The 272,596-nt window shown below is 53.9% G+C and overlaps 14 protein-coding genes, 1 long non-coding RNA gene and 8 other non-coding genes across 38 annotated transcripts; 6 read left to right on the forward strand and 17 right to left on the reverse strand.

Annotated features, from left to right (window-relative positions):
* Positions 1-1,005: 1,005 nt before the first annotated feature.
* On the forward strand, positions 1,006-21,248 carry Mllt6 (MLLT6, PHD finger containing). 5 transcript variants are annotated; one of them, XM_013149586.3, is made up of 20 exons: positions 1,006-1,163; positions 2,506-2,585; positions 2,961-3,015; positions 3,167-3,276; positions 4,329-4,432; positions 4,570-4,663; positions 6,491-6,724; positions 7,111-7,209; positions 8,957-9,182; positions 9,948-10,562; positions 11,049-11,230; positions 11,330-11,438; positions 12,608-12,674; positions 12,797-12,942; positions 13,310-13,507; positions 13,592-13,680; positions 14,587-14,936; positions 15,308-15,398; positions 17,047-17,379; positions 17,933-21,248. In XM_013149586.3, the coding sequence occupies exons 1-20, from the start codon at positions 1,055-1,057 to the stop codon at positions 17,972-17,974; spliced, it is 3,333 nt and encodes a 1,110-aa protein (XP_013005040.2). In that variant the 5' UTR covers positions 1,006-1,054; the 3' UTR covers positions 17,975-21,248. The 5 variants fall into 5 exon arrangements, with proteins under 5 accessions (XP_013005040.2, XP_063107528.1, XP_013005041.2 ...); XM_063251458.1 differs by having other exon boundaries at positions 8,957-9,098; XM_013149587.2 differs by having other exon boundaries at positions 6,494-6,724.
* Positions 21,249-21,995: 747 nt separating this feature from the next.
* On the forward strand, positions 21,996-24,776 carry Cisd3 (CDGSH iron sulfur domain 3). The gene is made up of 3 exons (XM_003466903.5): positions 21,996-22,323; positions 22,693-22,812; positions 24,199-24,776. The coding sequence occupies exons 1-3, from the start codon at positions 22,210-22,212 to the stop codon at positions 24,376-24,378; spliced, it is 414 nt and encodes a 137-aa protein (XP_003466951.1). The 5' UTR covers positions 21,996-22,209; the 3' UTR covers positions 24,379-24,776.
* Positions 24,777-26,025: 1,249 nt separating this feature from the next.
* On the reverse strand, positions 26,026-35,144 carry Pcgf2 (polycomb group ring finger 2). Of its 4 annotated transcripts, none has more exons than XM_003466904.5 (10): positions 34,984-35,144; positions 29,296-29,444; positions 28,504-28,600; positions 28,311-28,366; positions 28,184-28,234; positions 27,983-28,091; positions 27,826-27,880; positions 27,643-27,738; positions 27,018-27,098; positions 26,026-26,586 (listed from the first exon to the last, which is right to left on the reverse strand). In XM_003466904.5, the coding sequence occupies exons 2-10, from the start codon at positions 29,405-29,407 to the stop codon at positions 26,209-26,211; spliced, it is 1,035 nt and encodes a 344-aa protein (XP_003466952.2). In that variant the 5' UTR covers positions 29,408-29,444; positions 34,984-35,144; the 3' UTR covers positions 26,026-26,208. The 4 variants fall into 4 exon arrangements, with proteins under 4 accessions (XP_003466952.2, XP_005002469.2, XP_013005042.2 ...); XM_005002412.4 differs by having other exon boundaries at positions 27,643-27,741; XM_013149588.3 differs by lacking the exon at positions 34,984-35,144 and adding an exon at positions 33,519-33,656 and having other exon boundaries at positions 27,643-27,741.
* A 2,529-nt stretch (positions 35,145-37,673) lies between these two features.
* Trnan-guu (transfer RNA asparagine (anticodon GUU)) lies at positions 37,674-37,747 on the reverse strand. Its single transcript has one exon. It is a non-coding gene; the product is annotated as a tRNA-Asn (tRNA).
* Positions 37,748-38,414: 667 nt separating this feature from the next.
* Positions 38,415-45,826, forward strand: Psmb3 (proteasome 20S subunit beta 3). The gene is made up of 6 exons (XM_003466905.5): positions 38,415-38,595; positions 38,879-39,063; positions 41,507-41,614; positions 44,073-44,250; positions 45,068-45,162; positions 45,716-45,826. The coding sequence occupies exons 1-6, from the start codon at positions 38,593-38,595 to the stop codon at positions 45,762-45,764; spliced, it is 618 nt and encodes a 205-aa protein (XP_003466953.2). The 5' UTR covers positions 38,415-38,592; the 3' UTR covers positions 45,765-45,826.
* A 938-nt stretch (positions 45,827-46,764) lies between these two features.
* On the reverse strand, positions 46,765-65,439 carry Pip4k2b (phosphatidylinositol-5-phosphate 4-kinase type 2 beta). Of its 4 annotated transcripts, none has more exons than XM_063251463.1 (10): positions 65,393-65,439; positions 55,665-55,762; positions 54,671-54,767; positions 53,027-53,179; positions 52,585-52,731; positions 51,994-52,032; positions 51,549-51,662; positions 50,346-50,601; positions 49,901-50,004; positions 46,765-49,529 (listed from the first exon to the last, which is right to left on the reverse strand). In XM_063251463.1, exons 2-10 carry the CDS (start codon positions 55,727-55,729, stop codon positions 49,449-49,451), a joined length of 1,056 nt encoding a protein of 351 aa, XP_063107533.1. In that variant the 5' UTR covers positions 55,730-55,762; positions 65,393-65,439; the 3' UTR covers positions 46,765-49,448. The 4 variants fall into 4 exon arrangements, with proteins under 4 accessions (XP_063107533.1, XP_063107532.1, XP_023419648.1 ...); XM_063251462.1 differs by lacking the exon at positions 65,393-65,439 and adding an exon at positions 64,500-64,797; XM_023563880.2 differs by lacking the exon at positions 65,393-65,439 and adding an exon at positions 63,930-63,950.
* Positions 65,440-65,612: 173 nt separating this feature from the next.
* Positions 65,613-75,816, reverse strand: Cwc25 (CWC25 spliceosome associated protein homolog). The gene is made up of 10 exons (XM_003467072.5): positions 75,621-75,816; positions 73,638-73,810; positions 72,352-72,588; positions 71,695-71,764; positions 71,111-71,238; positions 70,419-70,482; positions 69,745-69,923; positions 69,528-69,629; positions 67,277-67,438; positions 65,613-66,910 (listed from the first exon to the last, which is right to left on the reverse strand). Exons 1-10 carry the CDS (start codon positions 75,636-75,638, stop codon positions 66,796-66,798), a joined length of 1,248 nt encoding a protein of 415 aa, XP_003467120.1. The 5' UTR covers positions 75,639-75,816; the 3' UTR covers positions 65,613-66,795.
* Positions 75,817-78,137: 2,321 nt separating this feature from the next.
* On the reverse strand, positions 78,138-78,209 carry Trnac-gca (transfer RNA cysteine (anticodon GCA)). Its single transcript has one exon. It is a non-coding gene; the product is annotated as a tRNA-Cys (tRNA).
* An 857-nt stretch (positions 78,210-79,066) lies between these two features.
* Spmap1 (sperm microtubule associated protein 1) lies at positions 79,067-81,930 on the reverse strand. Its single transcript, XM_003466906.4, has 3 exons — positions 81,344-81,930; positions 80,443-80,542; positions 79,067-79,325 (listed from the first exon to the last, which is right to left on the reverse strand). Exons 1-3 carry the CDS (start codon positions 81,605-81,607, stop codon positions 79,168-79,170), a joined length of 522 nt encoding a protein of 173 aa, XP_003466954.2. The 5' UTR covers positions 81,608-81,930; the 3' UTR covers positions 79,067-79,167.
* A 1,449-nt stretch (positions 81,931-83,379) lies between these two features.
* On the reverse strand, positions 83,380-89,308 carry Rpl23 (ribosomal protein L23). Its single transcript, XM_003466907.5, has 5 exons — positions 89,192-89,308; positions 88,611-88,694; positions 88,205-88,333; positions 83,583-83,696; positions 83,380-83,504 (listed from the first exon to the last, which is right to left on the reverse strand). Exons 1-5 carry the CDS (start codon positions 89,202-89,204, stop codon positions 83,422-83,424), a joined length of 423 nt encoding a protein of 140 aa, XP_003466955.1. The 5' UTR covers positions 89,205-89,308; the 3' UTR covers positions 83,380-83,421.
* LOC111755962 (small nucleolar RNA SNORA42/SNORA80 family) lies at positions 85,850-85,982 on the reverse strand. Its single transcript, XR_002790494.1, has one exon. It is a non-coding gene; the product is annotated as a small nucleolar RNA SNORA42/SNORA80 family (small nucleolar RNA).
* On the reverse strand, positions 88,448-88,581 carry LOC111755967 (small nucleolar RNA SNORA21). Its single transcript, XR_002790498.2, has one exon. It is a non-coding gene; the product is annotated as a small nucleolar RNA SNORA21 (small nucleolar RNA).
* A 7,005-nt stretch (positions 89,309-96,313) lies between the features above and the next one.
* On the reverse strand, positions 96,314-96,385 carry Trnac-gca (transfer RNA cysteine (anticodon GCA)). Its single transcript has one exon. It is a non-coding gene; the product is annotated as a tRNA-Cys (tRNA).
* Positions 96,386-96,833: 448 nt separating this feature from the next.
* On the forward strand, positions 96,834-122,693 carry Lasp1 (LIM and SH3 protein 1). Of its 3 annotated transcripts, none has more exons than XM_063251466.1 (7): positions 96,834-97,066; positions 102,579-102,673; positions 109,834-109,918; positions 114,884-114,991; positions 118,775-118,922; positions 119,100-119,206; positions 120,482-122,693. In XM_063251466.1, the coding sequence occupies exons 1-7, from the start codon at positions 96,998-97,000 to the stop codon at positions 120,653-120,655; spliced, it is 786 nt and encodes a 261-aa protein (XP_063107536.1). In that variant the 5' UTR covers positions 96,834-96,997; the 3' UTR covers positions 120,656-122,693. The 3 variants fall into 3 exon arrangements, with proteins under 3 accessions (XP_063107536.1, XP_063107537.1, XP_013005047.3); XM_063251467.1 differs by lacking the exon at positions 96,834-97,066 and adding an exon at positions 97,179-97,203; XM_013149593.3 differs by lacking the exon at positions 96,834-97,066 and adding an exon at positions 97,708-97,731.
* On the reverse strand, positions 122,534-124,227 carry LOC134476550 (uncharacterized). The gene is made up of 2 exons (XR_010048326.1): positions 122,902-124,227; positions 122,534-122,771 (listed from the first exon to the last, which is right to left on the reverse strand). It is a non-coding gene; the product is annotated as an uncharacterized LOC134476550 (long non-coding RNA).
* Positions 124,228-128,566: 4,339 nt separating this feature from the next.
* Positions 128,567-155,234, reverse strand: Fbxo47 (F-box protein 47). Its single transcript, XM_063251468.1, has 9 exons — positions 155,072-155,234; positions 151,263-151,339; positions 144,608-144,685; positions 142,180-142,288; positions 136,612-136,788; positions 134,463-134,609; positions 133,446-133,588; positions 132,573-132,732; positions 128,567-131,595 (listed from the first exon to the last, which is right to left on the reverse strand). The coding sequence occupies exons 1-9, from the start codon at positions 155,226-155,228 to the stop codon at positions 131,483-131,485; spliced, it is 1,161 nt and encodes a 386-aa protein (XP_063107538.1). The 5' UTR covers positions 155,229-155,234; the 3' UTR covers positions 128,567-131,482.
* Positions 155,235-175,895: 20,661 nt separating this feature from the next.
* On the reverse strand, positions 175,896-216,812 carry Plxdc1 (plexin domain containing 1). Its single transcript, XM_003466909.5, has 14 exons — positions 216,604-216,812; positions 211,648-211,826; positions 196,294-196,437; positions 196,131-196,200; positions 195,777-195,899; positions 194,887-195,005; positions 194,579-194,678; positions 187,052-187,147; positions 185,763-185,844; positions 183,513-183,573; positions 182,550-182,691; positions 179,116-179,151; positions 178,063-178,223; positions 175,896-176,635 (listed from the first exon to the last, which is right to left on the reverse strand). The coding sequence occupies exons 1-14, from the start codon at positions 216,680-216,682 to the stop codon at positions 176,516-176,518; spliced, it is 1,512 nt and encodes a 503-aa protein (XP_003466957.2). The 5' UTR covers positions 216,683-216,812; the 3' UTR covers positions 175,896-176,515.
* LOC111755970 (small nucleolar RNA U13) lies at positions 200,457-200,558 on the forward strand. The gene has a single exon (XR_002790500.2). It is a non-coding gene; the product is annotated as a small nucleolar RNA U13 (small nucleolar RNA).
* A 1,441-nt stretch (positions 216,813-218,253) lies between the features above and the next one.
* Trnac-gca (transfer RNA cysteine (anticodon GCA)) lies at positions 218,254-218,325 on the reverse strand. The gene has a single exon. It is a non-coding gene; the product is annotated as a tRNA-Cys (tRNA).
* Positions 218,326-219,017: 692 nt separating this feature from the next.
* Positions 219,018-219,089, reverse strand: Trnac-gca (transfer RNA cysteine (anticodon GCA)). Its single transcript has one exon. It is a non-coding gene; the product is annotated as a tRNA-Cys (tRNA).
* A 6,803-nt stretch (positions 219,090-225,892) lies between these two features.
* Positions 225,893-243,539, reverse strand: Cacnb1 (calcium voltage-gated channel auxiliary subunit beta 1). Of its 4 annotated transcripts, none has more exons than XM_003466911.4 (14): positions 243,307-243,539; positions 241,024-241,110; positions 237,950-238,069; positions 235,914-236,036; positions 235,529-235,665; positions 235,318-235,394; positions 234,820-234,974; positions 233,842-233,922; positions 233,394-233,452; positions 233,157-233,266; positions 232,907-233,058; positions 229,617-229,712; positions 228,996-229,181; positions 225,893-227,475 (listed from the first exon to the last, which is right to left on the reverse strand). In XM_003466911.4, the coding sequence occupies exons 1-14, from the start codon at positions 243,388-243,390 to the stop codon at positions 227,017-227,019; spliced, it is 1,926 nt and encodes a 641-aa protein (XP_003466959.2). In that variant the 5' UTR covers positions 243,391-243,539; the 3' UTR covers positions 225,893-227,016. The 4 variants fall into 4 exon arrangements, with proteins under 4 accessions (XP_003466959.2, XP_003466958.1, XP_013005048.1 ...); XM_003466910.4 differs by lacking the exon at positions 234,820-234,974 and adding an exon at positions 234,138-234,157 and having other exon boundaries at positions 243,307-243,538; XM_013149594.3 differs by lacking the exons at positions 241,024-241,110; positions 243,307-243,539 and adding an exon at positions 239,624-239,775.
* Positions 243,540-245,539: 2,000 nt separating this feature from the next.
* Rpl19 (ribosomal protein L19) lies at positions 245,540-249,259 on the forward strand. Its single transcript, XM_003466913.5, has 6 exons — positions 245,540-245,715; positions 246,981-247,087; positions 248,128-248,250; positions 248,497-248,617; positions 248,853-248,963; positions 249,083-249,259. Exons 1-6 carry the CDS (start codon positions 245,711-245,713, stop codon positions 249,204-249,206), a joined length of 591 nt encoding a protein of 196 aa, XP_003466961.1. The 5' UTR covers positions 245,540-245,710; the 3' UTR covers positions 249,207-249,259.
* A 4,348-nt stretch (positions 249,260-253,607) lies between these two features.
* Stac2 (SH3 and cysteine rich domain 2) lies at positions 253,608-263,699 on the reverse strand. Its single transcript, XM_003466914.5, has 11 exons — positions 263,281-263,699; positions 258,071-258,359; positions 257,658-257,755; positions 257,489-257,579; positions 256,830-256,942; positions 256,667-256,739; positions 256,516-256,577; positions 256,136-256,233; positions 255,809-255,860; positions 255,400-255,537; positions 253,608-254,913 (listed from the first exon to the last, which is right to left on the reverse strand). Exons 1-11 carry the CDS (start codon positions 263,368-263,370, stop codon positions 254,809-254,811), a joined length of 1,209 nt encoding a protein of 402 aa, XP_003466962.2. The 5' UTR covers positions 263,371-263,699; the 3' UTR covers positions 253,608-254,808.
* Between the last annotated feature and the right edge of the window lie 8,897 nt (positions 263,700-272,596).

Here is a 272,596-nt window from a genome sequence, read left to right on the forward strand (position 1 = left end):
CGCATCACCACGGTCGCCGTCTCTTAAACGCCAGGATGGGGGGCGGAGTGGGGTCGGGGAGGGGCCGTTCAGTCTCTGCGGGTGCGGAGCCCTAGGACGGGCGCGCGCGCGGGGACCTGGACGGGGAACACCTAGAGGGCACAAAGCTCCGCTCTGCTCCCCACGTTCCAGGCCGCCGGCACGTACTAAACGCTCAATAAACTAGCGTCGAACGAATCACAGCACAGTGCCTGCGGTCCTGGGGCGGCCACCGATCGGCGCCCCAGGACGCGCCAGGGCTCGCTGTCTACGTCGCTCCTGGTCTTTTTTTGGTGCCCCTCATCATCACCCTTAAATTTCTCCGCGGCTGTAAAACCGACTCAGGGACGACGACCCGGCGGGCGTGGGCGAAAGCTAGGGAGAGAGCCCCCGGGAGAGCGAGGCCGAGGGATACAAACAGCGGGAGGGCCGGCGCGCAGAGGTCGAAGCCCGAAAGCCGCGAGCGCCGCGGCGGAAAGCGCCCTACCCAGCCGGCTTTGTTCCCTGAACCTAAGACTTTACCCGGCGGCGGGCGCGCGCGGGGCGCGGGGGCGCGCGGCCATGGCTGCCGCGGCCGGGCAGGGGGGCCGGGGGGGCGGCGCGTGAGCAGGGGGGGCGGCGGCGGAGGCGGCAGCGGGCGGGCGGGCGGGCGCCCGCGAGGTGCCACTCGGCGCCTCCCCCGCCGGCCCGGCTGCGCGGCGGGCCCGGGAGCCGGCGCGGGGTGCGGGAGCGGCCGGCGCGCGGGCTCATTGTTGGGGCGCCCGGCGGGGCATGAGGGCGAGCGCGCGGCGGGGGGGGCGGCCCGAGCGAGCGAGCGCGGCGGCGGCGGCGGCGGAGGAGGAGGCCGCCGGGGCGGAGGGGGCGGAGGAGGAGGAGGAAGGAGGCGGAGGCAAAGAAAAGACGCGGCGGCGGCGGCGGAGGAGGGGGCGAGGCGGCGCGCGGCCCCCGCTGCCCCCCGCCGCCGCGACCCCCGCGCCCCGCCGCCCGGCCCCGCGCCCCGGCCCCGGCCCCGGCCCCGGAGCGAGTTCATGGGAGCATGAAGGAGATGGTAGGAGGCTGCTGCGTGTGCTCGGACGAGAGGGGCTGGGCCGAGAACCCGCTGGTCTACTGCGATGGGCACGCGTGCAGCGTGGCCGTCCACCAAGGTACGGGGCCCCGGGGTGGGCGCGCGCGCCGGGCGCCCCGGCCGCGCCCTCCCGAGCTTCCCGGGGCGCGCGCCCCTCCCCCACACCTGGCCAGTGGCGCGGCGCGGGGCTCCCCCCGCCGGGTCCTGCCAGACCGGGTCAGGCATTGTTTTCTCGCCTATTGTTCCCGCCCCGCGCCCCCCACCCCAAGTTGAGGGAGTTTGGGGAGAGTCCGGGGAGCGGGCGGCTAACTCCCTGCGCCCGCGCCGCGGGTGTCGGGACGATGTTTACCTGCGCGGCGTCCCCTCCCGCCCGGTTATTTTGGTCCCGGCTCCGGGAGGAAGAGGTCAAGGGGGGGTCATCCCCCCGCGCTTCCGGAGGCTGGGAGGAGCGCACTGGGGAGGGAGGAGGGAGTCCCCGGGGAGCAAGGACTCCGGGCGCCCTCCAGGGAGGAGCCGGGGACCGGGCGCGGGCGCGCGGGGGGCCGGAGCGCGGGGCGGAGGCGCGGAGTTTCCCCCGGCAGCACATGGCTCGGAGTTAACTCCTTGAGGAATCTTGCCCAGGGCGCAGGCTGGCATCTCCCGCCTGCCTGGCACGGCCAGCGGTGCTCCCCCTTTCCGGGACAGCCCTTAAAGTGGTGGCCGCCTGCTCTTCCCGCCACACGCCTCTCGGGGACCTGCACTCGCACCTGCCCCGGTGCTTGACTTTTGACCTGCACCTGTGATAGTTGAGAGACAGAACGGGAGGTCTCTGGACCCCGACTTCCCTGCCCGGTCCCTCACTGGCCCTTTAAGAGGTGCCCCCCCCATAACAACAAAACGTGTTTGACGTTGACAAGTGGTGTTTCTCCTTCCTGATGGCTTTGGGAGCCGGGGAGACTGCCCGGGGGCGGGAGCGGGATCCGGGTCCAGAAAGGGCGTGGGGAGGATCTTGTAGAAGTTTAAGGTCAAGGACTCAGAGTTCCCGCCAGGTTTGGAGTTGAGTTGTAGTTGTGTTTTAGGGGCCGGCCTTTGGCTGTTGGGCGTTCCTAGAGATCCTGCTGTGTTACATAGCAGATGGGGAGCACCCCCCAGCCCTTGCTGGAGCTGGCTCTAAACCTTTAATTTGTGCATTTTTTTTTTTTTGAACCAGAGTCTCGTTGTGTATCTCAGGCTGGCTTTAAACTCTGTGTATGAATAGTCCAGGCTGGTCTTGAACTTGGTGATCCTCCTGTCTCAGCCTCCTGAGTGCTGGTGTTACACTCAGGAGGCTGAGATCACAAGCATCCCTAGCTCTAGTCCTTTAGACTCCCTCCCTTCCCCCAGTTCCTCTGGGAAAAGGCGCTGGCTGACAGCTTTGCTCCCGACTCCTCCCCCACCCCTAGCTTGCTATGGCATCGTCCAGGTGCCAACGGGACCCTGGTTCTGCCGGAAGTGTGAATCTCAGGAGAGAGCAGCCAGGGTGGTGAGTGCCAAGCAGCTCCCCTCCCCCATTCACCTGAGCGGCTCCTGCAGGGTGGGACAGGGACGGGGGTGGGGGGGGTGGGGGTGGCTGGGCTCTGTCACCCTCCCAGCCTGAGACTTCCTGCTGCTGCTCACCTATCACCAGCCCCATCTCAGCATCCTCCCGCCTGGCGAATGTGGTTTTTATGTTTGAACTTTTTTATTATGAAAAGTTTTCAAAGCTGCTAAAGTAGAGGGACCCCAAATCGGGTTCTGTCACCTCTCAGTCTTCCTGAGCTCCCAGCCTCGGGCCCCATCATTTCATCTGGGGTCCTTTGAGTGGGGGGAGCCCCCCCGACCCCATACATCCCCATCCCTGTGTGCCTTGCCTTGACAGAGGTGTGAGCTGTGCCCGCACAAAGACGGGGCGTTGAAAAGGACCGACAATGGAGGTGAGGGGCAAGGCCGGGAGGCAGGGCTGGAGGGGTCCCCAGGTACCTTGAGACTGGCACTGGAACCCGTGGGAAGCTGCTGGAGGGGGGTGTGGCAAGGTTGGGCATGTCCATCTGTCTGTCCACTGAGGCCAGCCCTGCACCGCCCCAGGCTGGGCGCACGTGGTGTGTGCCCTTTACATCCCTGAGGTGCAGTTCGCCAACGTGCTCACCATGGAGCCCATCGTGCTGCAGTACGTGCCCCATGACCGCTTCAACAAGGTCAGCAGCCACGGGCCCCTTCCCGTTAGAGAATCCCTGCATCCCTCTGGCCAGTGGAACTTGATTCTGTCCAATAGCCACCTCCAGGGAACTCCTGCAGTGGACAGGTGCCTGGTGGTCCTGGCATTGGTAGGCTGCCATCCAGAAGTGGGGCTGGAAGGTGCTTTGTAGCTGGTCATGCCTGTGGTCTTTCAAACGACTCTGTCATTTCCTGTGCGTCATCTGGGGCAAGACCCCAGCGCACTGTGTTGTGCAGTGATAAAGGCCAGGTGCAGTGATGCACACCTGTCTTCCCAGCACTTTGGGAGGCCGAGGCAGAAGGATCCCAAGTTAGTTCCCAGTCAGCACAATTTCATGACTCTGCAAGACCCTGTCTCATAACAAAAAAAACACAGGTGTGCTGCTTGGCAGTAGAACTCGGTTTTTTGTGTGAGGAGAGTGTAAAACCAATAAACAGCTCGGGAAGTAAACACAGTGGCATAAGCCTGTGAAGGAAATAAAGTGTGGAAGGAAGGAATTCCTGGGGGGAGCTTCCTTTAGATCAGGTGGCCATGTGCTGAGTATTCTGCTGGTGGGTTTTTCTGGTGCACACAAATGGGTGCTCAGCTGTGGAGCTTGGTCTTCAGCTAGACAGTGAGGCCCAGGAAGCAGAGTGCTGGGCAGAGGCAGCTTTGAGGGTGAGGGGTCCCAGATCTCTGGTCCTAGACAGGAGAGGTGGAACACACAGTGGCACAGAGTGGGATGAGCTCCTGGGCACCGGCAGCAAGCCAGCCACAGTTGCTAACCTTCATGGCCCAATGAGGACCATGCTGTCCAGTACGGCAGCCCCTGGCCAGGAGTGGCAGTGGAAATTTGCTAGGACTCAGTACAGCTGAGAACACAGTCTCCCTCCTCGAAAGGGCCCAGCAGCCCCTAGAACACTAGTCTCCTGTCTTGGACAGAGCAGACACCCACTGGGGATGGGGGAGGATGGAGACTCCAGAGGGAGCCCCCGGTCCCACGGCAGGCAGGAGGGGCTCTGGGAGACAGAGCCCTCACGCCGTGTCCTGCAGACCTGCTACATCTGCGAGGAGCAGGGCCGGGAGAGCAAGGCGGCCTCGGGAGCCTGCATGACCTGTAACCGCCACGGCTGCCGGCAGGCCTTTCACGTCACCTGGTGAGAGCCATCCCCACCCAGGACTGTGCCCTGGGCTGCTGCGGGTGAAGGAGGAGGAGTCAAGGTGGAGGCTGCTCTGGTCCCGCCACCCCACTGTCCCTGAGTCCCTGACCGCTGTGGCTTTTCCCCTCGGCTAGCGCCCAGATGGCAGGCCTGCTGTGCGAGGAAGAGGTGCTGGAGGTAGACAATGTCAAGTACTGCGGCTACTGCAAGCACCACTTCAGCAAGATGGTGAGGGCCGGGCCTGGCGGGGTGGTGGGAGGGCCTGGGCTTGGCAACCTAGCCTGGGTATCATCGGTCACACCTGGCCCATCGCAACCTCAAGTTGCAGGCAGCTGGAAATGAGTCTGACATACCCATCTATGCGGCGTCCAGCATCTACCCTGCCCTGGTCTCTACCACAGTTTTGGTGGTGGTGGTTTTGTTGGTTCGTGTTTTGACCCAGCTGGTTAACTGAGGCTCCCAAGCTTTCGTTATCTAGTACATGGCTGCCTGTGGGCTTTGGAGCAGGCTGTTTGCTTGGAAAGCTGTTTGGGCCTTGGGGAGAGCCAGGCTTGTACACAGGAGTGGCCTGGACAGTCTGAGATGCCTGGGGTGGCGGAGGAGCATACGGTGACTCCCGCCCCCTTAGGGCACTATCCCTTGCCCGGCGTGTGTGTGTGTGTGTGTGGGGGGGGAGCACAAGCCCCAGAGCTGTAACACTCTGCTGTGATGGGATTTGTCTTTTAAAGAGCCTATCCTGGCGGCTTGCTGGGAGGCCTGGTGTAAAGCCAAAGCGGGCAGCAGTGAGGCAGCTGGCCAGGGTGGCTAAGGCTGGGTGCTGGGCTGCTCTGGGTAGACAGGTGGGAGGCCAGGGGATCTAGAGGGCCTAGGCTATATACCCTGAGGAGTGCCATGGTGAGGGGCACCTCAGCTTCTGTGGCCTGCACCCACATTCCGGCTGGCCCTGCTGGCTCTGCTGGTGCCTGTTGCTTCGGGATCAAGGTTAATAGCCTCCCTCTCTTTACCGTAATTGGCCACGAGTATACAGTCACTGGGCCAGGGCTGGCGGGGACTCGGGGTGAGGTGTGGAACTGAGTGAGGTTTGCAGCAGGTGCCAGGGGAGCTAGAGAGATTGAGGAGAGGCATACACGAAGGCAGGGTGAGCTGGAGCCCCCAGGGCAGGGCAGAGGAAGCCATGGAGAGAGAGGGTCTGGAGCCAGGCAGGGGAGCGGGTGGGGTGGACGAGGCCTGAAATTAGCCCAAGGGTTTGGCAGTGAGGAGCGAGCTGGCAACCTGAGAGCGGCAGCTTCGGGCCTGGCCAGGCAGGAGTGGAGTCAGTTGGGGTGAAGGGAGGGGCCAGCTGCCTGGCTGGAAGGAGCCTCAAAGCAGTTGTGGGCTATTCGGGTTTTTGTTATTTTGAGACAAGGTCTCCTTATGCAGTTCAAGCAGACCTTGAGCTCACTGTGTAGCCTAGGAGGACCTCAAACTCTCAGCAATCCTCCTGCCTCAGCCTCCTGAGAGCTGGGATTACAGGTGTGCACCATTGTGTGAAGCAGCCTTTGTGTGGAGGGAAGGGATGGTGGCCAGGGTGATGATGGGGAGTGCCCATGAAGGTACCTGTGCATCTTCTACCTGAGGAAAGCAGGCAGCAATGGGCTGCTCAGAGAGCCCAGGAGGGCCAGAAGTTTCCAGGAGAGGGTGGGTGTGAAAACGGGGCCCTGAGACTCTTCCAGGTCTCAGTCATTGAACCTAACACAGGATAAAGCAGGGCAGGACCGGGTGTCATAGTGCATGTCTGGCATTCCAGTGCCATTTTGGAGGCTGAGGCAGAAGGAGATCACTGAGTTCGAGGCCAGCCTGGGCCGCATAGCAAGACCCTGTCTGGAAACACCACCACCAAAAAAAAAACAAAAGGCTGCAGAGAAGCTGCAGGATCTGCAGCTTTGCAGGTAGAACAGAGCTGTGAGGTCCGGGCTGGGCAGATGGGGCCACCCCCCGGCAATGGCAGGACCATTAGTTGCTGTTCCTAGTGCAGTGAAAGGAGGGGTGGGCAGTTGCTTCCAAATCTCCCCCCAGAAGACATCCCGGCACAGTGGCGGAGCGGGAGCGGGAGCAGGCGGTGGCAGTGGAGGTGGTGGAGGCAGCAGCAGCAGCAGCAGCAGCAGTGGTGGCGGTGGCAGTGGTGGCAGCGGTGGAGGTAGCACAGGGGGAGGCAGCAGTGGCTTCGTGGCTGGCAGGAGGAGCCGGTCAGCCTCCCCCTCCGCCCAGCAGGAGAAGCACCCTGCCCACCACGAGCGGGCGCCCAAGAAGGTGAGCACTCTTCAGAGGCCCTGAGGTGTCCCCAGCCCTGGAGCTGGTTCCTTTCCTTCCTGCCATGCCACTTCGGGGCAGGGGGTGCCGAGGAGGTAAGATGGGAAGTCCTGGAAGGGGCCATGAGACCTGCTCTTCTGCATCTCCCCCAGGGCAGGATCATGTCCCCTCTGGTCCTGTGTCCCAGTGTCCCAGCCCCTCATAGATGTTCTTGAAGGTGTGGACACCATCTCACCAGCCAGTAATGGGACAGGCTATTTTTAGCTGGCAGGGAGAATGAGGGAAGGGGCCCTTGGCTCTCGGAAGAGCATAATGAGCTGCTCCAGTCTGGCGAGAGTCCTGGACCCTCCTCAGAAGGACATGGTCATCTCTCCCTCCCTCCCCAGAGTCGGAAGGACAAAGAACGCCTTAAACAGAAGCACAAGAAGCGACCCGAGTCCCCTGCCAGCATCCTGACCCCGCCTGTAGTCCCCGCTGCTGACAAGGTACTGGGGTGGCTATAGGGGGCAGGGTTGTGTGTTTGAGTCCCTCCCTCCCCAATCCTGCTCACCTGGTGCTGACTATCCAGGGCCGGGGTGCCACCACCTGTCATCCGTCACCCAAAGACATCTGCCTCTGTCCTGAGGCTTCTGCATTGGGCTCAGCCCTCCAGGGAGAGGCAGAAGGCCCCTCAGGGGACAATTCAAGCCCATTGCCCAACCCCTATCTCACTCACACAGGTCAGAAGGGCTGGGAGTGCTGGCTTGGTGGCAGGGACAATCCTGAGGCCCACATGTGACACGCTGGTATCCATGCAGCCAGGGCCACATCTGGGTAGCAGAAGCTTGGGCACCCTCAGCCAGGGAGCCGCTGCTCTGGGCCAGGGTGGCCTCTGCCCACCTTATGCCCTGCCTGTCACTCCACTGCCCAGGATGCTTGGCAGAGCTCAGGCATCCGGGCATCCTAGCTGAGGCCCCGATCTCAGGTTTCCAGGGTGACGTTGCTGTGGCAACTGTCCCAGTCACCTCTGCCTGCCAGGGTTCACCTGGGAAAGTGTGTCCCATGCACCCCAGGCCTTTCCAGGGGCCTGGGGGTTCCTAGGAACCCCTGTCCCCTAGCAGTGTCCTGGGATCCATCCCCTCCCCATCCTGCAGCGCTCTGCCGCCCTCCCCCAGCCCCCAGCTCCAGGCTCCCGGCTCCATACCACATCTGGTTGCCTTCAGAACTCCAGCTGCTGAAAAGAACAAAGAGGAAGACAGGGACCGGGCTTTGCCAGCGCCAGGGGGGACAGCGCGGGGCACTCACCCCTGGCCATCCTCCAGAAGGGAGGTGCACAGGGAGGGCTCAGCTCATCATAGGATGACCCTGCACAGTGGGTGTTTCATGAACCCATTGTTCAGTGAGTGAGGAAGTTGGGACAGGGTGAACTGGCCTGCGGCAAGAGGTACAGAGGGGGCTCTTCTGCCTGACGCTGTGCACTGTGCCCCACCCAGCTCCTCAGAGCTCCCACATCCAAGGACTTGTCTTGGGGGCCACTAAGCTTAACTGCACACCACGGCATGGCCAGTTGTGGCCTGCCCTGCCCAGGTCCCTGGACCCCAAAATCGACCGGCTATTTCAGCACAGCATTGCAGCTATGGGCATGCCGATGAGGATGTGCAGTGACCCAGGAACAAGAGGGCCGAGGAGCCGGGTGTGGTGGCACATACTTGGAATGCAAGTGATTTGGGAGGCTGATGCAGTAGAGTTGCAAGTTGAAAGCCAGCGTATGGCAATTTAGCAAGAGAGACTCCAAACAAAAAAACATGGATATGCTCAGTGCAGCGACAGGCCTGTGAGCCCTGCAGTCCTGATGCTGTGGCAGAGATTGCCTAAGTTCAAGCCAGCCTGGGCTACAGAGTGAGAGCCTGTCTCAAAAACAGCAAACAAAAGAGGGCAACTGGATAGCTCCAGGGTGGAGCCCTTGCCTAGCAAGCACAAGGCCCTGGGTTCTGTCCCTGGACCACGAAAGAGAAAGGCAGAGAGCTCCGCTCTGGGCTGCCTGGGAGGCTTTGCAGCAGTGGGAATTCTGGGTTTACTCATGTCTTTGATTTTTTTTTTTTTTTTTTGAGATAAGGTCTTACCATGTAGCCCAGGCTGACCTTGAACTCTTGGTGATCCTCCTGTCTTAGCCTCCTAGTGCAGAGTTCCCACTCATTTATGTGTTTTGAGACAGTGCTCCACATCTGCCTCTTTCTCTCTGCCCTCTGCCAGGTCTCTTCCTCAGCTTCTTCTTCCTCCCACCACGAGGGCGGCTCTCAGGAGACCTCGGAGAGCAGCAGGGACTCCAAGGGGAAGAAGTCTTCCAGCCACGGCCTGAGTCACAAAGGGAAGAAGCTGAGCAGCAGTGGGAAAGGTGTGAGCAGCTTCGCCTCGGCCTCTTCCTCCTCTTCCTCCTCCTCCTCCTCCTCCTCCTCCGGGGGGCCTTTCCAGCCTGCAGGTGAGTGGGACCTCCCCCTGAGACCAAGCCGCAGCCTTGCCCTGGCTTCCTTAACAAGGGCTTTTGCATAGTAGTTTGCATCTTGTTTGCTTGCATTTATTTATTTTGGCTTTTTTGAGACAGGGTCTCACTGTGTAGTGGAAGCTAGCCTTGAACTCGCTGTTGAGCCAAACCTGGGCTTGAACTTTGCCAGCACCCTCCTGCCTCAGCCTCCCAAGAGCTAGGATGACAGGCGTGCACCACCATGCCCACCTTACATCTCGTTTGCTCTTGTTAATCAGTGTAGGAGAAAGGAAATATTCCCAGCCATAAGCTCCTCCCTGGCACCCCTCGTACCCAGCTCTCTGGACTTGCGACTCTCCTCAGCTGGAAGGGCTCGCAATGTGTTCATTGCCCCTCTCCAAGAGTGCCGCAGGGACCATTGAGAGCACAGCACCAGCATTAGTGTTGGCTCCCAGGGTGGGAGTTTCCTTTGGACACAGCCTGGCTATGTAGTCCAGGCTACCTTTCAACTCACTGTGTAGCCCTGGGTGGCCTTGAACTCAAGGTGATCCTCCCACCTCAGCCTCCTGAGTTCTGGGATGACAGGCATGGGCTGCCAGCCCAGCCCTTCTCTCCATTTGTTACTGGTGGGCAAGCTGGGCAGGTCTTCATCCCAGGACTCTTGAGTGGGGCGGGGAGACACAGCCTCTGCCACTGCCCACCACCCAGAGTGCATGACTGGGGGGTGTGTGCCAGGCCTGATCCCCTTTCCCTTGTGTGTAGGCTCCTCGCTGCAGAGCTCCCCTGAATTCTCCGCCTTCCCCAAGCTGGAACAGTCGGAGGAGGACAAGTACTCCAAGCCAATGGCCCCCACCCCATCAGCCCCACCCTCACCCTCCACCCAGGAGCCCCCCAAAGCTGACCTCTTCGAGCAGAAGGTGGTCTTCTCCGGCTTCGGGCCCATCATGCGCTTTTCCACGTCTGCCTCTGGCTCGAGCCGGGCCCGGGACCCCTCCCCGGGGGACTATAAGTCTCCCCACATTTCGGCGTCAGGGACATCAGCCAGTACCCACAAGCGGATGCCCACCCTGAGCGCCACCCCTGCGCCCACTGAGGAGCCCCTGGAGCCAGGGCTGAAGGAGAAGAGGCACAAGGCCAGCAAGAAGAACCGACATGGGCCTGGCCGGCCAAAGGGCAGTCGGAACAAGGATGGCACGGGCACTCCTGTGGTTCCCATCCTGCCTGCTGCCCAGCTGGCTGGCTTCACTGCCACTGCTGCCTCCCCCTTCTCTGGGGGCTCCCTGGTCAGCTCTGGCCTCGGAGGTCTGGCCTCCCGCACCTTCGGACCTACGGGGAGTTTGCCCAGCCTGAGCCTGGAGTCCCCGCTGCTGGGGGCAGGTTAGTGACCCTGAGGAAGGGGTGGTGACAGAGGTATACACAGGCAGTCAGGAAGAAGGGGCTAGAAGCTGCCTCAAAGGTTGGGTGATACACACCTGTAACCCCAGCACGGCTGAGGCCAGAGGGCCACAAGTTCTAGGTCCTGTCTCAAAATAATAAAAGGGGCTGGAGAGAGAGCTCAGTGTGAAGGCTGTAGGTTCAATCCCTGGTACTACAAAAGGAGAGGGAGAGAAAGTAAGCTTGCCTCAAAGAAAGGGTGGAGGTGACGATCACCTTGACACAGGTCCCAGGACAACCTGTACAGTTGTCCTGGGAGACAGTGGTGTTGATTGCAGGAGAGACCTGCAGGTTTGGGGCAGGGCAGTCTAGCATACAGGTACATGAGCCGCAGTAAGAAGTCCGTTAGCCAGGTCCCTAGTGTGTCCTGGCTGTCCCAGGCCCTGACCGAGGTAACTGTATTACCCTGTGTTCTCCCCGTGTCTGTAGGCATCTACACCAGTAATAAGGACCCCATTTCCCATGGTGGCAGCATGCTGCGGGCCGTGTGCAGCACGCCCCTCTCCTCCAGCCTGCTGGGGGCCCCCGGCACCTCTGCCCTGCCCCGGCTCAGCCGCTCCCCTTACACCAGCACCCTGCCCTCCTCTTCCACGTCCATCTCCACCACTCAGGTGAGGCCCTGTTCTGCTCAGCCTTCCTGGGGTATGCTGCTCTATGACAGGGGACCTCGGCCTTGGTTAAGAACCACCCCCGCCTATCATCCTTCTCAGGTGTTCCCCCTGGCTGGCTCTACCTTCAGCCTCCCCTCTACCCACATCTTTGGGACCTCTGTGGGCACCGTGAACCCGCTGCTCACCCAGGCTGAGAGCAGCCACACAGGTAGGAGCCTGGACTCATGTCCTCACCTGGACCTGAGAGGGTAACAGGGTTTGATGGCTGCCCCCTTCCTCTGGTCAGTGCCCGCCTGATGGAAAAGAAACAAAACTTCACGGGGTATTCTGGGGAGGAGCACCCCAATTTCAAGGCCAACTAGGGCCATGTGTGGAGGGAGACCTTGTCTCAAAAATGTAAAGGCTGGGGATGCAGCCCAGCATCTTGGAGGCCCTGGGTTCCAAAACCAAAACAGAAGGGGCCAGGAGGGCAGAATTACTACCCCGTCTGGCTAGAGAAGACAGAAAGGACTTGAGACAACAGGGCTCAGAGCCTGGGCCAGGCCCAGTGCTCTGGTAGCATTGCCACCCAGTTGGCATGTTCTCAGAGCTCCGAGGTCCCCACCCCCAGTCCAGCCTCTAGTTCTGCTTGAGTTAAGGGCCCCCCCCATTCCTAGGAGTTGGCCCAGCCCTTGAGAGCTGATTGGTGGACTTGCACCTCCGCCATCCGGTGTAGGGGCGGAGCTTAGCCACAGGCATCCAGTTAGAGGTAAACTTTAAAGGGGCCACAGGTGGCACATCTGTGTAGTCTCGGTATTGGGGAGGCAGAGGCCGGAGGAAGTCAAGGTCAAGCGTGGCCTGGGCAAACCCTGAGACCCTGTTTCAATAAAAGTCGGGTGATGCTGAGGATGCAGCTGAGAGAATGCCCAGTTCAATCCCCAATACCAAAGGGAGGGGGTCCGATTCTAGTTTTAAGACATAACGGTTACATTTTCTTAAACTTGGAGTAGAATTCTGTGGCCCAGCAGTTTTGCCTACTTGGGACTTTAGGGATATAAAGTCATGCTAGTTACTGTTAGTCATTAAGGCGGCTGCCTGCCAGCCAAGCCCTCCAGGCACACACTCCACCTTAATCCCCCATGTCGGTCCTAACTGCAGTCACTTCAGATGGGAGGTCACCCAGCAAGGCAGTCAGGTTACTGCTCAATCGAGGTTGGCATCCATCTCAAATCCCAGTAACTCAAACTGGGAGGTGGACCCAGAGGTAGTCCCCAAAAGTCAGGGTTTCCAAGCCTCCTCCCCGCGCTCCCTGCGCCTTGCCTCTGGGATTGGGGTGTCAGGAGGGGGTCTGTGCTGCGGTCCCAGATCGCGCTGACCTGTGCCCTCCCTCCTTCCCAGAGCCAGACCTGGAGGACTGCAGCTTCCGGTGCCGAGGGACCTCCCCCCAGGAGAGTCTGTCTTCCATGTGAGGGAGGGAGCGGCCGCCGGGGAAGGGGACAGGGTGGGGGCGGGTTGGAATCCCCTTGGGGGAGGGGGCCTGTGTGGGGGCGTGGAGGAGCCTGAACCTGCCTTCCCTCCTGGACTCAGGTCCCCTATCAGCAGCCTCCCTGCACTCTTCGACCAGACCGTATCTGCACCCTGCGGTAGCGTCCAACTGGATCCGGTAGCCCCGGGGACGACGAACATGGAGCAGCTGCTGGAGAAGCAGGGCGATGGCGAGGCCGGCGTCAACAGTGAGGAGGGTGGCCCCTGGCGGGCGGGAGATCTGCCCTGGGGAGGCCTGCTCTGGGCTGCAACCATTGCCTCCCAGGCTTTTCCTGGCCTGACCCTAGGGTCCAGACTGCCTGAGCCCAACTACCACCCGCACCCCTTCTCGGGTCTGCTGGGGACGCCCCGCCCGGGGTCCGCACACTGGTGGTTTCCAGGCGCTGGGCTGTCTCAGCATCCTTAAGGTCCCACCCCTCTGGTTCCCCTAGAGGTCCGGGGCACGCCCCTGATCCCTCCATTGGTCGATCTGTGGTCCCGCCCCCTCGCGCCCTGGGGTCTCCGGCCCAGGCCCCGCCTCCCAGCCCGGTTGCCGACTCTCCTGCTCCCTCGCAGTTGTGGAGATGCTGAAGGCGCTGCACGCGCTGCAAAAGGAAAACCAGCGGCTGCAGGAGCAGATTCTGAGCCTGACAGCCAAGAAGGAGCGGCTGCAGATTCTCAATGTGCAGCTCTCCGTGCCCTTCCCCGCCCTTCCCGCTGCCCTGCCTACCGCCAACGGCCCTCTAGCTGGGCCCTATGGCCTGCTTCCCCAAGGTGAGGGGTCCTGCCCAGCCCAGAAGTGGGAGTCTCTGGCTGCCACAGGGCCCCTTCCAACCCTGGCTGCCCTGCCTCCCACAGCCAGCAGCAGCGACTCCCTGAGCACCAGCAAGAGCCCTCCGGGCAAGAACAGCCTTGGCCTGGACAACTCGCTGTCCACGTCTTCGGAGGTGGGCGCATGGGGACAGGGCTGAGGGGGGAGACTGCGGGTCCCCCATCCCATCTCTACCCTGCACCTATTGGAGCCTGGGCAGCAAAATGAAGGGTTCATCTGTTCACCTCTTTATGAGGTCCTGCTTCCTGCCGGGGTCTGACTGGCTGGGCACCTTGCGAGCATTGCCAACATGAGCCTCCTGAACGTGGGCTCTGCACAGGGTGAGGGCTCAGAGGGCTCCACATTGAGGGCCCTGAGGGAGCGGCAGCAGGGAGAGATCCTCTTGGATTCCGGCTGGTTAGGGAGGGCCTGTGAGAAGCGTTTATTATAGCGCCTCACACGAAGTAATCCCTGTGTAATTGCTGGTGGTTGGAGTAGCAGTTACTATTGTTATGTTGTGGTTACCATTGGCTTCCAGCAAACTGGGCTCTTATGCTATTCTTTCTGCTGCTGGGACTTGAGCTGTCATGATTCGAACAGTAACAATGTTAATTGCCCACCTGCCCTCTGTCCCAGCGGGTAGTTTATTTAGTCTTCGAAGTGACCCCACAGAATCAGTACTGCTGTTCTGCTAAGTTGAATCCAAGGCCGCCAAGTCCCTGCAGTACTCAGTAGATTGCCTCACAGCCCAGCCTTAGCGCTCTGTTCATCATGAGATGGAGTCACAGGGGCCCGGGGCAAGCCCTGGCTTCTGAATCAAGGTCACTGCATTACCTCATTAACCACAGGTGACGGGGCTGGGTCTCCAGGAAGTGGGCAGTGACATGACTTTCAGATAGGGTTTGGATTCTCAGCCTTTCTTCTCGGCCTGGTTTCTTCCCAGGCCGCCTTAGGGTACGGCGGGGGGCCGTGCTCTGGTGGGTGCCAGGCTGGGAGCTGGGAGGGTCGCTGATCCTCTGACCCCCGTTCCCCTCCCCCCCAGGACCCACACTCAGGCTGCCCGAGCCGCAGCAGCTCATCGCTGTCCTTCCACAGTACGCCCCCACCGCTGCCCCTGCTCCAGCAGAGCCCTGCCGCCCTGCCCTTGGCCCTGCCCGGGGGCCCCGCACCGCTCCCGCCGCAGCCACAGAATGGGCTTGTCCGGGCACCCGGGCCAGCAGGGCTGGGGGCTGGGCCTGCAGCTGAGGGACTGCTGGGGGGGCTGGCCAGCAGTGGGGGCCTGCCCCTCAATGGGCTCCTGGGGGGGCTGAATGGGGCTGCCGCCCCCAACCCTGCAGGCTTGAGCCAGGCTGGTGGGGCCCCCACGCTGCAGCTGCCAGGCTGTCTCAACAGGTGAGGGGGCGCTCAGCCCTGAGAGGGCTCGCGAGGCTGAGTCGGGAGGGTCTGCCAGCACGTCTTCCTCACCAAGGAGTATGTCCACCAGCCCCCAGGGCAATGGCCCTAGTGCCCTGCCGGCCTCTGGGCACCCTAGGCTGTCGTCCCTCAGTGCCTTAGGAGCCCCACCTTGGTTGTCTTCCTCCTGGGACAGCTTGCCCCCCCCCTTCTGTCCTGTTCCTCCTTCTCCTCCTCCTCCTCCTTCTCCTCTGAGCTCTGTGCTCCAGACCGGCACCTCTGCCTCTCACCCTGTCTGAGGGAGTAAGGGAGCCTGTGGGTGGGAGGTGTGCGCCTGTCCCTCCCAACCAGATCTGTCTGTCCTGCCTCAGCCTCACCGAGCAACAGAGACACCTCCTTCAGCAGCAGGATCAGCAGCTCCAGCAGCTCCAGCAGCTCCTGGCCTCACCGCAGCTGACCCCGGTACTATGCCTCTCCCCCACACCGAGAGACCTGGTGGGGATCCAAGCTGGGCAGGGATGGAGCCTGGGGCAGCAGGCAAGGGGTGAGGCCGTGCCCAGGGTCCTCTGACTGCTGGGGAAAGGGTGCAGCGAGACCCCATATACATGAGGGAGAAGGGAGCTGAGTGCTGGAGTCCTGGCCCTGGGTCACCAGGGGATTCACAGGGTCTCGGAGAAAGGTGCCTGGGCAGGTGGTGCCACCCCAGCCAGAACGATGTTTTGAGGTCTCCACTTCTGTTTTGCTTTCAGGTTATAGTCCAAGAAAAAGGACTTTACCTTTTAAAACTGAGAGAGGGAAATGTTGGGCATGGTGGTGACATGGGCATGTATCTACAGTCCCAGCACTCAGGGAGGCTGAGGCAGGAGGCTCTCAGGCTCAAAACCAGCTTTGGCAACTTAGTGATTTAGAAAGACACTGTCCCACGTAAAAAACAACAGAAAGCTGAGGATGTAGCTCAGTGATTCAGTGTGTACCTGTATGTATGAAGCTCTGTTCAGTCTCCAGAATTACAGAAAATAAAAATGAGAGGATGTAAAAACAGGAAAAGTTAACATTTTCATATAAAAAAACAGAAAGACCAGAAAACAGCTGATTACTTACGGGCCCAGATGAGAACCAGAATAGGAAGATTTTTATAAGGTAAATTTTGATCCATTATTTTGACCTTAGGAACACAAAATGCTTTATTCCTCCCCCGCTTCCCCCATATACTGGGGATTGAACTCATGACCTCAAGCTTGCAGGATGGGCACTTATGCCACTGAGCTAAACCCCTGGCCCCGCAAAATACTATAATTATTCAAGAGTAAAATGACTCTTAACAGTAAAAGGATGGGGAGTTGAAACTACTGTTGGCTGGTTGTGGTGGGGCACATCTATAATCTCAGCACTCAGGAGACTGAGGCATGAAGATTGTCAGGAGTTTGAGGCCAACCTGGGCTATATAGTAAGTCCGAGGCTAGCCTAAACTTGGGGTCCATCACCCTCGCAGCATTTGTGGTTATTTAAGCAATGGAGGACTTGTATTAGTGAGCAGGGCTGGGGATGTCACAGTCCACCCTTGGTCAGCAGTCCCCAGATGACAGATGCTGACTGTATGGAGCTGTTTTCCTGTGTATGTCTTTTGTTTTGTTTTGTTTTTGTCTTTTTGAGACAGGCTCTGTCTATGCAGTCCAGGCTGGCATTGAGCTCACTTTGTAGCCCAAGCTGGCCTTGAACTCACGTCTCCTGCCTCAGCCTCCTGAGTGCTGGGATGGCAGGTGTGTGCCTCCAGGCCCATCTTGTATGTGGTTTTTTTTTTTTTTTTTTTTTTTGAGATAGGGTCTTGCTGTATAGGTCAGATTGCCCTTGAACTCCCTGTGTTGACAAGACTGACCTCAAACTTAGCAACCCTCCTACTTTGGCCCTCTGGGTTGTAGAATCATGGCCACATGCCACCATGCCTGACTGTTTTCTTGTTCAGATGGGGAGACTGAGGCCTAGAGTATGTTGTTAAGAGACAGAGACCTGATGTGTGCCCCACCCCCACCACTTCCTGGGACTTCGGGGTGGTGGGCAGGGCGGCCAGCAGTTGGGGAGGGACTACAAGGAGCTCTCTGGCCCCTTGCAGGAGCACCAGACAGTGGTCTACCAGATGATCCAGCAGGTGCAGCAGAAGCGGGAGCTGCAGCGGCTGCAGATGGCCGGGGGTTCCCAGCTGCCCATGGCTGGCCTGCTGGCCGGAAGCTCCGCCCCATTGCTCTCAGCTGCATCCGCGCCTGCTCTGCTGCCCGCTGGAGCCCTGGTGGCCCCCTCACTGGGCAGCAACACGAGTCTTATGGCTGCAGCAGCGGCAGCAGCAGCTGTGGCAGCGGCGGGAGGACCCCCAGTCCTCACTGCCCAGACCAACCCCTTCCTCAGCCTGTCGGGGGCGGACAGCAGTAGCAGCGGCCCCAAAGGAGGGGTGAGTAGGGAGTCTGGGGCCTTCCTGGCTACCTGCAAAGGGAGGTAGGGGGATGGATGGTCGGGACCTCTGGTGCAGAGCTAGGAAAGGGTTACTGCGAGTGGGAGTGGTGGGAAAAAGGCCAGTTAGTTAACAGCCTTCCACCAGGTGTGGTGGCACCACCTGGAATCCCAGCACTAGGGAGGCTGAGGCAGGAGGATTGTTGCAAGTTTGAGACCAGCCTGGGCTACAAAATGAGCTCCAGGCCAGCCTGGACTACATAGAGAGACCCTGACTCGAAAAAAACCAAACCAAAACAAAAAAAAAAACATATCATCAAAGAAGAAAACAAATAAACCTTCTCCTGGGGTGACCTGTTAGGAAGAGATGGCTCTCTGGGGGCCAGTGGGAGAGGGCCACAGAGCCTGACCCTGGAAGCTGTCCTTGGTGGCCACGTGCCTGTTTTACTGCTCCCTGGCGTGCCAATGTTAGAGTGGGGCAGGAGGCCCCAGCTGCCTCCCCTTCTACACCCAGGAAGCTCCTAAGGCCCCAGCCTCCCTTCCTCTCTTTCCAGACTGCTGACAGAGGAGCCTCAGCCAACCAGGAGAAAGGCTAAAGCCCATCATGCCCTTCCTGAGCCCTGCATGGAGGGGACACGTCCTGACTAGAAGGGTCCAAGCCTGGAGCAGGCAGCTGGGCCCAGGCACTGGCGAGCCCGGGCTGGAGCCCTTGCAAAGGCCAGGGGCGCATGGGAATGTGTTGCCTCGGACCAAGGCTGGGAGGGCATCCAGCCTGGGACCCTTCCTCTGCGCTGGCCACCGCGAGAGGCCATGAAGGGGATGCTGGGGTGGTGTGCGTGGGGGGCTTGGACCCGCCACATAAAATGGATCAGCACTTAAACCCGAGAGAAGAGAAGGGGTGGCCCTGAGCTGGCCCTGAGTGGAAATCTAGGGAAGAACGGTCCCCCTCGCTTGGGAGTTTCTGCTCCACCTGGGCGGTGGCAGAAGGGTCCAGCGACTGTTTCTCACTATCCCTTTCCTCACCCAGGGTCACAAGCTGAGCTTGTAAAAGCCCACAGATGGGAGCTGAGGAAGGGCAGGGCATCAGCACCAGCCAGGCCCCTGGCGCCCCAAGGGGCCCAGCAATGGGGGGAGGCGCTGGCTGTCCTCAGCACCCCTCCTTGTTTGCACTATTGGCTTGAGGAGTGTGGAGGCTGGGGAGAGGCACGAGTGTGTGAGTGTGTGTGCGTGGGAGTCTGTCGTGTGTCATCTGTCTTCCTTCCCCTGGGCCTGGGGCAGCTGAGGGTAGGGATGGGAGCGCCGGTTGGTCGGCAGCAGCAGGGACCCAGCTCTGGTCTGTGCCCTCCCCACCTCCCGCACCTTGGTACCAGAGCATGGCAGGGGCTGGGCTTTGAATCAGGGTGATAGCCTGCCTTCCCTCCCCTACACCCCACTTGGTCTCAGGGTTCCCTGACCCCCTGCTAGTTTGACCTTTCTTCCTTGGCCTGAGGGGAGAAGCCCTGGAACTTGGGGGAAGGGACAAGGCGGGTAAAGTGCCACTTTTAGCAAAAGTCCCGTTTGCAGACTTGGCCAGCCTGCCTCCTGCCCCTACAGTCACAGAGCCACTAAACCCACCTCACCGCTGGCCCCTCGCCCGCAGCTGTGTTGGGGTACAGGGGGCAGTGCTTTTCCTAGCACTAATTTGCCTGGACCTCCGGCATGAAGGTCAGGTGGGTAGCTGTTCAGTTGCACTGGGGTGGATGCCCCTTCTTCTGTCTATTCGTCCGTCCGTCCGTCCGTCTGTCTGTCCATCTGTCTGGCTTGCATGTGTGCATAACTGTGTTTCTGCTCGGGGTTTTGTTGGGGGTTTTTTGGTTGGTTTTTTTTTTTTTTTAAATAAAGGAAAGAAGATGTGTATATTTTTGGCAATGACAGAAATGTAGTGCAGATATATTTTTGCCTGTGCTGCTTAACTGTTTTTGTTTTTGTTTTTGTTCTTTTTCTGATACAGAAAATATCAATATTCCCATTGATAAGACTTTGTAAGCTCTTAGGGCGCTATGGACAGGGTGGGTGGGAGTCCTTCAGAGATTTCTGAGGCACTTGCAAGGGCTTGGGGGTGGGAAGAAAGGAACAGTTGTGATGACCTCAAAATCCTCATTTTTTTTTTTATTAAATGCTAAATATCAGTTAGACATGTTAGAACTGGGCATTTTATTCATCTTGATCTATTCTGCTCTTTACTGCCCTGTCCCCAAAGTGATCCAGAGATTCTCCACAGAGTTGTTCCTTCACACCCTGCCTAGCCCAGGGCTGAAGGCTACTTTGTCCCTTCCCTCCCAGCAGCAGAAGGGAAAGGGCATTACACCCAGGCTTTGGCAGGAGGCCAGGAGTGGTTTAGTGCACTGGAACCCAGACACCCGGGCTTGTCCACCCCACCCATCCCAACCCAGTCACCTGCATCTCCGGCTCTGTCCCTCAAGTTTCCCAGCCCTTAGGCTGTGGTGGGGAGGCTGGACTTGGGGACGTGGGACACAGGCCCATTAGGAGTCCACTGGGAAAGCTATGAAGTCTCCTTGGGACAGGACAGACACACAAGGCAGCTGTAAGGCCCTCTCCCTCCCCCGGCCTCCTTCAGCTGACAGCGAAGTGGGGTGGGGTGGTGTGCAGATTTGTGGCATTCTGGGGGAAGGGAAGGATGTGGTTTGCAGAGTGGAAGTGGTGTCCGCGAGTGCTTGGCTGGAGCTCTGTCCCCACCCTCAGCAGGGAGATGTGAGTGGGTATGTGTGCCAGGCCCCTGCTGGCCAAGGGGTCACTCCTGGAGTAGGGTGTGTCAGCTGACCCCTTGCTTCCCTGGTGACAGTTGGCAGGCCCAGATGGGCAGGGTACCCCAACCTAACTACCACCTGTCTGTCTGCTCTTTAGCTCTCCTGTAGGTTTTGTGAATGCATATGTGTGTGTTTGTGTGTGTGTGAGAGAGACACAGGCTATACCTACGCTGGGAGTTTGTCTTTAGCTCTGAGCTGATGGGTCCTCTTCATAGACAATGACACTTCAAGGGGTGCCTTTAAAGTAGTTTGTCCTTTGTGGGTTTCAGGCTCTGGGGTCTCTTGCTTTCTTGTGGAATCCCTGACTGAGGTTGGTGAGGGGACCCTTGTGCCGAGACCTAGGAAAGCAGTCACCCCAGACTCAAAGAGCCCAGATTTAGGGGGTGCATAAGCCAGAGTTGGCTCTGAGAAGGAGTGACCTTCAAGTGACCCTGTACCAGGCTGGAAATGCTGGACAGGTTTGCTGAGACCCAGGCTCCCCTGCAAGCTTGCAGCGTCTTCCCGGTCTTCCTAAGTCAGGGTGAGGGGTGGCAATGTGTCCCCTGTTCTTTATCCCAGTGTGTTCTCCTGGAGAGAAGGGTGGAGGGGCTTTCTACTGGGGACAGGAAGGTAGGGCCAAGCAACCCTGGATACCCTCCCAGCCACACAAAAACACATTCTCACCAGAGTTGGCTTTGTCTTGCTTGTCTTGCTCTAAGCAGTCAGGTTAGTGCCCACAGTAGTCCACTGCCCACTTTCTCCAGCCCAAGGTAGGAGAGGGGTGTTTGGAATGCAGATCCAGACCCCAACCTCCTCTTCTATCCTAGCCTGTTTGTAGCAGACCCTTCCGAGGGGGTAGAGAGGGGAAGCTTCAGTTTGCAAACCCAGAGATCCCTTTATCAGTCTTTCTAAAGACTCCTTTTTATCCTCAGCCCAAAAAGCAATGCTCCCACCCCATATCTCCAAGCCCAGAATTGTGCATAACCCAGATCTTGTATCTTTGTATAACGGATGTTATTTGTACGAGGAGCAGTTCGTAAACAGCACTTGTTCTTTTAATAAAAGACTTTTACAAAAAAAAAAATTCCAAAGAGAGACCCTGCTTTGTGTGACTGTACTAAAGGGGAAAGGGAGGTGGCCTTCAAGGGAGGCCTAGGGGTGGCCCCTGACCATTCTGCTGGAAGAGCAACCCACTGCCTGGGCATTGGGTGGCGCCTGCTCCACACGAGGACGAGGATGTGGAGCCACTGGAAACTGCCGCTTGGCAGGTCTATTGCCCCTACCCATACTGCAGATTGAATAGAACCCGCCTATTTTGTTGTTTACTCAGCATATTGCAAAATTGCCCAGGCTGCGCTGGAACTCACGACCCTCCTGCCTCAGCCTCCCAGTCTCTGCGATTGTTGTTAAGCTGGTTGAGTGATGAGCCATTCCCACCGTGCACTTTCAGGGACGCAGTGTCCGCAGACAGGCCCTGCAGAGGGGTCCCAGGGAGGCCCACTGCGCAATCCGAGCGGCCGCCGGGCTGCGGGCAGGCACCTGCTGGGTTTCCGGCCCGCCCCCTGCCTTGTGTTTCTGGCGGAGCTGCACAGCGTCTTCCGACCCGCTCCAAGTCCAGGCCCAGGCCAAGAGCCGGCGCGCCTGGGTTGGAGCGCAGTGCAGAGGGAAAGCGAGCCCGAAGCTGAGAGCCGCGGCTGCGGGCCAGGGAAACGCGACCCTGAGGCCCCGCCCTGCCGTGGGCCACGCCCATGAGCTTCCTGGCCCCGACCCGACCCAGCGCTAGCTCCGCCTCCTGGCCCTGCGCAACCCGCCCCGCCCCCACCATACCCTTCCGAAGCCCCGCCCCGCGCGCGTCCGGCGTCCCAGGGTGTGCGAACCGCCGAGCGCCTGCCGCCACCCTGGCCTAGAGCGTCCCTTTGCAGCCCTTCGCTAGCCCAGCGCTTTCGGCGCGCCAGGACGCGCCCAGTAAAGGTGCTTCTGTGACTCTCCCTCTTACCCTCCTGCTTCTCCCGAGACCCGCCAGCCGTGCGCCGCGTCCCTCTCAGATGGCCTTCCGGCGTCCTGCTAGCTCCTCCGTCTCAGTTTTTCTGTTTCCGAATAAAGTCTGCCTGCCTGCGTTGCAGAAGCTCAGCCAGAGGCGGGACATCACCTCCTGGCTGGTGAGTGGCCCCAGCGTCCCCGCCTCACGTCTCCCAGTTCCAGAGACCTCAGAAATGGGACCCGGCAGGGACAGCCCTGCCTCAGCCTGCAGCGCTGGTCTAGGGCTTGGACACCTGGGATGGACCGGGGCCCCGCGCTGGAGAGTTGGGCTTCCTTCCATCCCGCTGATGCAGGCCGCATGTGGGCAGGGACTTGAGAGGGGACAGCCGGACTCTGAACCCTGCTGCCTGTGTGGCCTCCGGTCGGTCCTTGCTCTCTGAAGTGCAGACTCCCTACGGTGTCCTAGGGGATGGCCTCACCGAGTGGCACCTGGGGACGTAGACAAGGGCACAGGCTGACCCTGAACCCTACACCCTTCCTGGCCACAGGCCCGATGGTTCCCCAAAACCCCAGCCAAGGCCGTGGTGGCCCAGAAAACACCCATCAAGGTGGAGCTGGTGTCAGGGAAAACCTACAGGTGGTGCGTGTGTGGCCGCAGCAAGAAGCAGGTAAGAGCAGAGGACTCCTCTCCTGCCTCCCCGGGGAGGCAGCTGGTCCAGGTGCCAGGGCTTGGACCCTCCTGCAGAGCAGACTCTGTCAGGCCTTTTGTCCCTCTACCTGGGCTGCCCCACCCCCACCCCGAAGGCCACCTTCTCAGCCTGCTGCCTGGCTCTTGTGACCGTGCCCACTCCAGGTTCCGAGCTCTGCGCCCTTTCTGTCCTTCTCCTGCAGAGCTCACAACTGTGTCCCTCAGCCATGTAGGCCGTGCCAGCAACCCCATTTTGCTGCTGATTGATCATAGCCTTCAGGCAGCTTTCCTGGCATCAGAGGTCGCTGGGGGAGCCAGCCAGGGATGGTTGGCAGGAGGGAGTGGCACTTGTGCCTGTGCCCCATGCCCTCTATAACAGGTTGTGAATTTTGTTTGCACACTGCTGCCCCACCCTGACTCTAGCTCTGCCCCATCTCGAGGCGTGCCCCCCTCTTCTGGACTGCCTTTCCCAGAGCCTGGCTCTGCCTGAGCTGCTTTCAGCATGGGCCAGCCAGACTGCATCCTGCAGGCACACTGCTGGAGGACATGGCCTGTCCTGGTCCTAGGCCCAGCTGTTTCTTGGAACCAAATAGAACCACTTCTAGTGCATACGGACCCCAAGTTTTTATCTGAGGGACACGGGAGATGGAAATGAATTTCAAAGATCTGCGGAGACTCACTCATTAGAAACAAGACCTGTACACACATTTCTGATCCCTGAGGCTTGTTCCATCTTGCAAATGGCCCATATGTCCTGACTAATGTTGTGAACAGTGAACCCCAACTACAGGCAAAGTATGACCTTTATTATTACCACTATTATTACTTTTATTATTTTGAGACAGATTATCGCGATGTAGTTCAGGTTGGCCTTGAATTCATCTTGTAACTCGGGCTGGCTTTGAACTTCTGGAGATCCTCCTGCCTCAGCCCCCTTAATGCTGGGATGACAGGCATGTACCATCACACATTAAATTTTTTTGTTTTTGTTTTGTTAATTCTGGGAATTGAACTCAGGACCATGTGCTTGCCAGGCAGGCACTATACCACTGAGCTACATCCCCAGACCCTGGTGAACATTAATTACTTTTTTTTTTTTTTTTAAGTTTTTTGAGGCAGGATTTCACTGTGTAGTTCAGGCTGGCCTTGAACTCTGTGATCTTCCTGCGTCAGTCTCCCAAGTGCTGGGAATACAGACTAGCAACTCCACACCTGTGTTACTTTTCTCATGACAACCTACTTCTCAAATTAAGGTGGGAGGTGACTGACTGGCCCAGGTTGCTCCTACCCCAGAGCCTGGCCTATTGGGAGGTACCTGCCACAACAGGTGGACACCACTCTGACTGCTCTCTCTCTCTCCCATCAGCCCTTCTGTGATGGCTCTCACTTCTTCCAGCACACAGGCCTGGCTCCTCTCAAGTTCAAGGCCCAGGAGACCCGTACAGTGGCCCTTTGTACCTGTAAGGCCACTCAGAGGCCCCCGTACTGCGATGGCACCCACAGGAGTGAGCGGGTGCAGAAGGCAGACGTGGGTACCCCGCTCTAAGGCACGGGCCTCAGCCTGGCCCTGGGTGGCCTTAGCTGCAGGCCTGGCAGCCATCCCTTTGTGGGAAGGAAATCATGTGCCGCTCCTAAGAAGGGACGATCCAAGAACCCATGGACCCACATCCAGCTTGTGATGAAGTGCCCGCCGTAACTGAGGTGCCAGTGTGGTCAGCCAGGAGTGGGCACCTGTTTGGTTCAGCATGCTGGGAATAACGGCATGAAATGAGCAAGGCCAAGTATGCCTGTGATCCCAGCACTCGCAGGAGGCAGGAGGATTGCCCAAGAGTTCGAGGCCAGCCTAGGCCACATAGTGAGTTCAAGGCCAATCTGAACTGCATATACCAAGGTTCTGCCTGAAAACACAACAAAACCTAAAAATAAATCAGCCACCAAAGCCCATGTGGAGTGGTCTCCTTGTGCTGTCTAGTGCCATGCACATTCAATCTCCATTCCACGTGGAGACAGGGGTGAGGAAAGATGGTGGCTTCCCTTCCCTTCTGTCCTTCAGGGCCCAAGGCAGTTGCTCCCCTTTCCTCCCTCTACTCCAAAGAAGGACGGGCTCCAGAGTATGCAGCATTTATTACAAAGTCACGGATACAAACGTCCCAGGTGGGAGGTACAGCCACAGGTCCTCCGACAGACGACAGACGGCACAGCAGACACACAGGAGCAAGCTGTGACTACCGGCTCCTTAAGACCAGCAGAGGGGTAGGCGGGGATTTGTGAGGTCCCGCCCCTTGAAGGCGGGTTACCGTTCGGAGAGGAGCCAGGCCAGGATTCCTTGGTCCCCTGCCCCTTGTGCTTCTGGACAGCTGTCAACGTCCTGACCCAGCCTCAGTAGGGACTAGGGGAGGGCTGTTGGCCTTTGGCAAGGCCTGGACTCTGTGCTTGTACCCCGCCCCCCAGGGCCGGTGCCACCTTGCTAGTGAGGGTTCAGGGCCTGGCTAGCTGCGGTGGGGGGTGCCCCCCCTCCCCCGCAATGCTAAAGTCATGCAGGGATGCCCCAGGCTGGGGACGCTGGTGGCCTCGCTCTTTTCCATGAGATCAGTGATGCACAGGTCGCTCAGCTGGGGGCAGGGAAGGGCAGAACTATTCACTCCTTGAACAAAGTTAGTGAATGACCAGGCAGGGGTGGAAGATCGCTTGCCCTCGCCATCCGCTCCTGGGAGCCGGGGACAAACTGTACTTGGGAAAGGCACTGTCTGGGTGGGGGCTGGACAGCAGCCCCAGCGGGGTGGGGGTGGGAGGAGAATGTGTGTCTAGAAAGCTCTGGGGTTCCAGGATGCTTCATCTGCCCTGGGACCCGGGTGAGGCAGCACTTTACCGAGGCCCCAGGCTTCCTCGTGTTCGTGTCCACCTCCAAGCACCCCCAAAAAGGATAGAGGAGAGCTGGGCCTGGTGCTCGACACCTGTAATCCCAGCACCTGGGAGGGAGGCAGGAGGATCACCACGAGCTCAAAACCAGCCTGGGCAACATAGTGAATTCACAGCCAGCCTGGACTACAGAGCTAGACTCTGTCTCAAAAAAGACCAAAAAAAAAAACAGTAGAGCACATTACACAGGACCCTACCTAAAAATGAACACCAATCCTCACACATACACACACATACAGTTTGGTTCTTGTGGAATTTAAGTTAATCTGGTTGGTCCATAGAAAATAAGTATGTGTATTTGGTTTTTCCTATATACATATATATATAGATAGATAGATAGATTTATTTATAAAACCCGCCTCCCAACCCTAAGGTGGGAAAAACTGGGGAGTAGAAGTGGTGGAAAACAGGGACCCAGAAAAAGTAAAGTGGAGAGGGGGCTGCCAAGGAGGGAGGGTCAAGTCAAGGGGGGCACGGGCACGCCGTTGACAGTCACCTTGCGCCCCCTGCTGGTGGAGGACGCAGTCTGCAGGCAGTTCGAGGTGCCCCCGTTGGCATTGGCGGGCCCCCCACTGGCTGTGGCAGGAGGAGTGGGGGAGGTTGGGTGGGGGCCCGGGGGCCCGTGGGAGCTGGGAGAGCCGTGGGAGGGGGTGGCAGGGCTGGGCAGGGAGGAGGACGTGGCCGGCAAGGTGGCGGGGCTGGGAGCCTTGTCGCTGGCGGACTCACACTCGGAGCCCCCGCTTGTGTTGGTGCCCTCGGATGGGGTGGGCACGGTGGGCAGCGTGAGCCGCTTGCAGGCCGGCTGGACGCGGTACTTGAGGGGGAGGGGGCCGTTCTGTGTAGACAGGGAGGAAGAGAAAGGCCGGGAAGCAGTGTCAAGGGAGCCATGCCCACAGGCTATCCAGTCCCACACCAAGCACCCACAGGAACAGTGAGAGGGGCAGATAGCAGGATGAGCCAGAGACATGGGGACACAGGAAGACCCAGGGGCAGGGTTTAGGACAGAGATTTCCAAAAATATAAGGAGAGGTGGACACAGCATTCCCTCCCTGCCAAAGTCACAGCTTTTCTAGGGTGGTTGGTTTGAGGCAGGGCCTCAAACTCACAGCAACCCTCCTGCTTCAGCCTCCCCAGGGCTGGGACTACAGGCCTGTACCACCACGCATGGTTTCAGCGCCTGTTTCTGACCAGAGATCTGGCTATGGAATGGGCCAGAGGAGCTCTCAGGGGTCTCCTTCCCGCTGCCCCACCCGCCCCGCTGCTTACCCGCCGCCAGGGGTAGATGTAGGCAATGTCCATGAGCGTATAGTACTCCTTCAGGGGCTCGTCATCATACAGCACCTCCACCTGGGGACAAAGGGGCACCTGGTCAGGGACAGGGCTCTGGAGTGTCAGGGGTCTCTGCAGGTGGCGCCTTCCCTGGGGATCTGATTCTGTCATCTCTGGCCTGACCGCTAGGTGGAAAGGAGCCCTCAAGACGCCCCCGACATGAATGCCCTACATTGCCCTTTTGTCTCCTCCTGGGAGGGGTCACCGGAATCAGGAGCATTTCCGGACCCCTACTCGCCCCAGCTGCATGGCAGAATCATCTAGGGGCATAGAGAAGCCATGGCCAGCTCCACGGCCTTGGAATTCTGATCTAATTGCTGGGAGGCCTGTGGCGCTTGGTGCCTGGAAGCTTGTTGGAAAAGCAAAATCAGCTGCCTGAGAATCTGAATCCTAAAGAGCTCCAGGGGTCAGGGCCATGTTCAAGGTTGAAAAGCCACTCTTGGAACTCCCTAGACTCCAACAGTCTCAATTTATAGTCCAGCCCAGGCTGGCCTGGAACTCACAGCAGTCCTCCTGCCTTAGCCTCCTGAGCACATCCCCATTTGCAGAAGGCTGTGCTCACCTTGTACTTGCTGGGCACGTCCATCTTGTTGCGAAGGAACTTGGCCAGGTGCATGACGGTCATGGCAGCCGGGCATCGGAGGAAGCGCACTCCAGTCTGCTGGGGGAGGGGGGCACCATGTGAGCTGTGCCCAGGCCACTCCCTCCACCCTGTCAGCCTCACCACAACAGGCCCCACACTCACCTTCTCCTTGTCCCCATCCCCATTCTCCAGGGGACTCTTCTTCTCATCCCGGTCCCTGCAGGAGGAGGGAGCAAGCTAGAGAGACCTGAAGGTGCATGGCCAGGCCCGGGATGGGGCTGTGGTGATGGAGGGGACAGGGGATGCAGCTGGGACTTGCCTGACACCCTCGTAGAACTCGATGGAGAGGCTGACGATCTCATCATTGCTCAGGGCCCCCTTGTCCTGCTCCAGGACCTCGCCACGGTCCTCATTGGAGCCGTTGGGGACTGCAGGGCAGAGCAGGGGGTTGGGCAAGGACAGGGAGGAGCCCCAGAGGCCACCCAGCTTGGTGGGGTGCAGGGGATACCTCTGCACTCACCCTCGGTCAGCGGGTACGCGGCGTAGAAGTCTCGCCGTCGCTTCATCTCATCTGCAGGGAGGGAGAGGTGAGGGGGGCCTCAGCCCGGGGTGGGGGTGCAGGGCGGAGGAGGAAGGGGGCGCGGTACCTTTAAAAAGCCCCGGGACCAATTTGTACACGATATCCTGGAGAGTCTTGTCAGATCTGGGAGAAGATCACGGGGTGTTGTCAGCCATCTGGCCCTTCTTCCTCAGACCCAGGCCTGGGCACCCCCATCTGGACTCCCCAGTGCCTCCCCACCCACAATCCATGGCCGCCCCCTCCGCCCCACCCCAGCCCACCTGATGCTCAGCAGCGGCCGGGTCTTGTGGACCTGGACATCACACATTGGGCAGTACTTGTTGGTCTCCAGGTAGCGCACAATGCACGTTTTGCAGACTAAAGGGTGTGAAAGAGAAGGGACGTGAGAGCCCCTTCCCACCCCGTGCCCAGTCCCCGCTGCACATCTGGTCTGCCTCGTTTTCCTGTCACACGGCCATGTCCAGAGGCCCCTCGTAACACAATGTTACACACTCGACTACCTGCCCCTGTCTGTACCCCCAGGGACTGTGTCTGTGTGCAGGAAATGCGCTGGGGTCTCCGGCAGCAGACCACTGGGCCCCCAGTCCTAGGGGCTCTGGTAAACACACCTCCCTGGACCCCTGACCTCTTGCAACCAAGCCTATCTTGCACCTGCATCTTGGGGGCACCTCACAGATTCAGGAGAGATCTGGATTTCTAGATTTCCACCAGGTGTAGTAGCACATGCCTTTAACCTCAGCATTCAGGAGGCTGAGGCAGGAGGATTGCTTGCTGCAAGTTCGAGGCCAGCCTGGGCTTCATAGTGAGTTCAAGGCCAGCCTGAACTACATAGCGAAACACAAAAAACTCTCCAAAAAACATAAAAAAAGGATTTTTAGGTGCGAGTTCCCAAAATGAACTATTTGGAGACACCCTCACCTACTAACTGCCCGTGCAAGCCAGCCTCCCCGAAACCTAGGGGTCTCAGGAGACACGGACCCATTTCTGCTCTCCAGGTTGGGGTGCCATGACCCAGCTTCCCTGGGCAGCGGCCCTCTCCCAGCCCAACTCACAGGAATGCAGGCATTCTACAATAGTGGTGGCGTCAATGAAGTAGCCGCCACAGAGGGCGCACATGAGGTGAGGGTTCAGCTCCGTGATTTTGATCCGTGTGGTCCGATGCATGATGCTGGGGTGGGATGGGGAGCCAGGGAGCGTCACCCTAGGAAACAGAAGCAGAAGGAGAAACTCAGAGAGCTCCTCTCCTACCTGGCCCACACCTGTGTCCAACCCTTCTCTCTGCCTGCAGGTGGCACAGAGCACCTGCAGGTGGTCCTGTGAGCATTCACTGGCTGCTAGAACCTAAGGATCCATGCAACAAGGAAAGCCAGGTGTAATGGTGGATGCCTGTAAACCTGAGGAGGCAGAGGCAGGAGGATCTCTGTGAGTTAAGAGGCCAGCCTGGATAACACAGCAAGGCCCTGCCCCAAAAAACAAACAAAGGGAAAAAACAAACCCCAAAACATTTGAGCAAGAGTTATGCAGAAACAGCAGAGAAGGCTGAAGCCTCATCAAAAGAAAACTACCCACCTCTCTAGCGGATGTGGGAGGCAGACACTTAACTGAGTAGTTTTTCTTTTTCTTTTTTTTGGTTCAATCTCCTGATTGAACGAGGGGCCTTGCACACGTCAAGCAGCTGCTCTGCCCCTGAGCCAGCCCCTGGGTGGAGTTCTTTTTAAACTTGCCCCATCCCAATCCACATCAAGTGGCCTAAAGTCAAGGAGTGCTAAGAGCCAGGGAGGAGAAACCTTGTATCCCCAGGATTCTCCTTCCCAGCCAGGGAGGAGAAACTACTCCCACTCCCCTACCTCCCACCCCACCGTCAGCTACGGGGCTCCTCTGTCCCTCTGCTCCAGGAAGCCTCCCTGGAACACACGGACCAGGGCCGCCCTAAGTTTGAGGTGACACCCATCACTTCCTTGTCCAGCCCTGAAGTTTCAAGGTCAGGCGGATCCCTGTAAGGCACTGGGCGCTGACTGCTTGGCTCCCAAGCCTAGCACTCAGGTGGGGCAGGGAGGACACCGCTTCCAGGCCCCGGGCTCCGAACACTCAGCTCTAGCTCTGCCCCAGCAGTCCAGGAGCCCAGGCAAAGGACCACTAGTGCACGGGAACCCCTCCTCCTGTGCCCCGAGACTGCCCATGCGGCAGTGACCACAAGTGCACCTGTCCCCAGGCCTCCCTTCTGTCCACATACAGGAATTTCCCCACGGGGACACTGCCACCATCTCCCACCCCGGGGACCTGAGTGCTACCTGTCCCCAGCTTGTCCAAGCACCCAGCCAGGCAGGAAGGGTCAGGAGGTCAACCCAGGGTGGCCTGCGGACAGATCCAACCTGTGGCCAGGCAGCCAGGCTGCCTTTCCTTGCTCTTTCCCAGCAGGGCCGCCCAGGGTGGGGCCTGGGGAGATGGCCAGGCCCCAGTGGTCCCTTCCCCGCTTGCTCACGCCCTTCTCTTTTCCAGAAAGATTTCTAAAGCCACAGTGCTGAGCTTTGGAAGACATGAAATTCACAGCCAGGATCAGCAGTTTCTATAGAGACCCCAGGATGAGCCTGGCCTGGTCCCAAACAGCCAGCAGAGGCCCAGGGCACCTGGCCAGAGCCGGAGAGGATGGAGAGACACTAAAGCACAGGCAGAGCGACAGAGGGGAACCAGGGGATCCAGAGGCAGCCCAGGAACTGGCAGGCATGGCTTGAGCAAAAGTTGGGGGGACTCCAGCCCCACTCAGGGTGGCTTCAGCCAGCCCTCCCTGCACAGGTCCCCTGCACAATTACACAGGAGGCTACTGGCTACTCCACTGTTTGGGCGTTTCCATAGTAACCCTGTCCCTGGCAAGACGCCCAAATATTATCACAACCCTCCGGCAGACAGAACAACCTCAGGCACCAGGACTTCGTGCAGGGCTGTCCTCAGGCCATGGAGACACTGAGCATGGCCAGGTGGCCTGCGTGTCTTGTGTCCAGATGTGTCCGCAGGACACACGTGAAAGACGTACAGTGGGGGTCCAGGCTGCTGGAACAAGCCTTCAAACACCCACCCACACACACACACACACACATGCATGCGTATGCACACACACACACACACTCGCATGCATGCCCAAGCACGCAGGCTCTTCACACCGCCTTAGCTGCCTCATTCACAAACTTGCCGTGTTTGCAAAACACTGAGGCCCACACAGGTGCCCCCATGGCCAGTGGCAGCACCCCTCACCCTCTTTTTCCTGTGAGGATTCCGACTGGCCACCTCCAGAGCCCTGCAGACCAAAGGGCCCAGTGCGATGAGTGCTGCGGCCTCCTCCTGTTCCCCTTCCCATCCCAGGAGACCTGGGAAGGCCACTTTAGCAGCAGGGGTGGGGTGGGGGAAGCACTGATTGGCCTCTCACCTGGTTGCCATGGTTACCCTTGAGGCCAGCCAGCTTGAGAGTGAGGGTAAACAGCAGCGGCTTCCCCAGAGCATCCCTTTCCCGGAGACCACAGAAGGGCAGGTGGCAGATATCCTTTGAAAGTGACCTCGGGAAGTGCTGGGGTTCTTTTTTTTTGGGGGGGGGGTTCTGGAATTGAACCCAGGGATGCACTGAGCTGCATCCCAAGCCCTTTAAAAAAAAACAACCGAGGGCCACAGGGTCCAGCTAAGATGCTGTCACCCAACTGGGCTTGAACTTTCGATCCTCCTGCCTCAGGCTCCTAGAGCACTGGGATAACGAGTGTGTAACAGCTCCGGGAATTAACAAACCTGTTCCAACTACATCCACAGAGGGTTCTAATTTCTTTTTTTTAGTCGGGGTCTCACTATGTAGTCCAGGATAGCGTCAGACTCACAGTGATCCTTCTGCCTCAGCTTCCCAAGTACTGGGATTGCAGGTGTGCGCTCCCACATCTGCTACCAGGCAGGGTTCTAGATTCCATCTATCTTCCAGCACTTGGCACAGCCTCTGCCCCAGCTGGGGTCCAGAGCCCTCACTATCTTCTGCCCCCCATGTATGCCACAAACTCCTTGGTGGCCCGGTGGGAAAGCTAGCAACACCCAATCTCGACTCTGCTCAGGCTCCTCTAAGGCCTCCACAGAGCTCCGGCACTGCACCAGCTACTTCCTCGTAGCCACTGGTCCCCAAAGAGGCCTCTCCCGTCAGTTGCCTCACTGTCCCCTGGATGCCAAGTACTGCCCACTCAGCCTGCCTTCCCCCACTCAACTGCTAGTCTCTGGGTGTTTGTTTGTTTGAATTTTTTATTTTTATTTTTTTTAGTCTCTGGGTCTTGGAAGGGTCCCTCAAGGTCATACTCAGATGACAGCAGAGATGGACTCGACCTTAGAAAGCGTGATTTGTCTAAAGCCACACTGAGAAGCAGTGCAGTCCTGGGAAATACTACCTGCCTCTTGCTCGGGTGCTTTTCCCAGTCGACCACCAGGAGCAGGACTCCACGGGCCATCTAACCCACAGGTGGTCTCCTGGTGAGCAGGAGACCATGAGGGGAACCTCCAGGGGCCCAAAGGAGGAAGAGAGGACAGCTGAGGCAGGGGGAGGTCAGCACTGTGCTCAGACCTGCTCCAAACCTCTGCCCACTTTGTGGCTCCAGGACACCAGAACTCTCTCAATTTTCTCTGATCTTTTTTTTCCTCAGTACTGGGCATTGAACCCAGGGCCTTCACGCTGAGCCATATCCCCAGCCCCTTTTTAAAAAAATTCTGAGACAGATTCTCACTAAACACTAAGTCACTCAGGCGAGGCTCACACCTGCAATCCTCCTGCCTCAGCCTCCAGGACTGCAGGGATTACAGCCATCAGGCATTTCCTTAATCATCAACAATGGCACAGGGCTCTGCTTCCTTGTCTGTGTCCCCCACCAAAAAAAAATAAAAGAAAAAAAACAGACAAAAAGGCCTCAGGCTTCCTTCTGAACTTTACCCTCCCTTTCCTTTCCTATCTCTTGGCAACCCTAAGATCAAAGAGGAAACCCCAAAATCCACACACAAGAGCAACAAATTGCCGGGCACGCCCCCTTCATCTCTCACACTCCCAACACAAGGCCAAGCAGACTCAAACACACACACACACACACACACACACACACACACACACACACACACACGCTCAGCCTACCCTGACAGCCCTGCTTGAAACTGGCCTGGCACACACCTTCCTTTTGTGCGTCCCAGGTCCTCCTGAGGTAAATTAGAACCTTTGGCTTCCGGCAACAAAGGCAGCTCTGGGGCCACCTCCTCTGGGACGAGTACTGACCTGCACAAAGATGCAACCTCTTCCTGTTCTGGCTCTCATGCCGTTCCCATGGCAACGGTTCCATCAACCAAGCTCTCTCTGGGAGGCCCGGCAACAGCGTGCCCCTTCCTGCCCACCTCCCGAGACTTCAACTTGAACCAACCGCACCAGGAGGGACACTGGCCCAGGAGGGACACTGGCCGGCTCCAAAGGTATGTCTCCTGCCTCTTTCCAAACACACTTCCAAGGCCTCAAGCCCCAACCTCAAACCAGGGGATCCCCTGGGACCACCTCCCCCTACCCCAAAGAAGAAGCTCTAACAGAGCTGGCTTTTATACTCCTTCTCCCTGTACCGCAGTAATAACACCTCGCAGGCCAGGCGGAGGGAGGGCCGGAGGGAGGGCCGAAGGGGAGTTCCAGGAACAGCGCGAACTGTGAGGCCACAGCAGGAGGCCCGTCCCCGGCCAGAGGAGCCCCAGAGAGACTGAGGCAGCGTTGGGGGGGGGGGTGAGCAAGGGCGGTGGGAGACAAAGACCCCAGGAAAGCTAGGGGCGTACCCCTGTAAAATCTGTAGGCAAAACATCCTCCCGGACCCGGAGCCTCCAGCCCACCTCCCCACCTCCCGGACAGGAGGAATTCCGGGCCGACGCGGGCAGGAGAGGAGGGCACGCGCCCGAGCCGGAGGGGTCGGGGTCCCAGGCCCTGGGGCTAGTATCAGGGTTACCTAGGAGGGAAGCCGGGGACAGTTGATCCCCTCGGTCCCCCAATGTGACGGGAACACCACAATAATCTCCCCAGGAGTCCAGGTCAAGGATCGGGACCCCTCCTCCCCCTGATCCGCCGCCCGAGCTTCTCTCCCTGGAGCCAAACTTTTGGCGAGGCCTCTGGAAAGGGTCGGGGCGCCCTACATGGGGACCCAGGAAAGGGAGCCCTGGGGGGGGCGTCCCGAGGAGGGGACCGCGGCGGGGAAGGGCGCCCTCCTCCGGCCTCACGGCCACCAGAAAGTCCCGTCCCCTGGCTCCCGGCCGCAAGTCCGCGCGTGTCCGCGACGCCGCTGTGCCCACGGGAGAGGAGCCCCCGCCCAGACCTTCTGGGGTCATCGACTGAAGCCAGGGGGCGCCCGGGCTCGCGGGGGAGGCGCGCAAGGCCGAGGGCCAACCCCAGCGCGACCCGGGAGCCCTCCAAGACCCTCCTCTCGCCACCTGGGGCGCCAGGTCTCCCCCGGGGCCGCCGCACAAAGAGGCGGTGGTCGGGGGCGACGCGAGCCGCGGGGAGGGGGAGTCCGCTGCGGCCATCTTGGAAGGGAGGCAAGGGAAGGGGACAGAGAGGGGCGCGGGAAGGCGTGGGCCCGGGGCGCAGGCGGGGGGGGGCGGGCGGGGGACCCGGGCTGCGCTCCCGCGGGGACCTCGGCAGCGGGGCGGCCCTGCGCGGCGTCTCCAGCCCGGACGGCCAGCGCGGGAGCCGAGGAGGACGCGGGTCCCCTTACCTGGGCTCAGGGTCCGGCGGGTCCCGGAGAGGGGGATGGGAGGGAGGGAGGGAATAAGGGGGAGGGGGCCGCGGCCGCGTCGCTCGCCGGGCGCGGGAGGGGAACAGCCCGCGGCCAGAAAGGAGTTTGCGAGCGCCGCGGGGTGGGAGGGAGAGGGGCGGGGAGGGGACGGGGGAGGAGGGCCCGGCGTGGGGGGACAAAATGGCTTTTTTCCTCCAGACGCGAGTCGCCCCGCCCACCCCTCACCCACGTGACCTCATTCCTTCGGGGTGTTTGCAGCGAGCGGCAGAGGAGGGGGAGAGGCCGGCGCGCGCGGTTCCCCTCGCCGTACTTGGGGTCCCCAAATAAGGAAAAGCCCCCTGTTTCACAGACGGCCCCCTGGACCTGAAGGGGTAGATCCCGTCCTGTGATTTCTGCAAGACGAGTCCCCCTTTCCCCCCAAACGCGCCCTCTCTGACCCTGCGATCCCCACCTTAACTGGAAAATGGGGCGCCTGGAAAATGGTGAATGAGGACGGGGCGGAAATGGGGTTCGCAGCCGCCCTGCCTCGTCCTCTCCAAAGGGCGCCAACCGCGGGGCGGGTGGTACCCGTCCACTCTGGAGGACCCTCTGTGAATCACGACCTGCGGCTGTGGGCACGGGTGGCAGAAATGCAGAGTGCAGAGCCTCGCGCGTGGGGTGCGGCGTGGGCTTGAGGGGCCCGGGGCGGGGACCCCGGCTGGAGCCGGGAGTGGGCTGCGATGATTGGCAGGATGGAGGGGACAGGGAGATGGGGCGCCGGCTCGACAGTGGCCCGCGCTTTCCTGGCCTCGCGCTGGTTCCTGTACTTTGCGTCCTTCACCCCCCTCGCGGCCTCCGCCCGGCGCCGCACTACATCCCCTGAGGGTCTGGTCCGAGGGCCAAGAAGAGCATGGGGGTGGGGAGTCGGCGCCCAGAAGGCGAATCGATGCTGCTTGGGCTGTGAGGTTGTTCGATCCGCCCATTCGTGTGCACCAGGTATGAGGGACGGCCACCATGACTCGCTGTTAAGAGCTCGACCACCTGGCCACAAGTGCCACGGACGCCCTGCGAGGGTTGGCTCAACTTAGGACTCACTTCGGTACCGAGCTCTAGCGCCTCTTCCCTTCCCCGTTCCCGAACCGCAGCTTTCATTGGCGAGTGACCCCGGCTGAGCCCGGCTGGGCCAGATTCTTGCCGGGAGAGAGTAGTCCCCAACCGGCTGGAGAGGCTTCGGGAGCATGCAACCACCTGCTTCCCTGTCCCTCCCAAAGGGCAAAGGCTCCAGTGGATTGGGGGCCCTTAGCCGGGACATGCCCACTGCCCAGGGGGAGGCAAGCTTGTCGCAGGCATCTCGACAGCGAAGACCTCCCTGGTTCAAAGAGGGCATGTGGGGACTCCAGTCTGCCACTCCAAACCTATCTCAAGCCCACCCATGATCGCACGGATACTCAGGACGACCCCTCAGAGCTGATAGAAAGGACAGTGTCAGCCCATTTATCCTGGAGGGCAACACTCACTCATTGCCCCCGGACACTTCATGAGCGACAGAGCAACACACTGGAGAACATAGTGAACCCCACTACCCCTAAAACTCCAATTTAAGTCTTTCTCTCCCCAGCCCAGGCCTTTGTAAAGTATCAGGACCTTAGACTCAGCCCTTCCCACACCTGAAGTTCCCTGGTTTCCCAGTTTTTATGCTACAAACTGCAATGGGCCAGTGTCAAATACTGCAGTTAGCATACAGTCCCTCGAAGGCCGGTGAAGGCCCTGCAGGGCATGTGCGCTCAGAAGGGGTGCCTGGGCGCTGGCGGGCGCCCCACCAGAGGCCTCCTTGGAACCCTGCAGAGCACTGATTCCCAGTTTTGTTGTCTCCTGAGGTTCCCTGGGCCTCACTTCTGCAGGCACAAGGAGAACTTGGGTTTCCCAGGTGACAGCCATTGACAGAGTCGCTGTGTGCCACCGCTTAGTGGCAGTATCTAGGCAGGTTCTCTCCCCCCCCCCCAGCACAAACTATGGGTTAGCATTTGCATAAATCCCTTTATAAAATGGTGCCGATGGTGCTTTCCTGAGACCTTTACCTTGGTGTCCTTTACAGCTCTCCTGTCCCCCAAAACAATGTCCTTTGTTAGTCTGTTTCCCCACCCTCCTCTCGCACAGGGAAATGTGTACCTATTGTCTTCCTGGTTTCCTTTCTAGCGCCTGTGTGCAATCATTTCCCACCATCTTCTCGGGGTCTCCTCCCACCTCCCTACCCATTTCTCTGTGGCTGCCCCTCTTTCTCTGTAAATCACAGCTTAGCCCTTCTCATTTCTGTCGCATCTCTCCTTCGTCTCTTTCTCTCTTTTCCACTTTCCTTCCTTCCAGATGTGACATTTCGAGTCTGCAGAGGGAGACAATAAGGAAGTATCAACCTCTGCTGGAAACTTATTCTTAATCCAACGAAAAATGTACCATGAAATGAATCGCACTGGCAGACAAAAACCTCTGTCCTGGGTTTTGGAATTCAGAGCTGGAGCGGAATAGTTGGATGCACGGGAGAAACGATCGCGTAGTTGACAGCAACTATTTCCAAGACAATTACAAACCTTACGATTTACTGTAGAAAACATGTCGCTGCTACCATTTCACTATGAAATGCTCAGTGGTTGTGATTTAAAAATAGGCCCAAATCTCTTGGAGAGAAAACATAGCGTCCCTGGGTGGGCTCGAACCACCAACCTTTCGGTTAACAGCCGAACGCGCTAACCGATTGCGCCACAGAGACTGTGGTGACTGCTGGGGTAGCAGTGAGGCGAGTCAATAGGAGGGAGGCGGACCTGGCACGGGGCAGAAACCACAGCTGCGAAATCCGGCGAAAGTAATCAGACTCGTGGAGCCGAGCGCAGGCTGCAGGGACTCTGCGTCTCCTATTCTCGGGGTGCACTTTACATGTGGAGAGGGCCGGAATGTCCTTTGTGGGATGATCTAAAATTCGGGGTTACATTAAATCGACTTGTAGGCGGCTCCCCAAAGCAGAACTCCCCCTGACTTCCCCCTTTGCAACCGGACCCTCGAAGCCACCGGGCACCCGCGCCGCCTTCCCTTCCCCCTCGCAGTATCGTCCAGTTTTACTGATGGGCGCCTCCCACAGAGCCGGCCAGTGAATAACCGAGCCTGGAAAGCGCCTGGTTCCCTGGAGCCGTATGGCTTTCTGGAATGAATGGAGCAAGGAGTATGACTAAGAGGCCCAGGGAAGCACACTGACAAGTGTCTACTCTGACCGCGCGGCCCCCAGCCCGGCTCCGCCAGCCCACGTGCATGTCGGCCCCGCCCCCAGCACGGCGTCCGGAGGCCAAGTCCGCCGCGATCCCGGCATGCAAGCCGCTTCGGGCTCTTCCGCACTCTAGTGACTGTTCACTTTCCACTTTCCCCGCCTGCGTTTTGGCTTCTCAACCAAACTGCCCGGAACAGTTAACCGACGGGATGTACAGCCAATAGAAATCCGAGTTAGCCTTGACGAGTAGGCTGATCAGCCAATGGAATCAAAGCAACGAGAGTCCGAGCAGTGAAACCTGGGATCCGAGTAGTGGGATTGCAGAGGAGGACTGAGGGCTCTAGTCGACAGCAATCATGGTGAGATGGAATAAAGAAGGGGGACAGTGGGCAGGAGTGCAGCCCCAGGGAGGGGGTACGGGCAGGCTAGAGGGGTGGAGAGGGTTTGGCGGTCGACAGGAGAGGCTTCAGTTCGAAAGGAGCGGACCGCGGGGAGGACCAGGAGTGAGGCTCCAGGCTGCTACGCGGAGCCCATTTCAGAGCTGGAGATCGGGGCGTTCAGGAGCCCCCAGAATGAAGAGCGGGGCGCGCAGGAGCAGCCGTTGGCCCCTGGCGCTGAGTCTTCCCCACTTTGTGTGCCCAGTCTATTATGTCCTATAACGGAGGGGCCGTCATGGCCATGAAGGGGAAAAACTGCGTGGCCATCGCCGCGGACAAGCGCTTCGGGATCCAGGCGCAGATGGTGACCACGGACTTCCAGAAGATCTTCCCCATGGGGGATCGGCTGTACATCGGCCTGGCCGGGCTTGCTACGGACGTCCAGACAGTGTAAGTGCCAAGGGTTGCCTTCCACGCACAGGCGTCTGTTGGGCCAGCCTTGCCTGGCACTTGACCCCTCCCCCCTGGGTCGTACCCACCTACTGGACACTGCCCATGAGTCTGAGCCTGCTACATGCATTCTCAGCGTCACCAGGTTGCTGTCCCACTTTATAGACGGAGAAACTGAGAGTCTTGGTCAGCATCATGACCAAGATGCCAGCTGATGAGTGTTGACCCGGACCAGTGCATTTCTCCCTCCTGCTGTCTGTGCTCGTCCCTAAAGGACTTCGGGTCTAGTTGGCAGGCAAACCAGGGACACAGAAAGGAGACCAGCTTGTAAAGAGGTGGTGCTCACTGACCCCCAGCTCAGCTGTCTGCTCAACAGTGGTCCTGTGGTGGGAGGGGGGGGTCTGTTGATGAAGCAGGTGGTTGTCTGAGTCCTAAGTGTGGAGGTAATGGTCCCGGAAGTGGTGGTCAGAAAGCAAGGATTTTTTTGTTTCTGTTTTTCTGGTACTGGAAATTGAACCCAGGGTCTTCACACTGAGCTACATTCTCAGTGGCCCCTGCCCCATCCCTGTTGAGACAGGGTTTCCTTCATAAGTTGCCCTTGCTAGCCTGGAACTTGAGAACCTCCTGCTTTAGCCTCCCAGAGTGCTGGGAGACCTGTGCCACTATGCCTGGCTGGAAGGGATTTCTGAGCACTGTTACTGAGCAGCTTTGATACTGGGGATGGGGCGGAAGAAGGACTCACTCACTGAGGTGGAGACCTGTGTCTTTTTTCCTCCTGGTGCTGCAGATAGGACCCAGGGCATCTTGAATGCTAGGCTTTTCCTCTCCCACTGAGCTACTCGCAGGCTCAGGATCTTTTTTGTTGCATGCAGTCAGCCCTTTGTGTGCAAAGGTTCTATGTCCTCGATTCAACCAACCTTGCTGGAAAATACTCATTCAGGGAGCCTGGTGTGAGAATGCACACCTGGAATCCCAGCACTTGGGAGGCTGAGGCAGGAGAAGCGCCCTGAGTTTGAGGGCAGCCTATAATACCTACTGAGTTCAAGGCCTGTGATAGAGCTCAGAGGCACAGCACTTGCCTGGCAAGCATGAGGTCGTGAGTTCAATTCCTGGTACCAAAAAATAAAAAGAAATGCCTAGTGAGTTCAAGGCCAGCCTGGACTACACTATGAGGCTCTGTCTCAAAAAACAAATAGACAAAATTCCAAGGGGCTGGGGCTGTTGCTTGGTGGTAGAGTATGCACTTGGCATGTGGAGGGCTCTGGGTTCAGTGCCAGCAACTGGGCAAAAAAACAGAAGAAGGGGAAAAAATTTAAACAAAAATAGAAGGGAAGGAAAACTATGCTGGGAAAATTCCCTGCTGAGTGGTGGGATTACAGGCATCGTGGCACCGTGTGACTTAGATGTTGATGACCCTAATTTTGAGGGGAGAAGGCGTCTTACCAGGTGAGGGGGGCTTGAGGGTACATCTCAGGGCTGGGAGGTACTGAGGGGCACAGTGTGGGGGCGGGCTAAGAAGTCATGTTTCAGGAGCTGGACCTCCTTTTCAACAGTGGAGGTGGAAGAGAAGTTGGAAGAGAGGAGAAGACTAGGCTAGGACCTTAAGACGGACGGTGTGGTCACAGGAAGGTGGTGGTCTCCGGAGCACCAATTCTTCCAGCAGTTCATAAAAAGCTGCGCCCGGCACCGCAGTGCACACCTACAATCCCTGCACTCTGGGAGGCTGAGACAGGAGGATTGCCACAAGTTTGAGGCCAGCCTGGGCTACCTAAGTGAGCTCTCTGCTACCTAGCAAGTACCAAGTCTCAAAGAAAAAAGAAAAAGAAAAGGCCAAGCAGCCTCTAAGGGGCGGGAGTCTGCCGGGAAGTATTCTATGATTTCCTGTGAAGTCAGGGACAGAATTTCCCAAGTCAGGACCTAGCTCACCCTGTCTCCTGTCCTGCCACAGGTGGGAACACCACCCTCTGTCCCTTGCCACGGTCCCCACATGCCCTGCCTTTCCTTTTTTTTCTTTGATACCGGGGATCAAAGAAGCCCCACACCATCCCGCCTTTTCTTTAAGGGCCTTTTTTTTTTTTTTCCTCTTGAGACAGGGTCTCGCTCTGCAGTTCAGGCTGGCCTTGAGCTCACTTTGTAGCCCAGGCTGGTCTCTCTCAAACTTGCAATGATCCTCCTGCCTCAGCCTCCCAAGTGCTGGGCTGACAGGTGTACACTACCACGCCCAGCTCTTTAAGGGACTTTTTTCACTGCCTTGCTTCCTGCGGACAGCAAGCACTCATTTCCCTGGGCCTCAGTTTCCTTGGCTGGAAGAGGACGCCGGAGTCATCCCTAGGGCTGTGCTGTGTCTCCCGGAGGCCTTGTCCCAGCCTGGCAGGCCTCGACATCTGGTGGCTGTGAGGTGGCCCCGGCTAGGGGCAGGTGACTTCCTTCCTTCCCCCCTTAGTGCTCAGCGCCTCAAGTTCCGGCTGAACCTGTATGAGCTGAAGGAAGGGCGGCAGATCAAGCCCTACACCCTTATGAGCATGGTGGCCAACCTGCTATACGAGAGGCGGTAAGTGGGGTGCGGCCCGGGACCCAGGGTCACAGCATGGGGGTGCAGGGGACCCTCAAGGGCATTCCTCCTCCTCTTCCTTGTTCTTATTTGTGAGGCTGTCTCTTCTCCGGGTGTGACAACCAAATAGGCCAAAAGTGACTTAACTAAAAAAAGGCAGGGGCCACCTCATTAATGGACCTGTCATCCTCGCTACTCAGGAGGCTGAGGCAGGAGGATCCCAAGTTCAAGCCTGGGAGACCTTGACTCAAAATAAAAGGGCTTGAAGTGTAGGTCAGTAATACAGTGCTTGCCCAGCATGCATGGCACCCTGGGTCCATCCTTAGAACCACAAAAAGAGAAACCTAGAAGGCACCGAATGCAAATAGCAGTGAACTTGCTTCTTGCCCCACCAAGGAATGTTTGGGGGCCCGGGACCAGAGCCACCCCAGCACCCCTCGCAGCACCACGTTTGCCACACAAAGGGGCCTCAGAGGAGGTTGGCTGTGTCAGGACAATTCAGTGCCGAACCAAATGGAACTGAAGGTACCCTGGGACCCTTCACCCCTTCCTGGCAAAACAGCTAGGTGGCCAGGGTACCAGTGGAGCTTTTTCTTTTTAACTTTCAAGTTTAAAATAATTTTAGACTTCATAGAAAGGTCATATGCTGAGCATGATAGTGCATACCTGTAACCCCAGCACTTGGATAGCTGAGGCAGGAGAGAGTCTTTGCAAGTTCAAGGCCAGCCTGGGCTACATAGGGAGACTCTGTCCTGAAAAGAAAAAGAAAAAGGTCATATACTTTAGCTTTCAAAATTGTTACCTAGTCCCGTAGCTGGTGTAGTTTTTTCTCTTTGGTTCTTCTGGCTATCTTAGAGACCCTAGGGCTTTCATACTAAACTATATCCCCAGGACTTTTTTTTTTTTGGTCTTTTTGACACAGGATCTCACCATGCAGTTCAGGCTGACCATGTGCTCACTTTGTAGCACAGGTTGATCTTGAACTTGCAATGATCCTCCTGCCTCAGCCTCCTGAGGACTGGGATTGCAGGTGTGCACCATCACGCCCAGCCCCAACCCTTTTTTCTTTCTTTTTCTTTTTTTTTTTTTTTTTTTTTTTTTGGTCTTTTTCCTTTTTATCGGTACCAGGGATCAAATTCACGACCGCCTGCTTGCAAGGCAGGTGCTTATGCCGCTGAGCTAAACCCCCAGCCCCTTTTTTCTTAATATATTTATTCAGTGACGGTGTGACTAAGTTTCCTGGATGGAACTTGAACTAGCAATCCCCTACCAGCTTCCCAGAGTCCTGGGATCATAAGTGTGTGCCACTGTGCCCAGCCTACATTACTGTTTACACAGCTAATTCTGAAGGTTTTGCCCTTAGAGAGTTCCGCAGGCTGACAAGCTGGGGTGACACCCATGTCAGGTGGAGGCTGCCACTGCTAGTTACTGAGTACTTCATACCCGAAGACCCCTGAGACAGCTTCTTAGCACTGTGTCTAGAGCAAGTTTGCAGTGAGCGGCCGTCTGCCTCAGTGGACATGGCATTAACTCAGCTCCACTAAAATCTCTCCTCGCCTTGCCTGCCAGGAGGCTCAGAACAAAACTTAAGTGTGAGCGTCTTCTCTGTTAACTTTAGTTTTTGTTTTTTAGTACTTTTCCTACAAACAGCCTCAGTTGCTCCCTAAAGGAGTGGAGGTTTCCACTGAGATCCACACTTACTGTAATGGATCCAGGAAGGAAACAGACAGATGTGCATCATGCATTCCAGTTCCTGATGCGTGATCTCTGGTTCTGGGAACACAATCTGTAGGATAAAACAGTAGGGCTGTGTGTGTGTGTGTGTGTGTGTGTGTGTGTGTCTGTCTGTCTGTCTGTCTGTCTGTCTGTCTAGGACTAGTCATTTCTGATCAGTGATTAAAAAAGAGGTTTTGTTACTAACCTTTGTAACTACAAAGCTTCTGCACTTGACCTGAACTCAGAATAAAAACACGAAAGGAGCAGAGGTGCAAATGTAGAAACAACTGCATGGCGGTGGACGGCGGGGAAGGAGGAGGAGGTGAGCTGCAGAGAAAAGATGAGCCAGCCGGGGCTGTGGATATAGCTCTGCCACAAGTGCCTGCCTGGCAAATGCAAGGTCTTGAGTTTGATTCGTGGCACATTAAAAAAGAAAGAAAGGAAAGAAAAAAAGATGACCCAGAGCCGGGCGTGGTGGCTCACGCCTGTAATCCCAGCACTCGGGAGGCTGAGGCAGGAGGATCACTGTGAGTTTGAGACCAGCCTGGGCTACAAAGTGAGTTTAAGGCCAGTCTGAATTGCATAGTGAGACCCTGTCTCAAAAAGACAAAAAAAAAAGAAAAAAGATGACCCAACCCTGGAACTCTCTGTGGGCTAACGGCTGCCCAGGGAAGGTTCCTGAACAGCTGGGTGGCCCGGGCAATGCTTACCTCTGCTTTCTCTCTCTGCCTGGACCCTGCAGGTTCGGCCCCTACTACACAGAACCGGTCATCGCTGGGCTGGACCCCAAGACCTTCCAGCCCTTCATCTGCTCCCTAGACCTCATCGGTTGCCCCATGGTGACCGACGACTTTGTCGTCAGCGGCACCTGTGCGGAGCAGATGTACGGGATGTGCGAGTCTCTGTGGGAGCCCAACATGGTGAGCGCTGACATGGGGCGACAGTGGGGCGCCCGCCCGGGCAGGGACTTCCTGCAGCCTGGGCTGGCCCTGAGTCCCGTGTCCGTCAGAGCATGACAGCATGGCTGTGCCGCCGGGGTCTGGGCTGGAATCCTGGCTGGTGAGACTCACTGTACCTCCCGTGCCACTGTCACCTCAACTGGGGCAGGTGGCTGCCCGTGCAGGCCAGCGCTGCAGGGTACAGTGCTGAGAGGGAGGAAGAGCAGCTCTGCTTGGTGACACCAGGGGGTGGTATGGGGCTCCACAAGACTGGGCACAGCGTGGGGTGAGACCTCAGCCACCCCAGGGACTCAGAGGCTGGCAGGGCAGCCGGTGACTGGCTGTTGTCACCTGCAGGAGCAATGAGACCCTGGGGCAGTGGCAGTGGGGACAGGAGGGTGGCCAGAGTCAGACAACGCGGTCCCTTAAGCCCCAGTGCAGGAGGCAGAAGTCCAGGCACCAAGTGTCCTGGTCAGCCACAGAGGTGGCAGCAGGGGCAGGTGTGGGGACCCTGCTCAGGTAGGGCGAGGTTTTGGGTGCCTGAGCCCCCCAGGGACTCCGCCGGGCAGAGGCTCTATGAGGGACATGCTGAGCTCTATGGAAGGACTCCATTCTCACCCCGAGGCGTGCTGCTCGCTAGCAGGGAAGATGCAGGCTGGAACCCTTCACCTGGTCCTGTTCATTCCGAGGAGGTGGCCCTGCATGAGTGCAGCCTGTGGGAACTGTCCCTGGCACCTGGCACCAGGGCCAGGGCTTGGGGCGCCCCAAGCGGGCTCTGCAAGGCTGTGCCGTGTTGCAGGACCCCGAGCATCTGTTTGAGACCATCTCCCAAGCCATGCTCAACGCCGTGGACCGCGATGCTGTGTCAGGCATGGGGGTCATCGTCCACGTCATGTGAGTAGAGAGGTGATAGGGACCCTGCCGAGGCCCTCCAGGCTGTCGGGTAACCCTCCGGCCCTCGCCTCCCCCCCTTGCCCAGGCCCTCCACTGCACTCCCAGCTTGCTGCACTGGGCTCTAGGGACCAACTCTCACCCCGCCCAGCCCTCTGACGGCTGGGGCTGTCACTGGGAACCTGACTACAGGAACAGGTGCCCTCCCGGCTGCTTCCCCCCACCCCAGTCAGCATCTGAGCCTTTTCCTCCTGACACCTGCTTACCACGAAGAGCACAGCTGGCCACACAAGTGCCCCCGTGTTCCTGGGGTGACACGCGTGTAAACACATACACACCCTGAGCTGGCTGTGGAGCCTCAGCCTGGCAGCTCCTTTCCTTCTTGGGATGCATTTTGGTCCAGTTCTGAGCCACTGTCCGAGAGAGGCTCCCCTGGATGGCCACTGACAGGACAGGCGGCATGGTACCCTCCGTGGGGTGCGGCACCCAGGGCTGTGGAGGGAGGCTGGGGTGCAGTGGCTGTCTCAATGGCCCCTGTGATTTTCTTCCTCTGCAGTGAGAAGGACAAGATAACCACCAGGACCCTGAAGGCCCGGATGGACTAGCGTTGTTCTAGAAACTTTTTTTTTTTTTTTTTTTTTTTAAATAAAGTAGCCTTTGATTCCTGCTTTGTTGTCTTTGATCTTCCACAGCTCTCTCCCTCCGGTGGGTACAAAGACCTTGGCTTCCTGTTCTTCTCTCGCTGCCCTGGGCTGCACCAGGGCCCACGTCCACTCCCCGATGAGCCAAGCCCAGCATGGCCAGAGGCTTATTTAGGGGTGGGGGACCAAGCCACTCCTTCCAGGCCACCTGAGGGCAGGACAGGCGGGTGGCAGCCTCAGCACCAAGCCCAGCCTCTGCCCCTAGGCTGTGGGGAAACCGAGGCTCAGCCGCCATCCCTCAGCTGGTATCCAGCCGGTGCTTCCTGACCTTGCAGGGGTCTCCCCACTGTTAGTCCCCCAGTGAGCTGGCAACCTCAGTGGTCACCCTAGAAAGTTCCCAACATCAGCCTGGAGTGTACGCCCTGACTCTGCCTTGTTTTGGGGCCTCCTGTCATGCCTGTAAGCACTCTGTCACTGCAGTCATCCTGGGCAGGTTTCCTAGGCTTCTGTGACCCTCTTGCCTCAGCCTCTAGAGCGCGCCTGCTTCTGTGTGGTGTGGAGTGGCCTTCCCAGCCCTCTACTCTGAGAGTGGGCCTGACCTTGCCTCGGCCTCCTGACTGATGGGGTTACAGGTGTGTGACTGACTCAAGATCCTGGAGAGGCCTGGGGGCCTAATGACGCCGCTGGGCTAGGGCGGCACCCCGAGAAACAGATTTCCATCTGGCTCTGCCTGACAGAGAACGAAGGTGGAGTTCACAGAGGCCCTGTGGTGGTTGTGTCTGGTGCTGGGGTGCCTATTCCTCACCAGTCACCCCCTGGGCTGGGGTGGGGACAGTGGGCAGCTTGGGGCCATGTGCTCCTGCACTCCCTGCACCGGCCCACGCAGCATCTGTACCCCCCATCCAGATGCCACTGCCACCGAAACCTTGGGGGGGGGGCACTGCCAAAGGATCACACAGTGGGGTACACAAAGCTTCTCACGGTTTATTTCCCTCGAGTTGGAGAGGCATCGTAACATGCATGCAGTTTAAAACAGGAACAGGGCCTCGAACTGTTGAGAGCAGACATTAGACGAGCACAGGGGGCTGAAAATTCCTATTGAAAAAGTGGAACTTGCAGTGGGAAACAAGGTGACTTGTGTGGCGAGGGGTGGCCTCTGCCCCCCAGGTGACCGGGAACTGGGTTCACATTCTTTGTTCACAATGACCGGACACCATGCTCAAGGTGCCGAGCAGCTCCGGCTCCCCGAGGCCGTGGCAGGAAGCTTCATCCATAGCCTCTTTCAGTGTCTCAGTGGCCTGAGGAGTGGCCTGAGCCTCCACCCCACAGGGACACCCCTCACACTGTGCAAATGGCTAGCAGACTGGGGGTGCCATCTGGATGCATTTCTCTTGGAGGGTGCTCCCCTACATTCCTGCCTTGGGGGAGCCCCAAGCCAGGACCCAGAGGCTGAGGAGCAGACGAGGGGGCAGGACTGGCTACTGAGAAAGGCCTGGGTCTTGGGGTCGCCTTCCTTGGGGGAGGAGGAAGAGCTGCCCAGTGGGAGGGCGGTGCTACTCAAGACCTGTAACCCTGAGCTAGGTGAGGACAGTGCCGCCAGAAGTGCTGGCCACCTGGCTACCCAGGATGCCGCCCTGGGACACGGAGCACAAGGAAGGAGCCCATGTAGGGACCCACGACTGGGCCATCAGTCAGGGGTCCACTAGGGGCTAGAAACAAGGGTGTCCCAGTATGGACTTTCCAGGACAGGGCATTGGGGACAGGAGGAGCTGTGACTGTGACCTTGTCAGGGGCAAAATGAGAGTCTGGGAGCAGAACCTGCCTTTGTCCCCACCTGGGCCTTGGCCCCCAGCCACCTCCTAATTCCCACACCAGCGCTCCTGGGAGAACCCCAAGTATTCCGAGATGGCCAGGAAGGAACCTGGCAGGATTTGAGGAGAAGAGAGGGAACCAAAAATGTGGGGCTCAGTTCACTTTCAGACTGCAAGCCAAACAGAATGTCTTTATCGTTACAAAACAGAAAAAGAAAACTTGTATAAATCAAGATAAATAGCTTCTGAACATCTGAATGCCGAAAAGAATTAAAGGGCCAGACCCAAGGTTTTGAAAATAGCACAAAGACCTTTAAAAAAAATCTAAAATCTACCAAACCACAGCTCAAATGTCTTGACCCGATCCACAATACTGTCAGAAAAACATAAAGAGCGTTTGGAGCAGGACGCCACCTCTCACAGTGTAAACAATGTACCAGAAAACCAAACAACAGAAACTCCATGTTAAACGAGTTAGATACCTGGTAGTTGCGTAACTGGCAGGACGGGTAACGCCTGGGACACCATATGGCAAAGTGACAGGGTCAGGGCAGCATGGCCGCCAGGGGTCTCAGGCTCCTGAGCATGGGTGCAGGGGCCTGGGCCTGGCACAGAGCAGATCCAGAATTTCACTCCTGATTATGAGGTGGGGAAATCAAGCCCGGACGTGATTCCTCTGTGATTCCTTCCCAAGTCCCGACTTCTCCACGTGCCTCGAGGTTCCAAACGCTCCCAGGGTTGCTGCTCAGAGCCACCTCTGTCCTTCCTGGAGCCAGGCCGAGTAAAGGGGCTCCCCACAGTCCAGTGAGGTCCCCAGCCACCTGAGGGTCAGGCGAGCAGGAGCCCCAGGAAACCTGTTCCTTGCAATGCTCCACAAACCAGCTTTACACCTGAGTCACCTGCCAGTGTCACCCCTCTCAGGCCAAGTCCCCAGCTCTTGGTGGGCACTGGAAAGATGTCTCTTTTCTCAGTGGACCAGCTGCATAAGGGCACAAAGAGCTCTTCCGTGGGGGGCTCCGAGGATGAGAGCCCTGAGAGGGCTGCAGGGGTGGTGCAGCCTGGGGACAGGGGCAGGGCAGGGCCAGCCCCCCCACAGTGGGCCTCCCAAGTGGCCCTCCTGGTCACGTCCTCAAGAAACTCCCAAGCAACCCTAGGCTTGTCCGCTGCACTCCCAGGTGGGGACACATTGCTGTCCTACTTGTCCAGGAGACAAATGGAGACAGGAAAACCGTATCTGATGTGATTAGCTTCTGAGGGGCCGAAGGAACAGCACTGAGCCACCAGGGCCCTATAGCCCAGGGTGCTATCCAGTCCTCTGCAGCCCTGGCAGGCAGGCTCGGGGCCCAGAAGCCTGAGCATGGGTGATGGTCCCCGCCCTGTCAGGACTACCCTGCCCCCCTCGTGATCTCTGCCTCTGAGGAGGGCCAGCCTGGAGGAAGGCGCGGGAGTCACAGGGAATAACCCCCCCCCCCCAGCGCTCTAGCACATCAGGGTCCAGATATGACGGCAGGCAGCAGGGCTGTGGAGGTGGATGGGACCCGGGGGTGACTGTGCCAGAGAGAAGGGGTGGGCCGGCAGGGAATGGGCTGGGTGATGATGACCCCCCATCTTGATCAACCACAAGCCTGGAGCAGCAGCGTTTCAGGATCAAAACCAAATAAACCCACCAGTCACCTCCAGCCCCAAGTGTCTTAAAAGGTGACGTGGTACCAAAATAGGGGGCACGGGTCAGCAGAAGGGAGGGACACAGTGGCATGTACACGCGGCTGTCCCTCCCTGGAGTGCCCCGATGCCCTTGCCCCTCTCTCCTGCCCCGCCTGGCCGAGGTCCGAGGTCACTACGTCAGGATGTTGGACATGAACTCGTTGAAGCGTTTTGAGTACTGCTCAGGGTTCACAGTCGAGATCTCTGCCCCCGCCTGCAAGAGAAGGCGGAGAAGGGTCAGCTCCTGCCCTCATCTGTGGGAGGCTGGGCAGGGAGAAGCCTGACTCTTGGGGGCCTTTGTGGGGTCAGAGCCAGCAGGAAGTGGCCCAAGGGGGTCAGGACTTCTTGCCCACTCCCAAAGCACAGGTCCAGGCCTGCATCCAGGCAGCGGAGAGGCCTCCGTCTCCGGGGAGGACATTGCAAGGGACCGAGCCACAGCGGCTGGTGCAGGTGTAACCAGCTCCTCCTGGCAGCTCAGACAGGGTCGAGAGCTGCCCAGCAGCTGGGGGGCAAAGCTGGGAGAAAACAGGCCGGGTCTCCCCAGCCTGGGGCCGGAGTGGAGGCCATGCCCGGGTGCCCACTCACCCCATGCTTCACCGTCTTGGCGGCATGCGCAGCCTTCTTCTTAGTGTCATAGGGCGTGAGGATGTCTATGATGGCCATGAAGTAGACCTCCTTCTTGGGACTGCCTGGGGAGGAGAGGGCAGTGGGGAAGAGGGGCAGTGGAAGAGCAGAGCCGCCTGCCCCGGGACCCCTCCACAGCGGGTCACACAGGCACCAGGAGGGACCAACCGTCCCTACCAGAAGCTCTCACCCCCTTGTCCCAGGGCCTTCACCCGGAGCTCCAGCCTGGCCCTCCTGCCTCAGCCTCCCAGTGCTGGGAAGGCAGGCATGCACCACCGTGCCTGACCACGCCCTGCCTTGGCTGACTTCGCAGCCACAGTGGATAGGGTCCAGCCGTGCTGTGAGCAGGGCAGACCCAGCCTCCGTGGCACCTGAGGAGGTGGATGGGGTGCAGGGGCCTACTTACTCTCGTGGCTCTTCATGGCATAGACATCCACCGAGGGGTCGAATTCCCCCGGCCCAAAGAAGCGGGGGCAGCTGAGCAAGTTGCCAGGGCTGTCAGGTGGTGTCCCGTACGAGCAGAGCAGGCCACCCGCACCGTCCGTGTCGCACTCCTCATCCTCTGCACGCTCCTCCACCTCTACCTCCTCCTGCTCGGCTCGGTCCACATCATGGATGCCCACCAGCAGGCTGTAGTCCATTATCTTCAGCTGCGCCAGGAACTGTGGTGGGGACAGGTGACCCGAGAGGTTACAGGACACTCAGGGAACATGGACCCGTCTCACCCTGCTGGACGAGACACCGTAGGGAGACCCACCCATGGGGTCCCGCCATGGGGAGGCAGGGGCCAAGGCTACAGGACAGCAGCCCAGAGGGGGCACAATAACTGGGGCCTCCTGGGTTCCAGCACAAAGGCTGGCGTCCTGCCCCATGGAGGAGAGTAGGTTTCCCACTGCAACTCAGAGTCCTCAGCCCATGCAGGGGTTGGGGCAGGCAGTGGAGGCTCCAGCACTAAAACGCAGCAGGGTGGCGCTTCTAGGGTTCTTCCCCCTGGTGGCTGCAACGCAGAAGCCACTAACAGGGTCCCAGGCAGAGTCAGAACAGGCACCTGGGCTTTGTTAGCACCCAAGGTGGGACAGCGAGGGTTAGGAGTTTTTTTTTTGTCTTTTTCCTTTTGATCAGTACCAGGGATCGAACTCACAACTGCCTGCTTGCAAGGCAGGCCCTTATGCTGCTGAGCTAAATCCCCAGCCCCTTTTTGGAGACAGGGTCTCTCTGTGCAGTTCAGGCTGGCCTTGGGCTCACTTTGTAGCCCAGGCTGGTCTCAAACTCACAACGATCCTCCCTGCCTCAGCCTCCTGAATGCTGGGATGGCAGACATGTGCCACCATGTCCGCTTTTGCTTTTTTGGTGGCCCCATCTGTGCTGAACAGGGTTTCAGGGGACTCAGAGAGAAGGTGGGGCTGGCGCTGGGGCTCAGAGGTGGGCACTGTTTCAGTCCTGGCTCCACTGAAAAAGCAGAGACAGGAAAAGGGCAGCAGAAGGCAAGCAGGGCCCAGCTGAGGCATCTTGAGCCTGAGATGCCCCCACAGGGACCCCGCTGCCCACAGGTAGGCTGCTAGGAAGGAGGGGCTCAGATGGCGGGGGAGAAGCACTGGGTGCTACGCACCTCCACATCCCGCTTCAGCTTCTCCAGGAAGTTCTTCTTGCTCTCCTCACCCACGTGCAGCTTCTGGCCCTCGTTGAGGAAGTCGTTGTCTTTGAACGTGGGCAAGTCCTTGGCCTGGGAGAGAGACGGCGGTGTCAGGGTGGACAGGACAGGCCCCTGTTCCCCAGGGACCACGGACAGCAAAGGGGTGGCAGGAGGCACCCTGCCAGCCCATGAGGGTCCTCTCCGTGGTGCCTGCCTCCATCGGAGCTCAGAAAGCCCCTGCCTCACCCAACTGGGACAGGGTGGGTCGAAGCTGGCAAGGGCAGGAGTTGAGATGGGGACCTGCGCCTGGGCCAAGGGCGACAGCTACATGACTGGAGCTGGGCGGGGGCTGCCGAGGGGAGGGCAGCGGAAGCTCCTAACCTGAGCGGAGGGGCCGCCCCCACACTCCACACTCGCGTACCTTTTCCTTGTCACTCGCTTCTCTGGCGACAGTAGAGCCCTGCAAGGGCAAGAGCCATCAGAGGACGCTGTCCACCCCCATGCAGCCCCTCACAGCACTGACCGCCCAGGGAACTCAGCCAGTGCCCGAGACAGAATGTGCCTGAGGCAGGCTGCAGCCCGCCCTTGCCCAGGGACCCTCCTTCCTTCCTTCTTTTTTTGTGGCTTTTTGCGACAGGGCCTCACTGTGGGCTGTGGTGATCCTTCTGCCTCAGCCTCCTGAGTGCTGGGCCTGTAGGACGCCCCTTTGGGGACCTTCCTTTTAGCAAGGATGCAGACAGGAAGCAGGGTGTAAACAGCATGGCTCCAGAGACCTGGCAGGGCCCCAGGCCGCCTGTCCCTGTCCCACTGCCCAGGAGTGCACGCCTGCAGGCAGGGTCAAGGTGTGTGGACTGTCACCTACGGAGGGGACACTTGGGGCTTTGAATATCTCCACTCACCACTGCCTAGACTTCAAGCAGCTTCTGGTCCCCATGCCATCAGCATGTTGACCCTGAGGTCACCTGTCCACACCAACACAGGTCCTGCTGCCCCAGCAGGGGCCAGCCTTTACCTTGAGGTCGTACTTGCGGTGCACAGTGAGCCGGTGGCTGAACACATTCCTGGTGACCACCATGTAGGTCTCCACGCCATCCACCGTCAGGCGGTACATGCCCAGGAACTGAGGCAGCAGCGTGTTCCCGTGACACTCCACAATAAACTGCAGGAAGGCGGAGGGAAAGCCTGGGGCTCGTGTACTGGAGTGTGCCCGGCCCAGGATGGCACTGTCGGGCCGGGAGCGCCAGGGCTTCCATGGTGGGGAGGGGAGTGAGCCAGCTCACAGGGTCCCCAGGCTGCACTGGACAGCTGCTGCCCTGGACCCCCGCCCCTGACCCTACTCAGGGGACAGTCCAGCCCCACACCCGTGATCCCGCAGTCTCCTCGCTCTGATGGAAGCAGCCAGCCCTCCCTGTATATGCAGGCAGCCCGTGGTCACTGTGGGTCACTGGCTGTACCTGGTGGTATTTCTTTAGGATGCTGTGCATCTCGGCCACATCCTCACTGGACACAGTCTTGATGACGAAGCGCCGGTCATAGGTGGTGAGGAATCTCGTGCCGCAGCGGCCCTGGCTGTCGCTGTTGATGGGGGCGCTGCGTGTTACCGAGTTCTGTGGAGCAAACGACATGTGTCTTCCTGGGGAGACCTGCTGCCCCAGCCTCTGGTGTGCATGGCTCTCTCTGAAGGCCTGTCCAGGGAACCCGAGTGGAGCCTAAACCGTCCAGATCCCAGACAGTACAGAGTGGGCTTGCCTAGACGCTCCCTTGCTGTGACCCCAGTGCACCCCGGAACTATGGCAGCCTCAGCTGTGGAGAGCTGGGTTCCACACCTGGTCTCACGGCCTGGGTCCTCCCAGACCCTGGGAGCAGCCACTTCTCTGCCCACAGGGTCCCTGCCTACAGCACAGCAGGGCAGAGTGTCAGGGTGACACAGGCCATGCTCAGAGCAAGAGGACACAATCTCACTGTCCCCGAGTGGCCAGACACTGGAAAACCTCCCACAGAAGGGGTGCCCCTTGCCTCCACCCACGGCCCCCCACACCCTGCTGTCCCCACTCCCCTCAAGCGGGTGCTGAAGGGGAAGTGGCCCAGGGCAAGTATTCACCGGGGAACCTCTAGGAGACCTGGCTGCCCCCAGCCCAACTGTCCCGCGTCGCATGGATCTTCTCACAGAAATGCCAGGCCTCTCCTCATCGCTGAGGATCCTAGTCTCATTTCCGTAAGCTCGGCTCTCATGGTGACTCGAGTCTGGCCTTCTGGCCTGCTGGCCAGGACCCCGAGAGCCTTCTGCCTCACCTTCTTGAGTGTGACAATTATAGGCAGGTGCTCTAGCTCCCAGCCTAGGGCTCCCCTCTCTGTGAAAGGACAGCGTGACCTCTGGGGGAAGCTAAGCCTGAAGGCATGAGGGGCTCTGGGCTGCCCTTGACAAAGAAGCACCCCTCAAAAGCAGTGTCCTCCACGCAGAGATGCTATGCGGGTAGTCAGGTGCCCTGGCTCCCTGCCGTCCCTCCTTGTGCACATCAGAACCGTTGTCAGACTCAAAGTTACTGATGGCCCACACAGGACGCCAGGTCTCCTCTCTGAGCACCGGCCTCACTGCCCTCACTTCCGGTATGGGCTCCTGACACTGGTGACCCTGGCAATATTGGGGAGCCTCTGACTCCACTCAGGGCTCCAGCACCCCTCCTTTCACCCCTCGCCCTGCTGGTCAGGGCACTTGTGTCCCGCACAGCCCCCACTGAGGACCACGATGAGGACCCCAGCTCCGCCACCCGGCCCCAGCCTACACCAGGAAGAAGCCCGGGAGGACAGAGGTGCAGACTCCGGCCCACCCAGTGTCCCTGCTGCCAGGATGTGCTCCTGCCCATTTCCTGATGGCCTGCACACGGTCACCCCTGCAGAGGACAGCTGCCCTGCTGTGTTGCCCCATCCACCAGCAGGATGGGGACAGGTTGAAGGCAACACTCACATGCAGTGAGAAGTGACACCGCCCTCAAAGTCTTCCTTATTTGCTCTCAGAGGCCAAATTCTGGGGACTCACTGAGGAGGGGCTGGCGTGACAGGGCGGGCAGCCACACCTCCTCCTGGCTCGGGCTCCCTACCTGGTAATCCTGGTCATCGATGGCGAAGCGCTCCCGGAGGTTGCGAAACACCATGGGACAGTACTCCTTGAACTTGAAGCGGCTGGGGAGGTTCTCCCTGGGGGCAGCAGACAGGAGGCTGGGGCCTGGCCAGCAGCTACCCCCTGGGAGTCCACCTGCTCCTCCCTGGCTTTTCCTCTTGTGTGCACTGGGCCAGTTCCAGACCACTGAGCAGCCTTGTCAGTGAAATGGCCCAGGGTGGCCCTCAGCACTCGGGCCTGGCCCTCCTGCCTCAGCCTCCTCCAGGCTGGGCACACGTGTGTATCGTTGTGCCTGGCTCCGGTTCCCCATGTCTACAGCCAAGCCGTGAAGGCTGAGCTCCACCAGAGGCCGGGCCCTGCAGAGAGGAGGTGTAGCGCCCACGGGGAGAGCCTGGCCTCTGCCTGGGTCCAGGGCTGCCTCTCCTCCTTAGATAGCCCCTTAGCAGTGGCAGCTGCGGAGACAGGGCTTTCAGATGTTACTCTGATGGCAGTGGCTGAGGGCACGTTCTCAGGCTTTCTGCTTTGTTTCTGCTGTTTTGAGACAGGGTCTCGCTGTGCAGCCCAGGCTGGCCTGCAACCGTGGCGCTCTTCCCACCTCGGCTAGGCTTGCAGGCATCAACACCCCGAGTGGGCTGGAAGGTGAACGGACGATGGGGGCTGCAGGACACGATGGGGGGGGCACCCCTGAGCACCAGGCTCAGCCTGCTGCAAAGCAGAGCACTGGGCCACTCCAAGGCAAGAGTACCCTGCTGCTTCCCGAGGCAGCCCAAGTCCAGTCACTGGCCCAGCCACGTATGCATGGCCCCAAAGGACACTGCGGGCAGCTGATGGGAGGTGACGACAAGAAAATGTGGGGACAGGCACAGAATAAACACGCCTCCCAATCTGGCTGTCAGCCCTGCATGCCAGGTGTCACCGTCCCACCCTGCCAGCCGGGTTGGCCCACAGCTGAGCCCACGTGGGCGGCCGCTTACTTATTGAAGAGATGATTGTCCACCTTGATCTTGCTGTAGGCTTTGAAGTCATCTGGCATGAGCATGACAGGGACAGGGACATTGCTCAGCTCATTGATCTGCAAAGCAAGGGGACGGGGAGGCTGGCAGCCAGAACAGTGTCCTGCAACGCACCCGTAGGCTGTCAGTCACTAATTCCAAAGCCCTGGCTGGCTACTGCTGCCCTGGGAATGGGTCCCCAGATGTGTCCCTTTGCCTTCTCTGTAAAGGTGTCTCCAAAGACACCTCCTCCAGAGACAGTGGGCACTCTCCCTCCCCGGAGACTTTCCTGTGCCATCTCAGGCTGGCCCTCGACTCCCCACAGCTTCCCACCCATGTCTCCCAGCAGACTCCAGCTGACCTGTGCACCCTGCAGAGCCCGGCACCATGGGCACACAGGGCCAGCACTCAATAAATATCCATCACTGCAGTCAGAGATGGGTCACTGACCCACTGCCCTCCCACCTAGCTGCCCATTTACGGTCCCACAGGAAATCAGCTGGAGGCTGGGAAAAGCAGCAGGGGAAGCGGCAGCTCCCAGGTAATGGATCTCGGAAAAGGCAAGCAGACAGACGCCAGCCAGCCCTGCTAGCCAGTCCCGGCTCACTGGGGCCACTGACATCAAAGGGGTCGAGACATAAAAGTGGGGGACATTTGCCTTCTCCAGGTCTCACCCCAGTGGAACTGGCTCCCTGCTAGGATGGGAGGCCACTCTCCCTATCCCCATTTAGCCAATTAGCAGTCTAATTAGTCCCAGTTGTCTCCCCTAGCAGCCCAGGGTTTGACATTTGACCTGGGCTGGGCCGCCACTAATGCACACAGGAATCCAGGAAACTCTGTCCTGGTTAATGGGGCAGCTCCGGATGCTGGGCTGGCAAACTGGGTTACTGAAGCAGCTTGTGTGGTGTGCGGGGAGCAGCCTGCAGCCAGGAGGCCTCCTCCCCAGGGCACATGGGAAACCGCATTTAACCTGTGCCCCTTTCAGGTCCCAATCCTTTTTATTTCAGAAAGGTAAAGTGGAGGAAGTCATGATCACTCAGGACAGGATGAGAGCCACCACAGGGCACTGGGAGAGCCGGGTCCACTGGTCAGGACCCAGGTGGGGAGTGCACAGGCTGTGGGGAAGGGGAGGGTGGGCAGAGACTCGGGTGCAGCCTGCACGATCATCTCTGCACAAGTCTAGAAGGGGGACCCAGAGAGGAATCACAGAGGGGGCCACCAGCGAGACTGGGGTGCAGGGTTGGAGGGGCTCTGAGTTGGCAACAGGGGTGTTTGACCTGTGTGGGGTGCCAGTGAAGTGGGTAACGTACAGATGTCGGACCATGGTCTTGTATGTGTGTGGGGTCATTTTTTGGTGATATAGAGACGGAACCCAGGGCCCCCACACTGAGCTATATCTCCAGCCCTCTTTAAACAAGTCCTTCATTTTGAGATGGTCTTGCTGAGTGGCCCAAAGTCTATTCAAATTTGAGACCCTCCTGCCTTGGCCTCCCAGGGTACTGGGATCATGGGCGTGCACCCCAGTGCCTCAAAAAATCTGTGCATTGCACTGCTCATAAAGTCAATCTGTGCCCACAGGAGCTTACTCTGCTCCCCTGTTCTGCAGCCAAGCCGTGACAGTGACCGATCCTGCTTCCTGCCATCTTGAGCTGGGTTCTGAGGGCTAATGGGAAACGGGACAAGAGACCCGGGGCACTTTCCCCGGCTCAGCTCGTGCGCTGGAAAGAACACAGTCTGGGCTCACAGGACCACAGTGGTACCGAGTGAGCTGAGGCAGCCCAAACTCCTCAGTGCCCAGACCCAATAAACACACCCTGGTGGGAGGCCTCGGCTCCAGGAAGCAGCGTGAGCTGGTCCGACAGGAGGTGGCCCGTGGTGAACGCGATTCACAGGGCTGTACACCACTGGCTCACAGCCCTAACTTCCCCTTTGTACCTTTTCCTTTCCCGTCAGTAACAGGACCAAATCCACAGCCTTGCTCTACCACTGAGTCACAGGCCCAGCCGTTTTTACATTTTATTTCGAGGCTGAGTCTCCCTAAATTGCCTAGGCAGGGCTCAAACTTAAGATCCTCCTGCCTCAGCCTCCCCAGTGCTGGGATTACAGTCGTGCGCCACTGAGCCCGGTTTATTTCTATGCTCAGTCACACAACCTGGTGACAGGACATTTTTTAGCCCAGGTAGCATAAGAACAACCTGGAAGATGGGGAACGAGCCGTGCATCTCAACCCCGAGGACTCACACTCGGGTTCAGCTCTAACTTTAACCCCTTTTTTTAGTTATGCTACACTTTTTTATTCCCAGCAGAGCCGGATTCTACTTCGGCTGAACAGTATTTACGAAGACAGCAACTCGGTGCTTTCTTCTGTGTCTCCACCTGGGGCGCCTGGGGAAGCGCTGCCCACACACAGGGAGACCCAGGCCTTTAAGGAGATGAGAGGAAGCCACAGTGGCTCAGCCACCAGCGTCCTGCAGGGGGCAGTCTGCAGCAAGATCCTCCAACTTTCCTGCCTCAGGATAGGCTACTCCTCCTCTGAAGCCTGGGGGAAGGATTTAACTCCGCAGCCCAGCAGCCAAAGCCTCTCCTGCTCTGGCCTAGCCTCCCAACAGCCTTGATTTATGATCTGCCAGAGCCAGGTCAGGAGGTGGACAGGAAAGCACAAAGACACAGCCTCTATGTGGGCTGGAGGACAGACAGCCAGTAACTAATATTCGAGGAATGCTATACCTGCATTAGGTACAGAGGGAGATGAGAAACATTAAGAAATGCTTGATTCCAGCCTGGCATTCTGCCTCGTGCCTGTACTTCCAGCCAGAGGGAGGCTGAGGCAGGAGGACTTCAAGTTCAAGCCCTACCAGGGCATTTCAGGGAGACCCTGTCTTGAAATACAAATAAATACACAAAAGAGGCTGAGGACAAGTAATGAAAAGATGAACGCTGGGAGGGAAAGAAATGACTGATTCCCGTGGGCCGTAGGCAGTAGTATAGAGCATGCCTACACGCATGAGGCCCTGGGCTCCATCCCCACCGATGCAAAGCAAAACACAGCACAAGGTACAATGGACTCTTCCCGGGAGTGGGAGATGGGTCGCCACTAGAAGCTGCAAGGTCTGGGACATGGCGCTCCAAGGAAGAGAGATGGGGAAAGCCAGGCCACAAGGCAGCCGGACCACGCAGGGCTGTGACATCCAGGTTGGGTGGGTCACAGTCGCAGGGGTCACACAGCACGGGTGCAGCAGAGAAAGGACAGTGACAGTGACCGGGCGACACAGTACATGGATAACAAGCCACAGCTGCCTTACTGAGCAGACACGCGTCGTGCACGTGTCTGGGTTCGGGGTGCAGAGGGGCCCTAGCAAGCCCCCCTCATCTGCCTTCGCCGAGAGCTTCAGAGGAGAAGCTGGGAGCCTCATGGTGGCCAGGCAGCCAGTGGGGCCTCTCAACCAGGCTGCCCATCCCTGCAGCCTGGGCAGGGTTTTCATTCTCACCTCTACTCTAATCACAGCAGGGAAAGCTGCACCGGAAAACAAAATTAAACAAGAAAACAACTGCCCCAAGCACCCTAATTACTTGTGCTGGAGATGGCCCCAGACAACCACTAACCACTGAGTGACACCCCAGGGTATGAACTGGGCAGGGCGGGGCTCCATGAGGGTTTGTCTGTTGCTGAGGAACTGAAACCTGGGACAAGTCCCCTAGGGTTTAGTCCTGCAATGGCAATGGGTGAAGGACTAGAGATGGGAAGGAGGCTGCGATCCCAACTTGGGGGTGATCACAACAGGCCAGACAGAGGCTTTGGGCCATGGGTCATGGCTGCCTCCTCAGGAATTGCATTCCTGCAGGCTGTGTCCCCAGAGGGCAGGCGGCCTGGGGCACCTTCCTGACCTCAGAGAGTGCTGGAGGGCACAGCAAGGCTGCTGGGCTTGGCCTGAACCAGTGCAGAAGCATGGAGCGAAGGCTGGGGCTCCCAGAGGCTGCGCCCTCGCACACCAGGGAGAGAAGGGACCCCTCACCAGAAGCTGGGGGGCATACAGCGGTAGGAGTCACACTCTGGCCTTCTCCTCCCAAGCATGAGAACCGGCCATTCTTCCTTCAGGGAACTTCTGGTCCCCGGGACCCCACTTCCCCATGCTGCAGCACAGGAATCCGCGGCAAAAGAACCAGGGAGGAGGGGACACGGCCAGCCCTGCAGGTCTGGGACATGTCCGACTCCATCCCGGCTCGCACAACGCAGCTCCTCTGCGGCCCCACCACAGCGAGCCCCAAGGGCCCCGCAGACCCAGGTTCCAGGGCCAGGGGGCACAAAGTGCTAGGGTGGAGGTTTCTCCTCCTCTCCACCTCTCGGCTTCCCCCACTCCTGCTCGAGGCACCAGCACCTCTGCACAGCCGTAAGGCCAGAGCACGACGGGTCATGCTAAGGCCTGGCCAGAGCAGGAACTGACTGAAGGTTTCTAAAGCAGCACAGGGAGGTACAGAGGGTTCTGGATCTGCACCAGGCAGAGAAAGTGTGGAAAGCATGGGGGAACAGGAGGGGAACTAAGACTGAAGGATGAATCCGGCCCACACTCTTGACACAGACAGACTCAAAGCCAACTATGGAGCCAGGAGTAGGAGGGAAAGCAACCTCAACCACCGACAGATCAGTGAAGAAAAAGGGAAATGTGTGCGATGGGATACTAGTCAGCCTTCAAAAAGGGAACTGAAATACACTGCAGTACCTCAGTTCATGATCATGTCTGTCTGCAAACAATTCGGTTCACCAGCGAAAGCATTTGATGAAATTTTGCTTCCACTTGCAAACTTGGCATCAGCTCACCAGTCATCTCCCCCACACAAACATAAACAGAGCCATCTTCCCCTAAATTGTTCAGTTCATAAACCAAGGTGCCACTGTACAACATAGCTGGCCGCAGGGGAGAAGACCTGTTACCTCCGCATTCAGGAGGTTGAGGCAGGAGGATTGCCAAGAGCTGGAGGCCAGTCTAGGCTACACAGTGAGACCCTGTTTCAAAAAACAAAAACAAAACAAACAAAAGAACCCAGAGGACCTAATGCTAAGAAGGCCTGTCACAGAAAGACAAGTGCCGTGTGTCCTCCTTACTGAGGGCTCCGAGGTCATCAAACTCGTGGAAAGGCTGCTGCCGTTGGCTGAGTGAAAACACAAGTGTGGCACTCGTGCAGTGGGTGTCAAGCTTCCATGATTGAGCTCAGAAGCCCCTGCACACTCAGCAGTACTGACCGCAAGGGGTCGTTCCCGTATTCTGCTCCCAGGAAAACTCTTCTCTCACTTATTTCTGCTGATCTGGGGACCTTGTGCTCGCCAAGCAAGTGCTATAACCCAGCTCACCCCTACTTAGGATGGTGGTGGCTGTCATTATTGTCGTGGCCAACGCCCACCATGATGCCTAGGCTTACCTCCAACTCCTGCACCCACCTGACCCTCCTAGCATCCCGAGGAGAGCAGACCCCAGGTAAACATCTTGGTGCCCAGCTTAGTGCTAAAAAAAAAAAAAAAACTAAAAAAAAACTATAAAACACTTAGAAGAAAATACAGAAATAAATACTCAAAATTTGAGTATGAGAAAGCCTAAGATACACACCAAAAACACAAACAAGAAAGAAAAAGAGACAAATTGGGCTTTTTCAAAATAAACACTTCAGGAAAGGCATGATGGCATACACCAGTAATCCCAGCACTTGGAAGGCTGAGGCAGGAAAATTACTATGAGTTCAAGGCCAGTGTGGGCTATGTAAGTGAGTTCAAGGCCTGTATAGGGCTGGGGGTTAGCTCCGAGGCACAAGCTCCTGCCTAGCAAGCGTGAGATCGTGAGTTCGATCCCCAGTACAAAAGAAAAGGCCAGACTGCACTGTGCACTATGCAGTAAGATCCTATCTCAGAAAAAAAAATAAACATTTAACCTTCCAAAGATACAAAAGGAACATAAAAAGACAACCCAATGGAAAGAATAAAATATATGCAAATTATCTACCCAATAATGGGTTTCTATCTAGAAGATATAAAGAACACAAACTCAGTTACAGACGACCCCGATCGCTAAGTGGGTGCACAAAGGCACAGCAGCCAGGGGACATATGGAAGGCTACGAAGCAGATGCAGATGGCAGTGATGGGCATGCTGCCCTGGCAGGCAGGGGAAAGTTCTGCTGCCACTGCGCCCTCCATCCGCTCACCTGGCTGACGCCAGCCACCAAGAGCATCAGGCAGGTCCTCGCTCCAGCTTCTGCGCCCCTGTCCAGGGCACCCCGCCCTGAATTTCAGACCCTCTGACATCTTTCAGTCTGGCTTTCTCGTTACTGTCCTCTTGCCTCTGCCACCCCGGGTCCTCTGTGCTCCCCCAGCATCCAGGGCTCCTCACACACCACAGGGCCAAAGCCCTGTTGTCTCACCCAGAAGTGGGAAGCGGCTGACTCTGTTCTAAAGACCAGCTTGAGGGGCTGGGGATTTAGCTCAGCAGCATAAGGGCCTGCCTTGCAAGCAGGCAGTCGTGAGTTCGATCCCTGGTACCAATATAAAACAAAAAAGACAAAAAAAAAAAAAGACCAGCTTGGCCAGCCACAGTGGCTGGTGCATACTAACATCCCAGCACTGGGAGGCTGAGGCAGGGGGGTCACCACAAGCTCAAGGCCAGCCTGGGCTGCACAGCAAGACCTTGTCTCAAAACAAAAACAAAACAAAACAAAAAGACCATCGCCCTTCATGCCACAGGCTGATACACCTGGAGGCTTACAGGGATGAAAAACTAAAGACTCAAAGTCAATGAGTATCTGAAACCTGAGCGGGCAAAAGGGGTGACAGCAGGAAAGAAGCAGAATGCCACGGAAAGGTGGACGATCACCAGGAGCCCTGGACAAGGTGGTCATCTAGGCCCATGTCTAGATGCGGCTCTTGCCGCATCAGAGAGAGGCAGTAAAAGCCAGGACCAACAGCCCCAAGGAACCCCTGTGCAGGGCATGGCCCTCTGCGTGCCCCCAGTCCTGAGGACATCAATGCCTTTCCACCCAGCCCCGCACCAATCACTAACAGGAATTTCCGGTGGATCCCACAGCTGGGAGGAAGACCCAGCACCTCGGCTGCCCAGGCCAGTGAGCATGGCCATACCCTGAGCACGTGTCAAGGCTCTGGAGAGAGCCCAGTTCCCAGGGGCCCTGGGACATGGCTTAAAGTGGGGGGGAAGGAACAGGTGGCAAATGGGACACTGGCCACATGGTCCCAGCAGTGGCTAGCACAGTTCCAAAGGCTGGACAGTGAGCACAGGCCAGCGGCTCCCACACCTAGGGCTCGGGCGGGAGAGCAGGACCCAGGTCCCTGCAGTCAGCCACAACACTCCTCACCCCGGTTACCACCAGCTCCCGCAGACAGGGCGCTTTCTAGTGAAAAGCAGGAAGTAGAACAAAATCAAGGATTGGCTTCTAGAAAAGGACATGGAGTTCATATTTTGATGACCCAGTTTCCCTAGGAATACGGTCAGATGACCTCGGAGGCTGCAGGCAGCCAGAGAAACAAACTGCCGGACAGCTGGCCCAAAGCGGCTTCCAGAGGGCCAAGCCTTACACTGAGGTACCCCCTCCCCACCCTCTGGGACCCTCATTAACCACAATGATGATGCAAAACAGAGACCTGCCCAAGACCAAGGGACGCACAGAAACCCCATCTACACGGCACTCTGCTGTGCCCGATGGGAAGATCCAGTACCCTGGCTGGGATGACGGTTCAGCAGTCTCCAGCCAGAGGAGCCTGGCTCTCCTGCCAGAGCACAGCACTCTGCTGGCCCTGGGCCCCTTGCTTCACCCTTCAGTCTGCAGAGCCAGGGAGCTGGGCGGGATGGTGTGCACCTGTCATTCCAGCATGTGGGAAGCTGAGCAGGAGAATCCTGACAACTTTGACCTCAAGGCCAGCCCAAACTACAAACAAGACCCTGTCTCACAACAAACTAACAGAAGAGCAGGAGGCCTGAAGAACAGGAAACCCAGCACTTCATCTTCCTCCCTCGGAACTTCCAGTTGGTCCTGCTCAGCCCCAAGGAGGGACACACAAAGAGAAGCTCGGAAGACAGGAGGAAACAGCTGCGCCAGGCAGAAGACAGACCCTAACCAAGGGCCTATAAACCGACTCCCCGGCTCCAAACACTGGGCAGCCTCCAACTTCCTGCAGGAAGCTGCTAAACACTCTCAAAGCATGTGGGACCCAGAGTACCACTCATCTAGGACAACTATCCCTGACCCCAACCTTGGAAGCCACAGGACAGATGGGAGTCCACGCCTCTGAGTTCCTCAGACGGTGAGGGTCTCTTCCCCCTTACCCAGCAGTCTGATTGCAGCCAGGCTGTGCCTCTCTACTTGCTATAGCTCGATCAAGAAGAAAATAAAAAGGAACCGGGAAAGGATCTCCACCCGTGAGGGGGGAGGAAAGCCTGAGGGTGGGAACGGGACCGCCGCGCCAGCCAATCGACCACAGACACGGGGACAGACAGCCAGGCCTGTGCCACTTGCTGTCAACCGGACAATGATCGGCAGCCGGCTGGAGGGGCCCCGGGTAACGCACAAGCAACAGCGGGGTCACACAGTGCGATCCCGGCACCCAGGCCTTCCCTTCGCGGCCAGGATGCGCAAGACGGGCGCGGACCGCAAGGCGGGAGGCAGGAAGGCGGCGGCGCGTGAGGGATACCAGGCCTCGCGGGGCGCGGGGAGCAGCGGACCGCACGCGTGCACGGGTGGGCGGGCGGGCGGCAGGCTGCGATGGGGTGCAGGGCGCGGGCCGGGACGCGGTGGGCGTGGGATACGCGGGGGGTGCTGTTACCGTGTGGTTCACCCCCCACATCAGCACGCTGAGGATCGGCTCGCTGGCACGGAACAGCTTCACTTTCTGGCACACGAAATGCTTCTTCTTGGTCTTGGTCTTGCTGGCGCTGAGCGGCGCCACCGCCACCGCCGTGGTGCTGGTGCAGTTGGACGACATGCCCGGGGCGGCGGCGACGGCGGCGGCGGCGGCAGCAGCGGCGAGAGGGGGCGGCGGCGACAGCGCCCAAGCCAGCGGCCCCAGGCCTCCCCGGACCCAATCCCACCCGCGGCCTCACCGAGTCATGGTCGCGCCCGTCCCGTTACCTCCCCCCACCCTGCGTAGTGGTTCCGCCCGCCCGCGCCCCGCCCCCTGCCGGCCTCGCCCCGCCCCACCCCGCGCGCCCCGCCCCGCGCACCCCGCCCACCGGCCCCGGGCTCCCCGCTCAAGTGGTATAGCCCGCACGCCTCGCACGCGGGCCTGACAGAAGCCGAACTGGCCTCTGCGCGCTTCAAAGCGCCGTTCCGCCGCGGGGAGGCCAGGGAGGGGCGGGCAGGCTCGCACGTGCGGCGGCAGGGGCTCCCCGGCCGGCCCGGCCCCCCGAGCCCAATTTGGGCGCTTTCCCTCAAGCTGAGATGCCAAGATGGCGGCGGTGGCGCCACAGCTCCAGAAGGGGGCGGAGGGTGGGTCGTACCATCCCCACCCTGAAGGAGAGAGGGGGAACACGGGCGAGGGGGAAAGGAAGTCTGGCCTGCCGAAACGGGGAACGCCCCCTCGCTCCATCCTAGCGTGGGCCCACCCACTCCTCCCCACTGGGGGCGCGCGGCGCTGCGGGCCACGCCTCTTTCTTCCTGAGCCAATGAGAGGCCGACCGGGAGCCCTGGGTTTTATGAATGGGCTCTGAGCCCACCCACCTGCTCCCGGGCCTCGGCCCGCAAGGGTCAAGGGAAGAGGCCGCTGGAGCCCAGGGACACCGTCTGACCACCATCTCCTCTGCTGGCTGGCTGTGCGGATCCGAGCAGCCTGCCCACACACGGTTACATAATTCCTCCCCGACTCAGGATCTCCCTGTATTCAACACAAGTCACAGGTCTATGCAAACTGCACACTCTGCACGTGGTCGCTTTCACACAGTTACAAAAATAAATGTGGCCTTTATTACCAAGTAATAAAATAAAGAGCATAATTAGCTGTAGCATCAGCAGCAGGAAGAGGCGATGAAATGAATAACACCAGCGTGTTACAGTCTCTCTGGGGATGCGGTGGGTTTAAAGCATCAGAAGTGTTGAGAAATGAAAATCCGAATACATTCCAAGTGCAGTGCGGTCAGGAACACAGTGACGTGGCGGCCCAGCTAACTCGAGTCCAGACCACCTAGCAGAGTTGGGGAATCACCTGCCCAGTACGGATGGGACCCTGAGCTTCACCCTCAGCAGGCACACACAAAGAACACCGATAAGGAATACCCCTGGAGATGTGCTGAGACTGGGGTCTCGCTGTGTAGCCCAGATTGGCCTCAAACTCACTGCGATCCTCCTGTCTCAGCCTCCCACCTGCTGGGATTAAAGCTGGGTATATCATGGCCTGCTTGCCTCTTGAAACTTTTGGTATTGTTTTTTAACATGACTAAAAAATACTGTAGTAGCAAACTCCTGAAAATCGAGAACTATAGAAAGGTCACCACATGATTTAAAAAGAAGGCATGATACGACAGCTTCTGTTGTCTTTACTCCGGGGAGCCAGGGCACACTGGCAACGTGGTCCTGACTCTTACAGTTCCGAGTCTACATCGCTGTGTCTGTCAACCCTGTGGGCCAGGAGAGAAAGCCTCCTTCCCTTCAGGAGACTCAGCACCTCCTGGCTGTGAGATTGAGGCTGCAGAGTGAGCTGGACCCTCTTGCTGTGCCCCAAGTTTCGGGGGAGAAGTGACACATCTGTACATATGCACACATTGTGCCTTTTCAGTTCCAAGTGTGGAGGCCCCTCAAGGCTTTCTGTGCTGATTCTCCTCCAGTTCTGTCACTCTCTTGGCTCTGCTCTAAGCTGACATCATTCTGTCACATTATCCTCAGGAAGCCCAGTGAGCAGAACCTAGGTGGTGAATGAGCTTTCCGGCAGGCAGGTCCAGTTCACGCCTCAGAAGTGAAGCCAGTGGGAGAAAGGTGCAGCGCAGACCTGAGCCAGAGACAGTGTAGCCCCGGGATCCCTATGGTATCACCGTGGCTCCAAGAGGGCCAGGGTCACTTTGTGCAGTGCTAGCCTGCCGTCTGCTGAAAAGGTCACTTGTGCTCTTCCAGGAGGCTGGCGCAGGACACGCTCACCTGCGCATGAAGTTCCGCTCTAGCGCTGCTGAGGTCCTCTGCAGGGAGTGGATATTTCGCTTCACCCGGTCCTCGAGGGAGGATGTGGCTGCACTCTCCAGCTTCATGCGGCTGTGAGGACAAAAAGGAAAAGTTCATCAACCCGGCGGCAGTAAGAGGCTGGTCACTGGCCACCAAGCGACTGTGCGATCGAAGCCCACACACAGCAGGTGGGTTTCCAGGGACTCCCATCGGGAGCCACAGGTTTTTTTAATGTCCAGAAGGGAAAATTTCTCATTTGGAAAAGAAGTCAATGTTTCATTGGAAAAAGGCTTCCTGGACCTTCAATTCTTATGTAAAAAGCAGGCCCAGGGATTTCAGGAATCTGAACTGGGAGCCGGTGGCACATGCCTGGGATCCCTGTGCTCCACTGGGAAGGCTGAGGCAGGAGGAGTCCCACAGGAGCTCTGGGGGCCCAGTGAACCCGCCAGCACTCACTGGATGAAGCGGCCATCGCGGGAGTCCAGCTGCTCCAACCGGTGCTCGCGCTCATCCTCCCGCGCGTGCCTCCGGAGGGCGTCCAGACGCTCTTCCTCCCGCCAGCGCGCATTCTGCAGCATCTCCTGCCGCTTCCGCTCCAGTTCCTCCGGGGAAAGCTTCCTGTGAAGAGCAGACTCCTGGTCAGCTCCCCACCCTGGGCAGCAGCGCGCGGGGAGGGGAGAGAGGTCAGGCAAGACCTCAGCTGTCTCAGCAGAGTTCTTTCCAGGGAAATGCAGGCCTGCACCAGTTTCCTGCTGACTGCTGATTGGCAGGCCAGGCCAATATCAGTACCAATTTTTTTTGGTACTGAGATTTGAATTCTGGACCTTGTGCTTACCAGGCAGGTGCTTTGCCACTAAACTACATCCCCGGCCCCTTACCCAAATTTTTATTCATTTTTTTTGTTTTGATTCTTTCACACAGGGTCTTACTGTGTATAGCCCAGGCTGGTCCTAATTGCATGGCAATCATCCTGTCTCAGCCTCTGAAGTACTGGGAACACAGATAAGATATCACTGTGCCAGTTTCACCCAAATTTTCAGGACATTAAGGATCTCGTAAAGCTGGGTGTGGTGGCACACATCTATTGTCCTCACACTTGGGACACTGAGGCAGGAGAATCACGTGAGTTCAAGGTCATACAGTGACCCTCTATCTCAAAACACAAAATAACAAAAGCCAACCAACAAAAAAAGATTTTTCAATACTATAGGACTTTGAAAAATGCATGCATATCCACTTGACTAAAATAATCTAAGAAACTGTAACTCCATAGTAACTGCAATAAATGCAAGAATAATTCCATTTTCAGCTGGGCATGGTGGTACAGGCCTGTTATCCCCAGCAGTGAGGAGCTGAGGAAGGAGGAGCACCCCAGGAGTTCGAAGTCAAGCTGGGCTACACAGCAAGAACCTGTCTCAAAAAAACAAAGTAACTCTATTTTCCATTTTCTTTTGCCACTTTTGTTCTAGACAGTTTACAAATCAACAGGAATTGCAGACACATCTGAGGTATGATTTTCTGGTACAGAAGTTTGAGCATAGGTTGTTTTTTTTTTTTAATCGGAACCGGGGATCAAACTCACAGCCATACGCTTGTAAGGCAGACACTTATGCCACTGAGCTAAATCCCCAGCCCCCTAACAGGTATTTTTAAAAAATTTTTGGTATAGGGAATTGAACTCAGAACCTGAGGCTTGCCAGACAGATGAGCATAGGTATTTTTTAATTACAAATGTGTCACCCAACTGGGCATGGTGGCACAGGCTATAATCCCAGCAATGAGAGGTCGAGGCAGGATTTCAAATTTGAGCCCAGCTTGGGTACAACTTAGAAAGACCTGTCATGTAAAAAATAAAAAAATCAAGCGTGGGTCTCAATTCCTGGTACAAGAAAAAAAAAAAAGTGGGTAGGTCACTAAGTGCAGAGGTTCTAGGTTTGAGTCCCACTGCCACCAAAAAAAAAAAAAGTGCTATGTTGCCTGTAAGAAATTTTAAAAGCAATGGAACTAATATAAAATTAAAATGAGACTACCACAAGGCAAAACAATGTATGTCAACAAATAGTCTCAGGCAATAAAAAAAGCGTTTGAGACAGAATTTCAGCAAGGCATGGTGGCCCGAGGGGAAACTGAGGAAGGGAATGTGAGACCAAATCTATACCTCGTGACCCTGCTCAAACTTTAAAACTACAGAGCTGTGCAGGTATTCATTGTGAAGACCCTGGTTTAGCCCCCGGTACCGTGGAGGAAAACAGACAAGTAAGGAACCATCAGCACCGCAACAATGGTTGACAGAATCAGACAAAACCCAAGCAACAGCAGAAGGAGAGAAGGGGAAATGAGGCTGGACATGCAGGATGCAGGCGCCGCTGGAGGGTGTCGTGGAGGATGGGCTGGCTGGGGAGCTCCCCAAGGAGCCTGGGAGCCCTGCAGCCTTCCCCTTGGGCCTACGGGGCCCAAGGCACTCCAGGACCCTGGAGAGGGGCTGGGTGCCCTGCACGCCCACCTCAGGCTGGCTCCACACCTGCCGGCATCTGGCGGGCTGGGGTACCCTCCTGTCACCCAGCACTCTGGGATGCTGAGGCAGGAGGATCGCAAGCTCAAGCCTGGCCTGAGCAATGTAACACGCTCCTGCTCCAAAGCACAGCTTCAGAGTGAGCTAAGGGTGTAGCTGTGTGGAGCTCCTGCCGGTGGGTCCAGCGCCCCTCACCTGGTATAGCCGGGCATGCGCCGCTGCAGGCAGGCCTTCTTCAGGGACGGGGACGGGCTCTGGGTTGGGGCCCGCTCTCTGTGGCTGCCTTTACCATTGTGCCTGCAGGGGACACAGAGCATGCAGCCTCTTCAGTCTGGACCATGTCCCCCTACAGCAGGACAGAGCTGTCTGAAACCTCCCAGTGCTCACGGGCTCCAGGGCACCCCGCACTCACTGAACTCGACTGCGTGGCGGGGACCGGGGGCTCCTGTCCCTGGGGCTCCTGTCCTTGGGGTTCCTCCTGCTGGCGTGTCTGGACGGAGAGCGGGAAGAGCTCGGCGACCTGGACCGGTCATTCAGCCCAGACGTGCCCTTGGCCTCTGCCACCGAAGGGCCCCGGGCAGGGTCCCTGACCTGACAGGGAGGGGAGGGAGAAAGGGAGGAGAAAACTTCACTGGCCAAGCCAGAGGGCAGCTCCAGGCAGCAAGCCAGGGCCCAGCATGCAGCAAAGCAGGGCACGGAGGATGGGGTCAGGGCGGCAGGCTGCAAGATGCCACAGAGCCGGGTGCACCAGAGCACACCTGCCATCCTGCACTTGGGGAGGACGAGGCAGGAGGACCACAAATTCTAGCCCAGCTTCAGCGACTGACTGACTTAGCAAGACTCTGCCTCAAAACATTTTTAAAAGGTCTGGGGATTGTAGCTCAGTGCAAAGGTCCTGGGTTCAAAACCCCAGCGCCACCAGAAGAGTAAAAGTAAAGACAACTCAGAAGGCATCAGTGCACTGGCAGCTGGGAGGTTTCCCGCAGGTGACTTGCAGAGGGCTGGGAGCTGGCCCTGTGCAGAGCTCCTGGCTGTGCCAGGACCATTGTGGCTCTTTCGGTCCCCCAGAGAAGCCCATGTCCCTACCTGTAAGCCATAGCCGGGGACTTTGGACAAAACTGGAAAGGAGTCCGTGGCCTTCTTTTGAGCCCTAAGATGTAAACAGACACACTCACTGAGAAAGCAGCCCGCCCACCAAGGGCCAGTGGGAGGCTCCGTCCTCCTCTGCTCTCACCCAGCAGAGCTGTCCAAGACGTCTGCACAGTGGGCCACATCACTGGCAGGTTTCTCTGGGAGGAGCTGTGGGCACAGCCTCTCACCTCGGGCTGCTATTCTGGGGCCTAAGCATGACTCAGCTGACTCTTCCCACAGCACAGACACAAATGGGGCCCACGCAGGCTCATTAATCCATTAAAAAAAAGCCTACGTAAAACCCACCTCAAACCTGAGCAGGAGGATGGCGCACACCCATCATCCCAGCACTCAGGAGGCCGAAGCAAGAGGATCACCATGAGTTCCAGCCCAGCCTCAACTACACAGTCTGATCCCCAAATAACCCCTTCTGTCCTGAGGACCCAAGCCAAGGTGCAAATGAGCTAAACTGGGAGGTCGGCCGAGCTCTAGAGGCTCAGGTGAGCTCACTTAGGTCCCTCTGTGGCAGCACTGCCAGCCCCACCTGTACTGCCACACCCCCAGCACCCTGTCACAGCCCTCACCCAGTGTCCCGACCGGAAATGCAATGCCCTGCACTGCCCAGCTCCATGGGCCTCTACCCTCACCTCCCCCGACTGGGCTCGTCCTCGCTGCTGGACCGGGTGCTACTTGAGCTCCTGTGCTTGTGTTTCTTGTGCTTCTTTTTCTTCTCCTTCTTTTTCTTCTTCTCCTTTTTTTCCAGACTCATTTGCAACTAGAAAATGCCCAGAGCGTGACCTCACAGGATTCCTGAGGTGTCTGCCCAAGCCCCAGGCAGGACAGGGCCTCACACAGGCCACTGCCTCCTGTCCCCTTCAGGGCATGGGGCACCATGGGAGACGAGGGCTATGTCCTCACCACCCTGGCCTCCTAAGCAGAACCTCTGAGGAGAGATACAAGAGTTCCCAGAGCCACTGTTCAGGGGTCCCCTGCTTCCCATTCAAAAGTGCTCCAGCCAGGGCTGGTGGCACCTACATATAATCCCAGCACTAGGGAGGCTGAGGCAAGGACGATCACCTAGAGTTCAAGGCTAACCTGGGTCACACAGTGAGACCAGGTCTCAAAAACCAACAAAAATTAAAAAGACTTCTGAGTTTTTCCTTGAAGTAACAGGAAGTGAAGATAAACTCATGGTAGGGGTGGCTTTATGCCTGTTTTATAAACAACTCACCAGCTCCCTGATTTTCTTCATTTTCACAGGGTTGTTCAACACTTCTCTTTTTTTCTCCTCCTCTTTCTTCCTAAATAGAGAAATTTATAAAACCGCGACTTTGTAATAATGGACGCAGCCCGACCTCACTTATCAGCTCTGCCTACGTCGGCTACAGCTTAGCCGCTACAAAGCAGATTCCTCCTTTCCAAAGGGCTCTGCTGCCCCCTTGCAACAAAAGAAATGGGGAGAAGAAAGCCTGTTCACCACTTCCGCAGTGCTACACGCACCTCAAATTTCAGAGAAGCACCTAGTCCACTCTGTTACCTCGCCTCAACTCCTATTTCTATTTAAGAGTCAAAGATAAATGAATAACTGGAGCACAGTGGCACATGCCTTGTAAGGCCAGCACTTGAGAGGCTGAAGCAGGAGAGTGGCTATGAGTTGAAGGCCAACCTGGACTATACAGTGAGACTCTGTCTCAAACAAAACAAAATAAAACAGAACAAAACAAAACACAGAAACAAACAGAAGATAAATGACCAGGCAGGGTCTGGCATGCCATTGTACTTTGCCAGCCCTCTCCCGTACGGCCTGGACAGGTCCTGGCCCCGATCCCAGACCGTCTGCCTGCAGACGGACACCCTTGGCCTGGCAGAGACTCTGCACCTCAGGTACCTGATGAGGAAAAGCGGGTCCTCCCGGATCTTGCTGGCCATGTCCAGAAGGGAGTTGGCCCCTGCTGGAGCGAAGATGGAGCCCGGAAGCAGCCCGGTCTCGGAGGAGCAGCCGGCCTCCTTGTCCTCCGCCTTCTCGAACACGTACTTGTCAATGGGGCGTCCCAGCAGGTACTCGTCACGGTTCACCATCCCACCGGGGCCCTGATACATCCAGTCCAGCTTCTCCTCTTTCTTTCTGGTTACAGACAAACGACGAGCACAATCAAAGGAAAATGCAGACGTCTCTAGACCTGCGTACAAAACCAGATCCCAGCAGGGCCGGGTGTGGTGGCACACACCTGTCATCCTGGCACTCAAGAGGCTGAGGCAAAAGGATGGCCATGAGTTCGAGGTCAGCCTGTGCTGCACAGTGAGCTCAAGCCCAGAATGAACTGCATAGCAAGACCTTATCTCAAAATTAAAATTAAAATTAAAATTAAAAATAGGGCCAGGGATTTAGCTTAGCGGCATAAGTGCATGTCTGGCAAGCGCAAGATAGTGAGTTCAATCCCTGGTACCGCAAAAAAAAAAAAAAAATTAAAATAAAAAAAAAAAACCTCTTTACAGTGTGTGTCTGGCATCCGCAAGACCCTGGGTTAGTTCCTATCACTGCAAAAAAAAAGTCCCCAGGAGACTAGGTCTCACTGTGTTGCTCAGGTTTCAACAATTAAGCTTATTTAATCCTCCCTCAGCCTCTTGAGTTTTTGGGACCCCCCAAGCCAAAGTGGTTGCACCCAGCTGTTGGGAGGTGGATTCCAGTGAGCACCTTCCCTGCCTGGAGGCGCCCTGAAAACTGGGGCTCCACACTGATCCATCTGTCAACACCCACTCAGCACCTCCATTGGCCAAGAGGAACAGGGACAAACACAGCCTGGGTGTGCAGGGGCAGGGGCCACTGGCCAAGGGTGCACAAGAATGCTGGTGTCAGCTGAGTGTGGGTGACTCTGGGACACTGCAGACAGCAAGCACAACTGTCTGGTAGGAGGCTGAGGGTATAGTGACACAGAGCTCAGGAGGCTGAGGCAGGAGCAGGCAGGTTGTGGGGGCAGCCTTGGTAGAGAGCTGGACTCCTCCCAGATGCCTCACACCCAAGTGTGAACTCACCCTCCCCTCACATTCACAAAAGACCAGCAGGTCTGAGGGTCAGTGGGACAAAAAAAAAGCCAAGGGAGTCTGACTCCAGGACCCAGGCACCAACACAAGACACACGTGACACCGCCACTGTCCTGGCCCAGACTGACTCACTTGACGGCGCCCACGTCCTCTGCATAGCGCTGCATCTCCTCACGGGCTCGCTCCTCCCGCAACTCACGCTGTAGCTCCTCGATCTTCTTCCGCTCGGCCTCATGCTTCTGCTCGGCCTTCCACACCTTTTCCACATTGCGGAGCGTCTGCGGGTGCCAGCTCTTCTTCAGGTTCTGCAGTGGAGGGGAGACAGCATGATTCAGCTGCATGGCTGTGGCCCTGTCTCACACTGCCACTGCCCCGCTGTGACAAGGCAGACAGTGTGGACCAGATGTCAGGGTCAAGTGCTTGCCTAGCACATCTGAGCCCTCAGCACCATAATAATAAGCCCAAAACAACCCAGTGTAGTGGCGCCCTCAGGAGGCTGAGGCAGGGTCAGGACCAGTAGGCCAAGGTGAAGGAAGGAGGGAAGAACTGACTAAAAGGAGGAGAAAGAACTGTATGATCGAAAAGAAGCAGTTGAGGAAAGAGAGAGAAAAGCACAGCAAGAGAGCTCTTTGCCTGCACTCTTTCCACCTGCCAGATACTTTGTGTGCGTTGTCTTATTTTGTCTTCATAATATTGTCCACTCTCTGAGTGACAGATGGCCACACCTCTCCCATGTCCAGCACCAACAAGACAAAGCCCAGTCCCTACACAAGGCCCAGAACCTCCTTCCTCAGCTCGCTTCATCTTGTACCCCTTCTCCATCAGTTCGACCTCTGCCTCCAGCACAAGAATGGGGCTGTAACTGTGAATGCCCTTCCCTCTGCAGAAATCTGTCCACCTCCTTCAGTGTTACTTCCCAAGGGGGCAACCGGAGCCCAAGCATTGGGTGGTGTACAGGAGAGGAAGAGGAGCACTCTGAGGGTGAAGAGAGGAGGAGAAGCTTAGGAGACAGCTGGCTGGCTGCCTTCACTCCCTTAGCCATGTGTGATCTGACCCCAGAGAACTGGTGGCAATGTCTGAAGACATCTTTCTTTGTCACAACTAGGCAAGAATCCAGCAATGCTGCTAAATGCCAGTTTCAACACACATACACACACACACACATACACACACACAATCTAGTTGATTATTTAATCAGAACTAAACTCTCAACAGCACAGGTCTGGGGTAAAGAACCAACTCAAAATAGTTTTCTGAAGAATGCACTAAGCTGCATGAAGCTTGAAGGAGTTCTGGAACTCACTCTCACGACGCCTGACAAACTAAACTTAACTCCTGGACAGATCTTCAGGTGGATCCATTTGCTGGTTCCATTCACTCCACTTGGGAAGGTAAGTCGTTCCCAGGCTTGCACGGCACCCTCTTCCCAACCTGAAGCCTGACTCCCTTACAAAGGAGCTGCAGCGCTTACGAGCAATCGCTACACATATAAGCGCTGTGACTACAGAAGAAAGCACAGTCACTACAGGACAGATCAGAAAGCAGCACTCAAAAAAAAAAAAAAAAAAAAAAAGTCAGCACTGACGCGGGAGCGCAAGTCCAAAAGGTGGACCTAAGGTTCCTTCAAAGATACGGCTTGGGAACAGGGAGAACCGGGTCCAAGTGCCCCAGCTCTGACCCTGCACAGGACTCAACTAGCTAAGAGGAAATGTGTCCCGTGTCCCCAGATATGTATGATGCAGGAAACAAAGCCTGGCTGGGGGTGTAGCTCAGTGATATAAGATCAGCGGTTCCATTCCAAGCACCATAGTTAATAATTTTTTTAAAATTAAGTTTTTAATAATTAAATTTAAAACGAAAAAATTCGTGTGTCACGGTCTTAGAATCTGCCAACCAGTACACACACATCACGAGCCACAATTCGCAGGACCCTCGCATGCTTTCCCAAGTGCCAGCCCCATCCTTATGGTCCTAAGGACCCGTCCCCTCTTCAGCGGGAGGACCTCGTTACCATGGTGACCACTACCCACCCCTGTTTGTTACCCCCAATCCCTGCCAATTTCCACCCCCATAGCCACTCGATCCCCGCCCAGGCCTAACCCTAACCCTACGTACCAGGTCCCCGCCCCCCATGGTAGTGGCGACGTGTCCTCGCTACGCGGGGCGAGAGGCTAGGGAGAGATCAGGAGGATACGCCGGGACGTTTGCCTGCTCGCCCTCGCGGGACCTGCTCTGGGAAGCAGCAGCAGAGACTTTCTGGTCCAGGCCTAGAGTGCACTTCCGGGATCTGCGTCATCAGGTCGCGTCAGGATCGGAATCGATGACGTCATGAACAGCTGGTCTATCACGTGACGGCGGCGTAGACACGTTGTCGTGGTTTCCGCCTTCCGGATTCGGCCTCCTTGCGCAGCGCGCTCCCTGCGTTTCCGAGATGACTTTTTGCTGACCCTCGGGCCAGGGCTCTCCGCCAGCCCGCCCGCTTCTGGCCCAGTGAACGGAGATAAACCTAAACCGTGCAGCAAGTTCTCCGAGTCCTTGCGCTAAACCCTCAGAAACTTCCCGCCCTTCCCCTCGTTCCTTAATTGGCTCTTTCCAGCCTTTACTTTGGAGCTGTGAAATGTTTTGTTTCTTTCTTCTTTTCGGAATCCAGGAGTCCAGGAAACGGAATCTAGGATCCTTGTCTGAGCTACATCCCCAGTCATTTTTTTTATTATTTTATATTTTACTTCATTTTACGAAAGGGTGCTTGATTTAAAATTGCGACAACACGCAAGTGATACCCCGCTCAATTTTTAAGAGTTCTTTATATATTCTGAACACCAGTTTTGGTTTTTGTTTTGTTTGCCAGGTACATATTTTGCAAATTGTTTCTCCTCTTCTGTAGCGTCCCTGTTGTCTTAGCAGTTTATTTTATTGTATTTTAGTTGTCTTTTTGAGACAGGGTCTCCATATGCAGTTCGGGTTGGCCTTGAGCTCACTTTGTAGTCCAGGCTGGTCTTGAATTTGCGAGGATCCTCCTGCCTCAGCCTCCCCAGTGCTGAGATTACAGGAATTTTGTTTTTGATACAGGGTCTCACTGTAGTTTCAGCTGGCCTTAAACTCATTTGTGTAACCCAGGCTGCCCTTGACTCAAAGTGGTGGGATGACAGGCCTGAAGCACCATGCTCGGCTGATGTAGAATTTATCAGTATTTTTCTTTATGCCTGTATTTTGTGTCTCCTTATTAAGAAGTCTTTGTGTCTCTTCTGGTTTGGTATTTTGTTCTGTATTCCTCTAATGGCCTCACAAATCTGTGTTTTCAAATTAATGCTGGTGTCTGGTGTCTGGTGTGTGATTAACTTTTTCAGAATATATCCAGTTACTCCAGCCTGATTTTCTTGTGCCCATTTGGTGCTGGAATTGATTGCAGGTTCTCACACACAGGTGCTCTACCGCTGAGCTAAGCATGCTCTTTTGAAGACTTTTGTCCCCATTTGTTTTGGCAGCCTGTTGAAAATCCAAAGGCCACCTGGTGTGCCTCTGCTTGTGCGCTCACTATTCTGTGTGGCTCTAGCTCAGTTTTACACTGGCATCTCTTCTGCTCCTCACTGCAGCTAGTATTTCGGAAAGCCAGACACAACTATAGTCCCAATGCCCAGGAGAATTGAAAGTTGAGCCCAGCCTGAGCAATTTATCCAGACCTTATCCAAAAAAGAAAGAAAGAAAGAGCTCCCCCAACCCTGTAGAGAGGGAGGTTACCCATTACCCAGCATCAGGTTAATACTGGTCTTTAGTTCAGATAGAGGTAGGAGGCTGGGTTATGGCTCAACCAGCACAGTGCCTTCCTGGGAAGCAGAAGGTCCTTCCTGAGTTCAATTCCCAATGCCAAAAAAAAAAAAAAAAAAGCATAATAGAGGCAGCCTGGTAAATTTTAGCAGCCTGGTAAATTTTAGAAAGTCTTTAATTAGAAATAACTAGAAAAAGTGAGACAGTGTTTTGGAAAGAGCAATTGCATCTAGACTTTTTCTCTGCCTTGGCCAGCTCTGTGTGAAGTGTCACCACCCACCAGATGGGCAGCTCTGTGACAGGACTCTCGTTCTTTCTGCTTGTAACACCTCTGTACTAAGCTTGCTTTTTTTCTTTTTTAAGCTTTCAAAAGTACACGTTGAACATCTTTGCTTTTACTGTGTCATACATCAGCTGGCCAAGTTGTGTTCACAGGTTTAGGGTATAAAAGATTTTCCCTGGTAATGGGGATTGAATTCAGGCTCTTCACACTGTTACAGCTCCAGGACTGTATTTTTTTCTTTTGAAAAAGAGAATGTTTTGCTAAGAGAATAGGTTGAAGAGGGGAGGCTTGAACTTGCAGCCCTTTTGCCTTAGCTGTTCAGAGAGCTAGGATTACACAGGTGTGCCACCATGCCTGCCTTTACCTCTAGACATACAATTAGATTTGAAATTACTTCCTGGGGATTTTGTATTAATTAAAACCCAGGAGGGGTCCTTGTGGGGGGGCTTTTACTGATTCCCTGGGAATGTGGAACAATTATTTTAGGGCAAGAATGAACCTGAGCAAATTCCTTGTCTTTTAGTGGCTCTCTGGCTGTATTTACTCTTGTTCCCATTTATGGAACTAAAAAAAATGAACAGGGAAGGGGGCACCCGGATTTGAACCAGGGACCTCTTGATCTGCAGTCAAATGCTCTACCCCTGAGCTATACCCCCACACCCTGTTAGGGCTGTCTTCTCTGTCCACTTATGGTGACTCAGTCCTTGTGTCCCGCCCTTGCTGGCTCTGTGTTCTCAGGCCTCACCTTCTGTGTGTAAAGCATCATCTGCTTTGGCTGCCATCCTAGCCACTCATCAACTGGGTGGGGACACTTTGTAAATGACAAGCTGGACACCCGCTGAGAAGAAAACAGAGCAGAAGCTGTTGGTTCTGTGTTAGAATCCTTGGGCTAACAGCACCCTGGTATCAATCTTTATTAAAAATTATTTTCAAAATTTATATTATGGGAAAAAGAGCCCAGTATCAATCTTGTTTGCCTCCTGCCTCTTTATGAATTGAGGGTAAAAGAAATGAAATGTCATGGTTTTTGGGTTTTGCTTTGGTTTGTTTTTGAGACAGAGTCTCACTTTGTAGCCCAGACTGGCATCAAACTCTTGGAGATCCTCCTGCCTCAGTCTCTGGATTACAGATGTGTGCCACCCACCACCCACTCCCTGAAATGTCAGGTTTTGTTAGAGTGATTCCATGTGTCAGAAAATCTTTTCTGGGGCAACCAAGGTCCAGTCCCTGTGCCCTCCTGCCTGCTCTGTTCTGGACAGAAACAGTAGCCAGCTTCTGACCAGAGCCCTGCTGCCACCTGGGTAAGCACTTTGATGAGGGTCACACTTGTTCCCAGGACTGGAGTGTAGCTTATGCAAGGGCCCAATTATATCTCTAGTGTTGCAAAGTGTGTTTTCTCCCCAATGTGGTGGTGCACACCTATGATTACAGCACTCAGGAGGCTGAGGTAGGAGGATCACTGAGAATTCCAGCCAGTCCCCTACGAAACAAAACAAAAATACAATACACAGGGTGACACAAATAGAACTTCTTTAATAGAAAATAATACTGAGAGTTCCTCTAAGCTTCTGTCCAAGAAATTCCACTCAAGGGCTGTGAAGGGCAGCAGTGTTGTCAGTAGAGAGGAAATGGGGTGACTTCTCCGAACACTGAGGACCGCTGGCGGAGGGCTGGGGTGTTTCTGCGGTAGCCAAACCGGCCACTGAAGCCGGGGCTCAGCTTTGGAAAGGCGTTGTAGTAGTCATGGCCGGTCACCTGCTGGAGGGAATGCCCTTGGGGACAACAAGGGAGGCTGAGCCCCACGCAGTGCCCCTTGCCTTTCCTGTTCCTGCAGGCTGCCAGGAGTGGTTAACTGGCTCTGGTCAAGTGAGGCACAGTGGTGTGTGCCTGTCATCCCAGCACTGGGGGCTGAAGCAGGAGGGTCACCAGGAGTTCAAGGCCAGCCTGGGCTACGTAATGAGATCTTATCTCAAAAAACAAACCTCTAGCAAGCCAGGCATGGTGGTGCACACTTGTTATCCCAGCAATTGGGAGGCTGAGGCAGGAGGATCATTGCAAGTTCAAAACCAGCCAGGACTACAAAGTATGCAAACCTCTCTCATCAAAGGGCCTGAGCCTCTTGACTATAAACTGCAGGGTTGGTGAGGTTCTGGAGTCAGAGACGCCCCATAAACCAAAACCTTCACCCCAGGACTAGTTCCAACAGCACCAGGGAATGGCAGATGCTGAGACCAGGACAGAAACATTGGGGCGTGGCCGAAGTTGCCCCGAACCAGAGACATGAGGATGTTCACCCCTGCCTCTGTCCTTCTCAGGGAAGAGGATGAAACCAGTAGGTCCAGGTGAGAGACCGGGTCACATAACCAGCACGTGGTCCAAGGGCAGAGGAGCTAGGCTGGGAGGAGAAGCCCCTGCCAAAAGCTCTCTGTCTCTACCCGCCCCATCCCATTCTTGCTAAACTGGGCCAGGAAAATGAGTGAGACACAGCCTGGAGGAGGGGTCAGGGAAACAGGCTGTTTGTTTTGTTGTGAGACAGAGTCTCACTATGCATCTCAGGCCAGCCTTGAACTCAAAGTGATCCTCCAGCCTCAGTCTCCCAAATGCTGCGATTACCACACCCAGCATGAGACACATGCCTTAGGGAGGACAGACACGAACTCCACCCCCAATTGTACCGCAGGCTCCCTGGAGGGTAAAAATTATTGACGTAGATGCTCAGTAACAATACTCAGGGCACTGTGGCACCGGCCATTCCCGCTGAGGAAAAGCCCAGAGGATGCAGCCTCTTTCTCTTCCCCCTGCACTCGGCTCCTCTCTTGGTTTCCCTGAGCTGCGGGTCACACACCCTTTCTTCAAGGGACCACATTTGCACAGCAAGATAGCGCCTACCTGCCCCTGCCCAGTTTCTTCTGTTGAGATATCGCTGTCCTTGCCCGAAAATGTGGAAATAATCCACTATCCAGCCATCCTGTCCTGTACCACCATGGTCCTGAAAATACAGATGATCAGTGAAATCCTTGGGGTGCTCAGCAAACTTGGGGTTTCTTTTATACAGGGGGAGTCAAAGTCATAGGTAACTAGCAGCTGGGCATGGCAGCACACACCTGTAATCCCAGCACCCAGCATGTGGGAGGCTGAGGCAGGAAGATCACTGTAAGTTTGAGGCCAGTCTGAGTTACATAGCAAAACCATGTCTCAACAAAGAAACAAAAGTAACCCTGCCATGACAGCACAGCCTGTAATACCAGCAATCTGACAAATTGAGGCAGAGGATTACCAACTGAAACTCAGCACGGGCAATTTTGAGAGACAGGGAGCTCCTGTCCCAGAATAACAGTTTAGAAAGGGGTGTGGGTGGGGCTGGGGATTTAGCTCAGCGGCATAAGCGCCTGCCTTGCAAGCAGGCAGTCCCATGAGTTCGATCCCCAGTACTGATAAAAAGGAAAAAAAAAAAAGGGGGGGGGGGAGGTGGGTGCAGCTCATTATGAAGGCCTTAGGTTCAATCCCCAGGAAGGAAGGGCAAAAACAAGAGGAAGAATGCCAAATTGGGGGCCAAGAGCCCCTGTGACAGTGACATCTCAGACTCCCTTTGGCTCACATCCAGATGTCACAGGGCTTTTTTGAATTTCCAGAGAATTTGCCGCTGAGGTCACCCTGCAGGGTGGGCTGGGTGTCACATGGAAGGATGGCACCAGTTCCTTGGGAGAAGCGCAAGGGTGTGAGCCCGGTGCCCTCCCGCCAGGGCCAACTGAGTCCTGGGAGCTCAGGGTGCTGTGTCCCCGGCCTGCACCTGGTTGGTCCTGCGCAGCACGGCGGGCACCGGACGGCTACAGAAGTAGCCGCATGCGTGCGGGTCCTGCTGCGCGTTGTAGGGCGGGATCGCCGACCACAGCTTGGGCCGCATGGAGCCATAGGCGCGGGCCACGGTGTCCACCGCCACGCAGTCGAGCACGAAGCCTTTTTCCAGCCGCAGACGTGCGCACGAGCGCGCCATGCTGCAGTGCTGCAGTCCGAACGCGGCCGGGGCGCCAGAGGTCCCTGCGTTGCTAAGCATGTCTAGGGTCCCTGCAACACGGCCCCATTGTCACCCTCCCATGCGTGGGCGGGCGTGTCCTTAGGCAGTGGGGGAGGTGCCCGAGGCAGGAGGAGGACCTGGGAGGTCAGAACTCCCCGGAGCTTTCCTAGTGGTCAGGGGTGCCTTCTGGGCCCTCCCTTGGCCTCCAGCACTGACCCGGCTCGAGGCTCATTTACGACTCAGTGGTACTGGGGATCAAACCCAGGGCCTCTGCACTGAGACCCCATTAAGTCGCTAAGTTGCCGAGGCTGGGACCAAATTTGCTCCCCATCGGCCTCAGCTTCCTTCACACGGCGGGGGGTGGGATAGGGGGGTAGGGGTGTGGGGGTGCGTGTGGAGGTGGGGTCTAAACTCATTTCGGCTCTGTAGATAGAAGTCTATATGTAAAGTTCCCCACCCCGGGGCTCAGGGGTCCTCGGTCCCACTAAAATTGCCCAAAGTAATTGCAGACATCAAGTTCCCCATCTGAGGACGCCTGTCTACGGGACCCTCTGGTGGCTGGAACTCCAGGTGCCAGCTCCCCTTACTTTCCTTCTGCTACTCACAACATAAACCTCCTTTGGCTAAGGAAACACTGGAGGGGTTTTTATTCATGGGTGTTGGCACTGTGTGAGGGTCCACATGCCACCTTTTTAAAGGAGAAAAAGGTCACTTTACACCAATGCCCTACAGCCTCCCCAGCCCCCACCTCCACGGGCCAGCAATACCACCCAGCAGGGCAACATGGCCGTGAGGGGGACCTCAGACTCCCTGCAGGTCCAAACCAGCCCGAGGGTGGTGGAGCTGGGGTGCACAAGGGGAGCAGCTCATAAAGGCTACTTCTAGTACATTCCTTGAAGATGAAGTGGCTGCAGAAACCCTTAGCTCTGCCAGGTTTCATACCTGTTGTGCTGGCCCAACTGGCCCAATTTTACCCTCTCCATTCCCAAGCTGTGGATTATAGATGGCCCAACCTGCAAACACTGTGAACCGATTTTTTTTTTTTTTTTTGTCTTTTTTATCGGTACCAGGGATCGAACTCACGACTGCCTGCTTGTAAGGCAGGTGCTTATGCCACTGAGCTAAATTCCCAGCCCCTGTGAACTGATTCTTTAGGGTGGGGATAATGCCACATGGCACTATTTATGTTAAATGCTTGTGACTTTTTTTTAGCACAGGGTCTCACCTTGTAGCCTGGGAGGGACAAGAACTTGCTGTGACCCTCCTGCCCCGGCCTGCTGAGATTACAGGTGTGCACACATAAACACACAGCACTCCTACCTAGGCACACGGTTACCCAGTGTCCACTCAACACTATCTGACCACAAATGCCTTTTTTTTTGGTCTTTTTCATTTTTATTGGTACCACGGATCAAACTCACGACCGCCTGCTTGCAAGGCAGGTGCTTATGCCGCTGAGCTAAATCCCCAGCCCCGCAAATGCCCTTTTCACTGGAAGACACTCTTCAAGCAGTATTCACTACGTGAGTTTTAGGGCTGGTTTTCATAGCAGACATGAAACAGGGAAAATGCCAAGTGCCAAAGATCAGGAAACCCCAGAGGTGACCCCACCTTCCACTGTTTTATTATTCGGGCATGGTGGCACCAGCAGGGGGCTCCTGCTCACTGGGCAAAGACACTGTTGAGCAAAGGCCCACAAAGGAGTGTGTCCCCTCGTCACGAGGCCCTAGGGGTGCATTTTACTAAGAAGGCAGTGGCTCAGGGGTGGACAAGGGCGAGGGAAGAACACCAAGCCAGCCGGGAGCAGAGACTGTTGTTCTGGGGCCACTTTATTCCACACAGACACAGGCAGGTCACGCGATGCTGCCCGCATTGGACGCGATCCTTGGCCACAGGTCTGCACACTCCTTCGCCACTGGCCCCGTGATGGCAGAACCTGAGGGAAAGTTGAGAACAGGTCAGAGGCCAACCGAGTGGGACTGTCCAACCCTGGAGCTGCTGGCCCCTGGCTCACCCTTCATCTCGCCTTTGTTGTTCACTATGACCCCTGCGTTGTCCTCAAAATAAAGGAACACCCCGTCTTTTCTCCGGTATGACTTCCGCTGTCGGATCACCACTGCCGGATGCACTGGGGGGAACAAAGACAGCAGTCAGCCCAGGCCCAGGCCCAGCACAAAGGCAAAGGGGCTTCCACCCTGGCCACACCCTTCTCTCCCTTAAAGCACAGGTGTACGGGGCAGCCAAGGTCACCGTTCTAAGGTGCATTTTCCAGGAGCATGGGGAGCAGACAGCACAGAACCTGTTCCTTCCACAGCTGGGCTCTGGGCCCCACACTCCTCACTGGCAGCATCTCACCCAGTACAGAGTAAAACCCGAAACAGGAACACCGCACTGAAAAGCTGCCACACTTTTAGGACTTGCTGGAGCTTAAGACACATTACTGAGCCAGGCTGTACCAACAGTAACGCGCTCACTTGCTGAGTCTCAAAAACTCCTAACTGCTGGTGGAGCGCCTCAGCCCGAGGTCCCACACAGGATCTCTCGTGTGGCTTCAGCCCCTCCCTGAGTCACGTGAGTCCACAGTGATGGGACAGGGACACTCATGTGCTTCCCACATTCTGCTCACATCACCCACCCCACTTTCTGGGTGAGGACCTTGCTAACTGAAGTTGCCCAGGCTAGGCTCAAACTTGAGACCTTTCTGCCTCAACCTCCCCGAGTGCTAGGATCCCTTACAGTGGGAGTCACCACGCTTACCAACCTTCACTGTTCCCACACCTCTTTCCATCTCTTCTTCTTCTTTTGTCCTCCCACCCCAAACTAAGACAAATCAGAGAGGAAAAGCTGTCTGAAGTATCCAATTAATAAGTTATCAAATATACTTTGAAGATCTGGAGGTGGCCTGTCCCTTCTTCTAGGCCAGTGACATCACCTAGGCCTCCCTCCCCGCATCCTAGTTCAGCAGCCTCTTGTTCAAAATCCGAGTCAGTGAGGGTTGTAGCTCAGTGGCACAAGCGCCTGCCTGGCAAGCACAAGGTCCCAGGTTAAAAAAAAAATCCTTGTGTCAATGGGATTTGCTGTGTCATACTTGCTATTAATTGCAAAGGCTATCCCATTCCCTCTGGTGGTTATCAAGTTACGACGTCGAAAACAGGTCTGACTAAGGTTTTTCAAGAGGTTGCTATAAAAAGGAAAAAAAAGGAGGGGCTGGGGACTTAGCTCAGCAGTGTACCGATAAAAAGGAAAAAGACAAGAAAAGGAGCAATCAACACACAGCATATACCAGGGAAAAACAGCCCCATCTAATTGGGCATGGTGGTGCACATCTACAATCCCAGTCCTTGGGAGGTTGAGGCAGGGAGATTGCTGAGTTCAAGGCCAGCCTGAACTACATTGCAAGACCCTTTCCAAAAATAGTAAAAAAAGAAACTGTTACTAGCACTTTGGGGGGGGGGGCGCTTTTTGAGACAGGGTTTCACTATGCAGGTAAGGCTGGTGTTGAACTCACTCTGGTCTCAAACTTGCAAGGATCCTCCTGCCTCAGCACCCCAGTACTGAGATTATAGGAGTGCACCACCAATGTCCAGTAAGCGCCTTTTTTAAGAGCAAAATATATTTATTGAGAGAAAGAAAGCTCCTGCCTGAGACAGAAGGGGTCCCAAGTGGGCTGCCCCTAGCACTTTTTTTTTTGTTTTGCTTAAATAGGTCACATTACTATTATTTATTTTCAGACAGGGTCTCAATGTGTACTCCAGGCTGGCCTTGACTTCATGAGAAATCTCCTTCCTCAGTCTCCCAAGTGCTGGGATCACACTGGTGTGCACCACACCTGGCCATAGAGGTGTCAAGCTGTATTTCAAGATTAAACAACTCAGGCCCAGGATTTAACTCAGCCACACAAGCGCCTGCATGGCAAATTCAATCTCTGGTCCCCCCCCCCAAGATTAAACACTGCAAAATCAAAGGATGAGGAACCCAGATTCAAGCACTCTGTCATACCATTTCCCATGACAGGGCCGCAACTCAAAGATCCAAATATAAAAATAACCTTCCTAAAGTTTTTGAGTCAGGATCCTGCTAAATTGCACAAGTTGGGCTTAAAATGGCAACCCAACTGCCTTGGCCTCCCAGGGGGGTGGAATTCTAGGTATGTGTGACCACTTCCAGATCCTATGCCCTTTTGCTTTTTCTGGACAGATTCACCATGTGTTCCAGGTGGGCCCTGAACTCGCTGCCTGGAGCTTGAAGAGCCAGGGTTTCAACCCTGGCCCTTTCCATATAAGCTGTGGGGCCTGCTTCAGTGCTCACAGCCCACAGCAGGGGCTAGGCAATGGTTCGAGGCCGCGCTTTCTCTTGCATGGGTACACTATGAAAGGCCCACACAGCCGGACCCACCATAAATCCATTACCATGCTCCTCTCTGTTTGGTTCCTTACAACAGGCTCTCACCATGTAACTCACAATGGCCTTCAGATCCCAGTGATCATCCTGCCTCAGCCTCCCACATGTTAGGATTACCAAGTGTGCACCACCACACCCAGCTCCTTACTTACCCGGGAACTAGTCTAGATAACCCATGGTTGAGGTTCATAAAGACTTCTGTGACTACTGGAACACCTGCCATTTCTTTTTTTTTTTTTTTGAGGGACACCCGGGATCAAACTCACAACCTTGTGCTTGGCCAAGCAGGCATTTGTGCTGCTGAACTAAATCCCTGGCCCTCCTGCCATTTCTTATAACCCTGGACAGCTGCTTGTAGACCAACAACAGGTTATGGAATGTGGCACTTTTTGCACAGAAGCTAGGAAAGGAGCTGGTACCCATTAAGCCCAGCTCTACTGGGGGCTGAGGCAGGAGGCCCACAAGTTAGCACCAAGCCTGGGTGACAGAGCAAAACACTCTCTCTCAGAGTGAGAAAGGCTGAGAGGGAGGCTCAGTGTCAAAGGCTCTTAGTTTCCAGTTCCCAGCCAGTGGGAACAGACAGTACGAAGTGACATGTTACACTACTGACAATGACCACCTCTTGGAAACCTAAGAGTTGGGTCAATTTTGCCCCCTCATCCACTTGCAAACCATTTAGCAAGGCCAAGAAACCAGAATTCGAGACTTCCAGCCCTGCACCCCCTACTGTCTATGCTTGTTAGGTGAAAACACTTTTACTCAGCAGAAGAGGACCAAAGATGACATGAAAAGGAAGAGTTACAACGACCAGTGACAGCCTGTTCCATCCCACCACTGGCTGAGCTGTCCACAGCATTTGTCCCACTGCCATCTGCCGCACAATGCAAGGGCCAGCTCTTCTCTGACAGCTCCCCAGGCCACGAGCCACGCCCGGAAGTGTTCTGAGGAAGCTGGCAGTGACACTAATGGGGGAGGGTGGAGAGGGGGGATTCTGTGGGATAAACTGAGAGTTTGAGGGGGCGGAGAGGGAGCTGCAGGTGAACAGGAGGGACACAACATGCCAGGATGACCAGTCACCCCTGCTAGCACCACAGCTGCAGCAGAGGCAAGACTTCTCTGGGAAGCACCAGACAGAGTTGGAGTGAAGATGATGCAGGAGCAGAAAAGCTCAATGGGAAGAATGTCACCACCTGCTCAGTGTACTGGCCTGGAATCCTGACACTCAGGAAGCTGAGGCAGGAAGATCACTGTCTGATCTCTGTGCGAGGCCTGCCTGGGATAAACAGTGAGTTCAAGACCAGGCTGATTTGCATAGAGATCCTTTCTCAAAAAAAATCAAAGGAGCATCACCAGTTCTGAAAGTACCAGAGTCTCAACCCGCAGATTTTGCTTTTCTTTTGAGACACAGTCTTGCTATGGAGATCAGGCTGGCTTTAGGTCACTTTGTAGCCTAAACTGGCCTCAAATTTGCAACAATCCTCCTGCCTAAGCCTGCTGAGTGCTAGGATTACAGGGGTGTGCCACCATGCATGGTCAGACTTTGCTTTTCTTACGCCAAGACACGGTCTTGCTATCTAGCCCAGACAGGCCTCAAATTTGTGATCCTCCTGAGCACTGAGACTATGCACCTTAGCCACTATGTGTGGAAACACTTCCAGCCCTCGGTTAAGCAATGATCAGCTCCCTATTTCAGTTTCTGTCAATACCAACCGTGACAGCCTCTGGCGACCCTATCCTGAGCTTGTCAGTCTTGGGCATAAAGGTGTTCCCGAGTGGACCACCTAGCACTGTATCAGCACATGTTCTCCACACATGCAGCTTTGTTTGACCCAGCTGGCACCAGCCGTTGACAAGGGGCATGGGCACCAATTCCTGTGGTGACATAAACCTGTGTTCTCACCTGTTTTGCCTCTAAGCTACTGAAAACAGGTTTCATGTTCACACAGGGTCACTTGATGTGTCTGGAGCTGCGAGCCACTGAAGGCTCTTCTTCTGGAACACAACAAGTCTACAAGTGCCTGGCGAACTGAGCTGAAGTGGCGTGCTAGGGTACTCTGGGTCCTCAGGAGACATCAAAAAACTTAGAAGGCCAAGTGACAAGAATCTCAGGCACTTCTCTCAAGACAAAGCAAGTACTTTAGAGTCCCCAGGAATTGGCAAAGTTAAGGTCCCATTTTCCAGTGACTGGGGACGAGCCTGGCACACAGTCGAGACCAGGCAGACTGCTCTACTCACCCTTCTTTCTGAGCTCTGGTTTGCCCTTCTTGACCGTGGCCATCACCATGTCCCCTACACCAGCAGCGGGAAGTCTGTTCAGCCGCCCCTTGATCCCCTTCACGGAGATGATATACAGATTTTTGGCTCCTATAAGATGCAAACAAAAAGCAAGTATTTCTGAGGGCCTAGCAAATGCCCAAAGGACACTTCTCCTCCGCTCACTCCCCAAACAGCTAGTCCCCAACGGGGGGGGGGGGGATATCTTGTCACACCACCGATTGAAGCATAACAACACGACACGCTGCCGCTTCACCCAAAAGCGGTGTTTGTACTCTGCCCTTCTTGACGGCTCAATGGGTCACGAGCAGGGGCCCAGCGAGTGCTTTTAAAGGGGGGTACGGAGCTGGCGCGGCCTGCGCCTCACCTGTGTTGTCAGCACAGTTGATCACGGCTCCCACCGGAAGACCCAAGGAGATCCGGAATTTTGCACCCGAGGACCCACCGCGTCCTACGGGAAGAAAAGGATTAAGGGGTCACTATGGAAACACGCTCCGGACAAGTTTTCGTAGGATTCCGCTCACGCTCTCCCCTTGTGCCACCCGGTTCTCACGGGAAACAGCGAAGCCCACACTAAAACCACCCTCGGTTCGACATTTAGGGCGCCGGTGCACTCAAACCTCGCTCCAATTTTTGCAACACGCAAGGCAGAAGGCATCGGATGCCCCAACGAAACCGGACCAAGTGGGACTCCACCACTACACGAGTGTGTGCGGAGCAATCTCACCGGAACCCGTCTACAACCGCGTCCAGGTCCTGCCAACTCTATGCTCCAGCTCCCCCACCCGTCACTTTCGGGGCCCTTCCAAAGCCATCACGGTGTCCTTCCTCCCCTGCTCTGGCCCAGAGGAGAGCAAAGCGCCCCAATTGCACGGGGGTGTCACTCCCGAGGAAAACGACAACTCCCACGCGCTAGATGGCGACGGATTCTCCAGAACCAAACCTCACCTCGCTTCGACATATTGGACGCCGAAAAGAAACAGAAAGGAAGTAGGCTCAAAGAATGCTGGGACGTTAACTGGAACGCCCCGCCCACTCTATCCACGTGATCCCTCGAAGGTTCAACCTGTCTCTTCCCCTCCCTAGGGCGCAGCCTTGTGACGTAATAAATCCTGGTCCGCAGCTGGCGCAGGGGTGCGACATGGGTGGAGAAGGTTGAGGTGTCAAACTATAAATGAAACAAGTAGTTGTCTGGTTTGCGTGTACTTGGTGTCATATCGCTATTATTTTTAAAGATATGTACTGCTTTATCTTTATTTGTATATTTCTTTACGATACATGGGATTGAACCTAGGAACACAGAGTCACATTCTTTAGCCTTTTTTCTTTTTTTTTTTTTTTTTTTTTTAACGCAGGGTCTCGCTATGCAGTTCAGGCTGGCCTTGGGCTCAGTTTGTAGCCAAGGCTGGTTGCAAATTTGCAAACAATTCTGCCTCAGCCTCTCAAATGCTGGGATTACAGGAGTGCGCCACCACGCCCGGCTCTCCACTGTTTTTGCACTACTACAGGCGCTTGAATTTATGTCTCACGCAAGCTAGTAATCACTCTGCCATGATCTATTCCAGCACGCCTCATACTCTCAAATGATTGAAGAACTCAGAAAAGTCTTTAGGTAGGCATGGTAGCAATACCTGTAATTCTAGCACTTGGAGGGCTGAGTCAGGACCATCCCAGAGAGACCAGTATGGACTGCACAATGCGTTCAAGGCCACCCCAGGCTATATAGGGAGATTGTTCCACAAAACCAAATAAAATCCAGCTGGAGCCCATGACTGTAATGCTAGCATTGAGGAAGCTGAGGTAGGAGGATCCCCATGAGTTTGAGGCCAGCCTGGATTACATGCAAAACACTGTCTCGAAAAACACTGTCTCAAAAACAGGCCAGGTGTGTTTGGGAGGCTAAGGCAGGAGATCACTGTGAGTTCAAGGCCAGACTGAACTGCGTAGTGAAACCCTATCTAAAAAGACGAGAGAGAGAGAGAGAGAGAGAGAGAGAGAGAGAGAGAGAGAGAGAGAGAGAATGTTTATTTGCAACTTTCATATTGGACCTCAAAATATAGCTTAGGCTGGCCTGGTTCCTGCCATCTTCCTGCCTCAGCCTCCTGAGCAGTCAGGGTGCTACAGATGTGCACCACCACACCCAGCAAGAAATTCTTAAATACTTTTCCTTTTTTTTTTTTTTGATCTGTCTTTTTTGAGAGTCTCGCTGTGCAGTTCAGTCTGGACTTGAACTCACTTTGTAACCAAGGCTGATCTCAAATTCTCAAAAATCCTCCTACCTCATCCTCCCAAGTGCTGGGGTTACAGGTATGTGTCCACAACAGGCTGAATTATTTATTTAGCTTACTGGGAATGGAACCCTGAGCCTTTGTCCTAAAGTATATCTTTTTCTTTTAATGTATGAGGAGCTGGGAGTTTAGCTCAGTGGCATAAGCACCTGCCTGGCAAGTGCAAAGTCATGAGTTCAATCCCTGATACAAAAAAATGAAAAACTTACTGGATGAGGGATGGCTTTTTTACTCAATTTTAAATTTTTACTAGTACATGTTTGTAGTACACAATGATTTAGTCCTGGGATGTTAGTACATATACATAACATATTTTAATTATTTTTATTTTCACTTCCCCTCCACCCCCATTTTTAAAAAATTTTGAGACAAAACCTCACTTAAGCTGTAAAATTACTTAAATTGGGCTAGAATTTTCAACCCTCCTGGCTTCAGCCTCCCAGAATGCTGGGATTCCAGGTATGTGCCACTATGCCTGACTAAATAACATTTCAAAATGGAAAATAATTAAAATTTTCCAAATATAATAACAAAAAAATTTACTTTACATTTTGGGGGAAATCCCTTTTACATCAGGCTTAATGAAAAAGTGTTTTTCTACATCTTAATCCATTTGTGTCACACATCAAGTGAAAAGCTCTTCCACTACCCATGAAAGAAGTAAATGAACCATGGATGAATAAAAATGGTTTAGGCAGGTGTGATGGTACACTCTTGTAGCCCCAACACTTGGGAGGCTGAGGCAGGAGAGTCCCCACGAGTTGAAGGCCAGCTTGAATTACATGGGGACATCCTATCATTAGAAAATGACAAAAACAAAAGCACAACAAAAGGGGCTAGGGATTTAGCTCAACTGCATAAGCACCTGCCTTGCAAGCATGCGGTCGTGAGTTCAATCCCTGGTACCGATAAAAAGAGGAAAAAACAAACAAAAAGCACAACAAAATAAAAAAAAGCCAAAAAAGGAGTTTAGGTTGGATGTAGTAATGGACTGTAACAGTTTACACAAGTGGAGGATTTTTTTCCAGTTTTAAAAAATTTTGGCCAGGGTTCTAGTTCAGCAGCACAGCACAAGTGCCTTCCTGGAAAGGGCACATTCTTTCAAAGAGGAAAGACTGAGTTTCAAAGACCAGGAGGCTGAGTTGGATCCCCAGTACTACAAAAAAATTTTTTTTTGTTTCCACCAGACATAATGGCACATGCCTGTAATCCTAGCATTTAAGAGTCTGAGGCAGAACAATCACTGCAAATTCAGAACCAGCTTGGACTACATAGTGAGTTCAAGCGCAGTCTAAGCTACAAAGTGAGACCCTGTCTCAAAAAATACAAAACATTTGGGGCTGGGGATTTAGCTCAGCCAGCGGCATAAGTGCCTGCCTTGCAAGCAGGCAGTCCTGAGTTTGATCCCTGGTACTGATAAAAACGAAAAACAACAACAACAAAAAACCAAAAAATACAAAAAATTTAAAAAAATTAAAAATTTATTGTTTGTATATTTGGGTACATAATGAATGTCCAGGTATGTGAACGTACAGCACCTTCCAGAAATGAAGCTGTCCTTTCTGTGCCCTGGAAAGGTTCACAATACCCCTCAGCACCAGGAAGTCAGAGGCTTCATTTCCTTATTTCCAAGGCTGGTTTGGTTGAAAGTAGCACAGTGCATCCTGGGTAATATATTTGTTCAGTTTGGTTTGTAAGCCAGCCATCTTGGAAGGAAGGCTCCTAAAAGGCCCTGCATTCAACCTCTTGGTCAGCAGTCTAATGCTCTATACCTAAGCTACAGTTCCTCAGCTGAAAGGAGGAAGATCATAGTTTAAAAGTAATGTTTAAAAACATAATAAAAGTAGCGCATACTAGCTGGGCATGGTGGTGCATGCCTGGAATCCCAACTTGCTAGGAGGTTGAGGAAGAAGGATCATAAATTCAAGCTTGGACCGGACAATTTAGTTAATAAGAATTTGTCTCAAAAAAAAAAAAAAAAAAGAGGGGGTGGGGATGTATGTAGTTCAATGGTAAGGCTCTGAGTTCAATTTTCAGTACCAAAAAACAAAGAAAAGGCAAAATAAACCTCATTTCTTTTTTTTTTTTTTTTGTCTTTTTCCTTTTTATCGGTACCAGGGATCAAACCCATGACTGCCTGCTTGCAAGGCAGGCACTTATGCCACTGAGCTAAATCCCCAGCCCCAACCTCATTTCTTTCATTATCAATGGTGTTATTTATTTATTAGTCTTTTTGAGGTGGGGTTTTGCTACGCAGTTCAGCTCAGGTGCCTGGTTGTGAGATCTCCAGCCAGATAGCAGGCCGAGGGGATGTGCACAGTATGTAACCTGACTGTGATACCATGCTCAATGGAATCCCCTGTGTCTGAAACCTAAGCCATGATTATAGGTATATTATACACAAATTCTTGTTTCTGAGCTGGGCGTGGTGGCTCACGCCTATAATCCCAGCACACGGGAGGCTGAGGTGGGAGGATCGTTTCCAGTTCGAGACCAACTTGGGCTACAAAATGAGCTCAAGGTCAGCCTGAACTGCATAGGGAGACCCTGTCTCAAAAAAGACAAAAAAAAAAAAAAAACTTTGCTTCTTTAACTATAATTGACAAAGCATGCAAAAAAAAAACTGGGCATAGTGGTGCATTCCTGTAACCTCAGCACTTGAGAGGCTGAAGCAGGAGGCTCCTAGCAAATTCAAGACCAGCCTGAGCTACCAAGTGAGCTCAAGGCCAGCCTGAACTGCATAGGGAGACCCTGTCTCAAAAAGACACTCCCCCCAAAAAAGTTAAGGCTGGGGATGTAGCTCAGCAGCACGGCACTTCTTTGGCAAGGCAAATTTCCTGAGTTCAATTGCTGGTACCAAAAAAAAAAAAAAACCCCACAAAAACACTTATTAAATAGCTAATATTTAGATATTAACTAATACAGTATACTAGTCTCATCTGGAAATTACAAATTCTTTGCCTATGATCTCAGCCCTGTGGTGACTGAGGCAGGAAGATCTCTGTGAGTTTTGAGCCCAGCCTTGAGCTACTATTTTTTTTCTTTCTTTCTTTTTTGGTACTAGGAATTAAACTTGTGATTTTGCACTCGCCAGGCAGGCGTTTATGCCACTGAGCTAAATCCCAGGCCCAGCCCTAGGCTACCTAATGAATTCTGGGATTATGCCACTAGCCACCATGCCCAGCTGGAAGTGTCTTTTTGGCTACTGTGTTTCATTTTGTTTTGTTTTGAACAGACCAGGAAGAAAGTTTCCACATCCAGTTTTGTACCCAGTTTTCTTTTCTTTTTTGGTATGAGTTTACTCTCCAACTTGTTAGGAGACAAAAAAAAGAATGGGTTTGTGGATACACTACTGAGCCTAGAAAAGTCAGGCTGGATGGGGGGTGGTGGTGATACAGGCTTGTAATCCTAACACTCGGAGGCTGAGAAGAGGAGGATGGCTGTGCGTTTGAGGCCAGCCTGGACTACTTGGTGAGACTCTGTCTCAAAAACCAAAAAAAAAAAAAAAAAAAAGGCAGACTTGAACCTAAATTCCTGTGTTTTCACAGGCATCTGTGTTCAGGACACCCTTGAGCTCCATATACAGCCCAGGCTGGCCTCCAACTCACAGGGATCCTCCTGCCTTGGCTGCAGCCTTGGCCTCTGGAATGCTAGGATTACAGGTGTGTGCCACCAGGCTTGGCCTCAGTTGCTTTTTTTTTTTTTTAATATGTGTTTCATTGATAAATTTATATCATCCTGTAAAAAAGTAGAGATTTTGAACAAATTTCAGTCCCATATAAATCAATCTCTCAGCACCTCAGCCATGAAGGGGGTATAGCTCAGTGGTAGAGCATTTGACTGCAGATCAAGAGGTCCCCGGTTCAGATCTGGGTGCCCCCTTGGTATGTCTACCTTTTCCCCAAGCAATAGTGGATTATGAAACAGCTACTTTTTTCACAGCTATGGAGCATAAATCAGAACATGGGGAATCAATTCTGCATTAAAAACTCTGAGGATGTCCTTTGCCACTCACACTGGTATTGGAGGTCCAGAGGGCAGTGACCCTTGTGGCTGGAAATGGTAGGAACACTGAACAGTGTGAGAGACACTCCCATACTCCGGATTGCAAGAGTGAGTGTGCCCAGTCATCCCTACCTGAAACACTACTCACCAACACTGCTATTGTTTTGTTTATTTATTTTTGAGACAGGTTTTCTTTGAGTGGCCCAGGCTGGCCTCAAACCCTCAGACATCCTCTTGTCTCAGCCTTCCAGGTGCTGGGATTATAGGCCTCTGTCACTGTGCCCTGCTTTTATTTATTGTTTTGAGGCAGTTTCCCTTTGCGGTTCAGGCAGGCCTCGAATTTGCAGTGATTTTCCTGTGTAGCAACTATAGGCGTGTGCCACCAACACCCAGCCTGTGTAATTTTTTTTTTCCTACTGTTTTTAATGTTCATTGTAATTTGATTTTGGGTAAAGAGTGCTGCATCAGAGTTAAAGCAACATTCCTTTGCCTAGTTCATCGCTGCCTGAGAAGATCAGGAGGTGTCCATGCTTGGGTATATGAGAACTGGGGTGACCAACTTCCCCTCTCCCCAGGAGCTCAGGGAAGGGCAAAGAGGGCAGGCTTGGCTGGTCCGATGGCAGTGGGTTATCAGAACTTATTAACATTAGTGTCACTAAAGTTGGTATACCACCCCCCCCACTGCTAAATTTGACTGGCTTTAAAAATAAATAAATAAATAAATAAAAATTAAAAAAAGAGGGTAGGCTTGCTAGCTCTCCAGCTGGAGTACCACTTCCCATCCAGCCAGGCAGCTCCAGCAATGGGAACAAGAGAGGAAAATGTGTGAGTATTCCCCAGGTCCCTGGGGATGACAGAGCCAGATTCCAAGTTTTAAATATCACCACTGCCCCCTGACCCAGCAGCATGCCTCTGCCCAGCTCCCTGATTTTTTCTTTTTATGGGCAAAATCTCGTAGAGGGGCTGATTTTGCATCTCAGTCATTTATTTGCCTCTGGCAGGATAGTCCTGCTTGTCAATCATGCAGCCTACAGACATCTAGCCCTATCTATAGGGACTGAAGCACCACACAGCCTTTGTGTAATCAGTCTGGTGGCTCCCAGTGTGGTCTGCACACCTGCACCTCCTAGGAAATTGTACAAAATGCAAATTCCCCAGACAAGGCATGATAGCCCATGCCTGTAATCCCAGCACTAGGGAGGCTGAGGCAGGAGCATGGTCCTGAATCCCAGGCCAGGCTGGGCCAGGTAGCGAGACCCTTTCTCAACAGGCCTTGCAGGTAATGCTGGTGTGTGTTCAAATCTGAAAACCACAGCCTTTACTTACATCACGTGGCATCGGGAAATAGTTTTATTTTTGTATTTAATTAAAATGGGCTTGATCCAGCCACATGTGGTGGCACATATCTGTAATCTCTAGGGGAGGAGGATCGGAGCAACTCAAGGGCCGCTTGAAATTTCTAACATTCTCTAAAGGCTTTCATTCTGTCACCTGGAATAAAGACCCCTGAGGTGGAGGTCCAGTGGGGCTCCCCTCTTGACCTCAAGGGAAGATAAAATTCAACCTGGGCTGGACCCCGACCCTGCCCCCACCCTGGCTGTACACGTATCCACACCTCCTTCCGCTGGCACAAAGCAAAACTACAAGGTTCCTGCTAAGGCTCAAAATGAGGAAAAGACTTATTTTTCCTTGTTTTGTTTTGACCTGGGCTCCAACGCCGAATGGAGCACTGAAAATACAAAATGGGTCAAACTGGTTAGGAGAGGAAAACTCTCCGAGGGGGCACCCGGATTTGAACCAGGGACCTCTTGATCTGCAGTCAAATGCTCTGCCACTGAGCTATACCCCCGCGCCAGTACAGCGGCGGGAAGTGGCTCTGTTCCGCACCTCAAGAGCAGCGTGGCCGCCCCGCCGCGGGGAGGGAGGACGAAATGGGATGAAGGAATGAAGAAGGGGTCAGAGGAAGGCAGGGTGCCGCGCCCCGCAGACTGCGGACGCGGCGGGGCCGCTAGCGGGGGATGGCAGGGGGTTCCCGATCTGTCCGCGGGGGAAGAGGAAAGTCCCGGCCCGGGTGCATCTGCGCTGCCGAGGTCGCCCTCGACGGCGCGGGAGGCTTGGGCGTCCTCTGAACCGCGCGTCCCGGGGGTGCTGCGCGCCGCCGCTGGCAGCACTGGGGTCTCGGCCCCCCTGCCCTGAGCCGCCTGCTCAGCCCGCGCCGGCGGGGAGCGCGCCGCGCCGCGCCGCGCACCACCCCCGCTCGTGCCCGAGGCGCGCCCCCGCCGCGCGGCCCCTCCTCCTCCCGTGTTTATTAGGGGAAGGAGGCGGAGGCGGAGGCCAGTTCCCCAGCTCCAGCCGCCGCGTCTGCACTGTTGCAGCCGCGGTTGCCGCCCGCCCGCCAGCCCCGGGTCGCAGAAGGCGCGCGAGCTCGGGCGCCCCCGCCCCAGCCTCTCCAGGAGCCAGCATGAACCCCAACTGCGCCCGGTGCGGCAAGATCGTGTACCCCACGGAGAAGGTGAACTGTCTGGATAAGGTGAGCCCGCACCCCGAGGCGCGTCTAGGCAGTGCGGGAGCCCGGAGCTGGAGGAAGAGGAGGAGGCGAGAGGGGTTGGGTCTGCGCCGCCTCGTCCCTGCGTCCGCGGAGCTGCGCGGAGGGGGCTGCGTCCTGAGGTACGGAGGGACAGACCGGGGTCTGCAAGCTGGGATTTCGGGTGGGAGGCGTGCGCAGCTAGCTCTGCGGGAGGGGGTTCCCCGCGCCCCGGGGCTAGGGGACGGAGTGGCCAGGCCTGGAGTGTATGCGTGTGTGCAGGGGTTCAGGGGTGCAGTCCCGCACCCCGGCAGCGAGGGCGAGCGCGGACGGCCGCTCCCTCTCCCGCGGCCCCGAGCGCCAAGTAGGCGGAAGCGCGGACTGGGGGAGGGGGCGGGGGCGGGGCGCGGCGGGGACGCTAACCGCGGCTAGGCCACCCGGGCTTCCGGGCCCCGAGGCTGGGGCGGGGGCTGTCGGAGGCAATTGCGCGCCGGGTGCTGGGCACCTCTGGCAAGACCCCCCCTTTGGGCCCCCTTGGTGGAGAAGTAATTTAGGGGGACCCACGCATTTTCCCCAAGGCTCCCCAGTTCCCCAACTCGAATTAACAGCCACCTCCCGGGGCTGGGCAGCTCAGTCCGAGCCAGGCGGGGTCTGGGGCTCAGGTTGAGTGGGTGAGTAGGTGGCGCGCGCCTTGTGGGGATCCCCTGAAATTGTGCTCAGCCCGCAGACCCGGCTTGTAGAACAAAGAGCTAACTTTTCAAAGCAGGTTTCTCCAATGGAGGGTGGGGTTGGCTGAGTTCTGGGGAAGCCGAAGGATTGGGGGAGGTGTTGCCAGGGAGGAGTGGGTGGCCTTCTGGAAATGCAGTGTCCCCTGGGGACTCTTAGGACCCCCCCCCCCCGCGCTGGACTCGTTCATCTGGTTGCCATTACACTTTCGGAGGGGTGGTGGCCAGAACTGGGTGTTCGCAGCGCGCTTCGGGGTAGGATCCCATCTTCGTGGAAGCGCGGGGCACCCCGCCTGTGTCTGGGGAGGCCCCCTCCTCATCAACCCTGGTGACCCCCCCCAGGATCCAAGTCCAAACATCCCCTCCTTTCTATCGAAGCTGGCAAGAGTGGAGGGCCTGCGTGAAAGAGGGGCGCATGTTTTGTTCTGGAGAGAGGCTCTTTCACTGGCTTCGTCTCTGTGCCACCCCACCCCCCACTTCCTCCTTGATCTTTGGCCCCTGAGTCAGGGTGAGGGGCGGGGCTGGAAAGGTTCAGAAACACTTCCGAAGTTGCTCTTGGGGAAGGGGGCGGAGGGGATGGAGCTGTTTCGCCAGACCCGATGGGGGAGGAGGAGAAGGGATGGGTGCTGGGATCGCACCAGCCCCCGGAGATGGAGTGGCGACCCCCGGAGGGCTTAGCTTTCCTTGGGTGCGAGCCTGGCTTCTGGAGGAAGGGGATTTGGCCCTTGCGTCTGGAGTCCTGCAGCTCCTCTGTCTGCCTTGGCTGTCTGAGGCAGAGGCAGTATTAAGTGTGCTCTGGGTCTCTGTATTCCCATCTGGTTAAGTGTGATGGCGCCCTTGCCTGGCAGGGAGTGTCGCCTTGGCTGTGCCCGCCCTGCCCTTTTCTGTCCCGCCCCTTGCAAAGACCTTTGATACTGCATGTCACACAGAGCAGGGACCTGAAGGCCACCCTCCCCAACTGTTCTTGACTCTTAGCTGTGTGATTCTTCTTTTTTAAAAAACAAAAACCAGGGTCCTGCTAGGTTATTTAGGCTGGCCTTGAACTCACTATGTAGCCCAGGCTGGCTAGAAACTGGCGATCCTCCTGCCTCAACCTCTCCAGGACTGGGTATACAGGCATGCCTGGCACCCTCCACTTGTGCAACCCTCCCACTTCCAGGAGTGGCGCTAGAAAAACATGTCTTCTCCCTGCTGTCCCCTGACAGGGGTCTGGAATAGCCAGGTGTCAGGCCAGTTCTTTGCCACCCCTTGAGGGCAGGAAGGAGGAGCAGCACAGGTGCTGGAATAGGGAGCAGGTGCCTGGGGGGGGGGCTGGTCTGCCCTTAGGCGTTTTTGCTGCCTGGCTTCTCAAGGCTTCCTGCTTGCAGGCTGATGTGGCCTGGTTCCTGGCAGTCCCTCATGGCCCCTAGCCCAGAAGGAGCTGTGTCCTTGGTCTTTTCTCCTCCCTAGACTTATCTCCTAAAGGGGCAGGTGGGTAGAAGCCTTGTCACCTTTGAAGGCCAGCCTGTGGGACCAGAGTGCTTTGCAAGTGGATAAGTATCTATCCTCTGTGGTTCTAGGAAGTGGTGGAGGGTTTCTAGGATTGGAGTTGGGGGAGGAACAGGGAACTTCAGTCTTTCAAATATTTATTGAGCACTTACTTTGTGCATCTGCTTTGCATCCAGGGCCTTGTGCGGTTAAAAAGTCCTGCCGCACCCCTTTCCCCTGGCTGGCCTGCTGCCCCTGGCTTCTGAGAGCAGGTGGCAACAGTCAGGGAGGGCCTGGTTGGTTCGGTTCCAGCTCCCCTGGAATCACCCAAGAGCTTTGTATATAGTGAGCCCTTAACACCAGTCCAGGATAGGTGAATTTGCACCCAGGGCTCCTGCTCAGCCAGAGCACTTTCACTCCTGTGTATTGCATCAGTGAGGAAAGTGGGCCCCACTAACCTGCTAACTGTGGAACACACACAGCCCTGACATCCCAGCCCTCTGGGAGGCTGAGGCAGGATTAAAAGTTCATTCTCAGTGTGGGCAGTTTACTGACTTAGCAAGACCCCCGTCTCAAAGTGAACAAGAATAGAAAGATTGGGGGAGGAGCTCAGGGTGACCCTGGATTCAATCTCCAATTAAAAAGAGAGAGAGAGAAAGAAACTTGGAATTTGTGGAGATCTAGCAAAGATCTGTGTCCTTTTTTCTTTTGCCTTTTTGAGACAGGATCTTTCTATGCAGTTCAGGCTGACCCTGTGCTTTGTAGACCCAGCCTTTGTAGCCCAGGCTGGTCTTGAACTTGCAACAATTTTTCTGCCTCAGCCTTTTGAGTCCTGGAATAGCAGGTATGCACCACCACACCCAACAGTCTGTGTCTTCTTCATTTTATTTATTTATTTGGATCTTGCTGTGCAGTCCAGTGGTCTAGGTTGGACTCTTTTTTTTTTTTTTTTTTTTAATTTTTTTTTTTTTTTTTTTTGCCTTTTTCCTTTTTATCGGCTGCCTGCTTCCAAGGCAGGTGCTTATGCCGCTGAGCTAAACCTCCAGCCCCCTAGGTTGGACTCTTAAAGCAGTCCTGCCTCAGCCTCCTGAGGACTGGGCTTATAGGGCCGCATCACCACACCTGGCTCCACGATCTGTGCCTTTAAATCAGTGGCCCAGGTGGCAGAGGGAGGGAGCCAAGCTGTTGACTTTGCCAGGGTGGGGCTGGCATTGCCTTTGGAGGAGGGGAAAAAAAAATGAAACCCTGGGCAGCAGGAAGGAGGTGAAGGTCCCATGCTCCAAGCCCGAGTCTCAGCCACCATAGGTGTGGCCCCAGGCTGCAGGCTTTGTCACCTGAGCTGAGTGTGCCTAGCTCTGAGCCTTACTCTGAAGGGCAGGGCCTTTGAGGCTTCTGACGCCTGGCTTCCCTTTCCCTTTATGAGGCCCTGTTTTCTGCTGAGGGTTTTCTTTTTGGTCTTTTTCGTTTTTATTGGTACCAGGGATGGAACTCATGACTGCCTGCTTGCAAGGCAGGCACTTATGCCCCTGAGCTAAATCCCCAGCCCCAAGGTAGACTGTTCTTCCTGGGGCAGCATCTCCCTGTGACCAGGCCTGGGGCTGTGTGCAGCCTGTGAGCCTGGGCACCAAGGCAAGCAGGGTCGCTTTGCCCTCCTGATTCCTAAGCCCCAGGAATGTTTGCCTGAGATCTTCTCTTTTGAAATGTGGCAATCGTTCTGCCTCAGCCTCCTGAGTGCTAGGATGACTGACTGCGTACTTTGTCACCTCGCCCAGCCTACGGGATTTCTCGCCCAGCCTGCGGGATTTCCTGGATATTGTTGGAGGTGGGAGGTGGGAACAGCCTCACAGCCTGGCCAGTTCTAGCCTCCCCTGTCCCCCCCCCCCCCACACACACACAGTGGTTTTAGCTCCACTTTCTGGGTGTGAGGATGGAGCTGTTGCTGCCCTGCTGGCCCTGAGTGCACTGTTGCCATTTTGCTGCTCCTGAGTCCACCATGGTCCCCAGTCCCAGCCTGAGGGGACTCTGGGGCATTGAAGGGTGAGCTGTCCTCTCTTGCCCTGCACCCCAGCCTGCTCAGTAGCCTGGGTCCCTGTGTCTCTGCCGCCGGTGGGCCTGGAGGGGGCATCTCTCCTTCACGTGGCTCTGGCTCTGGAGGTCCCCGGGACAGAGCTCTCCCACGTCTGTGCAAAGTGGGTCATGGTCTGGATTCCGAGAATGTTTTTCCTGGCGGCCCCTTCGGGGCTAGGGGAGGCGGGGCCCTGAGGTTCCTCTCAGGCAGAGTCTGCCAGACTGAGGGGCAGCTGTGCAGGGGCCCCTCGTGCCAGGGAGGGGGCTGTCGCTTTGTGGGCCTGGGAAGCAGGGACCCCATCCCACTTTAGCTTTGCTTGTGCACCGTGGGGAGTGGAGCAGATGGCAGTTGGGGTGCTGGGGTCCTGAGGTTCCTTTGAGGGGGGCGCAAGGAGCTCAGACCCCCATCCTTTCCGGCTTTGCAGCTGATTCCCTGCAGGGTGGGGTCTCCTGTCTCTTTTAAGACATTGCATCCTGAGATTTCCCTTTGGGGTCTCCTGAACAGGGAAGTGTGTTACAGAGCAGAGACACCCTGAAATTAGCCTGGTGGCCCCTAGTCACAGTGGGTCATGGGTGTTGAATCCCAGTCCCTGGGCCTCCCTGAGGTTCCTGGTCCCTCAAGGCCTCCGACTGGCTCAGGGCAGGGACCAGGAGAGCCATGTCTGTCAGAGGTGGCAGCTTCCGGGCTGACTTGATATCTCCTTTGCATGAATCTGCCAGGGCAGTCTAGCTTCTCTCAGGAGTGGGGTCCCCCTCACCTTCTCCACTGTGCCTCTCCCCCAGACCCATCCCTGCCGCCTGCACCCAGGACCTGACACTGGAACTTGCTTGCTGCTACCAGGGAGCTGCCCAAGGTCACCCAGCTGTGACCGATGTCCCCGGGGGTGTAGGAGGGAGGATTTGCAGCCCCAGGGGTGCATGGTTTGCAGTACAGGACACTCACTCCTGGTCAGGGCTCTTGTCGGGAGGAGGAGGCGGCTAGAGCATGGGACTAGGGTGCATGGGGCCGGTGCCTCCCCATCCCAGGTCCCATGGGGTGGGGAGCTGCCCCTTCCTGCCCAGCAACCCTGAGCGCCCCTCTGCATGAGCTATGAGGCCTGCAGCCACCTGGAGAGCTCTCCCCGCCCCGCCCCGCCCCGCCCCGCCCCGCCCTGCCCTGCCCTGCCCTGCCCTGCCCTGCCCTGCCCTGCCCTGCCTGGCTGCCTGCTGGGGACAAGCTGGTAGCCGTGTCTGAGGGGTGATCCTGTCTCTGCCCGCAGTTCTGGCACAAAGCATGCTTCCATTGCGAGACCTGCAAGATGACGCTGAACATGAAGAACTACAAGGGCTATGAGAAGAAACCCTACTGTAACGCGTGAGTCCAGGCCTGCGTGGCGGGGCGGGGGGGGGGGGGTGTTGGGCGAGGTGTGTGTCAGGGCTGGGCCAGCACCTGCTCTCTCTCCTCCTTCCTTCCTTCCCCTCTGAGAACCCCAACGGGACCCTGCTGGTACTTGGATGCCCTGCCCTGTGTCACAACCATGCATGTCCTCAAACAGCTGGGTGCAGCAAGGGCTCTTCCTGTCTTCTCCTTACCAAGGAGGAAACTGAAGTTTCTGGGAAGGGACTCGTGAAGATCGCTGGGCTGGCTGGGCATGTACCCCGTGGTCACTGGGGGCCGAGGCCTGTGGGAGACCTCACGGCCTGCAGTTGGGCTGGGGCTGCCACACCACTTGCAAAGGGGGCAGGATCGGTATTCAATGAACTGGGGTCTGATTTGACTCTAGCTTTTTGCTTTCCCTTGGGAACAGGGGAAAGGGTGGTGACAGGAGGGGGACAGTTCCTTGCAAGCCCAGGCCTGGGAGTATTAGATTAATTCTCAGACAAGAGGCCCTTAGGAGCCAGGCTTCAGCAGGAAGGGAACCTTGGGGCTTATCCAAGAGGAGTTGGGACCTTAGGTTCCTCTGAGGAGCTGTCACTCATGTGGTCACTCCCAGTGTCCTTCTGTACCTGGGCCTTACCCCTTGAGGGCTTGGAATGACCATCACCCATTTACTGTCCACCTCCTGCTGCGCTGGGCCCACCTCTGCCAGCCACTGGGCGAGCTGCTTCGGGGAAGAGTTCAGGCCCAAGAGGTGCATGAGCAACGTCCTAGCTGAAGGGCTGGGCCTGGGCAGGTGTCCTGGGTGGAGAGAGGGCCGAGCCTCACTCAGGCTGCTGCTCCAGCTCCAGCTCCAGTTCCAGCTCCAGCTGCCCCTGGCTCTGTTACCCCAAGCTCCTCCCAGCCCCTAGGGAAATGGGACATTCTTCAAATTCTTATGGGCTCATACAAGTCTTGATTCTCTGCCACTTCTGCCCTCCTTTGGGGACCTGGGTGGGGTTCAGAGAAGCTGAACCTCCCTTAACCCATTGGCTGCTGGACGTAGATGCTTCGGAACAGGAGCAGAGGCTGCAGGAGCCCCGGCATGGCTTCCTGTGGCTTCCTGGGACTCCAAGGCCCACAACGCAGGGAGCACCAGGAGCTGGAGGCCTTCCTGTTTCCCTGTGCTTCTCGGTTTGGCTTGGCACCACAGGCCCAGCTCTGTCTCACTGGTCTTCCGGGCAGCCCAGAAGCAGCAAGTAGGGGTGCAGGGGCTACAGGTCCATTTCCTGGTGTCTGTCCAGCCAGAGAAGCAGTGTGACCCCTTCTGCTTTCCTCTTCAGCTGTTTAGCCACACCCAGGTGACCTCTGGCCTCTGGCCCAACTAGGAGGACTTTGGCTGAGAGGTGAGACCTGGGTATCTGTGAGCCAGCTGTGCGGTGGGGCAGCCAGCCAGATGTGGCTGCATCCACGACAAGCCCTCTGCACCTATCTAAGCCTTGGGTTTCTTCCAGTTAGAAGTTCCTGCTGGGTGTGGTGGGTGCATGCCTTTACTCCTAGCATTTTGGAGGCTGAGGCAGGAAGATTTCCCAGAGCTTGAGGCCAGCCTTGGTTCATAGTGAGTGCAAGACCAGCTTGAACTTCATAGCAAGACCCATTCATAAAAAGAAGAAGAAAAGGAAAAAAACACCTGTTACCCAGACACACTGATGTCTGCAGCAAAGTCCCTGCACCAGGAACTTGCTGACCTCCTCTTGGTTTCTTCCTCTTGCTGCACTAGTGGGCATGAACCCAGAGCCCTGTCCATGCTGGGTAAACCCTCAACCACTGAGCCATGCCCTGAATCTTCCTCTCTTAATATTTTCTTTTTTCTTTTCTTTTTTTTTTTTTTTTTCTTTATTTGGGTTTTTTTGGGTGTCCTATGTAATTCAGGCTGGCCTGGAACTCACAGAAATCCTCCTGCCTCAGCCTCCCAAGTGCCCTTCCTGTTTTCTGCCTGTCTCTGGCAGCTCCCCGAATCCTGGCTGTCCAGGTAGAGCTGTCTCGTGTTCCCCTTCTCATGGGCAACACCCCTGTCCCAGGCTGGGCCAATCCCTTTGTGGGTCCCCTAGGTGTGGCAGAGTGCACAGTGAGGGTGTGAGCTTAGCTGGCAGGGCCAATCCCTGAGCCTGAGGCAGCTGGACTGAATATGGAAAGTGACTGGGAGCAGAAAAAGGTGGCTTCTGTGTCTGGGTGTTCAGTGTGTGGTTGGGAAACACTGGTACCCTTGATGATTTGTTTTGTAAAGAAGATTCCAGAACCCCTGGCCAGAGCAGCCTGCTTCCTGGTCTCCTTGCAAATGACTCCCTGCCCAGATCAGGGCTGGGCAGTGCAGGGCTAATGCTCCCTCCATTTTGGATGGGACCAAGACAGGGGAGACAGGGGAGGGTGGTAGACAGGGGAGTCTGCCTTTGGGGTGCCAGGGGCTGGGTACTGGCCAAAAGAAGCACTCAGTTCCAGCTTTTGTTTCACCATTGATTGAAGATGGTGGGGTTCACCCAGCAGTTTACTTGAGATGTGGGGTGCGGGGCTTAGATGTCCCTGATAGTGGGGTGTTGGAGTTGGCGCTGGATTGCTGTGTAGTCCGAGCTGGCCTTGAAATCCCTGTGACCCAGACCTGCCTCAGCCTCCTGAGCTCCAGTGTGACCGGCGTGTACCGTGCTCACCCTGCCTGCTCTCTTTGCAGCGCTGCAGTCCAGAGGGCTGGCGAGCTCTTCCTGCAGTCCACCCTTGATCTTGGACTGCGCCTGCCTTTCCCCGCTCTGGTCGCACAATGGTTTCTTGTTGCTTCCTGTCTCCAGCATTTTACCCTTAGGCCCAGGGGGGACAGGAGGGGACAGGAGGCTGAGAAAGTGGGGTAGGGAGTCCTCCTGCCTGTGCTGGGCAGCCTTCCCAGCAGGGGCTTTGGGATCAACAGCTCTGACCAGAGGCAGCAGGAAGTCAGGCCTATTTTTCTGGTGCTGCTTTTTTTTTTTTTCTTCTTCTTTTCGGGAATCGAGAGGCTACTTGTTTTGTTGCTTTGGTTGATGTATTTTTGTTCCTCCTGAAACACAAAGCTGTGGTTTTTGAAGGGGTCTGGGGCTGGGAGGGTGAGGTCCTTGCAGGAAGGAGAGCTGGACTGTGAGGATCCCTGTTCTGTCCTCCTCTGCTAGAGTGGAGCTGGTGGTGGAGAGTGACACTGCCCTTATCACCTGGGCCCCCTTGTCGCCTCTCAGCATCTTCCCTGCCCTCGAGGGCTTCAGAGCAGGAAGGTGACTCAGAGGTCCTCAGGGTGACCCCTCTCCTGGGATGGAAGCTGCTTGCTTGTCACCATAGGTCACTGGCTATCTCATGAGGATCCTTATGGAATTTTGTTGTGGTTGTGTTTTTGAGACAGGTTCTCACTAGGTAGCTCAGGCTGACCTTGAGCTCTTAGAAATCCGCCTGCCTCAGCTTCCTGAATGCTGGGATTATAAATGCACATCAGCATACTCAGCCAATAACACTGAAGGCTGATGGTGAATTTCGGGGTAGCGTTCGACCCAGGACAGGGCTACTTTGTGGCTGTGCTGTGTCCTGAAGGCCAGGCTGCTGCCCACATCTTCCTGACCACCAGACTTACCTGGTTGTGGCATCATGAATGCCAAATCCTTTCCCCTGTCCCCAGGCTTCCTGACCTAGTGGGCTGTTCCTGCCTGCAGGGGAGGTGGGGCCCTGTCCAGGCTGTGGTAGGGCAGGTTTCCAGCTGGGATGAGGCTTCCTGTGTCTGTCTCAGAGCCCACAGTGGTGCACGTGCGTGCACACACGTACACACACACCCTCTGTCCAGCCTGGAATCTGAGAGTAACAGTTGCAGGCAGTATGTTGTTCACCCCTGACCGAGGCGCCCTGTGGCTCCCAAGCCACTGTTTCTGGAAGGAGGGAGCTGGGTCAGACAGCTGAGCTGCTTCGGAGCCAGTCCTGTGGGTGGGAGGAGGGGCAGCGCTGCAGCCCTTCTACAGAGTTGGCCTGTGTCCTTGTCAGGTGTGATTGGGCTCCTGCTCGGTCCTCCTGGTGGGGCCCTGTGGGCTTCTCCTTGGTCTAGGTCGCCTGTGCTGTCAGCGGCTTATCCCCTGCCCCCACCCATACCCACAGATCTCTCTCGCGCTCTCTCTCTCTCTCTCTCTCTCTCCCCTCCCTCTCTCTCTCCCTCTCTCTCAGCTCTTGCCTGGAGCTGAGGATGCGGTTGCCATGGGAACCTGAAGCCAGTGAGCTGGGGAGGAGAGGCAGGGCAGGGGGCTGGGGACTGACCCAGGGAGGTGGGGGAGGTGGGGGGAGTGGCCCCTGCAGGGGGAGGTTGGAAGTCCCCCGGAGCTGCTCTTTAATGTGGTTAATCTGCTGCCAGATTAAAATCCCTCTCCTCCCCCTGACAAATTAAACCAGCTGAAGTCTAGGCTGGTTACAGCCCACCCCTCCTTTTCGCTGTAGGATTAGTGTTCTGCTTCTGGGGGATTGACATTGGGGACAGTGGTGGCCCCTAAGAGAGGATGGAGCATCTGCAGGCTCCATCCCGAGCTACAGGAGAAAGGAGGGACGTGGCTTGGGTGCGGGGGTGCATAATGGGTTGCCTGGTGCCCACAGAGGGCACATCTGTAGGTTCACAGTCCTCAGTGTGGGGATAGCACAGGGTGGCAGGAGCTGTGTGCAGGGGAGAAGGTGTGATTGCCAGCTGTGCACACATCTGGCTGTCCCCTGGCCACCGGAGCTGACTCTCTGATTTAACCCTGTGCATACCTGCAAATGTGAAATTCAGCAGACCCAACGTCAGCAGATGGCTCCCCTAGACTAGTGCTTGGGGAGCCCTCTTCCCCACCCCTCACCCTCCCGCCCCCCTTCCTCTACCACTTCCGCTTACGCTGTCGCTTTTGATGCTACCTCATTCTCAGAATTAACCGTGCTCCTCTGACTCAGAGCTGTCTCTTCTGCCCTGTGGATCCCGATCTGGAGGTGCTTAGAGGGAAATGTGTCCTTACCACATCCCGCCCTGATCTGGGGGGTGTCGTCCCTGAAGCCCTCTCTCCTGTGACCTCAGGACGGCCAGTTTTGCCAGAGATCTTGTCCCTCTCTATCCTCTGCTGCCCCGGGTGCTCAGGGACTTTGAACGTGCTTCTGAGCTATGGGTGGCCCTGGCCACGTGGAGCAGGACCTGAATGGGGGTTGGATCCCTACCTTCTGTCTGTGTTCATTTGTCCACTGGCCGTTTCTGTTGCCAGAGTGGGCACCTGTGTTTGCCTTTCTCCTCCTTCCCTTGATCTGTAGGGAGAGCTGCTCATAGGGCCAGCATGGGTGGCCAGGACAGTAAGCCTGGTCTAGGGTCACACAGTGAGTCACTTTGTGCAGTGTCGTTCTAGCCATGACCTCATTGACTGGGTCATCCGCCCCCAAGTCCTTCCCTTAAATGTGCAGCTCAGAGAGAAACTGTGTTTAAGCCAGGTATGGTGACGCATGCCTGTTATCCCGGGAGGCTGAGGCAGGAGGATCTTTGCAAGTTCAAGACCAGCCTGGGCTACAAAGTGAGCTCAAGGCCAGCTTGAACTGCATAGTGAGACCCTGTCTCAAAAAGACAAAGGGGGAAAAACAAAGAAAGAAGCCATGTTGGTAGGTAGCCAACGGTGGTCCCAGCAGCCGGAGAAAACAGGCCAGGTTTGGTGAGATCACAGGCAGGCGGCAGCCCATGGCTGATTCCCCAGCTGGTCAGGCCTGGATAGAGGTCCCGAGAGGCCATCGTCTCTCTTACTGGGCTCTGCAGTGGTTACAGTTGTCGTGGGCATGGTCACCCAGATCTAAGAATGCCCAGGCCTGGCTTGGGGCGACCCCCTGACCAGTCCCTAAAATAGTTGTGTCCATGTGGCCGCTGTTCCATGACATTGTGGTTGTGCTGACCACCATGACTCCAGGCTGGTTTGCTGCAGGATCTCAAGGGGAGACATAGGAGACACAAGTGCTGGCCCAGCCTCAAGGCCCAGTGTGACCTTCATGTATTTGAGAAGTACTTCCTGGACACAGCCGCGTTTGATGCTTGGGGTGAATCAATGGACCATAGCTGTGTCTGGTCTCAAGGCAGTGTTGGAGAGACAAGACCATGACACCAGTGACAAGGGCCAGCTGCAGTCTCCTCCCCTGCGAAGTGACAGGGCTGTCCTTCAGGGATACCCTGGCTCCTGCCTCCTCCGAGCCAGCTCTGTCCGGGGCCCGGGACCCTGGGCCGTCGTGCGTCCGCCTGGTGTGCGAGGCTCCAAGGAAACTGTGCAGTGCAAATCTTGGTCCTACCTTGGCTCCTGCTGGCTTCTCTTTCTGTCAAATGGGGATAGTGACCGCCCTAGTCACTGAGAGGACTGCAAGGGTTTGGTGAACCCAGGCTGGCGCCAGGCAGAGGTTGACTGTCGGTGTGGTCTCCTGCAGGGCACTTTTCTGACCTCCAGTTGCTTTTGCTCCCCACCCTCTAATTAAGCCAGGTCTTGGGGTGTAGCCAGTAGTAGCACTGCCTCAAGTCTGTGAGGGGCCCTGGGTTCGAGTCCCAGCACCGCAGAAAACCCTGTCAAATCCAAGGACAACTGAAATGCCACCACTATGGTTTCTGCAACTTCTCTAGCTCCACCTCCTCCGGGATTCCACCATGAATGTCCCATTTCCCTCTGTCTCGTGTCCTTGCCCTTGCTAGCACAGTTGGGCCCCATTTCTGGTGATATTTGAGGCAGGACCTCCTGTGTAGTCCAGGCTGCCCTCAGGCCCACCAGCCCCCAGCCTCAGCCTCCACAGGGCTAGGATTCCCAGCTGGTGCCACCACACCTGGCTTCCACTTCCCGTCTGGGCCCCAGGCCCAGCCCATGCTTTCCCACCCTGCCAAGGGCATCCAGGGTCATGCAGCCCCTTGGAGCTCTTGTAGAGAGGCTGCAGAGCATAGATAATCCCAGACACGGAAATCAGAAACACTGAGCGACTGGTGGCCTCCCTGGGCCTCAGGACAGCTACTGGGCCTGTGGCCTTCCTGGTACAGCTGACCCAGTGTGAGGTGAACTGTCCTAAGTGTAGGGACAGGCAGTGGCCGCAGGGTCCTGGGGCTGCCCAAGGTGAAGCAGAATTGGCTGCCGGAGTGACAAGTCCTCTGTTTTGTCCCACAGACACTACCCCAAGCAGTCCTTCACCATGGTGGCCGACACCCCGGAAAACCTTCGCCTCAAGCAGCAGAGTGAGCTTCAGAGCCAGGTAGGGAAGGTGTGGGTGGACCGGGCAGCAGGGCTGCTTCCCTTGTGGTCAGCCTCGGCACTGAGGCACTGCAATCCTGCTTCGTCCCCGCCCCCACATCTTGCCTCACACTTCCTGGCCTCTGTGCGGCCAAGCCGGGCCCTGCTTCCTGGAGAGGTGTGTGTTGGATTGTCTCTGGCCCGGCCCCCTCCCCCCCAAATAAAAGCCTGGCTCCTCCAGGAAGTGGCTCTGCTTAGACCTATCCACTGGTCTGAGACTGCACGCCCTCTTCCCATAGCAACCCCAGATCTTCTCTAACCTTGGAGGGCAGGTGCACAGGGGTCTGGCTTTCCTGAGCCCCGTGGTGTGGGGAGGGTGCATCCTGGTTAAGAGAGCCTGAGCAAGAAGCCAGTGGTCTGCCTAGTTGAGGTGGCGCACGCCTGTTATCATAGTACTCCGGAGGCTGAGGCAGAAGGATCTCAAGTTCCAGCTCAGCGTGGGCAATTTAATGACTTGCTACTTTGTGAGATCCTGTCCCAAAATAAAAAATAGAAGCTGCATGTGGTGGCATACAGCTGTGATCCCAGTACCCTGGAAGCTTAGGCAGGCGAATTGCAATGTGTTTGAGGCCCGCCTGGCCTACATAGTGAGTTCAAGGCCAGTTTGAATTGCAAAGTGAGACCCTGCCTATCTCAAAAAAATTAAGTAAATATAGCCCTGAATTCAATCTCTAGTACCAGAAGGAGAAGGAGAGATCAGGGCAGGGCCAGTAAGATCAGGTTGCAGCACAGGTGAGCCCAGTGTTAAGACTGTAATCCTGGGGCTCCTCGCTCCCCACTCTGGGCTCCCTAAACCCTCCACTGCATGGAAGGAACAGGTGGCACTCATGTTTTGAGGTTGGCTCCATGCAGGGACAGGTCCCTTCCGGCCTCCCATCTGAGCTATGGTGGCCCTGACGCTGCTAGCCCGGAAGTGTTTCCCTCTTCCTCCCCTTTGGCAGTGGGGGAAACCTGTCCCTTCCATGTCCCAGCTTGGGGACTGAGGCTGGCAGGGCTGGGGCTTTGCCTGGTGACACAGTGAGGGCTCTGGTCTTTTGATCCCAGGTGTGGGCGGTAACCTAAACTCAGGCAGACCAGGTCCCCGGGAGAGGCAGGGGAATGGGCGTCCGAGGAGGCCAAGGGTGTCCGTGTAGAAGTGTCTCTGACATCAGTCACTTACCCTTCATGGCCCTCTGGGGAAGAGGCTTTTATCCTGCTGCACGGATGGGGACACTGAGCGTGGGAGAAGCTGCTTGCTGGTCTGCTGGACATGGCCAGCATGGGCACCCAGCAGGTGCCAGGGGTTATGAGGATGCAGATTCCCAGGCCCCCGTGGGGCTCCGGGTGTGGCCCAGGACCTGCATTTTGAGCCCCAGTGGTTCTGAAGTGGGCAGGAGGGAGCCAGGCCAGGCAGGGTGGAGAGGGCAGGACCCTGTCGCTCCTCCTGCCAACTGTGTGATCTGAGGCCCCTCCTGGCTCCCTCTTTCTCCTCTGCCCACAATGGCTGCTCTCTGAGGCTGGGGGGCCTGTGGCCGGGGCAGGGACAGGTCCTGGTTCCTGTGGCCCTGTGTGGTGGTGGTGGTGGAGCTGGGCTGGCAGGAAAGGAAGTGGGAGCCGCCTTGTGCCCCACGCCTGCGCCACCACAGCCCTCTCCATCCCTGCCCGGGAAGCTGCCTGTGCTATTTCTACTGCATTTGTCTTCCTGTTGCTATATCGGTCCCCAAAGTAGCACTTTAGGTGTCTGGGACACCTGTGGTTTTCCCTGGGAGGAGGACACCGCAGAACTGTCGCGCTCTATCCTGCAGACAAGCGGCTGTGAGCTCCTGCCCTCCACCCCCAGGCTGAGGGGACCAGCGGGGCTGAGTGGGCTGAGCTGGGCCAGGCAGTTGTCTCAGGAAGGTCTCTCTCGTTTCTGCTTTATGGGCACCTGCTGGCCCTGCAGGAGAGAGGGCACCCTCAGTGCCTTGAGCACCGTGCCCTTTGGTCTTGTGGCCTGCAGGGCAGGCAGCACGGCAGGCTAAATGTCACTCAGCTGCATGATGACCTCGGCCGGGTGACTGAATTGTCCTGTGCCACCGTGCTTTGTGTGTGAGTTGTGGTTACTGTACTAAGGTGGCCCTCTGGGGGCACCTGGCTGCACCTGGCATGAGCCAGCACCCATAAATGCCCCTTTAATGTTCTTGAAGGGACAGGGAATGGACACAGAGACTTTTAACCCTGTTTCCAGCCCTGGTCTTTCTCATTAGCTCTGTGCTGCCTCTGCATGGTGCTAACTCAAAAAACGTTTGCTTTTTTTTTTTTGTTTTTGGTCTTTTTGAGACAAGGTCTCTCTGTACAGTTCAGGCTGGCCTGGAACTCACTGTGTAACTCAGGATGGTTTAGAACTCTTAACAATCCTCCTGCCTCAGCCTCCTGAGTGCCAGGATTCCAGGCATGCGCTGCCACCCCCGGCTGTCATTTGCCTTTCAGATAGAAGGGGGCAGGTTACTTGGTGTGGCCCTGGCTCTAGGTAGAAATGGCTAGTGCTGTGCTTTGCCCAGTCCGATTAAGTGACCTTCTCTTCATCTTCTGGGCAGGGAGGGGCATTGAACCCAGGGCTCCTGCCCAGTGCAACACTTTTTAAACACTAGATCCTCAGAGCAGTTTTCCAAACCACGCTGCCCTGTTTGCTTGTAGCCATTGAACAGGACAGTGCTGACGACCTACACACCAAAAGCAGAATTTCACAGCCAAGGCCGAGAGGGCGGCAGTAGCCCCAGTTGATAGGCCGGCCCCGCCCTGGGCGTTTCCAGGGTGGGAGGCTGGCCAAAGCCCTGGGGTAGCGACTTCCTGCCAAAGTGCTGAGTGGTGCTCTGCCCCCACAGACATCTGGGTTGAGTGACCGAGCCCCAGTGATCTGTCCAGCAGTGGGCAGGCATTGCCACTTGGGCAATGGGGATCACCTTGTGGGGAACTCAGGCCACCCCTGCATGCTCTGGGCCTTGCCCTGGCTGCCTGCCACCCCTTGCGGCCTTGGAAGCCTCTTGAGTTTTTCCCACTTGCCTTTCTGGGTATAGCATAAGGGTGCTTGCTTAGTAATGGCCACCAGCTCCAGGGCAAGGGACTTTCTTGTTTTGAGATGGTATCTAGCCAGACATAGCCCAGGCTGGCCTCGAAGTCATGCAATCCTCCTGCCTCAGCCTCCTGGGTGCTGGGATTACAGTGGGTGCCACCACGCCCAGTTTAGAGTGGGAGGCATTGAGAGGTCAGCTCACCGTTCTCCATAGGCCATCTGGAGAGGGGAAGTGGCTTGCTCGGTGTCACACTGCAGTGACCCAGCGCGCCCACCCTCTCAGGCCTGCATTCAGAGTGAAATGAATCCCTCTTCCTGGCCAGGAGGGAGGCAGCTGGGGCCTGGGAACCAGCTGATGTCACTTCGTTGCCATGGCGATGGTTCCCCCTGGATGAGGGCCTGACCCTAGCAAAGCCAGGAAACAGAGGAGGGAGTGGGCCTGGCACTGGATCAGCTCTGCCTGCCGGGGACAGGGCTTTCATAGCCTCCTTCCCTCACTGGGTGTGGCCCTATGGAGCCCGGTCTGTGTCAGGGCCTAATGCCTGGTCCTTGGTGTCCCCATTGTATATATGCGGCGCCTAAGCCTTGAGGCTGTGACCCAAGGTCTGCAGCAAGTAGGAAACTCAGGTGGGCCCTGTGCCCTGCTCCTCAGACTTCCCGTCTTATGGGAACTGAGCCACACCCCCAGCACAGGCTTTTTTTTTTTTTTGAGACAAGATCTTTCCAAGCCGGGTTCGAATTTGTGACCCTCCTGCCTCAGCTTCCTGATAGCTAGGATCACAGCCTATGCCACATGCAGGGAATTGTGTAGACTCTCACAGGTGTGGCTTATGCTGGAGTCAGGTCAGGTCAGGGTGCAGAGTGGGGCCTGGGGGCCGAGGAGCTCCCTGGCTGGGAACAGCCTGGGCCTGTCATCCCGGATGCACCGGGGCCTCGTGTCCTGGGCTGACCTGACTCAGGACAGCAGCCCCAAGAGGAAGCACAGGCAGCTGCTGGCCTGGAACAGCTGGCTTCCGAGGTGGCTGGAGAACCTCTGGAAGGCACCCAGCCCCCCTGCCGTTCTCAGAGGCCCAGGGAGGTGGAGCTGGCCCTCACTTCTCTCCCTGCAGCTTGGGGTCTCACGCTTGAGTTGTCCATAGGATTCTCAGGCAATTGGGCGGCTGGGCAGCAGGTTGGTAGATCCCCATCTTGGCCCCTCTGTCCCCTGTCCTCACCCACTTAGCCCTCCCCTCTCCTCCCCTTCCTTCCGGTGGCAATGGCCTTGGAAGCCAGTCTGGCTCCAGGAAGCCTGGGCCCTCAAAGGCTCGTTGATCAGCCTTTGCTTCGGCCCCGTCCCACTGCCCTTCCGGGCACTGACTTTGTCTTTTGGCGCGTTCTTCCCTCAGCTGCTCCCTAGAAACCCCCACGTGCTCGGTGTGCAGCGCCACCCCAGTCCTGGTGGGGTGGACCTCTGCCTTGGGCTTCCGCTTGAGGGTCCTGTGAGACAGGTGTCGGGCTGCTGTGCTTCTCGTCCTGGGACTCTGGGCATTGACTGTGAGGCAGTGTGACTTCGTATGGGGGACTCTGCCTCTGGGTAGCTCAGTTTTCTTCTCTGTGAAATGGGGCCAGTGTTGTGCGTGTGCAAATGACATCACTCCTAGGAACATGACACCGTGCTGGGCGAGTGTGAAGGGTTTATTTTGTTGTTTTGAGCCAGGGTCTCATGATGTAGCCCAAGCTAACTTGGAACTTGCAGCGATCCTCCTGCCTCAGCCTCCTGAGTGCTGGGATTACATTCTTGTCCCATAGTGCCTGGCAGTGCCGGACACTTCCCTCCAAGAAATTTATCCTCTGGTGGGTTCCTGTGCCCAGGGCGTCTTTCCCTCACCCCTGACCCTGGTCCCTCTTCTTCCCCAGGTGCGCTACAAGGAAGAGTTCGAGAAGAATAAGGGCAAAGGCTTCAGCGTGGTGGCGGACACCCCCGAGCTCCAGAGAATCAAGAAGACCCAGGACCAGATCAGCAACGTGAGCCCCCGCCCCTGCTACCCAGCTTGAGAGGGCAGGGCAGGGTCGAGGCTGCCTGGCATCTGTTGGCTGTGCAGGGTGGAATCAGTGCCCTTCTTGCTCTCCAGACCCCGATACCCACTGCCCTGGGTGCTGCCGACATGTTGGGGGTTTCCGCCTGGCCGCCTCCCTCCCTGAGTGCTTCCTTCCTGTGTAACAGCCCAATGGCTTCACCACACCCCAGGCCCAGTGCTCCCGTGTGGGTGGCTGTGACTCGAGGTCCCCACAGACGCAAGGGACAGAGACAGCAACCTGGCTGGCTCTGGGCGACTGGGCATGTGGGAGAGGGCGCTGCTGCCTGCAGAGGGGGCCGCCATGTGCTCATCGGCTTGGGCTGAGGGCTGGGGTGGCTTCCAGCCCCAGTGCTGCAAAGAAAGAAGCTTCCAGATGAGCACGAGGGCCCGGGGGCGAGCTTTGTGGCAGGGCCATCCCTGCTTCCCTCCCCCTCCCTGGGTAGGAGCTATTGCTGTCTGGGGCATTGGAGCTGCAGAGCTCACAGGGGCTAGGCGTCCACACCAATGGCAGTGAGGTGACCATTACAGCAGCGACTGCAGGCCATGCCACGCCCAGCTGGGCATCCTGGGTGATCTTGGGGCTGGAAGGCCGTGTCTCCAAGCACACAGCCAAGTCTGTCTGTGGCACCAAGCAGCAGCCAGGGACTCATGGAAAACACTCAGGTCACTGTGGTGCCCTTTGCTGTCCTTGAGTCAGAAGTCCCCAGCTGGCCATGTCCCCGGGGCCTGAGGGAACTCAGACTGTACTCAGAACTGGCTGAAGCTGGACCTGGTAGCTCAGCTATAATCTCAGCACGTAGGAGGCTGAGGCAAGAGGATTGCCGTGAGTTTGAAGTCAGGTTGAATCACATAGCAAACCTCTCAGAAAATTAAAAACACATATACTGCTACTATAACTACTACTATAACAGTAAAGGGTTCGGGCCATAGCTCAGTGGCAGAACTAGCATGTGCGAGGCCCTGGGTTCAGTTTCCAGAGCCACACATAGGGCTGGCGGCCGCCTTTCTGGACATGGGTTAGGGTGCTTGAGATTCTGCCCAGTGTCCGGTGCCCCGAGCAACCTTGCTGCAGGTTTGCCAGTTTGCCTGTTTTTTGGTTTTGGTTTTTTTTTTTTTGTCTTTTTCCTTTTTATAGGTACCAGGGATCGAACTCACGACTGCCTGCTTTCAAGGCAGGCGCTTATGCCGCTGAGCTAAATCCCCAGCCCCTGGTTTTGGTTTTTTAAGGCAGGGTTTCACTGTGGTTCAGGCTGGCCTTGAACTCATGGGGTCCTCCTGCCTCAGCCTCCTGGGTGCTGGGATGACAGGAGAACGCCATCACGCCCACCAGAGTTTTGTGTTTTAAAAGTAATGGACTGTGAGTCTCCAGAGGGCAGTGTCCCATGGTGGGTGACATCCCATGGTGGGTGACAGCATGTGTCTGTGCTGTCCCGCTGCACCCCCTCAAGCCTTGCTCTCCCCAGGGCCTTGCTGAGAAAGACCAAATCCACAGTGCCTGAGCTAGGAGGCGGTGTAGAGCACAGCCTGGAGTGGGGATGCAGCTTGGTGGCACAGCGCCTACCTGGCAGGTGTGAGGTCCTGAGTTCAATTCCTGGTCCCCCCCTCCCCAGAAACGCATGACCTGTGCCTGTGAGCTGGTACTCTGCCCCCGCCTGAGCACTGACCCCTTGGCTCGCGTGGCCCCCATAGCTTGGCCGTGTGGCGGGTGAGTCCCGCTCTTCTTTCCACCACAGTCAGAAGCAGAGGCGTCAGAGGAGGAGCATCAGTGTCACCCAGTCACCCTAGAGCCCTGGCCTGGATGGATTGGCTGGGCAGGGAGAATCCTCGATGCGTCCTTAGGATGCAGGGTGTACAAGGCAGCCTGGGCCCTGGCCACCCCCTTGCAGGGCTCCCAGAAGATTGCAGCTCAGGGCCCTTTTCTGTTGTTTTTTGCTTTTTGTGACAGGGTCCTTGCTATGTAGTACAGGCTGGTCTGCAACTCACAGCATTCCTCCTGCCTCAGCCTCCTGAGTGCTGCTGGGATGGCTGGCATACACTGCCAAGCAAATCTGCTCACATCCACGCTTTCCAGGGCTGGCAGGTGTCCGGGGTCACCTTGGGAGTAGGTGACAGCATGGTCTCATGGAGGCCTACTAGGGCAAGGCGCTCTCCTAAAGCCCTGAGAGGCAGTGGCTGGGTTCTGGCCCCTGGGGTGAGGCATGGGCGGTCCACAGGGAAGGATGAGTCTGCAGGGCATGAGGGGCAGTGCCAGGCCTTGGCCCCTCAGTCACTCGGGCCTCAGCCTGAAGGCACTGTTCCTAGGCTTCCCTGCCGCCCCTCATCCAGAGCCGCGCTCAGCCCAAGCACAGGACATCTGTCCCTGCTGCCACCTCTGGGTACACTTAGGGCTCAGGCCAGACCCTGTCGCTGTCCCTCTGCTCTGTCCCATGCTCCTGCCCCCTCTTGGCCTTGGCCTTTTCGTTAATAAAGTAAACAAGCCAGAGCCCTTGCCCACCCCAGGACAGAGGAGGGAGGAGGGGTCCTGGGACCAGCACCTTAAGCCTGCCTGTGACACCTCCTAAGTCGGGACTGAGATCTCGCTCAGTTTTTGTCTGCCCCAGGCTGGCTGCGTCTGTCAGGGTGGGCTCAGCTGATCTGGCCCCCAGGGAAGGGACAGAGAAAGGATGAGCACTGACCGGTGCCCCTAAAGGACCCACTCTCCTCCTGCCCCTGTGCCCCTGGCTCTGTGTTCAGCTGGCCCCTTCCTTCCCTCCAGGAAACAGTAGGCCGGGCCTGCGTCCTTCCCTGTGTCCTTCCCTGTCCGCCGATCGCTGTGTTCTAGGGAAGCGCAGGGTGGGGATCGGGAAGTGATGGGGCCCCAGCCAGTGGGCAGTGGGCAGGGCTGGCAGCTTCCTCCGCCTCCTCAAGCCAGTGGCCACCCTGAGGGCCCCCTGGGGAAGCCATTCAGCCTGTCTGTCTGTCCTACACCCTCCTCCGCTACTCCCTCCCTCCTCCCTACTCTGCTGGGGGTGGTGGTGCGTGTGGACGTCTGTGCCTTGAAGCTACAGGGAAGGAATCTTGGGGCTCCCACGTCTCATTTATCTCATGCTTGTGTTGTTTGTGGCCAGCCTGAGTTCAAGGCTCACCTGAGCCACATACATAGAAAGCAAACCCCAAAACAAAGAGGTCTGCAATCATCTCCTGGCAGAGGGCTCAGGCACAGGCAGATCCTGAGCAGCCTGGGACCCAAATGCTTGGCTCCAGCTAAGCTTGCAGCCTGGTGCCATAGCCATGGTTGGGGTGAGGAGGGAGGCAGGGATACCCCAATTCCTGCTGTGGGCTTACGCAAATGACGGCTGACCTCAGGGCCCTGTGATGGCTGTCATCCCTCCCGCTACATTGGGGATGAGGGTTGGGGACTGAAGCAGAGCCACATAGCAGGGTCCTTGGAGTCCCTTGCACCCCGAGAGCCTCCTTTTATTTTATTTTTTGCAGTCCGGGGATTACCCATTTCTTGTTTCTGGACAGAGTCTCGGTAAATTGCCAGGGCTGGGCACAAACTTGGAATACTCCTACCTCAGCCTCTAGAATAGTAGCCTCCATCTCAGGCTCTGTAGTTTTTTTTTTTGTACTGAGACTTGAACTCAGGACCTCATGCTTGCCAGGCATAACCCAGGGTCTTGAGAGGCCACAGGAGGGTCTTGGCTGCTCTGCTGTGGAATGGATCTTGACTCAGCCTCCTGCCCTGCAGATAAAGTACCACGAGGAGTTCGAGAAGAGCCGCATGGGCCCCAGCGGCGGCGAAGGTGTGGAGCCTGACCGCAGGGACGCACAGGACAGCGGCACCTACAGGCGGCCCCCAGAGCAGCAGCCCCACCACATCCCGACCAGTGCCCCCGGTGGGTGTGGGGGCCATACAGCCCCTGCGGGGCGGGGGTGGGGTGGGATGGTCCCCTGACATGGACGTATGTGTACGGGTGACTGGGACTGAGTGGGGGGTGGGCAACCTTGGCATGACACTGGCCTTGTGGGGAGCTTGGCATATTGTGAACCCTGAACCCCCCTGTTCCCTCCAGTTTACCAGCAGCCGCAGCCACAGCAGCAGCAGCAGCAGGTGACCCCGTCCTACGTGGCCCCTGTGGCCCCCGGCTCTGTACAGCGCAGCACCCCAGGCGGGGGTGGGGTGAGTGGGGGAGGGCTCGGTCGGGTGGGAGGAGAGGGGGTTTGGAGTACACCTCCTGTGACTCCGCTCCAGGATACCCCAGTCTGTGTGGGGAGCAGGTCTGGGCCTCACAAGTTGGCAGAACTAGTCCTGGGGACTGCGACCTTGGGATCAGTCCCTGCTCTGATACCAGGGCCACACAGGCCCCTTTCTGTGTGGGCTCTTCCTGGGTTTTCTTTCCTTTTCTTTTCTTTCTTTCTTTCTTTATTTTTTTTATCATTTTGAGTTAGGGTCTGGCTATGCAGCTCAGGCTGGCCTTGAGCTCACTTTGTAGCAGGGTTGGTGTTGAATTTGCAAGGATCCTCCTGCCTCAGCCTCCCAAGTGCTGGGATGACAAGCATGTAGCATCCCCAGGGCCTTTGCACTGAGTGATGGTCATCTCCCTTTTGAGATGTGAACTTGCAATCTTCCTGCCTCAGCCTCCCAGTGTGGGGATCACAGGCATGTGCTGCCATGCCTGGCTCCCTTTCTCTACCTTCAAGTTTCTTTGCTTGCTGGCACCCTGGGGGCTTCTGAAGAGTGGCACCCTTGGTCCTGGGACCCTGGGAATTTGGCCAGGTTGGGACTCAGCAGCCCCAGCAGGAGTAGCTAAGCCACCACTGTGCCAGGGTAGGAGAGGACAGGTCCTGGGGGGGGTGAGCAGCTGCCATTAGCGGCCCCAGGGATTCCTGCTCTGGACACACACAGTGCTATACAGGTGCTGGGGACAGGCTGAGGGTCCAGGTGACCTCCAGCTCCTCGGCAGCTGTTCCTCTGCCCCAGCATCAGGCCCTGAAGGGTAACCAGTAGCAGCAGGGTCAAAGTATGACATTTACTGGGCGTGGTGGTACATGCCTGCAATCCCAGCACCCGGGAGGCTGAGACAGGAGGATCTCGAGTTCAAGGCCAGCCTGCACTACATAGTAAGATCTTGTCTGAGAAAACAAAACAAAAGAAAACTGATGCTTGCAACCATCCCCGTAGCAGCAAACAGAGCACGAGAGATATTTAAACATGGCCTGGCGTCCCTGCTGAGGCCGGTGGAGCGGGTTATGCCCTCAACATTTCTGTCCCCCATCTGACCCTTAGAGGACTCACGTTCTTTCCCCAAAAGTTAAGCCTGGAGACCTGAGCAGGTTCACAGCTGAGCCCAGCTCTGGAGCCCACGAGCATCACTTAGAGGCCAACTGGGACCAGACTCGGTCCCCAGCACCACATGGGGCCCTGTGTGACTATCCCGTCCCCCCGTCCCTCCAGAAGCGGTACCGGGCCGTGTATGACTACAGTGCTGCCGACGAGGACGAGGTCTCCTTCCAGGACGGGGACACCATCGTCAACGTGCAGCAGATCGACGATGGCTGGATGTATGGGACCGTGGAGCGCACGGGTGACACGGGGATGCTGCCAGCCAACTACGTGGAGGCCATCTGAGCCCCTGTGCCCCCGGCCCTCCGCGCAGCCAGTCTGCGTCCCCTGGCGGGGTCCGCTGTGTCCTCGTGTGCTCTTCTGTCTTCTAAGGTCTGCACTGCCCTGTGTGTCCCCACCTCCTCCAGCTGCTTTGGCCTCATTCTGCCGCTCGAGGGCGCCCTCTCTGGCCAGTTCCCCTCCACCCACCTCTTGGTTTTCTCTCTGGATGAAAGCAGGGCTGGGACTGTGCCACCTGAGATTGAGATGGCCTCTGCTGTCCTGGGCCCCCAGGTGCTCTCTGTGCATTCCTGGTGGGGACCCCAGGTGGGCAGCCCCTCCCTTTGTCCCCAAGGGGCTGCTGACGAGCCAGGGCGCACCCTCCCTGCTCTCCACCACCCTGGGCCATGGGAAGGTGGGGTGTCTGCCCCAGGGTGCACTGGTGCCCCCAGGTGTCTTCCTGCTGCCCTGGAGAGTTGCCCGGCTGCCTTGGGAGGGGGACAGAGAGCTCCAGGTCAAGTCTTAGGGGCAGCTGCAGGAAGGCTGGGGGTTGTGCTACCCCCACAGCCTTGTCCTCCCACCCGTCCCCAATCCTGGGGGACTCCTCTGACCTCTTCTCCCAACCCCTCCCCTGCCCAGTGCCACGAGGACCCAGACATGTCAGGAGCCACCAGGGACCTGAGTGTCTCCAAGATGTCATGGGGGGCAGAGTCAGTGGTGCCCCTCTGTAGGCACCGGGCAGGGAGAAGGCCATCCTGGCCATAGGTGTGTCCTCTTCCTGGCCCAGAAGGACCCGAGTCACCCATGCTGGTGGCACCTTGGACCAACCCTACCCCCACCCCACCCTTCCAGCCTCCTATGTAGCAAAGTGGGGCCCAGGCTCCCCCCCCCCAACCTGGAAGCAGGTTTCTGGAGAGGCGGGAGGATGGTGCTACCCTGAGTCTTCTCTGCACCTGGGCCGGGACACTCATGGCCTGGCTTCGTTCATCTCGAGTCCCCTGAGTCCCACCACAGCTGGCACATGGTGCTGGGGACCCCATGCAGGCCCCCTCATGCTCAGCCTTCCCCACCCCTGCAGGCCTATATCCCAAGGTGAGCAGCTGGTGTCACCCTGGGGCTCTGCATGGGGGTGGGGTTTGCTCACTGATTTGGGAAAAGTCACCCGAGTTTGAGGAAACCATCTTGCTCCTGGCTCCTAGCCCATGTTGGGGCAGGGGCCGTCATTTTAGGCAGTTTTGGGGGACAAAGGGGAAATGCTGATCCATTCCATTTCGTCTTGATCTCAAAGCACAACGTGGATTTGGGGACCAGAGGTCCTAGACACAGGACTTGGGGTAGGGGTGGAGACACTGCCCTTCCGAAGGACCAGAGGGGCTGGCGAATTCCAGCCTTCCCCTCCTCGTCAAGAGGAGCAGCTGCCCTGTTTCCTGCCCTAAGAAGGGGACGTGTGCGCCCGCAAATAGAGGGACCGTCACTGGCTGGTGCTGAGGGATCCAGGGCCCTTCCTGGAACCGTCCACCCTGGGCATGGAATCGCAGGCTGGGCAGAGCCCTGGTCTCTGGGACGGAGCTCTGTGAGCCACTCGTCACATGGCCAAAGAGGCCTGGAGCTAGAATGTGACCATGACTTTCGGGACTAATCCCCCGTGGTGACACCCGTGGGCTCTTCCCCACGGCGTCTCCTGGTTTCCCCGCTCACATCCCTCCAGGGAGAACTTAGCGCTTCGTTTCTGCCTTTCTTTTACATCATGCACTTTTGGGCCTTCTTTCCCTTTTTTTTTTAATAGCTGGAAAAAAAAAAGCCCCTCCCCACGAGCCTGTATTTAAAAAGAAACCAGTGACCCTGTGAGATTCGCCTCTGTCCAGGCATTTCATCTGTGTGTGTGTGTGCAGCGTCCGCCTGTCCTCCATGGGGTTGTCCTCTTCCCGGTCTGTCTGGTCCCCTCCCTCGTGGGCTTGTGCCCCAAGTCTGGTCTTTCAGGCCTGTTAGGATTTTGAACATTTGACTTGAACCACAAGTGAATCTTTCTCCTGGTGATTCAAATAAAAGCCTAATTTTTACCTGCGGACTTGGTTTCCTCAGTGGCTCTGGGTGCTGCTGTGGGGTGTTTTCTGTCCTCTTGGGAACCTGGGCTTGTCACCCCCTGGAGGCCCACAGAGAGAGAAGCCAGTTTAGAAGCAAGGGGACTGGTACCTCTGCCCCAGCCCCATCCGCTCCTTCCTGAGAACCTGTCTTCTCCCCAGACCAGGTCAGGACTCTGTCACCATCCCTACCTGCCCCACCGGGTAACACAGAGGTGACTGGTGCTCCCCAAGCTTGAAAGCTTCCTTAGCCGTAAGCTGCCTGCGCGGTGACCAGTATGTTTCACAGGTGGCAGCTGAGGTCATCTGTGGCTCCCTGTCACCTGTCCATGGCTGAGAGAACTGTCCCTGTCCTTGCCCCTGCGGGTGGAGGGCAGGAGCTCTGTGTGTTTAGGGGATGAAGTGACAGGGCCTAGGTCAGCCCTTAATCTGGCACCCAAGGCTACCTTGGCAATGTGACCTTTGCATTTTGTTCGGGAGGCAGAGTGTCACTGTGCAGTCCAGGCTGACCTTAAATTCACTGTGTAGTCCAGGTGGACCTTGAACTCTGGCAATCCTCCTGCTTCAGCCTCCCGAGTGCTTCCTCTCACCATGCATAACATTATCCTGCCATCTCCCTCACAGCCCCATGATGGAAGTGGCTGCTTCAGCTCGGTCGAAGTAGCAAGCCTTGGCCCAGTGTGACTGTCATGCTCTCTGGGGTCACTGACCGACGCACTCCTCGTGCCACCCTCTAGGAGTCACCTGTGCTTTGCATGGCTCCAGGTGTCCACAGCCCATGACAGCCCCGGCAAGGATGGTGGTGGTGCTGGGACCCCAGCCCCTAGGCCCACTGCCTTGGGAAGGGACATTTCTTCTCCATCTCTCTGGTCTCTGCTGCATGCAAGGGGCAGAGAGAAGGGGCTTCCTTGAGCTGAGCTGAGAATGCCAGGGAGGGAGAACTGGGGTGGCACAGACCCTACCCACCCAGAGGAACCCCCAGGAGCTGGCTGCCTGCTATGCCCCGGGAAGAGGGACACTTGGCACCCTGCCTCTTGAGGCCTCCTTCTGAGGGCTGGAAGAGGTAGAGGCCTTTGGAGGACATCGGTGCCAGTGCCACCTCCACCCACTGTCCCAGAGCTTCAATCTGTGCCTCCTAGGGACACTTGGGCCAGTGGAAGGAGTTCCCCACCTGCTTTGGGAAGTGGCCTGGGCTCCTAAGGCCCAGCTTGGCGGCAGGGACATGGGGGTTTTCTGCTGTAGTAAGCCAGGCTCATGCTCTTTGGAGTCTCCATGTGGTGGGACACAGCTGCACTGAGAAGGCTGAGACAGGAGGATCGCCGGAATTCAGTGCCTACCTGAACTACATAGCAAGACCCTGTCTCAAAAACAAAACAAGTGGCTGGGGATTTAGCTCAGCTGCATAAGTGCCTGCCTTGAAAAGCAAGCAGTCGTGAGTTCAATCCCCGGTACCAATAAAAAGGAAAAAGACCAAAAAAAGGAAAAAAAAAAAAGAAAAGCAGGCAGTCGTAAGTTCGATCCCTGGTACCGATAAAAAGGAAAAGGACAAAAAAAAAAAAAAAAAAAAAAAAAGAAACAGCTGTTTGGGGGTGAGGCCAGACCTCAGAAGTGCCAGGGAAATGTAATAGGGAATAATCAAAAGGTATAAAAGGCACAAGCCGCGAAGGACATCACCGAGTCTTGAAGAGACATTAGTTGGTTTTCCCTCAAAAGAGACCGCTTGGATCTGTGCTCCAGACGCTCGGTGCCCTGGGACCGGATGGGAGTCAGTGTGCTGAGCTGGATCCAGCTAAGCTGCAAAGCATTAGGGGAGGCCCCTGCATGCACGGCTCCTGGCAGACAATGCAGCACCCTGCAAACACCGATGCCACCTGCGAGACCATGGCCCCAGTCACCCCGGATACGACCTTCACATTTTGCCAATGGCCCACCCAGCTGCCAGCCATTATTTTCTGATATAGTTTCCCAGAGAGAGTCAAAGAGAGGACAAGGGAAGGAGAAAAACAGGCGGGAGAACCTGTGCACAGGGGGACCTGCAGAGGCCAGGCATCAAGATGCAGAGCGCATCTCCGCGCCGCGGCGAGGCGGCCTGGTCCTGCCTGGTCCAAAGCCGCAGCGCCCTGGTTACCACCGCCGCTTCGTGATTGGTGGACGGGGCTGTGGGCGGGGCGCGGATGCAGGATGCGAAGCAGCATCCTCGCTCTGCCTGCGTAGGGGAAGAGGAACCACCCCGGTAGCCACGGCGGCCTCTCCTCCGGCGCCTGCTTCCCCGGATCCAGGGCCCCCAGGGTCTGGGCACGCATCATGCTGGATGTTTTTATCCTGATGTTCTTCGCCATCATAGGCCTGGTCGTTCTCTCCTACATCATCTACCTGCTCTAGGGCCCGGGGCGGGAAGGATGGGCCCTCAGGGCCGAGCTCCCCCTGGCTGTTGGCGCCGGCAGATTTTGGCTCCTGGCCGTTAGTGGGGTGCTGATTCGGAAGCCAGGTGAAGCGGGGCGTGCAATCCTGTGCATTTCTCCTGCACAATTCTTGGACTCTTCAGAAGAGAAGAAGACATGCAGGCCTCTTCCTTGGGGACCTAATTTAAAACAGGATTTTTCCAGTGGAAAGGAAACCTACCAGCCCAGGGCAGTCAGGAGCATGGGGTGCAGAGACTCCCGCTGGGCGGAAAGCGAAGGTCACCGTCCGGTTTGGGTGAGCGGCGGGCTGTCTGCGGGCCACTACAGGTAAAACACATTTCTTGGCAGCGGGGAGGTTTGCAGCGGTGTCGGCAGGGTGGGGTTGCAGGAGCGAACTCATTTCCAGGGGGTGAGATGGAGGTGTCCTGGGGTGGGGAAGCGGAGGGGGAGCCCCAGGTCCTCCCCGGGCCGGGGACGGCGCCGGCTGACCTGTTTGCGGTTTTCCCGCAGCGCGCGCTCCAGGGCCCCCAGGCCGCCGACTTCGCCCAGCGCCTGACGGACCTGCCCTGCCGTGGCCAGCGGCCCTGGTGCGACGGGGACGGGGACGCCGGCTCCTCCCCCACCGAGGGAGGAAACTGGAGGTCGGAGGCCGCACCACCAGCGCGTCCCCAGGGCCCCCGCAGCTGTCGGGATCTGCACCTCCACGTGGCCGGTTAGGGACTCGGGGTGGAGCCCCGCGGCCCCGGGTTGGTCCCCGTCACAGGAAAGGGAGGAAAAAACAAATTATCCACATAACATGGCCACGCTGATTTAAGAAAAAATCTCTCACCCCAAAGTGAGTGGAAAAATTTTTAATTTTATTTTGTTTTCAAATGTTTTTTTCTGGGGAAAAAAATCTGCCAAAGTATTTCACTGTCCAATTAAGGTTAAGGAAATTATATATTTCTGGAAACTACCTATTTAGGATATTGTGGTATCTGTTCCTTTGAAAAGTTTGTCATAATTGTTTGACTTTCTTTTCTAGCTTAAATATAGACAAGGAGAAAGATGAGGTTTTTTTTGTAATAATACTGTGTTGTTATATTTTAAAAACAAATAAAATTGAAGTATATGCCACAATTAAAATGGAAATCTTGCATATTAAAGTCCTGAGCATGGTGGTATATGCCTGTTGTACCAGCTACTTAGGAGGCTGAGGCAGGAGGATCACTTGAGACCAGGAGTTCAGGTCCATCCTGGGTAATAAAGACAGACCCTGGACTGTTTAATAGTCTCGGGGCGGGGCTGGGGATTTAGCTCAGTGGCATAAGCACCTGCCTTGCAAGCAGGTGGTCGTGAGTTAGATCCCTGGTACTGATAAAAATGAAAAAAAAAAAAATAGTCTCGGGGCTCATGATACACACCTGTAATCCCAGCACTCAGGAACTCAGGAGGCTGAGGCAGAAGAATCACCATGAGTTCAAGGCCAGCCTGGGCTTCATAGTGAGACCCTATCTCAAAAAAAAAAAAAAAAAAAAAAAAAGCCGGGTGTGGTGGCTCACACCTGTAATCCCAGCACTTGGGAGGCTGAGGCAGGAGGATCGTTTCGAGTTCCAGACTAGCCTGGGCTACAAAGTGAGCTCAAGGCCAGTCTGAATTGCATAGCAAGACCCTTGTCTCAAAAAGACAAAAAAAAAAAAAAAAAAAAAAAAAAAATACTCTGAACAAAAAAACCACTATTCTGTTGGAAGTAAATTATATGACCTTTTGTATGTCACTTAAGCTATAGGGCTTTAGTTTATTGTCATATATAAGGATTAGACTAGAAAGTTGTTAATATCTCTTCCTATTTAAAAACTTTAGAAGCCAAACATAGTGGTGCATGCCTGTAATCCTTAGGAGGCTAAGGCAGGAGGATCACCATGAGCTTGAGGCCAGTGTAGGCCACGTAGTGAGGTCAAGGCCAGCCTGAGTTTCGTAATCAGAACCTGACTCAAAAAGCTAAAACAAAACAAAACAAAAAAATCCCTAGAATTCTAAAATGTTTTAGTTTAGTTTTGTTTTGTTTTGTACCGGGAATCAAACTCACGACCTCACACTTGCCAGGCAGACACTTTTGCTGCTGAGCTAAATCCCTGGCCCCTAAAATGCTTTATATTTGGAGACTATATCAAGAACATAATTTCCAAGTGGGTGTAGTGAGGCACACCTGTAATCCCGGTCTCAGAAGGCTGAGGCAGGAGGATCATTGTGAGTTTGAGGCCAGCCTGGGCTACTTAGTTAGACCTTGTCTGAAGAAAAAAAAAAATCATACAGAATGAACTCCTAATAGTAACAGTTTCTTTTCTGCTCATTCTCTCTAGTGTGACCTTTTTTTTTTTTTTTTTTTGAGGGGAGGGTGCTGGGGATGAAACCCAGGGCCTTTGCACAAAGCCACATTCCAAGGTGCCCTCCTCCCCGCTTTTTGTACCGGGAATCGAACTTACGACTTTGCATCTGCCAGGCAGGCACTTGTGCCGCTGAGCTAAATCCCAGCCCTTTTTTATTTAATGTTTTTAAATTTGTAGACAAAGTTTTGTTCAAGTGTGCACCCTTCACTCAGACTTTTGCAACCTCCTGCCTCAGCCTCCTAAGGATTAAAGGCACGGGGAGCCACGCCCGGCCGTCTGGGGGGGCTGTGTAGGAAACATGCCCGGCTACTCAGAGATACAGCACAAAAGATGGGGTCCATCCATCAGACTCGGACCGCAGGGGCAGGACTCTGAGCACGCATGCGCGGGGCAGTCCGCAGCGGGGTCTTCAGCACTCCCCAAGCCAGAGAAGCCGAGAGCACCCTCTACGGGAGGAGGCAGGCCACTCACAGTACCTGATTGCACATATTGGCTTTAGAACTGTGTTAAACTGTGATTGTAGCAGTTCAGTTTAGCAGCAAGTGGAATATTAACTGCTAGGCGCTTTGGTCTCAGAATTAAAGAGCACAGAACATTACTGGTCGTTACCGTCCCACTGGTGAACAGTTTCCAGGGAAGGCAGATGATTTAAGCTGAATGTGCCGTGCCGTTAAGCATAAGTATACATAGAGATAAATACGCAGTCGATTTCATGATTTTACACCAAGGTGGTTGATCGGGGTAGGCAGTGGACTTTGGGCCTTTCATTGGGTGGCCCTGGGTTTAACTGTCAGCACCCAATGAAAAAAAGACCATTGAGGCCAGGTGTTGGGGCACATGTCTGTAATTCCAGCACTTGGGAGGCTGAGACAGGAGGATCTCTGTGAATCCAAGGCTTGCCTGGGCTCAAAGCCAGCCTGAACTGCACAGCATGACCTTGCCTCAAACAAGACAAAACAAAACAAAACACACACACACAAAATCTTATTTTTTTATCATGGTAGAGCTGTAATTAATAGTTTGAAAATAATTTCCCCCACAAGAAGCTCAGTGACTTACATAACAAGAAACTGAACAAACTAGAAGTGTTTTCAGTTAATTTTATTAATCTAAATAAATTAATAAAATGTAGCAAATGTTAAATATGAGGCATGGTAGGCATTTACCAGCAGCACAGTGTTGTGTGGGCCTGTGGGCCTGAGGCCCAGTGCCAGGGGAGAGGGACTCAGCTTGCAAACAAAAATAAACCAAGATAAAGGAAAGTAAACCAAAAAGAAAGAGAGAGCAATGATCTTAGGCTATCCACAAGCATCCTTCTTAAAATTTAAGACCTTTCAAAGGCTGGACAAGTTTTTGATGGATTTCTGGAGTTACATTTTCTTGAAAAAAAGTATTCTTAGTCCTTTGCGGTTTTTGCTTTTAACCTGGGTGACACTGTCCAGTCAGCTGCTTTCAAGTTGTCTTTCCTGTCTTTTTTGTCTTTTTCAGACAGGGTCTCACTGTGCAGTTCAGGCTGGCCTTCACTATGGAACCCAGGCTGGCCCTGAACTTGCAAGGATCGTCCTGCCTCAGCTTCCTGACTGCTGGGATTACAGGTGTGGGCCGCCATGCCCGGCTCATCTTTCCTGACTTAGTGATGCATCAATAAACTGAGGAATGTCTGTCCCTGACTTCCCAGCTCTGCCAGGCTTCCCAGCTACCTGGTGGTAGAATGACCACAAAAGTCACATCGCTCCTAAGGTGTCCAGTAACCAGTCAAGCTTTTGTAGTGCCTTGTTTCTACTCTTTACATTTATTAGTTTATTCTGGTTTTTTGACAGAATCTTGCTATGTAGTCCAGGCTAGCTTTGAACTTGTGGCGATTCTCCTGCCTCAGCCTCCTGAGCATATCACCAAGTCTTTACAATATTTATTGGCATAAAAATCTGTAATCAACGAGGCATGGTGGTGCACATCTGTCATCCCAGCACTTGGACAGCTGAAGCAGGAGGGTGACCATGAGTTTGTGGCCAGTCTGGGTTACATAGTGAGGATTTTATTTTTGGTACTAGGAACCGAACTCAGGACCTTTGCCACGCAGGCTCTGGGCCACTGACCCATTTTCCTGGCCCCACATAGTGAGTTTGAGGCCAGCCTGAACTAGCAGGCCAGATCCAGCTCCCAGCCCCCAAAGAAAACCGAGACTACGTCTCAAACAAAATAATAATGATGATGATGATAAAGATGAAATAATGATGTCACTGAGCTTGCCTTCAAGTAAACTCAAAAGCAAAGCACACACCCAGCTCTAAGCAAGCTGGGAAAAACACTGTACTGGGAAAAACAGCGCTGGAAGCCCAGGCTGCTAATGGAGACGTAGCTGATTTAGAAAAAGGGCTGAGGCTGGGGGTGTCATGCGGTGGTCCTGTGCTTGCCTGGCACTGTGAGGCCCTGGGTTTGATGCCCACTACTGTCAAGAAGGAAAAACAAGAAAAGAGAAAAAAGTTGGGGCGAGGCACAGGCTAAGGGGTCTGGGCCATCGTGTGCAGCAGCTCTGGCTTCTGAGGTGGGTTCCTGGCACGCACCACTTTTTGATGGCGGTGTGACTGCCACATGCCAGCTGACATCAGTTGATGTCAGCGAGACCTGCACTTGCACGGTAACCCCACGGGCACTCTGGACACCCCTTATTCCTTGTGACAAATGCACTCAGCAAAAGTGGGACATTGAATTGTAGAAAATGCAAATTTGGTCACCATTGTATCCATAAGGTTAAAAAGGAATCTGCCAGCTTCCTCAGGGGTCGGTTAGATGGAAGCCTTTGTCCCCTGTGCCCAAAGGGCTCAGGACGGGGTAGCCTGCAATGGTGTGCTCGCCCTGTGTGTGAGGCCCTGGGTTCAGTCCCCAGCACCACAAACACGCAAAACAAAACAGTACATTTTTTATCCAAATTTCTTTTGTTTCTTTTTTTTTTTGGTACCAGGGATTGAACTCACAACTTCACATTTGTCAAGCAGGCACTTAGGCCGCTAAGCTAAACTCCGGGCACCTTACCTAAATTTCTGAGAAGAGAAAGATAATCTCACAATTCTCAAGCATTATCAGAGCATGTGAATTTTAAAGAATTTATACCGGCAAATTCTGTCAATTCAAGGGCATAAGATTACAAATGTACATCAGGTGGGGCTGTGGACAGAGCTCATGGGGCCCTAAGTTCAACACCCAGCCCTGAAAAAGAAACTCAGAGCAAAGAAGTTTTAAGTGAAGCCAGCGAGCATGCTGGCACACACCTGGAATCCTAGTACTTGGGAGGCTGAGGCAGGAGGGTCGCTGTGAGTGAGTTCATAGTCAGCCTGGCCTCCTCGGTGAGACTGACAACGGAAGTACATTAAGCCGGCCTCTTCCACAGACCTGGGGCAAATCGCGGCTGTGGAGGCTCCGTGAATAAGGAAACTTCCTAATGCCAGTTTGCTTTCCGTAAGAAAATGAGACTTTCTATCTATTTAGTAAAATCTGTAAAATAGTCAATATATTAACATTTTAACTTTTTATTTTTCCTTTCCCTCCAAAACAATCACTGTAATGACCGGTGCTTCCATAAACACATCTATTAGGCTTTTCGGAGCGGCTGGGGAGAACAGGGAAGGGGAGGAGACAGCACGCAACCCTGAGACACTGAGGACCCTGACGGCCCAGAGGTGGGCCGCAGGCCCCAGGAGGCGCGAATTCTTCAGTTCACAAGAAAATGAAACCGAGACAGAAGCAAGGCCTGTGCTTCTGCGTGAATCTGCAAATGCTAGAGTGGGGAAAGTTCTTCGCACCAGCAGGGTTACAGCTGGACCCCGAAAGGTGGACGATGGGCGCCGGGCCCCGCTCTTGCTCGGCACCTCGCGTTTCTCAGCTGCTCGCCCCAGCCCGCTCGGCCGGGGACGCCGCCGGTCACGGGTCACCAGTCACGGGTCACCGTTTCCGCCTCCACCAGCAGGAGCCGAGCTGGAGCGGCGGGGCGCGCAGCAGTGGTGCTCAGGGAGCCGCCACCTCCAGCGCTGCGCGCAGCACCTCCTTGTGGAAGCCGGCCTGCGCCTGCACCAGGTGGAACAGGCTCAGGAAGCCTCTGTTGTCCTCCTCGCGGCCTCCTGCGGGACAGGGACCAGGCCCGGGATGTTCCCATTAGCCTGGGACTGCCTGCCTGCCTGGTACCGCCCCGGACTCGGCCAACACTAAGCCCTGAACAGGTGGAAGCCGTTGACAAGGCTGGGGTAGCAGTCAGAGGAAGCCGGGGAGTGGTGGGCAGGCCTGCCAGCCCAGCACTAAAGGCTGAGGCAGGAGGGTCCTGTGAGTCTGAAGCCACCCTGAACTACATCGTGAAACCTCATCTCAATAAAATAAAATAGAAATAGAGCTCATTATCATGTAGGCCACCAATAAAACTATAAAATAGTATTTCTTGAAAAATATATACATCTCAGATATTATACTGTGACTGTTGGTAAGTGAACACATTCAAACATTTTTGTGGGTATATTGCAGTTGGTTCCTTTTAGAGCCGACGGTTCAACTTTATATTCTCTATGAAACCAATTGCAGATTGGTGACAAAAATATGTCATGGAAAAACAAACCTGGCCTGTCATCCCAGCACTTGGGAGGCTGAGGCAGGATAACTGTGAGTTCCAGGCCAGCCTGAGCTACAAAGTGAGCTCAAGGCAAGCCTGCACTACATAGCAAAACCCTGTCACACACACACACACACACACACACAGATAAAAAACAGGTTTCACGCAGACCTAGCACTCTTTTTGTTTCTTTTTGCTTTGTTTTGAAATATGGTCTAGGGACTGGGGATTTAGCTCAGTGGCATAAGCACCTGCCTTACAAGCAGGCAGTCGTGAGTTTGATCCCTGGCACCGATTAAAAGGAAAAAGACAAAAAAAGAAAGAAAGAAATATGGTCTTACTATGTGCCCCAAGGCTGGCCTCAAACTCCCAGCAATCCTCCTGCCTCAGCCTCCTGAGTCCTGGGATTACTAGAGTGCACCACAGGCCCTGCTCGCACTGCCTGAAGTGGCCGCTGGGATCACTTTCCCACCCCGGCCCATCTGCGCTGGCACTCACCTGACATCACAGCCTGCAGCATCTCCATGGTAACACAGGCGAATGTGTTGGCCACGTTCTCCAGGAAGGCCCCTCGCTCCCCCGGGGTGCTGAACACCTGGCACACCCTCTGCATCATCTTCACTGCCCAGTCCATGCAGTAGAGCTCTTTCTCACACACCTGGTTTAGACGCAGAGGCATTACTACAGCCTACCTGGGAGGAAGCCCGTGCCCATGACAGTCTCTGAGGTGACATAACACTCTGCTCAGCCCCTCACTGGGTCTAAGCAGGAGATGCTCTTGGCATGAAGTGAAGTATCCTTTTTTTGAGTTCAAATGATGAGATTTTACTTATTTATTTGTTTATTTATTTTGAGACAGGGCCTCACTAAGAAGTTCAGGCTGCCTTCAACTCGTTACATAGCCCAGGCTGGCCTCAATTTGAAGTGATCCTCCTGCCTCAGCCTCCCAAGAGCTGGGATTACAGGTGTGTGCCACCACGTCCAGTTTAAATGGTGCAATTTTAGTAAAAAAAAAAAAAATAATAAAGGCTGGGTTCAGATTATCAAAGGAGGATTTATGAATGGAAGACATAAAACTGAAAAGCTAAAGAGTAAATGAAAAGTCAGGCTTCCGCCCTCATGCATCCCTGAGTGCGGATGAGGAAAAGAGAACCCGGCCAAGCTGTGCAATGCTGAGCTCCATGTGGTGTCTGAGGAAATTAAGGTAAGGCATAGTCCCCAGTAGCATTCATTACGTGGATTTCATTCTGCTTTTATTTTGCAGTGCCGAGGCCCAGGCCTAGCACCCCCTGGCAAGCCCCCGCAGCCGCCCGCACCCCAGCCTCCCCGCTGACTGCAAGAACCACGAGTGGAACCTTGGCTTTCACTCACCAGCGCCAGGAAGACCACGAGGCGCGCCAGCTCCAGGGTCCGGCCGTTCACCGCCTTGCTGGCCATGAATGTGAAGCAGATGCTGTTCCCGCTGAGGATCAGAAGGTGCGCGTTGTTCTCCAGCAGCCACTCCCGGGGCACCACTTGGGGAAGAGGAGCTGTTATTGGTGGGAAATCACAGGCAGCCACAGCAAACACCCTGACGTAGGCACTTGCCACCCTGCTTTCCTGGGGACATAGTGAGTGGGGCAAAGCCCCTGGGAAAGCGTTTCAGTTTCCTTTGCCCAGAAACAGAGGTGGTGACTCGCACATATTAAGCAGTGACACACACTGTGTGTGTCAGCAGATGGGGGTCTGATCTCGTGTAAGGCTGGGGCCATGTCCATGTCAGGACCTACAGTCTCCTCAGGCCTGTGAAAGCAGGCTTACTGTCCCAGGCCAGCAACAGGGGCCTTTCCCCCTGACCCAGGAGGCTGTTTCCATGTGAAACATGCATGAGGGAGCTAAGGAAGCTATAAAGCTTTGAGCTGGGCGTGATGGTGCACGCCTGTAATCCTGGCACTCGAGGCTGAGGCAGGAGGATCACTGTCAGCTCCAGGCCTGCCTGGGCTACAGAGTGAGTTCAAGGGCAGCCTGAACTATTTAGCAAGACCCTGCCCAAAACACAAAACAAAACAAAAAAAAACATAACAAGAGGCATTATGGTAGCCATTGTTGATTTCCTCTCATCCTGTTTTGAAGTCCTGTATCACTGTTTTGTTTTGATTGGTTTTATTCTGTTTTGTTTCGTTTGGTTTTATTCTCTTGAAACAAAAAACCTAAAAAGATGTGAATACTAATATAAATTATATTTCTGAAGCAAAGTTGTAATGCATTCTCCTCCAGGCAGCTGCTAAGCCCGAAGTATTTCAGCTGCCGTGATTTCTAAGGAGCATTTCCTTGCTACCTGCAGAACAAGACACATTTCATAATTACCGCCCAACAGTGCCCTGCTGTCTGCAGCAAACCAAGTCTCACCTGACAGTTCATCTATCAGACTGATGATGTCGTCTGCTGTCCACTCTTTGGCACACGTATCATACAGCAATTTAATAGCATCAGCTAAGCCTTTCAGACTGAGTTCGTCTGCAGGGCTTTCTGTCATCTTCTGCCAAGCCACGAGTCCTGAATTGGGACAACAACAAGGCTCTGATGGAGCAGTTCACTGTGCTATACGGACTTCAGGGCTTGACATGCTTCTGTCAGCTTGGCCCACTGGTGGTGCACATGTGACTGTCTTGCTGCTGGTGGGACAAATGGATCCAATCACTTTTATTGGTCATTTTACTACATGGGAGGCTGAGGCAGGAAGACTGTTAAATTGAGGTCATCCTGGGTAATTTAGCAAGACCCTATCTCAAAATAAGCTATTTTTTAAAAGGGCTGGGGATCAGCTCAATGCTAGTGAATTGCCTGGCATATGACCCTGGATTCAATCTCCAGTACTGTAAGAAAGAGAAGGAGGAGAAGTGGATTGCATAATGGAAACCAATTACTTATCAAAAGTCAGTTGTGATAACAGTATACATTTATTATTTTATTTTATTTTACTCTTTGCTACAAGGTCTCATCACATAGTGTAAAATGGCCTTGAACTCATTTATACAGCCAAGGCTGTATAAATGGCGATCCTGGCGATCCTCCTGTCTCTACCTTCTGAATGCTGAGATTAGAGGCCTGTGCCACCATCCCTGGCTTAATTTAAATTTTTTTTTATCAGTACCGGAGATCAAACTCATGACCGCCTGCTTGCAAGGCAGGTGCTTATGCTGCTGAGCTAAATCCTGAGCCCCAAATTTAAATGTTTCTTACTGCTCTGATGAAACACAAAAATGACAGCTAAAGAAAGTAATAAAGGGTAGTTGCACCACACAGAATGGTACGCTTGGGTCAAAGATGATCTTAATCATAACAGAAATTGGAACGAGAATTTGCTATGATCTCACTAAAGCAAAGTGAAACTCACTGACACCCTCTCCCTAAAACAGCAGGCTGCATCTGGGAATCTTCACACACTTACACTAACACAGAGTAAGCCAGTGAATCGTGGATTATCCGCTGACGGCTGATTCTTTGTGGAGCACACAGAACAATTTTTTGTCACATCATGTTGCCTGGGCTGGGCTCCAAGCAATCCTCATGCCTCAGCCTCCTGAGTGGCCTGGATTACAGGCATGTGACCCTGTACCCTGCTGCTACTCAACACACTTTAAACTGATATCCTACCCAGTGGTTGCAAATGCTTATAACCCTAACACTTGGAAGGCTGAAACAGGAGATTTTTAAGTCTGAACCCAGTTTTTTAGCAATAGCAGCTTAACAAGATCCTGTCTCAAAATAAAAAAAGGATAGACATGTAGCTCAGTGCGAAGGCCCTGAGTTTGATCCCTTGTGCTGCCAAAACAGTTAAACAAACCAGGTTTTGGCACTAAAACAGTTAAGATTTTCAGTCAGGTTTGCTTTCCAGCCCGAGGGACTGAAGCCAGGGCTGCCATACTGATGTACACCCCCTACTTCATGTTTTGTTTTAAACAAACTCTCACCAAGTTTGCAGGCTGCCCGTGCTGGGCTCAGACTTGCAGCTCCTGCACCTGACTCCCGGAGCTCTAGAATTACAAGGTGTGCAGGAGCAAGCCCAGGTAAGGGTAAACCAATGTGGACTAATGCAGGCGTGGGAAACACACTGCACTTAAGCCTAAGTAAAGCGACTGTTCTGACCACTGCTTTGCCTTTTGGCATCCTTAATCTCTCCAGGAACAAATATAACCTTGAGTTAAGACAACATTTATGATTAAGCCAGCGTAGTGGTACACGCCTGCCATCCCAGCACTTAGGAGGCTGAGACAGGAGGATCACCACAGGTTTGAGGCCAGCCTGGGCTCCATAGTGAGATCCTGTTGCAAAAAAAAAGGCAACGTTTAGGACTGTTATCCAGCAAAGCAGGATGAAAAACATATTTGGCAGTAACTTACAGCAGAACAATTTCTACCTTACAGAACAATTTCTTGCTTAGTTTTCCACAAGTTTACGTAGCATGCACCTATGAAGTCATAAAGCACACTTCAGTCACTAGCAATCCTGACACCGTCCAGGTCTATGACCCAAATCCCTGAAAACAGGAGCTCACCATCCTGGGGCGATGTTGGCCCGAAGATAATATATAGTAACCGTGCCTGGTTCACCATCGGCCATGGTTTTAATATTCGTGTCAGCCAGAAAGCTGAGTCACTTTGATGGATCCAGTGATCAAGCAGGACATTCCTACAAAACAGTCTGATCCTTAGCTCCAACTTTCGGGTGCTTCCTACGGAGACAGAAAGGGTCAGCTACTCCTCTTGGCAGGCAGATTGCTTACAGGATGGTGATCAGAGTGACACATTAGCAGCTGTGGTTAAGATGATAATCATGAATTGGGTTTCTGCAAAGGAAGTCACTGAGAGATTATCTGTTCTTAAACTGCCTTAATCCTCAAATTCAAAGATCTTCTTATCCTTATCGTCCTTATTTATATTCAATCCTGTGAATCATGAGCCAATCAAAGTACATGCCTAAGGTCACCTCTTATGCAATTTGAGATTTCAAAAGAAGGGCAAGGACGTGTCAACGACATGATATCAACATGCCGTGTTCTAAAAGCATCGCTCCATTTTCTTCTGTGAGCTTTAGATTATCGAGGGGCTATTTTAAAATTTTTATTGAGCTATAATCCACGCATTACACAGTTCAGCCCCTTACAGTGTTTTGGTGTGTTTACAGATACATGTGATCAGTACCACAGTCAATTTTAGAAGCTTACGTCACTTGAAAACTTTTTTCTTTTTTTGTTTTAGCTGTCACCCTCCCCCACCATCTCTTGATGCTTTACCACCTACTTTTTGCCTTCGTGGATTTCGGCCCTTAGATTTCTGTAAAATCAGTAGTGTGTGGCCTCTTGGGACTTACCTCACTTAGCACGGCGCGTTCACGGCTCACCGTGCTGTAGTCTGCATCTGTCCTCTCTTAGTGGCCAAGTACTGCTCTCTCCTAGGGATGTACCACTGTTCATCCCTTCCCCAGCTGATGGTTATGTGGGTTATTTCTACATTTGGGCTGCTATAAATAAGGCCGCTGTCAACACTTCTGCACAGGTTTCTTCGGAGACACATCTCCGTTTCTCTCGGGATGGACCTAGGAGGGGCTGCTGGGTTATATGGTAGTGTGCGCTTAAACATTGGAGGAACTGGCCGCTTTCCAAAGTACTGCAACCTCTCGACGGCAAGGGGGTTCTGATGTCTCCGAGTGCTTGTTAACACTCGTTACCTAACTTTTTGATTCTAGCTACCCTAGTGGATATAGAATGGTGTCTCATTTTGTTTTCTGAGTTTATTGATGGAGCTCTTGGGAGGCTGAGGCAGGAGGATGGGGAATTCAAAGTCATCAGGGTGACACAGGCAGTTCAAAGGCAGCCTGAGCTACCCCCCACACACACACAGATATCATTTTAGCTGGGTGTGTGGCTCAGTGGCAGACCATATGCTTAGCATGTGTGAGTCCATAGGTTCAATCTCCTGCATCAAAATAAATAAATAAATAAATAAACTAAAATATAGAATTTAAAAATTGTGGCAAAATACATAACATAAAATTTGCCATTATGACCATTTTCCAGTGTACAACTCAGGTAAATCAATTACATTTATGATGTTCAATCATCTTCTCAAGCCATTTCCAAAACTTACTCATCCACCTAAACACGAACTCCATGGCCAGGAAAAGCAAAGACTCCCCACCGCCCTGCTCCGGGCGCATGAAATGCTGCCTGTAGCCAGGCCTGGCCTGTGCCGAGCCCACCTGACCATCCTGTTTGAACCCTAGGTTTCAACCCAAGCATCATGAAGAAATCGATTAACGATCTAAGGCCTGAGCTGTTCCTCCGTGGTGTGTTACGCCAAGTAACCCAAGTCACAAGGTTAGACGGAAGAAGTGTCGAAGAGCTGGGAGGTCAGGAAAGGTTCTGCAGAGGAGGAAGGGCCTCGGCCGTCAAGGAGGAGATAGTACTGAAGAAAACGAGAATGAGTGAGAAAAGGCACTGAGATACAAATAGGTGGAGAGAACCTGAGACCTGGTGAGCAGGGAGACAGCATGTTTCTGCCAGGAGGATAGCGGGGGTGGTGACCAGAAAGTCTGGAAAGTAGGTTGGGACCAAAATATGAGGCACAGTGTAATCTGGACTTTATTTCAAAGATGTCAGGGAGCTAGGGCTGGGGATATAGGTCAATGGCACACTGTCTGCCTGTCAGGCTTGAGGTCCTGAGTTTGATTCCCAGTACGCTCCCCCCAGAAAATTAAAAAATTAAAAGAATAAAGATGTCAAGGAGCTAATAAAAGATCAAGGGAGAAACACGATAAGCCAATCTTGTTATTGATTCTTCGGGCTTCTAAATCTGTCCTTTTGGCTGGGTGCAGTGGCATACATCTGTGATCCCAGCATGTGGAGGACCGGGGAAGAGAGGATCTCTGGAGTCCAAGTCCAGCCTGCACTACATAGTGCATTTAGAGCCAGCCTGAAATACTTGGTAAGACCCTGTCTCTGGGGATTTAGCTCAGCAGCATAAGCACCTACCTTGCAAGCAGGCGGTCGTGAGTTCGATCCCTGGTACCGATAAAAATGAAAAAGACAAAAAAAAAAAAAGCAGCAACCTAGTCCGGGACTTAGCTCAGCAGTATAAGTGCCAGACTGGCAAGCACTAGGTCTTGCATTTCATCCCCGGTACAAAAAAAAAAAAAGCAACAGAATAAAATTTTCCCTTTTGATTTATCTTACATCTCCTGTTGCTGAGACAAAATACTCCATGCCCAAAGTTAAGGGAGGAAAGGTTTTGGCATGGTTTGTGTCTGGATGTCCTCTCAAAGTCAAATACTTTGGGGGTGGGCTTCTAGAGTTGGTGATTGATTCGCAGCCCAATGCTCAGATTATGGGTGAGGGTGCTTCACCTGCCCTGGGGCAGGCAGTCTGCACACAATATAAGAGAGTGAAAGAGGCTTTCACACACTCTCTCTCCCCTTTTCTCTTGCTGATTTTGCTGTCTTCTGTTACCATGAACTGCTGTTCCTCTGCCATGCCACTTGCCTTGGACCCAGCTTTTTATGGACTGAAACCTCTACAAACTGTGAGCTAAATATTTTCTACTTTAACGTCAGGTGTTAGGTATTTTGTCTCAGCAACAAGAGAAAAGTAGTTGAGTCAGGTTAACTTAGGTTACAGTTTGTAGAGGTTTCAGTCCATAATCCACTAGGTCTAAGGTCCACTAGCTCTAAGGCATCACAGCGGAAAAACAGTTCATTGTGGGCAGAAGGTAGCAAAGCAATAAGGGATGATCACTGCTCTTTATCTTATATCTTATCTAGGCTACTTAGGACTGGTGAAACTCATACCCTGGATCCTGGAGTCCTTGAAGCCTAGCACTGCACCATGAATCAATTCCAGCATCACATACTCCATACCCTGCCACCTCTGAAAAGGCTCCTTGTGACGTCATGAGGCTTTGGGGGGACATCTAGATACAAGCCATAACAATTTATAATTTGTTTTATAATGAAATATTTTAAGTGATAGGAAATCAGAAATTCTGTAACTAACACTGTGAACAAATCATCCAGCTTTGTCAAAACTTTACTTCTCGCTATGCTTGTTTCAGATTTTAAACAAAACATAGACATTCAAGCTTTCCTTCTTCTTCCCCACCCCAAAATGGGCATGGATCTCAGGTGCCCTTCACCCCTGAGCAACTCCCCCCCACCCCAGCTCTGTGTATTTTGAGACAAGGTCTGGCTCAACTGCCCAGGTCGGCCTAGAACTTGCAATCCTCCTCCATCAGCCATCCAGTAATTGGGCTCACTATTGAGAGCTACCCCCCAGCAGAGCTGTATGTTGCTTCCAGCCCCCCAGAAGTAACTGCCATCTTGAATTTGGGTTTTGTACCTTGTTAGGCTTTTCTAAAGAAACAACCAACAGGAGGCTGTTCATACACAGACATGATGCCCGTACACTGTCAATTCATATAGATGTGTGGGGTGAGGGAGAGTGAGATAGATTTATCTGAAGGAACTGGTGGTCTGGCAAGTCTGGAACCATGGGCAGCCTGGCAAGAAGGAGACAGAGCAGAGCCTGCTGAGTCCAAGGGCATTGCTACAGGGTGGCCTCCCTCTCGTCTGACCACGTGAGAGCCCCATGTCATAGTGGGCAAATCTGCTAGACTTTAAGTCTACTGACTCAAGTGTTCCTCACATCTAAAAAGTTATCTTCACAGAAACAAAATCATGCTTCACCAAATATGTGGGCACCATTTCTTGCCAAGGTGAAATAAAAATTATTTTTAAGCTATATATTCATAACTTTTTATATATGCACGTAGCCATAAAGAATATAATTTTATACGTATATAAGTAGAATCAAATTGCAAATACCCTTCAGTAACTTTTGTTTTTCCTCAACTTATGTTCTAAAATGCATTCATATTAATATATATAGCTCTATGAGTTTGATCCCCAGTACCAAAAATGTGTGTGTGTGTATATATATATATATATATATATATGGCTCTAGTTATTCATTTAACTTGTAATGGCTTGAACTGTATGAACAGACTGCAGCTCACTACCCTGTCCCCTGACAGTGGAGCTTTAGGTTTGTACCATGATTCGTTGTCACAAACAAGGCTGCTACAGTCATTCTGACCTAAGCTTCCTCGTATGCACTGTGGGAATTCGTTAGCATGAAATTGCTGGAAGATTCTGTCTTAAAAAGATGAAATATTTATAGTATAGAAAAATTTAAAGAATACTGAGTTTAACTGCGTTGCTGCCCCTCCCCCCAGTTTGAAGAATGCAGTGGTATCAGTATAGTCAGTGCCTTCTCAGGATTTCTTTCCCAGGTCATGTATGTATTGGTTTGGTCACAATGACATGTTTATTATGCCCCTAAATTACTTTGTCCTTTTATTCTACAGGTATGCAATTAATTTTTTTTTTTTTTTTTTTTTTTTTGGTACCAGGGATTGAACTTACAACCTTGTGCTTGCCAGGTAGGCGCTTATGCGCTGAGCTAAATTCCCAGCCCTAGGTATGCAATTAATTAAGCAATTAATTTTGGGACTGAGGATTGAATCCAGGGCTGTTGCATTAAGCTACATCTGCAGCCCATTTAAAAAAATTTTTTTTAACTTTGCAAAGAGGGAGACTCCCTGTCACTAAGTTTCCCAGGCTGGACTTGAATTTGAGATCTTCTTGCCTCAGCCTCCCATAGTACTGGATTATAGGTGTGCATGTTTTTTCCCCTGTTTTTCTGGTACCAGGGATCGAACTCACGACCGCCTGCTTGCAAGGGAGGTGCTTATGCTGCTGAGCTAAATCCCCAGCCCCAGGTGTGCATGTTTTAATCTCTGTATAATATTACCTGTGAATTACAGGTCTTTCTCTTTCTTTCTTTCTTTCTTTCTTTCTTTCTTTCTTTCTTTCTTTCTTTCAAGAGGTAAAGGTTTATTTAGCTCACAGTTTGTAGAGGTTTCAGTCCATAATTGGCTGTCTCCAAGGCAGATACATGACAGAGGGTCAACAGTTCATGGTGGCAGAGGTCAGCAAAAGCATAAGAGACAGAGAGACAGACAGAGGGTGGGACGGAGGGGGAGAGGGAGAGGGAGAGAGAATAGTTATTTACCTGGTTTGCTGCAGACAACAGTCTGCATCTTGCGAGACAGGCTGGTCAACTCGCATAAGAAATTGTAAACACGCTGGCATTCGCGTTCATCCCAGCCTGCTGTCAAGGTCTGAGGAAGGTAAAGTAAAGGAAACACTGCAGATGTCCAAGCCACAAATCAAAATGTAAGCTACCGCTGCTTTGCGAGCAAACTGTCAAAGTGTGTGAGGTTTTTAACTCCTTTGGAGCCTTTTAAGTTAATATGAAATTCACATAACTGGACCTAAAAACCCCCAAAGCCCAGTTTGCCTTTGGCTGAAAAGGCAGCATCTTTCACAGCGCTTTTGAATAGCGCTGGACCTGAACTCTGACAAGGCCCAGACCACAGCGTTGGGTGCCTCCCTCACGACCTCACAGGCTCAGTTTTACCCTGGCAGCAGAGCTTTGCCTGCCTGCTGTTGCCTGCAAGTGATAATTTCTCATTTTAATTGACAAATTTGAACGTTTATTTATGATTCAGGTTTGAACAACTAAAAAGATCGTATTAGGTTAAATTTATTTATTTATTTTTTATTGGTACCAGGGATCAAACTCCTGACCACACGCTTGCAAGGTAGGTGCTTATGCCACTGAGCTAAATCCCCAGCCCCTATTTTTTTTTTTGAATTTTCTTTATTTTTATTATTATTTCTTTTTATTGGTACCAGGGACCAAACTCATGACCCCACGCTTGAAAGTCAGGTGCTTATGCCACTGAGCTAAATCCCCAGCCCCAAAATTTAATAACTGTCTTTGAACACAGTAACATGCACAAATTAAGCATGTATGAAAAAGGAATCCAGGCTGGTCCGATGGCAGTGGGTTATCAGAACTTATTAACATTAGTGTCACTAAAGTTGGTATACCACCCCCCCACTGCTAAATTTGACTGGCTTAAAAAAAAAAAAAAAGGAATCCAGTGGTATACAACTATAATTAGATTTTGAAAGTCTGAGTAATCACATAAATTGTCCCTAAAATAATTAACTGGATTCAGTAGTTTAAAAGTTAATCTTAAGTCTCTAGTACAAAAGACTTATAATAATCTTATTCAGTCTGGAGACAGAGAAACGGGACAGTGACTACTTTTGGTGGTAAAAAAAATCAGTAGATGAGAGATAGTACTATTTTTCACTTTACACATTTTGTAACTTAAATTTTACATGAATATTGTGTACATATGTCCTATTATGAAAAAAGAAATAGAGACATAGACAAATTTAAAATATCTGTCTTGGAAGAGGGTAAAAGGAAGCCCTGGAATGGGGTGCAAAGGTCTTAGGGGCTGGCAGGCCAGGATCTGGTTCTGGGCCCTCAGGGGAAGCTCCGCTTCCTGAGTTGTCAGCTTTAAATGAAATGATCCCTGTATATCATCTGGAACTTAGCAAGGGCTTAGTCAATGCTGGTTATCATGTTTTCCTGTCCGTGTGTGTGTGTGTGTGTGTGTGTGTGTGTGTGTGTATCTATGAGTGTGTCTGGGTTCAAACCCAGGCATACTGTATACCTCTAGTCCTGCTTTCTTTTTGAAACAGGGTCTTACAAAATTGTCCAGGGAGGCCAAGATCTGGTGATGCTCCTGTTTCAGGCTTCTAAGTAGCTGGGGTTACAGGAGTATGCCACTACACCTGGCTATTTTTACCTTCTTTGTTTACAATAAAATGTTAATAAAAATGTTCTTGAAGTCATACAGTTGATTTCCAAAGTCACACTTTAAATAACTAGACCAAGAGCTTAAACTCACTATATACATAAATGCACATATTCTAACCTGTAGTATTTGTAGTCTTTACAACTAACTGGAATCTTCGAGTCTTTGGCATAAAGGAAATGAATGTTAAGCATTTCTTGCAAGCTAGGAATTGAAGAAGAAAATCTGACCTAGGGCTGGGGGTTTAGCCAGCGGCATAAGTCCCTGCTGGCAAATGCGAAGTTGTAAGTTTGACCCCGGTTGGGGGCTGGGGATTTAGCTCAGTGGCATAAAGCGCCTGCCTTGCAAGCAGGTAGTCGTGAGCTTGATCCCTGGTACCGATAAAAATGAAAAAGACAAAAAAAAAAAAAAAAGTTTGACCCCGGTACAAAAAAAAAAAAAAAAAAAATCTGAGCTAGAAAACATGTTATTAATACATTCTTGAATTTTACAACTTTGTTTTTTTCTCTTTAAGATTATTGTAACTTCTATTTTCCAGGCATGGTACCACATGGATACAGTGCCTGTAATCCTAGCACTGGGGAGGCTGAGACAGGAGGATCTTCACAAATTCAAGGCCAGCCTGAACTACATAGTAAGAGCCTTTCTCAGAAAATTGAAAACAAAAGCAAAAACATCCAAATTTCTATTAACTGCAGAAGGATAGATTTCACTACTTATCACTTCAAAGGATTTCTTTCCTTCTTTCACTAAAACATGTACCTGTAAAATCATGCCATAACACGATAGTCCTAAGCACTGCATGGGAGCTGCACAGCCATTGAATTTAAAGCAGGCAACCTGTAAAGAGAACATGCATTAATTCTGCCTTTTCTGCAGACCTGTAGAATGATTTGACATTCAAATTTAATGGAGACAAGCAAGAATGTTTTCAGTATGCATTCTAATTAGTACTGTGTTCATAGGTGGGGTTACAGAAGAATAGTATGAAACAAGACATTCTCCCTTAAGGATCTCACAATTCAGGAGAATAAAATATACCCCTGTGAAATTGCTATATTAATTCATGTCAGAATCTGTATCAATATTAAAAGACCTGAGAATACTATATCAGACAATATAAAAACAGGGAAAATATAAATTTGGGAATGATTAAAAACCTGTGAGGATGGTGGATTGAAAACTGACAGTCTAATCTTGAAGAGATTTACCCTTCTGTCTGATGTCTAAAAAAAAACAAAAAAAAAGAAAGAAAACTGACTTAAACACTAGCTGAACTGAGTCAGCATGGTGCTGACTGTGGACAGCCCCTGAAGGCTGCTGCAGCATAAACAGGAGACCTGGAGGGGAAGGGTGTGAGTGTTGTGTGGTGCTGTTGGTTCCCCTGCTGCCATGGCTTCCCCTGTGGGAGCCTGTCAAACTTCTTTCCTGATGTGAGCTCAGCTGTTCTCATCAGACGAGCTCGGGGCCTTGCTGCTGAGAGTAGCTGTGCTTCACTTTGGGAGAGCTCTGGTCCTTGTGTCCATGGCTTCCTGGCTCTGAGGGGAAGATGGGTGCTGCTCAGCCTCCAGAAGTTCATCACGCTGGCTTCCTGACATGTACTGGGCTGTTCTCATCGTTGGAGGAGCTCAGGACCTCACTGTCATGGAGGATGATTGTGGTACTTTTCAGGAGGAACTCTGGTCCTTACTTTGAGCGTTGCTTCCTGGCTCCAATGCAGAGCCTTCTGGCACAGATCCTTTAACCCCTGGCACAGACTCTCTAGCTTCTACTGCTGACCTTGGGAATTTCCTAGCCCAGATTCTTGAAACAGACTTGCATGAGTCATTGTCTTGGGCTCTAGGCCTTCAGCTGAACTCATATAGAGTATTCCATGGAATCCAGGCCCTCGGCTGGATTATCTAGATGTTTAGTATGTGGACAGATTTCCTGCACTTTCTTTGAATTTGACTCCTTGGGTGACTATTATAGGTAACACTATAAATTATATGCCTTGTGTTGTTTTGTTCTCCTTGCAAGTCCCTGATACAATGTGAGAGAAATGTGAAAGAAGCAGAGCCTTAAAGCAGGACTCAGGTGTGAGGAGTGGAAAGTACTGGCCAGGGCAGTGATAAGCTCAAAACCATATGGAGGTAAACAGTGTTTGTGGCTGAGAAAGGCGTGACCAGCCTGATTAGGCTCACAGTAGAGAAAATAAGGCTGCTTTGCAGGACAACCCTAAATACAAGCTTTGGACCTTGAATCTTATTTTTTCAAGGTCACCAAAAGATCTTTTTTGGTAGCACTGGAACTGAATGCAGACCCTTGCACAAGCAGGCAAGTGCTTTATCACTGACCTATATCCCCAGGCATTTTGATTTTTTTCTCTTGGTATCAGAGATCAAACTCAGGACCTCATGCTTGCTAGACAGGTGTTTACACTGCTGAGCTAAATCCCCAGCCCTTCATTTTGATTTTTTTTCTTCTGAGACAAGGTTTTAGTAAATTGCCCAGTTTGACTAGAGCTTTCAATCCTGCTACCTCAGCCTCCTGTGTACCTAAAATTACAGATGTGCACCACCATAACCAGCCTCTGAAAGATTTTAAGCAAGAAAGTTATCTTAGTAAGGGGAGAGAATAAAATGCACTATGTAGATGTATAAATCCTCTGATGAATGTAGCCATTATGTACTGAAAATGTCCTAATAAAAATAAAAATTAATCAGTGTGATGCTTTGGGAGTGTCTTAGTTACTTTTCTTGTTGATGAGACAAAATACTTAATACCCACAAGTTAAGGGGGAAAAGGCTTATTTAGCTTACAGTTTGTAGAGGTTTCAGTTCATCTTCAACTGGCTCCAAGATAGGGTGGTGTGGCAGTCAGACATTGCAGAGGAGAAACAGTTCAGCGGGGAGAAGGTAGCAAAGCAAGCAAGGGGCTTGCTTTAATCCCAGCATCACACACTCTAGACTCAGCCACCTCTGAAGAAGCCCCACCTATGACCAGATGAGGCTTTGGGGGACAACGAGATACAAACCATAACATTCTGCACTTGGCTTCCCAAAGATTCATGTATGTACATTCTTTTATGTAAAGGGCATTTAGTTAATTATCCAGGTGTGGTGGCTCATGCCTGTAATCCCAGCACTCGGGAGACTTAGGCAGGAGGATTGTTGTGAGTTCAAGTCCAGCCTAGGCTACAAAGTGAATTCAAGGCCAGCCTGAACTGCATAGTGAGACCCCATCTCAAAAAGACAGAAAAAAAAAAAAAGGTATTTAGTCCATCTCTAAGAGTTGCCAAAGTCCTAACTGTTTCAGCACTGCTGAAAATTCCAACTTCCAAGTATCCTCAGAAATTATAGGTGAATTCTTTGCTGTTAACTCCTATATAAATGAAAGAAAGTTACACACTTCCAACATACCATGGCACATTACTATTCCAAAAGGGACAAATGGGAGATACAAAAGGATGGGGCCAAAGCAAGTCCAAAATCCTGCAAGGTAAACCTTAAACCCTGAGTTTCATGTGGAGCATCTGAAGTAATCTGTGGCAAGAGGTAAACTCCAAAGGGCCTGCATGGCTCTGCCCTGTGGGAGTGGCTGAAACTGAAGACTGCTCACATGTGAGGAGCAGCCAGGTGAGCCATGTGAACAAGCTGGGAACACAGAGAGCCCAAGGCAGCCCAAACAACAGACTGCTAGTTAGAGGGATGTCTCAGGACAAAAACCTGATGAGTGCATAAATGAATGTGCTGCAAGTGTGGAACAGGAGAGAGGTCTCCTCCTGACCTCAACCTTCCGTCACTGACTGTAGTCTTTACTTCTTCATCCTTTACTGTCCTTCACCCTGAGAATGCTGAGAGTTGTGCTGAATGTGGCCTGCCCCCATGGTGTTTCTGGTGGTGGTAGCTCCCATGGCTTTTCTCTTAATCCAGCTCTTCTCTCTCCTTACAGTTTGCCTCAGATGACCCACACACCTGGCTTCTCCAGACTTCTGGAGTCTCCAGTGTACCACTGGCTGTGATCACATTCGCAGCTTCCCATACTGTCTTATCAGGAGTGCCATCCTCCTAGGCCTTCTTCTTCTTCTTCTTCTTTTTTTTTTTTTTTGTCTTTTTACTTTTTATTGGTACTGGGGATCGAACTCATGACTGCCTGCTTATAAGGCAGGCACTTATTCCACTGAGCTAAATCCCCAGCCCCTTAGGCCTTCTTCTGAAATCTGGCTGGAAGCCTTTCTGACCTCACAACCCTTGCATTCTACATGCACTAGAACTAGCGCTATGTGGATGCTGCCACAGTCTGCTGCCAGTGGAGCAGCAGCCAGGCTTCCTTCTCTTTTGGCTATAGGGGTTGAGCCCCTGCACTGTGGAGCACTCTGAAGCCAATCCTGAGGAACAAATTCTCTAGGTGGCTGCCATTCTGGAGCATGGTGCTTTGTTGTGTTCTCTTCTCAAAGCAAATTCTTTCACCTTTGCAACTCTGAGGCTATAAAGGCTAGAGATCTGAGGGTTTTTGTTTTTTTTTTTTTTTTTTTAGTACCGGGATTGAACTCACAATCTCGTGATTTCCAGGCAGGCACTTATGCCACTAAGCTAAATCCTTAGCTGACCTGATGGTTCTGGTAGTATTCTCAGGCCATCTTTTCTGTTGTCTTCTTTTGAAATACTTGGCTTTTTCATGCCAGTCTTTTCAGTGACCAATTTTTCCTCTATTTCAACTTTGTAGACCACAACTTTACTGGAGCTCTCTTTCAGATCAAATAACATTTCTTTTCTTTTCTTTTTTTTTTTTTTTTTGGTCTTTTTTGTTTTTATCGGTACCAGGGATCAAACTCATGACTGCCTGCTTGCAAGGCAGGCACTTATGCTGCTGAGCTAAATCCCCAGCCCCTCAAATAACATTTCAAATCATTCTACTGGGATTTTTGCTCTTCTTTCTTAACATAAATCTGGCTAAAAGTCCTAACAGTCATGCCACCACCTCAACATTAGACTACCTTGAAATTTCTTCTGCAAAATTGATTTGGCCACTGCTCTTAATCTTAGGCTCAGGAAAAGTCTCTAGATACAACCAAAATGCAAATCAACTTTCTGCCAACCCATAACATCTGGAGTCCAACAGCCAATGTGATCCTTCTTCCCAGTCGAAATCTCCTAAGCCTCATCTTTACAAGCATTATTTCTATCAGGATTTTGGTATTCTGATCTCTGACTAGAACCTCCCATCAAATACAATCTAAGGCATTCCAGCTCTTACTTTTTTTTTTTTCCAAATCCATTTTATTTCCAGAATAAAAAGAAAAAAAAAAAACCTGCAACAAAATTTCAAACCACTTCAGTCAGGGGTCAACAATACATACATTGTGCATTGTCATCCTCAAACCATTTACCCAGAGCATAAGACATCTATATCCAATTGTCCAGCTCTACTTTTTTTTTTTTTTTTTTTTTTTTTTTTTTAGTACCAGGGATTGAACTCATGACTACACGTTTGCAAAGCAGGTGCTTATGCTGCTGAGATAAATCCCCAACCCCAGCTCTACTTTTTAAGCCAGCACCTCCAAATCTCTCCTAACTCTTCCCCTTCCCATGAGCCAGGACCAGTGGCTCCTGTACTACATGGTCAGCTATGGTCTAGCAACGGCTCCACTCACAGGACCAAATTCTGTCTTACTTTTCTTGTTGATGAGACAAAATACCCAATACCCACAAGTTAAGGGGGAAAAGGCTTATTTAGCTTACAGTTTGTAGAGGTTTCAGTTCATCATCAACTGGCTCCAAAGCAGGGTGGTGTGGCAGTCAGGAATTGCAGAGTAGAAAGAGTTCAGCAGGGAGAAGGTAGTAAAGCAAGCAAAGGACAAGGCAAGCCTCTTTCTGTTTCTTATACTGTATCCAGGCTACTGGAATTAGGGGTGCCAAAGCAGGCAGGGGGCTGATTTAGTAAAGCCCCACCCTTAATCCCAGCATCACATACTCTAGATTCAGCTACCTCTGGAGAAGCCCCACCTATGACCAGATGAGGCTTTGGGGAATATCTAGACACAAACCATAACATTTGAGAAGCTGCTGCAATATAAAACAGAACTCAAGAGAAATACTGTGTGGAAGAGTGTCTGAGACCAGTTTGCATACTTCCGAGCACAGGATGGGTCATCTCATTACATGTATGTTAGGATTTGTACAGTAAAATGCAGGCTTGTCTGGAGATATTGTGCCAATTGCATTGATATATAATTTCAAGTCAATTATCATGCAAGGTTAAGTTAAAAACACTCTTCTGCTAGGAGTGGTGGTGCACACCTGTAATGGAAGCACTTTGGGAAGCTGAGTTAGGAAGATTGCCCAGAGTTTAAGGCCAGCCTGGGCTATAAGACCCTGTCTCAAAAAAAAAAAAAAAATTCAACCAACCAAACAAAAAAACACCTCCATGTTTTCAGTACACTTAAACAGATTCTTAACCTTTTTTTCCCTTCAGTACCAGGGATTGAACCCAGGGCCTCTGCACTGAGTTACATCCCCAGACATTTTTTATTTCTTTATTCTGAGACAGAGTTTCACTAAATTGCCAAGGTTTGTCTCAACCTCTTGATCCTTTTGCTTCCGTCTCCCAACTGCTGGGATTATAGGCAGCACCACCATGCCCAGCTCAGAAATTTTAACAAAATATCTAGGTCACCACTTTAAAACTTCCTCAGGATTCCTATGTGGGGCAAAAACACTGTATATATACTATTTTTAAATGCATGGTACCTGTTATAAAGTTTAATTTATAAGTTAGGCATATTGGTGCATAAGCACCTGCTTAAGTACAAGGTCCCAGTACCAAGGAAGCAAGCAAGCAAGAAAGAAAGGAAGAAAGGAAGCAAGCTAGCAGGCTAGCAGGCAAGTATACTGAGAGACAATAACAATAGTAAATGGGACAATAATAACATATTATTGCTGACATTATCACTCTTGCACTTTGGAGTAAAATAAGGGTGACTTGAACACAAGCACTGTGACACCATGACAGTGGCTCTGATAATCCAGATGGTTACCGAGTGATTAGTGGTGATACCACATACAATGTGACACACTGACAGAGGGATGATTCTCCTCCCAGGTGGAAAGAAAAAGGTTGACAAGAGATTTCATCACGCTATACAGAATGATACATGATGTAAAATCTATGAATTTATTTCTGGAACTTCATACTTAATATTTTGAGATTGCAATTGACTGTGGATACCTGAATTGTGGCTGAGAGAGGATGACTGTACTATGCTAGGTTTGGGGATCACATAACTTCTGACTTCGATTACCATTGATCAGTTTTTAGCTCTAACTTGTGAAATTCTATTAATGAAAGATACATTTAAAATAAATATAAGATCATAGTAGTAAAATAGTTTTACTAGAAATCAAGATTATGAGCCAATGTGGAAGTATGATCTTACTTCCGAGAGTATCCTGTGAATGCACTTTAGCCTTTCCTTGGTGGGCAGCAGCAACGTGCATCTTTTGAACAGCACACCTGCAAAACACAAGGAAGACATGATGATGCCAAAGTCCGAATGTATCTGTGGCACACAGTGATGTTTCCATAGTTCATTGCAGTGTGGTTTCTGTTTTCAAGGCCTCCCCACACCGTCCTAGGGATAGAACCCAGAGTGAACTGAGCTATATCCCCAGATCCTTTTTTTTTTTGGTCTTTTTCCTTTTTATCGGTACCAGGGATCGAACTCACAACTACCTGCTTGCAAGGCAGGCTCTTATGCCGCTGAGCTAAATCCCCATCCCTCCCAGATCTTTTTTAACATTTAAAATTGCAATAGGGTCTCTCAAAGATGCTACATTGCCCAGGTGGGCTCAAACTGGTAATATCCTTGACTCAGTCTCCAAAGTAGCTGGAATTATGGGTGTGTACCACCTTGCCTGAGTATAATATAGGTTCTGTTTTATTTTGTTTTGGTCTTTTGAGACAGAGTCTTGCTATGTAATTCAAGCTGACGTCAAACTTTCTATCTAGTCCAGGCTGGCCTCAAAGTTATGATGATTCTCCTGTCTCAGCCTCCCAAGTGCTGGGCTCACAAGGATATGCCACCAATATGATACAGGTTTTACAGGAAATTTTGAAAAGAAATGTACAAAATACATAACTTGCATGGTGTTCACCAAATGATTAATATCCATCTAAGAGAACTTGAAACATTTTATTAAAAAGTTATGAAATTAGCCGGGCATGGTGCCTCATGCCTGTATTCCCAGCACTCGGGAGGCTGAGGCAGGAGGATCGTTGCAAGTTCGAGACCAGCCTAGGCTACAAAGTGAGCCCAAGACTAGCCTGAACTGCACAGCGAGACCCTGTCTCAAAAAGACAAAAAAAAAAAAAAAGCTATGAAATTAATACTAGGATATATATGGAAATATTTAGATTTTTTGGGAAAGTATTTAGACTTAAAAAGATAAAATAGTAAGACACAAATATATGCTAGGGAAAAAAGATATGCCAGGGAAACTTTTTATTCTATATAAAAAAGATACAAGCACCTTATGAAATTATCTGCTTGACTATAAAGGAAAATAATTTGCATATTGTTAATGTAAGACATGAAAGAATGGGAAAAGGTGTGCTGCGTATGGTGGTGCACACCTGTAATCCCAGTGCTCTGGAGGCTGAGGCAGGAGTATTTCAGTGAGTTCGAGGCCAGTCTAGGCTACACAATTAGTCCAGGACCAGCCTTGAATTACATAGTGAGTCCCTGGCTAAACACACACACACACACACACACACACACACAAGAAGAAGAAGAAAAGAAGCCAGATGGGTGGGGGATTTAGCTCAGCAGCATAAGCACCTGCCTTGCAAGCGTGCGGTCGTGAGTTTGATCCCTGATACCAAAAGAAAAAAAAAAGCAGCCAGCCAGATGTCACACGCCTGTAATTGCAGTACTTGGGAGGCTGATATTGGAGGATTGCTGCGATTTCAAGGCCACATCCTGAGCTACATAGTGAGTTCAAAGTCAGCTTGAACTACATAGTGAGATCTTGTCTCAGAAGATGAGAGAGAGACAGAGACAGAGACAGAGAGAGATTTTTTAATACAACAAATTAATCAAGTACTTAAACTTCCAGAGGTTGCCATTTTTATTAACAGAAAGTATTAAATTTAGATTAAATTTCTCTCTCTTCCTTCAAAAATGTCCTTTTATGGAATTTGCATGTGAAGAATATGTAGGATTTTGCAATCAGACACTTCAAAAAGGGAAATAACAACAAAAACAAATCTTCAGTTTCTCAGTATGATGTAACTTAAACCACCGCAACAGGAAACATGTGATTTGTTTTCCCTAATCATTGTTTTCCTAACTAAAATGGCAATGCACTGTTAATATTCCTATAAAGACAAATGTTCTTGAACTAAAAAAAAGATATATACTAGGAAAAATATATACCTGAATATCATGACTTTATTTATTTTTATCTTTTCTGCACTTCTATTTTTATATAATGACTAGGTTATTCATGTAAGTGTGCATGTATGTGCATGTGTGTGTGTGTGTGAGAGAGGCTGAGGACAGAACCTAGGGTCCCGTGCATGCTAAGCAAGTTCTCTTCCATTGAGTTGTATCCTCAGCCCCATATGATTATTTGTTTAAGCAACTGAGACTTGATCAAGAAAAAAGAAATTCTTTCAGACTTAAACCAAAGGACACATATTCAACTAATTATGTTTTTTTAAAAAGGTATTTATAGTGAGAAATAGCAAAAAAAATCACTATATTTGGTTATGAACTTTACTAAACCTATTTATAAATATTGAAATAAATGACATTGTATTCAGATTAAATGCCTTTCATTTGGTCATTAACTATACTTATCAAATGTATTTTGATGTATTTACATTTTTAGATTTATCTTTTTTTTTTTTTTTTGGTCTTTTTGAGACAGGGTCTCTTCATGCAGTTCAGTCTAGCCTTGAGCTCACTTTGTAGCCTACGCTGATCTAGAACTCTCAGTGATCCTCCTGCCTCAGCCTCCCTGCTGGGATTACAGGTGTGAGCCACCACACCCAGCTCTTTTTGGTGTTTTTCCACTGTAGAGTTCAGACTGCATCTGAACTCATTATGGAGCCCAGACAGGCCTTGAGTTTGTGGCAATCCTCCCACCTCTGGCTCCTGAGTACTGACGTGTGCATGACCATGCCTGGCTAGATTTACTATTTTAAAGGTAGGCATTCTTAGACTACTAAAAGACAATATTCACTTAACTCACCTTGCCTTTATTTAAATTGCAACATAATCTTTTCTTTCTTTCCTTTTTTTTTTTTTTTTTTTTTTTGTCTTTTTCATTTTTATCGATACTGGGGATTGAACTCACGACCGTCTGCTAGCAAGGCAGGTGCTTATGCCGCTGAGCTAAATCCCCAGCCCCTGTTTCTTTGTTTTTTGACAGTCTCACTGTGTAGTTTAGGCTAGCCTCAAATACAGGTGATTCTCCTGCCTCAACTTTCCTGAGTTCTGGGATTACAGCCACAAGCAGTGTCACCTGGCCCTTGGACCTCTTTAAAGATAATCAAATACATTTTAATGTCAAATTTCAGTATTTTGTGATTTCATGTACATACAATATTGCCTATGCTTATCATCTGGGTGGTTTACTACTTTAGAAATTATGTTTTGTATGCTTTACATTCTCTGGATCTAATGAGTTTTATTTCTATTTCACTTTCAAATATAATATCTAGTCTTTAAAACAAGAAAATAAGTTTAAATACATTATTGCAGATTGCAGAGGCTGATTTATTCTCTTATCAAAGACTACTGTTTTCTTTTTAAAACACTACACATTTACTGATAAATCATTATAATTAAATTGACCTTGTTAAAGGAAATTCCCTATAATCTTTCTTCCATTAATATATAGTTATTTATATCTTTTAACTCATTCATTAATTTTTTTCTCCCCAAAGTGCTGAAATAAAACTCTAATTTAAACTTCACTAATGACACTGATCTAACTATGAACCTACTTTATAACTAACCAAAGCATGCAACAAAACCAAATATCAAGATTATGTTGTTTAGAAAAAAAAAAAACCAGGTATGGGACAGTGGTTAAGGGAACATTCTCACATATGCAAGCAAACACATCAGAAACTGACACATTTTAGGAATAGTCCATCCCCTCCTGGCTTTAAAGAATTGTTTAATAAAATCTTTTAATTTACTTCTTTCCTTGGTGTAATTCTCATCTCATAAATTACCTAGAGATCTGTAGTAGTCCAGAATAATGAAGTCTTGTCTCCTGTCAGGCAGCTCAAAGTTATGAAAGTCCTGTGGTAATAGCCTCTTGCTTCCTGAGGAGGTTGCGATATGATTGATAACAATCTGGCTAACTGTTTTGGATACCATGCTTAGCATGCCGACATCTCTCACTACCAAAAGAAGTACACACCCAGGCATGAGTATCTTAAATGCAAGAACACTGCTATTAATTAGTACAGTCTGTAAACTTATAAGTTAATTCATTATGAATCATAATCATCTTTGTCCTAGTGGGAAAAAATTTTTAAATTTATTTTAAATCCAGTTCTCAATGATTAGATCTATATTGGACTAAGACAATCAAGTTACCACCTCTTTCTAGAATTACACTTGGTTTGAGGACATTGCTTTTCACTTTGTGCAACATACAATGTAACAGTAAGGAAACTTTTGAAAATAAACATGGGTGCTATTAACATTTTAGCAAAGTTTAAAATGACAAACGACTTTCTGGAAAAAAATTAAAATATTCTAGTGTCTAGAATATTTAGGGATTGTGGGTAAGTAGCCTACCCACAATCCCTAAATCTCACCTGACAAATAGTTTAAGATTATTTGGAATACTTCCAATGGCAAGGCTTTAAAACTTCCAAGTGTTGATAAGGGCTGAGAATCTGAATCTTGTTTGTTGGAAAAATAGCTGGATCGACGACTGGTACGTCTGTGCTTCTGGCTGGGAATCCTCGTGAAACTGGTATTTATTCTAGATGCCATTTTTAAAATCTCATAAATTTATCCTGGTTAGAAAAATAAAGTACAAGAGATAAAGAAAGGAAATTAAAGCAGTGAACAGCTGCTGTTTCAGTACTGCTCAGGATGGACCCGGGCTTTTTGCATGCTAGGCCTGTGCTCTACCACCAAGAACCAACCCCACTTTATTTATTATTTATTTATTTATTTATTTATTTCTTGTATGGAGAATTGAACTCAGGACCTCATGCTTGCCAGGCAGGTGCTGTGCCACTGAGGTAAATCCCAGCCCTGTTTGTTTATACTTTAAACAAAGGTATCAACAATGAGCAACAGATGTCTCTCCACATACACAGAAGTTTTACTATGATGTCCAATTTTGGGGTCTCACCAATAGAATCTATAATCATCTCAGCATCATGTAAAAAATTTTAAAATTCCTCACCTTTTGACCAAACATTCTAAGTAGTTTTACTAGAAAATGAGACATGTATTTCAATGAGAAATAATGCTAAGAAAATGAAAACAAAAAGAGAAGAAAAGCAAAAGATTTAACATGATTTAATTAAGGACAAAGATCTTATGCATAGTTACAAAAAATATACTTTCTTTTGTAACCTGAATTCGTGAGTTTTGAAACATATAAAGAGTATTATGAAAAATAAAAAAGCACATAAAAATTCAATATGATTCAAAACACAGTCAATATCTATCACAGCTTGGATGAATCAAAACGTTAAAGCACTTGCCTAGTTATGTGAAGCTCTGTGTTCAATCCCCACAACCTCAAAACAAAAAACAATGACTAAAAACTCACAATATCCATCAATTAGTACGTACTTTTTTTTGCAACCATAATATCCTAAAACAATCAAAGAATTAGTATCACTTTAAAATTTTGTAACATTATTCTTATATTTCTTTAAAATTGGGTACTGACCTCTGTTGTTTTGCTAGACACAATGACACACACAAAAATAGAGACTCTAAGTTTAGAGCTATTTAAATGTACTAGGTCTAACAAATTAACTAGGAGGCATTACTATTACCAGTGCTGTGCTGTGTAATGCACAAATAAGCAGCAAAATTAAAGCTTTGTAGGCAGGGATAGCAATGCATGCCTATAATCCCAGCACCTAGGAGAGAGTGAGGCATTGCCACAAGTTTAAGGTCAGCTTGGACTACATAGTGAGATCTTGTCTCAAAAAAAAAAAAATTAAAGTTTTATAAAATTAATAAGGCTATGATATAAATAATAGTTATCTCATAAACTGGAGGTGGTAGCACATCCCTTGCAGCATTTAGGAGGCTGAGGCAGGAAGATTGTTGCAAGTTTAAGACCAGCCTGGGCTACAAACTGAGATCAAGACCAGCCTGAACCGCATAGTAAGACCCTGTCTCAAAAAGACAAAAATAAACAAAACAGTTTTTGTTTTTTTGTAGTATTAAGAATTGAGCCAAGGGGGGCTGGGGATTTAGCTCAGTGGCATAAGCGCCTGCCTTGCAAGCAGGCAGTCATGAGTTCAAACCCTGGTACCAATAAAAAGACAAAAAAAAAAAAAAAAAAAAAAAAAAAGAATTGAGCCAGGGCCTTCATACTGAGCATTGGAATTATAGGCATGCACCACCATTTCTGGCTTTAGGTATACTTTTTCTTAATATCAGTCACTGGTTAATTTTAGGAAGGGCCCATACAACTTGATTCTAAAAACAAACATTTCCTAAAGGGTACTTATAAAGTACAGTATGACTCACTAAAATCACTGACCGCAAACAATGATTCTTTAAAAATATACTATGCATCATACTGCTGTGGTGACCTTGTGTCACTCTATTGTTCTAGTTCTGAAAACTACTTTTGTGTGTATTTATGTAGATAGTACAGAATTACAGTTCCAATCAATGGTTCTATTTCTGAAGTAACAACTAATGTATTTCATCAGAGTTACAATCTATCACATAGTTTGTAACCTTTTAAAATTAATCATTTTGGTATTTCTTTTTTTTTTCATTGGTACCAGGGATCGAACTCACAACCGCCTGTTTGTAAGGCAGTTGCTTATGCTGCTGAGCTAAAGCCCCAGCCTAAAATTAATCATTTTAAAAGATTAGGCCTGGAGATTTAGTTCAGTGGCTTACGGGCTTCCCTGGTAAGCACAAGGTCATGAGTTTGATTCTAGTACCAAAAAAAAAAGGTTACATTTCAATTTACATTAAAATTAGTTGTATATTTGAAAAACCTGACGATGATCTAAACCAATCCATGAAGAACATTTAAAGTAGGCTTTTTTTGTTTGTTTTTTAGACATATTCTCAGCTACATAGTTTACATAGTTCTATCTGGCTTTGAACACACCGTGTATCCCAGGTAGCCTCAAACTTTCTGTGGTCCTCCTGCTTCAGCCTCCTCAGTGCTGCAATTACAGGTGTGTGCTAATATGCCAGGCTAGATATATTCAAAATAGTCTTAAAACTACATGAATAACATGTAAAAACTTAAAAAAAATACAATTAAATTTATTTATAAACTGGGCATGGTGGTGCATGCCTGTAATCCCAGCACTTGAGAGGCTGAGGGAGGAGGATCATTGCAAATTCTAAGCCAGACTGGGCTACAAAGTGAGCTCAAAGCCAACCTGAACTGCACTCTTATGACAATAAAATACAGATTTGGCCTCATTGTTAAAATAGGAGTCGTGGTCTCTTCAGAGACACCTGACCCTGTCCTAAGGGACTTTAGTGTCACCCATTAAGGACACACACAATTAAAGGGGGGGGTGTGAGGGGCCCAAATAATTTTAAACTCAAAGTCTCTTCTTCCAACTCCTGATTTCCTTATTCAGCCCTAACCTTTTTTCAGGGGAAAGAGCAGGCTTTTCTGAAAACCCTAATGATGTCACCCCAAATCATTTTTGGGGTTCTCTCATACCTATATAGAATGGGATTCGCAGATCAAAATGATGATGAAGTGGTTTCCCTGTCCCTGCCCCATTTCTCTAATTTTTGGTCAGGGGTGAAAGGTTTTGGGGGGCTCTTCGGGGACCCCAAGAACAAACCATCGGAATGTATTGTTTAACCTAGCCAAACCTTTTGAGGAGCCTTTCGATCACCTCTAAACAGTAAAATAGGGAGACTACGCACACAAAAAAAAATTGGACAATTTGAGAACCCAATCTTTGACCCCTTCAGGCCAGGAAAAAATGAAATTATTTCCACAAGACAGTGCGGGTGTGGGGGTGGGGGCTCTATTTACCACAGATTTTGACAGTTTTCCGGTTAAGGAATCACAGGGAAGTGAGTTTTAGTCGTTATGCCCCACTATCCTCACACTTCTTAACGTTTAAGAGGGAAAATAGCTCCTCTGGTGTTCCGCCTAGAAGAGGACGCTCCGGCTCTGGTCAGCTCCGCGCGCGCCCGCCCCCGGGCCTCGAGAATGTTTTGGAATCTTCCCAGGAGCCCCAGCGGGAGGCAGCCACGCCCCCTCATGAATACTAAAGACTTCGGCTCTGTGGTGCCCTTCTCCGGGATCCGTCAGGACTCTCCCAGAAGAGCAAGTGGGAGGGAGGCCCCGCCCCCTCATGAATAATAAACACCTTTGACTCTGTGGTGCTCCTCTTCTCCTGGGATCATTTAGAGATCTCCTGGGAACCCAGCGGGAAGGAGGTCTTGCCCCTGAAAAAAACAAGGCTCTGTAGTGGCCTCCTCCCTCAGGAGTAATAGAGAGCCCCCTCAGGAGTCCCAGCGGGGAAAGGCACGCCCCCTCATGAATATTAACAACAGGCTCCCATAGTCTCCTCCTTACATGAATAGTCAATGAGGTTGAGATTCTCTGCGGGGAGCCCAGGCTACGGACACCCTCAGCACCCACGGAAGGAAGGACAGGAAGGAGCTGGCCCATTACCGTTTGGGAAGGGCAGGTGCCAACCGAGAGCTCAGAGCTCGCACTTCGCAGGCCACACAGTTTCCTTTTCCTTCCTTTTTCTTTTCTTTTTGAAACAGTGTTTCACTATGCAGTTCAGGCTGGTTTTGAACTCACTTTGCAGCTCAAGCTGGCCTCGAACTCGCAGGGATCATCCTCCCTCAGCCTCCTGAGTGCCAGGGTTACAGGCATGCCCCACCACGCACTCCTGGCTATCCCCTCTGTTTTTGAGCCAAGTTTTGATTTTCTCTATTCCTACCCTAACAGAGTGAGTTACAAGAGCTTTCAAGAAAACCCTTGTTGGTAAAAACCTCCGAATTTTTAAAAAACTTGTCTGCCTAGGATCACGGGACGCTGAGGGCTTCCCAGCTTCTCAAGCTGGGGTCCAAGGCACACCTTCCCAGCTTGGCCCTCTTCCACCCTGGAAGATGAATTCTCTGTCATGGCTTCGTGGTTTTGTAACTATCTGTGAAGTCTGCACTGGGCCTGGCCTCAGGATCCACAGGGAACACAAGTTTCTGGCCTTCAAGGAGCTTGTTCCTCTGATGGGGAGACTAGATTAAACAAAGTATCTGCAGGAGACCAAGCAGGGTGGTAGAGGAAACAAAGAGACAGGGAGTCACAGAGGTGTGACGAGGGACTTCTGATGGCAGGCTGGGGAGGCCCTGGGGAGGCAACATCTAAGGTGAATGGAGGAGAAAGGGGCAGGCAGAGAGGAGCAGAGAGGAGCAGCGGGAAGGAGTCTCCCATTCTCCTTCTGGGTTCCGTGTGCTCGTGTGTACCTTTGTTGTAACAAAGCAATTTATACACTTTTAACATTTAAACCTCAGCATCACTGAGGGGGGGTTATATAGGGAATTGGGCAGAGGTGAATGTGAAATGAACATGCAGAGATAAAGGACTTTGGGGGCCGCAAGCCCCAAACCTCTCAGCATGCATGCTTAGAGATTTTTTTAAAAAGAGCCTACACCAGCATTTGGGAGGCTGAGGTGGGAGGATAGTTGGGATCATTGGGAGACCAGCCTGGGCTACAAAGTGAGCTCAAGGCCAGCCTGAACTGCATATGGAAACCCATCTAAAAAAAAAAAAAGACAGCCTACAGGGCCCAAGCCCAAGTAGGGTCAAAGCACACTTACTGAAGGAATGAATGCTCTGACCTCACCCTCCCCATACTGGAACTGATTTGTTATTTAGACTGAACTACCGACAATCAGTCAATCACGTAGCTGACCATCCTGGCTTTCCCATTGTCTCAGGCCAGGGGAAGCGGCTCAGAAACTCCACCCTACTTTGAGTGAACAATTTCACATTATAGTCAACAAATTAAAATTAATCAAGGCCAGCCGGGCGTGGTGGCTCATGTCTGTAATCCCAGCACTCGGGAGGCTGAGGTGGGAGGATCCTTGGTAGTTCAAGAACAGTCTGGGCCTCAAAGTGAGCTCAAGACCAGCCTGAACTGCATAGCGAGACCCCGTCTCAAAAAAGAAAAAAAAAAAAAAAATTTAATCAAGGCCAGTCTGAACTGCACAGTAGGACTCTGTCTCAAAAAAAGACCAAAAAAAAAAAAAATTCAGTTAAATATAGAGGGGAGCCTGGCATCGTGGTGCATGCCTGTAATTCCAGCATTTGAGAGGCTGAGGCAGGGGATGGTGGCAAGTTCGAGACCAGTCTGGGCTACAAAGTGAGCACAAGGTCAGCTTGAACCACAGCATAGCAAGACCCTGTCCCAAAAAAGACATTAAATACAGATATATCTATCATATATAAATAAAACAGAAAAATATGCAAACAACTACCTCGATTTGGAGGTAAAATAATCTAGAATTAATTGATGTGCTGTACGTGGCTACCGAGATCATTTTTGCTTTTGTATAAATTTTGTTTGATAGGTTTGTTTATCCAGACAGTGTAGCTCACCATATTATGGTGAACTCACCATATTATCCAGGTTGGCCTGGAACTCATGGTGATCCTCCTGCCTCAGCCTACCAAGTGCTAAGATTACAGGCATGTACCACCACGCCCAGTTGAGAATGACTTTTTGGATGGAAAAAGAAAAAGAAACTCTTCATTTTTCAGACAAGGACTCCAAGGAGATAAAAGTATCTTTCCCATGGTTTCCAGCCCTAACTTCTGATAGAGTTATTTCCAAAAGATGAAAAATATTAACAAAAGATGAGAAATATAAAATAAAAAGTGGCCTTTATTCTGAGAACACGGAGAGAGATGACCAGCACCCCACCGCTGGCGTCCGGCGATCTCTCCGGCGGACACGCGGCGTGGGGGCCTGTAAATAACCTCGGTTTGGGGTGGAACCTAAGGCGGGCATTAGGGATACACAGGTAGCCCATTGGTCCTAGGTTTGGCGCCATATGTAAATTCCCAGGGGCGGGAAGATGGCGTCACAGGTAACTTCCTAGGGGCAGGGCAAGATGGGGCTTCCTGCTTCCGGTTGTGGCTTTCCTGGCTACAGTGTCCTGTCTGGGCCAAACCTTTCAACTTCCTGGCATACAGCCAGTGTAATTATGCTTGGATCGTGATAAATTTTGTATGGAAAAGTGCTATTTTAAAAGTTAACTGGAATTTCATTTTCCTTCCTGCAGTAAAAAAAAAAAAAGTTAACTGGAAAATAGTACATACAGTATTATACTATTTTAAGAGAAAAATGCATACATGAGTATATAATAGGCTGGAAGGAATGACATTATTAATATGTCAACATTTTTGCCTGGTGAGATTGAGATTTACATTCTTTTTCTTTGGTATATTTCTCAGGGCTGTATTTCTCAGGTCTCTGTTGAGCCTATATTACTTGTATTATTAGAAAAATATTTCAGATATACACAGTGGTACATGACCAGCCCACAAGTGGAAGAGATGGAAGGGCTTGGGAAGTAGGTTTGGATATTTCTAAGCGAGGTCATCTCAAACTCCATGAATTTGAGTGCGTCAGCCCGCAACAGTACTGTCTGTCAGAGGCAGCAAAGACAAACACACAGCCTCCCTTGCTTTCTCAGGGTCTCCTCTGGTGGACCTCCTTTCAGAAGCAGCACTCTTTTTTTTTTTTTTTAATTTTATTTTGAAAGTGGTAAAATACAACAGAACAAGACAGAATAAAGCCAACTAAGATCGTACAGTGAAATTGGTACAGAACTTCACAGCAGGTTACCGGGATAACAGTAATAGGTATCACAGTATATTTCCTTATCTTTATAATAGTTGTTCTTTCAATCATGTATATCAAAATGAGATGAAATACAGAACATTATAGAACTTATCAAAGCAGAATATTGAATAGAGCAGTACCATTAATCAGAATAGAGCAAAACAGTAATAAAAATACTTGCTTTCAAAGAGATGGTAGAAGGAAATCCCCCCTATTTGCTATGGTCAACCTCCCAGGAGACGCTCAGATTTCTGGTTCCAATTTGCTAAGGGGGGGGGGACGTGCAGGGGAACAGGAGAAGGGGGATAGGGGAAGTGGGATGTTTGACTCTAGGCCGTGCATCAGTAGGGTCACTATTGCTTAGCAGGGAGGCAGGCTGGTTGTTTGGTTTCACAGCGTCCTAAGTTCCAACATGGCGTGGATCTCAGGAGCTGCTGCTGGTTCTCCCCCTGGAAGGGCTGCAGTCTGCAGAAGCAGCAGTCTTGCCAGGCGTAGTGGCACACACCTGTAATCCTAGCACTCAGGAGGCTGAGGCAGGAGGATTGCCATGAGTTTGAGGTCTGCCTGGAATACATAGTGAGGCCCTGTCTCAAAAAGAGGAGGAGTAGCAGGACAAGGAGGAAGAGGAGAAGGGGAAGAAGAGCTCTTCCCAAAGTGGTTTTAGAACAATTTTGGACTCTGGTCCAGTCCCCTAGGGTTTGCTCCAAGCTGCAGGATGTTCGAAGAGCCTGAGATGGGAGAGCTCAGTGCAGAAGGGTCAGGCTCTGCAGACCCCAGCCCACATTGCCCATGTGAGGATAATTTGGACTCTGCTTTGAGCATTAAGGTGGGAATTCTGGGCAACAGCTTTACCTGTATGTATGTATGTATTTACTTATTTAGAAACAGGGTCTCACTATGTTGCCCAGGTGGGCCCTTACCTTGCAGCAATCCTCCTGCCTCAGCCTCCTGAGTGTTGTGATGACAGGCTTGCGTCACCCTGACTGGAGAATAAACCATGGCGCATCCCACAGTGGAAGGTTGCTCAGTGCCTAACAGAACTGGATTCCCAGGCTCTTCGAAGTCTCGGGAAAAGGCCAGGCCTGGAGCTATGCACAGGTAAAGCCCCTGAGGTGTGGGTCCAGCCCTGAGGCTCTGGAAGAGGTGAAAAGAGCCCAGGCCACAGGGGTGGGGCGGAGCATGGAGTTCGAGAACCCTGACGACTCTCCAAATACTACTACGATAGTGGACACGTGGCGTGGTGCAGTTGCGGAGACCCCAAGAATGCATGGCCACGGGCTGGTGATTTAGTCTGCTGCATAAGCGCCAGCCTGTAAGGCTGAGGTTGTGAGTTCAATCCCCGGTAAATGCAGTGTGAACCCTGTGCACCCTACCCCCCTTTTATTAAAGTCTTATTTCCAGGGGCTGGGGATTTAGCTTAGTGGCGTAAGTGCCTGCCTTGCAAGCAGGCAGTTGTGAATTCGATCCCTGGTACCGATAAAAAGGAAAAAGACAAAAATAAATAAATAAAAATAAAAATAAAGTCTTATTTCCAGAGAGCATCTTGCTAAGTCACTAATTAACCAGGCTGGGCTTCAGTTTGTGATTCTCCAGTCTCAGCCTCCCAGAGCACTTAGATTACCGGTGTGCACCCAGCGCCTGGCTTCTTAAGCTCCCCAAGTGCAGTAGAGGTAGCACCCTGGTGGGGGCAGTGGGTGTATGGGAATGCAGATGAATTTTTGTTTGTTTGTTTTGGTGTTTTTGAGACACAGTCTCACTATACAGGTCAGTCTGGCCTTGAACTCACTTTGTAGTTCAGGTGGGCCTCAAACTCACAGGGATCTTCCTACCTCAGCCTCCTGAGTGCTGGGATTACTGGTGTGCGCTGAACGTTTCTTTTTTGTTGTTGTTGTTCATGTTTTGTTTTTTGGTACCAGGTATCAAACACGTTCTCATGCTTACCAGGCAGGCACTTATAATGCTTAGGTAAATCCCCAGCCCCTGAACATTGTTTCTTGAAGAAATAGATGTTTCTAGCTCAGTGGCATAAGCGCCTGCCTTGCAAGCAGACAGACGTGAGTTCGATCCCTGGTACCGATAAAAAATGAAAAAGACAATAAATAAATAAATGTTTCAGAAGTTGTTTTTTTTTTCTTTTCTTTCTTTCTTTTTTTTATCGGTACCAGGGATCGAACTCACGACCACCTGCTTGCAAGGCAGGTACTTATGCCGCTGAACTAAATCCCCAGCCCCTTTGTTAAAGAAATTGTTGAGATACTTTTTTTTTGAGATAGGTCTCATTATGTAGCCTAATCTGGTCTCAGATTCATAGTAATCCTCCTGCCTCAGCCTCCTGAGTGCTGAGATTGCAGGCATGTGCCATGATGCCAAGCTCAGAAATCTTTTTTTTTTTTTTTTTTTGTACCAGAAATTAACTTGGGATCTCATCCTTACCAGGTAGGTACTGAGCCACTGACCTATATCCCCAGCCCCAGCTCAGAAATCTTTTTTTTTCTTTTGAGACACGGTTTCATTACATAGTTCAGGCTGGCCTTGAACTCACTTTGTAGCCCAGGCTGTCCTTGAATTTGCAGTGGTCCTCCTGCCTCAGCCTCCCCAGTGCTGGGATTACAGGTATGAGCCTCCAGCTCAGAAATCTTTAAGAAATAACTTAAATAATATATCTTTTCTGTCCTATTAATACTTTTTTTTTTGGAGACACAGTCTCTCTATGCAGTTCAGGCTGGCCTTGAGCTCAAAACGATCACAGGATCTTGCCTCAGGCTCCTGAGTACTAGGATTACAGGCATGAGCCACCACATACGGTTTATATTTCTTATCAGACCTCATGCATCACTAAAGACAGTTATTTAGCATCACAAAAGACAGTTATTCGAGCTGTCTGTGTGTGTGTCAGGTCGACCAGAGAATACTCTCGAACCCCCAGACAAGTATGAAAAATATTCCCATGTGGGAAAAGCTGCTAAAGTTTTAATTTCCAGATGATCAAAGTTCAGGCCTGATTCATTTGGAGTGTTACACACTCAAAACACTGAAACTTGGAAAACCCAGAAAACGCTCTCATTTTTTGGCTGAAATTTCTAAGTAAACATCCACGGGAAGACTGGTTCCCGACACAGCTCGAGATGTGTGTTATGATGTGTCCAGCAGGTGGCAGAAGAGAGTTGCATAAAATTTAATCCATATTTTCAGTCAGTTGGAGGAAATCCAAAAGACAAAAACATGGGGAACCTCTTGACTTCCGCAGACACCTTCGGTTTGCAGATGAGGAAACTGAACCCCAAAGAGATTATCTGATTCTCTTAAAGTCATTAAAATAAATTCCTTGAGCTGGGCATAGTGGTGCACACCTGTAATTCCAACATATTTGGAGGATGAGGCAGGAGAATCCCAAATGCCAGCGATTTAGTAAAACTGTATCTCAAAAGATAAAATGCTGACTGAGCATGGGTAATGCACATTTGTAATGCCAGCCCTTGGGAGGCTGAGGCAGGAGGATTGCTGTAAATTTGAGGCTAGCCTGGGCTACATAGTGGGAACTTGTCTAAAGAAAAAAAGAGGGGCTGGGAATTTAGCACAGCAGCATAAATGCCTACCTTGCGAGGAGGCGGTCGTGAGTTCAATCCCTGGTACTGATAAAAAGGAAAAAAACAAAACAAAAACAAAAAGAAAGAAAGAAAAAAAGCTGGGTATGCAGCTCCATGTAGTTCTGAATCAATCCCCTGTGCTGCCACCAAAAGACATTTTCCTTAAAACATGTCATTCTATGTGAATTTCATTTGTAATTACATGATATTTAATGCAAGCAAATTTAATTGGACATGGAAAACATTAAATTATGATAGAAAAATCTTTGGGGTATTTCCAGAGCCTCTCTCTCTCTCTCTCTCTCTCTCTCTCTCTCTCTCTCTTGCTGTCTCTCTTTTTGGTGTAAAAAGTTCATTCAAGAAGTGGGCGGTGAATGGGTTTGGAAGAGACCAGCTGTGCAGAGTAAACTTGGGCCAAACAGAGAAAAATTGGTGCAAATCCCAAGTGCAGGCTGTGCCGGAGGAATTCACGCATGACAGCCCCTTGCTTGTCCTCCTTCCTCCCTCCTCTGACTTTTGGCACGATTGGGCCCTAAACACACAGCCTTCGCACTGGTCTACTTCCTGAGGCAGAGTCTTGCTAACTTGCCCAGACTGGGCTTGAATTTGCAATCCTCCTGCCTCAGCCTCCAAGTGGGCTGGGATTGTAAGCCTCTGCCACCACACCTGGCTCTCAGCCATTATCAGGTTCATTCATTTGTTTTTTGAGACAGTTCAGGCTGGCCTTGAACTCACTCTGTAGCCTGGGCTGGCCTTGACCTTTTGGCAACCCTCCTGCCTCAGCCTCCCATGTGATGGGATTACAGGTGTGCACCACCACATCTAATTACAGATGTTGAGTGTTGTTATAGTAGAACATCACCTGGACTGTAGCAGTACTGACGCTTTGTGCTGCAGCTAGATAATTCTTTGAGGGGGATGGTTAGTAGAAACCCCGACTCCACCCACTAGATCGGAGAGCACACTTTTGATGTTGCTTAGGTGAGACTCTATGCTCCCAATAAGGGAGATTTAGCAAGCTTTAGCAACCTTTTGGTTGCTAAATGTCCTTGCTGGGGTGCAGACTCACACCTCTTGAGCACCCATTCACTCATATTTTCTGCCTCTTGGGTAAGAAATCCTCCCCGCCTCAGAGGTGTCTTCTAGCAGCGTCAGTCTCACCTTTCCCGTTTGGGTCTCTGAGCTTCCTGAGCCCAATGGGGAGGCTTGGACACAGTTGCGCCTCTCTGGGCAGAACCCTGGGAGCCAGGGCAGCTTTCGGGCTGTCCCTTCCCTGGTTCCTCACCTTCTCGAGGCCCTCTGCACCATGCTGAGTGGCCATGTGGGCAGCTCTGCGTTTCTGGGCCCTCTGTCCTCCAAGTTCCTCTAGTCGTGTGTCCTGTCCAAGGATCTCCCATCCAAGTACTAACCAGGCCTGACCCTGCTTAGCTTCTGACATCAGATGAGACCGGGCACATCCAGGGTGGTATGGCTGGAGGCCTGTCTAAGGATTTCGATCTTCAACCATCCTCGCCTCTGAGACAGTTCCTCTGCAAGAGGACTCTGCATCTGATTTTGTCTCAGCCATGCCTGGAATTTGAATGACTCCTCCTGTCTTAGCCCACCGAGTGCTTCTGGGATTATAGGCATGGGCCACCTCACCGGGCTAGCAACAGATTTTATGTTCATGAATTTAACAGTTTTTTTTTTCTTAAAATGTAATAAAAGCACAAAAGACTAGGAATAGAATTGCAAGTGTAATCTTTGACTGACTAAAAAAAGCTTGAGAATAGTTATTCTAGATGGTATTTCAGATAATTCTTGTATCTAAAGTTTTGTTGTAGAGGCTGAGGCAGGAGGATAGCCTGGGCTACAAAGTAAGCCCAAGGCCAGCCTGAACTACATACCAAGACTCTGTCTCAAAAACTTTTTTTGGTGGTTGTAGATATCATTCTGTTCTGTTCCTGCTTCTCTTCCTCATTGTGCCCAATATCCTTGAGTTTTGTCCTTTTTTCATTGTTTAACGACAGTATATATATATATATATATATATATATATATGTATATATACATACATATATATATATATATATATATTTTTTTTTTTTTTTCTTTTTGCGACAGGGTCTCTCTAGGTAGCTCAGGCTAGCCTTGAACTCACAACATCCTCCTGCTTTAGCCTCTCAAGTGCTGGGATTACAAGATCACATTATCATGCTTGGCCCTCGGATATTTCTTAAAACCTTACCACGTTACAAATTCAGAGTGATAATTAAATGTCGATGTCGCTCCTGGCCTGCAGGAAGAACACGCGACAGATTTTGACAGTGTGCAACCTTGCCTTTATTTGTCTCCACGTGGGCCCCGCGAGGCCTCCTCTCTGTCACCAGCCCTTTCTCGCTGGTGGACTTTTTCTATCTCTCTTTGTGCTTCCTCTCGTGGCGGGAAAGGCATTCACTTTTATAGGGCAACAGTAGCCAATCAGTTCAAAGCGCGCGATGCGGGCTGACTGGCTAACATCAGCTGTTGCTAGGCAGACTATCTTACAGAGCGGGTTGTTTAAGTCGCCAGCACAATCAGGGGGCAGGAAGCAGGCGCCAACTTGACTCACTCAATGGGAGGGGCAATCTAGTTCAGGCTCCGCTCCCACCCACAGGCCCTACGTCCGCCAAGTAAGGCGACCGGTGTAGGCAGCGGCTCCCAACAATTAAAAAAAAAAAAACCTTACCACGTAATTTTGAGTTGGGAATTAAACCCAGTTTTTGTGCATGGCAGCCAGACACTGCACTGCTGAGCTGTAACCCCAGCCCTTGTGAGAATCTTTTATTTTAGGCTATTGAGGTTTGAACCCAGGGCCTTTGTGCTGAGCTACACTCCTTCCTTCTTTCTTTTCTCCCTCCGGCCTAATTTTGAGACAGGATCCCACTAAGTCTCTAAATTGCCCATGGCTGGCGTCAAATTTGCGATCCCCCTGTTTCAGCCTCCTGAGCACTGGGATTACTGGCGTGTGCCACCACGCCGGGCTCCTTGTGGGACTATTCTGAGGCCTGAGACAGAAGCAGGCTCCTGTCACGAGAATCAAATCGCCTCTTCTAGCACTTGAAGAGCTCGGGACCATTTTAAGTTAACTTTTCTGCTTATGACTCCCCAGGTGGAGCAGCACGTGTCTACGTCGCTAGCTTGCGTGGGGTCAGCCTCAGGTTACACATTTTCAGGGTTGGCTTTTCTTTAACCTCAAAGGGGACCAAGAGCCCCAAACGCCACTCCACTCCCAGGCCCTGCAGGTTGGGGACCTGGGGCGCTTCCAGCTCAGCCTCAGAGCTGGGCGTGGCTTGGGTCCGACCGGAAGCTCCGCCCATCCTGGCGCGTCCTCTCCTGGTTGGCCAGTTGCTCTGTCGATCTCTCGGGGGTTTCGGCTTAGCCTAGGATTCTCAGTGAGCGGAAGGGTCGGCCAGGTGCGTAGGCCGCGCTCAGCCCTGAAAAGGAGTGAGCGAGCGAGCTTACACTTTAGTAGTATCCGCAAAGTCGCAGGCCTCGGGCTGCATCGGGCCCCAGGCCGTCCCTCCTGGCTTCGTGCTATGCTTTTGTCCCCGTCCCTGTCCTGCGAGGCGCAGCACGGGAGCCCGTGGCCTGCGGGGGTGGAGGCTCGAGCCTGGGGCCCAGGCCTCGCCCGCAGCTGGGTGCAATCAGTGATCTTGCCCTTCGGCTTTTGTTTTTGTTATTATTTTTAGCCTCGTATTGTCTCTTATAGTTTAAACTGCAATTTTGAAAGACTCCTGAAGAGTCCAGTTGTTTATTTTCCTTGCTCATGTTCCCGGTACACAGAAAAGTCTCGTGGGTTTTTTTTTTTTTTGCTGTGTTTTGGGGTGGCGTGAGCCCCTGGGACCCTCAGCCACCTCAGCCTCCAGCTGTGCAGCCTGGGACAGACATGCTGGAAGCCTCCGAGCCGGCTTCAACCTCACATGTGGTGCCTGAGTCCCTGCTCAGGTGTTGACCCCTGCCGCAACGGGAGAGGGCAGCCTCAGCTCCACTCCCCAGCTGAAAAGGCTTTTGTCTCCTTGTTTTTCTCCACTTTCGAAGGAGGGAAGCCACTCCACCACCCCAGTGCAAGCACAGAGCTCAAAGGGTCTCCATCTCTGGGTGGCATTTGTCCTCCCTGTGCTTTTCTGTGTCTGTGTCTAGTAGGACACCCCATCCTCCCCCCCCTTACCTCTGAGGCCTCTTCTCTTTGGGGGGGGGGTTCTTCTAACCTCCTTACCGCCCCCCCCCCAGTGTCTGTCTATGAAGCCCAGGCTGGCCTTGAACTCTCTGAGGTCCTCCTGCCTCAGCCTCCTGAGCACTGGGATGACAAGCATCACCCCGTCCAGCTCCTTTATTTTGGGGAAATGGAGATGGCAATGGTTCGGTGATGCCTCTTGTCTGGGCTCTGTTGTCACTGCGCAGGTGCTCCAGGTAGCGAAGGGGCCGACCAGGCACGCAGAACCCTACAGTTCAGTTTCAGCTGGAATCCCAAGAGCAGGCTGCCTGTTGTTTGTGGTCCTGGGTCTTCCCCCACGAGTGGCTTTTGGAGGCCCAACCAGGACCTGGTGGGGCTCTGTCTACCTGGGCATATTTCCTGGCTCCAGCTAGAAGGAGAGGGGAACACAGGAATGCATGGGCATCCCGGAGCCCCCTCTTCACTGCACAAGTTTAAGCACCCTACCACACCCCAGTGGCTGGGGGAATCAATGAGAGCCAGACCACGAGCATGTCTGTCTTTCAGTCTTTCTGATGGCTTCTGAAGTCAGCGCTCTGCCAGCACTGGGGAAACCCTATCCACTAGGCAGGCAGATGAGCGTTTTTCAGCACAGGAATCACCAGGAATGAAACGTGGGCATTTGCTGCAGCTGTGGACCAAAGCCGCCTTAAGTTTTTGTTTTTGTTTTTGGTTCTGGTTTGGTTTTTTGAGACAGGGTCTCACAGTGTAGCCCAGGCTGACCTTGAACTCAAGGTGATCGTCTGTGGCCATACCACCCTGAACGTCCCTGATCTAGTCTGAACTCAAGGTGATCCTCCTACCTCAGCATCCCAAGTGCTGGGATGACAAGTGAATGCCACCACACCTGAATAATTTGTACATTTTTGCTCCGAAATCTGAAAGGTGGCTGGTGCTGGCCCTGAGCCTTGGAACCCATGGCCTCCTGGTGGAGGTAGACATGTCTGACCTCAGCCCAAGGTGACAGGAAGGTGCTTCCTGTCATAAGCATGTGATAAAGATGCCACCCAGGTATTGGAGCACTTGCTTGGTTCCAAGCACCTAGGAATGTGAAGCCCTGGGGCAGGGGCTGTCTCTGACCCAGGCTAATGATACCCAGTGAGTACACGCAGATGGGAGGGAAATGCCAGGCTGCCATCAGGAGCAGGACGTGTCAGCATAGTTCGGCTCTGGAGGGCGGTGATCCACCACCCATTTCCACCTCTGCCATGGTGGTGTAGACAAACTGGTCGGCCTTGGGACTCAGGAGGTATCCAGGGTGAAGGCTGGGGCGGAAGGTCCCATCCTGGTCAGCTGAGGGGATGGGACAGCTTCTCCGGGGCAGCGTGGCCCCAAGGGCTTAGAAAGTTCTGGGCGATCCAGGGCACTGTGGTCACCCTATTGGGAAAGTCGTATGTCCGAGTATTGGCAGTGGGCAGAAGTTCTGATGCAGGGTGCTGAGTGAGGGTGCTCTCCAGGCTGCTGTTACCAGCTTGGGTTCTGAGGCCGATTCTTGAGGTCCTAACCAAGAAACTGATCAGGAACCCCCAGTGATATATCTGAAAAAGAAAAGCTCTTGGAATCCCCTCCTCGAGAAGAGCTCATGGCCCGAGGGGCCTTGGTGTTGTGGGTTCTAGATCTTAGTTTTGGGGTACAGCTGAGGGCCTGCGCGGGGGCTCAACTCAGCTCCTCTGAGCACTGAAGTTTTTGACCTTTTGTGGCCTTCGGAGATCGGTCAAGGTGCATAGTCAATGACATGCTAATTAGGGCGGTATCACCAAGCAGTGCGGTAGACCACTGCGCATGTGCAGGATTTAAAGTGTGTAGAATACATCACCTGGTGAACTTTTCCCATTGCATTTAGACCTGGGCGACCTGGTCTGGGCTAACATTTAACTCAGAAGGTGGATCCAGCCTCAGAAAGCGGCTCCAAGATTCCTCCCCTCTTTTGCTTCCATCTCTCCCAGAAAACAGACTCCCAGGCCGACGAGCCCTCCTTTCCCTCCCCAGCCTTCACCCTAGCTACCTCCTGAGTCCCAGGGCCGACCGGTTTCCTACAACACCACGGCAGAGGTGGAAACGGGTCGCGGGTCACCTGCCCTCCAGGGCCGAAGCTCCTCCTCCCGCTTCCGCGAGGCTCAGCGCCCCCTTCCTGGCTGCCGTGCCTCTCCCGAGGCATTCCTCCTTACTTGGCCAGCGCTGCGTGTTTATTTAGAAATTGGCTTGTTTGGAGCCTGCAATTTGGCATCGTTGATTTTGGCTGTGAGGTGTTCAAATTTTTCCTCTTTCGGTTTTGCTAAACCTATTTTGTGAGCAAAACAGCACCAAGTAATAAAAAAAACACACCGAGGCTGGTGAAGCTGTGCAAATGGGAAGCGGCCAGGAACATGATGTGATGCGCTTGTGTGGATTAATTTTGAATCTCTAGATAGCAGATGAGACACACACCAGGGTGAATTCCAGGATCTGTGCACCCAGCCCAAGCAAAGGGGACCCTGGGCCTGGAAGAGCAGTTGTGGAGATCATTGCACACCCCCAAATCCTTTGCATTTCTATTATTATTACTATGGCTTTTTTTTTTTTTTTTTTTTTTTTTTTTTTTTGTCTTTTTTGTATTTATCAGTACCGGGGATCAAACTCACGACTGCCTGCTTGCAAGGCAGGCACTTACGCCACTGAGCTAAAACCCCAGTCCCTTACACTATGGCTTTTTTGAGATAGGGTTTCGCTATGTAGCCCAAGCTGGCCCTTAACTCATGGCGAGCTCCTGCCTCAGCCTCCTGAGTGCTAGGAGTACATGCATGTGCCACCACACCCAGCTCTGCATTTTATTTTGGACGCATGAAGTGCATGAATACATTGCATTCAGGACACATAGGGGTGCCTTCAGTCCCGGTCCTTCTAGATGTGCTGAGTCTAAACTGATGTGGGGGTGGGGGGCGTGGCATTTTATCTGTGACACTGGTTCTTCCACAGCAGGTCCTGGAGGGCAGGGAGTTGGGTGCAGCCCCAGAGCTCTGCTTCATGCTGGTCCAAGGCTGTGCCGGGACCTGGGAAGGAGGCATGGCCCTGTCCACAGCAGAACAGTCCCCAAGAGTGGCAGCTCTGCTTCTGGGACAGTGCAGACAGCGTTTGCCACTGTCTAATCTTAGTGAAGGAAGCTGAAGGCTGATCACAGCGACAGCCTCATCCATGTCCTTAGCAATGAAACCTAGGTCCACAGGGTGGGTGGGGACCCCTGGTAAAAACAAACTCAAACAATTGTTTCCACAGGCCCATAAAGAGGCCCTCTAGTGACCAAAGGAGATTTTGACCTCAAGCGCCAGCCCCAAACTGAAACAAGTGGCTCCAGAGCTGCAGGGCTTGCTGGGGTCAATAGGTGACACCCGATGATCATGGCCCAAGGAAGGTGGCCACCTACAAGGCTTCCTGTGGAAGGCCAGTCTGTTCCCTGTGCCTAGGGCACTCCTGGACTTTGGGGTTGACTGATGGGCTCATGGCATATGTTCTAGAATCAGAAAACCCAGGCCTTATAAAGCTGGTTTACAAATCTAGGAAAGGGTGAATTAAGGAGACCAGGTTGTAATTACAGCCTCATTTTGATATCTTCCTGTATCAGCTTTTTTTTTTTTTTTTGAGACAGGGCTTCAGTATGTAGCCAGGACTGGCCTGAAACTCACAGCCTCCTGAGTACAGGAATAACAGGCATGCACAACCACGCCTGGCTTCTCTGATCAGCACAGATGACTTCTGATCCTGTCCCCACTGAGTGAAGGACATGCACTATCCCCATGCCCAGAGCCCCTACATGGAGATAAAGTTCCCAGCCACTGCCTTCCCAGGAGTTTGGAAGCATGGAGCAGGAAGGCTGGGAAGCCTGGTGGGTGGTACACTGTAGATGAGGTGCTGCTTTGCCTCCTGGCTGGTCAGTCAGGTTCAGAGAGGTGACTCCTAAACCTGTGTCCCTACCCAGTCACTCACCTTTGAAGCAAGTCTCCCATTATTCCCCAGCAATTTGCTCCGAAGCCAGGGCCACCTCCTGGGTCTGCCTGGGTCTGCACGCCAGGGGGCCTGAGGGGCCGGGGCTCTGTGCACCAGGACCCTGTACTCTGGGAGGTGCTCGGCACCGCAGCCAAGAGCTCTGGCTTGAGAAATCCAGGCTGTTCCTGTCCAGAGACCTTTTGGGGACTTGGCTTAGATGTTTTTGCTGCAAATAAACAGGTTGCCTGCTGCCAGACAGTTCCACTCCTGCAGCGGTGACGATGTTCCAGCAGTCAGCCAGGCTTGCTCAGGGTGAGGCCAGCGACCTTGAACATTCTTTTCTTTCTCTTTTTTCCTTTTGTTGGTTTTTCTGAGTCTGGGTCTTGCTATATAGCCAGGGTTGGCCTCAAACTCACAGAGATCCTCCCACCTCAGCATCCCAATGGCTGGGATGATAGGTGAGGGCCACCAGGCCAGCTCCCAAACACTCTCTCTCCCCCTATGGTGGTTGGCAGATGTCTCCTGGGGTCCCTGCCCCTTTGCCCTGGAATCTTGAAGGCCAATCAGACTGACTAGGAAGAAGTGTGGTGGAGTTTGGGCATGTCAGGAGCTTCTGCCCTGGTCGTGTAGACCTCAGTGGCCACAGATACTATGCTGGCTGAGCACGGGCACAGACAGAGGGGACTTCTGGACCTCTAGGTGCTAGAGCGCATTTTCTCAGTCCTGGTGCTGGAACCTAGGATACTCTACCACCAGGCTACACCTTAAGCTCCCCCTTTTATTTATTTATTTAGTTTTTATTTTGACACAGGGTCTCATTAAATTTCCCTGGTGGGATACAAACTTGCAATCCTCCTGCTTCAGCCTTCCTTAGTGCTGGGTTTGCAGAGCTAGGTCCCCTGCCTGAGAACCAGTGTGGACCTTCCTGTCCTGCACAGCTTTGCAAAGAGCCTTCCTGTGATGTGCAGCCTTCTCTTGCCCGTAAATTCTCTCTCTCTCACCCACACACACCCCCCATACACACACTCAACCCACAGTGCTCTCTCCTGCAGTTTGGAAGACAGCAGGACTCAGCCTGTGTCTCACTGTGTATGGGTCATCAGCATCCTCCCTGCAAACTCTGGAGCTCTTCACATGCGGGTGTCGCACGCTGCCTGCCCCAGCCCCACGCCATCCCTCACGATCTCCAACAGACCCTTGATGCATATGCAGACTGACTTTGCATTTATTTGGGCTGAGACGTCTTACCCGAATGAGGCCAAGCTCTAGATTTTTCAGCTCGGTGCGCTTCGGAGGCAGCCGTGCTCCCAGGGGACAGACGCTAAGTTTGGGAGCCTGAGCTCCTGAGTTCCCAGCCAGCACACAGCCTGCAGCTTTCCAGGTCACCGCTGTCCCTGCAACAGTGGGGGGCGGGGCTCACGTAGGCCTCACCCCCCCCCCCACCTTCCCGTTTGTCTTCCGAGGCCTTGGAGGTGCCGCGCACCAGTCCTGTCACCAGGTAAGAGGGACAAACTGGGCAGGCCGCACAGTGCCCGGCTCTGCAGTTCCCAGGCCCAGCCTGGAGTTGAGTGGGGCTGTGCTATGTGCTGGGACTCTGGGTGGGAGCCCCAGGAAAGGCCAAAGGCCGGTGGGGGTGAGGGGGAGATGAGGCCTTTGGTTTTTTAAACCCCACCGTGTGGCTGCTGTTCCAGGCCCTCCTTAGCAGGGTGAGGACCAGCCTCCGAAGCCCTTGTCCCTGCCCCTTTCTTCTTGGCCAAGGAGAACTCTCGGGAGCCCCGCAAAAGTCACTTTTTGTCCTCCTTGCTGTCCCAGGCCTCACGCGTGGCCTCAGCACTGCTCGGCCTCCACGAAGCCCTCCTTCTCGTGGCCCATGGGCTCCACCTCCGTGTAGGTGGTGTGGTCGGGGTGGTTGCGGAACTTCATGGCCGGCCAGTGGTGGGGTCTCCGCTACAGGGACACAGGGGCAAAGTCACCAGGTGGCGGTGACCCCTCTGTGGGCCCCACCCCAAGGGAGGTGGGCACCAAGACTTCCTTCCCTGATGGCAGGTGGGTGACAGAGACCTTTTATTCCTCGATGCTGGAGCCTCCTGCCACACAGAGTGGATGCCCAAACCTGGGCAAAGCCACTGGCTCCAGACCTGGGGACTAGCAGTGACACTGTAACCACCTCCACATGGCATGGGTCCTGCATTGAGACAGTCAGGGGTCTCCAGAGTCCCCCTGAAATTCCCTCTGTTCAAGTCCCTGTGGTCCTGAGACCTGCAATTCCCAGGTGACACCTGGATAGGCTGAGAACCCACAGGAAATGGGACATTTTTAAAAAGCTGAGGGAACTCATTACCCAGGCCTCTGTGTAACGAGACAGGGAGCTTGTGACCTATGTGGCCACCACTGTGTCCCTCTGAGGACCTTTGAGATGACCGTCTAGTGAGGGTTTCCCTGCTACTGGCCATAGAACTGCTCTGGGCTGGGAGAGTCTTGCTGTCTAGTGTGGCCTTGAACTCACTATGGAGCCCAAGCTGGCCGCAAACTCAAGGGGATCCTCCTGCCTCAGCCTCCTGCTGCCACACCCAGCCGAATTCTACAGATTGAACTAGTTCCTCGGAAGCTCAGGAGCCCTCTGGAGTAGAGAGCTGGGTGGGAGCTGCTGGGCTCCAGGTACAGAGCCAGAGCGCTGAGCCTGATTTCTAGGGTACACCTCAGCTGGCTCTGTGGGATCCTGGGGTGTTCAAAAGGGCAGGCAGCATCCTCTGCTAAGTACCACCCTTCCCTCCCTCCAGTACATGACCCTCATGTCCTTTGTTATCTAAAACCCACAGAAACAGCAGCAATTGGCTCCACTGTGGCTCTGAATAATTCTGAACCTGCAATTTGGGCACAAGGGACCATAAGTTATTAGAGAAAAGCTGGCTGGCCATGAAGTGGGCACTGAGTGGCATTTTTTGGCCTTCTTTAGTTCCTCTGGGGACTTTTTAAATTTCACAAATAGGGAAAGAAAGCTGCTGGCTGGGCCTGATGGTGGACACCTGTAATCCCAGCACTTAGGAGGCTGAGGTAGGAAGATCACTAGGAGTTTGAGACCAGCCTGGGCTACAAAGTGAGTTCAAGGCCATCCTGAACTTCATGGTGAGATCCTGTCTCAAACACACACACACACACACACACATACACACACACACACACACATGAAATAAAGCAAGCAAGCTGACGGCTACTCCACATGAGCAGGAGGGCTGATGCACTGAGGGGGCCCTGGCCCTGGCCACTGCAGGGTGGGTCCTCTTGGGTATGTGGCTGGAGAGGGATGAGATGGGAGAGATGGGCACAGACCGGCTCAGGAGCAGATGGTGACCTCAGGCCCAATCCACACTGACCTCGATGAAGAAGAGCGCGGCGTTGGAGTTGGGGTGGCCGCTGATGTAAATCCCAGCCAGGATGAGGGCTGCCACCAGCAGGACGGCCAGCACAATGCCCACGATGGTGCCCAGGTGCACTGGGGGGCCCTTGGAGTCCGGGGACAGATTGTCCTGCAGGCCTGTGGAGAGACCATGAGGGCAGGCAGGGGTGGTGGGAAGCCCAGGCCAGGGACTCTGGGGACCTGACACAATCTCAGAGAGAAGAGCCCAGGGAGTCTGCAAAGGCACTGGGCATCCCCCTGGGGATGGAATGACCATCCTTGGCATCACTGGGCTGGCTTTGGAAATCACTCTGAAGTGGCCTGGATGTCTTCCAAGGCCCCTCAGGGGTGTTCTCTGCCACTCCAGGCCACAAAAGTCCCAATGAGGAAATCACACGGGGCTGCAGAGGCTGGGATGGGGGGAATGGCTTCGGGGGTTCGGATCTGTATACAGTGCATGACCTTGGGCACGTACTGAATCCCAAGGTCTCCACGGTCACTTCTGAAGAACCAGAGTGACAATAACAACGACCTGGTGGGGTGGTTGGGAGGGGCAGTGAGGTCATTCATGCCTAGCACCCTGAGAGACCCCTGGAAACTGGACTGAAGGACACTTGTCACTGGTCCTGCGGAGGACAGGGTGTGCCTCCCACAGGCTCAGAGCAGAGAACTTCCTGAGTGCCCCCAAGCCAGAATCTTATGAAGTCCCTATCAGCCCTTGTGGTGGCTGCAGCCTGCACCTGTGGGGTCTCCCTCCTGGGATCCACCCTGAGCCTGGACTGAAGCTGCCCTCTGGTGCTCTCTGCAGCCTGAGTGTTAGACACTGGCCTCCCTCGATGACCTTCAGGGCCCTGGGGAAGAGGCCATGGCCACAGGTCCCCTTGTCACCTGTCCTGCCTCAGCCTTGCTCTCCTCCCTCCCATTTCAACATGGAGCTGAGTGTGCCCTATCCAGTGGGAGGTCTAACCCCTCCCCCCCAAAAGAGCTAGGGGTCTGGTGAGGCGGCGGGCGCAGGAGGCTCTGTGCTTACCGTCTCTGCCTGCCTGGGGATTCAGCTTGGTGTCATCTGCAGAGAGAGCCCAGAAGGAGAAAGGTTAGCGCCACAGTCACAGCTTTGTCACCTGGGTTGGGATGTGACTTCAGTGAGGCTGTCTGACTTCTCACTTGAGACACACAAAAACTGAAGCCCAAAAAGAGAGGCAGAGCGGGGGGGGGGCACAGAGGACAGGGGACAGGCAAAGTCCAGGCAGGCATCACTGGAGGGCAGAGGAGCCAGGGGAGAGGATGCTAACAGAGTCGTGTGAAGATTAGGAGTGGTGCTGGGCATGGTGGCATGTGCCTGCATTACAGCACTTGGGAGGTTGAGGCAGGAGGATCCTTGCAAGTCGAAGACCAGCCTGGGCTACAAAGTGAGGTAAAGGCCAGCTTGAACCACATAGTGAGACCCTGTCTCTCTTTCTCTTTTCTCTCTCTCTCTCTTTTTTTTTTTTTTGGTACGGAGGATGGAACTCACGACTGTGTGCTGGCAAAGCAGATGCTTATGCCACTGAGCAAGATCCCCAGCCTGAGATCAGGAGTGGTGCTTTTCTCTTGGAGACTGGGGACTGCAGTTTCCCCTCAGGGTCCTTCCTGCCACTCTGCCCAGGACTCACACGGGGCAGAGGGGTCAGCGGCCCTGTCCAGAGACTATGCTTGACAGTTGCAGGCCGTTACTCCGGTCACGTGACTGTCATGCAGATCTGCCCCCCCAGGTTCACAGCATCTCCTGGCTTTTCCTCTGTAGGAGCCCTGCCACCTATGTCTTTTGAAAGTCCCCTTTGTTCACAGGTGTTCCAGGCCCTTTTCTGTCACCTGTCCTCCCCTCTCCTCCTCCTCCTCTCATTGGCTGTAGCTCATCTGCTGTGGGGGTGGGGATGGGGCAATGGCAGAAGGCCAGTTCAAGGCTGTCTGGGCCGGTTGCCTCCAAAACTCTCTGTGGGCTGGGGTTAGGCTCCCCTCCTTGTTTTATTTCCTGTTTTGATATTTACTTTGTGTAATGGAATTTTTAGCTTTAATTTTGATTTCTATAAAAATTGTATTCAAATATTATCTTGGCCAGGGATTTAGCCATAAGTGCCTGCCTGGCAAGCACAAGGACATGAGTTCAGTTCCTAGTACCAAAAAATATCTCAGTTATTGGGATTTTCTTTGAGCCTCCTTAAAATGTTCACTTGGGTTGAGAGCTTCACTCGCCTCAGTTTGTTCTGGTGCTGTCACCTCCTGGGGACAGTTGACCGCCCCTTGGGCCCTGGCGTGACCTCTCCACAGCATCTGGGCCACACTGTTCCCCCAGCCACTTTTATCTTCCTCACCTGTCAGGCAGCCCACATGGGGTGTGTTCCCAACAAACTTAAAATATCAACAAATATATGGAAAGTATACACTATGAGGGAAACTGAAAACGTTCCCCTGTAAGTCTATCATGGTGGCTCATGCCTGTATCCTCAGCACTCCCTGAAGGCTGAGGCGGGAGGATCACAAGTTTGAGCCCAGCCTGGGCAACTTAGAGTCTATCTCAAAATCAAATGAAAAGGGCTGGGGATGCGGCTCAGAATAAAGGCCCTGGGGGAAAACCATGGGGCTTCCTCTAGGTGTAAGGTCAGCCTTCCACACTGGCTTATTAGCTCCCCACTGGGCTAAGGTTTTCTTCTGCTGTGACTCCATCTTCCGAAGAATCGCACCATCAATACTGAAGTTCTTTTTTTTTTTTTTTTTAATAGATTCTCCCTACAAATTCAGGCTGGCCTTGAATTTGTGGCAATCTGCTGTCTCAGCCTCCTGAGTGCTGGGATTACAGGCATATGCTACCACACGGGGCTGGGTCTTTTTTTGGTCTTTTTCCTTTTTATCAGTACCGGGGATCAAACTCAAGACTGCCTGCTTGCAAGGCAGGCGCTTATGCCGCTGAGCTAAACCCCAGCCTCCGCGCTGAGTCTTAAAAACCCTTATTAGTTCTTTGCGGTTCTCAGGCAACCTCTGGGTCCCCTCCACAGCCAGAGCCTTGAGGGTCCTGCTGTGTTCCGAATCTGCACAGACTCATTTCTACTTCTTCTTCTCTCTCTCTCTCTCTTTTTTTTTTTTTTTTTTTGGGTACCGGGGATCGAACTCACGAGCTCAGGCTTGCCAGGCAGGCACGCATGCCACTGAACTAAATCCCTGCCTATTTCTACTTCTTTCAGCATGGGGAAAGGCAGTGGGTGGAGGGAAAGGACAAATTTGGAGTTGCATGAAACCTGACTCCATTTCTTCTGGGCCTGTCTGCGCCTTAATGTCTTCCTTATAAAGTAAAGAGACGCAGGGAGTTTAAAAAAAAAAAAAATTTAGCTGGGTTTGATGAAACATGACTGTAATTCCAGCACTCAGGAGGCTGAGGCAGAAGAGTCACCGAGAGTTTGAGGCCAGCCTGGGCTGCACAGCAAGACCCTGCCTCAAAAAAAAATTTTAAGTGGCAGGAGAGACGGGATGGGGGTGCTGGAAGTGAGGGAGCGGGAAGATTTAAAGGGGGATTGGTGCCAATGTGATTTTTGCTGTAATTCTTTTGAAAAATGTGGCCATTCGCTGTATTTTTCCATCACGTCTCACACCAACAACCAGGGGTGCTAGGACTGATCAGGAACCATGAGTGGCTTCAGCACATGGCAGACCCAGGACGTCAGCCCTGCTGTCTTTCCCAGCCTTCGTGACTGCCCTCTGGCCAGTCCCACGCCAGCTGGCCTGCGATTAGAGGCGGCTGCCTCCTGCAGCTCGCAGCGGCCTCATTTGCCCCTGAAGCCTAGTTCGTCCCCTAGGAGGACGTGAGGTCGTGGCTCAGCCATGCCTCCCCTCTATGCCCCTTCCCTCCTTCCCATCATTCCCTGCGAGCCAGGGTCGGCACCGCGGGGGCTGCTGGGAACCCGGCCTCTTGCATCTGCGCAGAAGTGGAGGGGGCTCGCGGGTCTGGACGTGAGGTACCTGGAAAAGACTCCCGGCCTCAGGCGGCCGAGAAGCCTTAGGGACAGAGCACATCATCGCCCTACTGGGTCCCTCTTCCCACAAAAGGAGCCAATGCCAAGGGGGCCTGAGAGTTGGGGCCGGGGTAGAGGAACTCACATCCGAGTGTGGACCCGGGTAAAGAAGCTTCGTGAGGGTCACCGTCCAGCTGAACCAAGATGACCCCATAACGTATCCAGAGCCCAGAAAGGACATCGATTGCCCCTCCTAGTGACGCCATCCCACAGCCTGCCAGGGGCAGCACCAGGCTTAGAGTCATGGGGCGACACCCCCTCTTCTTGTGCCCGCCCCTGGCTCAGTGCGGGGAGCTCAGCTCCCAGAATGGGGCCGTCTGCAGTCTGCAGTGTGCAGAAGGGCAGGAAGGCCCTGGCCAAGACATTGAGCATCCCTAGTTGCTCTCTCCAGGCCCCGCCCTGCGCCAGGCCCTGACTTTACCTTCCGTGGTGAGGCTGTCAATCAAGAGGGAGGAGGCAGTGGTGGTGATGGTGATGTCCCTGTCCGAGGGGCTGCCCGAGCTACTGGGCGAAGCCAAGTACTGATCCTCGTCCTGGAAGTCCTCGCACGTCCTGCCTTCTGCCTGCAAGAGACCGCTGTGCTGCTGCTGGAAGTGGCTGGGCCCCCAGTACATTTAGACCTCTCATTAGTCTCAGCTACTGAGGAAGCTGAGGCAGGAGTGTCCTGAACCTAGGAGTTTGAAGCCAGCCTGGGCAACGTAGTGAGATCTTGTCTCACAAAATAAACTAAACTTTCCACTTTGTCTTGTAAGGGTCTTGTCCCACAGGGCAATCTGTCAGCTGTTTCGAATCCTTCCCCAAGGAAGGATTAATCAGTAGGGCGCTGGCCCCTGGCTTTTGGGATTATATTAAAACAACATTAAAGAATCAAAGCACAGAGAGTTCTAGCTGTGAGAATGAACTTGCACGGGATTCTAAACAGCAGATGTTGGGGCACCCTTCACACCTTAGACTGACTGCTACCCCTAAAAGCTGAAGGACTAGCACCTGGCTGGTGCTTCATGGATGTCATCGTACTCTTAGCCTCTCCAAGGATCCATGCCCAGGTTCCCCTCCACAGGGGTCCCGAAGCAAGTTTCTGGGGACTGCCTGTTCATGCCCAAGTGCAGGAAGTACTCATGGCTGGGGCTCACAGTGCTCTCTAGAACCTTCTAGAACCTTGCACAGTGGTCCGAGGGACTCAGAGCAGATTGAACACAAATCATAGATGGAGCAGAGGAGAAGACACCAAGGATTAAAGACAAGAGGGCTGAGGCAGGAGGATTGCTGTGAGTTTGCAGCTGGCCTAATGTATATGGCAAGACTGTATCTCTGAAAAAATTTTTAAAAAGGCATCCAGAGAAGAGCTGGGACGGGGCCCCCACAGGTTGCCCAAGCTGCTCACCTCCTGAGCACAGCCATAGGTCAGCCACTCCTGACGGTAGCGGTCAAAACCACTGGAGCACCTGTAAAAGGACAGGAAGATGAGATTGTAGGGGTCAGCACAGTAGCCCCAATTTTGCAACCCTCAATTCAGTAGCTACAGACCAGGTGGTCGGGCAGTGCCCTGGGTGCCGGGCAGCTGAGGGACCTGCAGCAGGACCCTCCTGCCCCTCCACCCTTTCCTTGGAGGGCAGGAAGGTGTGTGCAGGGTCCCCATCTTCCTGACCCGGCTCCCTTGGGTCAAGGCCACATCTGCCCAGATGTGTGTGGTGGGCTGTATGACCTCTAATGACGCTAAGGTCCCTTTGACCCTGTGCCACATGGTACTGCTGAGCCCCCTTTGAGAAATGCTTGCCCCTGCGCTTGGAGAGCAGGGCTGTGCAGAGCAGGCTAGGTGAGGTTTAGGGTTCTGGTTTGGTTCCGATGCAGCCAGTACTTTCTGCGTGACTATAAAGGGCAGAGGGTGGCGTGATGGAGTCAGGGAGAAATTGAGTCATCAAGCACTGCCCAGAGAAAGGGTGGAGGCGGAGGTCAGCCAGAACCTCCAACACACATTTCTGCTCTTGTCTCTTCAGTATTGGGGAAGCCACTGCGCCCCACAGGAGCTCAGGGACATCTGCATGGAAAGAACATCTGGAACCACGAGGGCTAGGAAGTCGCTCTTGGCGAGTTCACTGTGCACCAGCAGCCCACCTGCTATCTGCCCCAGAAGGGCAAGGCCTCTGTGGGCCCAGAGCTGCCTGTCTGCAGTAGGATGACCGGACCAGGCCTTCCTGTAGGTCCCCTTGTCCTCCACTGTGGGGCTGGGGGTGCTGGGGGAGGCTGGGGACTTGTTTCTTTTAGATCAAACTGATTTCCCAGGAGCTCAGCCTGCTGGGCAGGTCTAAGGGCAACCATAGTGAGCCCTGGTAGCCACCCAGAGTGAAAGGCTGGAGCAGAAAGTGCCACTGGCTGGGCACCTCTGGAATGCCTGGCACTGTCCAGGCCTGACCTGTACCCACAGCACCTCTGGGAGGCTGACTGATGTCCAAGGCAAGGATTATGGCCATCACAAGCTAATCCAGGGGCTGAGTTCACCTTAGATTCCAGAGGGGATCATGGTGGGGACAGGGTGACAGGAAGATGCCGCCAGGAAAAGTGATATGGTCTATATCAGTCCTGGCCCAGAGCAGGGACAGAGCCCCGGAGATGCGGTGGGGGGAGAGGCAGCAGGATAAGGAGAAGGGAGAAGAGACCCATGGGTGCCCCATGGCACTCACTGTGCCCCCTGGCATTTCAGGGATCTGGCTCAGCCTGGGCTCCAGACAGCTGGCAGGGAGGGGCTTGTGCTAGGGTGCATCAGGCCCATGGTGGGGACAGGAAGTTTCCAGCCCATGTCAGTCTCACATCCTGCAATGGCACCACCTGCCACAGTGCTGTAACCACAGCAGGGCACGGTCCATACTGGAAACCCCCTTCCCCTACTCTTGATGTCAAGCCCCACCCCCACAACACTGCCATGGTCCCCACTAAGAGTTCTGCTTCCATCTGACTCATTCTGCAGCTCCTGTGGCTCAGCGCATGTCGCACGCTGAGTCCCAGGGTGGCAGCCAGTCCTGAGATCCAGGGTGCCCCATCCAAGGTTGCCTGGGGGACCGCCCCTCCCCATCCGCCCCGCAAGCGCTCCAGATGTAGCAAGGCACAGTTAGGCTCACAGGGGCCCAGTCTCTGGGATCCCAGGCCTGGGGCTGGGGGATCCCGAAGGTGACTCTGAGTTCCAGGGCTTCCCACTTCCTCGGGAGCCCTTGTTTCCCAGGATTGCCTGTCAACAATTTCTCCTGGACCGGAGAACTGAATTTGGGACAGTTTCCGTGGGGGCGTGGATGGTGAATCAGCCTTAGGAACTGCATCCCACACTGGCTGCCACCCAGGAAGCTGCTTCCAAAACCAGGCGCAGGCCGCCTTCGACGCAGCCCAGGTTTCCACAGATGCCTCTGCTTCCATGCCCGGGCCTGCAGGGACCCTCCATCCTGGTCCTTGAAGACCGCGCTGAGGCAGGGCCCTGGGGTAGAGGGCTCTGCCGTGGCTCATAGCTGTCTCAGCAAGAGCTTCTGCTTTTCCAGTCATTAGCAAAAGAAGCTCCAGGTGGAAATGCAGGTTCCCAGTGCAGAGGGTGGAGGAATTTACAAGTCTGTTGGGGTCCCCTCGGGGTCAGTGTGGAGCTGGCACGAACCTCTGCAGGACGTGGCACCAGGAGCAGTTGAAGTTCAGGTCAGAGGAGATGCAGGTGTCACAGCTCTGGTGCTGCAGGCAGGCTGGGGGGTGGGGAGACGGAGACAGAGACAGAGACAGAGACAGTGACAGAGATGCTTAGCCCCAGGCCTTTCTGCAGCCTCCAGGCTTCTCCCGGAATGTGAGGACGTTCAAGGTCACCAGTGCCATCCTCACTTTGAGTCTTTCCTTCCCTCCATCTGGCACTAGTGGATCAGGTCCTGAGCCACTGCTGGGGACCCCTGCCACTGCTGATCCCCTGGTCCCTGCCTTTTCCAATCCCATGGAGAGACAGACACCGACCAGATCATCCCACAAAAGCAATGACCGAGTTAGAACTGTCTTGCAGCTCATGACATTTTACGGAGGAAAACTCCAGGGATCCCTAAGTATGAAGCCTTAAGTATGGGTCCCACTTGGTTGGGAGGTCACAGGGAAACAGGGCCACCATGGTGGGGCAGATGGCTGTGATGACCAGATGGGACCCTGGGCACAGTGAGCGCTTGCCCTGTGTAGTGTGGCACGAGCCAGAAGCCGTCATGGGACCCCATGAAACTACAGAAGCAGGATGTTTACCTTGAGGGACACACTGCTACCAGGAGACCTAAATAAGCCTTCGAGCCTCCCTGGCTCTCTGTCAGTTTACAGATCACTAATTTGGAGGAGCTGTGCTGTCCAGGCTGCTTCCTGGCTTTGCTGTGGCTGTTGTTACGGTAACAGTTGCTTGGTTACTTCCAGGAACCTGAAGCCCACTTTTGCTGAAGGCTTTGACCCTTCCCTTGAGCCCACAGACACCCAGGGGTGACTGTTATGGGCTAAGACACACAGGGCCTCTTTATAATGTGTCTGTTCCCTTTGCTCTGAGCTTTTGGATCAGATTCTGCTCAGTTGTGCACACACAGACAGCTGATTATTTAAAAGTGTTTTGCCCAGAGCCAGGCATGGCAAGGCACACACACCTGTCATCCTAGCACTCAGGAGGCTGAGGCAGGAGGATCACCTTGAGTTTGAGGTCAGCCTGGGCTACATGGAGGACTCTATCTTAAAAACAAACAAAAGCCAAGCTCTGCCTAGGTTGCTCTAGCCTTTGCCACAGCTCCAGGAAGGAGGGGGTGCTGGGCTCAGGTTACAGATGGAACCAGAGGCCAGGAGGCAGTGGCCATGCCCTCCAGGGCTCGGGCAAGCATGGTCTGATACAAGAGTACCTCCATGATGGCACAACATTCCCAGCCTGGATAGGACCCTACTCACTGGGCAGCGGGGTGAACTCCACGGCGGAGGCACTGGCAATCCTGCTGGTGTCCAGCTCCACACGGTGATACTCAAAGATGGTCCTGCGACGGGACTCTGCGAGAGAGGCAGCATCTGTCCTCAGACGCAGTCCCAGCCTGAGGCTCCGGGGCCTGCCCTGGGCCTGGATTTAGCCCAGAAGAGCTCACAGCTTGGAAGGAGCAGGGAAGACTGAGAGCCGGGGACACTGAGGATTCAGGGAACCGGGGCTAGAGGTGAGCTGGGGAGCAGCCTAGGGCACAAGCAGTCAGCTACCCCTGCTGGCCCCACACAGTGTGGGCTGTGCAGGTCCCAAGAGCCTCAATATCTTATGTTTTGTTTTTTTGAGACAGGGTCTTGCTCTGTAGCCCAAACTGTTCTTGAACTCATGGCGATCCTCCTACCTCAGCCTCCTGAGCTGAGATGAGAGGTATGCACCCCACACCTGGCTCTGCAGGAGGCAGCAGAGCTCAGTGAGTCAGTCACAGACAGAGGGGCTCCTGTGTCTCCGCTGTGCACCCCACCTGCCCCTCCTATAAAGAATCTGGGCGCCCACCACATAGCTGCACATCGAGGCACATTTCAACATTTGCTGCCCCACCTTAGAATTGCTCCCCACTCCTTCCCCCGGCAGTGAACCTCGGTTTGGCACCCAAAGCCCCCTCTCCCCATTGTACCTGCTGCAGCCTCAGCCCCTGATACCTCAGAGACCAAAGGGTGACACCCAGGACAGGTCCTCTGGTGCAATGAAGAGGGCGCTGAGCTGGTGTTGGTGGCAAAGGTTCCTGGAACTCAACAGGCCCCTGCAGGCAGGCTCAAGGCCTGAAATCCCTGGGGAGGCCATCGGTCACCCTGTTACCCACTGACCAGGCACTGAACTGGGCCACCCTTAGCTGATGCTTGTGGGTGTTGCTGGGACACAGTAGATCCCCCCTCAAGGCTCCTGGCCCGGTGTTGCCTGGCAGCCTGGACATCACCACCACCCCTTTCTACTCTGCCCCAGCACTGACCTTTCCTTGCCCAGCGTCCCAGGGCCGCCCCCTGCCAGCCCCCCAGGTCCCCTCCTGCTTCCCTCCTGGGGTCACGCTGGCTTCCCTTGCTTTTCTCTCTTGCCTTCAGCAGAAATGGGACACCAGGAGACATGGGGACATTAATGCTCACGGGGTATATGAGCTTGGAGTCCCAGGGCGGCTGACTCTTTACCACCCCGGCCACTAGAGGAGGGCCAGGGCCACCCTTCTTGCCAGGGACAGTGACACCCCAGCCTCCCTCCCAGGACTCCTGCATGGGGGCCAGGTAGCTTCTAAGGAGACCCAGGTTCCCCCCTCCCCCGCCCTCCGCCTCCTGTCCTGAGCATATCTGGGACTCGCTGTCTCCTGGGCAAGCAGCCAGGAATGGGAGGACAAGGGTCTAGCTCGCTCTGGCAGGTGCCCAGCGGGAGCACTGCCCAGGGTGGGCTTGGTCAGAGAGGAGATGGGTCAAGAGTTGCAGGGCACTGATTAGTTGAGGTATCCTTTGTCTTCATGTCACGGTGAAGAAACTGAGTCCATACCAAGAAACCTGCAGACTCAACCTTGCACAGCCCTTTAGGATCACCAAGCCCGTCCCTAGCCTTCAGCACTGAAGCCCGCAGTGGTGACCTATGGTAGCGTGTGGCAGGAGGCTGTCTGCATCACTCAAAGCTCTATAAGGTTTGCAGATTCCCCCAGACGCCCGCACTGCCCTACCGAGCCCTTTGGGCAGCACCCAGGGTGGGTGCGGGCTCTGTTGCCCTGGTGCCCTGTCAAGTCCCGGCCACTTGGTGACACCCAGGCCAGACCTGATGCTGGGTCTGAATCACCTCATTGGACCTGGTACCTTTCTGGGGTACACAGACAGATGTCACCATCTCCCCTTTGGAGAGCAGGGACCAAGCAGGGATGATGGTTCCCCAAAGCCACACCAGTTTTGTGTTTAGTTTTTAGCATGGCTTAGGCTGATTTCAGCCTGATTCCAAGCTGCCCACCTAGCGTCTCTGAGTGTACACAGAGGGGGGACACAGGTTCTGTGCCACTTGGTAACCTCTGGGGACCACTGTGGCACTGGGGAGGATGCCAGGGCCAGGTTGTGCAGTGCCTGAGGGCACTGAGAAACACTTGGACACCCTGCCACAGACTCTCTGAGATGTGGGAGCGAAAGAAGAGGAAACAGAACAGGAGAATCAGAAAGCAGAGAGAAAATAGAGACAGACAGGGCAGGCAGCAGAGAGAAGCCACCTGATCCTTTCACAAGAGACCAGAGGGGAGCGCATGGTGCACCTGGGGTCCCCTCACCCAGCCCACCTTCAGGAGCAGAAGTCCCCCTGCTACAGGATCCCCTGTCCCCTGCAAAACAACAGCAGAAATTAAAAAAAAGAAAACCGAAGAGAGATCCAGATGAATGCACAGTGAGCAAAGCTAGCGTCCATGAAAAGGACACAGATATCTGAGAATTTAACCTAGAAAAGGCTGGGTTGGAAGTCATGGGCTATGGGAAAGGAGAAGAGGGGGAGGGGAGGGGAGAGGAGGGGGAGGGGAGGGGAGGAGGGAGGGGAGCGTCATCCTGCTCTGCCAAGCCTCCCAAAAATAGTTCTGTGAATTAGAAGGTTTTGCAGGAGTGCATCAAAGGGGGAATAAAAAGGCAGCAAAGGAAGGAAAGAGTGGGTCTGGTGTGCTGATATTTTCAAGAAAAAGAAGAGAGGGCGGGAAGACAGGAAATCCAGAAAGAAGAGGATGGCTCCCGGTATTCAGTCAATAGACGGGCTGGGCAGCTTGGAAAATCCAAACATGGGCCACTGATCCCAAGCCCACTGGATGCTGAGAGGACGGATTCTCCTGGGTGGCTAAGGCAGCCTCCCTGCTGGCTCCCGCTCCGGTAAAGCTCTGTCTTCCAACTTTTCCTGGTCTCACAAATGCGAGTGATTAACATTAAGTTGCCTCTTAATATTTTTACTGACCTAATGTTACTGGCTCATGAAAGAACTAAGAATCTGATTTGTTAGTTTTTTGGAAAAGGAGTTTTAATTTTCATCCTGTTAGTATAAAATGTATCTTTTCCAAATTCATATAAACCAACACAGCTCTTACAGAAAAAAAAAAAAAAAAAAAAGATCTAATGAGTGTGTTTATCCTCCTCCAGCCAAGAGGAGCTGTGAGAACCTGGGGTGTCTGGTGACTAAAAGAGCCCAGTTCCCCATCAATTCACCCCCACAGGCACAGGGGTGCCCCCCTTCACAGACACACAGATCCTTGTTCATGCACACAGGCTTCTGCTTTGGGTGCCGGGGATGGAACCCGACTCATCACAATGACCTCCATCTGCTCCCCTTTCAAAAACTTTTATCCTGAAGCCAAGTCCCACGGCAGTTGATAAACTGCCCAAGCTAAGCTTGAACTTGGGAGCCCCTTGCCTCAGCTGGGAGTGAGTGCTGGGATCACAGGTGGGCCCCACCATGCCCCATTTATGGGTTTTTTTTGTTTCTAAACAAGGAAGGCCCCTGCCACATACAAGCGGGTCTGACAGAGACTAGGAGAGGAAGGGTCATGTTTGCAGTTCCTTCTGCGTTATGACAAGGTAGCCTGGGGGCTTTCACAGTGCTCCTCAGTTGCTGTCCCCAGGAGCCCTGTGTGCCCTGCAAAGCCACCCCTTCGGCACCAAGGTGCAGGGGGAGAAAGGGTAAACATGAAACCCCAGCTGCCCTCTCTCTTGCCCTGCAAGGGGCTGAAGCCACAGGGCCTGGGGTCTAATGTCAGCCTTCGAGGCTCAGCCCCATGGTCCCCACTCAGCTCCACAGGCTCCAGTGTCACCTGTCCCACTACTAAGTCAGTGTCTACTCTCCTGATCACTTGCCTTGGCCTGAGACTTCAAGCTCCCCAAGACAGAGTCCTGGTGCCTCTGCAGCCCTGAGCCTGGCTTCAAGGCTTCTTAACACTTAACAAGGCTTCAAGAAATGACAATAAGGTCAGGCATGGTAGTGCACACTTGTAATCCCACCACTCAGGGAGGCTGAGGCAGGAAGATCTTCACAAGCTCAAGGACAGCCCAGGTTACATAACAAGGTCAAGGACAACCTGAACTGCATAGCAAGACTTGGCCTCAAAAAAAACAAAACAAAAAATGACAATGAATGAATGGCTGATGAGGTGTGAACAGATGGTTTGCAGACTCCAAGAAAACTCTGACAAGATTTCTACAGCAGCTGTGGCCCAGAGAGAGCCATCCCAGTTCCCACCCCACATAGAGAGGATCTTTCTCAAAGGGGTCATTTCCGGGCAAACACGGAAAGCCAGGCACTGGCCAAGTTCTCAGAGTTTAGGGTGCACCCCAGCCATGGCTGCCGCTGGAGATGGCCAGCTGTCCCCCAAAAAGAGACAGCAGGCCAGGGAGGCGCGGGGGTGGTGATGCGTCCCCGCTTGGAGCCCGGCTGGCACCCAGGGCCAGCTGGGGCTTGTTGGAGTGTGGGCTCTGGTAATGGTTTCATTTTTCATAAACACAGCCCTCGGCCTTGCGCCTGAGAGCATTGCCTGCGGACTCTTTCCCCACAGCTGGGATCACCCTGGACAGTGAGTCCATCTGCGGGTGGGTGTGGGCGCCGCCCCAGCCCAGCGTCTGGTGCCTGGAGACCTTCTGCTTCCTCTCCGACCCAGGCAGCCTGATGTGTCTAGGGTCCCGGAGGACCTGCACCCTGCCCAGTGCAGCTGGCAGCTCTGCACCCAGGTGCAGGCCCATTTCTGTTTCCACCTCAGCTCCTGGGGACACTGCAGGTCCCCCGCGGTTGGCTGTGGCCTCAAAGTGTCAGGTGGGGTCTGGGCTGTATATCCATTCTTTGATTCCTTCTCTCCTCTCATTCTGCGTTTAATAATCCTCACTCAGGTCTGGCAGTATGACTCAGGGTTGTGATCAAAGTGTCACCAGGGTCACTGTTACTGGGATGGCTGAAGGGCACGAAGGGGTTTGCTTCTAGAAGCAGGACTCAGGTCCCCAAGAGGCTGCTTGGCTCCTTGACTTGTGAGCCTCTCCCAGGACAGCTCACCACAGGGGCCCTGGCCCTTGACCCCACAGACAAGGCGGCAGGAGGGCTCCTCTTCTTCTCACCCCCTCACATATTCCAGGCTGGCCTTGGACTCCCAGTGTCCCTCTGCAGCCAGCTCTGGAACCCCCACCACTCCTACCTGGGACACCCCATTATACCAGGTGGGCTGAGCATCTTCCAACCCTGCATCAAAGCCTTGGGCACCCCAGAATCCCACAGGAACCCCTAGCCTGCCCTGCCCCTGGGGCTGACTTCCTCTTCTTTCCCCCATCCAACAGCTTGATGCAACCCACATCTCCTGAAACAGACCGGGACCGGCCCTCGGGTCCCCACACGCCCTGGATGTGCATACCTGGGGCAGCTGAGGAGGAAAGGATTCAATCTAGAGTCAGGGAGGGTCAGATTAAGTAAGGCTGAATGTCTGGGCATCCTGGCACATTGCTGTCATCCCAGCACCCTGGGAGGCTGAGGCAGGAGGATCAACAGTTTAAATCCAACCTGGGCAATTCTGAGACTTAGCAAGACCTTGTCTCAAAATTCAAAATAGAAAAGGGGCCAGGGCTCGGTGTGAAGGCCGTGGTTCAATCCCCAGTACAAAGGCTCAGTGGGATTGAGATTGGGAAGATGGGGGTCTCAGTTCTCTCCTCCAGGCCTGTGTGACCACAGCCAAGTCACACACCTCGCTGAGGCCTTGGGCTCACTGGTTTGTTTATTTATTTATTTGGTTTCTTGAGACAGGGTCAGACTGGATTTGAACTCATGGCAATCCTTCTGCCTCAGCCTCCCAAGTGCTGGGCTTCCAGGCCTGTACCACTGAGGTCACGTGTGCCCAAGTGGAGCAGTCCAGAGGCACAGGCCACCCTCACCACGGGAGCGAAGGGAGCAGAGTAAACATGAAGCTGTAAGGCTGGTGCCAGGGCATGGCAGTGTGGTTAGCATGTCAGGCAGATGGGAAAGCAGCTTCCCGGTACCCTTGTCCTCGGGCAGTGTCCTCTCAGCGAGAGTTTCACACAGTGATCTGCTGCCAACCATAGGACGCGGCAAAAATCATTAAAATTCTGCTTGGAAGACTGGTTTCCCCTCCTCCAGTTCTCTTGCCACTTTGTCTGTTGGGTCAGGGGCCAGGGCCCCTGTGGTGAGCTGTCCTGGGAGAGGCTCACAAGGCAAGGAACCAAGCAGACTCTTTGGGGACCTGAGTCCTGATTCTGGAAACAAACCTCTTCTTGCCCCTCAGCCATCCCAATAACAGTGACCCTGGCTGACACTTTGATCACAGCCTCTGAAAGACACCCCTGAGTCATTCTGTGCTTCCTGGGCCACAGAAACTAAGGTAATACAGTCTCCATTTTCCAGTCACTATATTTGGGGACCACTTGTTACACAGCAGTAGCTAACTAATACAATGTGGGGTTTTCCTTGTGATGCTAGGGATAGAATCCAGGCGTCCACAGGCCAGGCAAATGCTGTATACCAGGCCCCACCCAAGCCCTCTCCAGTTGTTTTCTCACATGGGTTTTGGCTTTGGTAAAGCCCCCAAGACCCCACAGACCTTGGAGACAGCTGACTGACTGGGGGGACTCCAGGGAGGGGGTCTGGAGGACAGGGACAACTGTCATCTCTTCTTTTCTTCAAAACTAGAGATTGAAGCAGGGCCTACACACTGAGCTATGTCCCAGTCCCTTTTTATTTTTATTTATATTTAATTCGACTTAATTTAATTTCATGTTTTTGTCATTTTGAGACAGGGTCTTGCTATGCATTTCAGGCTGACCTTAAGCTTACTCTGTAGCCCAGGCTGGTCTCAAACTCACAATGATCCTCCTGCCTTAGCCTCCCAAATGCTGGGATTACAAGTGTGCACCACCACACCCGGCCCTTTTTCATTTTTTAAACAATGACTTATTTTTTATTTTATTTTATTTATTTTTTTATTGGTACCAGGGATTGAATTCATGAGTGCCGGCTTGCAAGGCAGGAGCTTATGTCTCTGAGCTAAATCCCCAGCCCCCCTTTTTCATTTTTTATTTTGAGATAAAGACTTGATAGGCCACTAAGTCACCCAGGCAGGGCTCAAATTTACAATCCCCCTGCCTCAGCCTCCCAGGATGCTAAGACTGTAGTTGTGCTCCTCTCCAGCCAGCAAGAACGCTAATCTTTTCTCCACATTCTTACATATCTTTTACATTTTGAAACAGCTAAATTTTCATAAGTTCAAGCCCAGCCTGGGCCACACAGTATCTCAGCATGAAAAGCCTCCTCTGGCCTCAGATTGGGGTTTGAGATAGGAGAGAAAGAGCTGTGTCCCCTAACATGCCAGCACTAGAGCGGGGATCCAGAAGGACAGCTCCCCTTTTGTCTGCACCCATTTTACAGAGGAGGCAGCTGAGGCTGTGAGAGGATGTGGTTCGCAGGAGGACGAAGGTCGAGGCCATCCCACTGGCTGGGTCCCCTAGACTCACCTGGCACACCCGGGGCCGGATTGAGGACCATGAAGGCGTCTGACAGGCCAGCTTTCACGGGGTGCTGGGCGGAGCTGATCTCCCAGACAGACATGGGAATCTGTGGCGGGAGAAGGGGCTCTGTCTACCCGAGTCGCCTGGGCTGACCGAGACTCCAGGGAGCTCGGAGCCAGCTCCTAGAGGGCGCGAGAAAATGCCTCGTGCCTCCCCTGCACCCCCCCCCCCCAATTCCACGGTGTCCCCACACTGCTCAGCCCCAGCCCAGGGCCAGCCCCGGGACTAACGTCCCGCCGCCGCCAGCCGCTCACCTCTTTGTAAACGAAGATGATGCGGCCATCTCGGTGCAGAGCGGCCTGGAACGTGAAGCTGCCCCTGTCCTCGCAGCCCTGGAGGTAGATGTGGTCCCACTGCACCACGAAGACGGTCCCTGGGGAGAGAGCAGAGTGGGCTGGGCAGGGAGGTGGGACAGGGAGCAGGTGGGGGAATGGGGAGCAGGTGGGGGCCCAGAAGCAGGGGCCCCTGGAGTGGGCTGCACTTGAGCTGGATCCCCTTGGGTTGATGGGGACACCTTAGTCACTCTCCTGTCCCTGAGACACAACACTTTGCACCCACAGTTTACAGAGAAGTTGATTTTGGCTCCCATTTTATTAAAGGTTTCAGCTTTTGCACAGAAGGCAGCACCGCGCCCAGGGAGTCCAGTGGAGGGCGGAGTCTTTCCAGGCCCCGCCCCTCCCAAGACCACGCCCACCGCCTAGCCTCGCCTTTACCACAGCCACCCAGGACTCCTTCCCCTGTGGTCTGTTCCTCTGTGACTCGGTCTACAGCTGAGCCTGCCCTTGAGCTCACAGCAATCCTCCTGCCTCAGCCTTACAAATGCTGCAATTGCAGGCACCTGTCACCGTGCCTGAATTTCCAGATCTTTCAAAAGGCCCCTGTGAGTCCATGAAGCTTTGGGGCAACTTGGAGACATAATAGAGGCCGCTCTGTTCTCCTGGGAGGATGATGACACACAGCAGTGGTCCCCGAGCTCTCCCTTACCTCCAAGAGCAAAGCACTCCCAAGTGATTTTCTTGGCCCTGCTGGGCAGTAGGCATTGTCCCCAGAATGTGGGGACTGCGGCTGATAACCCCCCGCTGGCTTTGGGCTCCCCTACAGGGGCTGGGCTGGGTGCAGCACTGGTGCCCGGGCTCTGGCTCACCGTTGTCGTAGTAGGCCACTGTGGAGTTGTGGGAATAGCCAGGGTTGAAGTTGGCCATGAGGGGCGCAACATACTGCGTGGCTGTGAGCATCCGGTGGATCACATCACCCATGAAGAGGAAGCCTGGGGGCACAGGTGGAGGGACCCAGCATCACCTGTGAGGCCCCCTCACAACTGTCCCCCTGCCCGGGACTCTGGGTCTGGCGTGCTTAGAGCCAGAGAGCCCCAGAGCAGAGCAGGCCCTGCCTGTGCCCCATGGGCATGAACTGCAGCGGGAAGAAAATGGAAGAAGCCCAGGAAGGGTGTCTCCAGGGAGCCTCCCGCCCCCTCCCATGCAGGCCCTCCCAGCCTTACCTCCTGTTGCTATGGTGACCTGTCGCAGAGGATGCCCGTAGAAAGGGAAATCGAAGGACAGGACTACCCTCTGCAGGGACAGGGCAGGGTCAGTCTGGGCAGTGGGGGTGGCACCTGGAGGACCCCCCCCAGATCCTGATCCCAGGCTGGGCTGGACACTCACGGAGGCCTGCCGGTGCGCGCTGGACAGGACCTTGTGCACCCGCACTTGGGTCTGGTTGGCCTCAGCCACATCCACCCACAGCTCCTGGCCTCGGGGCTCGCTGGGGCCGTAGATTCGAGACACATAGTAGTTATGGTTGGACTCCTGCGGGGGACAGCACAGGGCCCCAGGAGAACAGGGGTCAGGCTGGCCAGGCTCAGCTCTGCCCTTGCCACTCAGGCTACCAGCTGCCAGAGGTCACCCACCCATCCTGGGGCACTGGACCTGCAGCCCAGGACCCTGCTAGTACCACAGTGGCCAGGACCTGCCCTGCAGCCCTGAGTCCCTGCAGGGTCCTCGAGGTGCATCAAGGGGACACAGCCCCTGCCCCTGCAGAGCACCTTGCCTAAGAGGAAGGGGAGAGGGACTCCACCGGTGCTGCTAACAGTGTCATTCAGTGCCTCACACCCAGTGGGGGACAGGCCAGGCTGGGGTTGCTTCACAGAGGGGCGCTTGGCGTCTGGGCATCTGGATCACTAAGTGGCTGCCCAGTGGTGGTGGCCATGGACACAGCCAAGGAAGTCCTGCTGCCTGGCTGTCTCTGCCTTGCCTCCTTCCTTCAAAACTCAGTTCAAAGTTCACCTTCTTAGTGACCTCCCGTCTGTCCCGACTCCCCCACCCAGCAAGGAGGGCACCCATCCCTTCCCAGTGCCCTTCGAGTTGCATGGTTCCCAGAGTCCTGCCTTTACGCCACGTGAGCCAGGCTTGCTGGATGGATGGCTTTATCATGAAGCCACCACCCCGGGGCAAGGGCACCACTGTCCCCGGCTGAGGGTGAGGGAGGTCTGGGCTGGACGCTGCCTCTTATGCCTGCCACAGAGCTGCCCCCTTTCAAACAAAAACATTGTGTATGGGCATAGCAGTGCATAGCTGTAATCTCAGCACTCAGGAGGCTGAAGCAGGAGGGTCACCGTGAGTTCTGAACTACACAGAGATCCTGTATCAAAAGAGAACCAAGTGTGTTAAGGGCTGATGGTAGCCTCACGGTAGAAAGAACAGAAGCTATGTTCATTAAGTGCCCTGCAGTCCACCCTCCACATGTCTGATACACCTTGAACACAGAGAGTCAGCAAAGGTCACTCCCGCCTGTGGCTCAAAGTCCTCACACACATGGTGTCTTGGAAGCTCATGCAGGGAGCGGAGCCCTGTGCACTGAGAGGCTGTCTCCTTTGCCCTCTGGAGACAGGGAGGAGGTCACAGGAGAGAGGCCGGGACTGCTGGGATGCAGTTTACGAACCAAGGGACACCAGGGAGGGGTCCTGTTTTAAGCCTCCAAAGTTGGGGTCTTTGCTAACAGCAGCTCAAGGAACCACACACAGAACTGGGGTTGCTGTGGCTCAGCTGGAGCAACCTGGAGCTAGTCTCCAGTGCAGTCAGTCTCCCTGCTTAGGACATTCTGTGGCTCCCCAGTTCTACCCAAGACAGGGGCCACACCCTGACCACAACCCACAAGGTCCTGAGGGGCCGTCTCTGGGCACTGCTGACTTGATGTCCATTCCTTTCTTTGCTAACAGAACACTGATTGTGTAGCAGACAAAACTCCTTCATTTCCTGAATGTCTTAAGGGACCTGGGTCACCGGACCCAGGTTGGCTAAGAGACCAGCCAAAGGATCTAGTGGAGACATTGAAAGAAGTCAAATTTAACAATTTAGACTGGGCATGGTCGTTCACGCCTGCAATCCCAGCACCCAACCCAGGAGGCTGAGGCAGGAGGATCGTTTCGAGTTCGAGACCAGCCTAGGCTACTAAGTGAGCTTAAGGCCAGCCTGAACTATATAACGAGACCCTGTCTTTTTTTATTTTTTTTCGTTTTTATCGGTACCGGGGATCGAACTCATGACTGCCTGCTTGCAAGGCAGGCACTTATGCCACTGAGCTAAACCCCCAGCCCCGAGACCCTGTCTTAAAAACACAAAACAAACAAACAAACAAAACAACAAACTTTAACGACTTGTCTTTTCTTTTATCTTTTCCCTTTTCCCTCCTCATGTCCAGAATGCAGACATGGTAGCTGGGGCTCCAGCAACCATTTTGTCAGTATAAGGACAAGACGCTTCTCCCCTCCCCAAGGATGGTGGGGTAGAAAGCTGGATGGAGCCTAGGTGTTTGAGGCCGTGCTCCGTAAGTGCCTGGCTTCAGCTGTCACCCAGAAACAAATTCTTCCTGAACCTTGGTCTGGCCGCCACTGGCACCTGCTTCTTGCTGGCTGTAATCTGTATTCTGAGTCCACTGGGCTTCTGTCTGCAGAAGCCTCTTTCTCCTGTCACAGTGCTACTCCCTGCAGGAGATCTTATTACCAAAGACCAGGCCAGCAGCAGTGGGAGTGAACAGGTTGGAGCAGTGCCCAGCAGCCATCAGCTACTTGTGGACTCCCGCAGCCACTGCGTCCCTGGCTCCAGGTGGCCCTGACCAAAGCCACGCGGTATATCTGAGAAGCCTAAGCAGGCGTGGATGGTGACGCCAGATGTGTGTATCACTGGCTGGTTCCTCTACAACCTTTATGTCACATGAGGACAAATGGCCTGTCCTGCTGCTCCAAGGAGGAGCCTGGCAGCGGGCCAGGTTCTTGGTGTCACCTTGTTTCCTGTGGCACCACTGTGTCCTGGTCCTCTGCTCTCCCACCTAATGCCACCAAGATCTGAACTCAGGCGTCTACCCTGATGATCCCGTCTGCCCTGAAGTTCCCAAGGACACATGGTCTCCCTCCTTTCCGCATGGCCGACAGAGTCGATGGCCTCCTGATGCTGGCAGAGATTAAATATCAACAGTTGGGCTGGGAATTTAGCTCAGCAGGATAAATGCCTGCCTGGCAAACATGAGGACGTGAGTTCGATCCCCAGTACCAAAAAATAAAAAAAATCAACACAGGCGGCTATGCTCAGATGACCTCCAAACCATGGCTGAGCTCCCTGTTGAGATATAGCAGGGCCTCAGGGCCAAAGATGCCGGGGATCACGGCCAGGATGGAAACACATCAGTCACCGGGAGCAGGACCACTCTGGGCAGCACCGGGCAATCAGCTGGGTCCCACACTGGCTCCCAGTGCCATCCTGTCACAGGGTGACTCTGATCAGCAGGACAGCGAAGCTGGGAGTTGGACCTGTTTGGAGCATTGCCTAAGGACAGCACTTGAGGACAAGGCGGGGTGACCAGAGAGGGCTTGGTGCTGGATACAGCAAAGGACTAGGTCACCGAGGAGCCGAGGACGGCAGGAGGAGGAAGTGCGAGCTGGCATTTGCAGAGCTGGGGCCTTGAGCTGGGCATCTCAGGGGCGTCACCACCAGCAACCCTCAAAGTCATCTAACTATCGGGAGCCAGGGCCGCCCAGGTGGGGGTTACACGTGACTGTGTCATCCTGCTTGGTGTGAGCGGCGGGGGTCGGGGACACACATTGCTGGTGTGTCCTGGTGGGCATGACGGTGTCATTCCGGCGTGTGCCTGGTCCCTGCTCCCTCCTTTTCAGCACTATCCTCTGGGCCGCCTCTTGCCACCATGAACTGATTGGTTTGCTCTGCCAGCCGCTGACTGTTCCTGCCTTGGAGCCAAACCCTGAAACTAAGCCAACTCCAACCTCTTCCCTTCTACACAGTGGGTGTCAGGCACTTTGTTCCAGCAATGGAAAAGTGGCTGACCCAGCTCCCCTCAAAGACAGCCATCCTGCCCACAGCAAAGGCCAGTTTTCCTCTTTCCATAAGCAGCCTCCCTGGAGCAGCAGGAGGCCATCAAATCAGGGCACACAGCCCTCACATTTGCGGGGTGTGGCATGTCCTAATGAGCAGGACAAACAAGATGCCCTCCCATTGCCTAGAGAAATGTAGGTGTGATGACAGGAGCTGAAGTAGCCACTTTGGACTGCAAAACAGAAGGCACATGGTACAGAGAGCAACCCTTCCCTAGCTGTGCTCAAAGTCTCACATGTGGGAGAAGCTCTCTGGTGTCCAGGAGCCTTGTCAGGGGGCTCTGTTACAGTAGTGGAGCCAGCTGGCTAAGGATCCCATGCCAGGCCCAGGGCTGCTTCTGCACAGTGTGTGCTGTGATTTAAAAGCTGCAGAGAGGGGCTGGGGATTTAGCTCAGTGGCATAAGTACCTGCCTTGCGATCCCCGGTACAGATAAAAAAAAAAGATCCTCAGGTTCATAAGCGTGATGATTGGGTGTTCATGCTCCATGCATGACATGTGCCTCCTTTGAACCTTGTTACGACCTCGGCACATTACCCACCTGACGTGAAAAAAAAAAAGCTGCAGAGGCCGCGCCTGCTGAGGGTCCATGCCACCCTGGCCCATCGCCACGCATCTCTGTGACGAGCGTACCCAAACCCTGGCCCATTGCCCACGTGTCTAGGGAGGCGTTTTTCCCATGAAATCCCTGTGAATGCTCTGTTCCACTCAGCATGCAGACCACAGGGAACAGAGTCCCCCACTTCGCCCCCAGCAGGCTCAGTGCCAAGACTCCTACCACCCTCAGCAGGCTGAGCAGCTCGGGGCACCCCTAGGGTTCTTTGGAGCATAGTGTGAAAACCAATGCTCAGAGATCAAGCAGATGGGCAGTGGCATCAGCCAGACCCAAGTTCAAAACCACCATGGCACCGTGTGTGGTGACGCACCCCTGTCACCCCAGCAGTCAGGAGGCTGAGGCAGGAGGATCACTGTGGGTCCAAGGCCAGCCTGCGAAATTCAGTGATTTAGCAAGACCCTGTGTCATAGGGCTGGGGACATAGCTCTGTGCAAAAGCCTAGGGTTCCATGCTCAATGCCACTAAATTAATTAATTAATAAGCATGCCCCAGGATGAGCCGCGTAAGCCTCATGGGAGCTGTCAGAAGCCCGCTCCCGTCGCTCCCAGACCTCAGGTCAGAACTCACACCCGGCCGCACAAGATTCCCAGGGCCTGTTGCCAGAGTGAGTTGGAAAAGGGCAAGATAAAAGCCTGCCCTGCAGCCACATGTCACTTGTTTTGTCTCCAAGGACATGGAAGTTAAACCTCTGACCCTACAGGCAGAAAGCCCCAGGTTCCAGTACAATAGCTGTGTGACCTCAGGCAGGCGCCTGCACCTCTCTGTTCTGAATGGAGGGCATCAAAGGAACAGCTGTGAGAAGAGGGCTCCTCCAGCATCACCTGTTCCTACTGGTCCCCTCGCCCCTGTGGGTTTGCCCCTGCCCAAAACTCGGGCTGGAACTAGCACAATGGAGCCGGGAGGCAGCAGGAATTTAGTTGGTTTCTTAGCCGGGTTAATGCCGTTCTCCTGGGACTGGGGTGGTTACCTTGGAGCAGGCTGTACCAAGCCTGGCTGCCTTGGCATTGTTTCTCCTGCACACACCCCACGGCCCTCACTGATGTGACCTCCTGATCTTGGGTTTCCAGCGCCAGACCTGTGGGTGAAGCGGACCTGTGTTCTTCCCTAATCACTCAGCCTCGGGCACTCAGTGATAGCAGCAGGAAACAGGGAGCCCTGCTACCCTGGGTAGTATTCAGACCTTGGCGTGACATAAAGCAAGGTAGGAACCCCTCTCCACTGTGGGTGGGGTGCGAATGGGGGTGAAGTTGGTGCAACCACCACGGAAGCACCTTGGAGATGCCAGGGACAACTAAAACCAGAGGGTGCACGTGACCCAGCTGTTCCCTCCTGGACATCCTCCCGAAGGAGTTAAGGTCACTGTACCACAGTGATAGGTGGATACTGTGTTTATAGTAGCATAATACCTAAGAGCTAATCCTGGAAACAGCCCACACACCCTTCAAGAGAGAACAGATAAAGCAAATGTGGTATTTACATATAATGGAGTATTACTGTGCCATAAAAAGGATAAAGTTGAGGGATTTTTTTTTTTTTTTATCAGCACCGGAGATCGAACTCACAACTTGCCTACTTGCAAGGCAGGCATTTATGCTGCTGAGCTACATCCCCAACCCCAAGGGATTTTTTTTAGGTGAATGGATGCACCTTGAGACCATAATCTGGGGCTGGGGATTTAGCTCAGCGGCATAAGCACCTGCCTTGTAAGCAGGCAGTCCTGAGTTTGATGCCGGGTACCAATAAAAAAAAAAAAAAGACCATAATCTTTTTTTTTTTTTTTTTTTTTTTTTAGTCTTTTTCCTTTTTATCTGTACCGGGGATCCAACTCATGACTGCCTGCTTGCAAGGCAGGTGCTTATGCTGCTGAGCTAAATCCCCAGCCCCGGCTTTTGTCTTTTTGATAAAGGGTCTCGCCATGCATTTCAGACTGGCCTTGAGCTCACTCTGTAGCCCAACAATCCTCCTGCCATCGCCTCCCGAGTGCTGGGATGACAGGCATGTGCCCTCACTCCTGGAGAGACCATGACCTTTTTTTTTGGTACTGGGGATCAGACTCACAACCTTGCACTTGCCAGGCAGGTGCCTGGGCCACTGAGCTAAACCCCCAGCCCAAGACCATAATCTTAAGTGAAATAAATCAGGCACACAAGTTTAAAATGGAGAAACCCACGGTATAAACAAGGGACATAATGGGAGATACCAGGAAGTACGATGAGCCTATTCAAATGGGCAGGGGAACAAGAGACTGGGGAGAAGGGGTTTAATGAGAAGGCTGAAAGGACTAAAAAGGAAGTAGATCTTTGTAAATGGGGAGAGGCAAAGGATTGGAGGGTGACAGAAAGGGACCAATTTTGAAGAATTATGACATGCTGTGCACATGGGTACATGGTGAATACTAGCATTTTGTAATGAGGTGTGCTAATTAAAAAATATTTTTAAAAATAGCAAGGTGTGGTGGCACACACCTATAATCCCAGCACTCAGGAGGCTGAGGCAGGAGGGTCATGGTGAGTTCATGTCCAGCCTGGGCTACAAAGTGAGCTCAAGCTTAGCCTGAACTGCATAGCGAAAGCCCATCTCAAAAAGACAGAAGAAGAAGGGGGGGAAGGGAAGGAGGAGGAGGAAGAGGAGAAAAAGGAGAAGGAGAAGGAGAAGAAAGAAAGAAAAAGAAAGAGAAAGAAAAAAACGGAAATGAGCGGGTGTGGTGGTGCACACCTATCATCCCAGCCCTTGGGAGGCTGAGGCAGGAGGATCCATGTGAGTTGAAGGCCAGCCTGGGCTACATAGCAAGATCCTGACTCAGAAAGCAATACCAAACTGAAAATGCCCAGGCTGGCCTTGAACTTGCAATCCTCTTGCCTCAGCTTCCAGAATAGGCAGGATTACAGTGCCATCATACCCATCTAGCTTGCCCAATTTTTTTTTTTCTTTTGTGGTACTGGGGATCGAACTCACAACCTCACACTTGCCAGGCAGGTGCTTATGCTGCTAAGCTAAATCCCCGGCCCCAATTTTTTTTTTCAGCCAGGCACTCACTATGCAGTCCGAGTCAGCTCCTCCTTAAGCCCTGTCCCAGCCCACGCTTGTAGGCTGGTCTCAACTCACAACACTCGGCCTGCCTCAGCCTCCCGAGGGCTGGAATGACAGGCACACACCACCATGCCCTGCTGTCCAGTTTCCAACCCTTTGGAACCTTCTTGGTCCCATTTTACAGAGTAGAAACCGTCCCAGAGGGGCCGGCTGTGAAGGGTGCCGTACCAGCCTTTCTGGACTGCTGGAACAAAATGCCCGTCGTGTGCAACTTAGAAACAACCAAAGCGTACTGCTCCTGATTCTATTTTACTTTATTTTTCATTTTTAAAGTTTTCTTGGTTTTTAACAGTCTGGGTTTTATTTATATAATTTATAAAATATTATACTTTTAAAGAATACAATCAACTTTTTATTCTTTTCAAAAAGAGAAGCAGGCCCTCTGGCACAGTCCCTGGCCAGCTGTCCGTGCCCACACCGGGCGCTTCCCTACCCTGCCGCTGGCCCCTGCACCCACCACGGCCAAAGCCCCTGCACACTGCGGCTGATCAGAGAACCGGGGACTGAGCAGACTTGTCCAGTTAGCCAGGCGTGGTAGCTCACGCCTGTCATCCCAACACTCGGGAGGCTGAGGCAGGAGGATCCTTGGGAGTTCTAGACCGGCCTGTGCTACAAAGTGAGCTCAAGCTGAGCCTGAACCGCATAGTGAGACCCTGACCCCCCCACACACACACCCCAGAAGCAAAGATCAGCGTGTGTGTGTGAATATAGCTCAAACTGCCTGCCAAATTAAACAGTTTTTCTGTCAGTACAGCAGAAAACAATCAGAAGAGTGTTTTGCCTTATCAGACCTCGGTCTTGTAGAATTCAGCAGCGAATCCATCAGGCTTTTCTTTGTTGTTAGGTTTTTAAGCACATCCTTGATTTCATTACATCTTTGATATTGGCTTATGTAGGATTTTTATACCTTCTTGATTCAGCTTGGGTAATTCATGTGTACCTAGGAATCTGTCCATTTCTTCCGTGTTTTCCATATTATTAACATACAAGTTTTCAAAGTAGGTATAGATGATTTTCTGGGTTTCTGCAGGGTCTGTTGTGATTTCACACTTTTCATTCCTAATTGCGTGGATTTGAGTCTTTCTTTCCTTTTTCTGATAAGGTTGACAACGGGTTGGTCAACTTCATTTAATCTTTCAAAGAACCAATCCTTCAATCCATTGATTCTTTGTATTGTTTTTTAGTCTCCAGTGAGTTAATTTCTGCTCTGATCTTTATAATTTCCTTCCTCATGTGAGCTTTTGGTTTAGGCTGCTCTTCTTTTTCCAGAAGTCTGAGGCTCGCCATTACGTGGTTTATGTGCACTTGCTCTGTTTTCCTGACGTGGGTATTTACTGCTATACTTTCCCCTCTCAAGACTGCTTTCATTATGTCCGACAAGTTCCAGTATGTTGTATGGATGTTATTGTTCAACTGTAAAAGCTGTTTAATCTCTTCTTTAATTTCATCTGCGACCCACTGGCTGTTCAGCAGGGTGCTATTTAATTTCCATGTGTTTATAATGAAGTTCTTGTGGTTGCCTTTGCTGTGGATCTGCAGTTCCATGCACTGTGGCCTGACAGTCTGCCTGGGACCATTTCAGCTCCTTCGCACTTACTGAAGCCTGTGCTATGAGGCTATAGGTGGTCTATTTTGGGGAACATTCCGTATGCAGCTAAGAAGAATGCCTATTCTAATGTTGTGTGTGGAACATTCTAGAGATATCTACTAGGACCATTGGTTCAAAGTTAGAGTTAGATTTAAGGGACTAGGAATTTAGCTCAGCGGCATAAGCGCCTGCCTTGCAAGTATGCGGTCATGAGTTTGAGTTTGATCCCTGGTACTGATAAAAAATGAAAAAGACACACACAAAAAAGATTTGGTTCTAATAGTTTGTTATTGATTTTTTTGTCTAGTTGATCTGTCTTTCTGTGACAGTAGGGTACTGAGGTCTCCCAGTACAACTATATTAGGGCTTATTTGATTTTTCATGTCCATCAGTAATTGTTTGATACAGTTGGGTGCCCTGGTATTTATTGCATACATATTTATGATTTTTATCTCTTCCTCTTGGATTATTCCCTGTACAAGGATGCAGTGACCTTCTTTATCTCTCTTATCTCCTTGGCTTGAAATTCAATTTTATCTGCTTTTTCCTGGGTTCCTGCCCATGGAGGATTGTTTTCCATCCTTTGACTTTCCGTCTATGAATTTATTTTTGGATTAAATGTGTTTCTTGTATGCAGCACATTGTTGGATCTTACTTCTTGATCAGTCCTGCCAGTCTGTGTCTTTTGATTGGTAAATTGAGACCATTAACATATTGGTTATAACTGACATGTATTGACTAATCCTTGTCATGTTACTTTCCTGTTGTTGGTTCCCCCTTTCCTCCCTTCTTTCTAAATGTCTGCCTTCCCTGGTGGATTCCTTCTGTTGCACAGAGCTGTGGCCCTTATTATCTCCTTCTAGAATATCCTTCAGGGCATTTTGGAGTGCTGGTTTGGTGGTCATAAATTTCCTCAGATGTTCTTTGTCATGGAAGTATCTTATTTCTCCATTAATTTTGAAAGACAGTTTTTCAGGATACATCACTCTGGGTTGAAAGTTATTTTCCTTTTGAACCTGGAGCACTTCACTCCAAGCTCTCCTTGACTTGAGAAGACAGCTGCCGTTCTAAGGGGCTTTCCTTTATAGAGATTTGTTTCTTTTCTTTAACAGCTTTTAGGATTCTATTCTTGTGCTGAATTTCTGGAATCTTGACTATGACATACCTGGCTGTAGGGTTTTTTTTTTAATCATGACTAGTTGGAGTTCTATGTGCCTCATTTATCTGTATGTCAAATTCTTTTTCTCCACCAGGAAAGGTTTTCTGATATGATGTCTGTCAACATTTTTTAATGTCATTTGTGGTGTCTTCTGCTTTTTTGTTGACTCCAATCAATCTTAAGTTATTCTTTCTTTGTCTTTCTTTCTTTCTTTGCAAGCCTGCTTCACTATCTGAGATCCTGTCCTCACATTGGCCTAACCTGCTTCAGATACTTTCAGTGGAGTTTTTATCTCCTAGATGTCTGCTTGAATCTGCTTATGGATTCCATTTGTTTCTTATGCTGAGCTTCCATAGTTTTCTTAAGCTCGTCTAGGTTTTTGGTTTTTTTTTTTTTTTTTTTTTTTTTGAGACAGGGTCTCGCTATAGAGTTCAGGCTGGCCTTGAGCTCACTTTGTAGCCCAGGCTGGTCTCTAACTCTCAATCCTCCTGCCTCAGCCTCCCAAGTGCTGGGATTACAGATGTGAGCCACCACACCTGGCTCCCTCTAGCTTTTTTTGGTCTGTATCAGCCTTAGTTATCTGAGGGGCTGGGGATATAGCTCAGTGGCACAGAGCCTGCCTGGCAAGTGTGAATCCTGAGTTCAACTCCTAGTGCAAAACAATAACAGCAACCACACCAACAACAAAAAAAGAGTTTCGCTTGTAGTTATCAGAGAGATTATTTCTAATTTCATTTTTTCTAGTGTTTTCAATTTCTTTGTTGTTACCACTTCAAAGAGGCCTAGTGGGGGTGTTCAGATTGTCCCAGCTCATTGCTCCCTGGATTTGCCTTTACTGAACTGGATGTCTGGGGTGCATTTTGCTTAAGTGTCTTCTCATTTTTTCTCCCTTTTTTTTAGTTTAATTCCTGGGGTGATGCTTGTAAGTCACCTATGGTGGGTGGCCATATTGGTGGTCTTTAGGACCCTTAGGTGATGACGGCCTCCCTGAGATATCTTCCAGGGGTAGCTGGGTTTTGGGTTTTGAGTCTGCTGGAAGATCTCACCTCTTCAGTTCGTTGGAGATGAGACGGTGTTGCTTGTTTGGCTCAGTCCTGGTACTATGGCACTGTGCCCAGTGTTTCTTGTGAATCTTAGTCAATCTCAGTCATGGAATACCAGGACCAACAGCTGTTTTGAGCAATTATGTCAATTTTGGCTACAGTGACAAACTGAGCTAACCCCTAATTTGTCACTTCTAACCATATGAACTAGGTTTGTGAATACATAACAAAACCAGAAAATTGTATGCAGTATAGAAGTCCTTAGTGTGTCCATTTTGCCCCCAGGGGTTAAAATTTAAAGTGGATTAAAGAGAAAATAGAGATGTGGAAGAAGAGGAAGAGATTAGAAGATTGGAGGACAAAAGTTCACCAACTTGGGGAAACTGGTGCAGAAGGCTGAAGGAAAAGAGAGACAGAAGAGATAAAAGGAGAACAGAACAGAACCACACCCACAAAGAGGGTAGGAACCACGCTCACACTCAAAAATGATGAAGGAGAAAGAGAAAAGAGAAAAAGGAAAACAAAGTCCACTTCCACAATTCTCTCTGGTTTTACTGGAAGACAACCTCTGGGGACAGAGTCCCGAAGCATGTGATCTCTCCCAGCAGGCCATGGTAACTTTTCAGCGGGTGGTGGGTTATCTCAGCAGGCAGCCCTGGGACCACACACTGAGCTCGGCACCGTGTAAGCAGTTTCTGCAGGCCTGAGCCCAGCTGGGAGCTGCGAGATGGAGCCGGCAGCAGTTCTAGGTTCTGAGCTGGGTCACCCATCTCCAAGATGGCTCCCAGCCAATTGCTCTCTGCCTTGGGAGGACTGAGTCCTCTGTAGTCACCACCAGCCAGTGCAGCCCTCCACATTCATTGGTCCTCTCCACTGCTGCGTCTCTCTGCAGAGGCCCCTAGCGTCACCAGGCACCACCATCACGGTCACCATCACTGTCACCATGTGTCCACAGGCTTGAACTGCTCCTCTCACACAGTTTCACCCATCTCAGGGCGAAACCACCACCAGGTACTGCCTTCTTCTCCCTGAAGTTTTTCTCTTTACTCTCTCTGTGGGCTTCAGTTAGCACTTTGGATTCTTTCTGGGTCCAGGGGCCCTATCTCCCTCTTTTCTGTCTTCCTCATGATGCATTTGGATGGCAACTCTCTGAGGGATTGTTTTCTCTGCTGCTGACTGTCCCGCCTTCTTGGTCTTCCTTCTCCTGATTTTAGAGGCTGGGAAGTCTGAGCTCAAGACCCTGGAAGATTCAGGGTCTCCCAGGGTTGACAGATGGCCCTTTCTTGTCACATTTCCACATGGTGGAAAGGCTAATGAAACTCTCTCAAATCTCTTTGATAAGGGCACTAATCCTACTCTTGAGGGCCCCACCTTTCTGACTTTATCAATCCCTAGAGACCCCAGCACTAAATACTAACTTAGGAGGTCACGGCAGGCACCTGCTGTCTTCCTCGGGCCTACACTGTCCTGGTTCGCTTGGACCTCAGGGTCTCCTGGGATACTGGAGAAAACCAGGGTGGTGCTCACTGTGGACCAGAGCCTCACACAGCACCCAACTGAGACTATGGTTCCCCAACACAGCCTGACCTTCATCTCCTTGCTGTTCAGCATCTGCCCCATGCCAGTGAGGCCACCGCACCCGCACCAGACACTGGAGAAAAGGCCTCAGGGGGGTGAGAAGATTTTCACCCAAGACAAAGACAAACAACCCAGGTTTACAATAGGCCAAGAGAAAAGTAGGCAGAGCCTTGAATAGATACACAAATGACCCAGCTGCTCCAGGAATGACGCTCAGACCCATTTGTCATTACAGAAACCAAGTGACAGCCACCATGTGGTCCCACTTTATTCCCACTGGGATGGCTACAATTAAAAAGAAGCAGACAAGGAGCAAGTACTGGCAAGATCAGAGTCCTCGGAGCCCTCAGCGGTGGCTGTGGGTGCAGCTCTCTGTAGACTGAGGAGCTGGGTTGCTGCAAACAGCTCACCCTTCTGAGCCTGAATTCTTGGACAAGTTTTGGTCTCAGCCTCAGTTGATCTGGCCACAAAAATGGGGCTACCATGTACTATGCAGATGGTTTTATGTCTTTTCCTCCTCTTAGCAGAGGCTCAAGGTCCTTCAGACTAAATTTGCCGGCTGACGGGGGCTATGGAGTCTCAAAGTCTAGGGCCAATTACTGTGTCGAGTTCAAGTTTGCTGCATGGGGTTCGCTTTGGCCCCAGGCACCCAGCTCTCTCAGCAGGGCGTGTGCAGCCAGCCAGGCACTTCCTGCTGCAGCTGCACGAGGCGTCTTCCAGCTCCTAGGTTTAACTGGCTGCTTCGGTCTCTGAATCCCAGGACATGGCCCACAGACGAGGCCCCAGATGAGTCCCAGGAAGGAACACTGGTCAAACCTCTCTTTCTGCGAGTAGGAACAACAGGTTTCTGATACTGAGGGCCTCCTTCCCCAAAGCCCGGCTTTGAAACCACACACCCTGCAGCCCCTGTCAGGGTTACATAACTGGGGTCATGCTGTGACCTTGTGGTCCTTGCCCTGGCCTTAGGATCTGTTCAACAGTCCATTGGAGAGCTACCAAGCCAGCCAGACACAGCAACCCAGGGATGGCCAGAGTATCGGGGCAGTGGCTGCTTCTGTTCTTTCAGGAGAGGAATCCTTAACGTTACTATGGGAGCCAGGGATTTAGCTCAGCAGCGCTAAATCTTCTTGCCTGACAAGCATAAGGTCCTGAATTTTAATCCTTATATTTAAAAAAAAAGGATTACGGGGCTCAGCGGCATAAGCACCTGCCTTGCAAACAGGCAGTCGTGAGTTCGATCCCTGGTACCGATAAAAACAAAAAAGACCAAAAAAAAAAAAGGATTACTATGGGAATTCGGGTGCATGTCGGTAATCCCAGCACAGGGGAGGCTGAGGCAGGAGAATCACTGCAAGTTTCGGCTAGCCTAGGCCACATAGTGAGTCATTGTCTCAAAGAAAAGTAAGTAAATCACTGGGCATGGTGGCTCATGCCTGTAATCCCAGCACTCGGGAGACTGAGGCAGGAGGATTATTGTGAGTTCGAGACCAGCCTGGGCCACAAAGTGAGCTCAAGACCAGCCTGAACTGCATAGCATGAGACCCTGTCTCAAAAAAGACAAAAAAAGACAAAAAAAAAAAAAAAAAAGAAAGAAAGAAAAGTAAGTAAACCAAAAGGAAGGAAAGAAAGACAAGTTGACTATGTTGTCTTTCTTTCTTTCCTCCTAGAGACACTACAGAGAGAGACCTGGCCTTTGCCACCCGGACATCAACACAAACTGATCCAGTGACTGCTGGGACTTGAGCCTGAGAGCACATGAAGGACAAATGGGCCTCCATATACACTTTTATTTTATTTTATTATTTTGAGACAGGGTCTCATTTCATGTAGTAATTCAAGTTCAACTTGGCCTTGAATTCACTGGCCCTGAAATGGTGGAGACCTTCCTGCCTCAGCTTCCCAAGTACTTGACTAGGTGGGTGCTACCGTGTCCAGCGAGAACTGCTCCTTTTAAACCTCTGTGGTGCTCATGTGCGGCTAAAGCCCCAGCTAAAGGGCTATGGCACTGAGTCTCAGTCCTCAGTCACTGTCCCCCAACACACACCCAGACAAGACCAGTGCTTGAAACGGCACTGCCAAAGCCCAGGGTGATCAGGGTTTGTACGCACTCATGTGCATCTGTAGAAGCCCTGCTCCCAGGACCAACCCTCCTGTCAACCACCGACCAGCGGAAGGAGGTGGAGCGGGCGGGGCTCCTGTTCCTCCTCAAAGCCCTCACTCCCAGAGGCGCCTCTTTAGGCCCTGCTGGAGTCTTCCAAAGCCTCTCTGTGGGCAGGAACATCCCTGCTCTCTGAGAAGCACCGTGAATTCCGCCTGCTTTTCCTCCCATCCTCAGGAGGTGCGGCCTGTGCCCCCACAGACCTCTGTGGCCACCCACAGCAGGACGGGACTGCTTTCAGCACTGCCGCCCTGGGTTGTGCAGTCAGGAATCCTGAGCCTGGCTGCGCACTGGAGCCACCGCTCTTGATGCAGGTCCTGGAAGAGTCAGGCACCCCAGCCCCAAGAGGCTGCGACCACATGGCCCAGTCTCAGCTCCTCTTCTGTCCCCTGCCCTGCACTCACCACCACTCGGGTGCTGTTATCTGGCAAGGTGTCGATGGCCAGGGTGCCTCCACCAAAGTCCTGGCTCAGCTTGGTCCTGTCCATGTCCGACACCTGCCCGGGGCTGTCTCGGGCTCTCCGGTGCCAACCCCGGGTGGTCCCCTGGGTAGCCCAGGCAAAGCCGTGACCTTCATCCTGATCTAGAAAAGAAGAGACAGAAAAATGAGCATCAGAGTCCAGAGTGAAGATTTGCACACACATCTGAAGTAATCTGTGGAACATTGTGAGCTCCAAAGGGCTTGAGTGATTCCACCTCTATGGCACTTCTGGTGGTCACAGCTCCACAGTTTCTCTCTTAGGCCTGCTCTGCTCCCTCCTTGCAGCTTTCCTTAGTTGACCCACATTCCTGGCTTTTCCAGACCTCTGGGGTCTCTACTATACCTTTGGCTTCACCCTTACAGCTTCAGATACAGCCCACTCAGGGGCACACTGCCTGGCCTCTTAGGCCTTCTGAAATCGAGGTGGAAGCCTTTTTAACCCTTGTATTCTGTATGCACTTAAAACTGGCACCATGTGGATGGTGCTCAAGTCTGCTGCCAGCTAGAGCAGTAGCCAGGCTTTCCTGTCTCTTGGCTATAGGGGTTGATTGCCTGGATCACTGGGCACTGGAAATCCAATTCTGAGCAACAAATTTTCTAATTTTCTATGCCACTGCCTTTCTAGACCGTAGTGCTCTGCGGCTTTCTCCTCAAAGCAAATTCTTTCACTTTTGCAGTTTTGAGGCTGCAAAGTGTGGAGACCCGCTGCTTTTTGTGATGCCTTTAGGCTGTCTTTTCTATTCTCCTGTTCCTTCTCAGCAATCAAGATCTCCTCATGTGCTCTGCAGTCCATAGCTTTACTGGAGCTCTTTTCTGGCCAAACTCACAACATTTTAAACTTTCCTGCTAGGCCCTTTGCTTTGGATTTGCAACATAAACCTGACTAAAAGCCCCCAATAATAGCCATGCTACAGCCTTAACATTCAACTGCCTTGAATTTCTTCTGCCAGATTAATTAGTCTAGCATCCTTAATCTTACTGTTAGGTAAAGTCTCTGGACATGAGCAAAATGCAGACATACTTTCTTCCAAGGTATAACACACATTGTCTAGAGGAAAACCAGTACAGTTCCTCCCAGCAGAAACCTCCCAAGCCTGGTCTTTACCAGCAGGGTTTCCATCAGCTTTCTAGTCATCTGAACTCTCACCAGAATCTCCCACACAGAACAAATTAAGGTGTTCTGGTGCTACCCTTCTGGGCCACATCTCTGAACCTTTCCAGACTTTCACAAGCCATTCTCAAAGAGTTTTTGAGGATGGTCAGATACAGTCACAGCAGTGACCCCACTCCTGGTACCAAATTCAGTCTTGGTTATTTTTCTCTTGTTGTTGAGACAAAATATCTGATACCCAAAATTGTAGACATTTCAGCACAATCAGCTGACTCCAAAGCAGGATGACATGCCACAGGGGCAACACTTCAAGGTGACAGAAGACAAAAAATCAGCAAGAACAAAAAGGAAGCGAAGAGCCAGCCTCTTTTCTCCCTTACATTGTGAGCAGGCTGTCCACCCTCACCATCCCCTGGGCCTCTCCTCTTGCATAGGTTTAGGATGTTTACAAAATAAGGACCCTGAGTCCATGCTGAATCACTTAGTTAAACTTTTTTTTTTTTTTTTGGTACTGGGAATCAAATTCAGGACCTTGTGCTTGCCAGGCAGGCATTTATGTCACTGAGCTATATCACATTGTTTTTTTGAGACAGGATTTTGCTATGAAGTTGAGGCTGGCCTTGATCTCATTGTGTATCCCAGGCTGGCCTTGAACTCAAGGCAATCCTCCTGCCTCAGCCTCATAAGCACTGGGATGACAAGTGTGTACCAACACATTTGGCTACTTGCATATTTTAGCAGATGTGAACAATGCTGCTAACAGTGTACAAACACCTCTGTGAGATCCCATTTACAATTCTTTGGGGCAATACCCAGAAGTGGTCACAGAGTAACTCTTACTTGTAATTTTTTGAGGCTTCCTTACACTGTTCCTATACAGAACAGTTGTAGCATTTTGCAACCCACCCCATCCCCATCCCGAGGTCCTGGCATCTCTCTGTTTGGCAGAAGCCACCTGGCAGGCACATGCTAGCCTTGTGCTGATGCCTTCTAAGGACTCACAAGGCTGAGCCTGGTCCTGTGTACCCCCTGGCCCTTGAGTGTCTTCTTTTGAGAAAGCTCCATTCCCAGCTTCTCAGAGGAGTCCTCCACTGGGCTGGGGAGTCTAGGCAGGGCTCCTTGTGAACAGTAAGGTGCTGGCTTCTGCTCCTGCTGCTAAGTGGGACTGAAAATGTCCCCAGATATTGGGAAGCTCCCATGAAGTCATAGCCCCTCTCTCCTACCACTGAGAACCATCTCTTCGGTCCTAACCCTGGGGCAACTCGCTGCCCCCAAAACCAGAGTCACACAGGTTTCACCTCCAAGCCATCTCCAGTCCCTTAGCAACAGCCAGGAGCACAGCACAGGCACATTGCAGAATCGGCAACTAGTAAGGTCTAGTCAGGTGTTCATACCTGTAATCCCAGCACTCAGGAGGCTGAGGTAGGAGGATTGTTGCGAAGTGGAGGCCAGCCTGGGCTACAAAATGAGCTCAAGGCCAGCCTGAACTGCATAGAGAGACCCTGTCTCAAAAGGACAAAAAACTAGTAAGGTCTGCCTGGCCCAGGGTCAGAAAGTGGCCACCTGCAGGCAGCGATCCTGACTCCATCTCTCTCTGCCTCAGTCTAGGTTGCTATATTAATTCTAAAGGACACGAAATGAATCTCTTCCCATTTCAGAGCTTCCTGCCCCCAAAGCTGTGCTTCATACTGTCATGCTATCATTCCAATTTTTAAAACTTTTTTTGAGACAGAGACTTGCTATGTGGCCCAGGTTGGCCTCAAATTCATGGTGATTCTCCTGCCTCAGCCTCCCTAGTACTGGGATCACAGGCATGCACCATCCTATCTAGCTGTCATATCTACTCTGGATGTATAACAGACAATGCTGCATAATTGAGACCTCAAAGCTGCAACAGGACTTGGTCAGATCAGGCCCGAGCTGGGGCCGGGGAGGCTGTTTCGCCATCAGACGTTTTGCTCAGTGAAGCCCTTCCGGCTGCCATGCCTCCCACAGCCTCCCCAGGCCCCTTGCTTCGCTCTCCCAGTCACAACCAGACACTCCCAGAGAACACAGGGAGGAGTGGAGCCAGACCATCTCCAGGGTGCCCCTGGACTGCCCACGGTTGGCACAGAGCCCACCATGCAGACAGCCTGGCCCGTGCCTGGTGACTACCCCACACAGGAAGTCCCAGCCAGAGGCTTCACCACACAGCTGGCCCAGCCCAGCCCACCCTGCTACACACATACTCCCCTCACCATCCTAGCTCAGACCGGGGCATGGATGCCAGAAGGAAACCAGCATTTCCTGCTGCCAGCATTGTTAATCCCCTGGGTATCTCAGACACCAGGACTAAGAGACCTTGCCCCAGGGACAGCCCCTGGGAGCCCCAGGTTCACCCCAGACCAGAAAGCTTGCACTTGGAACCAGAGGAGTTCAAAGCTGAACCTGGACTCTACCATTCAGTGGGACCCTGGACATGTTGCAAAGAATCTCTCTAAACCTCAGTTTTCACATTTGTAAGATGAAGATGAGAAAATCTCTACTTGAGCTGATTGTGGTAGCACACATCTGTAATGTCTCTGGGAGGCTGAAAGGTTTAAAGCTCAACCTGGGGAATTTATCAACTTAGTGAGATGCTGTCTCCAAATAAAAAATAAAAAGGTCTCAGCTGGGCATTGTGGTGCATTCCTGTAATCCCAGCACTTGAGAGGCTGAGGCAAGAGGATCACTGTAAGTTTGAGGCCAGCCTGGGCTACAAAGTGAGTTTGAGGCCAATCTGAACTGCATAGTGAGACCCTGTCTCAAAAAGACCAAAAGAAAAAAAAACAAAAGATCTGAGGATACAGCTCAGTGCAAAGGCCCTGGGCTCCCTCCCCAGTATTAAAAGAAAAGAAAACTGCACTTTGCCACTTGGTGGGCTGTTTTGGGTCTTTAACAAAATAATTTTTTTTGAGTCAGGGTTTCACTATGTACTTCAGGTTGGTTTTGGGCTCATTTTGTAGCCCAGGCTGACCTTGAACTCCAAGCAACTCTCTTGTCCCAGCCCCCCTAGTGCTGGGATTACAGGCTACCACGCCCTGCAACAAAAAAGCAACCACCAAAGTCTCCAGCTGTCTCCTGTTTCCACGCACAGACCAACTTTCTGAGTTTCCGGGGAACCCACTCTCCCCCGGCAAGGCTCCAGCTGCTAAACTACTAGGCTTCCAAACCCCCACCACACCCTGTACCTCACGCTGGCGTCAGACACCCGGCAGGACCCTCCCCAAGGAAGGGCCCCAAGAGAAGGGGGCTTTCTGGGGGGCGAGTCTGGCGTCTGGGCGCCTCTAGTCCACTCGCTCGCGCAACAGCACCCACGTATGGTGCCCCTACTGTATGTGAGGGAAGCCACCAGGGCAGGACACAGCGGGGTGCCGGGAGAGGACCCGGAGGCTGAGGAAGAGACAGTAAAATAGCAAGTTGCATAGGTGCGAGATAGCAGGTTCGGGGCCACTGCCACCCTCAGGGAGAGGGACGCCTCCCAGCCCGGTACTCCCACCCGCCCCGGACCCGGCTCAGACCCCCTCGGTTACCCCAGAAGCGGAGAGGATGAGGCAAGAACGCGGACGGGAGCCTGGCCAAGAGTGACCCGGGGTCCCCTACAGGAGCCCAACCCTGGGGTCCCCGGGGTCCTTCCAGGAGGAGAGGTGAGCGCGCCTGGGAAGCAGGTTCCTATCCACTTGCCCACAGCCCCCGGGACCCCGCGCTCGGTGACATCACCGCCGCCGGCCACCTCGGCGCCCGTCGTACCTGCTCCGGGGTGCGGGGGCCTCAGTGAGCGAGCGGCCACGCAGAGCACCAGCGCCAGCAGCCAGTGCGCGGCACGCATGGTGGCGCTGGACCAGGAGCTGGCGACGCGGGGCTGAGCCAGTTGCGGGGTGGGGTGGGGGAATGGGCGTGGTCCCCCAAAGCTCCACCCAACCCCGCCTCCTAGCCCCAAGAAAGGGGACACGGGCTGGTCCAGGGAATGGGCGTGGCCTCCGTTCTAGCTCCTCCCTAATCCCGCCTCCTAGTCTCCAGGAACCTGGAATCTTGAAGAGGAGAACCCCACCGAGCACCCGCTGCCTGGGCCAGAGCTTCTGCCAACACCCCCGCCCCAACTTCGCCACTTTCTGAGCCGCTGTAGGAATCCGTGGGTTTGTGATATCATGCATGCGCGCGCACTGACGCGGGCGCGCGCCCCAGAGCCCCAGCCCAGCCCCAATTCCACTCCCCGCGTGAACCCAGCCTGAGCCATGCGTCCCTGGCTCTGGGGACACAGCGTCTTCGTTTCTTTCAGGACAGAATAAAAATACCTGCGGTTCAGCAGCGGAGATAGATGGCGGGAATCGGGTCAGGACGCGGAGGCGTTTGTGACCCACTTCGCAGGAAAGAGGAGCCGGGGAGACAGAGAAGGGCAGAGTCGGGGACAAAGAGGAGTCCCGGCCTAGGAGGACGGGCACGGTGTGGGCTGGAGGCGCACCCTGACCGTCCAGGTAACCAGGAGCTCAGGGAGGAGGCAAACAGCTAAGGCTCCCTGGGCGCGGAGGCGCACGTTGGAGTCCCAGTGTTTTGGGAGGCTGAAGCAGGCGGATCACAAGTTAGAGCCCATACTGGGTAATTTACCAATTAAGCCACATTTAAAACTAAAAAAAGGTTAGGGACGAAGTTTAGTAGGAAAACCCTGAGTCCAGTCCTCAGTACCAAAACCAAAAGCAAACCAATCCTAAAAGGTCCCCAATTCCTCAACTCCAAATCCTCTCTCCTCAGTACACAGGAACCGGAGACGACCTCCTCCAGCCTTAGATTAGGACTCCTGGACGGCGGCAAGTCTTTCCTTTTCCATTTCCAACCAAAATCCCAGCTGCAGCGATTTTGCAACGGGATCCACCGCTGCCCCGTCGCGCTGCGGCCTCCTGCGCCCTCCAGTGGCCACATGCAAGGCTGCAGGCCCGCGCCGCGGTCTCCTGCTCTGCCGCCGGTCCCTGCTCTGTCCGGGTGTTGACGGACAGAGGTCTGGGACTGTGCTTGCCAGGGATCCCCAGCAGTGGCCGGGCCCGACCGCCCGCGATCTGACCTGTAAGGGGCCTCAGCGGGCTCAGAAGGAAACACAGTTTGGTAATATCAGAACCAAGCGTCACACAGATTTTTAAACAGCGCTCACCTGAATCGCTTGGAGCGTTTATTAAACAGACCTCCGGCCTCTTCTGCAAGGTCTTAATTCACTGGGCGCGGGCATCTGCTTCTTTAGGTGGACCTTGGACCTGGGTGATGTCGCGGGTCATGGGATTTGGAGTCGCCTGCTCTGGAAATTGTTTCTCCCTAATGCCCAAAAAGGTGATGCCTAAGGCAAAAACAACATGCCAATTGGAAAAACAAAAATAAAAGTGCAGCTCGGTCAGTTTTCAAAATAGACCACCCAGGGGGCACCCGGATTTGAACCGGGGACCTCTTGATCTGCAGTCAAATGCTCTACCACTGAGCTATACCCCCTCTGCTGGTAGCCGTGCGCCGGTAACACCTTAATTCTGTTTGCGCGCAGGCGCAATGGCGCGCTCAGGAGAAAAAGGCAAATCTAAGCACTTGGGTACACAAGAAATAGACAAAATGAAGAAGCCACAGGTGATTACTTGGAAACATAAGGATTCCCGAATCTCTGAGCTAATAACTCCTACCGGTGGTGTAAAAATTGTGATCGAAAAGTGTGGAGGCGACGACCTTCGAGATCGCTCACTTTGGGAGCGTCCCTCCAAAGCTAGGGTCCCCTCTTCTGTTCCCCGCTACCCCGCCCGGCCTCTCCGCAACTTCCTCCCTCGCCTGGCTTCTCCCGGCTTCCTTTCTCTCTTCAGTCCAAGCGCGACCTTTAGCAACTCATTCCCTCTCTGAGAGAGACCCTCATGGGGAGCCCATGACCTGAAATGAGTCCCCTGAACCCCTCAATGCGTCATTAACATCCTCCGCGGTGCACCAGAGCTCCCGCCCCTCGCTCCCGCAGCTCCTGCCCTTGTGCACACACATGAGCATGCGTAGAGGAACACTGAGGCCAGGGTTGCACCTCAGCAGCCAGCAAAAGCACGGATGATGAACCTTGAGGGTCACCGCCCATGACTCCTCTGGATCTGGAAGGCAAGTCCTATGATTGGGGTCTGGGACACTAACGGAACACGAAAAAAAATCACTCTCGAAGGGGGCACCCGGATTTGAACCGGGGACCTCTTGATCTGCAGTCAAATGCTCTACCACTGAGCTATACCCCCATCTCGGTTCTGCTGGTTCCCAACAATGGATTTTCTGGTGCAACCGAAGAGCGGGGACCGTTTCCTGCAATTTTAATCTGAGAATTTTACCCAAAATAATGTAAAGCAGTCAGACGTGATGGTGGATGCCTGTAATCCCGGCATTCAGGAGGCTGAGGCAGGAGGATTCCCAAGAGTTCAAGGCCAGTCTGGATTACATAATTCAAGGTCAACCCGTGCTACACAAGGAGATTGTGCCTCAAAAAACAAAACAAAACAGAGCAAAACAAACAAATAATCTAAAGCAAAAAAAAAAAGTTCAAAATAAGAAGGAAAACTAGAATTCCTGCGTTTTCCCTTCAGAACCATGTCTCTCGGGAAAACCCTAAAATTCAAGGGTTCCAGGCCCTCTGTTCCAGTACCTGGGACCCCCAACACACAGACACACCCTGCCTGGCTTGGGAAGGGGAGACCACTTATCCCCAGGACCATGCCCATCTCCTAGGGCAACAGCACTGCCCCCTGACCGCAGAAGCGTTTGGTCTCCATCCAGCTTCGAGCCCCGACATCAACATGGAACCACTTAGGCCCCCACCCAGGGTGCCGGGTTTACCCAGCTGCGGTTCCCGCCCCTTCGCCAGGGGTCCGCATCTAACTACTATTCCCCCTCCAGCCTGGAGCTCCCCTTGCTGGCTTCCTAGCCCGGTGTCTGCCCAGCTGCGAGGGAGCGTCCTCACAGGCCACAAAAGTCCATCTCCCAGCCAGGGGGACCCTGAGACAGCTCTTCAGCCCTGTTTCCAAGGGTTTTTATTCTGAGAGTTTTGCACAAAGACTAAAAACCAATTGAGGAGCCCAAAAGAAGACAGGAACAGCCTGCAATCGTGCACGTTATACCTTTGCTCTTTTAAACCAACGCAGTGTAAATTTAAAAAAAAAAAATCATCACACAAGGACAAAAGGAGCCGGCCCTGTAGAAATCTGAACCTTTGGGAGTGGGGTTCACTTATGAAAGGCACTAAGAGGGAAGGGGGTGTCGTGGAGGTGGGCTTAAACCCCAAAAGCTGTGGTCCGAGTCTGCATCTAGGCAAGTGCTCTGCCGCTGGGTTACACTCCAGCCTTATTTTAAGATAAGTGGTGGGCTTGAATTTATGATCCTCCTGCCTCAGCCTCCAAGTGCTGGAGTCACCACTATGCCTGACCTGGGGTGCTTTCTCCTTGGCCTTGGTGCTCTTTCTGTATTGCAGGAAATTGGGGCATCATCCCACTCACGCTGCCCACGGCACGGCACCATGCCTGCAGAGGACACTGGTCTGACGTAGCCCTGGAGCCAGCTGGAGCCAGAACCCAGGGTTCTGATGGCCCAGGCTAGACAGTCGATAACTCTCCATGATGTGTGTGCATCAGGCGTGGAGTGGATGTGGCACGTGTGGTCTCTGGTGCCACTGAGTGAGGAACTGGGAGGCCACAGTGTCATGGGGTCCTTTATGCTCTGCTTATAGGCAAAGATCAGAATGGATCAATGGCCCCAGTCCCAAGACCTCCTGGGCTCTGTCCCCAGCTGTTCCAGCAAGACAGGCCCAAGTCAGGGTGAGGGTGAGACATGAAGCCCCGACCCAACAGCAGCACCACAGCAAAAGGACGGCCGTGAGCCTCCATAACTGTGCAGCCTTTGCTGGTTTTTTGTGAGTGGTTATTGTCCTTGCTACTGTTTGGAGACAAGGTCTTGCTATGCAGTTCAGGCGGGACTTGAACTCACTATGTATCCCACATTGGCCTCAAACTCATGGTGATCTTCCTGCCTCAGCCTCCAGAATGCTGAGATTACAGGTGTGCACCACCACGCCCAGCCACAGTACATTCTTGTACTGTTTGATTTTTTTCTGGTGCTATGGATTCAACCCAGGGCCTTTGCACTGAAGTGCATCCCCAGCCTTTTTTATTTTGAGACTAAGGCTCACTAAGTCTCTTAATTCCTCAGCCTGGACTCCCATTTTCAATCCTCTTGCCTCAGCCTCCCCAGGTGCTAGGATTACCAGAATGCATACAACGCACAGCTTCTAGTTTCTAAAAATCCTTTTAAAAATCTTGTCCTGAGTAACTGAAGTGTTGCGAGCACCCCAATCCGCAGCGGTAACCCCGACCGTAAAGATGAGGAGGCTCCAGGCTTGCTTGCTCAGCTCCCTGAGAAGCGGTGGGCCCGGCCTGACCCGAGCTTGGCAAAGGCGATCGAGGTGGAGTAGGGATCCCTGCCAAGGGGCGCCAGGAGGTGGGCGGGCAGGAGGCAGTCTGTCCACACTGGCCGCGTTGAAAATGGATACGGGGTAGAGGGCAGGAGGCAGTGAGAACAGAGGTACCCGCGACATGCGGGACTCGAAGGCCAGGCTGAGGCCACCGCCCCAAGAGGGTCACCCCGTGGTCACCCGGCCTCCCCTCGCCGCGCCTCGCCGGACCCAAAGGACGCTCGTAATTGGCTCACAGGCCTGTCAGTCCGGCTGGAGGCCCGCCCCTCCCCGCCTGCTCTGGCTGAGGTCGTGGCTCGTTGTGTGGTCCCGTCCCACGTTGACAACCTTGCACTCTGGATCCAGGAAAGGAAAGGTTAGGGCCGAACCTGGTGGCCCAGGGTCTGCGGACCAGCAGACCTCCGGGATGCTGTGTTCCAGGAGACCCCACGCACCCCACGCCTTCTATGTCTCGCTGCTCAAAGGCTGACTGCAGGATTCGGGTGCAGTGATCCCTCAGCGGGGGGCGAGGGGGGGGACAGAGCGCGCCCCCCAATGCCCGGAGCAGCCAAGGACCGAGGTCTCCAGCTCGCCTGCGCAGGCGACCTCAGAGGGAGGGCGCCCCAGCCTCCCTGTGCGCCCCTCAGCTTCCCAAAGGTGCCCTGGCTCTGTGCAGGACTTAGCCCAGGACACCAGGGAACCCCAGGGTCACCAGCGCCACCTGGGAACCCCCTATGGGTGTTACGAATATCGCTGTAATGAGGAGCCCTTAGGGTGCAAGAAACCTGGGGTCCGAACACTCCTCCTGGCCCTGAGAAAATTCTGGAGTCTCAAGGTGTTCTGCACCCTGGTGCGGGGCAAGATAGGTTGGCACGCATGCGCAAATCCGAGCTCAGCTCTGCCTCTTCTCGCAGCTGGGGTGATACCAGGACCTGGGCACTGCCAGCCCCGCCTGCACCCACCATCGGGGAACAGACAGACTAGCTCTCTGAGCCTTACGCAGTCCTCAAGGTGGAGGCATTTCCCTCCGGTGGGGTCTCCTGAGACCACTCAAAGTGAGTGTCCCGGAGGGGCACAGGCTCCCACCTGCTTTTTGTATTTATTTATTTCTGTTTTCTTGAGACAGGGTCTCATTGTGTAGTGCAGGCTGGTTCTGAACCCATCATAGCCCAAGCTGGCCTCAAGTATGTGGTAACTCTCCTGCCTTGGCCTCCCCAGGAGCTGGGATTACAGATAGGTGCCACCATACCTGCCTTGTTTGTTTTTTGTTTTGTCTTTTTGAGACTGTGTCGTGGGCTCACTTTGTAGCACAGGATGGTTGCAAATTTGCAAAGATCCTTCTGCCTCAATCTCCCGACTGCTGGGATTACAGGAGTATGCCACCACCCTCTGCTGCTTTTTATTTTCTTGAGATAGGATTTCACTATGTTGCCCAGGCTGGCCCAGAACTCCTGGGCTCAGGTAGTCCTCCTGCCTCAGCATCCCAAGTAAGGGGGATCACATGTAAGAGCAGTGGGCAGTCTCATCAGAGAACACATGGGCCCGGAGCTGAAGGGAGAGAGGGGAGATGCTTGCTCCTGAGAATTTCCTTCTCTGAGCTCAGTAGGAAAATGTAGAAAACAAAGAGAAACAGGAGAGACCTGGAGAACTCAGGCTGAGGGGTGGGGGTGGGGTATAAAGAGACCTGGTCACCGTGACAACCGTGGCTCCAGTGCCATTCAAGGCCCCTGTGGTCACCTTTCACCTTCCCACTATTGGAGAGAAGTCCTGACCCCTCACCCTGGGCCATAAAAGCACCTACATCCCCAACCTGGGCCTGGCCTTCCAGCCCCTCAAGGCCTCTGTCCACACAACTGCAGACGGGCTGGGCTCTTTCCTTCAGTCACCAGGGAGCTCTAGTGGTGGGGTTCAAACCTTTTGCACCCTCCCCACCTGGTCCAGTGCCTGGTGCTTGGATAGGATGTGCCACTGTCGGACTGAGTTGCATTGAGGGGAGTGCAGGGAGAAGTGTACTTGGGTGCAAGTCTAACCCTTGGAAGGCTGACGCAGGAGGCTGCCAATTTGAGCTGCATAGGAACACTTACTTGGACTCCATAGTCAGACCCTGGGGTTCCTTTCTTCCCTCGAACAGAGGTGCAAATGTTTCAGCACTGCCTCTCCAGACCCTCCGGGCCCTACCTGGCAGGCCTGCGCCCTCTTCAGGGGGCTGGGGCAGAGCCCCTCCTGGGCTCTGGAAGTCCCTCCCTTTCTCCAGCTGATTTTAGCTCAGTTTGTATTTGAGGACAATGGAAACCTTAGGTTACACCTAGGGCCAGAGGCCATGACCAGTTAGTTCTGCTTCTGCTCATCTGGGGCAGAACTCAGCTGCCCAGGAAGGAAGCAGATGAGGGGACCAGGTGGGAGGGGTCATGAGGGGTGACAGCTGTTGAAATCCTCACGAGTTGACAGCCACCAGCTGCCAACTTGCTGACTGAGCAGCCAGGGGTCGGCTGCAGGACTTGTGGTTACCAGGAAACAAGACTCCTGCTCCAGTGTCTCTGCCCAGACATAAATGCCCTTGCCTACAAGTTCCGGGCAAATAGAGTTGCAGGCAGAAGGTGAGAGGGAATGAGGCTGAGACCTCTGCAGATACCTGCCTCCTCCTCCCTATTGCCCCCTCCACAAAACCTGGTCCGAGGTAGGGGAAGGAGCTCTGGCCTTGGCATGGGCCCCACAGGCCCTGCAATGCACATGCGACTTTAGGGGCTTGCTGTGTAATTGTGTGGCTGTGTAGCTGTAGACTGAGCTCAACCTCTCCAAGCTTTCTCTGTAAATCATAGCTAATAAAATAATCCTTAGCCTTGATTCAAAATGCCAGCTCCCTCTGCAGAGCTCCAGACCAAGCACTGTGCTTGTTTTTTGTTTTTGTTTGTTTGTTGAGACAGAGTGGCTGGCTTTGAACTCACAGTCATACTCCTGCCTCAGCCACCTGAGCACAGGAATTACAGGTAGGAACCACCACGGTGTGCAGCTTAAAAAAAAAAGCACCCAATTTAAAAAAGAAAAACAAACAAGAAATAGGGTCTTATAAAAAATGGGACCTCGGGGGCTAGGGATTTAGCTCAGCAGCGTAAGCGCCTGCCTTGCAAACAGGCAATCGTGTTTGATCCCCGGTACCGATAAAAAGGGGAAAAAAAAGACAAAAAAAAAAAAAAAAATGGGGCCTTGCTATGAAGCTCAGATTGTCTTTGAACTCACTATGGAGCTCAGGCTGGCCTCAAACTTGTGATCCTCCTGCCTCAGCCTCCCGAGTGCTGGGAATACAGGCTGTGTTGAGCCACCTTAACTGGCGTCTTCTCAATTCCCATGACAAAACCCTAAGTCTCAAGTATGATTCAAGGTCCACCACGACCTGCTCCTGCCAACGGCCTGCACCCTGCCAGCACCACCTTCCATGATTCCTCTGATCACCCGCCCAGTATACCCTGCACTGCTATCTCAAGCCTTGGAGAGAAACTTGCCTCATCCAGGAAGCCTCCCCAGGACCAGGAAGTGACCTCTTCTGGCTTCCCACTCCGGACAGCTCAGTGGGTCACTCTGAAATCCTCTCTAGCCACCACACTCACTCAGACCTGGCACGTAGACGTGCCTAAGAAATATCCACTCAGGGAATAAACCCAGGGGTGACCATGGATTCCACAGAGAGGGGCTGGAAGAGAGAGCAGGGCTCTCACCTTGGTCTTCAGCTCCCCAGGGAGCTTCAGTCAGCCACCTCCCCTCCCCCCCTGCCCTGCTCCTCTTGGTTCTCTGTCGTAATTTCTGAGACAGGATCTCCCCTATGGAGTTCAGGCTGGGATGACCTTCCTGCCTCAGCCTCCAAAGTGCTGGCATCACAAGTGTGCAGCACCATACCCTCTGATCCAATTCCTTGTCTGCAGGTTTCAAAGGTCTCCTTCCTCACTCAGTCTCTCTCCCTCCCTCTCTGTGGGAGCACTTAAGCAGAAGACCCAGGCACAAGAGTCCTCTCAGAATTAGGTGGTCAAGAAAGCCTGGGGGCTGGGAATATAGCTCAGCAGCATAGACGCCTGCCTGGCCAGGGCAAGGTCTTCAGTTTGATTCCCAGTACCCCTCCCCCCAAAATAGAAAGAAAAGAAAGAAAGAGTGGGTGTGCTCCATGGGGCTGCATGCGAGTCCACATCCGGCCAGGTGGCCATGGTGATCGTGCCAGCCACCTGCTAACTTTCTTCTCACATCTTTCATGACAGACCCACATGGTCCCCGAGTTTCTCTGCCCTGCCCCCACCCCGTGCTGGTTCTCACGCTGGGCAGCAGCACCCAAAGGTGGTGAAACCTGAAGAGCAGTTAGTGCTCGAGACCTTGCACCCCTGGCCCCGGCGGCACCCATCCTGCACCAGCCTGGGTCCCCAGCTCCGAGTGACCCTGGGAAGGTTTGGGATGGCACCAGGTGCCACTCCAGGTGCTGTGGAGTCAGCAGCCCTGGCACCCCTTCTTCCTGCAGCTCCTCTCGGCTCCCACAGATGGTGGGCAGCTCCCTGGGCAGAGGCTGCTGGGCTGACGACCGTGCGTCAGGGAACAAAGACGCAGGCTCGTGAGGTGGCCACAAAGGACAGGACGAGAGGTTTTATATGTGGCAAAATAGTTCCGGTGGAAGAGTACAGACAAAAAGACAGACAGAGGAGGCACAGGACACCAGGTGGAGCTGGGTGGGGGCCGGGCAGTGGAGTCTTCTAACCAGGAAGCGGACTGCACCCCGCCCTGAGGGGGTGGGGCGGCATTGGCACAGGAGGTGGCGAGACAGGCACAGGCGCCCATCCCTGAGGCAGGCAGCCGGGCAGGGCCCAGTCCTTGTTGGCACAATCGGCTCTCTCTGACCCAGCTGGGGTGCTGAGCAGGGGCAGGGTTGCTGGCCTCTGGGGACGCTGAGGCCAAGGTTACCCCAGGGGTGAGGGGCCACCGAGACCTCCCCTGGGGAAAGTGGGCACAGGAAAGGACAGGAGTACAAGGGGCAAATACAGAGAAGCAGCAGCAGCAGCAGCCAAGCTCCCCAGGAGACCCAAGGGCCCCAGACAACCCCAGGATGGGGTCCTCTCAGGCGGGCACCAAGCCACCCCTGGGGCCTCAGGACAAAGGTGGAGGACCCACTTTTTGGTTTAGAACGAGGTCCCCACACCCAGGTGGCACGGAAACGGGGGCTCAGATGCAGAGGGCCCCCCTGGTCAGATAGCAGCAGGCGGGAGGATGGGGCAAAGCTCATTCCTGGGTGGGCGAGGCAGAGGTTTGGGGGCATTTCTGGTGGTTCTATTCAGCTGCCAGCCTGGCACCGCCCCCAGCCAGGGAGGGCAGGGGCAGCATCTGAGGCTGCCAGAACCCCTCGCTAAACCTCCCAAGCTGTAGCTTTCAAGCACAAGACAATGCTGTGGGGAAGCGAGGCTGGGGTCTGAGGGTGGTTCTGTGGGCCACCCCATTTGGGACCTTTGCCCCAAAGAAGAAGAGTTAGAAGTGCACCTTTTCTCAGGGGGATAGGGAAAAGGGGGACACTTCAAAAGTGGAGGGTATCCCCATTTGTCCTCAGCAGGTAAGGAAACCCCACTGCTGGGGCTTGAGGGGCGCCCAGGAACCAGGCAGGTACCCCCAAAAAACTCCAACACCAAGGAAAGGCATCTGAAAGAGGGTGACCCCGGAGATGAGGCCCAACCACAGTGAGCCCCCATCCCTCCCTCGTGCCCCCCTCAGCGGATGTAGACACCCCGGCCCCAGCCCTCCAGCTCATTCTTGTTGCGCCCCAGCACCGGGCCCCCGCGCTCCGCACAGTAGCGGGCCTTGTTCCGGGCTCGGCCCCTATTGTCAGGCAGGTCCTCCCCGTAGTCCTCGTCCTCTTCCTCCTCCTCCCAGGAGCCCTGGTGCACCGGTGGGGTGCCATCCCCCGCGGGGTCCCCAGGCCCTGGGCCCTCGGAGGGGTCCGTCTCCATGTCCACGCACGAGTCTCCCGGCTCCATGTAGGCCGAGTTTCGGCTGGCTGGGGTCTCAGCGTCAAAGGTGTCTTGGCGGGACAGTGCCCGAACGGTGCCCACCCTGCCTGGGGGGTGGTGGCCCGGGGGCTGGCCCGGTTCCCCTGGGTACTCTCGCACACTGGCGTGCTCCCCGGTGGCCCGCTCCAGCGGCTGGTCCCCAGAAGCAAGGTAGGGTCCCTGGTTAGCAGACGGACGGACGAACGGACGGACAGCAGACGCCATGCAGAGGAGGCAGGGGTGAGAAAAACACAACAAAGCAAGGCAGGTTAGTGACTGCGCCACAACCCCAGGCACCATGACCCCTCGTCCATCTGTCCATCAATCTGTCCATCCATCCCGCAGGAGGAGGAAGAATGAGGGGCCCTCTGGACTGGCACTGGGGGGAGGGCTCCAGAGCCCAGCTGGAAGCCAGGCCTCAGGGAATCTGCTCTCCTCTTAGGGTTGGGGGTGCCCCACACAGACGTCAGAGCCCTCTGGTAACTGTAGCAGGGAGCCCTGCAGGATTAGTGACCACTTCCTCAGTGGGTTAAGTGGGGACTGCCTTGGGGTTACTGCAACCAATCCAACTCTTAGTGGCTGATGATGTTAGTCAAGGACTCCAGTTCTCTAAGTACATTAACAAACAGCAGCTCAATGCCCCAAACCCAAGCTTGTGTGTGTCCACAGGAGCCCCAGGATTGTGGAGGCCCCCTCTCAAGGCTACACGGGGCAGTGGGGTTCCTCCTCTGTCCCCCCAGGCCTTGGTCTGGCCGTGTCCTGATCACTAAATGCCACATGAAAGTGAGCTTCCACCATACAGGATGCCAGGTGGGGTGCCAAGAGGCCTCTATTCTGGTCTTGCCTCCACCACCTCAGGCTGTGTGGCCCTGAGCCAACACAACCCGGGTTCTCAGTTGTAACATGATGCAGTGGTTTTTGAACTGTTTCCTAGAGATCAAAAACAGATCTGGGGTCCTCAGGAGATGAAGGGTAGACTGGGCCCCAGCTCTCTCCCAGTATAGGGGTGCCTTGGCCAAAGCTTCACAGCACAAGTGCTGCTGAAAACAGTTTAAAAGCAACAATCCTCTATGCCTTAATGGATTTCTGCCGTCCCTAACTATATATCTAATGGTGCGGTCACTGGGATGGGCAGTGGTTTTCCCCAGGGAAGAGGGCGAGGCCCTCCAGCAAAGCCTTTCCTGGATCTTGTGGGGAAGAATGAAGGCAGGCTGGCGGTGCCTCATAGAGGCTCCTTGCTGGATAGTGCAGGGGCCTCTAGAGGACCCAAGCAGGGAAGAGGCAGCCTTTTCACCGGATGTCCCTGCTGTCTGGTTCTGGGGTCTGAGTGTCCCTGCTCTGTGGAGTCCAGTGGAGAAGTGGTCCTCACGTTTTATTTTCTTTCCAGTCTCTGTTCTTATGAGTGACCTGGTCAGGCCTCGCAGGCCACAGGAGTCCTACAGCCCCAGGCCCACGGAGGCAGCATCAGCGGGTCCCAGTCCCACCAAAAACCACAGACACCGAAGATGCCGCGCACCACGTTTTTTACAAAATCAAGCTCTTTCCTTCTCTCACGTTCCTGCTCTCCAGGGCGGAGGGGACACAGCGGGACACTGCTACATGGCGTGCTCCTGCTGCTGGGGCACCGTGCTGCCCCGCTGCGAGGCCTCCAGCCCGCCCCAGAAGCTGAGGTTCCTCCTGAGCGAGGTGAGCACCTGTACCTGGAGGTTGGAGACAGGGGCGGGACTGGCAGCCAGGGCTGCTGTAGCCATGGTGCGGTTCAGCAGCGGATTGGGCGGCGTGCTGCTGGGCGGGTGCGTGGCCTTCCAATAGGCTTCCAAGTACTCAGCTAGGTGCTCGCAGGCGTCTTCCAATTGGTTCTCGTCCAGGATGATGTCAAACATTTCCTGTGGAGGTGGGGTAAGGGGCGGGGCTGGGATGAGTGAGGGGGCGTGACCAGGGCTGAAGGTGTGGCCTGGGCATAGTGGGTGGAGCCAAGGGGTTAAAGGACAAGGTTATCAAGTGACCTCCTCATGTGGAGGAAGCAAAGGAGATCACTCAGAGCTGTCAACTAGCAACACTGTAAGGGGTCTGAGAGTCCAGCCTCAGCCCATCTTCCTCCTAGACATAAGGCAACCCAGCCAGGCAGCGGGCCTTTGCTCCACACTGATTAGTGGTGCCCGGGGCCCGCTCTGTCTGGCGCGCCCTCTTTCCCCAAAGCCCAGTCTTCGCTAGCAGACCTGGTCCAGGGATCCCTGGTCACTCTGTCACGTGCTCAGACCAGAGGCAGCCAGGAGACACCAGATGCCCTTCCCCCAAAGACCCCAGCCTTGGACACTCACCGGAGGACACTGGGCCAGCTTCTCCGAGGCAGCTATCTGGACATTGAGGTGTTTAGATTGAGACTTCCCCCGGGATTTGATGAGTCTCTGGAGGACCTGGTGTAGGGAGAAGAAGCTGGGCTGGGGGACCCAGGCAGTGCACCTGGGCAGAAAGGCAGGTTTGGGTTCACTCTCCAGGGTTGCCCTGCCCCAAACTCAGGCTAACAACCACAGTCCCCTTTGACGGGCACCTGCCAGGTGCCAGTGCTCTTCTGGGCTTTTTTGGGGGGGCTGAGGTCTCACTGTGTTACCCAGACTGGCCCCAAACAGGTGCCGAGCTGCAGCAATCCTCCTGCTTCAGCATCAGGTGCTGGGACTGCAAGTGTGTCCCAACCTCTTCTGTAACTGATAGCCCAGTTAGATCACTATTATTACTGCCATCCTACTAACAATATAATAATAATAATAATAATAATAATAATAATAATATCCCAAACCTAAAGCTAGTTATAAAACATCAGGCAAACCCAAGCAGAGGGACAGCCTGGAATAGCTGGCCAAGCTGGGTGTGGTGATGGTGTACACCTATAATCCCAGGACTCAGGAGACTGAGCAGGAGGATCCTGCCTGTGCCTGAACTACATAGCAAGACCTTGTCTCACAAACAAACAAACAAAATCTGATCTGCACTCCTCTAAAATATCCATGTTGTGAAAATCCAGCTGAAGAACAGTTCCACACGAAAGAAAACGGAGCTATAACAACTGATGGAATATGAGAGCCCCTGGGTTGATTCCTGAATTAGGGCAAGTATCATAGTGGCATTTTTTCCTTTTCCTTAAAATTTTTAAAAGTTTTTTTATTGGTACCAAAGATTAAATTCACACCCTTGCACTTGACAGGCAGGTGCTATCCTAAACTAAATCCCTGGCTAAAACCACTAGGTTTTTTTTACTATTAATTGTTTGCTTTTTTGTATTGGGGACTGAACCAAGGGAATACTGAGTTACATCGCCAGCCCCTTTTTTTTTTAAATGCATTTTATTTTGAGATAGGGCACTGCTAAATTTCCCGGGCTAGACTAGAACTTGTGATACTCCTGCCTCAGCCTCTTGAGTGGCTGGGATCACACGTGCTCATCACGGTATCTGGCTCAGAAGGGGCACTACGAGGGCTGGGGATTTAGCTCAGCGGCATAAGCGCCTGCCTCGCAAGCAGCCAGTCGTGAGTTCGATCCCCGGTACCAATAAAAACGAAAAAAAGACCAAAAAAGGAGGGGCACTACGGGATCAATCAGTGAGAGGTGAATATGAATTGCATTTTTCGAGTGTGTGTGTGGCACTGGGTATGGAAGCCAGGACCTTGCACATGCTAAGGAAGAAATATGGACTTTTAAAAAATAGAACCAATTCAGTGCTTAGTGGGTACCAAGCAATTTGTGTGACTGATCTGTTTATTTGATGCTCACAGCTTTCACCTGGGCATGCCTCTGCTGCAGATGAAGAAACTAGGGCACAGAGGCACTTGGCATTTGACTTGTGGAAGGAACACAGTGCTGGTAAATGACAGCACTGGACAGGACACCCAGCCGTCTGGCTCCAGCGTTCTGGCCCTTAACCTCAGGGAGGGAGCGGCTGTTACTTCTAGGTCAGGAAGGGTTTCCACATCCATTATCTCCTTTGATCCTTCCAACCTCCCCACCTCTGAGCACTTAAATCTCACCAGACTTTCACCTCTTTGGAAAGGGAGGACTCTGAGACGTCAAGGAACTGGCCCAGGGCGCACAGCTCCCACGGTGCTGCCAGGAAATGGTGACAGCTCCTACTGCTGGGTGGCATCTTAATCAACTGGGATCCTGGGTGCTCCAGGTCATTCCCCTCAACCTCTCAAAAAGTGACAGGAGAGAGGTGGGTGTGGTGGTGCATGCCTGTAATCCCAGCTCTTGGGAGGCTGAGGCAGGAGGATTCATCAAGAGTTTGGGGCCAGCCTGGGCTACATAGCAAGACAAGAAAAAAAAAAAAAAAAGAGGCTGGGGGTGTAACTCAGTGGTAGAGCACATGCTTCGTATGCATGAAACCCTGAGTTCCATCCTCAGCACCAAAAATAATAAAAACAATAATAACACTAGAGGGATTATACTCCCATTCTGTAGAACAAATTGAGATTCAGACTGTAAATTAATTCCCCCCAATCCTGAAATCAAGAGCAACAACCCTCGGACAATGGTAAATAAATATGTAAGCCAGACAGGGCAGGAATGTGAGGTCTACCCTGTCTCCCTTCTCCTCAATGCTTCCTTTCTGTTTCCCAAATCTCCACTAATACCTGGAGCCCACACTGTGACAAGCATGCAGATCAGTCTTCCTGCCCATACCCCTTCTAGCAAGGTGCCAGTAAGGCTGGGCACAGTGCCACAGGTCCTGTTCTACTCAGGAGGCTGAGGCCGGGGGAATCACAAGATCAAGGCCAGCCTGGACAACTTGACAACACCCTGACTCAAAAGAAAACAACTGTTTAAAGGACTGGGGATATTCCTGAGTGCTAGAGCGTTGTCCAGCATGCATGAAGCCCTGGGTTCAATTTCCACACCAAGGAACTAATAACCCAACAGAGTTCAAGTGAGATAATACGGCAAAACAAGGGCTGACACAGAAGACTGAAAAGACCTCCCAACTACCACGAAGCTGGGTGACACCAGAACAAAAAGCACAGACTTCTTAGCAGGGTATAGTGGTGAGGTTTGTGGTCCCGGCACTTAGCAGACTGAAGCAGGAGGCTCACTGCAAGTTCGAGGCCAGCCTGGGCTACAAAGTGAGTTCAAGACCACCCTGAACTACCTAGTGAGACCCTGTCTTAGAAACACACAAAGGAAACAGAATTCTTGCCTTATATGATCCAGCAATAGAAGGACAGCCACAGTGCCTACAGGGGACGGGCTTCGATGACTCTAATAATAATATAACTAAGCCAGGCATGGTGGTACAAGACTGTACTCCCAGTACATGGGAGGCTGAGGCAGAAGGATCACCCCAACCCTGCGGTCAACTTGGTCTCTACATCAAGACGCTCTCTCAAAAAACAAAACAACAATAACTAACACACAGTAAAGTCCATGGCAGCAGGCCTCCCCCTAAGTGTTACGGCTTCCTATCAGGTCACGCTTTCAAATTCACAATACTCACGAGATAGGGTTGTTCGGGGAAGGAAACTGGGGACAGGAAGTTGCCCTGTCAGTGAGCGGCGGGGGACACTGAGGCAGCCCTCCCTCAGAGCACTTGCCAGCTGCGCTGCTGGCCGGCACCTACACCCACCTTGGGAGAGGTGATCTTGATGTAAACTATGATGGGCGCCAGCGAGGTCTTGGAGAGCTGGGCCGGGTGGTTGATGGTATCAGCGTCCAGGGCAACCAGCTGCAGGGTCCGGGCCAGCTCAAAGATCCGCTCGATCTCGCTCTGCACTTCGGCTGGGGGTGCGGAGCCATGGGGAGGGGAGAGTGAGGCACTGGGCACAGGGGGCGTGCCGCCCTCGACCACCCTGGTGCAGAAGTGGGCACAGGCTCACCCAGGCTGGAGCGCGTGTTGGAGCGCTCAATGATCACATGCTTGCTGGGGTTGTTGAGGACAGAGCGCTTGGCAAGGGAGATGTCGGCCGTCACCCGGGTGATGGAGATCCTGGAGACCGCATGGAGCAGTCAGGGCCATGGTGGGCCAGGACACCACCAAGAGCCCCAAGATGGTCCTTGCCCTGCCCAGAGCTATTGCCCGGGGCTGTGGCCTCCGGGGGAGGGGTGTGTCTCACCTGCCATCAAACCGGTGCTTCAAGAAGTCGAACAGAGCTTTCTGCATCATGTCTGTGACCTGCAGTGGGGTTGGCAGGGCCAACAGGACAGTCAGGCATTTTTGAGTGGCCCAACAGGCTGGACTGCTGACATCTGACCTTTTCTTGTCACTCTCCTTTGAGATCCCTGGGACGAGGGCCCTGGGGATGGGGAGGGCCCTCCTAGTCTGGGGTCTTTAAGGCAGCATCTGGTTCCCAGAGTCATCTGGGTGAGATCTCTGCAAGGCCTCTCTAGAGATTTCTTTGGGGGACTGGGCCCTTCCAAGTGGGGCCCCATGGGTGGCACCGCTCTGGGAATTTCCCTGAACCTCTGGGGTCTGGGCCTCTCTGAGGATGCCCCTGCAGCCTGGACTCTTCCCTTGGTCCCTGGAGCCCAGGCCCTTCAGCCCCTTCCCAGCAAAGCTCCTACCTCATAGCCCTTGAGCGATGGTCCCACCAGGATGATGGGCCTCATGGAAGGCACCACGTCGTAGGGGGGCACATGCTCTGTCTGGGGGAAGCAGGGTAGGAAGACCCCAGAGTGGGGGTGCCATCAGCCCCTTCCCAGCCTCCCCAAGCATCTTCCTGCCCCCTGGTTCTGGAGCCCAGAGGTGAGGATTGGGGGAGGGTGGGGGGAGGTGGCCAGGAAAGGTGGGGCATGGGTGTTAGAAGGTCCCCAGCTCATCCCAGGGGCAGGGAGGGGACACAGAAAGCTGTGACACTCACCGACTTCTGCTTCTGTTTGGCTGGGTCCCGAGATTGCCAGGAGAGGGGAGGGGAAGAGAGGGAAGGGGAGGGCACCCAGGCAGGGCAGAGGGCACAGAAGAGCCGGGCCAAGAGGGAGGGAGTGGGCAGACGAGAGAGATAACAGGGCATGCGTGTTAGTGACAGACAGAGCAGAGAGGGGCTGGGACCCCATGCCAAGGGCAGCCAGCGATGGCCCTGGGTCAGGGCTGGGTGCAGGACTGACTGGTGGCAGTCAGGGGACTTGGGAAAAGGCCCTCTCCGGATCTTGGAAAAGAGGTGGAGAAAGTGGTGGCCCTTTCTTTGGTGCCCACCTTCTGCCCAGTTCACATTAACCTGTCCTCTCTCAAAGGCTCCCTTGACTGTCTGGCCCCAGGCCACTCATGTGCCCACCCACGGAGCCAGGGAGGGTGAGAGGTACCCTTCCTCCCAGCTTCTCTCCCAGAGGAGGCACACGGCACCTGCCCTTCCACTGGGAGCCAGGGCAAACGTCAGGCTGCTTTGGCATGACCTGCATGGGGGCACCCTTCCAAAGGCAGGAAGCAGCCCTGTCCCCTCCCTCCCTCGCCTCTGGCTGCCTGCAGGAAAGGCTGGGACCCCAGGGGGACCGCTCCAGCCTGGCGCCCCACCACAGCTGCGCCCAGACCCCCACTACAGGAATTACCTTCTTAAAGAAGGGGATGCGCTTGCCGTGGGGCGGTGGGGTGGTGACACTGCTAACGCTAGTCTTGGCAGAGCCGCTCTGCTCCCCCAGCTCTGCCTCTTCCTCCTCTAACTCTAGGGGGTCTAGTTCAAAGGCTAAGTTAGTCATCTCATTACCTGGACCAAGCAGGAGCCGGGGAAGAGGATGGGGAAGGAGGATGAGATGGACGGAGAGACGAAGAACAGAACACGGGGCAGGGGTGGGGGAAGAGAGAGAGAAGAGGTGAATGGAACGGGCTGGAGAAATGAAGGGGGCAGGTGGGGCGGGCAGAGATGGAGCTACTGCAGAGAGGGGACAGGACAGACATGACAGGCCCAGTGAGGGGGGACTCTAGCCTTCTCCGCTGCATTTGAGGGGATCAGAATCGGGGCCTCCCACTGCAGGAGATGGGGCACAGGCAGTGGGGGCACCACCCCATCCCCACCTCGCCCCAAGCCCAGGGTGGGCAGCAGCTCTTACCACTGGCAGGGGGTGTGGGGCGGCGGGTGCCAGTCACCACATCTCCCAGGCTGGAACTCGAGTTGTCACCTGATTTGCTGTGTGGGCAGAGAGGCAAATGGAGCCGGTGAGGATGGGTGGCACCGCAGGCCTGGGGGCGGCCTGTCCTCCCACACACCGCACCCGCACCCCACCCCAGGGCACTCGTCCTCTGAGCCAGGGGTCTGCGCACCTGGAGCTGAGGCGATTCTGGCGCAGCTTCTGCTCCTGCAGCAGTCGCAGGCTGTCCAGCTTCACGGGGCTGGGGATGAAGCCCACCTCACAGCCCTCCTTCACCAGCCGCCCTATCCACCAGTCATTACTGTATTTCTGCAGGGATGGCGGGAGGGCAGGAGCCACTGAGGCGGGGAAGCCCCATACCCCCTGCACAGCTAGCGGGCCTCCCTCAGATAGGCCAGGATCTTCCCTCTTCCCTGGCGGCCACCCCCGGAACCAGGCAGTGGGGAGAATGTGGACACCTGAGTGTGCTTGGCACAGTCGCCCCAGTCACCGCTGCCCATTCACCCACAATAAGTCCCCTCTTGCAGCCACCCTGTCCAGGTGTCCAGCTGTCCCACCTCCTTGATGTGCAGGAAGTCCTTGGGCTCGAAGGTGATGGCCACGCCCTGCACAGGCACCTCATCCCCCGGAGATGGATTGTAACCCACATTTGTCCGCACGGCAAAAGCCACCGGCTTAGTCTAAGGAGACACGTGGGGGAAGACAACAGGGACACCAGGGGATCAGAGCACAGCATGCCTCTCAGCTTCCAGTCGGGGGTGGTCACTCTGCAGTGTTCGGGTGGCAGCCTGCCATCACAGGGCACGTGCAGGGAGCGTGTGGTTTTATGTATGCTAATGTTTACAAAAAAACCCGAACTCTGGCTTTCTCAGCCTTCTTGGCTGGGAATCGTGAGCATCCCAGAGGTGTCCAGAGTGTCCCGAAGTAGGGACAGCCCTAACAGAGGCCCTAGTGGCTTCCTGTGCCAGGCATGACATCACAGGCTTCCTGTGTGTTCCCATTTGCTTATCACACAACGCCTGTTGATCTGTGGGCTCTTACATTTGTCATCTTTCTGTTGTTGTTATTTTTCGGCTTTTTTAAATTGGGTTTTTCTTTTGTTTTGTCATGTCTTTTTGAGCTAGGGTCTCACCCTGCAGTTCAGGCTGGCCTTGAGCTCACTTTGTAGCCCAGACTGATCTCAAACTCACAATGATCCTCCTGCCTCAGCCTCCTGAGTGCTGGGATTCCAGGCATGAGCCACTATGCCTGGCTCTTACTGTATTTTTTAAAACTTGTTTTCATGGATTTATTTGATTCATGGTCTAGGTACTGGATCCAGAGAGCACTGAGCTGTATCACCTCTCTTCACTTTGAGACTGGTTGCCCAGGCTGGCCTCAGATTTGCAATCCTCCTGCTTCAGCCTCCCCAAATAGCTAGGATTACAAGTCAGCACCACTGCACTTGGCTTTTTAAACATTTTCATTTAAAATTCCATCCCCAGAAAATAAATCCCAGAATTTCCTCTCCTGTGTGTTTTCATCTTGCTTCTCTGTGGCCCATGATGCCAGCTGCCAGCTGAGGTTGTCAGTACTACAAAATCAGCTGTGTCTCTCTCTCTCTTTTTCATTCATTTTTTTTGAAACACGGTTTCACTTGGTAGTTCAGGCTGGCCTAGAAATCCCAGCAATTCTCCTGCCTCAGCCTCCTGAGTGCTGGGATTACAGGGTGTACCTCACCATGCCTGGCTACATTTGTTATTGTTATTTTATTTTATTTTTTTGTTTTTAAGACAGTATCAAAAGAACAGAAGAGAGAGAAACAGACAGACAGATAGACAGAATCTCACTGCGTTGCCCCAGCTGGCCTCAAATTCCTATGCTCAAACAATCCTCCTGCCTCAGCCTCTCAATTAGCTGGAATTGCAGCCACATACCACCAAGACAGCTGTCTACACATATCAAATATGGCCACTCTACATTTTTTTCTTTTTATCCGTACCAGGGATCGAACTCACGACCGCCTGCTTGCAAAGCAGGTGCTTATGCAGCTGAGCTAAATCTCTAGCCCCAGCCACTCTACATTTGCAGAAACCACCTGTGGGGTCCAAAACCATTTCCACCTCTATGATCATCAGTGATTTCAAATTTGCTAAGGAGACCATATTTCAGCACTGTGGTCAGAAGGCAGACGGTGCCCATGACCTGGTAATGACCTGTCCATGACCCCTTTCTTCACCACTGTCAGGCTCCCCAGCAAGACTTCAGCTGTCCCATTATGGTGGCACGGAAACATGGCCGGAAGAGCTACCCTCCTTTTAATGAGTAAGACATGTCAGTTCAGAGAAGTGTGGTGACTTGCCTAACAGCACACAGCTATGCTGAGTCAGGACTGGGGTTCCAGCCTCAAGAATCTGGTTCCGGGAGGAATTGGCCATCTTTTGGTTTTCCAGGCTCCTGGGATGTGTGTGGACAGTGAGCCCCTTCCCCTGCTGCCCAGGGGAGCAGGCTTTCCCAACCACAACTCACAGCAGCAGGACACAGGCACCCCGCAGTCTGAGGGCCCCAATGGACACCCACCCTGGCCCATCCAGGTGTCCCCCACCTTGCTCACCTTGGCTTTCTCGAGCTGGGCCAGCGCCTGGCGCTCTGCCTCTTTCCTTAAGGCTTCTCGGTCCTCCTCCAGAGATACGTCAGAGTCCGACGGACGGCTTGTGTAGGACTCCGCGGAACCCTGAAAGCAGACAGCACTGACTCAGAGCTGAGTTCACTGCCCCCTGCTCCTGGGTGTCACCTGCCTTGGTGCCCCAGGCAGCCCAGCATGTGGCCACAGGCCTAGCAGAAGGTGCCATGTTGCACAAGGGTCCAGGGACCATGGTTTTGTAGGTCCGTGGGACAAGGGTGGCCCTCCGACGGTAACAGCAGCAATCTGGGGGTTAAGGCAGGTCTAGGGACAGCTGCTCGGGGCCCTGGGAGGGGTGGGAACCTGATAGGGCACAGCACAGGGGAGGAGTGCCAGGGGCCGCATCTCGCGCCCTGCTCCTCCGTCCCTGCCCTGCCCCCAGTGTCGCAGGGAAGAGCCCGGAGGCCAGGGGAGTTCCTCTTGGGGATCGTGGCCACATGCCAAAGCCTGACTCTCCACACTGGGACTGAGCCAGCAGGTGGGAAGAAAGACCCCTACCTCCCCGCCCCTCTGGCCAGTTCCACCAGTTAGGCCACCCTACTCAGAGCCAACCGTGGGGCTGGCATAAGGCCCCAAAAGAACCAAGAATCTCAGAGTGGCATGGGCGGGAGAGGCAGGTTGGCAGTGGAACACTGAGGCCTCCCAATGCTGGGCTGCTAGGCCTGGTATGAAGGCCGCTCAGAAGCCTCGGGGTGCCAAGATGCTGGGCTCCACCACCTGAGCCAACTTGAGCACAGGGGCTCCGTTAGGATCCACACATATGGGTACGACTCACAGAGCCCAGCCTCACAGAGCCCAGGAGGCTCACAGAGCCCAGGTCACCAACACAGCAACTCCCCTGTCGGGAAGGGGTGCTCTGTGGTCTCTGCGAGCTGTGCACAACCACAGGAGTCTGTATCCCTGAGGGTAGGAAGCTCAAGAGTGCAGGGGACAGGGGCACACACTTGTGTGTGACTTCCAAGGAGGAGGTGGCAGTGGTGGTGGTGGCACAGGACAGGGGCAGTGTGGGGAAGGAGTGGGACATCAGAGATGTGGGACCTTTCTTCAGGGCACAGGAGGGTCACCTGGCTGGGAATGTCCACTGCTTGCTATGGAGGGGACCCAGGAAAGGACATGACAGAGTCTCCCCTCTTCCTGGCAGCCTCTGGTCATGAGCTGATACACAGGCCCTGTCCTTTCCCAGCCAGACTGGAAAGGTGTGAGGGTGGCAGGGGAAGGGGTAGCCAGGGTGCCTAGCAGAAGCCAGAAAGATGCACAGTGACGAGGAAAAGCAGCCTGGTCCCCACTGTCATTCTCCAGCCAGATGTGTCCAATCTGGGGACAGATACCCTGAGAGGCTGGACACAGACAGAAACTTCAGGGCAAAGAGGGGTTCATGGACTCCCACACCTGCATGCATGTGTACAGGTGCACATGTGCGCACACACACACATACATGCTACACACACTACATACATGCTACACACACTATGTACGCACACAGCCCAGCAATGGCGGGGTACAGGAAACAGGAAGAGGCCAGGGGATGAGCTAGCACAAAGTCTCCCCACCAGATTTTTTGAGGGGCTGTGCTTCCCACCCCAGCTTCACTCTGTCCCCACTCACCGCCACGAGGGTCCCACTGGGCGCCTCCATCCCGGCGCCCTCAGAGCCTGGGCCTGCTGGCCTAGGGGGTGGCCCAAACTGCCCGTTCCCCCAGGGGCTCAGGTTACAAGCAGAGTTGCTACATGTGCAAACTGCTCGGGTATATTTAGCTCAGAGACGTGGCAAGGGCAGCCCCCGCACACCCGCCACCCACTGGGGGTCAGAGCTGGGAGCTGAGAGGAAAAAGAACCAGAAGTTGGGGTGTGACCCTGGCTCGGCAAATACTACAGGACCCAAGCCGCAGAGCGAGGGCTCTGCCCAAAGGGGAGAGGAAGGCACGGCCTCCTTCCAAGCCCTGGTGCGGGCCCAGGTCTGCAACAGGGAGATGAGGGAGGGAGGGCGGGAGGGACTTCCACCTGTGTCCTCAGGAGATGTGGGGATGCAGGCCTCCCTTCCTGGAGCTTCCTAGCCAGGCCCAGGCCGAGGGTGCCAGTGAAGAGTCAGAAAACCCAGAAAGAAGGGCCTTGATCCAAACAGCAGAGACTGACCTGGCACTGCCCTCTCTCTTCTGGCCCCTGGGGGGCTCCCCCACCCAATGTCCTCTGTCCTCTGACCTCGTGTGCCCTGTCTCCTTCCCTGTAACACACTTCTTTCCTCCTCTCATCAGATCCCCAGCCCCTCTCGCCTTTTTTGGTTACCAGGCTTTGTTGAGATGCTCTGTAGCCATGGTAACCACATGTCTCTCTCTCTCTCTCTGGCTGCCTCTCCCTGAACCTAAGATGGCCTGGGTTGAGTTAGAAGACACACACGGGAGCCTCAGCTTCAGGGCTGACAGTGGCTGAGCACAGGACACCCAGAAAGCTATGCTGTGATATCTTCCTAACCGAGGGGTGCTGGGCTCCGGTCCCCTGTAAAATATACGCCCCCCCCCAATCCCACCCTCTGTGCACATGACACAGTCACACCTGGAACTGAGGAGTGTGCACACCTGCTCCATGCCTGGCCAGGGCTCTAGGGACCCGAATGTCCCAGCTCCTCATTTTCTAGCACCTGCCTCCACTCCACCCTGTCACAGATTCCGGGGGAGGACATGGAAGCAGACAGCCGGCAGGGGGAGTGGGTGATAACCCGAAGCGAGCTAGAAGGAGGCCGGCCAGGCTGTCCCTGAATGAGATGACGCAGGCAGGCAGGCAGGCAGGCGGCAGGGGCTGGGAGGAGGAGGGGCTCGCAGGGGTGGGGGCTGAGGCAGTGGGCGCAGCTGACAGCACATCCTGGAGAGGTCTCAGGGTGTCAGGGGGTTGGGATGGTTCCAGGCAGGGGACAAATGACATGGGGAAGGGTGCCTGGAGAAAGGCCAGCTCACTGATGCTGGCCTCCACCAACCAGCCACCTCCCGCCTTGAGGCCCAGCCTCCCTTTTACCTGGCGGACGAAGCTGTTGGATGTGGTATCAGAGGATGTGCTCCCATCTGAGCGTTTGAACCGCCCTTTCCTCTTGCTGTATTTGCCCTGGGGATGACAGGAAGGAACCAGAGTAGCATCAGACAGATCCTGTCCCAGCCCTTGTCCCAGCAGGGCTGGGGCCACAGCTGGGCCCTGGGAGCATCAGCCCAGGTCTGCACAGCCCCATCCCCATGGCCTGCATCTCTCTCAAGAGGTGGGGTACAGCCACAGAGAAGGAGGGTCTCCCAGACCTCAGCCTGAGCTGAGGGGGCCACACACAGGAGCCCCCAAACCAAGCCAGAGGCTGGGAAGGGGGAGGCCTGGGAAGCAGGAGACTCCTTAGGCAGCAAAGCTAATTAAGATGCTGGGCAGGCTGCAGAGGCCTCCCGGGAAGGGAGCTGCCTGCAGTGCTGGGCTGAGAAGCCCCAGCCAGGGAAGTTCCCTCCCACTGCTCCTGGACTGAAGATGAGGGGGCTGAGGGGGCCAAGGGGGCCTGGCTTCTCCCCCAGGCCAGCTCCTCATTTTCCAGGTTGGGGAGGGGATGGCGGCTTTGAGGGCTTGGAGACTCAAAGCTAGATTTCAGGGAAGGACAGGGCACTGAACCTGTCTGCAAAGTAAACACTCAACCCCAACTGTGGCCTGCAACCAGGGGGCAGCCTCTTGGGGAGGGGCAGGACTGTACCTCAGCCCCCTCCTCACACTAGCAGAAGCCCTGCCCCTCCCCAAGGGGGTTGGAGGGATCTACTCTTGGCCCCTAGCAGGTGCTGCCTATACCACTCCCACAGTCCCAGCTGCAGCACCAACAATCTAAGGGACCCCAGGCTCTGCTCCACAGGTCCCAGGCTCACTCAGGCTGGCTGCTCCAATCTCTGGTGGGGTGTGCTGCAAGCTACTTGGGCAGCCACATGCCCAGCTGAAGGCTTCAGGTGTCCCAGCTCTCCTGCAGGGAGCTGCCTCTTTGCCCTCCCTACTCTCAGACACACCAGCCTGACCAAGCCAAAATGTTAGGAAGTCAAAGAACTCGGCCCTGTAAGCCCTGGCGCCAGGCTCCATCCACCCCAGACTTTCTCAGGCCACACATCAGAGCAAGCTGCCACCAATGGCACCTCGGCAAAGAGGTGGATGGATGATGGGACAGGAGGGCACTTAGGGACCCTTTCCAGTCCTCTTCTCCCAAAGTGGCTGTACATTCAAGCTAGTTGTGAGGCTCCCTACAAACCTAGCAGGCTCCTGCAGCGAGCCCAGACTCTCCCACCACTGCCATCCCCACCCTGGGCTGGGCAAGGGGAGTGGCGCTTGGAGGGACAGTGGACAGCTGAGAAGAAGGCCCAGGTCAGCTGCTTTCCAGACTCCAAGGGGCCCAGGGTGGAGGCAGGGGGTATTTTTAGGTCTGATCTGACCCCACACACACCCATCAACCACAATACCACGGAGGCCAGTGGCTCCAGACTGGTCACAGCCACACAACAGTTAATGCTACCCTTGAGAAGGACGTGTCTCACAGAAATCCTCTGGTGCCACCACCCTAAAGTGGGCTGCTGGCTCCAGGGCACCACCACAGGGAAGAACGTCCCTATGTTGGGGGGGACAGGGACGTGGAAAGGAGCACAGGAGTGGGTAGGAGTGCTGGAGTTGCTGACCCCTCCCCCAGGTGGACAGCTCCGTGTCCTCCAGGACAGTGACCGGCATCTATCCAACTTTCCAAACTTCAGAGGTGTTTTCAGGGGCCGGGGGAAGGGCACGCCAATCTGGGTGGGGGGAGGGGAGCCGGACCAAGATGGGGATAGGTGGAGGCAGCCTGCACAGGGCCTGGTCGAGGGCTGGTCCCTTCACCACTCTCCAGAGCAGTGTCTGTGGTTTGCAAGGCCTGATGGCACCGCCCTCTGACCAGCCTCATCATTCAGGGCCACCTCCACTCCACCCACCTACCCTCCCCGGCCAGGAGCCCCCAAACGAGCCTCGCGTCGCCCCCTGGCTTGCCTGGTTCTCTGGCTCCCCTCAACCTCCCCTGCGCAAGGCCTAGATACTCCTTACCAGGTCCCTCACCCCTGCTCCCAGCCCACCGGAATGGTACTCGCGCTGCAGGGATCATGACGCGGGCGAGACGGCGAGGCGCGGGTGACAGGCAACCCGCCTGCTCCCTCCTCGCCCCGCGGCACCGAAGGCCGGCTTCCGGCGGGGCGCTTAACTACCGCGAACCCCGGGATTGGGGGCGCACGGGTACCCCACCCCCATCCCGCGCCGCGCCGCGCCTCGCCTCACCTGCGGGCTGGGGTCGAAGACTTCCATGGGGATCTCTTGCGAGGGTGGGTAAGGGCCCCGGGACATGCTGCTCTTCTGGACCATGGAGAGGAGTCTCTGCTCCGGCCGCCGGGTGCCCTCCGCGCACGGAAGAGGCCGTCGGAGCCGAGCGCAGCGCCGTGAGCGCCCGTAGCCGCCGACCGCCAGGCCCGGCAGCCCTCTCGCTCGCCGCCGCCGCCTCCGCCCCCGAGACTCAGCATCCCCCCGCCCCCCGCGCCCCTCCCTCTCACCGCCCTCCCTCCTCGCCCGGCCCCGCCCCGCCCCCCGCAGCCCCTCCGCCTGAGCCGCGGGCCGCAGGCGGACGACGCAGGAGGCGACCCCTCGGGGCTCCGGCGGGGGTTGATCGGCGGCTGGGGCCGTGGAGGTGGGGAGAAGGTGTACACCAGTGCCCGCCGGGCGCTGCCGGGAGCGAGGGGCGCGTTGGCCAGGCCGGCACCTCTTCCTTTTCCGTCCTATGCCTGCTCTTTGAGCGGGTCATCCAAGCCCTCTCCTGCTTGGGCCACCGGAACTTCCCGGTCCCGGTGAGCCTAGGACCTGGCTTTAACTCCTTTCTCCCCAGTGTGGGCCCTGGAACCGAACAGCGTGGCCTCTCTTTCTCCATCCTGTCCCGGGGCTCTCGAGGGAGGCTGGGGCTAGGATGAGGTAAGTGGCCAAGGGGACAGCTGAGTGAGGCCGAAATCAGATCCTAAGACCTTTAATGTAAGATTGGTTTCTCTTTATCCTTGATTTGGGAACAGATATCCAAGGCCTAGGCCCCACCCACAGGGACTGGTGGAGAAGTGTAGAGCTTTTCAGCACCTTGTTCTCTATGCCTCAGGGTCTTTCTGACTGTGTGGCCAGGAACAAATCCCTACACTTCTCTGAGCCCTGTTGTTTCCCCATAAAATGAGGTTGCTGGCACTGTGATGCCTTTGTTATTGAGTTATTGACAGGATGAGAATTACAAGATGACTGGGGGGGCCTGGAGTTATGCCAGAAGGATCAGACAGGAAAGGAGGGCCCAGTGTTTCACAGAATGAAGGCTCATGCCCCTGAAATAAGGTCACTTTACTGTGTTCTGCTGGAGGACAGACAATGGGATGTGCTGCTTCCTCACTGTGGATTCTCATGAGCAAATGGCCAGTTAGCTGTCCGATCACATCGATCACATTGCCCTGGGAAACCTGGAGGTAGGCAGAACTATGAGCTAGGATGCAGTAGTAGCATTATTCCTTGTCCCACCTGCACTTTGGGGACAAGAGAGCCTGGCATGATATGGAAGGCATGGGCTTTGCAATCAGAAACACCTGTGTCCTTAATTTGTTGTCTTCATTGTAAAATGAGAGTAAGAGAAACCCAGTTTTGTTAGGCCGTGTTGTGAATGTTATTTTTCTTTCCCTCTTTTCGACCTTCTCTCGACCTACAAAGTGTTTACCAGCCAGGTGAGTGTGGATGAAAGAGATAACGATCAGCTTGAACCAAGTAAGGGTTGGAGCCAGAACTCACATCTAGGATTCTTGAACCTCTAAACACTGTCCTTGGTTTTGTTATTGTTGTTATTTGGGGTGTCCCTAGCCACTGGACTTTTCTTTCCCTTCCACTTTTGGCAGTCATGCATTCATCCCTTCATTCCTCCAGCCAATGCAATGTTTCTCAAATATGCACCACCGTGAGCTCTGTGCAGCATGAGTTCCCGACCTTAAGGAGCTTGCTGTCTTAATGCCTTCCTTTGCAAACTTTAACTTGTGATTTTCACAACTGGATGACAAAAACATTAGGATTAGGTCCACTTTACAGAGGAGAAAACTGAGGCACCAAACATGAAAAACCTGCAGTGGCATAAAAGCATTAAGCTGTCTTTTGGAGATCTATGCATTCTGTCCTCTAGAAGCTTCTATTTTACTACTAAAGTTAATTTTTAAAAGTTACATTTGACATATTATCATCATCTCTCGTTTCCTTTGCTAGTATGTTTACTGCTAACAAACACATCCTTTCCCAGAACCGGAACGCCAGCCACTAAAAGCCAGGATAACCCCCTCTCCTCACCTGGTTGACCCAAAGTGCCTTCCGGCCACCCAGTAGCCACGTGATCAGATGCGCTTAATGCGCATGTCTAAAAGGAAGTTGGGGTATACCACTTTGTCCTACAGAAGGGGTATGTGTCTAGGTTTTTAAAGTTAAACCTGTTAACCATTAAAAGGTTTCTCTGATTCCGAGTCTTTTAGAAGGATATAAGTGGGACTGAATTGAAAAAGAAGATGAAAGGGCCATAGAGAATACGAACAAAACCGGAGTGGACTTTGGGCTCTCCCCTTCGCACATAATGGGAGGAGCCCAGCCAGGCTGAGTTCTTTCCTTTTGCTGCGGCGGCAGCAGCCAAGCCATGAGGTGAGGACGCGCGGGCCTGGGTTATGGGGTTTCCTGGGTTGGCGGGGACGGGGGGGGCTCCGTGCTACGGACCTGGGTCTGGAAAAGAAGATAGAGGCAGCCCCGAAGCGAGAGATCCCAGAGTCTGGGGTAGGCCGAAGCACACGGGGCCGCGGCCTTTGATTCCGGGTCAGGCAGGCCGCGCCATCGCTAGGCCCGGGAACGGTGCGGTGGAGCGCAGGCAGCGGCAGGGCCTGGGCGGGGGATCACCGGGCACCTGGAGCCGAGCAGTCACGGCTGCCATGTGACGCGGGACCGGGTCCGGGCCCTCCGGGCCGAGGCGATGCGTGGCGCCCTGCCGCCTGCTGCTTGTAAGGGAGGTCACCAGGGAACCAGGCGAAGTTCGGGACTGCGACAGAACGAAGGATCGAGTTACGAAAACGGGTGTGCGCGATCGTAGGCAGGTGGTCTGCGTTACAGTCGCAGTCTAAAGGCTTTGGATACTTTATAAACACGTTAACAGCAGAAGCCTGGAAAAAGCATAGTTTAGCGTTAAGCCTTCTCTCAGAGCAACCCAGTGGATCGCAGAATTTTTTTTTTTTTTTTTTTTGGTCTTTTTCCTTTTTATCGGTACCAGGGATCGAACTCACGACTGCCTGCTTGCAAGCCAGGCGCTTTATGCCGCTGAGTTAAATCCCCAGCCCCCATCGCAGAACAAGAGCTCTTTTTGTTGCTTTGGGCTTGAGGTTTTTTTTTGTTTTTTGTTTTCCTTAGGCGGGGACTTGCTGTGTAGTGTAGTCTGGGCTTAAACGCAGAGCTCTCCTCCTGCTTCAGCTTTCTCTGTCCCGCCCAGCTAACTTAAACAGAGGGAAAGATTGTTAGTGGCGGGTGTCTTGGGGTGGGAGAGGGATTTGCCCTTAGTAAGTGCGTCTGCATACATCTTTATAGAATTTTATGAATCCAATTATTTGAATGCTGTGTTCCACATTAATACTAAAAGACTTTAACCAGGGGTGAATACACGAATGTGATCCCAGCTACTGAGATGACTGGGGCAGGAGAAAGTCCCACCCCCCCCCACTCCTGGGTGACTTAGTGGGACCCTTTCTCAAGGAGGGCTGGACTGGGAGCCTCTCAGTGGTAAAGTGCCCTCCTAGCAGATCGAGATCCAGGTCATGTCCTGAATGGCAAGAGAAACTGGAAGGCTTGAGGGCAGGTCTTCTCTGGGCCGCTCCTTGCCATCAGCAGGGCTTTTAGGAACCTGATTCCTGTTTTGTGTGTCCCAGTATGCTCAGGCTTCAAAAGAGGCTGGCCTCCAGCGTCCTCCGCTGTGGCAAAAAGAAGGTTTGGTTGGACCCCAATGAAACCAATGAAATCGCCAATGCCAATTCCCGTGAGTACCTGACACCGCTCTCCTGCCTTCCTCCCCTGTGCCCAGTCTTGTGTCTGTGGAGGAGGAGGTCGCAGAGGATCCCTTTCCTGCCTTTCAATACACAGATTGGCATATAACACAGCCACCAGTGTCACGTTATAGACTGCTTCTGAAGTAGGTGTTCTGCTTTATGACTGCAGCAGTTGGAAAAAGAAAAGCTGCTCTGGGACCAGGAATTTAGCTCAGTGGCACAAGCTTCTGCTTGGCAAGCACAGGGTCCTGAATTTGATACCCCCTCTCCATACCAATAAAAAGTACTCTGAAGAGTAGCCAGGTGTAGTGTGGTGGCATATCAGAGGGTGAGGCAGAAAGGTCACACAGTGAGCCCAGCCTGGGTAATATAATCCTTTTTCAAAATTAAAAGGGGCTGGAAATTCAGCTTCCTGGGAGGACATGGGCTCAACCTGCAGTACCAAAAGAAAGCATTAAAAAATAAGGCTGGTCATGATGGTACATATCTGTAATCCAAGCTCTTGGCAGGCTGAGGAAGGAGGATCACTGTTTTCAGGGCCAGCTTTAACCACATGAGTGAGCCCTTGTCTCAAAAAAAAGAAAAAGAATGTCAGGTGTGGTGCCACACACCTGTAATCCCTATTCTGGGGAGACTTAGGACAAGTTCAAGGCCATCCAAAAAGAAAAAGCATGAGGGGGCCAGGGTTGCAGCTCAGCAGCTCAGCAGCACAGCCCTGCCTGGTAAGTGTGAGGCTGTGCATTGATTCCTGGTATGAAAAAGAAAAGAAAAGGCCCTCAAGGTGGAGAAGACCTGAGGCTTCAGACAGGCCATAGAGGCTTGGCATGTGTCTGCTGGGGGCATCTGAGCAGGTGGCTTAGCCCTATGGTTATCATGGATATAGTTAACCCTGTGCTGCAAAGCATTTTTTAAAAGGCAAGGGGTAAGTTTCAGTGTTTCTCACCATTCTTGGGACTGACCAGGATGTGGGCGCTGTTTTGGGTTTTGGCTGGGTCTCTGCTGATGGTTAGGGGCTACTTTGTGCTTCCAGGTCAACAGATCCGGAAACTGATCAAAGATGGGCTGATCATCCGCAAGCCTGTGACTGTCCATTCCCGGGCGCGATGCCGGAAGAACACCTTGGCTCGCCGGAAGGGCAGGCACATGGGCATCGGTAAGCACAACCATCCCTATCCTGAAGTCCCTTTGTAGGCGGGAATATTGAAGTTGTTGTAAAATGAAGTCATCTACTTAAAATGAAAGTGGATAGCCAGATACGGTGCCTATAGCCCTAGCCTTGAGGATGAGGCAGGAGGATTGCCCTGAGTTTAAGGCTAGGCAGAACTACAGAGTAAGACCATAGCTATTTGTTGCCCTGGGTCCTGGTTAGCTCCTAGCTCCTAGATGGCTGTCCCCACAGGTAAGCGGAAGGGTACGGCCAACGCCCGCATGCCTGAGAAGGTGACCTGGATGCGGAGGATGCGGATCCTGCGCAGGCTGCTCCGGAGATACCGGGAATCCAAGAAGATCGACCGCCACATGTGAGCCACCAGCCCACTGCCATGTGCAGGGCTGGCACTGGGCACAGCAGGTGGCCTCGGGAGGGGCTCTGAGAAGGCTACCTCTCCAGCATCTCCTTCCCCTTAGGCCATCAGTGGGGGGGTCTAAGTGTCTGCCTGGCAGAAGAGCTGCTTTAGGAGGGGCCCCTACACAGGAAGGGGTGTGCAGAGCATGCTGGCCAGACCTCCCTGTGACCCACCTCCTCGCACCCTGCAGGTACCACAGCCTGTACCTGAAGGTGAAGGGGAACGTGTTCAAGAACAAGCGGATCCTCATGGAGCACATCCACAAGCTGAAGGCCGACAAGGCCCGCAAGAAGCTGCTGGCGTAAGTCTCCATCTCTTGTGTGCCCCCGGTCCTGGGAGGCTCCCGTGGCTCCCTCCTTGGGCTCAAAACTTGAGGGCCTCTGTCCTCCCACGTCAACTCCTCTGTGTACCCCCTCGTAGTGACCAGGCCGAGGCTCGCAGGTCGAAGACCAAGGAAGCACGCAAGCGCCGTGAGGAGCGCCTGCAGGCTAAGAAGGAGGAGATCATCAAGACCCTGTCCAAGGAGGAGGAGACGAAGAAGTAGCGCCTGCTTGCATAGCAGACTGGTCCTGAATAAAAAGCTCTTGTCCACTTCAACAGGCCCCGCTCTGTCCTTCCTGTCCTGCTGTGCCGCTCCTCCTTCCAGGCACCTTTGCTAGGGTGTGGGGGCCAGGAGAGGTGGCTTCTGCCTGTACCTCCAAAATGCCATCCTGGGGGGCTGGGGATTTAGCTCAGCGGCATGAGCGCCTGCCTGGCAAGCGTGAGGTCATCAGTTCAATCCCTAGTACCAAAGGGGAAAAAAAAACCAAAATGCCATCCTGCAAGCCTGCCTTTCCTGCTCCCAGGGAGCAGTTAAGAAATGGCCCCAGGGTTGGAGCCAACAGCCAGTTGTGACATGAGTTTTGGGATCGTGATTTATTTATATTGCCCAAACAGTTTCTGTTGTGATTTTGTTTTGTGGTGTTTGTTTGATTTTTATTTTTTTAAGTATTGGGATTTTGGTATAGGGCATTAAACCCTGGGGCTTTTTTTTTTTTTTTTTTTTTTCTTCCTTTTTATCGGTACTGGGGATCGAACTCAGGACTGCCTGCTTGCAAGGGAGGCACTTATGCCGCTGAGCTAAATCCCCAGGCCCTAAACCCTGGGGCTTTATACTGAGTTATATCTAGCCGTTTGGTTTTTTGAGAGATGTTGAATGATCCAAGCTGGATTGAAATAAAACATTCTCCTGCTTCCACAGCCCACAGGTGGGCACCACCATACCTGCCTGGTTGCTTTTTTTTTTTTTTTTTTTTTTTGTACCAAGGATTGTTTTTGTTTTTGTCTTTTTTTTTTTTTTTTCCATTTTTATCAGTGCCAGGGATTGAACTCACAACTGCCTGCTTGCAAGGCAGGCACTTATGCCGCTGAGCTAAATCCCCAGCCCCTTGAGTTTCTGTTTTTGTTTTTTGGTTTTTTTTTTTTATACCAAGGAGTGAACAGAAGACCTTATACTTGGTAGGCAAGTGTTTACACCACTGAGCTAAATCCTTGGCCCCCTTTTTTTTGTTGTTGTTTACTTATTTTTGAGACCATGTCTCACTACGGTATATCTCAGACTGGCCTCAAGCTCAAAGCAAACCCCCTGCCTCAGCCCTCCTGAGTGCTGGGATTATAGCTGTGGACCACCGCTGCTGGTTTGCAGAGAAGAACTTTCCCTGCCTCTGGATTGCATGAAAATGTAAGTGGAGATGAAGATGGCACGGTTTCTTAAGGCAAGGTCTTAAGCCTTTGTGTCTGCTTAGCAAACAAGAAGTGGGGTTCCTTTTCCCACCTAACTCCGTAATGCCAGTAAATTCTCCAGCGAGGAATCTGGGCAAAGGACTATCAGGCACTTGCCACTGAATTTCTTGCCTTTACACCGAAGTCCCTTTCTACAGCTCAGCTCTTCAGACAAGGAGTCCCAGGTTCTGAGAGCCTGAGCTGAGGCTGGGGGTCAGGCACCACCCACAGTGGGGCACAGTTTGGGAAAAGAATTCCCTTTAGGGAGCACCTAACGCTGGGCCCCTCCAGTTTCCCCCACCACCGAGTGGCAGCGCCTTTCCAGGTCGAGACACCATCTCCTTGCCCACAGAGGGACCCATGTGTGTGCCACCCCTGACCCTTTCAAGCCTGGGCCACCTTGCAGGCAAGGCTGTGGTCCCAGAACAAGGGCCATAGCAAACGGTCACCCAAGCTCTGGACCCGAGGGGCCCGGGAGCTGGTCTGGTCCTGGCCAGGAGGTGGTGCTGTTTCCTTGCAGGGTGAGCTTTCTGTTGGGTGCCTGGCTCCTTGGGATTTCTCGGGAGGAGAGGGAAAGGGCTGGCTAATGGGCCTTCCTCCCAGAGCCCTGGAATATTGTAGTTGGCATCTCCCAGGGAGGCTATCACTTTCCAAAAGCCTGGAGAGCCCCTCAGAATCCTAAAAAAAAATCCAATCAAAAGGCAAGTCCTGGGCTGGGAATTTAGCTCAGCAGCCTAAGCCCCTGACTTGCAAGCAGGCAGTCATGGGTTCGATCCCTGGTACCGATAAAAATGAAAAAGACCAAAAAAAAAAGGTAAGTCCTGAATTGGACAAGGTGGTACACACCTGTGATCCCACCACTCTAGGATGCTGAGGCAGGAAAAATGTAGCTTTGAGCTCAGCCTGGGCAGTATAATAAAGACCTTGTCTCAAAATTAAACAAAAAATTTCAAAATGTAGGAGCCAAGGATTTAGCTTAGTGGACTAAACGCCTGCGTGGCAAGCTCGAGGTCCTGAGTTTGATTTCTGATACCAAAAAAAAAAAATTTTCAAACATTTTTTACAAAGTGCTGCGCAGGGGCTGGGGATTTAGCTCAGCGGCATAAGCGCCTACCTTGCAAGCAGGCAGTCGTGAGTTCGATCCCCGGTACCAATAAAAAGGAAAAAGACCAAAAAAAAAAAGTGTTGCGCAGGATGCTGAAGCAAGAAGTTCACTGCTAGCTGGAAGCCAACCTGCACTACATAGTTCAAGACCAGCCTACACTGCTCTTACACACTGTACACTGGAGACGCTCTCAGAAACAAAAGAGTGTGTAAGTGTGTCCTTGGCAAACGTGAGGTCGAGAGTTCAATCCCAGGTACCAAAAAAAATCCCCCTAAACAAGATGTGCTCGGGATGTCTAGGAAAGAGCTCAGCTGGGGTTACAGGCATAATAAGCCTCACTCCCAGCATTTATTTATTATTATTATTTTTGGCTTTTTCGTTTTTATCGGTACCAGGGATCCAATTCACGACTGCCTGCTTTCAGACAGGCGCTTATGTCGCTGAGCTAAATCTCCAGCCACTCCCAGCATTTTTTTAAAAGCGTGGTCACTGTTCAGGCTGTGAACTCACTCCAGCCCAAGATGGCATCCATGCCCTGACCTTCAGGCCGCCTGGTCTCTGCCTCCCCAACCCCCAGCCCCTCATTTCCCCAGGTGACCTTTGCCCTCGCAGCGCGCACTGGGCCCTGCCTGCCCCCGGGTTCTCAGCTCTCCTCTGTCTCAGGAGGGTGGCGTCGCTTGTGCCGACTCCAAGAGGGTGCAGAAGGCGGGTCACCAGCTGTCCACAGCCCTGGGACCGAGAGCAGGCTTCTGCTGGTGGCTCAGTCACCCGGAAAAGCTGCTGCACTCGGCAGTGCGGCAGAGCGCCAGAGGAAGGGGGTGCGCAGCTCCCTGGCTGGCAGTCACACTGGGGTACAGAACCCCTGCCTCCGAGAGCGGGCCCCCACTCCTAGGGCCCCACCCCGCCCCCAGGGTATTCCCTGTCTTCACTCTGGGACTCCGGGGCTGCAGGGCGAGAAGAGCTAAACTGGGAGAAAAGGCACAGTTACCTAATTCTTTTTTCAGTACTGGGGATTAAACCCAGATCCTTGCATTTTTTATTAGTCTCCCTAAATTTTCCAGTTTGGGTTCAAACGAGGTTTTCCTGCCTCAGCTTCCCAGAGCGCTGAGATGGTTAAGTGTAGATCACTCTTCTGGGCTAAGAAAAACATTATTGGGGCTGGGGATTTAGCTCAGCGGCATAAGCGCCTGCCTTGCAAGCAGGCAGTCGTGAGTTCGATCCCTGGTACCGATAAAAAGGAAAAAGACCAAAAAAAAAAAAAAAGAAAGAAAAAGAAAAGAAAAGAAAAGAAAGAAAGAAAGAAAGAAAGAAAGAAAGAAAGAAAGAAAGAAAAGAAAAGCATTATTTCTGGGACTGCCTTGATCACTGATTTACTGTGAGACCTTGTACAAGTCATTAGCTTGCTCCGGGCCTCAGTTTCCCTATATATGAACAGAGCGGAACTGGGCTGCAGAGTCTGCACGACCCCGGATAAGCCCCCTACCATCTCCGTGCCTGAGGGTCCTCATCCAGGATAGAGACCTTCCTCCCCGAGTGCTGCAGGATTCAACTGCTTGGAATTCCTGACGCCCCGCCCACCCCTCAGAGCAGTGGGTGGAGCCAGGGCCATCCGGGTGGGCAAGGCTCCGCCCAGCCCTCTGCGGTCCCGCCCCCGCAGCACGCCTATAAATATCCCAGCCGTATTGGGGCTGCTGTCAGCCGATGGGCTACAGGTCAGGTTGCTCCGGCAGGGGTGAGCTGAGTCACCAGCTGAGTCCGCGAGTGTCCCCGCAGGCTGCGTCTGTATCTCGGGCTTGGGGGCTGCAGGAGCTAGACTGCTGGCAGGTAGATGCGGAGACCTCCGGGACCGAGGCAAGCGGGGCTCGGCGGGCACTCTGTGTGCGCGAGTGCCGTCCTGAGGATCGGGGGTGTGTACTTGCCCGCTGTGCCCCGAAAAGCGACCGCAACCCTCCAGTGTCTCCCCTCGCCCCTGCCACGCGAGGCCCAGCCCCACGAAGTGCCAGTCCCGGCCCTGTCTCCCGTGTCAGCAGCTACTCCAACCCTGCACCCAGCGCCACTCCAGCGGATCGAGCAGACAGCTGGGACAAGACACGTTTAATGAGGGACCTGGGCTCCGCAGGGCCGGCCAGGGCTGCCATGCAGCCTGGCATACAGTGGGCAGCGGCTGCCCCCGGGAGTGTGGCTAGGGGGCCTGATGGCAGCAAACAGGGCAGTGTGGCTCAAGCCCCCTCTGCGGGGGGGGGGGGATACGGGAAGGTGGACCCGTGCGCCTCTCATCATGGAGGGTGCGACCGTGCCTGGGGAGAAGTGGCATCGGCTGGCATGAGCAAGGGCACAAAAGGAGGCACTGGGCTTGGGGGAGGAAGCTGGTGCCAGAAAAATGCAGCCTGCAAGGGAGAGAGGTCCGTGGGGTGTGCCCTCGGGGCCCTGCTCCCTTCATTTCCTCAAGGAAAATTTTTCATCTTTGTGTGTCCCTTCCCCATCTTTCTCCGTGCTGTGTCCAGGACAAAGGGGAAGACAGGGCCAGAAAGGGACTCGGGGATATCAGCCCCCTGTCCTGGACAGTTGGAGAGAGGGTTGGAGAGAGGCAACCTGAAGGTTTTGGGGGGATAGTTTGGACCAAGCCTGGGGCAGGGTCTGGTTTTCAGCTGGCTTTCCGGGTTTCCAGACTGCTCTGCGGTGACTGCCCTACTTGATGGAATGGTCTCAATTGGTCACATATGCTGAGACCTCAGCCCTCCCCTATTCTGTAGACCCAGATTTCAAGTAACAGAGATTCCTGCAGAACTTTCCTGAGAAGTGAAGGGGTAACAGAGGCATGGAGACCATAGGTGGACTTGGGGCCCTGCCATTGATGCTGGTCCCCTCTCAACTGGGGCAGAGGGCTGAGGAGTGCAGGAAGCCCCCCAGAGCACCGCTTGCAAGACAGCAGGTGTACACAGACCCAGGCAAGGCGCTGAAGGCAAGGGTTCAGGCATGCAGAGGCCATGTGGGCAGATGGGGAGTCTGGGAATCCCAGGGGTCCCCCCTCAGAGTGGGACTCAGTGCAGTGGCCAGATTCAGGGTACCCAGGCACTGTGGAGGACCTACCTGCAGCTCCCCACTTCCTCCCAGTCCAATGGGATCAACCCAGCAGGGAACCCCGCCTAAGAAACAAAACCTTCCCAGAGTTGAGGGTCCCAGGATGGGGCAGAAGAAATGGTGCCAGGATACCTGCACCCTTCCCGGCTGGAGGCAAGTGCCAGTCAGGGGCAGGGGCATCGCCATTCTCCTGGCACGGTCAGATCTCACTCAGGGCATCAGCAGGCACCAGGCCCCGCTTCCTGCCACTGCTGACACGGAGGAAGTCACCTGCATCTCCGATTCTGCCCACACCAACGCAGATCTGAATGAGACAACAAGGCAGCACTGAGCCGAGACACCCCAGGGGGCCTGGCCAGGGGTGAGGGGAGCAGGGCCAGGACCAAGCAGCATCAGGGCTGACCTTAGAGGTCTCCGGTCTAGCACCCTGCCCCACTCTCCTCTCCTGTTTTTGTTTTTTTGAGACAGGGTCTAGCTGTGTAGTCCAAGCTGGCCTCCTGGTGATCCTCCTGCTTCAGCCTCAGAGTGCTGGGTACCACCCGACCTGGCTCCCGTTCCCAGTCCACAGAGGGAGAAATAAAGGGGAAAAGTCTCTCTCAGGGACCCACAAGCCAGGCCCAGAGCTGATGTTCAGACCTGAGGCTGAAGGCTCCGACCAGTTGCTCTGGCACTGCCCCATGCAGCCCCCTCCCTCAGCCTGAGTAACAGGAGCTCTGGCTGCCAGAGTCCTGCGGGTACCGGCCCGGCCCTGTCGCTCACCCCCTGTGCTGTGGTCCTGGGCACAGCTTACCTGGTTCTCCCTAAGGCTCAGGTAGCCCTGCTCCTTGTTACCGGACAAGGGCCGGCAGCAGCGCCACACACTCTCGCCCGGCCTCACCCGCTGCACAAAGTTAGCTGGGAAGAAGCCCACTCGGTCACCGATCTTGCCCTGGGGAAGAGGCTGGCAGTGAGATCCCATGCCACTCTCCACCCCTGTCTTGGCTTCCCGGGGACTGGACTCCCACACAGCCAGGACCATCAGGCCTGGGTCCTGGGCTCCCGGCCAGCTGCACATGGGCTCAGGGGCTGGGGAGGCCAGCAGGGTGCAGAGGGATAAAGCTGGTGCAGGGAAGGTCAAAGCCACAGCGAGGGGCAGATCACTGGGTCCAGAAAGAAGGTGGGGGCAGCACCTGGCAGGCCCTCACCCCACCCCAAGTCACCTTCCACCAGTCCTCATTGGAGTCGTCCACCAGCATGATCCGGTCTCCAGGCCTGGGGAAGGAGAGCCGGGAAGTGCTGGGAGCACCTCAGGACCCTGCCTGGCCCCCTGGGGGCCCCTGGAGGACAGCACCCTGTCCACAGGGGAAGAGACAGATGTCCTGCCCATGGGCTTAGAGTCCACCCAGCTCCAATCCCCAGGGATCTCAGCAGCCTGGATTGAGCAACAAGTTTCCCCAGGGCACCACACCTTGCGTGCCTGGGTCAGTGGGTGCAGCACCTGAAGCCCTGCAGCTGCCCAGCGAGGCTGGACCACAGGGAGGACTTACTGCAGGGCCAGGTCGTCGTTCTCCTGGGGCAGAAACTTGTAGAGTGCGACGTAGGAGTACATGGGCCCCAACTCCTTCCGGAGGGGCGCCTTGAGGGGCTGGGGAGAGGCACAGGAGGAGCCCTGGGTACACAATGCCCTCAGAGCTCCACTGTGGTCCTGCTCAGGTCACCTGCCTGGGCACCACGAGGTGCCAGACCCTCCCCCCCTTGGGATGGCAGGAACAGGCAACTGGAAGCAAGTCGGTGGCAGAAGTCCCCAGGGCTCCTGTGCCTCTCACCCTGACACCACCCATCTCCAGGCACCCAGGACAGGTCTGAGGAGACATGAGATCAGAGACAAGGGCAGGGCACCCCCACCCCCAGCCCGCTGCGGTCTCACCTGTTGTGCAGGGCTCCTCTCCTCTGCCCCTGACTCTTCATTCTCTGCGGGGGCTGTGAATACTGGGGTGGCAGGGTGGGGGCCAGGGCATGAGCGACCGTGCAGCCCCCACTGCTGCACCCATTCTGCCCTGGCCTCCCCCACCACTCACCTCTGTCACCAGGCCCCTCCTCGGAGCTGCGGATGCTGCCCTCTCCATCCTCAGTCAGCTCCTCCCGCTCGCTCTGGGGATGGCAGGGAGGCAGGATTCAGCCCCCCCGGCACCAGCACCGGCACCCCGGCGCCCATGGGGCCACCCCCAGCGCCCGCCGTACCAGGCTCCGAGTGGGGGAGTCGGAGGTGCTGCTGAAGCTGGAGCGGTTCATCAGCGCCAGGGAGGTGCCATAGCGCAGGGCCTCGTACACCGGGTCCACCTTCCCTCCAGGCCCTGCCAGGCACCCATGCTCAGCGCTGGAGTTGCAGCTTGGCGAGGCCCCATCACCCACCCCGCCGCCTGCAGGCCTTCCTGTGCCTGTGGCTGCTCCACGTCCTCCCATGGTGCCCAGGCAGAGACCCGGGCTTCTCACTGTCCTGTTGCCCACAGCCCCTGTAGATCCTCACCCAAGCTCCTGGCTTCCAGGGGACCCACCCGTATCACTTCCCCTCCACTGATGCCAACCTGGTCCAGGCTACCAAACTCTCTGGGCAACCTGTGGCCTCCCAGCCGGGCTCCCCGAGTCCCCGATCCAGCCCCTGCAACGCATGCAGCTGCCACAAGTTTTCACTTAGAATGAGACTGTCTCAGCCTAGTTTGGGTCAGTAATCCCAGCCCTCTAGGAGGCTGAAGCAGAAGGGTCATCAATTTGAGGTTAGCCTGAACAATTCGGTGAGACTGTCACAAACAAAAAACCCACAAAGGCTCTGGATTCAGTCTGCACCGATTCAATCAATCCAGTCGGAGGAATCCGTCCTGCCCTGCTCCGGGGACACTCACCGGTGGGTAGGGACTCTCTGCTCAGGGCACAGACTGGTGGCGGCTGGTGCACCAGGAGCGGGGAGCTGAAGTTGCGTCGGAAGGAGGCAGACTGTGTCAGAGTAAGCAGAGGCGGCGAGGTCAGGGCCGGAATGGCCCCAGGGCACCTGCCAAGGCCTGCCCCACTCACCATCTTTCCAGGGCACTGCTGGTGGGAGATCTCCTCCGAGCACCAGAGGTGGACGCTGGCCTTACAGCCCTTACAGCGCAGACCCTGCTTGGAGTTTCCTAGAAGGTTTGGGGTTTGGCCAGAGGGCTTGGTCAGGAGCAGGCAGAGGCACGGGCACAGCTGGGGACAGGGAGTGTGGACCGGGCACTTCCACACACACAGCCGGGGTGAGTGGCACAGAAGCCCGAGGTTCAGAGGACACAGGGCCACCCCCAAGACACTCGGCTCCTTATTTCTCTCTTTAGCGCAGGATGGACCCCAGGGTCTCACACGGGCTGGGCAGCACCCGGGAAAAGGGGCGCAGCTGGCACAGGACAGCACCAGGTGCCAGCTCCCTATGGCCCACCGTCCCCCCCCTGGGGCCTGGTGCCTACCCACGATGAGCTGGCGGCACAGCTGGCATGGGCTGGCGCGCTTGAAGACGTGCTCCTGGAAGCCGTGCAGCCTGGCAGGCTTAGGCGGTGCGGGGGGTCGCAGTACCGAGCACGGGGAGGGCGCCGGGGCGGACGCGGGCGGCGGGGAGGGTGGGGGCAGCGGGGTGGGCGGCGTGAGCAGCACCTCGGCGGGACACTTGAGCTCAGCGCCGGGGCGCAGGGAGAAGTTCTCCACGCTCTTGCTCCTCAGGATGGTCTTGAGGGACAGTGAGCGTCTGAACCGCTGCAGCTGGGGAGGAGAGGGCCGTGGGTGGGGGGTCTCGGGGGGGGGGGACGGCGGCGTGGGGGCAGCGGGGCACAGCACTGAAAGCCAGCCACGGCGGTGCCTGCCCAGAGTCCCAGCACTCTCACTCCGGAGGCTGAGGCAGGAAGATTGCCCCCACCCTGGGACCTCCCTGCCAGCCATACCCCGCCCCCTCCCCCTTGGCGGTCACATTCCAGCTGCTGGGACTTCTCAGCATTTGTCCAGGGAGTCCTGACGCATTTGTCCTCTTTGCCATATTCGGTGAACACCCCTGTATCCTTCCAAGCCCTTGCCAAAGCCCCTCTGCCTTGGACGCTAGCTCGCCCTCAGGAATTCCTCCCTCAAGTGGACCTCACCCTGCTCTGGTGTCTGCTGCCCTGGTGCCAGTCCTGATCTGCCAGGCCCCCACTCAGACTACTGCTGTGGCTGTTTCTCACTCCCTGGGAAAACTGACTTGGGGGGGGGGTAGTGGGACTCAAACTCAGGATGTTGCGCTTGCCAGGCAGGGGCTTATGGCACTAAGCTAATCCCCAGCCGGGATAACTGATTTTTTTAGGGGCTGGGGATTTAGCTCAGCAGCATAAGTGCCTACCTTGCAAGCAGGCAGTCATGAGTTCGATCCCTGGTACCAATAAAAACGAAAACCACACACACACAAAAAAAAACCTGATTTTTTTGGCAACAAGGTCTTGCAAAATTGTCCTGGCTGGTCTTGAATTTGAGATGCTCCTGCCTCAGCCTCCTGAGTAGCAGGTTTTACAGATGTATGCCCTAAGGGCCAGCACTGTCCCCCTGGTACCCACAGAGGGTGTCACCCCACCATAGTGGTTGGTGGGCTAGCAGATGGCCAGAGTCCTCTCCCCACTGCTCCCTTAAGCACACTTGGGTCCCAGAGTCTTGAAGGTGCCTGTCCTGCCCGCTCCTTTCCGCCAGCACAGAAAGGGCACAAGTCTGGCACCAGGCAGCGGGCCTTGGCCAAGGCTCCTGGCTGGTGCCCAGGCAGCCCATGTGCCATGGCTGCCTGCCTAGCCAGGATGCCAAGGGGATGGAAGTGGTGGCCCTCAGCCTCCCGCAGGTGGCAGGCAGCAGGCAGCGGGCGGTAGTAGTGTCAGGAGCCACTGAAGCTGGAAATTGACCACACCTGCGGATAGCCAGCTGGGTCCAAGAATGAAGACCGCCCAGGGTGAGCTACAGAAACAAATGACTCCAGGCCCCAAAACATCATGCCCTAGGTTGCCATACATGCAGATTACTAGGTAACAGAGTGTCCTGTAACATTAAGTTGCTAAATGTATAAATCAACACCTGGGCTGGGGATTTAGCTCAGCGACATAAGCACCTGCCTTGCAAGCAGGCAGTCATGAGTTCAATCCCTGGTACCGATAAAAATGAAAAAGACAAAAAAAAAAAAAAAAAAAAGTATAAAGGGACCACTCCATGCCTTTCAGACCCAGCTTCCTAGGACAGCACTGCAGGCGTCCATGTGACTGAGAAGTGGGACCCTAGCCCTGAATGCTGGTGGCCCTGCAGCAGAGGCGGAGGCCAGAGGGGCAATTAAGTGGCAGTTGAACGTGGCCCTTGTGAGGCAGGAATCAGAGGCCCCCATTGGGGCCCCAGGTGTAGATCAGCACCCACAGAAGGTAGAACTAGGGAGATGTGCTGGGGTAGACAACGGTGCACCTGCTGATTGAAGGTAAAAGGTGTTTTACTTTCCTGCCCTGAACCTTAGTTTCCCCAGGTCCAAGAGGGAGTCGGCAGGACCAGATCCGGGGGATACAAGGCTCTGGGGCCAAACCCAGCCACTTACCAGAAACCTGCATCTAAAGGGGTCTGTCACTGTGAGGCACTGAGGCTCACCAGCCTGCAGACCTGCCTGTCTACCTATTTGTGTTTCTCTCTCTGTCCTACCCCAAGGCAAGGTTCAGGTGTGTAGCTGACTGAACTACTGTGTAGCCAGGTTGGCCTCAAGCTTGCAGGGATCCTCCTGCCTCAGCTTCCGCAGTGCTGGATTGACAGGCTGCACCACCACCCCCAGCTTTGAGCTAGTATTTCATACCCAGCATCCTGTCAGTTCTGGAACTACCCTTGGAGGAGGTAATGATTTCTTTCCCACCCTTTGGGGGAGAACCTGAAGCTTGTGGGGCTCTATCACTAGCTCATGAGTCCTCGGCAGCCGAGGAACAGCCCTGACAAGTCTCTGGCTGCTGAAAGCCAGAGTAACCAGGAGCCACCTGAGACCCACCCTGCTCTCCACTGTGCTAAGGCCTCCTCCACTGGGCCAGGGGACTGGCCACTTAGAATAGCCCCATCCTACCACGCTGCCACGCCCTGTTTGCCTGCCTGTGGCTCACCACCTGTTTCCGGAGGCAGCGAGGCCTTGGGATGATCCTGTCACTTTTGGGCAGGTGCAGTTGCTGGAAGCTCTTCTTGACATACAGTAAAACCTGCCTTGCTGTGACTTCTGCCCATGGACCCTGTTTTCCCCACTTCCTGGGCCAGCACTACCCTAGGGAGCCTCACAGGGTAAGACCCCAGACCTCCCCACTCTCCAGCCTGTCTCCTTTCCTGGTACCCCTCTCCCTGGTCTCAGTGCCAACAGCCATCGCTGCAGGGTACTAGGCACCTATGGAATTTGATGTTCCCTGCCAACAGGGTGGCTCAACTGTGCCAGCCAAGTCCTTGGCTCAGCCCAGCCGTGGGCCCCAGGTCCCAGGAAGGTAGAGAAGTGGAAAGGCACAGTGTGTCACCTGGAGTGGCTGGCAGATGCCAAGGTATAAGGCTAGAGGCAGGATGGAGCAGCTCTGCCAAATGGCTTGATGCCTGTCCACCCCAGAGGCATCTGGCTTGGCCAACGGTCCTAACTGTGCCCCTGCCAGGCCAGGTCTGTCCCCTGAGACTCTGCACCTTCTCCTGCTTTCATCAGTGATCTCAGGGGACCCCTTAGCATGGGGACAGGTTGCTGGCACACTGGCAACCTGGCCAGGCTGCATCACATTTTCTCCTGAGGATCCCCAGCTTGTCCCCAGGTCTGTGCCCCTCGGAAGGAAGCCCTCCCTGATTCCTCCCCACCCACCTCTCCCCAGAGACCCCTTCTTTCTCGATGTCTCACGGCAGCAGCTCCCAAATGGGTGCCTGGCAGCTGGTAATAGTGACGGCAGACATGGCACAAGCTGATTCCAATGGCTGAGGTGGCACGGCTGGGTCTTCCCAGGCATGGCCCTGAGTGGGATGTGATGCACCCCCAGAGTGCTGCTGGGGGACAGAGCCCCACGGAGGAGCCAGATCCCCTAGGAGGACTGAGGAGGGGGTGAGTGCAGAACTGAGCCCTAGCCTTTGGGACAGCTTGAGGCTGGACTTAGGCTGCCAAGCAATGCCCCAGGGAGCCCCAAGTGGATACGGAGCTCTGGAATGCTGACTTTGCTGCCCAATGGGCACCAGCACCCCCCGCTGGACCTGCCTCCCATGAGCTGGGTGGGCAGCATGCCCATGTCTCCCCAGCCCAAGTTTCTTTGGGCCAGGAGGTGGTGACATTGGAGGGTCCTTGGGCTGGGAAGAGACAGGTGAGCTCCCCTCCACACGCGGCTGAGCCAGCAGCCTGCTGAGTGCTGAGGTGGCACTACCCAGGGCTCCCGCCTGCTGCCACCGCCTGTGGGGGGAGGGGTTCCAGAGCAGAGGGGCCTCAGTGCAGGAGCTCAGGGGTCCCTGAGTTCCTGGGAGGCAAGCAGGGGGCTGTGTGTCTGGCCAGGGTGAGCAGGGGGTGGCCGGGAATGTTGGGGGGCACTGGACTCAGGGTGTGGCTCTGACCTGGAACTGCCTGGAAGCAGTGTGGCAAATATCTTGGCAGTCACCCTCACCCCCTTCCCCAGAGAGGGACAAGGCAAGGTGGGGCGTTTGGTGGACAGAGGCTGGAGGCCCACTTTCAGGAGATTGGAGAAGGTCACACCACAGGGGCATGGATTCTGGCCAGGGTCCCCCAGTTCAGGGATAATGGGCAGCTAGCTACCTGGGGTGCCTCAGCCAGACTCCAACAGAGTCCCAGTCACCTGCCTCCCATCACTGTCTGGCATCCTTGACCTTGAATTAACCTCTTATGGGGAGGGTGGTAAGGATGAGTTCGGAGTAAGGGGAGCCCCCCCACCTCCCATCCCCCACCCCGCCAAGGGGTCCGCAAGGCTCCTCTTCTTTGGGTAACAGGGAAGGAGGTCTTGGCCTGCAGTCTTGGGGCAGGCCTTTTTTTCTTGGAAGGCTTTTGAAGAACTTCTAGAAGTAGGGGTTAAAGGGGGTTTGGGACTCCCCCAACCCCTTCCTGCCGGAGTCTGCCCCCCCCCCCCGCCTTCGCTGGGGGGATAATGTATTCATTGTGACTCCCACAGGAGCAACCATCATACATAATTAGGGTTAATTATGACATTCATTAATTATGACTTCTCTCGTTCTGCCCCACCCCCGCTCCTGCTGATCCGGAGCCGCAGAGACACTCGGGTCGGATCCCTGCTTGCGACCGACGGCCCGAGCTGCCGCAGCCCCAGGGAAGGCGCAGACGCCAAAGTTACGCATCCTCCTCCGACCTGGAGCCTTGCTTGGCTGGGGGGATTGGGGATGCGAGACAGCTATGGGTCCCGGAGACCCAGGCACCCACAGATACACGCGCGCGGTGACACCCGGATAAGCCAGACAGGGGCAGCGACACTGGGCCGTGCGCCCCGCGCGCACACATGCCCGGTCTACACTCGCGGCGGCGCCACGCACTGTGCACACCCGAACCGGCAACAGCCTCCGCAAGGAGGCGACCCGGCTGGTGACAGCGCAGCCCCAGGGCCTCCTCGCGCCCCGCCAGTTCCCGTGACCCCCGAGACCCCCTGGTGGCCACGGGCGCCCGGGGATCCGGCCCCCCCCCCCCCATTACCTTGGTCTCCTGGGGCGCCGACCCAGTTCCCACGGGGCTGCGAGTGGTCGCGTCCTCGGGCTCGTTCTCCTTCTCACTCATCTCAGTCATGGTCGGGGACACCGCAGGGGCCCCGACGGCAGGCGTTTCGGGGACTCCGCCCCCCCTTCGGGGATCGCTCCCCCGGGCGGCCAAGGGGGCCCCGCCCGGACGCGGCAGCCCCCGTCCTGGGGCGCGGGCGGGAAAAGTTGCGGGGTCCCCACGTGCGGGAACCGAGGGTCCGCAGAGGACGCGACCGGTGGGGGCCGGGGGACGCGAGGACGCGGGCGCGAGCGAGCCAGAGGGGCGGCAGCCGTGCTGTCCGAGCCGGGCCCGCCGCGTACTCTGCGCCCGCCCATCGCGCCCCTCCCGGCCCGGCTAGCGCCCGAGGCCCCTCCGCCCTGTCCCCGCCGCCCAATTTTGATTTAGGAGGTCGCCTGGCCCCGCCCCCCACCGCCATGCAAATTACCTTCCCTGCTATTGGCTGTCGCGGTGGCCAGGAGGGCGAGGGGGCGGGGCTTTGGGGGCTCAACTGGAGGGGCGGGGCTTGCGCGGGGATGGCTAGAAAAGGGGTGGATTTAGGCGGAAAACCAAGGGGTGCTTGCAAGAGGATGGGGAGACTCCACCGTCCTGGAGTCTGGGGTAGGGTTGCAGAAAATGCATCGAGGTTGAACTTGCAGCAGGAAACCTGAGAGGGAGACCGAAGTTAGGACTTCTTGATAGTGGAGTCTGTGAGATTTTGCACCTTGACAAGGAAGGATGGGGGGTCGCGCACCCCATTCACCGGATGCCATTCCAAATACACACACCCTGGACCGTGGAGCAGGGGAAGAGACAACTCAAGGGACCAAAAGCCAGGTTGCAGCGGCCATCGAGGATGGGAAGCCGGACTGTGATCGGGGCTTGGTGTTAAGGCTTCAACTGAGAAAGGCCCCACAGGCTCCAGGACAACCCCACAGCCCCGGGTCAGGGCCACAAGTGGAGTTTGGCAGGGACGGGCTTCCTGGGAAGGAAGTTCACAGTCTCCAAGGCGTCCTTGGTCCTTACCTCCCCGAAATGAAGCCACTGCCTCTAAGGTCCGGCGCTTCCCTGGCGCCTTCCCCCAATGGCCCTACACTAGAGTCCCTCACCTCCCCAAGGGAAGGGACCTTGTGGCCAGAGACTCCGTCCCTAAGTGTGGGTGCAGAGGTTTCTGCTTGAAATCTGCCTCTCCCCCTGCTCTGGCTGGTGAGATGGATGCGTCCCCAGGGCTCTGCTTTTCCAGGGGGCCAGGATCTGTGTTAGGCTATTAGGTCCAGAAACAGAGATCAATTTACCCCAGCCATGAAGGAAGTAAGGCCAGAGTAGACAGAAGGGTAGGGACGGGGCCTAGTCCCCTCCCCACCCTCCTGACTCCCAGCTGCTGAAGGCCCTCAGTGTCCACCCTTCCTTGGGAGTCCTATTTATTTATTTATTTATTTATTTATTGTAGTCCAGGCTGATCTCGAACTCTCAACAATCCTCCTCGCACCTCAGCCTCCCGAGTGCTGGGATTACAGGCAGGAGCCACCACGCCCCACTCAAGGGGAGCCCTTCTTGTGGCTCAGCCTGGCCTCCCTCCCTGGGCAGCTCTGCCATGCTGGGCTGCTAGAAGCATTTTGGGAGTGGCTGGCAGGCCCTCCTTCTGTCCCTGGCTGAGACCTCAGGACCTTCTGTATTTGGAGACTTTCTTAGACAGGACCTCTGCTCCTCTGTATACACAGAGTTGGAGCTTCAGGTCCTTAGAGTCCCCTCCCCAGCTTCCTGTGGGTGCTGGGCAGCTAGGGACAGCTGCCAGAGCCTTGATTTCCTCACCTGCAACGTGGGGACCATGCCACCCTGCGCCATCCCATCCTCATGCCAGAGAGCTGGAGGTGGTAGCCAGGAGTGTCCAGCCTAGGCCATTCTTCCCTCTTCTCTTCTGGGTATCTGTGTCTTCCCACCACTTTTCCTGAAGCAGAAGACAAAAACATCTTCCCTCCTTGGCCATTGGGGGCCTGCTGGTCCTTGGGGGACCAAGGAGAAGCATTTCTCACTCCTCCCAGCAAGAATTCACAGGGGGTACTAAGGAAAATAGGGAAGGAAGGTGGTGGGCCCTAGGGCCATCTGACCTGGGGGCCATCAGAAGCCCCAGGACCCGTGACCTCTGAGTGTCCTTGCTGGCTGCAGCTTGTATGTGTCAGCGCGGGCTCCAGGAAGGAGTCTGAGTCATTGTCTCCCAGCTGAAGACGCCCACTGCAGTGGCTCTGAGCAGCCGGGCAGCATCTCCAGTGGAGAGGACCCTTTCCTGGCTCAAGCTGGGAGTGAAAAGGGGGGCAGGGAGAAAGAGGAGGAGGAGGAGGCAGCAACCCAAAAGCCTGTTGACCCCCAGGGAAGGCACTCCTTCCCTTGCACCTGCAGAGCCAGGGAGGTAACAGTGGCTCCCAGGGCCAGTGACAGGGCCTCCAAGCTCTGGTGGGCTGGACAGTGGGGTGGCAGCCCAGGGAACTTCAAAGCTCATGTGGCATAAAGTCTAAGACTGTAAGAGAGTCTATCCCCCATCCAGCTTCTACCCTTCCCGCTCTGTGACCTGGAGGGACCTCTCTTTCATTCATTTGTATTTGTCTTGTTTCCTGAGACAGGGTCTCACTGTGTATCCCCAGCTGGCTACAAACGGCCAGGAATCCTCTTGCCACAGGCTTCAGAGTACTGGGGTGATAGGTGGGCACCACCAACGTGCGCTGCCTGGTTTCTTTTAGACTGACAGGGTTGGCAGGGTTGGCTTAAGTTAGGGAGAAATTAGAGTTTGTGAAGATACTGTAGAGGCCACGATGGTTTATCTCAGTGTTCTCGCAAGGATGAAGTCAGTAGTTACATGTAAGGGGCCAGGCAAAATGCAAGGTAAATGTTGTTCTCGAAGGGGTGCGTGTGTGCCTGTGTGTGCCTGTGCATGTGTGCCTGTGCATGTGTGCACACGTGTGGTACTGGGAGATTGAATGCTGGGTCTACCATTGAGCTACATTCCTTGCCTATTTTATTTTATTTTATTTTATTTTGAGACAGAGTTTTTCGGTAAGTTGTCCAGGAAGGGTTCAAACTTTCAATCCTCCTGTCTCAGCCTCCTAAGTAGCTGGTATTACAGAGGTGCACTGCCACCCCACCTGGTATGTGCTTGAGGGTCCTCAACCTGGTACTTTGTGCAAGAGGCTGAACCTCTTGCAGCTGGGGGAGATTTTGGAAGGTAAATAGAACATCAAGCCTGCATGTTTAATCCCAGCACTCAATTTAGGGGCTAAGACCTTGTCTCAAAAGGGGAAACAAAAATTTGTTTTAAAAGATGAGTATGGTGGTACACTCTTGTAATCCCAGCACTCAGGATGATGCTGAGGCAGGAGAGTTGCCAAGAGTTTGACACCAGGCTGAGCTACATAGCGAGTTCAAGACAAGCCTGGACTACACAGTGAGAGCCTGTCTGAAGGGAAAACAAACAAACCAAAAATGAAACACCAAAATGAAGACCCCAACCCAACAAAACAAAACAGCTGGGGATGTAGCTCAGTGAAAAAAAAAAAAAGATTTTGAGGATAATAAACATTTCCTGGGTAGCAAGCAGAACGTGGCTGGCAGGCTGTTTTCCTGCCCCTTGAGTGCAGTCTTTCTGTAGTCCTCTGAGCACTCGAGATTCATAAAGGCTGCAGAGCCCTGGGCTGGATGACCCCACAGCCAGCCCTCCATGTGTGGAGCCATGCCCTCCTGCCATGCTTTCTCCAGCTCAGACCCCCATGATGTGGCTTCTGGCCCCCCTAGGGGTCAAGGACAAGGTCAGCACAGCTCAGAGGGGCTGGCCTCTCCCCTGGGTCAGCTGGGTCTGCACTCCCAGCCGGGCTGGGGACAGAGACCTGACCTGGCTCATCAGGGTGGGGTGCATAGAGCCCCACAGACTTTGCCTCACCTTGTGCCCCCATCTTCCCATCCCGAGGCCCCGGAGGCAGGCGATGCCCGAGGAGCTGGGCCAGCAGCAGGCAGCGGTCATTGTGATTTTATGGAAATCCAGCAGGCTCTTACGCAAGCACCTGACATACTTCCTGGCTGTGCATCTGGGACAGCCAGGTCCCCAGGGCTGGAGGAGCACCCCCCTCTGCGCTGTTGCCACCGGCCCCAGGCTCTGGAGATTCTGGTGGAGAGCCACCCTCCAGCTGCCTGCCTGCAGCACAGTCCCTCAACCACCCTGGATGAGCTGCTCCCTGCCTCTGAATCTCAGGCTTCCTGGAAAAGAATATCATGGACCCTGGCATGTGCCACCCCATCCCCCCCCACTGTTTCCCATGTCCACTGCAAAGCCAGAGCTCCCCATTGGTGTGATGGGGTTGGGGCCATTTCTTCCTCAATTCAGGAGTCCCTTCCTCCAGGAAGACTTCCTCTTGTTCTGTTGCTTTTCTCCTTGAGGCTGGGAACACAGGGGACATAGGCTGACATCAGTCATGGCCCCAGCACCCTCCCACCTCACCCTTCCCCAGCTTGTCCTGGTCTCTGCTTCCTCTGTGGGTCCACTCTTCTTCTCTACCCACAAAGCATCTGTTGCCGAGGTAACAGCAACTTGGGTTAGGGACCAGTGAGGGAGAAGAATCCAGAGGGAGTGGCAGGGTTAGAAGTTTAGGGGGAGGGCTGGGAATTTAGCTCAGGGGCATAAGCACCTGCCTTGCAAGCAGGCGGTTGTGAGTTCAATCCCCAGTACCGATTTAAAAAAAAAAAAAAAGTTTAGGGGCATGAGCGCTGAGCCCCTGAGTCTTCTGAGAGGATTTCTGGCTAGAGGAGGCGGGGGGTGGTGGTCTGTGTCCTGGAGTGGGCAGAAGAGGGAAGAGAAGGGAGGTTGCTGCAGGCTGAAGGTGTGGGAGAAGCTGAGCATGGCCACCGGCAGGAGGGAAGGTCCGGAGGAAACGGGCTCCTCTGCTCCTGGTTATGTGGGCCCAGACCCAGCCACAGTGGTCAGTGAGTCTGAAAACCAGGGGGGAAGCAGGGCCTGGGCCAGGTCTTTGAGGGGTTGCATCTAGGCACGTGGAAATTAATGTCTGCATTTAAGGCCTTCTACTAAATCCCAGTTCAGGGCCAGAATACAGCTCGGCGGCACAGCACCTGCCTGGCAAGTGTGAGGTCCTGAGTTCAATTCCCAATATCAAACAAACAACAAAAACTCAGTCCACAAGGCACAGGAAGCCAGGCAGAGTGGCACACCCTTATAATCCTAGCTATTAGGGGGCTGAGGTAAGAAGATCACCTTAAGTTCAAAGCCAATCTGGGGTACACAGTGAGTTCAAGGCCAGCCTGGCCTTGTGTCAAAAAAAAAAAAAAAAAAAGGCAGAGCAATCTGGAGGCCTCCAGCTGACCTGGGGTGCACCTCACACCAAGCAAAAGAGGCTAAGCTAGGGGGCCACACAGCAGAGAGTCCATCCCAGACCGGAGAGCAAGTGCATGCCACAGAGCAGAGCTCCCCAAGCTCCTGGTAAGTAAGAGGGGGGACAGAGAGGGTGAGTGGGGGGCTGGGGCTTGAGGGTGAGCTGAAAGGGAGAAGAGTGAAGGCTTGGTCAGCTGGGGCCAGAGCCCCCACACTCTCCTGCTGGCCCGGAGCTGAGTAGCCCAGAGGTGCCATGGGGCAGGGTGCCTCCCTTCTGCTTGGAAAGAATTTGAGGACCTGGTGCTCAGTGGTACAGCACCCACCTCGCATGCAGGAGGCCCAGAGTTCCATCCTCAGTGGGCTGTGGACAGGGGACACAGTCACAGCTGGGCAGTAACTGTTACTGTACATGCCTTGCACTTGGCTGCAAGGGAAGTTATGTGGAGGTGGGTACAGTGACCATGCCCGTAATCCCAGCTACTCTGAATGCTGAGGCAGGGGGACTGCAACTTTGAGATCAGCCTGAGCAATTTGGTGAGACCTTGTTGCAAAAATAAAAAGGGTTAGGGGGCTGGGGGTTTAGCTCAGCGGCATAAGTGCCTGCCTTGCAAGCAGGCAGTCGTGAGTTCGATCCCTGGTACCGGTAGAAATAACAACAACAAAAAAAAAGGGTTGGGGGAGGTGGTCCAGAGGTAGAGCACCCTTGGGTTCAGTCTCTAGCACTGGAAAAAAATATCATGTGTTGGTTTTTCTACTTCCACTCCTAAAATAATAAAATAAAATAAATCAGTACTAACCACGTGTACCACTGATGGCCTGGAAAAAGGGAGGAGGCACAGATGTCTAGACCACAACCCTTGACACGGCTGTCGTCACCAGGGAACCCAGGTCACACAGGGTTGCTGCCTTAGGTGCTGCAGGCAGCACAGCTGTCCTGAGTTTGTGTGCCACCTTTCACAGCGACCATCGCCCTCATCCCAGCTCTCAGCTGATGACCAGAAGTTGGCCAGCTGGTGCATCACAGTTCATTTCAGGGGCTGACCCTCAGGCTTCGCGTTTCTTTGGGTTAATAGTGAATGAACAAGGGAGAACTGCTTCTCTTCTCAGCCCTTTTTTCTTTGGGGAGGGGTTGACCTCCCTCTGCAGTTCCTTGAGTTTGCCAGTTGTCCTACTTTGCACTGAGCTACAGCCCACTCCCACCTCCCCCCTTTTTAAATTTTTTATTTTAAAGAGAATAAAACACAACAATACAAAACACAGTAAAACCAACCAAAACAAAGCAATGAAAGTGGTACAGGACTGCAAAAGAGGACAATAGATCATCACCAGTGGCTATCATAATATATCTTATCATTACAATAGTTCTTATCATTACAATAGTTCTTTCTTTCTGTCTTTCTTTTTTCTCTTTCTTTCTTTCTTTCTTTCTTTCTTTCTTTCTTTCTCTATCTCGCACTCACAAGGATCCTCTTGCTTCAGCCTCCGGATTGCAGGGATTACAAGCGCGCGACACTTCGCCTGGCGCAACCCCCGCTGCTTTTTGATTCTTGCTAAATGGCTCAGTTGTAGAGGCTGGGCTCGAAGTCCGTTGCCCCAGGCCACACAGATGCGCTCAACTTCAGCGTGTCGCGACAAACACGCCGTCACCTCAACACAAGGACGAGTCTCAGTCAAAACTGGCCAGACAAGGGGCCCGGAGTTCCAGCGCGAGTTCTGGGCCGCTGACTCTGCCGCAAGGTGGAGCGCAAGGGGCGGAGCCTCGGGGCGGGGGTGGGGCTTCGAGCCAGGGGCGGGGCCCAGGCCACCCCGGCTGCGCTCCCAGGACAGTCCTGGAAGTGCGCATGCTCAGCAGCCTCTTGTGCCGGTTCGCGGCTCAGCTCCCAGGGAAAGAGTGCACTCTCCTTCTAGGGACTGGGTGACTGTTCCTCGGAGCGGAAGCCAGTGGCGTTATGGTGTGGGTGGCGTTGCCAAGAGAATCTTCTTGGGTTTGACCCTTCGCGGCAACTCAGTGGCGGGAAGGGATTATAGAGGAACCAAGTACGGAGAGGTGGAGCGTTTCAAGGACTCAGAGCCGCCACGCAGCTGAATTGAGACCTAGAGATATTTTACTCGGCGCTGCCGCACGCCTGAGCATTGCTCGACACGTGATCAGTGCAGTACTGTCATCTGCCAGGCAAAGTGCCTGCGCCAGGGGATCCGCGGGGGCGAGGAGGCGGCTCTCGGTGGTGCTAGGATTATAGGCACGTGGCTCCATGTCCAGCAAAATTTGAATTTTATTGGAATTTTTAATGTAACATTATGTCATGTAGCACTGGGTGTGGTGGTGCATGCCTCCAATCCCAGCATTTGGGGAGCAGAGGTAGCAGGATTGCTGTGAGTTCAAGGCCAACCTGAACTATATAGCAGGATCCTGTCTCAAAAATAAACAAAAATAGGATCCCAAGTGCAAGGTTAACCTGGGCAATTTTGTAAGATCCTGTCTCCAAATTCTCAAATGAGGACTGGGGCGGTAGTGCACCATGAAGGATGAAAATATAAGGGGGCTGGGGATTTACCTCAGCAGCACAAGTGCCTGCCTGGCAAGCACAAGGTCATGAGTTCGAATAGAGGAAGTGTTGGTGGGTGGCCAGGCCACTGACCAGCAGAGTCCAGGGACCCCTTGCATGAGCTGCCACCCTTAGGTTCATTGTGTAGGTGCTAAGCTCCTGCCTTGAGAAAGGCACTGTTGGTACCTGCATCTGGCTGTCGGCTTGGAGCCTCTTCTGCTTGATAACACTATCTCCAGGCTTCTCCTGAGCTGTGTAGGTTCTGGCCCCGCGCTGCTGTGGCCCTGTCTTTGGTCTCTGGTCCCTGGGACTATCTCCTTTCTGTACATGGGTGGTGGACTTGACTTCTCTCTCTCTTTTACTTTCTCTTTTTGGCAGTACTGGGGACTGAACCTAGGACCTTCCACTGAGCTACATCCTCAAGCCATTTATTGTTATTTATTTTGGATCTTGCCAAGTGACTTGAGTGGCCGGACTGTGTTCCAACTTGTGATCCTCCTGCCTCAGCCTCTTAGGGTACTGTGATTCTAGGTTTGCACCACCCTGTCCAGCTGCGCGACCTTTTTCTCAGTGCCTACCCACTGGATCCTTCTGCAGGGAAACAGGAGGGGAAGGGGCATCCTGAGACCTTCTAATCACCCTCCTAAAGCCCAAAGACACTGACCAGAAACTGAAGACTATGAGAAGGCGGAGGAGCAGCTTGTTCCTCAAGCTCTGGGCAGCCTGCAGGACCTTGCTCTTCCTGAAAGTGTGCTGGGAAGATGGGTGCAGAGGAAGAACCTGACCTCGGAGGACAGCAGGGGACCCTGAGGCCTCCCTCAGGCTGTAATTGCTCCAGACCCTCCCAACCCTGGATCCACAGGCCTCTGTCCCACCTGTCCTCATCCTTTTGCCCATCCTCATTGCAGTCTGTTCTGGCCCTCTTCCCGGGGTTTGCTCCCCTCCCGGGGCCTTAAACACCCCACCCCACCCCCGCCAGCGTTGACATCCTCCACCTGTATGCTGCATCTGGGACAGGCAATGAGTGCCGGGTGGCCCTGTCACAGGCAGTGTGGGGCAGCAGGGGAACAGTGAGGACAGTGAGACCATATCCTGAGACTCTGTCCCCTTGCACAGGTCGGGCACCCCCTCTCCAAAACTGTCATCCTTAGGGGCTGGGGATTTAGCTCAGCAGCATAAGCACCTGCCTTGCAAGCAGGCAGTCTGAGTTCGATCCCTGGTACTGATAAAACAAAAAACAAAAAACTGTTTAGGCTGTGTCCCCTCCATCTTGCTCCCAGTCCTGGGTCAGGTGTCACCTGCTGGGGAGCTTTTTCCACTCAGGACCTGGCTCCTGGCCATTCCATCCAGCCAGTGCCAGTTC

Source organism: Cavia porcellus, unplaced genomic scaffold (assembly GCF_034190915.1).
Source record: "Cavia porcellus strain 051 isolate PalLab524CR breed Dunkin Hartley unplaced genomic scaffold, mCavPor4.1 scaffold_6, whole genome shotgun sequence".
Classification (NCBI taxonomy): Eukaryota; Metazoa; Chordata; class Mammalia; order Rodentia; family Caviidae; genus Cavia; species Cavia porcellus.

Coding starts and splice junctions, on each gene's coding strand:
- Mllt6 (XM_013149586.3), top strand. CDS start 1,055: ATGAAGGAGATGGTAGGAGGCTGCTGCGTGTGCTCGGACGAGAGGGGC. Junction 1,164..2,505: donor CAGCGTGGCCGTCCACCAAG/GTACGGGGCCCC, acceptor CCCCACCCCTAG/CTTGCTATGGCATCGTCCAG. Junction 4,664..6,490: donor AGCACCACTTCAGCAAGATG/GTGAGGGCCGGG, acceptor ATCTCCCCCCAG/AAGACATCCCGGCACAGTGG.
- Cisd3 (XM_003466903.5), top strand. CDS start 22,210: ATGGCCTTCCGGCGTCCTGCTAGCTCCTCCGTCTCAGTTTTTCTGTTT. Junction 22,324..22,692: donor GGGACATCACCTCCTGGCTG/GTGAGTGGCCCC, acceptor TCCTGGCCACAG/GCCCGATGGTTCCCCAAAAC. Junction 22,813..24,198: donor GTGGCCGCAGCAAGAAGCAG/GTAAGAGCAGAG, acceptor CTCTCCCATCAG/CCCTTCTGTGATGGCTCTCA.
- Pcgf2 (XM_005002412.4), bottom strand. CDS start 29,407: ATGCATCGGACCACACGGATCAAAATCACGGAGCTGAACCCTCACCTC. Junction 28,367..28,503: donor CGGCCGCTGCTGAGCATCAG/GTGGGCTGGGGT, acceptor ATCTTCTCCCAG/ATCTGACAAGACTCTCCAGG. Junction 28,235..28,310: donor GGTCCCGGGGCTTTTTAAAG/GTACCGCGCCCC, acceptor CCCTCCCTGCAG/ATGAGATGAAGCGACGGCGA.
- Psmb3 (XM_003466905.5), top strand. Junction 44,251..45,067: donor CTCTGTGGGAGCCCAACATG/GTGAGCGCTGAC, acceptor GCCGTGTTGCAG/GACCCCGAGCATCTGTTTGA. Junction 45,163..45,715: donor GGGGTCATCGTCCACGTCAT/GTGAGTAGAGAG, acceptor CTTCCTCTGCAG/TGAGAAGGACAAGATAACCA.
- Pip4k2b (XM_063251462.1), bottom strand. CDS start 64,658: ATGTCGTCCAACTGCACCAGCACCACGGCGGTGGCGGTGGCGCCGCTC. Junction 52,732..53,026: donor TCCTAAAGAAATACCACCAG/GTACAGCCAGTG, acceptor GCCTTCCTGCAG/TTTATTGTGGAGTGTCACGG. Junction 50,602..51,548: donor AGCTGAAGCGGGATGTGGAG/GTGCGTAGCACC, acceptor TCCCCACCACAG/TTCCTGGCGCAGCTGAAGAT.
- Cwc25 (XM_003467072.5), bottom strand. Junction 70,483..71,110: donor GACGAGCCCAGTCGGGGGAG/GTGAGGGTAGAG, acceptor TTTACATCTTAG/GGCTCAAAAGAAGGCCACGG. Junction 69,924..70,418: donor TCCCCGGCTATGGCTTACAG/GTAGGGACATGG, acceptor CCTCCCTGTCAG/GTCAGGGACCCTGCCCGGGG.
- Spmap1 (XM_003466906.4), bottom strand. CDS start 81,607: ATGCTTAGCAACGCAGGGACCTCTGGCGCCCCGGCCGCGTTCGGACTG. Junction 80,543..81,343: donor TGCTGCGCAGGACCAACCAG/GTGCAGGCCGGG, acceptor CTGTATTTTCAG/GACCATGGTGGTACAGGACA. Junction 79,326..80,442: donor AAGAAACTGGGCAGGGGCAG/GTAGGCGCTATC, acceptor GTTGTCCCCAAG/GGCATTCCCTCCAGCAGGTG.
- Rpl23 (XM_003466907.5), bottom strand. Junction 83,697..88,204: donor ACCAGAGCTCAGAAAGAAGG/GTGAGTAGAGCA, acceptor TGTTCCCCCCAG/TGCATCCGGCAGTGGTGATC. Junction 83,505..83,582: donor CAACAAAGGCGAGATGAAGG/GTGAGCCAGGGG, acceptor ACTTTCCCTCAG/GTTCTGCCATCACGGGGCCA.
- Lasp1 (XM_063251466.1), top strand. CDS start 96,998: ATGAACCCCAACTGCGCCCGGTGCGGCAAGATCGTGTACCCCACGGAG. Junction 97,067..102,578: donor AGGTGAACTGTCTGGATAAG/GTGAGCCCGCAC, acceptor CTCTGCCCGCAG/TTCTGGCACAAAGCATGCTT. Junction 118,923..119,099: donor CATCCCGACCAGTGCCCCCG/GTGGGTGTGGGG, acceptor TGTTCCCTCCAG/TTTACCAGCAGCCGCAGCCA.
- Fbxo47 (XM_063251468.1), bottom strand. CDS start 155,228: ATGCTAAGCATGGTATCCAAAACAGTTAGCCAGATTGTTATCAATCAT. Junction 151,340..155,071: donor GGACTACTACAGATCTCTAG/GTAATTTATGAG, acceptor TGTGTTTTGCAG/GTGTGCTGTTCAAAAGATGC. Junction 136,789..142,179: donor TGTTGTCTGCAGCAAACCAG/GTAAATAACTAT, acceptor CTGTCTCCGTAG/GAAGCACCCGAAAGTTGGAG.
- Plxdc1 (XM_003466909.5), bottom strand. CDS start 216,682: ATGCGTGCCGCGCACTGGCTGCTGGCGCTGGTGCTCTGCGTGGCCGCT. Junction 211,827..216,603: donor GCCCCCGCACCCCGGAGCAG/GTACGACGGGCG, acceptor CTTCTTTTCTAG/ATCAGGATGAAGGTCACGGC. Junction 187,148..194,578: donor TCCGGCCCCGGGTGTGCCAG/GTGAGTCTAGGG, acceptor CCTCTCTCGCAG/AGTCCCGTCGCAGGACCATC.
- Cacnb1 (XM_003466911.4), bottom strand. CDS start 243,390: ATGGTCCAGAAGAGCAGCATGTCCCGGGGCCCTTACCCACCCTCGCAA. Junction 238,070..241,023: donor CCAACAGCTTCGTCCGCCAG/GTAAAAGGGAGG, acceptor GTCTGCTTTCAG/GGTTCCGCGGAGTCCTACAC. Junction 233,059..233,156: donor CAACACGCGCTCCAGCCTGG/GTGAGCCTGTGC, acceptor CCGCACCCCCAG/CCGAAGTGCAGAGCGAGATC.
- Rpl19 (XM_003466913.5), top strand. Junction 248,251..248,496: donor GGGCAGGCACATGGGCATCG/GTAAGCACAACC, acceptor CTGTCCCCACAG/GTAAGCGGAAGGGTACGGCC. Junction 248,618..248,852: donor AAGAAGATCGACCGCCACAT/GTGAGCCACCAG, acceptor CGCACCCTGCAG/GTACCACAGCCTGTACCTGA.
- Stac2 (XM_003466914.5), bottom strand. CDS start 263,370: ATGACTGAGATGAGTGAGAAGGAGAACGAGCCCGAGGACGCGACCACT. Junction 257,580..257,657: donor AGCAGTGCCCTGGAAAGATG/GTGAGTGGGGCA, acceptor ACTCTGACACAG/TCTGCCTCCTTCCGACGCAA. Junction 256,234..256,515: donor AGAGGAGCCCTGCACAACAG/GTGAGACCGCAG, acceptor GCCTCTCCCCAG/CCCCTCAAGGCGCCCCTCCG.